Source organism: Strix aluco, chromosome 3 (assembly GCF_031877795.1).
Source record: "Strix aluco isolate bStrAlu1 chromosome 3, bStrAlu1.hap1, whole genome shotgun sequence".
NCBI lineage: Eukaryota > Metazoa > Chordata > Aves > Strigiformes > Strigidae > Strix > Strix aluco.
The window spans coordinates 126,242,169-126,466,950 of NC_133933.1; the positions used below are offsets into that span (position 1 = coordinate 126,242,169).

The following is a 224,782-nucleotide window of genomic DNA, read 5'->3' on the forward strand; positions in this document are numbered from 1 at the left end:
GCCAGAGAGGATGGAAGGGCAGGAGCAGGGCACGGAGCAGAGGACAGCAAGGTCCATAAAAGGTTGGTGATGGAGAGGGAAGATGGAAAGGCCAGGAAATTTCCACAAGGATAATTTTGTAGGAAGCCCAGGATCTTAATCTTAAATTTGGAACCACACTCAAGTGCTCTAGGGGAAGGCTCAGCAACCCTTGGACTGGACCTGCATCCCTCCCCACTGCATTCTTCTGCAACGTGACTCCCAGAGAAACCTTGGCAGTGGCTCTAATTCAAATTCTGCTTCGCTGATGTGCATTTATCTTAAGTGAGTTGGTTGGTTCCACATGACCGATGACCAAGACATGAAGCTTAAGTACCTTCATTCCTACCCCAGGGTTTCAGTGGCATTGCCTTGAGAGAGTTTTAGTTGCCTGACATTGCCTGGTATCTGCTTTATGCTCTGGTGTAAGTTTCCTCTGGTGTTGCTGACAGAACAGAAACCATGTGTAAGGTTGGGGGTTTGGTTTTGTTGTTTTTTTTTCTCTATATATGTACATGAGAAGAATATAAGTTATTTCTATAACAAAAGATCTGAAGATGAAGTGTCTGTGTTGGGATTGTGCTTATACAAGGGCATTAAACGAAAAGGTTACGCTAGCAGGAGCATACAGTGGCTGGGGTTTGGGCTTAGCTCTGTGCGGGGAATTTGGCACCTTAAAAAAATAAGGGTATAAAATCAGAGTCTCACATGCTGTTTTTAAATAATGGAAAATGTGGATCAGCTGCTTAACACACAGGTGTCTTGTTGCCAGTTCAAATCCATCCCCACCCTTCTAGAAGGCAAAGGAGTCTCCCAAATTTTGTATCTACCAACCCAAGTGGATATTTTGGATACCCTTGTGCATCTCAAATGGCACCAGACACGTATCTTCAGGCAACTGGATGGACACACAGCTGTAAGGTGTGATAAGCTGCAGCTGTTTTAAGAAGTCCTTACCACACTGTACACATGCAGCAGCAAAACCCTTCTACTAGGTCTGCTTCATATTTAACAGGAGAAAGCTGCATCTTTCATTAGTGCAATTAAAGCCAAGTCATAAATACAATTTTTATTTTGTACATGACTGATGTTTCACAGCATTCACCATAGCTCATGGTGCTCTAGAAAGCTGTTTAGGGTCAAAACAAAACCACTAACTGCAGAATGTGCATAGCTACTTTTAACTGCAGTAGTGCAGTTGAAGAAAGTTGCACACAGCAAGTTGCTGTCGTATTGCACACAGCATTTAGGTTTATGCACAGGGGGAGAACAAAGTCACTAACAAAACACTAATCAGTATATGCCACCAAATCTTTTTTCCAGCTTTTTCCATTGCTTTATAAGAGCCCCAAACTCAAGACTTCAACCCAAGACTGCTATGTTCCCCTACAGAGAAAAAACTCCTCCCCACAACAAAAAGGTACCCTCAACTTTTCTTAGAGGAAAAAAACAACACACTTAACAATGCAACTTTTCAAAAAGCAAACATCAGAAAGCAGTATTGTGCAACACAGTAACCTATACAGCAACTCACAAGAAACCTTTGTTCAAGAACCACCCACCAATGCCAGTCAGGAGGCAAATTCTTATTTAAGTAAAGTACAGCTCTAAGAAGCCACGCTGACAACAGCTGTCTACCAACAAGCACTATGCCTTGACAGGGAAGTATGGAAGTGACAGGCATTTGCTCAGTTCAGTAGAATAAACACGCAGAGCTTTGCTTGTATTCTTGTTCCCGTGCAAATGTGTTTGCGGACACAGGTACTTGTTCAGCTTCACGTGAGGAACATGTCAGCTGGTTTCAGGGGTGTTGGAGGACATGAGGATCTTCAGCTAAATCTGAACTGCAGCCCATTTGCTTTTCTACAGGGAATAAAAACAGATTAGACCCATCAAGACGTTTCTACAAACATGTATAAATGCATTAATATCTGAACTCACAGCTCTACAGGGCTTCAGACTAAATGTCATCACCATACTGGACCGTATGGAAAGACTACTCTTATGCAAAGTTAATGTACAAAGATAAGACAGCTGAAAGAGCAGAACTGCCCAAGAAGATGAAGCAAGCACTGTGCCCAGATTTCAGTTACTTCAGCCCCTCCAGCCCCTCAGTGGGCTTAGCATAAGCCACTGCAGGAGTTTTGCACCCTGTGGATCAGGGACTTTCTACTCAAACTGCCTTTCCAGGCAGTGGCCCCCGTGTACAGCAAGATCCAGTTCTGTGCCACATGGTTGCATGACCTTAGCTCACGTTTTCTGCACTGCTGCTGACAGGGTGCCTACACTAATACCAGGCAAAGTATTCAAGAATATATACAGTGGACAAATTTGGACAGCAATAATTCTCAACCAAGAGAGGGGGAAAAAACTAAAAAGATGTGGTAAAAACTGTAAAAGAATTATCAAAACCAGAAACAGCAAGATCATGAATAATCCTGCATTTCAGTGATGCAACTGAAGGAGGATTTGTAGATTCACCAGTTTAACATTTTAAAGTTTTTAACTACTTTTTTGCCCAACAGGTAACTAGATCTCTGTTGCAGGCTTCATTATTTGTTTCTTGTAAACCAGTCGTCCTTCAGTACAGTTGTACTGAAATACAATTATCAATTCAATCACTGAAACCACACATGCTACTCTAACAATAAAGATGTACATGCACTATTCACAAACTATCCTTACAACAACTAAGATGGTATTATGGGTTTAGATTCACAGACCAAGATCTATTAAAGGCATTCAAATCCCAACCCACAATGCTTAGTAGAGACTGCCTAGCAGTCGCTCACCTTGCCTCAGAAATGTGAGCAAGAGTAGCATGCTGGTGGCCCATGCTCAAAACCCTACCAAAATCTATAACTTAAGTGTACAACCCCAGCTTGTCCAAGAGGCTCAATCCACTAGGTTGAATAAATAAATACTAAATTAATTTCTAATCAAGACAGAGTAGCAGCTTTCATTGCATGTATTCACCATGAAAATGACAGTATATAAGCTAATGCTCCTAAGAAGATTACAACAGTATTAGAGTAAATACATAAGCTCAAAAAAAAAAGCGTTTCAACTGTATTTTCTAAACTAAAGCATTTCCTAGAAAATTAGAAAGCATCCAAACACTGAGTACACAACCTTTTGGTGAGGTTTAAGGTAGTCTTACCTTGAAGTAAGGACTTCTCTGGTAAGGAGTACAAGTCTTCTGTTGCAGGGGTTATTGCCTAAACAAAAGGGAATTCTGTTAGGAAGCTGGCACTATTGACAGGATAGTTTTTCAGGGAGGTGAGGTGCTTGCTTTAACACTAGACTTTTTACATCAGCACTGCCGGATTCCTATTTACCACGGTTTCCCCCCCTTATAACTCACTACACAAGTCTTCTGCCCACTTTTTGCTTTGATGCAAAAACTGCATGTGAAGAATGAACTGGAAACTCATTCTGTTATCATCATCAATAGCATGGTTGACGACCTGAGTTTTGGGTTCCAGACATAAGTTTTTCATTCACTGGTACTTCATGAAGGACACTGGTGTAAACCTTACTATCATTTCCTAACTACTTAGTAAGAAGAGTATTTTTCATGGTTTACCAGTTAGTTACATGCTCTACTAACATGCTCTGTCAAAAGCCACATATCATCAGCATCGTTCTACAGTTCTTGATTAACAATAGTCTTCCAGTAACATTCCTTCCTTCAAGCTGTTTTCATTAATCTCTGCCCAGACCGAACTCACAGTCCTCAGGCCAAATGGCTGGCAGATGATATAAATAGTTTACGTAAATTATCTCGGTTATATAATCGATTTATACAAATTTCTATAGTCTCCATAGAGATCTATTAGAGAAGGAAGGACAATATAATGTCTTAAAGAAGAATACTGTGCTTCTAGTGGTTGGCATGAATGCACAGATTTAGATTAATGCTACTTTGTCTTTCTATTCTCATGGCGATACAGGAAGAATCACAACTAAACCCAGACTGCCCTTTCTAAAAATCAGTACTGTCCTGCCCAGCCCACTACCACACCGCCATACCTCAGGTGAGCTGGCAGCCCAGTCAGGAATACCGTTCCACACATTCTCAGGACCCACAAGCTCCTCATTGCCACTGGAGAGATTCAAGACCTGTACAGAGCCAAAACGTATCTAGCACAGCAGTGGATCCTGAGAATGCACTCAGCAAATAAGACACAGTAGGAGGAAAACACAACTGAGGGCTCCCTGCCTTTAGGAAGGCTTTCAGTCTGGATCTTGCAAGGAAGAGCGAGTTAACCTCTAATAAAGCTGAATATCACTACTGAATCTGCTCAAGGCTCTCCTGGGCTTCCAACCCATGTGTGGTGAGAGAGGAAGGCTGGAAGACACCTACCAGGATCAGAACCAGTAGGAAACTGATGAATAGGGATATTACTACAGACCTGACACTGACACTCATCTGAATACAGCCGAGGTTGGCTTCAGATATGCAAGGAATCTCCTTGCAAAAGAGCTGGCTTCCATGATCTCAGGTATTCGATCTTCCAAAAAGCTACTTTTATGAAATGATCTTTTGGATTTGCAACATTAAATTATAATTTCAAGGCCCTTTTATGTAAGTATAATGTCTATGTATACGTGTACATACTCCCCCTGAACTGGGGGAAGACTCCTCATTTATCCCATAGCTTAAACAGCAGTAGAACAAGCCCATTAGATTATCATCTACTGTTAAAGTTAACTCCCATCAACCCTAATTCAATACACATTGCACTGAAATGGGAATAGTTGTGTATGCATTTTTAATTACAGTATAATTTAAGTTTCTTCCCAAGTTTCTACTGTTCTAGCACTAATTCCTCAAAACATCAGTAAAATAATGCCAAGTTTCATGAGCATTTAATGGTAACACAGTGCCATAGCAGAACATTAACTTGCAGATAGGACCACACACATATGAGAATGTATCTCAAACTGAAGCCAGACTCTTCAGTCTTCCCAATCAATGCAGGGGAATAAGATGTGATGGGCATATCAAGTGTTGACATATAGAATCCACTTGGTCTGAGACACTGCTGTTTCTATGTAGTCTATACATCCAGAATCCGTGTTTGCAATACTAAGTCTTATATTTTTGTAATAAAATTCTATAAAATATTCATAGTTTGGACGAAGACCAAAGGAGGGCCAGACCTTAGGAATGCAGAAAGAGGATTCAAAACATACTTACCCTGGTACCTCTTTCAGATACCCCCAAAATGCGAGCCTCGCACCATTTTAGAGAAGTCCACACCACACATTTGGAACCAACAGCAAAACCCTTCAGATTACAAGTATACTCCTTGTGTTCTACAAGAACAATGACATATCAATAAAGGAGGAAGAAAAAGAAGTAACACACAAAAACAACCCCTCCAAAAAAGTCAAATGTCTCACAACCCTGCCCCATACTCCTCTGCCTCCCTCCAAACTACTTAATAAATATTTGAAAGTTAAAGATTTGTCATCTTGAACAGTCTTGAAAATGCATTTCATGTTCAGAAGTAGATTTCCAATCATAAAATCATTAACCTCTCAAAAGTAACATTAGCTGCTGTTAGACTGTCACATTATCCATGAGCTATGACGCTTAGTATCTGATGTCCTTAACCCAAAGCATACTGACATTCACACTAATATAGTAATTTATTGGGGAATAAAAGTTAGGTTTCTACAAGAAAGCTGCTCTCATGTTTGAACACGCACAACATTTTGATTATTTAACTCCTTAAAATCAGATGCTTTACCTGCACCACGGTCAGCCAAGTTCTCATTCGGCTTTTTCTCCACTTCTTCATCCCCAGGCTTACAGTCTGAAGAGTGCACACATGTATTTCCACATCCTTTAAGTAAGTCAGTCAAGTCTTGTTTCATCCATTCTTCCACATAACAGTCCTCTTTCTTCTTCTGCCTCTCCTCATGTTTCTCAACTTTGCAGTCATGTGATTTTACAGTGCAAACAGACCTCTGATTCATTACATCTTTTGTAAGAAACGAAAATTGACTTCCACTATTTGCAGAACTTTGCAGTGCAGTGTGTTCCAACCCCAACGAGTCATCCTCCCCATCTTCATAAGATGGCTGCACATCAGGCGCCACCAGTTCCAGAAATTGCTCAATTTCGGCACCTAGCACTGACAGCATGTCATGGGTCTTCTGGTCCAGTTGTTTCTCAGGTCCATCAGCAGATGAAGACAGCCTTAGGGGAGGAGGCTCTACTTCCATCCAGTCTTCTTGTATAGCTTCTGCTTTATGAACTCCAGACAAATTCAATTCCAGATTTTTTGCCTTCTCTCCCAAAGCAAGCTGACTGGGTGGAATCAGCTCTACTGTCTTCAGTCCATCACTAACTGAAGGCACCGAGTTCTCTCTCTCATGAAGCGATGGTAAGATTTCAAGAGGTTTCAGAGCCCCCAACTCCCCCATGTCCTCACTCACAACTGGCAGCTCAAACAATTCTTGTTCCAACACTTTCTCCCCTGCTTCACTGCCCAAAGCTGTTTGTATTTCAAGCAACTCTGTTTCCAGAGCGTCCTTTGTTTCTTCACCAAAGGAAGGTGGCACTGAAAGTGCCTCTAGCTCCAGCATTAACTCTTTTAGATCATCATACGAAGAGTGCTTTTGTAATTGATCCAGTTCCATTAACGTCCCTGTTTCATCACTCGAAGATGACTGTACCTGGAGCACTGGCAATCCCTGCACTTCTTGTTCATTTCCCAGGAAAAGACTGGCTGCCGAAGCACTGCCTATCAGTTCCGCTTTCAGCTCAGCATCCTCTCCAAACAGTAGTTCAGATAATTCTTGTTCTGAAGCTTTCATTTCACTCCCCAAAATAGGAAGACTACAGCTTCTCATTGGTTCTAGTAATACGTTGTTATTGCTCTCTCCTTCAGGTAGAGGTATCTCTTTATCAAAGTTGCTTTGATGCTCAGCTGTTTCACATCCATCATCAGCCTTCCCAGACATAGATTCAACAGCTCCCACTGACACATTTGTTTCTACAGTATTTAAACACTCAGAAGTTACACCCAGGAAAGGTTCAGAACAAAGTAAAGCACTTTCACTTTCTTCTTGAGCTAATCCAAAAACAGCAGTAGTTTCTCTTTTGAGACAAAGACCCATATCATCATTTGAACATCTGTTTTCCTTTAAGGGGTTCTCGAGGTTTGAGAAAGCGTTGTCACCAGTTCCTTTATTAGCCTTCCAAAAAGACTTCATCTCTTCATTAATACTCTTGCCAGAAGCTTCCAGCTTGACAACAGAGAGAGGAACTTCAGAAGCTTTATCTTCCTGAGTTTCTATTACTTCAGCTTCTAATAAGAGGTTTTCAGTCATATCATAAAACTTCTCTTTTGCTTCACTAAGCCATGAGCCCTCTGAAGAACTAAAACCTGACAGACAGCAAGCAAATGCTTGATTAGGTACTTTGAGCAATTCACATGGAATCTCTCTGACCATCTCCATGCTAACAGCTTCCTCACTTCCATAATCCACATGTCTAACAACTACGGTGTCACCTTTTATGCTACTGACTTTAGCTCTGTAGAACTTTCCATCTTCACTATGTTTTGCTAGACAAATATCACCCCTTTTAATACAAGATCTGCAATCGTTCAAAGAGTTTAGTCCATGGTTTTCAGCTTCCTCTGTTTTTTCCTCTATGTAGTTCATGTCTTCTGTATCAGCACTGCGACTCCAAAAGTATTCTGGACCATTTACCACTGTGACGTGAATTTTTACAGTCTGACCTGCCTCTGGAAACTTCCAGATAAATGATTTAGAATCACTTACACAAGAAATTTCATTTTGACCCTGAGGAGGCGAAGGCTCACACACAGTTATCATGTCACTGTTCTCTCCTCTATCAAGTGTTTCTGTTGAACAAGATCTTTCCCTACTTGCAAGATTTTCCTCAGCTAAATCCACTGTTATTATACCTTGATGGTCACTGAGAACAACTTCCCATTTATCCTCAACTTTCTCTACAAATTCACACGTTAGAAGAACCTCACTTGTTCTCTTGGTGAAGTAAAGCACTGCTTTCTCTGCCCAGACTGTATTTTTTTTGCACCGAAGTCCACCTAGGAAGCAGTGAATGCTTATTGCTGGAATAGATGACAAGTCTTCAGGGAGTCTGTGTGCTTGATCAACATTGATTACTGAAGTATTACCATAATCAATATATTGTATACTTATCAAATTGTCACAAGTCTTCTCCTTCACTACAGCTCGATACCACAGGCTGTCTTCTGAATAAACAGCACTGATTAAGTCTCCTGCTTGGAAAAGTTGTCCACAAAGCTTCTCTGCTTGTGTCCTATTGTTTAAGATTTCCGAAATGCTGTTAAGCTGAGCCTCATCACTTTCTAGTTGAACATAAAAATCCAGCGGATCATTTACATGAGACACATACACTAACACTTTAAGAGCTGGCACTATCTTCTGTTGCAGTAGATCAGATACTTTTTTAAGTGTTATGCAGCTGCCTTCAGCATCAGATTTAATATTTGACTGTGCATTCAGCTGGATGGGGAGCAGAGACTCCTCCCCTGCTTTATTTAACAAAAAAGCACCCTTCTCACTGCTAAGCATTTCATCAGACTCTAGTAATCCATCTGCCAGATCTCCCTTTGTAGCAGGCTGGAAAACGTTTACATCTGCTTCCTTGAAGTGCCTTTTGCTACTCCTCCCTCCTCCCTGGGCTTCAGATCTGCATTCTTTTCTTTCCAGAGGCCTACTTGCATTTAAAGCGGACTCTGCAGCCTCATTCCTCTCATTCACATTTGTATTTCTAGAGCACAAAGTTTCATCTTCTACATGCCTACAAAGTCCTGTGTAGTCCTTCAGTTTCACATTAATTTGAGTACTACCATCAAACAACTCGATCAACAGTTTACCATCAGGTTTCTTCGCTACTACTATTGCCTTTAATTGCCTTTCTAAGACAGCTTGCTTAAACCATGTTGTAGCTTCTTTGGGAACATTAGATATATCAGCTAAGGAACACTTTATGGCCTGCATTGGCAAAAGCAAGATATCACAAGCATCACTGGGTAAAGGAAGCAGATGATCTTTCTCTATTGTCTCTGTGTTCCCAAAATCCACAAAGAAGACTTCCGTATTAGGTTTTGTTTTTGTAATCAGTCCCCTGTACCAGCAATTATCAGTATACTTTGCTAGACACAAGCTCCCAGACTTCTGTGAGGTTGTTAAGCTGGTCATTGTTTCACTTAGGCGATCAATGTTATCCATAAGCTGTGCCAAGACATCTGCACATCTTTCAAGCTGGCAGTAAAATGTCCATGGATCCTCAACATGCGTAATAAAAACATCTTCCTCGCTCCCAATTTTGATACCATGCATAGAATAATAGTAAGAATGAAGCTGAACCGAGGATACCAGAGGCTTTTGAGGAGACAAAGGTCTGGCCACACCTCTCTCGGTCAGAAACTGGCAAGCACTCTGAAAAGGTGTCATTAAATCTACAATGTTAAATAGCTCCTTATGTTTTATTGAAGCCAAGGCAAATACTGTACACTTCAGATCCAACTGAGATGACGAAGTATCGACAAACTCCTGAAAAGCCTGAACTGCTGCTTCATCCCAAGCAAAAGGATCCTGACCATTGGGTTGGATTAAGTTGTAAAGGCTGCACCTGAAAGCCTGAGCCTCTAACTTAAGAAAGCGTTTGTTAGTTGAGCGCAGGTTTGTTAGAGAGACCTGCTCTCTGTTGCCATAGTCAACATATAAAACTTCTACTTTTTCTGCAGAAGGAGTTTCACTAGTAATTAGAGCCCTGTACCACTTTTCATCCTCTGAGTACTGGGCTAAACATACAGAATCTGGCCAAGCACATGGATTGGAGGAGTTTTTACAATACTCCTGAATTTCAGCCATTAATACCTTAAGGTCGTGGCAATTTCTACTTAACTGACACCAAAAATAACTAGGGTTTTCAACATATGACACAACTACATTAACTGTACTTCCCACTTCTAACTGACCTCCATGAGAGGAACTTGGCGTCATTTCCACATAACTCTGTCTCCACGGGATGGGCAGGTTTTTCTTGCCCTCATACTTCTGAGCAGGAAGAGTTTCACTACTTTTAGAATTGTGAATGGCTGCAACAGGGCTCTCTCTGACCATCACAGCTGCACAAGGATTAAGTGCTCTATCACTTCTCTTTAGATCAGGTTCTTCCCTGTGCCTCTTCTCTGCATTTACTTGGTTTTCCTTCCCAGCAGGTGCTGGGGAAGAGGCCTGGCTCACAGCCTTATCAGATGATTTCTGGAGAGTCTCAGGTACTTCACACCTCTGGTATTCAGCATACCCTCTCTGGACCATGAGTTTACCTACACTTTTCTCTCCTAATTGAGACTGGTCCAAAATTTCAACCATGTATTTGTCACCCTGTGCACTCAAAAAACGAGCCTTTAGTCCCTTGTTCAGTACAATCTCCCTGAATGCAGACACAGATACCTCACTCCAACTCCCTCCCAGAGGAGACACACCTACCAAACAAGACTTCAGAGCTAAAGCAGGTAGTTCCCTGAACCGAGGGAGCAGCTCCTTTACTGCATTCCGACCTACAGTTTCCATATTGCCTGTGTCCACCAGATGTATCTCTACCTCACTGTCCAGTACCCTGGTGATCACCGCTCGACAAAAGACACCCTCTTTCCTACTGACACAAAGGGATCCAGGCTGTAGGTCCCACCCAGCACCATACAGTTTTGGGGCATGGGAGTAAAAATTCCACATGCTCTGCCTCAGCTGCCTGAAGAGCTGGCGATGCTCATGGAGCTGCAGCCAGAACTCGGATGGGTCTCGGAGGTGGGAAACCTGCACATCGTGGAACACACCCAACTCCAGATGCACACCAGCTCCAGGAGCAGAGGCCAAATCTCTGTGTGTTAAAGCAACAGGAAGTGCTCCTGGGAGGAATTCCAGTTCTTTAGCTGTGGATTCTTCTACTTCCAGCTGCTTCTGAGCTTCAGTTTGGCTGACCTGCATATGGCTGCTCACCAGGCAGCAAGTCTGCACCCCAAAAAGATGGTTCAAGTTGACACCATTTTCCCCATACAGGCTCACATAATAGAGATGCTCATAGGAGTTAAAGGCTTTGAGGTGAGCACTCACTCGTTTGCCTAGCACCAACGCTTTCAGCTCATCGATCTGCGATGGGGACCAGCCACAACCACCATCTGAGATACCTTGAAGAGCACATGGGTAAGTGACCACAGGCATACGGAAACACTCAACAGGCAAATGGCGCAGGTTAGCTCTGGTTACAGTCTCCTTCCTGCCATAGTCCACAAAGATCACTAGAGCCACTTGCTGGTCCTGCTCCCCAGCAATAAGCTCCAGCACAAGTGCACGGTACCACTGGCCATCTATGCCACGGGCAGCACAGGGTGAGCCCACTTTGGGTAATAAATCCTGCTCCCACCAGTCACAAGCATGGCACATGGTATCAGAGAGGCAGAGGATCTCCTGCGACAAGCTCTGCAACTGGCAGTAGATATGGTGCGGGTCAGAAACATGGGTCACTAGGACAGGCTCTGTCACACCCAACTGAAGCTGTGGGTAGAAGTAATCAGCCTGTGTCACCTGTCTCAGCTGTGGCACTGCACAAGTGACCAGGGAAGATGCTGGAGGCTGCAGCTTGAGCAGGTTCCCAAAGTGGCTGTGAGTTAGGCAGCACCTGAGCACCTGGCAGAACAAACTGGGCGTGACCTGCCTGGCCAGGCCCAGCTGATGCATCTGGGCTACAAGCTGGGGCAGCTCAAGCACTATGAGCTGTGGCGTCACCACCTTCTGCACCAGGCCAAGCACCTCCTTGCCATGCAGGTAGCTGAGGAACTCCATAGCCTCCACTGTCCAGGTGGAGGCACAGACATCCCCAGAGACTGCCATCCCAGGGCCTCCAGGAGGCACGACATCAGCCACAACACAGCCCAGCACCTCCGGAGGCAGGTGGAAAAGCTCCTTGCAGCCCCGCGCCAGGTAGTAGGCAGACGTGACCATCGTGCAGCCCTCATCAAGCAGGAACACACGGTAGTGCTGGCCACGGCGACTCACCACACAGCAGCGGTACCAGAGCCCGACCACCTCCACCAGGCCCATGTCCCCAGTGCACAGCTCAGCTCCACCAGCCACCGGCCCACCAGGACCCGGGGCAGCCACCAGCCGCGGCCCCGCCGCCGCCTGGATCTCACGGCGGAGGCGGACGTACTCCGCCCTGCGCTCACCCAGCAGCCCCCACAGCCGCACAACGGGCACCTCGGGGCGCAGGCCCACGGCGCAGACCCGCAGGGCCACTCTGGCGCCGGGGCTGAGGCTCATCCCCGCCCCGCGGCTCATTCCCGCCCTGCGGCCGCCGCCGCCTTCACCGCCCGCACGAAGCCCAACGGCCCAGCCGTCGCCTCGTCCTCACAGCTCACGCGCCGCCCACGTGACCCGCGGGGAACCGCTACGCGGCTGCCCGAGTGGTCGAGTCCATTTCGATCCCCCGCGGGGGGGGCGCGAAGCGGGAACAGGGGCAGGATAATACATCGGGCAGCTCCGGCTAAGCCGAGACTTGTCCGCAGGCGGCACAAGGAGGGCGGTTTCCTCCCGGGCACGCTGGCGCCGCGGGGCTCGGCCCGGCGCCCGCCGGAGCTGCCCTCGCCCAGGGGGGAGCGGCCCGCGGCGGCTGTGTGGGAGCGGCACGGCCGGGGGGCGGGGCGAGCCCTCCGAGCCCGCTTATCTCCCATTGGTCAGAGCGGGCATCCGGGGCGGGGCGTGCGCGCGGGGCTCGGCGGCCATTGGCCAGCGTGGGGCCGCGGTGTGAGGGCGGGCTGGGGCGCTGAGCGGTCGGGGAGGGCCGGGCGGGGTGCGAGGCTGCCCGCTGCCGGCGGCCGTGGCCGGGCGCGGAGCGGAGTCACCGCCCGCCCGACGGCTCTGCCCGGCCCCGCCGCAGCCAACCTCTCAGCGGGGCAGAGGCTCCTGAGGCGAGGGCTGGGCGCGCGGGGCTGCGCCTCCGCCGGCAGCGAGGCCCCGCCGCAATCCCGCCTCAGGCTCCCTCAGCGCCGGAGGCGGAGGCCGCGCTCCTCCTGGCACCGGCCGGTCCGCGCCCTCCATCTGCAGCCGGTCCGTGGCACGGGACACCAGCCTCGGCCGAGGTGTGGCTGGCCCAGCCATCTGCAGCGCGGGCAGGGTGACACCGCGCTGAGGGGCAGCAGCGCCCGGGGCCGTCCTGCCGAAGGACAAGCCAGCCCTTCTCAGGGCCTTGGGAAGCGGCAAACGTGGATGCTCGGTTTGGTGGCCCCCTCCAGATAGCCTGGACTGCCACACTGCTCCGTTCGGGCTTCACCGACCCTTTCTCAGGCCACAGAAGAGTCCACCCCAGGAACCTCAGTGCCATCCTCGGGCTAACTCTTGGCTTCTGAAACTGAAGCCTCGAAGTAAATAAATATGGTCAAGTGCTTCACAGGGTAGAAACTTCTCCTTGAAAAATTTGAAATTACGAAACACTAAGAAGTAATGCAGAAAGTGGCAAGTATATATATATATTCAACTTATTTTTTAATACAAAACGCTAGGAATCAGCACTGACAAATCTCTTTAGTGTTTCACAGTCAAAAAAATATTTAAGAGTTAAAACAGTTTTTCACTACAAGACTTAAAATTACTTTCTTCAACGCAATAGCTCAGGTACTTCTGCATGTCCATCATCAGGGTTAACTGAGTAACAGGATTGCAGGCAGGACCACTCAGGGTGTAACTGAAGAAGCAGCTTAGACTGCTATTTTATAATCACTGGTGATGGTGTGCAAGAAGAACTCAGATTAGTTTCTGACGCTGACAACTAGAAACATAACAGTAGTTCAGAACAAAAACTATTGACCCCCTAATAATGGTGAGATGATTTTTTTCCAAGCTGGAATCACACACCCAAATGCGTGCAGCCACGACAGATTTACAATAAAATCAAAAAGTACAAGTGCAAGCCAAGAAGATACCCAAACTCTATTTAATCAGAAATTGGCACATTGAAGATACTAGTTGCAAAGGCTAGTATAGAAGAAATCCCGACTATTTACTCAGAGAGCTAAGGCTTGTACAGCCATCTCATTACCAGATACTGCTAAATCAAAGCCAGCTTTGTTCTGTCTACATTATGATGCTTTCACACCGCCTTTGTGCCTCCTGATTGCCAAAGATAAGCCTAATGGCAAACAGCAGTAGTCCCCTTCCTAGGAAACCTGGAAAGCTTGAGGTTTAAAATAAAAGAATCACTCCTATTCAAACATTTTGTGTTTTTGAAGAGAAGATCGTATTTCCACCTAGATTTGAAAGGGGCAGAGTGCGAATTTCTGTGGAAAAGTGGTGCTTGAATGACCCAGTCTGCCACGTCAGCACTGGGACTCTCAGAGGAGAAGTAGTTGAACTTGGTCCTACGGACAGCATGTGTCTTATGAGTCCTTCAAGAGGGGCAGAGCAAACTCTGCGTTTGATTTCCTGGGTACAGGGCCGCGTTTCACTTGGGGGGTGTTACCAAATGGTGGACTGACCAGGTCAGGCTGTCTCTGGGAAGCAAGAGGGACACAAACCCTTTCACCTTTTGTGCAAAACAAATTTGAAATCAGGTAAACTGCTCTAGTCTTTTTCAGTCCCTAGCACTACAGGCTCGGTTTACTGAGGCATCAAACTAAAGAGGTAGTTCTTCACGTGTGTGCAAATGTAATAGTAACAAAAGTTCCCAAATAATTTTATAGACTGTTTAGCCACAGCAGATGTTCAGCGCTGCATTGTTCAACCTGCTCTTGTCCTTAACAATAGGAACCATCTCTATTATCAAACAAGCAAACAGTATTATATTCTACTTGCTTGGTACATTTGGTTTTTACCTCTGTTTACTGTTTCAGAAAGCTGATGCTGGCTGCCAGTTGAAGTATTTTGTGACAGTTTTATCCTGTGGATAACTTACATTTCATAGAGCTGTCTGACAAGCAAATAGTATCCTTAAGTCATGGCTACTCCTAACAAGTAAGGACTGGGTTTGAGGCAGCAACCTGTACATGTTATCCTACTGCCAATCGCCTGAATGAGTTAGTTCCCTGTGGGGTCAGGATGCCTCGTGCAATGAGAATTTGGCTTTCTGATTCTTCTTTGTTTTATGAATACTGAAGTGGTTTCATGATTTTAAAAAGAACTGACTCCACAGATCCTTCTGACTTGTTCATATGTAAGCCAGAATACCAGTGACCAAGGAGCCTGTGAAAGCAAACACTGAAGTTAGAGGCTTAAAACAGAAGGGACCCAATAAATAAACCCATTAAACTGTCTCCTCTTAAAAATCGTATTCTTAAACTCAGTCTCATGTTATGTCTTTCATACAAAACTCGTAGTGTTGCATATTTGGACCTTTGATCTTCAAGGTCTTTTCCAACCGAGACAATTCTGTTGATATGGTTAGGGCTGCCCAGTCCTTCACAAGACACCGAAACCTTTTTTTCTCAGCTTGTCACCCCATAAATGTTTGACCTGAAATGTTTCATACTTGGGGGCTACTTCAGGCTGAATGCTTTTAAAATTTTTTTTAAAGGGTTTACTTGTTCTAGAAACTTAATCATAAAATTACGTGGTTCTCCTTGCATAAAATTTATATCCTGAACCTCTTTAGTTAAGATAGGGGTTTTTTTGTTTTTTTGTTAGAGCAATAGATTGGTGTTTGTCAAAAGGCTGCCTTGTGTCTAGGAAAGACCTTTTCCTGCTCCTCAGAAACACCTGTTAAACATTCCCCAAATTACAAGCCTTTGGGAAAACTAAGTTGGCGCATGCTCCGTGGAAACTGCGAGTAGTAACCTCACAAAGAGCCCATCGATACTGAATGTGCTCTGGCTCAGGGGACTGAGCAGAACCTTCCTGTAATTGCTCTTACCAGAGGGTGCTGGCCACCGTTGTGCCCAGTTAAATTAGAGAAGGGAGGCTTTTGCCTTCGATCATAGTGCTCAGTCTGGTAATTTAAACAGTGTCAAGACCTTGAAGCCAGCTGGCAGAGTCTAGACATAGTCATACTGTTAAATTCTTATAGACTTAAAAAAAAAAAAAAAAGGTGGTCACATCTAAATTTGTATTGGGAAATGTCCCTTGCCCAAACTAAAAGCCCAGTTCTAGTTCCCTGTGTCGATGAATGTTTGAGGCATTTCTTCCTTCAGTTCCTTACACATGGGTGCAGGGCACAGCCTACCTCACCATGGTTTTCAACACGGGCTGCAGGTGAATCCCTACTCCGGCACCTGGAGCACCTCCCCCCCTTCCTTCTGTGACCCTGCCTGTTGCAGGACTATTTCTCACAATTTTCCTCACTCCTCACTCCTGGGACGTGCTTTTATCCTTTCTTAAAGATATTTTCTCTGAGGAGACACCAGCATTGCTGATGGGCTGAGCTGTGTCCTGTGGTGGGTTCGCTGGAGCTGACTGGAACTGGCTTTCCCCAGCACAGGGCAGCCTTGACCTTGCCTGACAGAGATCCCCCTGGACCCCCCAGCTTCCCAGCACATGGCACGAACACCCCATACATCTGCCCACGGGTCACTGCGAGATGAAAGCACGGCTTTATTCCACACCGCACTTTGCACAAAAACCACCTGCCTTGGTGTTTTACCGAGCCAGAGTTCATTGGTAAAAGCAGATCTTGTAAAATAGTCAAAGCAGACCAGGAGAGCAGTGGCACAGAGCAGGGGGAATCATGTTTTTGCATGAAGTGGGGCAGAGAGGGGACACATGAGGCTGGTGTAGGAAGTGGGCTCTCACCCACCCGTCCATCCCGAGGCCATTTCTGCATTGCTGTTTGTAAGTCAGTAACCACCTCTGGGGAATAATAGTGATCAGCATAGTCACGCATAAGTTATAAACCAATGCAAGAAAGCGATACAGCTCATAATATTACAGTTACACAGCCAAAGCAGAAATAAATGTAAAACAAAATAGATATAGACCTATTGTTTAGTTAAGTAGTTTCAATCAGCAAATACCAAAGCATTTTTAGAAGATTTACAGTATTGTTATTCCCCTTTTGCAGCTAGCTCATGTACCAGGCCTGAATTACTTTGTTATTGACAAAAATTTAACTCAAAGAATTATCTAAATCAAATTATAATCATTTATTTAACTCATAATAATTTAATTCAAATAATTTTAAGTAAGTTTCCTTAGATGGTGAAGATAGTATCATCTACACTGGCTGGAGAGTTGCATTAGAGATTAAATTACTTGTTTCTTATAATAAAATATCAACATCTTTAATGGGCTTTATCTTTTGTTACAGTTCCTACTTCATGCAGACCTTGCACTTCACACAGGGCAGAGTCCTCAGCAGTGCCTTTTTCAGTTTGGGATTGCTGAGAATCAGAATAAGGGAATGAACAGACGGAAAAACATACAGAAATACTGAAATGAGAAACATCACAGAATTTTCCATCTTACTGGTATAAATCAGCATCAAGACCAAACATATAAAGTTAATGCTGTAAATGAAGAAAAAGGACAAAATAGATTTCATGGCTTTGATATGGGCATCCATGCTGAGGTCCTTCATTGAGTTTGTTTGCATCTTGCATTTGTGTCTCCAGAGAGAAAAGAGGAGGAGAAGGACAGAAAAGATTACTGCCAGGAATACAGTGGTAATTCCTAAGCCACTGATAAAAAACATAGGGAAAAAACGTTCATCAATTCTGACATTCGATTCCCACAGATTTCCTAGGGTGGTAGAATTGAGGTTTTGGCAGCACGTTTTATCAGTGAAGTCATAGGCAAGGATGCAGAGGAACAGGGATGAAAACAGTAAACCCAATAACAGCCATGGTACAATCCTGTCAATTTTTAGTTTCAGGTAGATGAAGAAGATGTGCCTGAAAGTTGCAATTTTTATACAATAAAAAACACAAAGAAAAGCAGAAGCCCACAAGTTGTAAGAATTAAAAAAGCTTTGAATAGCTGCAAATAGTTGGGGTATGGGGTGAACAGAAAAGCACCGGGGATAAATTACTGAAAAAAAGGAATATATCCATGTGCTGCACAAAAACCAAAACCTGGAGCACCCCAGAACCAGCAAGATCTTCTCATTAGAGTTGAAGGTTTTCTTTTTGAGCCAAGTAACACAAAGCACAGAAACAATGAAAGCATTTATCCACATGCCAGCAAATGCCTGAGGTGTGATGATGACCATAGCGATGGCACCATATAAAGTGATATTAAATTTATCTTGAGAGTGACAAGCTTCCATCCTCCCAGATGGGTAGCAGTGCTGTGCCAGAAAAGTAGGTTGTTGCACCAAAGCTCAGCGCAGGTTGGCAGCTGCTGCTCTCTGTCACGTATGGAAACAGGAGCTTTATAGAGCTGGTGAGGGTGGGGGTTTTGGTGCTGCCCCTATTCAGATCGGGGCAGGTGCAGGAATGTAAATGTTCTGGGTGTTCCCTTACCTGGTGGCAGTGTCAGTCTTCAGTATTTGAGTTTCCGGTCAGAAGAGCTCTGTTGGGTGACACAAACAATGTACATGTTTTTCTGCAGTGTACAGTGTTGTGATTTAGTGACTGTCCCATGTTTGCTCACTGCCAGAATCCACCATTTGGGTTCTTCTGTCCCTTTGTTGCTGATGCTGCTCACGTGGTGGGGTGCGCTCAGCAAAGCAGCCAGGGGAGTCACTGTCCTCTTTCATCCAAGAGTCCAGGAGCGGCAAAATTCAACCAAGATGCTGGAAACTGGAGTTCCTTTGGATTCTCCACAGGTGCTGAAATCCATATGAGTCTTCCCAACGGTAATGCCTTAATCCTAAGTGAAGAGCCACATGGTAGGGGGAGGGCATTGAAGGAAAAGCAGGACTTTCTTTTAAAGGTTTAAGTTGAAGCGTAGAGAGGAAAAGGGCAAAGATAAGCATGACTCTGTGCCAGGGTTCAAAACTCATCTGCTAGCAACGTGAGGAGTTTTAGGGATGGGACCATACTGGGCTCCTGCCACACTGAAATACCCTGAAGCTTCCAAATGACTTTAAGTCCTGAAAACTGTGGGTTTATAACAGGCAAGGTGTGTTAAGCTCTGTAGGGCACGGACTGCTTATAGACTTTGTGTTTGTACAGGACCTCACACATAGGGACCGCTGTTCCCAACTAGGTCTTGGCCGATGCTGTGGTGTAATCAGCAAAAATTTAAATCACAACACATAGCTATACAGAAATAAAGAAATAAACCACCAGCATTTTCTCTCTTCAGAATGATGCCCTTGTTTTCTGGAGGGATATAAATGCAGGCACTACTCTTTGAATATTACTATCACATGCTCCTATTTGCATGTTTTTGCTAAGGACCTTGCTACAGCATTAACATATGGAAATGTTTTTACAGAAGGCCTGGAGTTCATCTCCACACCGAAACATGGTACCTACCACATGTTTCCATGAAATCCATTCAGAGAGTCCAGTGGTTTTTAATAAAAGTTCTAGTGAGATCTTCACCACCTTTATTTTTCATATTGTCTAGAAAACATCAATGTCCTAGCGGGGTTTGGATGCAGTCATTCTGGGATGAACCCCAGCTACTTCTGGAGAGAAGGGAGAAGACCTCCACTTTGGAGTCTGGTAGCAGCCAGAGAGGATGGAAGGGCAGGAGCAGGGCGTGGAGCAGAGGACAGAAAGGTCCATAAAAGGTTGGTGATGGAAAGGGAAGATGGAAATACAACACAGCAGAGCGGGACCAGTCCCGGAGATTCCTACAATGTGTGGGAGACAACTTCCTGACACAACTGGTGAGAGAACCTACCAGAGAAGGTGCCCTGCTGGATCTCCTCTTTGTGAACAGAGAAGGACTGGTGGACGATGTGGCGGTCAGAGGATGACTAGGGCACAGCGATCATGAAATAATAGAGTTCTCTATTCTTAGAGAGGCCAGGAGAGGGCTAAGCAGAACTGACATCCTGGACTTCAAAAGGGCTGACTTTGTCTTGTTTAGGCACCTGCTTGAAAGGATCCCTTGGGAGACGATCCTGAAGGGTTTAGGGGTCCAGGAAGGCTGGGCGCTCTTTAAGAAGGAAGTGTTAATGGCTCAGGAACAGGCGTTCCTCAGGTGCTGTAAGAGAAGCCGGCAACAGAGAAGACCACCCTGGCTGAACAGGGAGCTTTGGATGGAACTCAGGGAGAAAAGGAAGTTTACAGCCTTTGGAAGAAGGGACTAGCCACTCACAGTGATTACAAAGAGGCTGTGAGGCTATGCAGGGCAGAAATCAGGAGGTCTAAAGCCCAGCTGGAAATTACCCTGGCTTCAGCAATCAAGGATAACAAGAAATGTTTCTATAAGTATGTCAGTAGCAAAAGAAAGACCAGGGAGAGCCTCCATCCCCTGCTAGATGCAGGAGGAAACATGGTAACAAGTGATGAGGAGAAGGCTGAAGTCCTTAATGCCTTCTTTGCCTCAGTCTTTAATAACAAGACTAGTTGTATTGAGGGAATCCAGCCTCCTCAGCCAAAGGACAGAGACTGGGAGAACAACCCCCCTGCAATCCAGGAGACAGTCAGTGACCTACTGCATCACATAGACACACACAAGTCTATGGGACCTGATGGGATACACCCAAGGGTGCTGAAGGAGCTGGCTGGGGTGCTCGCCAACCTGCTTTCCATCATTTACCAGCACTCCTGGCTGACTGGGGAGTCCTGACAGATCAGAAATTGGCCAATGTGACACCCATCTATAAGAAGGGTCGGAGGGATGATCCAGGAAATTACAGGCCTGTCAGCTTGACGTCGGTGCCCGGGAAGCTGATGGAGCAGCTCATCCTGAGTAACATCATACAACATATGAGGGACAACCAGATGATCAGGCCCAGTCAGCATGGGTTTATGAAGGGCAGGTCCTGCCTGACAAACCTGATCTCCTTCTACGACAGGGTGACATGCTTATTGGATGAGGGAAAGGCTGTGGATGTTGTCTACCTTGACTTCAGTAAGGCCTTTGCCACCGTTTCCCACAGCATTCTCCTGGCAAAACTGGCTGCTCGAGGCTTGGATGATTGCACGCTTTGCTGGGTAAAAAACTGGCTGGATGGCCGGGCCCAAAGAGTGGTGGTGAATGGAGTTAAATCCAGTTGGCAGCCGGTCACGAGTGGTGTCCCCCAGGGCCACTCTGTGGAATGGCTGGAAAATAACGGACATATTATGAGCGATCCAAACCGAGGGGCCTCACTGTAACAACAAGCTGCAGCTGTGTTCAAGGACAAAAACAAGGCCGAGACGGCCTGAGAAACTACATTCCTTCCCAAGAGATAAAGATGTTAGAATGTCGAAAACAGGGGGTCTACCTGGGGGGAGAGCATCGCGTGGACGCCACACCGGGACCAATCATAGGGGGCAAAAGGGCGCGTGAACAAGTAGCTTTAGCCTCTTAGCAATAAGATAGTGGCGTGTGAAGTTTGAGATAGAGTATAAATTGCTGTATAACCTTTAATAAAGTGGCATCAACTTGATCACATTGGTCGTCTAAGTTGTGTCCGAGACTTCCGCGTCGGCACCACTCCTGTTTAACATCTTTATTGATGATCTAGACGAGGGGATCGAGTGCACCCTCAGTAAGTTTGCAGATGACACCAAGTTGGGTGGGAGTGTTGATCTGCTCGAGGGTAGGGAGGCTCTGCAGAGAGACCTGGACAGGCTGGAGCGATGGGCTAAGGCCAACTGTAGGAGTTTCAATAAGGCCAAATGCCGGGTGCTGCACTTGGGCCACAACAACCCCCAGCAGTGCTACAGGCTTGGGGAGGAGTGGCTGGAGAGCTGCCAGTCAGAGAGGGACCTGGGGGTGTTGATTGACAGCCGGCTGAACATGAGCCAGCAGTGTGCCCAGGTGGCCAAGAAGGCCAATGGCATCCTGGCTTGTATCAGCAATAGCGTGGCCAGCAGGGACAGGGAAGTGATCTTGCCCCTGTACTCGGCCCTGGTGAGGCCGCACCTCGATTACTGGGTTCAGTTTTGGGCCCCTCACTACAGAAAGGACATTGAATGACTCGAGCGTGTCCAGAGAAGGGCAACGAAGCTGGTGAAGGGTCTGGAGCACATGTTGTACGAGGAGCGGCTGAGGGAACTGGGGTTGTTTAGTCTGGAGAAGAGGAGGCTGAGGGGAGACCTCATCGCCCTCTACAGCTACCTGAAAGGAGGTTGCAGAGAGCTGGAGATGAGCCTCTTTAACCAAGTAACAAGTGATAGGACAAGAGGGAATGGCCTCAAGTTGCGCCAGGGAAGGTTTAGACTGGCTGTTAGGAAGTATTTCTTTCCAGAAGGGGTTGTTGGGCGTTGGAATGGGCTGCCCAGGGAGGTGGTGGTGTCCCCATCCCTGGAGGTGTTTAAGAGTAGGGACGACATAGCACTGAGGGATCTGGTGTAGTTGGGAACTGTCAGTGTGAGGTTAACGGTTGGACTAGATGATCTTCAAGGTCCTTTCCAACCTAGATGATTCTGTGATTCTGTTATTGCCTAAACAAAAGGGAATTCTGTTAGGAAGCTGGCACTATTGACAGGATAGTTTTTCAGGGAGGTGAGGTGCTTGCTTTAACACTAGACTTTTTACATCAGCACTGCCGGATTCCTATTTACCACGGTTTCCCCCCCTTATAACTCACTACACAAGTCTTCTGCCCACTTTTTGCTTTGATGCAAAAACTGCATGTGAAGAATGAACTGGAAACTCATTCTGTTATCATCATCAGTAGCATGGTTGACGACCTGAGTTTTGGGTTCCAGACATAAGTTTTTCATTCACTGGTACTTCATGAAGGACACTGGTGTAAACCTTACTATCATTTCCTAACTACTTAGTAAGAAGAGTATTTTTCATGGTTTACCAGTTAGTTACATGCTCTACTAACATGCTCTGTCAAAAGCCACATATCATCAGCATCGTTCTACAGTTCTTGATTAACAATAGTCTTCCAGTAACATTCCTTCCTTCAAGCTGTTTTCATTAATCTCTGCCCAGACTGAACTCACAGTCCTCAGGCCAAATGGCTGGCAGATGATATAAATAGTTTACGTAAATTATCTCGGTTACATAATAGATTTATACAAATTTCTATAGTCTCCATAGAGATCTATTAGAGAAGGAAGGACAATATAATGTCTTAAAGAAGAATACTGTGCTTCTAGTGGTTGGCATGAATGCACAGATTTAGATTAATGCTACTTTGTCTTTCTATTCTCATGGCGATACAGGAAGAATCACAACTAAACCCAGACTGCCCTTTCTAAAAATCAGTACTGTCCTGCCCAGCCCACTACCACACCGCCATACCTCAGGTGAGCTGGCAGCCCAGTCAGGAATACCGTTCCACACATTCTCAGGACCCACAAGCTCCTCATTGCCACTGGAGAGATTCAAGACCTGTACAGAGCCAAAACGTATCTAGCACAGCAGTGGATCCTGAGAATGCACTCAGCAAATAAGACATAGTAGGAGGAAAACACAACTGAGGGCTCCCTGCCTTTAGGAAGGCTTTCAGTCTGGATCTTGCAAGGAAGAGCGAGTTAACCTCTAATAAAGCTGAATATCACTACTGAATCTGCTCAAGGCTCTCCTGGGCTTCCAACCCATGTGTGGTGAGAGAGGAAGGCTGGAAGACGCCTACCAGGATCAGAACCAGTAGGAAACTGATGAATAGGGATATTACTACAGACCTGACACTGACACTCATCTGAATACAGCCGAGGTTGGCTTCAGATATGCAAGGAATCTCCTTGCAAAAGAGCTGGCTTCCATGATCTCAGGTATTCGATCTTCCAAAAAGTTACTGTGGTGGTTTAGGCCCTGCCGTGACCCGAGACCACGTTGTCACTGCCCCTCCCCCACCCTCTGACCGGACGGGGCAGGGAGTGGAATACAAACCCCGGGGTTGAGATAAGGAGAGGTTTAATACAACAGTGCAACAGCAACAAAACGAACAACAACAATAACAGTAATAACAATGAACAGAGCAAGAAATGTACCGATACAGCAGCGAGAGAGGCGACCGCACACCAAAGGGCGACTACCAATCTTCCCGTGCTTGGGCGCCTGGACGTGACGTCAGCATGGTATTGAATAACCCAGCTAGAGCTCCCTCCCCACTGCTGGGGAAACTTAACCCTATCCTAGCTGAACCAGGACATAATCTACCCCTTTATTCTATACCATCTGCGTCATGTCCAGCTGCCATTTAGCAATTAACAATAACAAAAAACCAATTAACAACAGCACAATATAATTCATGGTGTGTTTTCACCCACAATCAAGTCCCCTTGTGGTACGCATCGGACCTCTCCATCCTCCTGCATCACCCACCAGGTGCACCCAGGTCCTTGAGCAAAAGCAATCCCGTGGATGGGTTTGCCTTTGCCCGGCGCAGGACTAACCCAGACCATTTTTCCCAGCACATCCCTCATGCGGACCACAAGGACTTTATCCCCATCTACAACACGTGGAAGTTTTGACTGAGCCGGGCCAGCTCGATTGGCAGATCCTTTTGTGTTGACTAACCAAGTGGCCTTTGTCAGATGTGTGTCCCAGTATTTGAAGGTTCCACCCCCCATTGCTCTCAATGTAGTTTTTAACAGTCCATTGTAGCACTCGATCTTCCCAGAGGCTGGTGCGTGGTAGGGGATGTGGTAGACCCACTCGATGCCGCGTTCTTCTGCCCAGGCATCTATGAGGTTATTTCGGAAGTGAGTCCCATTGTCCGACTCAATCCTCTCTGGGGTGCCGTGTCGCCACAGGACTTGTTTCCAAGGCCCAGGATGGTGTTCCGGGTGGTGGCGTGGGACACTGGATAAGTTTCGAGCCATCCGGTGGTTGCTTCCTCCATTGTGAGCACGTGGCGCTTGCCTTGGCGGGTCTGTGGCAGTGTGATGTAGTCGATCTGCCAGGCCTCTCCATACTTATATTTCAGCCATCGATCTTCATTCCGCTGGGGCTTCACCCGTTTGGCTTGTTTGATCGCAGCACACGTCTCACATCCATGGATGATCTCCGCGATGGTGTCAATGGTGAGGTCCACCCCTCGATCTCAAGCCCACCTGTATGTTGCATCTCTGCCTTGGTGGCCCGAGGTCTCATGGGCCCACCGGGCTATGAACAGTTCACCTTTACGCTGCCAGTCCAAGTCCACCTGAGCCACTTCGATCTTAGCAGCCAGGTCCGCCTGCTGGTTGTGTTGATGTTCATCAGTGGCCCGACTCTTGGGTATATGGGCGTCCACATGGCGCACCTTCACAACGAGGTTCTCCACCCGGGCTGCAATGTCCTGCCATACTTCAGCGGGCCTGTTGGGTCTGCCCTTGCGTGGCCAGTTGCTCTGTTTCCATTGCTGCAACCACATCCACAGGGCACTTGCCACCACCCACAAGTCAGTGTAGAGATAGAGCCTCGGCTACTTTTCTCAGTCAGCAATATCCAAAGCCAATTGGGTGGCTTTCACCTCTGCGAACTGGCTCGATTCACCTTGTCCCTCAACAGCTTCAGTGGTTCTTTGTGTGGGATTCCACACAGCAGCCTTCCATCGTCGATGTTTTCCCACAATGCGACAAGACTCATCAGTGAACAGGGCATATCGCTTCTCCTCCTCTGGCAGCTCATTATATGGTGGGGCCTCCTCAGCACGTTTCACCTCCTGTTCTGGTGACATCCCAGAATCTTTGCTCTCTGGCCAGTTTATGATCATTTCCACTAATCCTGGGGGGTCGAGGTTCCCTATTTGAGCCCGTTGTGTTATTAACACAACCATCTATTCCACGTGGCATCTGTTGCATGATGTGTGGAGGGAGCCTTTCCTTTGAACATCCATCCCAGCACCAGCAGTCGGGGTGCCAGGAGGAGCTGTGTTTCAGTGCCGACCATTTCTGAGGCAGCCCGAACTCCTTCGTATGCTGCCAGCATCTCCTTCTCTGTTGGTGTATAGTTAGCTTCAGAGCCTTTGTATCCCCGGCTCCAAAAGCCTAGAGGTCGGCCTCAGGTTTCCCCAGGTGCTTTCTGCCAAAGGCTCCAGGAAGGGCCATTCTCCCCGGCTGCAGTGTAGAGCACGTTCTTAATCTCCTGCCCTGTCCGGACTGGCCCGAGGGCTACTGTCTGGGCAATCTCCTGCTTAATTTGTTCAAAGGCCTGTTGTTGCTCAGGGCCCCATTCAAAATCGTTCTTCTTGCGGGTTACATGGTAGAGAGGGCTCACAATCAGGCTGTAGTTTGGGATATGCATCCTCCAGAACCCCACAGTGCCCAGGAAGGACTGAGTCTCCTTTTTAGTGGTTGATGGGGCCATGGCTGTTATCTTGTTTATCACCTCCATTGGGATGTGGCGATGCTCATCTTGCCATTTTATTCCTAGGAATTGAATTTCCTTTCCAGGCCCCTTAACTTTCTCTCGCTTAATGGCAAAACCGGCCTTCAGGAGGATTTCAATTATCTTCTTTCCTTTTTCAAAGACTTCCTCAGCTGTGTCCCCCCATACAATGATATCATCAATGAACTGCAGGTGTTCTGGAGCCCCACCTTTCTCCAGTGCAGTATGGACCAGTCTATGAAAAATAGTGTGGTTCCGCCCCTGGGGCAATCGATTCCAGGTGTACTGGATACCCCTCCAAGTGAACGCAAACTGTGGCCTGCACTCTGGTGCTATTGGGATGGAGAAGAACATGTTAGTGATGTCAGTCGTGGCGTACCACTTGGCTGCCTTCGACTCCAGCTCATACTGGAGCTCTAGCATGTCCGGCACTGCAGCACTCATCGCTGGCGTAACTTCATTCAGGCCACGGTAGTCCACGGTCAGTCTCCATTCGCCATTAGACTTTCTCACTGGCCATATAGGGCTGTTGAAGGGTGAATGAATCTTGCTGATCACCTTCTGGCTTTCTAGTTGATGGATCAGCTGATGGATGGGGACCAGGGAATCTCGGTTAGTACGATACTGCCGCCGGTGCACCGTCTTGGTAGCAGTTGGCACTCACTGCTCTTCAACCTTAAGCAACCCCACCACTGAGGGATCCTCTGAGAGGCCGGGTAAGGTGGACAAACCTCCTTCAGGGCAGCTATACCTAGGATGCACGGGGCATCTGGGCCAGTCACAATGGTCTGCTTATGCCAGTCCTTCCCAGTTAAGCTCACTTCAGCTTCTAATAGGGTCAGCTGTTGGGATCCCCCTGTCACTCCGGAGATGCAGATGGGTTCAACCCCACTGTAGCTTGATGGTATCAGGGTGCACTGTGCGCCAGTATCTACTAAAGCCTTATATTCTTGTGGGACTGATGTGCCAGGCCATCGGATCCACACCTTCCAGTAAATCCGATTATCCCTTTCCTCCACCTGGCTGGAGGCAGGGCCCCTCTAATCCTCCTCACCATCACTCACTTGATCTAAGAGTGACTCCTGCAAGAATGACTCACTGGTCGCCTCAAGAGGGTCAAGCATACTGTTGGCCATTCTATTCTGTCTGGGGGATTTCCGAATGGACACTGGAGCTGCATCTCTCTTGGAAGACTCCCCTTTCATGGTGGTCTTCCCTTTCAGCTGCTGTACTCATGCAGCTAGGGCAGAAGTGGGCTGTCCATCCCACCTCCTCATGTTTTCCCCATGGTCGCAGAGGAAGAACCACAGGGTGCCCCGTGGTGTGACCTTCCACTGCCCTTTTCTTGGGTGGGGAAGTGCCTGCTTCTAATGGCCGAGACATCAGCCCGTGCAGGTGGAATGTAGGACATGTCCTCTTCCACTTTCTGGAGCCTCTGAGACAGTTCCTCTACAGCTGAAACCCAGGCATGTTGGGAGGAAGGGAGATTTCCCTCATATTGCCGGAGCTGGCCAGTCACTTCGTCCACTGTTTGAGTCTGGGTGTCTCGCCACCAGGACGCTACTGCTAATGCTTTGGAATGTGCCTCTGGTGCACTTTGCAGGAACTTCCGCCACATCAACTGTGTGCAAGGGGCCTGATCTGGATCCATTGGTGACTGCTCATCATTCAGATCACCATAGACCATGTCAAACACAGCCAATTCCCTGGGGTTCTGAATGCCTTTCTCCATGTCGGTCCACTTGCCTAACCGACATAGAACATCATCCTTGTAGGGGTACCTCTCCCTCACAGCAAGCAGGAGTCGCCTCCAAAGGCTGAGGGTTTGAGCCTGTTTCCCTATTGCCTTGTCAATAGCAGCCTCCTTGGCTAATGGTCCCAGCTGCTTGGCCTCTCTCCCCAGTGGCTCCACTATCCCAGCATCGGAGCAGCCAGGTGCAAATTTGCTCGCCTGGAAGGAGGCTGAAATCCTTCCGCATATCTTGCAACTCACTCAGGGATAGAGATCGGATGATTACCTCCGGCTCTTCCTCCTGTTCTCGTGATGGGCCTGGTTCATCATCACCCTGTACACTGCGAGGGGATTTTTTGGTATATTTGGTTTTCTGTATCAGGGTGACTGATATTGGTACTGCTTGTCCCTCTGGCCCAGCTGCTGTGCTGGTGGAGGCGACCGGTACTGGCACTGCCTGTCCCCCTGGCCCAGCTGCTGTACCAGTAAGTTCACTTTTGGATCCTGCAGCTCTTTCTCCCCCTTGAGGGCAGTGAACAGGGTTAAGGACGATGCGGTAAGCATGGGCAAGCTCCCAGCACATTGCAGCGAGTTGTGTCTCCCGGGGTTTGTCAGATTGGCAGCACACCTTTTCCAAACACTCCACCAGTTTATCAGGACTCTGCACTTGTTCGGTAGTGAAATCCCAGAACATTGGGGATGACCAATGACTCAGGTACTTGCCCATCTTTTCCCACACACCTTGCCATTTATAACTGTAGTTGCTGTAGGTCCCACCCAGCACCATCCAGTTTTGGGGCATGGGAGTAAAAATTCCACATGCTCTGCCTCAGCTGCTTGAAGAGCTGGCGATGCTCATGGAGCTGCAGCCAGAACTCGGATGGGTCTCGGAGGTGGGAAACTGCACATCGTGGAACACACCCAACTCCAGATGCACACCAGCTCCAGGAGCAGAGGCCAAATCTCTGTGCGTTAAAGCAACAGGAAGTGCTCCTGGGAGGAATTCCAGTTCTTTAGCTGTGGATTCTTCTACTTCCAGCTGCTTCTGAGCTTCAGTTTGGCTGACCTGCATATGGCTGCTCACTAGGCAGCAAGTCTGCACCCCAAAAAGATGGTTCAAGTTGACACCATTTTCCCCATACAGGCTCACATAATAGAGATGCTCATAGGAGTTAAAGGCTTTGAGGTGAGCACTCACTCGTTTGCCTAGCACCAACGCTTTCAGCTCATCGATCTGCGATGGGGACCAGCCGCAACCACCATCTGAGATACCTTGAAGAGCACATGGGTAAGTGACTGTGGCAGGTGCATCCACCCAGTGAAAGCAGAGCTTCTTGGGTGCTGAAGTGTGGCAGCTTCTGGCTGTCTTTGTTTTCAAGGTCTCACGGTAGTTCAGACCTTTGACCAATGGGAGCCACTGTTGACTACAGGTCAGATTCGGCCTGGGTATAAATGGAGTCCCCTGGGGGAGCCATTTTGAGCTCGTCCCCCTGAAGCAGCATGTTGCAGTCGAGGACTCTCCCCTTGGGTCAGGATGCTGTCCAAGGAAACTCCTCGAGGTGCCTTGGGTCAGGACGCTGCCCTGAGCAGGTCCTCGAGGTTGAGAGCCCTCACTTGTTAGGTGAGTGATAAAGCATTTTGGGTTGTCGTTAAACCCTAGGGAGTGAGGCTTTGTTTTGCGTTTGGGGTTGCCGTTAAACCCTAGGGAGTGAGGCTTGTAAAGTGTTTTGGTTTGCTGTTAAACCCCAGGAAGTTGTTCTGTTGTCCTCTCGCAGACATTCGAATCTGTAATCTACAGAGAGCTGGTTGGCTGTGTTATTAAAAATAATTTTTTAAATTTTTTTATATTGGTGGTTGGTTGCTCATTTGGAAGCCTCCATAACAGTGACCACAGGCATACGGAAACACTCAACAGGCAAATGGCGCAGGTTAGCTCTGGTTACAGTCTCCTTCCTGCCATAGTCCACAAAGATCACTAGAGCCACTTGCTGGTCCTGCTCCCCAGCAATAAGCTCCAGCACAAGTGCACGGTACCACTGGCCATCTATGCCACGGGCAGCACAGGGTGAGCCCACTTTGGGTAATAAATCCTGCTCCCACCAGTCACAAGCATGGCACATGGTATCAGAGAGGCAGAGGATCTCCTGCGACAAGCTCTGCAACTGGCAGTAGATATGGTGCGGGTCAGAAACATGGGTCACTAGGACAGGCTCTGTCACACCCAACTGAAGCTGTGGGTAGAAGTAATCAGCCTGTGTCACCTGTCTCAGCTGTGGCACTGCACAAGTGACCAGGGAAGATGCTGGAGGCTGCAGCTTGAGCAGGTTCCCAAAGTGGCTGTGAGTTAGGCAGCACCTGAGCACCTGGCAGAACAAACTGGGCGTGACCTGCCTGGCCAGGCCCAGCTGATGCATCTGGGCTACAAGCTGGGGCAGCTCAAGCACTATGAGCTGTGGCGTCACCACCTTCTGCACCAGGCCAAGCACCTCCTTGCCATGCAGGTAGCTGAGGAACTCCATAGCCTCCACTGTCCAGGTGGAGGCACAGACATCCCCAGAGACTGCCATCCCAGGGCCTCCAGGAGGCACGACATCAGCCACAACACAGCCCAGCACCTCCGGAGGCAGGTGGAAAAGCTCCTTGCAGCCCCGCGCCAGGTAGTGGGCAGACGTGACCATCGTGCAGCCCTCATCAAGCAGGAACACACGGTAGTGCTGGCCACGGCGACTCACCACACAGCAGCGGTACCAGAGCCCGACCACCTCCACCAGGCCCATGTCCCCAGTGCACAGCTCAGCTCCACCAGCCACCGGCCCACCGGGACCCGGGGCAGCCGCCAGCCGCGGCCCCGCCGCCGCCTGGATCTCACGGCGGAGGCGGACGCGGACGTACTCCGCCCTGCGCTCACCCAGCAGCCCCCACAGCCGCACAACGGGCACCTCGGGGCGCAGGCCCACGGCGCAGACCCGCAGGGCCACTCTGGCGCCGGGGCTGAGGCTCATCCCCGAACTGCGGCTCATTCCCGCCCTGCGGCCGCCGCCGCCTTCACCGCCCGCACGAAGCCCAACGGCCCGGCCGCCGCCTCGTCCTCACAGCTCACGCGCCGCCCACGTGACCCGCGGGGAACCGCTACGCGGCTGCCCGAGTGGTCGAGTCCATTTCGATCCCCCGCGGGGGGGGCGCGAAGCGGGAACAGGGGCAGGATAATACATCGGGCAGCTCCGGCTAAGCCGAGACTTGTCCGCAGGCGGCACAAGGAGGGCGGTTTCCTCCCGGGCACGCTGGCGCCGCGGGGCTCGGCCCGGCGCCCGCCGGAGCTGCCCTCGCCCAGGGGGGAGCGGCCCGCGGCGGCTGTGTGGGAGCGGCACGGCCGGGGGGCGGGGCGAGGGGCGAGCCCTCCGAGCCCGCTTATCTCCCATTGGTCAGAGCGGGCATCCGGGGCGGGGCGTGCGCGCGGGGCTCGGCGGCCATTGGCCAGCGTGGGGCCGCGGTGTGAGGGCGGGCTGGGGCGCTGAGCGGTCGGGGAGGGCCGGGCGGGGTGCGAGGCTGCCCGCCGCCGGCGGCCGTGGCCGGGCGCGGAGCGGAGTCGCCGCCCGCCCGACGGCTCTGCCCGGCCCCGCCGCAGCCAACCTCTCAGCGGGGCAGAGGCGCCTGAGGCGCGGGCTGGGCGCGCGGGGCTGCGCCTCCGCCGGCAGCGAGGCCCCGCCGCAATCCCGCCTCAGGCTCCCTCAGCGCCGGAGGCGGAGGCCGCGCTCCTCCTGGCACCGGCCGGTCCGCGCCCTCCATCTGCAGCCGGTCCGTGGCACGGGACACCAGCCTCGGCCGAGGTGTGGCTGGCCCAGCCATCTGCAGCGCGGGCAGGGTGACACCGCGCTGAGGGGCAGCAGCGCCCGGGGCCGTCCTGCCGAAGGACAAGCCAGCCCTTCTCAGGGCCTTGGGAAGCGGCAAACGTGGATGCTTGGTTTGGTGGCCCCCTCCAGATAGCCTGGACTGCCACACTGCTCCGTTCGGGCTTCACCGACCCTTTCTCAGGCCACAGAAGAGTCCACCCCAGGAACCTCAGTGCCATCCTCGGGCTAACTCTTGGCTTCTGAAACTGAAGCTGCGAAGTAAATAAATATGGTCCAGTGCTTCACAGGGTAGAAACTTCTCCTTGAAAAATTTGAAATTACGAAACACTAAGAAGTAATGCAGAAAGTGGCAAGTATATATATATATTCAACTTACTTTTTAATACAAAACGCTAGGAATCAGCACTGACAAATCTCTTTAGTGTTTCACAGTCCAAAAAAATATTTAAGAGTTAAAACAGTTTTTCACTACAAGACTTAAAATTACTTTCTTCAACGCAATAGCTCAGGTACTTCTGCATGTCCATCATCAGGGTTAACTGAGTAACAGGATTGCAGGCAGGACCACTCAGGGTGTAACTGAAGAAGCAGCTTAGACTGCTATTTTATAATCACTGGTGATGGTGTGCAAGAAGAACTCAGATTAGTTTCTGACGCTGACAACTAGAAACATAACAGTAGTTCAGAACAAAAACTATTGACCCCCTAATAATGGTGAGATGATTTTTTTCCAAGCTGGAATCACACACCCAAATGCGTGCAGCCACGACAGATTTACAATAAAATCAAAAAGTACAAGTGCAAGCCAAGAAGATACCCAAACTCTATTTAATCAGAAATTGGCACATTGAAGATACTAGTTGCAAAGGCTAGTATAGAAGAAATCCCGACTATTTACTCAGAGAGCTAAGGCTTGTACAGCCATCTCATTACCAGATACTGCTAAATCAAAGCCAGCTTTGTTCTGTCTACATTATGATGCTTTCACACCGCCTTTGTGCCTCCTGATTGCCAAAGATAAGCCTAATGGCAAACAGCAGTAGTCCCCTTCCTAGGAAACCTGGAAAGCTTGAGGTTTAAAATAAAAGAATCACTCCTATTCAAACATTTTGTGTTTTTGAAGAGAAGATCGTATTTCCACCTAGATTTGAAAGGGGCAGAGTGCGAATTTCTGTGGAAAAGTGGTGCTTGAATGACCCAGTCTGCCACGTCAGCACTGGGACTCTCAGAGGAGAAGTAGTTGAACTCGGTCCTACGGACAGCATGTGTATTATGAGTCCTTCAAGAGGGGCAGAGCAAACTCTGCGTTTGATTTCCTGGGTACAGGGCTGCGTTTCACTTGGGGGGTGTTACCAAATGGTGGACTGACCAGGTCAGGCTGTCTCTGGGAAGTAAGAGGGACACAAACCCTTTCACCTTTTGTGCAAAACAAATTTGAAATCAGGTAAACTGCTCTAGTCTTTTTCAGTCCCTAGCACTACAGGCTCGGTTTACTGAGGCATCAAACTAAAGAGGTAGTTCTTCACGTGTGTGCAAATGTAATAGTAACAAAAGTTCCCAAATCATTTTATAGACTGTTTAGCCACAGCAGATGTTCAGCGCTGCATTGTTCAACCTGCTCTTGTCCTTAACAATAGGAACCATCTCTATTATCAAACAAGCAAACAGTATTATATTCTACTTGCTTGGTACATTTGGGTTTTACCTCTGTTTACTGTTTCAGAAAGCTGATGCTGGCTGCCAGTTGAAGTATTTTGTGACAGTTTTATCCTGTGGATAACTTACATTTCATAGAGCTGTCTGACAAGCAAATAGTATCCTTAAGTCATGGCTACTCCTAACCAGTAAGGACTGGGTTTGAGGCAGCAACCTGTACATGTTATCCTACTGCCAATCGCCTGAATGAGTTAGTTCCCTGTGGGGTCAGGATGCCTCGTGCAATGAGAATTTGGCTTTCTGATTCTTCTTTGTTTTATGAATACTGAAGTGGTTTCATGATTTTAAAAAGAACTGACTCCACAGATCCTTCTGACTTGTTCATATGTAAGCCAGAATACCAGTGACCAAGGAGCCTGTGAAAGCAAACACTGAAGTTAGAGGCTTAAAACAGAAGGGACCCAATAAATAAACCCATTAAACTGTCTCCTCTTAAAAATCGTATTCTTAAACTCAATCTCATGTTATGTCTTTCATACAAAACTCGTAGTTTTGCATATTTGGACCTTTGATCTTCAAGGTCTTTTCCAACTGAGACAATTCTGTTGATATGGTTAGGGTTGCCCAGTCCTTCATAAGACACCGAAACCTTTATTTCTCAGCTTGTCACCCCATAAATGTTTGACCTGAAATGTTTCATACTTGGGGGCTACTTCAGGCTGAATGCTTTTAAAATTTTTTTTAAAGGGTTTACTTGTTCTAGAAACTTAATCATAAAATTACGTGGTTCTCCTTGCATAAAATTTATATCCTGAACCTCTTTAGTTAAGATAGGGGTTTTTTTGGTTTTTTGTTAGAGCAATAGATTGGTGTTTGTCAAAAGGCTGCCTTGTGTCTAGGAAAGACCTTTTCCTGCTCCTCAGAAACACCTGTTAAACATTCCCCAAATTACAAGCCTTTGGGAAAACTAAGTTGGCGCATGCTCCGTGGAAACTGCGAGTAGTAACCTCACAAAGAGCCCATCGATACTGAATGTGCTCTGGCTCAGGGGACTGAGCAGAACCTTCCTGTAATTGCTCTTACCAGAGGGTGCTGGCCACCGTTGTGCCCAGTTAAATTAGAGAAGGGAGGCTTTTGCCTTCGATCATAGTGCTCAGTCTGGTAATTTAAACAGTGTCAAGACCTTGAAGCCAGCTGGCAGAGTCTAGACATAGTCATACTGTTAAATTCTTATAGACTTAAAAAAAAAAAAAAAAGGTGGTCACATCTAAATTTGTATTGGGAAATGTCCCTTGCCCAAACTAAAAGCCTAGTTCTAGTTCCCAGGCTCCAACTACTGCTTGACAGATGTGGCTTTAGCGGCCCAGCTGCATGCAGGAGGAAGCTGCCAGCCTGAACACAAAAGGGGCAAAAGTGAGACCCACGATGGAGGAGTAATAAAGCAATTCTGGGATCAGGAGAGAAGGAGAAATGAAAGTATGAGGAATGCAAAGGGAGTCCAGGTCTGGGAGTAAGAAGGGAACAATGAAGAGTTTGTGGAAGGGAGAATGGAGGGAGCCTGAACTTACTGAAAAAGCAAGGAAAATCACTAGCAATTAAGCAGGACAGCATTTTCCAATGCACACTGCATGCAGTTGTTTCATCCACTACATTCAATTATGCTAACTGCAGTTAAATAAATTGAGAGACACAAATAGTTTTGAAAAAGTGTTGGCACAGAAAGAACGCCTCACATTTTAATGACACATTGTTCAACTGTGTTGTAAAGAGAGTTAAAAGGCACTTACCATTCTCATCCAGGTTGGTATAAATCCTTTGTATAGGGACATAAACCCTTCACCCTGTATAGTTTGAATCAAGCAGTCCGTGGATGACTTATACAGCAGACCTCTAGGAATGTGCAAGGAGAACAAATAGTGTTAGGATTACAAATATGCAATTTTAAAAAATCCCACCCTCCCCCCAAAAAATAATCTGTATCTGATAAATTTGTACAAGCAATAGCTCTTTTGTAAACTCACTGGAGTCTAATCAGAACTGAAATCCACTGAAGTAACTGGGTATGCTTAGGTGGCCATCACAACAACGGCCCCTGGACATTTACTAAATCAGTAAAATGATCATCAGGAAGGTGAAGAGCAAATTAGAAACTTAGCACTTCACTCCCAGTGAAATCAGTGAGACTCGGGGTTTCAGTTTCCGACTGAAAGTCGGTCTCCCAAGTGTCCATACCTTCCCTGCTTATCTCTTGGCTGGTTCATTATCCGGGTTTTGACCACGTCAGCAGGAGTTCCCAGAACAGCAGCTACCAGGCCAGAACAGCCACTGTCAACAGCAACAGGTACTTAAAGAAGAAACTAAGATTTATCATGACAATTTAAGCCTCATGATATTCTAATGTATAATATAGTAAAACAGTTATCATAAAATCATAAGTAATACCTCATAACTTAACATAAACTTGATTTGGGAGGAGGTTTGCTAGTATTGCTCTTGCTCAGATGTCCTCCCAGCACCGTCTTCCCTCACCTCTGTGTGCAATTCTGAGGCAGGGATAAAGGACCCACAATAAGCAGTGTATCATATTGTTTATATAAAGCAGATTTCTTCATAATTTAAGGGAGTAAAAGAGGTTGCTCTGTAGAGTTTATATTGCTGATTCTTACAGTTTGCTAAAATTAAAACTCTGTTAGATAAAATAGTAGCAATTCTAGAAAAGTGAAAATTCCCGTGCTGTCACAGATGTGTGAGGCGTTTAAATGCATCAGCAAGGCACTTCTGGTGAGGGCAGTTTTGTAGCAACGGTTGCATCCTTTGTCTTGTGTCTTTTATGCAAAGATGTCCTCTCAGGCAAAAAATAAAAGGAGTTATAAAGGTGCATTTTCAGGACCAAAGAATAGAGGCTTCTGCTGGCACAGAGAGGCAGATCAAGACAGTGAGGCTGCAAGAAAAGGGGTAATCGGGGAATACAGCACCTGGCAATACTGTGAGTCACACTATTGTCCACAAGCGGTGTGTTCAGAAGCAAAAAGTGTTTCACTGAGTCGTAAGTGGTCAGATCTGTAAAGAGGATAATGAGAAAAACCAGCATTGTCAGAAGGAAATGGTGCCTGTGTTGTTCATTACTGACATAGGATGGAGGCTTGGCAAGACCTAAATTTCCAGTGCAGCTTCTCCCGTTGGCACAGCTAGCACTCTGCCCCCAGTTTCTGATGACGGTTGTGGCACCTACGTCCTGTCGTTAGACGTGTGAGTATGTGCTCCCTTCTACTACTGTCTTCTCTGATTTACCCTACAAATGATAGAGGACCCCAAATGGAAAATTCTACAAAATAACTCATTAACCAAACCCCCAAAATGTCACAATTAGGACAGCTTTACCTCTCCCACCTCTCTGCAAGTGTTATGTAAGAACCGTTAGACAAAAAAAAAACCAGATGATGTCATGGAAGTTATATCATGTTCTTCTGAAAGAAGACATGAGTTACAGTGTCTGGGCATCTGAATGAAAGACAGCGATCTGAAAGTTAATAGCAGATCTGGGTTACATTTCCAACGTCCTGACCTTAAAATTTAGGAGCCCAGCCTACTAGCCAGGATGACCCTCCTAGCACTTTGTAGTGCTTTACAGCCCAGACGTAGCCAGGGGAGATCATTTCCCACTTGTAAAAGAGTTTTTACATGCTGAGACTGCACATTAATGTTGTGTATGGAGATACATGCTTTAGTTAATAGTCATTCTGTAGCCCTCATTTAACAGCTCCTGCTGCCAACATCCATCCAGTGATTCCTTCACTGATGCTTAGCAAGGTGTAAGCTTACACCACCTCTGGTTTTCTATATTTGAGGATATTTTTTGGTCATGCTGCTAACATATCCCTGTGCTGAATGATGTAGAAATTAGCAGCTGTCATGCCAAAGAAATTTAAGCATGCAAAATAAAAAAATTGCCAAGACGATGCTATAATATGTGCCACCAAGCACAGAGCAAGTGTTTATGGTGGGCACTGACAGGCAGTGTCTTTCGGTTTCAAAGACATCTTCCTCCTTACTTTATAAACAGAACCTCAGTAGAGAGAGCAAAGACTATCCAACATATCCTAGCAGTTTTGGAGAGACACAGGAAAGCTCTGCCTATATGTGGAAGGAGTGAGTGCTTCTTGGATAAGCCAAGCACTCAGACAGCTGCTTCACCTTATAACCCTCAGTCCCTGCCTGAACCACACTGTAGGTGTACCTGTCTGCTGCTCCATCACACCATGCCTGGGCTGTGGACCTTGTTGATCTGGACACTGACCCATGGACCATTTCCCTAGCTTGATCTTGGATCAAGCCACCTTATCGGATGACGGAAAGGCTGTGGATGTTGTCTACCTTGACTTTAGTACTTTGACACTTTGACACTGTTTCCCACAGCATTCTCCTGGTGAAAATGGCTGCTTGTGACTTGGATGGGCACACACTTTGCTGGGTAAAAAATTGGCTGGATGGCCGGGCCCAAAGAGTTGTGGTGAACGGAGTTAAATCCGGTTGGCAGCTGGTCATGAGTGGTGTCCCCCAGGGCTTGGTTTTGGGGCCACTCCTGTTTAACATCTTTATTGATGATCTAGACGAGGGGATCGAGTGCACCCTCAGTAAGTTTGCAGACGACACCAAGTTGGGTGGGAGTGTTGATCTGCTCGAGGGTAGGGAGGCTCTGCAGAGAGACCTGGACAGGCTGGAGCGATGGGCTAAGGCCAACTGTAGGAGTTTCAATAAGGCCAAATGCCGGGTGCTGCACTTGGGCCACAACAACCCCCAGCAGCGCTACAGGCTTGGGGAGGAGTGGCTGGAGAGCTGCCAGTCAGAGAGGGACCTGGGGGGGTTGATTGACAGCCGGCTGAACATGAGCCAGCAGTGTGCCCAGGTGGCCAAGAAGGCCAATGGCATCCTGGCTTGTATCAGAAATAGCGTGGCCAGCAGGGACAGGGAAGGGATCTTACCCCTGTACTCGGCACTGGTGAGGCCACACCTCGATTACTGTGTTCAGTTTTGGGCCCCTCACTACAAAAAGGACATTGAATGACTCGAGCGTGTCCAGAGAAGGGCAACGAAGCTGGTGCAGGGTCTGGAGCACATGTTGTACGAGGAGTGGCTGAGGGAACTGGGGGTGTTTAGTTTGGAGAAGAGGAGGCTGAGGGGAGACCTCATTGCCCTCTACAGCTACCTGAAAGGAGGTTGCAGAGAGCTGGGGATGAGTCTCTTGAACCAAGTAATAAGCGATAGGACAAGAGGTAATGGCCTCAAGTTGCGCCAGGGAAGGTTTAGACTGGCTGTTAGGAACCATTTCTTTCCAGAAGGGGTTGTTGGGCGTTGGATTGGGCTGCCCAGGGCGGTGGTGGAGTCCCCATCCTTGGAGGGGTTTAAGAGTCGGGTTGACCCAGCACTGAGTGATCTGGTGGAGTTGAGAATGGTCAGTGTGAGGTCAATGGTTGGACTAGATGATCTTCAAGGTCTTTTCCAACCTTGATGATTCTGTGATTCTGTGACCTGCTGGTGATCACTGAGCTCTGTCTGACCCTGGTGCCTCTCACCAGACCTGATGCTGGCTCAGCTTCCTGACTTGGCCTCAGGCCTGCCTTGTCACCACACACTTTCCTGAGGATCTGGATCTTGGTGGAAACTGGCTGCCTTTGCTGGCTCTGCCCTGCTCACCTTGCTTGGGCACCAGGGAGCTGGGTCGTGGCTGGTGAGGTCCTTGCTCAGCTGGCTGTGGGACCCCCTCAGCTCCCAGCTCACCACCCCTCAGGCTCAGGCACAAACTGTTATTTTTAAGCAACTTGATTTCCACAGGAACAAAATGCTCAAGGCAGAAGTCACTTGCAGTGCGCTTTAAACAGGTCCCCAGTGTAGATGACCAAGAGACGAAGACTGGGGGAGCAGCCGTAAGTGCTGCAGACCAAGTTATGAAATTTACCTCCCATGTTCACCAGGGCAGCTCTCTGGACATTTGGCACCCATCCAGCCCAAAGCCCCCGTATTCCTCCTTCAGACAGGATCTTCATAAATGCATGGTGCACTCCTCGAAACCTGAAATCAATATGCAACGAATAAGTAGAGAGCCCGGCTATGGAGAAATCTTTGCATATTCCAGCACTTTGCTGCGCCAGGTCCTCACATAGGAAAGGCGATTTATACCTATAAGGATCTTGCCCTCTGGATCGATTTTTTTGATCCATTTTTAGATCCATCTTTGACTTTCATGCAGTGGTATTTTACCAAACATACTGGTTGCCCTGGTAAGCAGCAATCTGGTTGCTAGTGACAGACAACCCTTTGATCCCACAGCTGGGTTGCAATGCTGGATGTACGAGACACCAAAGGATGCCAGCAGTTTCGGATGCAAAGAGCATCCTGGTATCTGCAGGAGGGTCTTAAGCCCTGCTGTCTGCAGGTGACCCAGCCCTTCCCTGTGCCTGTGCATCCTGCACGAGCCATTTTCCCCATCCTTTTTCCAGCTTCCCTTCTTCAGAAAGCATCCTTCCATCCCCCTGGCGGAGCGCTGGCATGGACATACTGCACATGTAGGATAGGCCAAAGGGTTTGTGATCTGTGGGACCAATACATCAGAATAAGGAAGGCGAATATAAATGGAATAAGGAGGAAGTCTTGGATCCCCCACCCTCTGTGCTGCCCAGAGCCATCGTGTGCCTCCCAGGCACTGCTCTTCCCCCAAAAGGGCTCAGAGCCACTGGGGAGAGGGAGTGGCAGAAAACAGAGACAACCACACCCTCGGTCAAAGAGTACTCATTAACAGGCAAAAACTGCCAGCTTTGAGAGGAACTGACCGTAACGGCTTTCCTTCCAACTTCCTTTTTCCTTCCATCTGCATCTGCACCTTCACCAGATCAGTCGGGCTAGCGAAAAACTGTCCAATGGCACCCGCAGACATGCCTCCAACTACAGCTTTCCTGCCAAACAGGGAGAAAAAATGTGCTCCAGAATACACTGAAAATCTTCACAAATTGCAGTGCTCAAGCTGAAGAGTTCAGCAGCACGACCCAGGGGAACAAATGTAAATGGTTATTACTTATACTAACAGCCAAAGTTAAGGTAATAATTGTGGCGACTGCAGGTAGTTAAGGTAGTCAATAATATTCTGTTAATTTTAAGAAAGGGTTAAAACTTATCTGGGAAAAAAAAATCAAGTCATTATACGTCACCAAGATGCTCTGCTTCCTCTCCAGGTTGCATTATGCTCATTGCTTCAGTTTTAAAGGCAGGATGGCAAGGTACACAAGTAAGGGATGGTACTCCGTGTATTATAATATCTGAATGCCTATTTGAAATTCTAAACTGCTTGCTGTTATATAAAACTTTTCTTTATCTCCCATCGCTACTAGATGAGTTATATTAATTTTCTAGTTCTGCTTATTTTTCTTGAACCAGAAATTTCAGTGTTACCTACAGTTTCCCCTTCCTGTAGCACCAGGCATGACAAGTATTTTGTATTAGATTTTATAATTCCCATCCTAAAAACAGTCACATTTTGGACCCAAGATTTGCTTTTGGAATAAAATACTTGATTGGATATGGTAAAGTGTATGACTGACATTTTGACAATAAGGATTTCACAATTAGAAATTAGCAATTTTTTCAAAACTTCTGTAAAAATCTGCTCATTCCCCACAGGCAAAGAGTTAATTCTGTGGCAGTATGCCACTTGCATTGTGAAAAAAGGGACTGAGTGAGATTTAACTGTTGCTGAATTAAACTTGCAAAACAAAGACTTTGGTTTTGCTGTTAATAGGGATCATTTGCCTCCTTGGGAAGGATGCACAGATTTACCTTAGGCTGACATCTGTCATACACATGTGAACAAAATAACGTTTTTTCCTTCATGACCTGCCTCTTCAGTAGCTGGGAACTTTCCGTCTCTCAGGCTAAGATACAACACCAGAATCAGCAAACCTTCCTATCGCCCTTGTTTATAACCCAATGGCACAGTAATTTCTTACCCAGGCAGTATGACAAGCAGCAAAACAGCGAAGTGTTGCCATACTGCTGCTGCCCAACGCCTAGTGGGACCCATCCCTTCGGCAGCTGGAAATCTGAGATGTACCACCCCTCACTTCTTTTCTGCAAAGCTCCAGAGGATAATTGAGATGTCCATCATACCTTTGGAAATGTATCCTCACCCCCTGTGGAGCAAATCAGGCTCTCGGTTGACCTCAGAGCTGAGCAGGGCACAAGCTTGGCTCAGCTGAACCTCTGGTTTGCATTACCCAGGCAACTAACTGTAGGATTAGTCATGGCTACTCACGCTGGTGTCAGGTTTGTGCAATTGCTCACAGCTTCTCCAACAGCCGTTACACACAACTGCATGGTCAGCCACGACTCACCCGCACTTCCCAACATCCCCTGGCCCATGTGGAAATAAAAGACCTGCCACTACATCACAGACCTTGAGTCGTGGTAAAGCTTCCCTGCCTCCACCCTCATCCAGGCTAATTCCTGCCCGCTCAGGACAGCTGCTCCTATCAATGCGGTTTATCACGTTTCTCCATCTCTTTGGTAGAGTATCCTTATTAAAGAAATCATGGTCTTAGTTAAGACTCTGACAAGCGTATTTCAATATTTCTTAGTCCTGTTTCCAGCTGAATGAAAAGATACTGCCCTGAAACTAAAAATCAGAAAGTCCATATCAGTGCTTAAACTCCTATTTTATATTTACCCTCTTTAGGGTAGGCAAGCCATGAGGAAAAGACATCTTTTAGGGCTGTAGGACTCCTACCGTAAGGACAATCCCAAAAAGGCAAAAGCATAAATATGCAACATTACCAGAAAGGAAAGCTTTCATCCTCAGACCTGCCAAGCACGGAGTCACGGAGATGTTCATACGCAACCATCCGAACACCAGAGTACACTGGAAAACAAAAGTGGGAAACAAATCCTGGGTCTGCCATTTCTGGAGGTGATGCTGTGATAGAGAGGTGGAGATTGGTTCTAAAGCACTCTGGAGCTTGCCTGGGTGAGCTGGTCACTACTCTCCTGTTCATGATCAAAATGGGGAAAGTGAGGGGTCTCGCCTGGTAGCAGTGCTAGAGCCAGAATTTTTTAGCATCAGAGAATGGCTCTGGCTGAGCCGTACGTTTGCCAGGAGGCAGCATGGCATACGCCCACAAGCTGAGGAGATGCAACCGCATTGCTTCACCCTCAGCTGGTGCCAAGCACAAAACCTCCCACAAGTGCTTTTGAGGTTTATTGCTGTCACCATACTTCCAAATAAAACAGAAAGCTGTTACCTGTGGCCAAACCGCTAATGCATTTCTTCATCCTAGCACTTGCAACCTTATCTTTTTTTCCCAGCTCGTCCCCACTTCCCTCAAATAAAAGATATTTATTGTTCTGAGGGCTCTTGAGTGACTGCTTGCACTGAAGACCTTCCTGCAAAGACGACAGGGAAATATTTTGTTTTCCCAGAAGCCAGAATAAGGCTGTGCAGAAATAGGCAAGAGTGGGAAGAGGTGATACTGAGCCAGAATCCTGTATATTTCGAAGTGGGATTGCAGTGTAGACTGAAGAAGTCCTCGCAGATATATTTAAAGTAAAAGAAGATATGGCAAGCTCACTCCAAAAGGCTGTTGGCCACAGACTGCAGGACCCCGACTTGTCCCATCACAAGCAGATAATCACCTATGTGGCGGTAGACAGCCGGCGTGGCTCCTTGCCAGAGCTTTCGTAAGCCCTCCTCTTGCACGATGCCAGCCGCAGTGCGCAGCATGCCGCGGTAAGGGACTGCCTGGCCAGCGGCAGCTCCATGGCGATGAACGGCAGCTTCACCTTGGACCTGCAGCCGAGTTTTTGTGAGATCCAGGGGAAATGTCACTGAAGAGAAAGAGCAGGGAACAAACGTGAATACGAGTGCAGCTGCAGGGAGACCTACCATGCTGGTAACATCTGGGCCACAATCCACCCTGCCAGGTGGCCAAGGGGTCTGTGCAAGTACCAGCAGGCAGCAGGGACAGTACCCAACAGGTGTGCAGGCGATTCGTGGAGAACAGGAGATTCATGTCCAGATCTGTTAGAAGTGGCTCTGGGTATGAGTAACCAAAATACATTCCTGTCAAACACCAAGTCTTTCTCCCTTATTTCTTTTTACAGATTTGTTATGCAATATGTGTACTTTCCAATAGACTCTGGATTAAAAATCCTGTTCCAGTTACTTCCCCTGAATAAAGATCAGTCAAATCTCTTACCATCGAGTGTGTGGCCTCTCCAATTCTGCCTAGCATAGTGGCAGGAACAACCTCACAGTGGCTATTATAATGCAGACACACATGCAGGCGAGCACCTATCCTACAAACCGCCCTAAAACATGCTGCTTTGCTGATGCAGACACAAAAATCATGATTAGCCTGTTATTTCTCTGAAATAACTGGTGGCCAGGGAAAGTGGTCCAACTCAATCTCAGCTTGCCAGATTCCCAGCTTCTCCTGAAACAGTTTTGGAACATATTTGCTGCCCCTAATTTCAGTTTCAGGACACTGGGTGATGGACCTTCCCAGCCATTAAGTTTGGTATTTATGTTTAAAGATTAGCAAAGATTGAGAAGTTACAAATCATTAGAGCAAAGGTTTGCCTGCAAGAGCTTATAGAAATTACATAGAATATGCTGAGAAATATTCCAAATAAATTACTGATCACAAAGTAGTGCTATGCAGATGCCAGGGTGCTTCTTTCTCACATTTCAGGAAGCAGTTTATTATAGTCCATTTTTACAGACATGTCCACTGTAACCAGAAACATAAGATTCCATTTTTCTTTGATTAACCTGCATTAACTATGAAAAGCAAATTCCTGAAGAAGTCAGCCCCTTGCTACTAACTTAGGCAACAGATCATCGTCCTGCCTCTTAGTCTTCTTCCAGAAACCCAACAAGCACAAAGCTTAAATTAGTCACAACTGCTCTGGGTTAATGTCTGCAGCCCTTCGGTCTCAGAGGCAAAGATTTTGACCTAAAAAATCCCTCCAGCCACAGTCAGGTGGCATAAAACACTCGCAAGCCTTAAACTATCGAAGTCACGACAAGCAGAGTGGAACAAACAGATTTGCTGGAGCGGAAAAGCCGGAGCGAACACCGAGGAATGAGGCTCCTGGGGACTGAAGTTCCCCCTGCCCCCCATAAGTAAATTTTTAACCCCTTCCCTCTCAGAAAATCACGGTGAGTTGTACCTAGTTCTGCCACAGCCGCTGCACAGGCTGACAGAGCGAATTTGCTGGCCCGGGGCCATCTCTCTGGAAGAGGTAAGCTCTTCTCTTCTTCTGCAGGTGACATCTAGCGTCTAACATGGAACAAGGCAAACCAGCCACCCTGCGAGGGTCTGGAGCAGAAGCAGAGCCTAGCTCAGCTCTGTTCTGGGTCGTTTAGGAGACAAATTGCTGAAGGTCATGTTTCTCCAGCGCCAGCACCAGGAACCGAAACAGCCCAAGTGCCTCCTGCGGAGCTGCAAGGTCCTTGTGCAGTGACACGAGAGACTCCTGCACAACGGTCTCCTGGGAAATGTAGTCTGTCACCAACACTACCCTCTGCTAGGAAACCGGCAGTGCGGGTACAGTCACACGCACAATTTTGCCCATTATCTACGTTTTAAAAAAATTTCATTAACGAGACCTCAAGATGATGAGAACGTGTGTGGGGTCTATTCACTTTATGGGGTGCTGTCATTGACAGCAGCGCCTTGGGAGCCCCAAACTCCATTCCCTTGTCAGACAGCTGCCCTGGCATCCGAGACGAATGAATTGAGCCAGATCTGTTTAAGGAAAGCTGCGTTAGCAACAGCTACGTGCCGAGCTGGAGTGCTAGAGAGCTGGAGTGCTTGTAGCAATTCATGTCTGCTGGGGATCAGGCACAGAGCAGTGCAGTTTGCACGCAAACCTGGGAAGACGGAAGCCGATCTCTGCCCAAAGCCCTGTATGTGAAGAGTTTAAAGCTTTTCCTGGCTGAATGCTGAAGCCGTGTTAATTGTGTGCCAGTCCTAATTTCCCTTACATTAATGCAGGCATATTTAGGTTCTCATCATGAAAAAAAGGGTAAGGCATGTGCTGTTCAAAAGAATTTATCATTAAGGCTCAGCTGAATCACTAAGTTAATCATTAGTCATTAATCACTAATCTTCATGCTGAGGATCTGAGGATTTTTTAGGTCACAGAAACTTATCCCAGAACACCTCCCCACACCCCTATCTAACTGCCTAACATTTTGATGTGTGATCCCAGTCACAACGATTCAGACAAATGAAGGGAGCATTGCAGGTGAAATACGCAGCTAAAGTCAGATGACTTTATCTTGTTGGTCACCAGTAATCAGTATTAAACTGGATCCTTCTTTGGGTTAGAATTCATTAGAATTCATGCAGTGATAAAACAAACTACTGACAAAACCCTGAGTAAAACAGGAAGCATATTACAATTTAATGCAAACGTGCCTGTCTGCAATGAGAGTATGAGTGGTTCAGAGCCTTATTCTAGACAGTTTATGCCATCTGCTGTTGTGGTTCCCTCAATAGCTATTCTCCAGGCTTGGGTGAGCTTGTGCCACTATATATCAGACTGTATATCATCGAGTCATAGTTTAGGTTGGAGAGGACCTCTAGAGGTCATCTAGTGCAATCTCCTACTCAGAGCAGGCATAGCTTCAGAGCTACATCACGTTGCCCAGGGTCTTGTTTGGCAACCTTTTGAAAATCTCCAGGAACGGGGATTTCACAGCCACAGCCTGCTCTGGTGCTTAACCACTTCATGAACATTTTTTCCTTATATTCAGTCAGAATTTCCCACGTTGATTCTTACGTCCATTGCCTCTCATTCCGTAGATGTACACCTCTGGAGACAGTCTCACTCTTGTCTTCTCTAGACCCATGCTTTAAGGGGTGGAAAACAACAACTAGATCCCTCCTTAAAATAAACACCATAACATTGTGGCATCCTGTGGAGATAGCAGCTCTTCACGGCCATTTTCAGTCTGGGGAAATAAGTTCTTTTTTAAACCAGACTGATTTGGGGATGGCAGTGAGGAAGAATTTTCTCTCCCCACAGGATCTTTGAAATGAACCTGACCTGGAGATGAATGCTTGTGTGAATAGCTCTGTGATTTGTGGAGCAGAGAAGAGCCAGTGCCCAGAGGTCCATCAAACAGCTAGAGTTTATATATCCCCAAATCCTGAGGCAGACAGCTCCAGCAGAGAGCACCTTTCCCATTTTTTTAGTTCACTTTTCAGTGAGACAGCATTTTCTGGTTTCTGTCCAAAGCCAGTCTGATCAAAGACTGCATATGCAGGGAGGGAGCGTGGACTTCAGATGTGATGAAAACACAGCAGCAGGGTTTGGGAGGGCTGTGTGCTGCTGGAGAAAGGCAGCCAAACTGCCTCGGTCCTTTCACCTGCTTCCATCAGTGGTGACTGTGTTAAGTTTATATTGGAAAGTTGTATCTGCCCAGGACTAGAACCTAGTCTGAAAAAAGCTTGTTAATGACTATCTCACCATCATACTGACTGTGTCTTCCTCACAATAGTGTCCTTCAGTAGTGTCTCATGTCCTTCACCAAATTGTGCCCCAGAAGCAGAAGCTAAACAAAAGTCCAAAACAAACACAAAACCATCACAGAGGGTTGAGGGGTGTCTTACCTGTATACATAGCTCACTTTAAGTTCACTAAGGCTGTGCGTATAATGAAAATATACTCCAATATTACAAGGCCTTTAGCTCTCTTATCACTTTACCCCTTTGTAGGAAAAGGAAGAATTTAATGGATAAAATAAAACCAGGGAATAAACATACAAAGAGCTGTGATAGCTAAACACAGAAGTGTAGTAATATCATAGTTAAAAGTGATTTATCTGTTTCTTCCAGACAGTTTGCAGAATGGAGATCCACACCCTACTTGTCATAACTGACATATTTGGGCTTGTTCTTCTGCACCCATGACCAATGTAGGTGACATCCCAATGTATTTCAGCATGACTGTTTAATGACGGCTGTAGATCTGTTTTTCACAGCTCTTAACCTCCTACTCTCAGGTGTATTTCTGCTGTGCTATTTTTACTGTACTGCCTGTCTGCATAGGTACAAAGGTTCCTGTCTGTGCACCTATTCCTGTACAGGAAGGGACTTAAACTATTTGTACAAAGCACTTTTAATGGAATAATCATGCTCACGAAATGGTGTACAAATTATGCACCATACAAATGGTGTGGTGTTCCCGTGGTGCTGTGTTATGAAATATAGTAGCAGTGAACTGTATCCTTCTCCTAGTAAAATATATAAAGCTGGTGAGTAGATAAGGCCTCTGGGTTAGTAACTATTGAAATATTATGAAAACATACATGAGGACAAGTTCAAGAACAGTCCAGCTCTATTTCCTACTCAGACATCAGGTGTGGTTTTATTCTGGTGAGATTTGGGAGCACAGATACAAAGCGAATGGGACAGAACTAAGTAGGGTTTGGGAGGAAGGATGTGGGGAAATAATTTGGGGTTCAGAGCCAGAAAGGCTGAGACTCATTGAAAAGGAAATGCATGTGTGGAGGTAGTATTTGAGTAAAGGGAGAAGTGTAAGGTGTGATGTACAGCTGGATGCTTGTCTGTGGAACAAACAGATGAAGAGCTAGAAAGGCTGAGCAGGGCTTGTTCAACCAAGGAGTCTGGGCCTGAGGATCAGGTCCTGGGACTGAGCAGAAGAAGAGATTTGTACAAAGAGCCAGAGCAAAGAAGACAAAATTATAAAAAAACAACCAACAATTGAGGCTGGAAGGGACCTGGAGTGTGGCTAGTCCAACACCCTGTTTAAAGTAGGGTTGCCTAGAGCAGGCTCTCAGGATTGTGTCTGGCTGGGTTTTGAATGTCTCCCAGGACTCCCCAGCCTCTCTGGGCAACCTGTTCCAGTGTCTGACGACCATCATGATAAAAAAATAATTTCAGGTGGAATTTTCTGTATTTGTTTGTGCCCACTGCCTCTTGCCCTTTCATTAGACACGACTGAAAAGAGCCTGGCTCCATCCTCTTTGCACCCTGCCTTCAGGTGTTCATACATGATGATAAGATCCCCCAGAGCCTTCACTTCTCCAGGCTGAACTGTCCCAGATCTCTCAGCCTCTCCTCAAATGACAGATGCTCCAGCCCCTTTATGAACTTCCTGGCACTTCGCTGGGCTCACTGCAGTCTGTCCATGTCTTTCTTGCACTGGGGAGCCTAGAACTGGACCCAGCACTCTGGATGGATCTCTCCAACACTGAGAAAAGGGGGAGGATCACCTCCCTGGTCCCACTGGCAATGCTCTTCCTAATGCATGCAGGGTGCTATTGAGTGCAAAGGCACATTTCTGACTCATGTTCAATGTGGTGTCCAGTAGGACCCCCAGATCTGCACAGCTGCTCACCACCCAGGTGGCCCCCAGCCTCTACTGGTACATGGGATTGTTCCTACCCAGAGGCAGGACTTGGCATGTCCCTTTGCTGAACTTCATGAAGTCATTTTTTTGCCAAGAGAGTTTGGACCAGATGATCCTTGAGGTCCCTTCCAACCTGCTATTCTGTGATTGTATGGTAAGTCCATGTTTGCCCATTTCTCCATCGTGTGAGGTTCCTCTGAATAGCAGCACACTCATCTGGTCTATCAACTACTCCTCCTGGTTTTCTATTGTCTTCAAACTTGCCAAGGGTATCTGGGGTTAGGCTGTGAGAGCACTTCCTATGTTTTCTTATACTTAATGAATTCTGTACATAATTTGGCGTGCCACTTCCACACAGGCAAAGAAATGAATCTGACCTCTCTGAAATCTTGGCTTCTGACATTGCAGTGATGTTACAGGGGCCACCAGCAGGTTTTGAATTGCCAGTTCAACTTCTGAAGCCTTTCTCTACTCCTCAGACACTGGACACACATCTACCTTTAATGAAATAATCTCAGACAAGTAAGAGATACCTTTGATAATGCTTACTGCTTCAGGTGATGCCTGCAGAAGTTTCTTGCCATCTGCCTTGCTGAAAGCTAAATGTCTGCAAATCACAGCCTCTCTGCTTGATAATCTTGATATTGCCAAAAAATAAAATGTTTAGCTGAAGAAAGAGATGCACTGCTTTGCCACAGTGTCCTTGGCTGTGTCCCTGGCTGCTTCGGTACCCTTCCAGCAATGGGTACAAAGTTCAAGGATTTGTCACAGCAGCATTTAAGTTTTGCAAGCAATGGAGTTGGTCCTCGTCCCAGAGTGGAAGAGAATTGGCTCTGCCTTTTCCAAAACAAGGGCTTGTCCCCTGGACTGCTTGGTGCTTTAACATCTTGTCTCCATGGCAGTGATCAGCTGGCAGGACTGATAAAAAAGCCCCTATTCATTGACTCGGGTAATCCTGGCCAGCGCGGCCGTGCTGGGTGCTGCGTCAGGCAGAGCAGCTGCTGCAGCAGGCAGCGAAGAGGCAAAATGGCTCTTGCTGTCCTTTTGGCAGCTGTCCTGGGACTTCTTATTGTCAAGGCTGTTTTGTTTCAGCTGAGAAACCCGAGCTGCCCTCCTTGCATCGGGAGCTGGATCCCTTGGTTTGGAGCTGCGTTTCAGTTCGGGAAAGCTCCTCTGGAGTTTATAGAGCAAGCTAGAAGCAAGGTAATGGCTGTGGCGGCGTGCCTGCTTGTGGGTGCGTGCTCAGGGTGGCTGCCTGCAAGGGGAAAAGCTAGAAGAAACTTCTGCATTAAGTTTTCCCCTTTCCTGTCACGTTTTATAATGCCAGGAGCATTTAGCTGGTGAAGGATTGTCTTTGTACCAGTAACGTTGCAAAGTTGTGGATCCAATCCAGGCACGATCTCTGTGCTGTGATCATCCTGCTGGTACCCAGCACTTCTGCTGGTTTGCTTTTGCAGTCTGGTTACCTGTTAATCTTGTTTTCAGATAACATGGAAAGCCCTGTGCCAGGCGCTGGGAACAGGAGGCTGATTATTTGCGTACCTAAAGTTAGGTGAGATTTCTGAGTACCAGCTGGTGTCCCTCAACATTCAAGAGAGACGCATGCTTGGCCAGCAGCTTTTTCCATCCTAATAAGCTTACCAAAGACAGGTGTGAAGATTTACCCCCTGGACATGCCTTTCTTTTCTATGTCTGTCTGATAGAGCCTAAATGATTAATTTAGGTTAGATGCTTAATTTCTAGGCAGCTAATAATCACTGATGTAAACCCCATCTTTCTGTTTGCATTCAGTGATATCACCTGCTACTGAGGCAATATAGTCAGCCTCGAGTGTTCAATACTGAAGGATCTCACAGCCCACTACTTGCAAAAACTAGATAAAAATGAAACCACTGTAACATCCTGAAAGTTGAAAAAAAGTATTAAGAAATACTGGATGTTTAAAATTTGCTTTCTCATTTTGAACTATTGTATTGTAAGTACTTCTTTGCAGCCATGGCTGTTACAAACTTGTGGTGTTAAATGAAAGCGGAGGTGCAAGTATAAACTGAAGTATGAGGTGTAAGAACATCAAGAGCTGTCAATCTTGTATTAAAGCACATTGGATGCACCATAGAGTAAGCTTATGTGTATGATCAGGAGTTCCTTGGCTTCTTTGAGCTTAACAGGCTGGTTTTAACCTTACATTACTATGTCTTTCCTTTATCTTTCATCTATGCATACCATGATCAGTTATTTGTTCATCTTAGGGCAGAAATGTAGGACTGGAATAAAACTCATTCCAGTCCATTCTCTTACTATTTCAGAAACCATGCCATATAATCCTTCAAATAAACTGATCAAGCCTCACATAAAAAACCCAATCGTAATATTTCTTTGACTCTTCTGATACAAGGCTGTTAGAGAACCTCCTTGTTCTATTGAAAATCTATCCTGGTGGCAACGAGATTAAAGCAGCCTGCCATTCCAGTGCAATCCCTTTTAGGGACAGATGTTGCACCGTGACTTAAGCTTGCTTTAGTTGCCTTTTTTCCCAGGAAGCTTTTAGCAAAACCCCTTAGATGAAATTTTAAAACAAACCTGAAAGAAGAGTCCTTTTTGGGGGTTCATTCTCCAGTTGAATGAGCAAAACTTCTACGTACTAAAGAATGTGTTGAAGTACAAATGCAAACTTAGTGGCTCTGGGTCCATTAATTTTGACAGTTCATTTGCCTGGAGACCCTTTAGGCCGCTGTTTGTTCTGTGGCAGCTACATCTGAACATGCCAGAAACCCCTGAAGGACTTTATAAACCCCAGGTTTTGCTGGGACAGAAACTATAACAAGAAACATTTTCAGTGGGAGAAAACTCAAAATAAGGCAAAGCAGAAAGAGGCAGCTTTCTTATGTATCTCCCCTTTACTGTGTGTTTGCAGATAGGACCTTTTCTTTGATCTTTTTCTTAGTCCAGCACCTCAGTGTCCTTATGAGTTGTGACCTCTCCCTGCGGTCCCCCTGGGTAAGAGGGACCTTTCCATCCGTCACCCCCATGCTGGCTGCCTGCCTGCAGCAGGATCATCCGGCAGTCTCCCTGTCCCTGGCGAGGGATACTCTCTTGTTCTCCCCTTCCTCTCCTTAAACACCCCAGGCATGTCTCCCTCCCTCCGTTCCCACCTCCCACACTGGCACCATGTGCTGAGGTCAGGAAAGATAAGCCTTTTCCTGCCTGCTCCCTTTTAAAGGAGTAGGCACTGTAGCATGGTACAGCCAAAGAAAACAGGTGCTACTGCCAAAGGGGTCATTAACAGGCATTACAGGGGTTGCAAAATACATCTGCAATCATTACAAGCTCCTTAATATTACCAGAACAGGGTAAAGTGTCCTTAGTGCAAGCAAGCTGCCCTCATAAAAGCTAGTGCAGAATCAGGCCTCAGGCAGTGTGAAACCTCTTCAGCTCCATAGGGACATTACCTTCAGGGGACACTTCTGCAATTAGGAAGTTCCTCCCCTGGATTAGTCCTTCAGTCTGTCAAAGTGACACTCATTTCTTTTTCTTTCTTAAAGAGTTAGCTTTCTTATTATTGTCCCTTTTGTGTATATCCCTCACTGCTTTTTCTTTCAAGTCCTGGAGTAACACACCAGACTTCCAATCTGCACTTGAAGTTCTTCCAACCTGCATGAAGTTCACTGCTTCTGTTTTCCTCCTACGGAAGAAGACGTGGGCTGGAAGAATTGTCTGTTTTTCCCCTTGTGTCATAAGTGGGTCTAATAAAAGAAAGATCTCCTGCTCTAATAAAATACTTAATCTCTGGTCTAATAAAAGATACCACCTCTTCCTCCTAAAGCTGCCTGACTAGTTAAAGTAGTTTTGCAGGCAGTCTGAGACAGGCAAGGGGGGTAACTGGAGCCACCAGGCAACATAAAATACAAGTAGAGCTGCTTATTGAGGGCTTCAAAGCATGTGGTTCCCCACTTTGTCTGGCAAACATAAGAATTAATAAGGAATTTTAACTGCTTCTCATCAGTTTGCTAATTAAGCTAACAAAAAAAGTTCAGTTAGACCCATGAAATTGTTCTGCCCTGTTGTATGGACCTGTGGATCCATACATCACTGTCAGTCTGTTGATTGTATGGGGGACATGGTGCTGTGTCTCAGGACTCAGCAAAATGCCTCTCAGCCTTATTCTCTGTGTGTGGTTGTGTGAGGGATGGCTTGCTGGGTTACATGGCAGGGGTCATGCATCCTGCGTGAGGTTTGGTGGAGGGGAAACAGGCTGGAGAAGAGGACAAGGCTTCTGGTGGAGCGTTTCTGAAGACAGCTGAGTCACTAACAATCTGTGACCCTGGTCCCATGCTCAGAAGACCAGAATGCTAAAGGCCCTGAGACAGAGAGGGGACATGGCATTGAACTCGTGTGTGTGCATGCCAAGGGAGAGGAAAACCAGCCCAGTGCACCTAGCTCCTGACGTGACTGCAGCTAGTCAGCCAACAGTGGTTGCTCCCTGCCTGGCAGTGCCCCCTGGGAAAAATGGCTGTTTCCCTGATTTCCTTCCTGTGGGATTTTGGAGGACATCCTTCTGAAGTTTTTATTTCTCTGGAGTGTTACTTTCATGTAAGCTCAGTCGGCCTCTCATCATGGCACTGCTGTTCTGTGTGGTGTTTCCCAGTCTTTGGGAAAGAAGGAGCTTTCATAAGTGAGAGCAACTTCATAGCCCTAAATCCTAACAGGATTTTTATTTTGCTTTCTCTGTCTCTATATGTCATCAGGTCTCCTTAAACGCTATTTCAGACAGAGCAGTAAACTGGGACACGGTGCTGTCAGGCTATACCCACGCTTCATTGGTACCCACCCATAACACGATGGTAAATGCAGAACTGCTTGACAGCTTGTTCCAGTAGCAGATTTCATGACATTAGAACATCAGCATAATTATACCGGGACAGATGAGAAATCTGTTTATTCAGGTGTCTGTCTCGAATAACAGCTATTATTAGATGCTGGGTAACAGGGTGTAGGGAGCACACCCAGATGAGAGTATGCAGCCTTCTGCTTTTCCTTCCCAGCTTCTGGCCATCAACAGTTTAGGGACTTCTTAGGCTGGAACTGGCATCCAGATGATCTGACTATGATAGCCTAATCCCTTTTTTTTTACCCTGTGCATAATTTTGTCTTGCACAGCATCCCACAGCAATGAATCCATAATTTAACCATGAACCATATGAAGAAAGCTAGCATCTAAGAGGTGCCCATTAGCTTTTATATTATGAGAAACTGAATAACTATTCTCTTTTCACCTTTCCTGGAAGCTAAGAATGAATGAAACTTTCATTCATGCTTGCTGTCCATCCCTTTGCCTTTTCTAGCTCGGTAGATCCTGCTGAGATGGAATGGGCAGAGACACACATTAAATTGAAGGTGTGGGCACAGGATGGGTTTAGATATTTGCTGTCCTTTCTCTGCTCTTTTCCTAGCAAGATGAGAGCTCTAAATTAATTATTAATGCTTGTATAATAGATCTTGAGGTCACTTCAGAATGTGATTCTTGTAGGCCGTCTTCTTCTGTGATGTTTCTAGGTCTCCTCATAATTTAGCCTCCCAAATGACTCCAGATTACATGCAAGCTTTTAATTTCTTCTTCTAAGGAATGAATTATGAATATGTTTAAGGCCACACAGCCTTATGTCTTTCTTAAAGCTGTATTGGGCTCTTCCTCAGTACATCCTATTTATCCACTACTTATCCTGGTACTTTGATAACACTTGTAAAAATTTGCAGAGTACTGGAATGACTCTTTGAAGCTTCCCAGGTCCTCCTTCAGGAGCCCTTTAGAAGGGCACCACGTTTGCCTGTCCATCCTCCTGTTGCTGAGGGTGGTTTAACAGACCACACTAGGTAGTTCTGCAACTTCATATTTTAATCCCTCTAGAATTTTGAATTGAAATATTTATCACTGATTTAACTAGCACTTGTTTAAGTCTATTCTACTTAACACTTCCTTTGAAACAAGGTCTCAGTCCATCACTCTCAGTGAAAGGCTCCAGGGTGGGACTTGTCTTAAACTGATGTAATCACTAACTCACATTGCTTCCCCACTTGGTTTCTTTACACATTGAGCATTTATCAGGCTCAGCAACACCCTGGGAGACTTCCTGAATCTGGTATGTTCGGAAAAGTGTTTAATATTGGGGATGGAGATTGCCATTAGCAGTTTGATCCTCAAACCTTTTTTAGTATTTTAATTTTACATTTCTTTCGTCAGATATCATATTTATTTGTCCTGTTTGGACACAAAATTCTGCTTTCTGAAAGATGTGTCTTTGAATATCCACCATCACTGTGCTGTTCAATGAAACTGACTTGTTCTGGAGGTCCTTTATGGAGCTTTTTAAATTTCCATTTTAATTTTAATTATTCTAAAAAGATTGCAGGAAATTGGATGAGAGTCAAAACCAGATTGTTTGCGTAGGTGTCTACAGGTAAGCGAGATGTCCAAGATTTACTGATGGTCAGTGGACATGTAGTCAGTCCTATCAGTGGAGTCTAGGGGTGGTTCAGCTCACCTTCAAAAATAGAGGTGTGCAGTAGCTGCTCAGATTAATTGGTTTTTAGGCTCCCCTGACTGCATAGACTCAATCTCTATTGTCTATAATGGAGCTTAGCCATCTTGCTCACATGTAATCATCTAAAATAAAGTGTTCAGTCTTTAACTGAGTGCGACCTTAATCGAATAATTAAGTGTTATTGCAGGTTGCTTTTAGTTCAAATTTAATTTTATTTTAAAATTCGTTTGAGTACATTTTAATGTTAGTGTAAAATTTAAAAAATCTAATTTAAAAACAAACATAGTTCAAATTCACTGATTGTTATCCAGCCTGATGCTGAGGACATGCTGTTATCCATAAAAAAGCAACCTTAGCAATTTAGCTATTATTAAAAAAATATTTTATTTATTATCACCCAGAGAGTTTAAACAGTCATTCTTTCTTTAATAATTTACAGTTGAAGGACACAATCAAAATTCAACTGATGTCAAGAGGAATCTTTTCCTTGGCTTCAAAGAGCTTTTGATGAAGCAGGCTTTACAATACAGACACAGACAACAAAAGTCAGATGTTAATGCATGGTTAAAGTCAGTGACATAAACCATGTGAGCAAGGTGGATTTAAGGCTTTTCAGTACTCCAGACAGATCAACAGAAAACTTTTTCTCACCCTTGTCAGCAATGTAACCTGGAAAAGAAAATCAAGTTCCTTGCTGTGTCCAGAGACTTTATGAAACCCTAAACCTTTCCATATGTACAATAACTTTGTCAAAAGAAGGTGTTGTGCATATAAATGTAAATGCTGGGCTTTCGATTTCCAAGGTTTTTGCCTGTGAGCAGAAATTGCCTTGACTAAGAAAAAGACGCTAAAGATGCTTCATTTCCTAATTTTGGTCTTTTTATGTCTAAATCTGACAGCCAGTAGATATTGCACATTTGTTTGCTAGTTTAGAGTATCTACAAATACCAGTGATCTTTTTCATAATACAAGAATTCAGAAGTGAATACTTATTGCTGAAAGTTTTGAGAGGGCTCTAGGACATTAGACTAAGAGGAAATGAAAGAATGATTTATGACATCAAAAATCTTCCCTGAATAGAAGTCTCAACAAACTCCATATATTCTGCTCAAAGCTTGTTAGCTATTTTGACATTAATCTTTCAACAGATGTACGAGAAAGAAGTTGTGGGTATTAGCAGAACCTTTAAACTAGAAAAGAAGAAAAAACAAACATTAAAAAGATTCAGGAGTGGGGAAGTTTTGTTAAAAAATGTAGATGGAAACAGGCAGGATTATGGATTTTTACGATGTGGGTACTTTGCTATGACAGCCAAGAGATGCAGTAGATAATCCATCACTTGAGTTCTTTAAATCCAGGTGGGTTGTATTGTTTGAACTGTAATGTAATTCAAATATAAAATGTTAATCTCATTGAAGGAATCTATTCTACTCTGGAAGAGGTCAGGCAGGTCCCTGTGATGTTCCCTTCTGGTCTGTAAGTCTACAGATCTTGGTCTGATTCATGTTCATCTTTGTGCACTTCTGAGCCAAGGTGTACAGAGAGCAGGAGGGACCAGATCCTCCCTCCTGACATCTCAGCAGCACTGAAGTCCTGTTGGGGCTCCCATCAAATGTGTTAACAATACAATAATATGAAATCTTTGTTTGTTCCAGCATGGGCCTGTATTCACAGTATTTGCTCTGGGAAAACGGTTTACTTTTGTGACTGAGGAAGAAGGAACTGAAGCATTTTTTAAATCTAAAGACTTAAATTTTGAACAGGCAGTACAACAAGCTGTCGAGAATGCAGGTAAATGAGATTTACCTCTTTTTTAATGGAAATCATATCTAGTTACCCAGGAACATTAAAGCCCAATCCAAAGCCCACTGGCTTTTTGATCATGCCTTAAATGCTCATCTTGACCCATGACCATGCTACAAAATGAAGGCAAAATGAAATTCCTTCATGTGGATCCAGCACTGTAAGTGATTTGGATTCAGTCTCAAGGGATCAAAGGTTTTTGAACCAGGGACTGTTACTACTTTTATCATCAAGCAGCCCCAGTTTAAGATCACGTCCTTTTCTGCAGCTAGACGTGCCACCTGTGTGTACCAGGTTTGAAGCAATAGTACGTTGTCCTATCACGTAATTTGAAAATCAGCTTGTAGCAATAATTTGTTACCCTGCAGTACAACAGTCATTAGAAAGGGATGAGGTACATATCCCATCCACAGTGGCATGCTCTGACAGCTCATGGGCTTATCCACATGAAATCACACAGACAGGAATTTCAAAATGTTTCTGTTTCTTTTTGTATTTAGTTTCTGTCCCTGCAGAAGCATTTTATCAGAACCATGGTAACCTCTACAGCATGATGAAGGGGAAAATGGGTCCTTCTAATCTGCACATGTTCACGGGCACTTTGTGTAAGGAACTACATGAGCACATGGCACATCTGGGCATGGAGGGCACAGGCGACCTCAATGACCTGGTAAGGTAAGGGATTTTTGCAGCACATCTGTAACACATACGTATCCTATATGGGAGCAGAGATGTTACAGTAAAGTTGGTGGAGCTCAGGCTCTCAGGTCTTAGTAAAGCTGTGTCAGGATATTCACCACTGCTTCACGGTTTCATATGGGTCACAGAGTGGACAGGGTTTCATCTAAAGGTGTTTCTCCCAGCTAGGGGAAACATCTGAATAACCTATTTGGAAGAAAAAAGAAAAAAACAGCACCTTTCAACAAACCCTGTTTCCCAAAACATGGGATAAAAGCTTCCATGTTTATAAAGAACTTACAGACAAAATGCTTGATCTTCAGCAGGATGAAAACTTTCCGTGTATGTTTTGGGCCAAGCCTAGCCGAAAACTTAAATAAGACCTCTGCAACTGACTTTGCTGCCTGAACTTCATCCTTCATGTAAAAAAAATCCTTTTACTGACAATTTCAGGTGACAACAACAGAGCTTTTAACTTCTCTTTATTCCTGATTGTCTGGGACAACACCTATATCTTGCCTGTCCATCAGGGCTACAAGTTGAATACTGCAGGTGGCTTGGACCTGTTTCTAAGACCTTACATCCAGGTTGTCTTTTGCTGAGTTTTTCTGCATAATACATCTAAGATACAGCTTTTTACTGCAGCTAAAACACCGAGCACCTGTCACTTCAATCACTGCAATTTGGATTAACTGGGGAGAAATGTGGGGGAAAGGGTCTTTGAAACCTCCCAGCTGTCAGTGCCACTAGTCTCAATAAAGAGGTGCAAACCCCCACATCCCATGGTGTTCCCCCACCTGTCTTCTGAGATCAGAGTCACATCTGCTTCTTGTGAAAAAACGGACAGTCATCAAATCGGTGGTGTGCTACGTCACTGCCTGGTATGCTAATATTGCCTCCCATTTTCTTGTTATTTCCCTGTCTGAATCCATCTGTGGTCTTTTACCTGGGCTCGGGTTTCTGAGGGCAGGGACGGACCTGTTGTTCTGTGCTGTACTGGCACCAGCACAGACCGTGGCCCACACCATGGCACGGGCCCCCGTGGTGGCATGGGTGTACAAGTCATACACGAGGCACGCACGGCTCCCTGCTGCATCCCTGATGCAGTCTTGGGGAACTGGGTGTTTTTCCCACTACTGTGGCTGTCATGGACGCTGGGCATCAAATCCAAATCTGCTGCTATTTGTCTAAAATTAAAAAAAAAAGTCATAGGCTGGATGATAAACTAAAAAATCCAAGAGAGTCATTCACAGTAAAACTGTGCTGGGTGTGACCTGTTCAGACAACACAGGATAGAAGACTTGGAATGCAATGCCCTGGATAATCGTTATTTAGCTGCCTCAAAATTAAATCCGTGGAGCCACCAGGTGGCTCCATCTTCCTTATGATCTGTAGAAAAGCGAAGTGAAAGAGCCATTGCCTGAAATATGTGTTTAGCAGTGGTTGGAACCCAGCAACGACTGCATAAAGGGTTTCTTGGAGCTAAAGAATACAGGTGAAGTGGTCTGAGAAAGGAGCTCAGAGTCTGCAGGATAATGGATGAGCAAACAGGGAAGGAGTGAGACAAAGAGAAAACAAAAAAGCATTGTTCTGTCCAGCAAAGCTGCAGCCAGAAGGATTTCTCAGGTGCCTGGTTGCAGAAAGGTTTGTGCAATGCCCAGAAGGTCCACATGGGCTACCCTGAAATAAGAGGGGTGGTTAAAGGTGAGAAGGGAACTTCAGCGCCCAGAGTCTTTCTGCCACTGCTCAAGTGACCAAACACGAACTGATGAGGTTCAGCCACATGCAGAGGACTAGCCTGAGGTCTGTGTATCTCCCAGCCTCTGCTTAAAATCTGCAATAAGGGTGTGCGTGAGGTATGAGCCTTGTGCTACCCTTTCCATCCTGGCATGACACTTGAGTACCACACTTCTAGTGCTGGCAATTCAGAATGCTGCATTCTGACCTGAAACTGCTGCAATATCTTCCCTGTGGCCTGTAAATCACAAAGATCTTGTCCTTGCAGGCATGTCATGTATCCAGCGGTGGTGAACACTTTGTTTGGAAAAGGCATCTGCCCGACAAGTCAGAGTGAAATCAAGGAGTTTGAAGAACATTTTCAAAAGTATGATGAGGACTTTGAATATGCTTCTCAGATGCCTGAGTGCTTCCTGAGGTAATGGGGCGGAGCTGATGCACGTGGTGTACCCATTACAGGCATTTTGCTTGCTCAGATACCAACGACAGGAGACCTCTCCCCTGGAGGATGATGCGCTGTCTTTATCTATGGTACACCCTGGGGTCAAGGCTTTCAGCTAGGTGCTCTAAAAATGTTCTGACCTTGTCTCATGCACTCATGCTCTAAAAATGTTCATGACCTTGCTTAGGTGGGCAGGGTTCAGCTTGGACCTGTCAGGGAGCAGCAGAACGGGGCAAAGGGCAAAGGCCTGAGCCTAAATGTGAGTCCCAAGCTGAGGGGTCCCCAACGAGGCATCTCTCTGCTCTTTCCCACACCTTAGCTCTTTTCCCAGCAGACTGATCCCAGGTTACATGGCTGCACTGTCACAGAGCTGACCTTGGGTAGAGGCAACCAGGCTCCAAGGAAGGGAGCCTGTCAGTGCTCTCATGGCCACGACAGCACCTTGAGCACCTCAAAATAGCCTTCAGAAAGAACTAAGGAAGCTCTAAAAAGGTGGTCTTTATTTTCTTATGGGAGGTCATTCTTGAAAAGCAATTGGCCAAAGCCACAATGCAAACCTGTAGTAGAATAGATATGAAAATCTAGGAGTCTTGCAGTCACAGGTCCTGGCTGCAAGGTGATGTCAGGCCAAGGTGAAGTCAACACTACTGACAGTCAGATTGACACTTGACTATTCATCAATGGACTGCTGCCCTGGGGCTTTTGGGAAGAAACCAAGGAGTCCTTCTCATGAAAAAGGAAACGTTGGTTTGTGCTGACTTAGTTAAGTGTTTCTTGTTTGTTACTTTTCTTTACAGGAACTGGTCGAAATCCAAAAAATGGCTTCTAAAATTATTTGAGAAAGTAGTGTCAGATGCTGAAAGAACTAACCCTTCAGAGATCACGTCCAAGGTAAACATCCGAGGCTATGAAATAAGATGACTTCCTTGTATATTCTGACTGAAGGAATGGAGGGCAGGATTTCATAGAATCACAGAATACCAGGTTGGAAGGGACCTCAAGGATCATCTGGTCCAACCTTTCTTGGCAAAAGCACGGTCTAGACAAGATGGCCCAGTACCCTGTCCAGATGAATCTTAAAAGTGTCCAATGTTGGGGAATCCACCACTTCCCTGGGGAGATTATCCCAGTGGCTGATTGTTCTCATTGTGAAAAATTTTCCTCTTGTGTCCAATCAGAATGTCCCCAGGAATAACTCGTACCCATTACTCCTCGTCTTTTCCATGTGACTCCTTGTAAAAAGGGAGTCTCCATCTGCTTTGCAGCCACCCTTTAAATACTGGAACATGGTGATAAGGTTTCCCCTAAGCCTTCTCTTCTCCAGGCTGAACAAACCCAATTCTCTCAGCCTTTCCTCATAGGGCAGGCCCCCCAGTCCTTTGATCATCTTTGTGGCCCTCCTCTGGACCCTCTCCAGCCCGTCCACATCTTTTTTGTGTAGCAGGGACCCAAACTGAACACACTGAATTACTTCAGTACTGGAAGAAATAAGCCAAATATGTCAGCTTTGATAGCTGTACCTTAATTGTCCAGTACTGCTGTCACCTACATTAGGACAGACCCACAATTTTGAGTCCTACTCCTCAGTTTAATTTATTTCCTACAATTCTGAGAACTGGCATCTTCCTCTGGGGAATTTTAAGCCAGGGGTTCAGAGCTATGACCCATTTCCAGCCTCCAGTATTGCAGTTGCAGTAAGCAGTTGAAAGAGGTGAGAGAAAGACCTCTTTAGTGGTTTCTCTGAGGGCACCGCACTGTGAAATTTCAAAACCTTACATGTACTATTTTTAAACCCTGGTGTAGACTGAGTAGATCCTCCAGCAGCCAGACTAGTAGAAAATAGCAGATTACTGGATTGGAAGCCAAGTACCCTAAATATTGATTGTGTCAAAGCTGTGATAAGTTGTCCCCCTGGTTATTTTCCTTAGCTATGTCAGGAATTCTGTCTATATGGCTGACAAACACGAGGGCAGACTGGCCTGGGAATTTTGATCTACCGAATGGTTATAGAACAGATCATTAAACAAACCAGGTTTTATTTAGACTTTAAAAGCTTTACATACCACAATTTCTTTCATAAAATAAACCAGAATAATGGAAAGAAAGATAGGGCTGGAGAGAGGATGGTGGGAGGTAAGGAGGTGCAGGAAGTAGGAGGCATGAACTCAGTGTCTTAGATTGGGTGGGAATTTGGAAAAAAAAGCGATCACTTTTTATTCAAGGTCAGCCTGTTCCCCTCTAAAAAGTAGACAGGAAGCTTTGCCTTGAATGCATGGTTGCCCTGTATTTAAGGAAATACTATAAACAAAAGTTGATCCTAAAACATTACACAGTTGCTATAGTTTCAAAGAATATCAAGCCATTGAAATCACTGGTTAGGTCACTAACAAAACACCTGAAACTAGGAGTTCACTGATATATCGGACCATCTCTTCCTAACAAGCACCCTTTTGACAGGAACAGAGAGAACATTTTCTTCATTTCCATTCATTCAACTTATTCAGTCCCATTTTCAGGTTCTTTAAAGTAGAGAAGTAGAGCAGGAATTAAAAAAAGAATAGAGATTTCTTTTTTCTTTCTTCCATGTACAAGCAACAATGGGGAGTGAGGGAACTAATTCCCTTAAAAACTTTAAGAAAATGGAGGGCAGTGCAAATATTCAGTAGGGATTCACGTGGTGCATTGACTTCTTCTGGCCCTCTGCCTCTGAGTCTCACTTTCTCTTAACAGCTGTCATCTCTACTTTGTGACTGCAAAAAACCATAACTAACATTACTTCATCCTTGAATTCTAGTAAGCCCTACCCTAAACTAGTTTTTAATATATTTTTGGAAATACACATTATTATCTTTTATTTATAACAGACACTACTGCAACATCTCCTGGATAACTTGCAAGGAAAACATCTAGCTCCCAATTATGGTCTCCTCATGCTCTGGGCTTCCCAAGCAAATGCTGTCCCTGTAAGTACATCAGCTAGAGAAACACCTTCTCTCTATCCTGTTCAAAAGCCTGTATTTGGGAAGCAAAGGCTTTGAACCAGAGGTCACACACACTGCACCTATTCCAAAGAAGGGATTATAATGCCCACATGCATCGCTAGAAATGTGCCCAGGCTGCAATGTCAGAAGCAATGACAAGAAAAGCTCTGCCTGTATTTTTCCTAAACTATGATGTCCCCTACAATAACATTTCAGGAACATAAGTTTCATAGCTATTAAGATCACAGTCTTAAGCTGTGAAGAGCATTTAACTCTATTTTGAAGCACTGTGGCTGTATTATAGTAGAGAGTCTATTTTAAATAGCCTGGTGTTATCAACTGTAAGGAATATCAAAACCATAATATAGAATAACTTCATCTATGTGTAAATCCTTGAGTGAATTTGGCTTTTTGGCTTCAGGGGATCTGCTGTACAAATGCCAGTGTTGCTTCAGGGGAAGAAAAGCAATAGTTTGATTCTACTGCAGCTTAAGTTTTGTCTGTGTTAGAAATGGATTTGATGGATTAATGATACAGATATATGTATGCGAACAAGCCCAATATATCTAACACATCTTATGCTGACCAAAGACATTTACAGGAATTTCTCAGATGAAAAATCCATAGCAGCAAAAACATCCTTTATTTACCATGACTACTAAGCTCTTTCCAGCACAGTCATGTCCGTTACAGATGTGAGTTAGAAAAAAAATGATAGTGAGTTATTTTTATATGTACTCCTAATGGATATATCTATGTTTTTTGTAGATTGGATATTACTACAATTTACCCTAAAGGAATTTCATCCATTTCAGTGAGGTTTCTGTGGATTCACATGTTGGTATAAGTGAGAGGCATAGCCTGCTGTCTGTTATCAGGATAACTGACATTCCTTCCACAACACTATCATTACTTACTTCTGTAATACTCAGCTGTAAATAGACATACAGATATTTTGTTGTTTCTCAGAATAGTCACAACCACTGTTCTGGTGACTGGAATGATGAAAAAAGGTCTTTCAACTTCCAAGGGGATTTTTTACAAGCATGTTAAACCCTTTTATCTGAAACAATTCAGTTATCCCTCCTTAGCCCATGGAGTGAAGCCACAGCATCCATGCTGTAGAAGAAAACTAAGCTACCAGATTTGTTTTGCAGAAGGAGGGCTGCATCCACGTGGGGCTATTTGGAAAATAACAGTAAGAGTTCTCATCCCTCACCAGCACAGATGGCCCACGACCAGATCTGCGTGCAGACTGCATCTCCCGCTAGCTCAGCAAGAGAGGGACTCCTGGCAGTGCTGCGAGCCCTTCTGGTTTCATCTAACTTAAGAGGATTTTCTCCTTTCCTAAATTTCTTGATTTTCAACCTCATTGCGTAATCAGTTAGCAAATTATTTCTAAAGGGGATATATTACTGCTTGTTTTGCTTGTTAATTAAAACTTTTCCTGCCCATTTTTGTGTGACTCACTGCGACAATGCCCTGCAAATTATTTAACCTCATTTCTGCTAATACTAGTAGGAATTTACTATTTAATTTTTTTCCATTCATGCAGCTAAATCTAATCACACACAATGATTTAGTAATTCATTTTAGCACCTAGTTATTTGAAATTAAAGAAAGGATTCTGTGTTTCAAAGCTCAAAGCCAAAGCTATATAATGTTCACTGAAGGTAAGCACACAGCAGATGACTAGACATAATCTCTCAAGAGCTGAGGCCTTAGATGTGGATTTACCCGGGAAGCACAGCTCCCTGTGCATCCCAACTACAACAGGCACATACAAAAAAGTGCAAATGTTTTCACCTGCCTCTGTGATTTGCTACAAAGATACTGTAATGCTGTTCCATATTCCTGAATTAAAGTCCTTTCATCTCTGTTTAGATTGCATTTTGGACCCTTGCTTTCATACTCTCTTATCCTTCCATTTACAAGAAAATCATGGAAGACCTGGCTTCTGTTTTTGGCAAAGCAGGTAATAAATCCAATCATGTCCTTCTGGAACCTAGAAGCAACTTATTCTGCATTGGCCCAGCACATGGCACACTTGGTCAATGGCTGGGAATAATCAATGTTGCTGCTAAGGGTACTACTGATAACACAGAGTCCAGCTGAGCTCTTTACTCAGCATATACTCAAGGCATAATTTTAAGCAAAAACACCTGTGATGTTAGCAAAAGAAGGCAGACAAAGAACTATATGTGTTTGTCTCTTCGTTCCACACCTATCATTTAGACCTATATTTGTATTAATCAGTCTTGTGCTTTTTTCATGCATCTATGATAGGGTTAGATGAGTCTTTCAATTCAGCTGCTTTTCATGGTGTGATGTTCACCAGAGTTACAGCTATTCTGTGGAAAAACAGGACAGGAACTGTTCTCTTTTCTCTCATCTGAGGCCACTTTGTCCAGCATGATTCCTCTCCATGACTAATCTCTTTCCCTCAAAAAACAGTCACCTACTGGGAGCAGTCATTCACATATGCAGTCCCCTGAACCATGCTTAGACTTTCATGGAAGACTCTTAGTTGACATGGGTCAAAACCATACCAAGGAACTTGTCAATAATTAACTAGTAAGGAAAATCATGAACAAGTGCTTAAGCCTTTCTCCTGGCCCTGTTTTATTTGCCAGTGTTAACATAGCCCAAGAGCTCAGCCACAGCTTCTAGTCTTGGTGCCTACATTCCCTGAGATTTCCATGCAGTAACCTGCCAAAGTACTGAAAAAGTCCAGGGACTCTGAACTTCCAAGATGGCCTTTGTCAGCTTCTTCTGGTCAATGCCATATCTACACCTACTGTAGAGTTATGAAATTATCTTCACTGGCTTTTCTTAAATTGTACTGATTTTGGTCCATTTATTTACTTTGAAATATCACAAAAATTGCTGGGTGTAAACAAGGTCTTGAAGTCTTGAGGCATTCTGTCAAAAGCTCTAAAGCAAGATGTGTCAGCAGGTATCAAAACAAGTATGAAATCTAATTTTTACACAGAGTCTTCTTTCTCATGCCACAACAGGTAAAGATAACATAGAAGTCTCTGAAGAGGACCTTAAGAAGCTCCCTTTTATTAAATGGTGCACTTTAGAAGCCATACGGCTGAGGTCTCCAGGTGCGATCACCAAGAAAGTAGTAAACCCAATAAGAATTCAGGTGAGGTTTGGGGGTTTTTTTTCCCCAAAAGGATGCCGTATGATTTGTCTGGAAAGGGGTCTTCCAGTAGATCTGGATAAAATTAAAACAGTAGAGATATTCCACAATCTCATATATATATTCTGTTTAAGAGATTTATTCATCATCACCATTAATTATCATTAATTTAAGAGTGGTTTTGTTTCTCTTGCTCACAGTCTTATCTTCAATCTTTAATTGATTTTAGATTGAATTGAATCGAGCTGGAGATACTGTGCTGATGGTATATAAAATAGTAATCAAGACACAGGGACCACAATTTAGTAACTGATAAAACGCCTTCTTTTCTGTTTGTCCTCTTCACTGCCATTCAGAAGGGAAGTGCCAACATGCAGGGGCCTAACAAATAAATGTTTGGGAGAAAAACACTCTCTTAAGGAATCAGCACTCATGCCTATTTAAGAAATTACTAAAGTCCCATAAAGGTCTACTGTCATATAAGACTTTCTATGAATTTCTTTGCATCAAAGGAAGTGCTTAACAAAAGACTTAGTAAAAAATACCAGCGCACATGGTACATCAAGAAGTAGGAAAGACAGAAACAATGTTTCTATTTTGTTACCTGAAAAAAAGGGCAACAAAAATAGTCTTTCCACATTCTCCACTGTTTAGGTCTTTCTTATGGAAACAAATGGCAACAGCAAGAAGCAGCTTCAAACATGTAATATGCCTGTTGTGGCTTTACCACCTTCACTTGGCCACTGTTAGGGCCTTCTGCTGATGGAAGAAAAGTACTAAGGAGGGACTGTTTTGTGATCTGAACCTGTGATTTTCTCTTTTCTTAAGAGTTTTTTCTCCTTTTCAGAATTTCACCGTCCCTGCAGGTGACATGCTGATGTTGTCGCCATATTGGTTGCACAGGAATCCAAAATATTTTCCTGACCCAGAAATGTTCAAACCTGTAAGTTGTCACTCTTAGTGTGGGTATCTTGCTTTCTTTTCTCCTCTTCACTTATTTCACAACAAAAGCACATGGACAAATTGGCTTAAAGTTGGGTATTTCCCATATTCTGGAGAATGGCCTTGTATACAGAGAAGATGTGCACAAAAACGAGGAGCCTTTAAATGAGCAAGATGTGCACAAAAATGAGCAAGACTTTAAAGCTCAGTTATATGTTCCAAATAATATGGTACTACTTTATATCATTTTGATCTTGATTCAGAGCTCACCGTGGAAAGACCCCACTGTTTGAGCCCAACTTGCTTGACTAACCTTATCTCCTTCTACAGCAAAGTGACCTGCTTAATGGATGAGGGAAAATGTGGCTGTAGTTTAGCTGGACTTTAGTAAAGCCTTTGACAATGTTTCCCACAGCATTCTCCTGGTGAAAATGGCTGCTCATGGCTTGGATGGGTGCACTCTTCACTGGGTAAAAAACTGGCTGGATGGCCGGGCCCAAAGAGTGGTGGTGAACAGAGTTAAATCCAGTTGGCGGCCGGTCACGAGTGGTGTCCCCCAGGGCTCGGTTTTGGGGCCACTCCTGTTCAACATCTTTATTGATGATCTAGACGAGGGGATCGAGTGCACCCTCAGTTAGTTTGCAAATGACACCAGGTTGGGTGGGAGTGTTGATCTGCTTGAGGGAAGGAAGGTGCTACAGAGGGATCTGGACAGGCTGGAGTGATGGGATGAGGCCAGCTGCATGAGATTGAACAAGGCTCAGTGCTGGGTCCTGCACCTGGGGCACAAGAACCCCATTGTAACTGCTACAGGCTTGGGGAAGAGTGAATGGAAAGCTGCCTGGTGGAAAAGGACCTGGGGGTGTTGGTCAACAGCCGGCTGAACATGAGCCAGCAGTGTGCCCAGGTGGCCAGGAAGGCTGATAGCATCCTGGCTTGTATCAGAAACAGTTTGGCCATCAGGGACAGGGAAGAGATTGTCCCCCTGTACTCGGCACTGGTGAGGCCGGACCCCAAATATTGTGTTCAGTTTTGGGCCCCTCACTACCAGAAAGACATTGAGGTGCTGGAACATGTCCAAAGAGCAATGAAGCTGGCACAGGGTCTAGAGCACAAGTCTTATGAGGAGCAGCTGAGGGAACTGAGGTGGTTTAGTCTGGAGAAGAGGAGGCTGAGGGGAGACCTCATCGCCCTCTACAGCTGTCTGAAAGGAGGTTGCAGAGAGCTGGGGATGAGCCTCTTTAACCAAGTAACAAGTGATAGGACAAGAGGAGATGACCTCAAGTTGTTCCAGGGGAGGTTTAGGTTGGATATTAGGAAAAATTTCTTCTCTGAAAGTGTTGTCAAGCATTGGAACAGGCTGCCCGGGGAAGTGGTTGAGTCACCATCCCTGGAAGTGTTTAAAAGATGTAGATGTGCTTAGGGACATGGTTTAGTGGTGGACTTGGCAGTGTTAGGTTAATGGTTGAACTCAATCTTAAAGATCTTTTCCAACCTAAATAATTCTATGAGTCTATGATTCCAAGTACTCTCCTCTCCCTCTCATTTGTTTGTATAGCTCATCTCCATTTATTTACCCAGGTTCATTGGTCTTTCCAGTCAGATGATTTCTGGTAGGTATTAGCTCTGTTAATGCAGTCATTCATCTAGAGTTTCTCGATTATTATCCCACTCCAGGTGGTCGTGTGGGCAGGCTTGTAACTGCTCTTTTTAGCACCATCTGATATAGAACAGTTTGTCTTTTTTATAGAAATACATCAAGGAGTAATTTAAACAAAACTTCCCTTCTAGCAAACTCTTCACCAATTTGAAATCCCTCGTAACAATTCCTGCCTGTCTGAAATCCGAAGCAGAAACCCTGATGCAGCAGCTTATTTCTTTAGTAACTTTATTCCTAAAAAGTAAGCCAGCTTGTTTTATAGAAACACTTTTTTTCCATGAGGAATAGGTGAGTACCCCTTGGACATTGCCATTCCAAATGTATTGCCTTGCTTCATCATTGCTGAGATTTTTTTTCTTGCTTTTACTGGATTTTGATGCTAACAGGTTTCCTCTTCGGAAAGCTTTAAACACCCCCAGCTGGAAAAAAAAAAAATAAACAAACACAAGATTACATCCTCTCAAAGACAGCTTCATCAGAGGAGTTCTAGCCACCATAAACTTGACAGGGTGTCACTTGAAGACCTTGGTAGAGTTGCAGAGTTTCTGGAGGCTGGTGTAGTTTGTCACCCAGCATTCAAGAGATTTACTTCTGTCAGTGCCAACAACCCAAACTTTAGCCCATATTGTCTTGTTCCATGTGTTGTTCCTCTTCTCTTAAAGCAACTCAGGATGGAGCAAGGAGCCCTCTGAGTACAGACAGGCTGGTTTTGTTGAGCAGAGTTCATTTTCTCACACACTGGCTTGCACCTGAGAATGGGGCTGTGCAATCCTTGCCTTTCTCTCGTGTGACAGCTGATACACCTTCCCTCTGTCTGTGCACAGCGTCTTAGAAATGGTTTGTGTGCAAGTTGTGCACGAGCCGTTTGTGTGCCGCGATACAATTTTGTGGCTGAGGGAAGGTGCTGGTTGAACATTTGCTTTGAATGTGCATATATTTAAGAGATATATATATATATTTATAGGAATTTCAATAGCTCAAGATGCAGGATTTAGAAAAATGGGGAGGTATAGGAAGAATGCTTTAGGGGTGATCTTGAAAACCTCTCCAGCACTTTGAGGCACCTAAACAGGTTTCAGATGGGACCTTCATTTCTTTCCCTGAGTCAGTGCTGACTTTTGAATCCAGACTCTAACACTAACAGGTTGCATAGAAAAAAATGGCATTAGTGCAACTTTGTATTGAGGATTAGCTGTCCAAGGTCATTTTTAGCCTGGAGAAATAAAGTTAAGCTTTATTTACATAAGGCTGATTTGGAAAAAAAAATTTCTTCCCACAGGATCGTTGGAAAGAGGCAAATTTAGAGAAGAATGCTTTCTTGGACAGCTTTGTGGCATTCGGAGGAGGGAAGCATCAGTGTCCAGGAAGGTCAGTGAAACAGCTGGGGTTTATTTATTCCCAAACCCTGCAGAGAACAACTCTCTTGAACTGGGCTCCTCTTACACTTGGAAATAAAGTGTTTTCATTGCGTTGCTCTTTGTCAGTCCCCTAATGTTCAGTATTGTCTGGACCCTGTTTAAACTGATTTGAAAGTGGTTTCATTCCTGGAAAAGACAAGTTAAGTCAGAGTGTAAATGAAGAATCTGAGACTAGTGTATCAAGGGATATCCCTCAGGGAGGAAAGTCAGCTGAGATCTGCTGCTGCTGAGGCATCTTTTCATCAAGGGAGAGTTGTTCCTCTTACAAACATGCCAGTTTGCAGACACAGGCAGTTAGGTTGCCATAAACCAGTTCTAAACTAACCTAAAGAACATTTCTCAGATCTGAGACTCTTTTTCCATCCTCTATGATGCCACTGACATCTCCGCTAATCTTCAGATGTCTTAACTGGCTCCTCTCTGTTTGAATCTTGTCTTTGCATTAAGGCCCACGCAATTGTACGATGGCTTAAATTGCAGATCCTATCTGTATTCACTCCTCCAGCAATGCCAGCCTCGAAGCTTCCTGCATTCCTTCTGCTGTTTTCTCTGCTGTCCCTCTTCCTGGAACAAGTCCCAGGGAGCCAGCTGCTCCTCGTTTCTGTGTTCAAACATCTCTATGCTCAATTCTCTGCCTTCCAAACCTGGTCTCCTCTAAGAAGCAAGTATACAAGAATCCTTAAAACTGGTCAGTTTAACTCAAGAATCCCAAGTGGAGCAAGGAGTCTAGAGGGTGTTGCAGAGGATCTGCATTCTTGAATCTGCACCCATGGCTGGACATGAGTGTCAGATAAACTTTGTGAAGGCAATAAAGACATAAATAAAATGAATAATACTGCATTGGCCATTTAGGCCTGCCAAAGAAAAGTGCTCACTCACTGCTGTACCTCTGTGGCTTGTACCATATTCCTGAGCTAAAAACGAGCACAGCCTCAATCCCAGCAAGGGTGACAGCAGAATTCACAAGAGGCATCCACAGGTACAGGAAAGCTGCAAAACAATGTTTCTGAAAGCTGCTTGTTTATATACTGACCTATTTCTTTGTTCAGGCTGTTCTCTGGACTCTGATAATATCTTTAAAATAAGTTTGTGGTTAGAAAGAAAATCATAACATTTCTACATAGACAATGGATGGAGAATCTTTTTCTCGCTGACAAACAAAAACTCCTTTCAAACCCTTTCACAGTCCACATGGTAACACACACCTTCATGCTTTTCAGTAATAATTCTAAACGAATAATGTGGTGCTCTTGGAAGAAATTAAATTAAATCAAGGGATGTATCTAGATCCCAGGTTTCAGATTTCCTTGGTATGACTGAATGAAACAATGATATTTCAAGTTTAAGATGCATTTGCATTTAATTCAGTAACGGGATTTATAAATGAAATGTATTAAACATTTAATTTCTCCATTGCAAAAGTTTATAATGAAATTAATAGCTAATTTAATCAAACTGAAAGCTAGACAATTACTTACTTTACAAATATTCCAGCAAACTAATATGGGAAGAGCTCCCACAAAGCCATTTCTGTGCCATCTTTTTTACCTAAAGGAAAAATTTGATGTCAGTGAAGCTACTTTTGTCTAACCAGGTGACTGTTGCCTGTGTGACTGCGCTTATCTTGCATGGCTCCGTCTGTTGTCTCCTATCTTACGCTGACATTGTAAACACTTCAGCGCAACGGCCATGATTTCATTCTCAGACTCCATTTACTGTAGGACCTCAATCCACAGCTCGCCTCCTGGGTTCCAGCACAACACAAATACGTAGCAACACACTGGGGGCAAGATTCAGAAAGCACATCTTTGTCAAACCCCCTTGTCACTAAATAAAACGGGAAGGCATCAGTGACTCAGAGTTTTCACAGGAGAACTGCTCTAGAACTCAGTCATGAATACGAAAGACAGGTGGGAAGTAAGAGGCATTTAGCTGCAAGAAAGCTCCTGGTTTCTGCTCGGTACAACGTGCCGTGGGAGAGGGGAACACACGGGGACTCTGCAGTCCTGCCTTTTACTCCTGGACTGTCCCTCTGGCTGCCCTCAGACCCGCATGTTGCTTCTGGTCCTTGTGTCTCAGCATCTCTGTTTGCAGAGCAGAATAACAACAGCAGCCTGCTGGGAGAAGTGCTTTGGGATCTAACAGTGGGAAATGCTGCAGTCGGTTACGGGTTATACCCATCGCCGCTCAGACAGGCTGCAGATGAACCCCGCCGTGGGTACAGAAGTGCCAGAGCTGGTCAGTCCGCATCCAGCTGTGCTTGTGTTTGAAGGACGGGCCTCTGGAAATGCAGCTTTTCCACTTTCAGGGCAACTTAGAGGCATTTTGGCATTTGGTTGCATCACGGTACATCCGTGCCAAACCAGGGAGGACGGCGCAGAGGCAGAACCTCAGGCCCCACCCTGTGCACACAGTGCAGTCACCCTAAGGAGCCCACCTTTGTGTGGTGCTGCCAGCATGGAGTTTGGGCTAGTAAGTCCTGTCTGACCTGAGCTAAATTCCATTGAAATATCTCTGTACTGCATTCCCCTGAGCTCAAGGTCACCAAAAGCTCCCTATCTCAAGGTAATTCCAATGTGAAATCAGAGAGATAATTTGGGTCTAAAGCTACGCCAAAGCAAACAAGCGTCCTCCCGCTTTGGAGCACAGGGCGGCTCAGCGTGCAGATCTGGATGACTCTGAAGGAGTTAGCTTGGCTCTCGTGAGGTTTATTAGCTTCCTCTTCACACCTGCCAGGCCAAATCCAGACTGATGCCATGTGCAGTCATGTGGTCTTCTCCCCAGTGAATTCCCCAATAGATGTTTTATCCAAGTTTTCCAGCATCTCTCAGATAATGGAAGATAAACTGTGTAGAAGAGTAAGGTAGTATTACTATTTTAACAAGGTATTTAAGACTTAGGTCTAAATTCTGCAAGTGAGTAATCCCATGACCTGGGATAGGTGCATGCAGGTGCCTGAATGCAGAAAGCTCTTGTACAGATCGACATTAAAAAATAATAGCCTAGAGGAGTTTACCTGCAGTTATCTGAAATCTTCTCCGTATTGACTAAGGAAGACCTTTCTTGAGAGTGTTACAGAAAAAAAATCATGCCCTTGGGTCTCATACTGCATTCTAATGCTGACGCATTAAATAATAACTCCCGCTGTCACAGCTACTCTGATGTCATCAGGCTCCCAGCTGCATTATATAACTTTATATAGCACAATTAGTCATATAGCCTTTTCTATATTTGACTGTCTTCTCACTCCTATGAAGTTATTTCAAGTCAGTAAGAGTTAGAAGAACATAAATGTTTATACAGTGGAAAAAACCATAATGATAAGGGGCTGTTTTAAAATAGGGTGTCAGAGGGATACTGTCAGTCTAAAGTTTCACCAGAAAGAAGGGGCAGCCGCTACAGTCATGTTCTTCACTGAATAGTGAAGCTGAACAAAGCTACAGCATATTTTCCTACTGAAGATAAACTTTCAAGCAGAACTAAAGCATGGAATGTAAAACGTGTCAAAGACACCCCGTTTCTTATCTGATGATAACACAGGTGTGATGGTCAGGCTGGATGGCCAATGTTTTCCTCTCTTTTCTTGCAGGTGGTTTGCTATCATGGAAATCCAGTTGTTCGTTGTGCTATTCCTACACAAATATGAATTTGTGCTTTTGGATGCAGTACCAAAAGAGGTAAAAGATCCATGCATTTGTATAGCATTCCACATCTTTATATTCTTCATTCATCACGCTCAGCTGAACAACCATGTTCAACTGTGGTTATGTATAATGAAGCAAGATTTTGAGAGGAGTGTTAATAAAACATGTAATGAATAGCTCAATCTTCATTTTAACTCAGAAAACCCAGAGTAACTCCAGCAACATTAGTGGGGCTGCACTGTCTATACAAGAAAGTGCCTACAAGAGTATTTTGTCTCATCGTTGCTTAAACATTACAAGAGATTTTATAATTGCTTTCTGCCACTCACAAAACCAATGAATATGGAACTGGATTATTAATACTTTAAAGATATGAAATCAGATGCAGCACTCGCAGTGCTTTTCCACTACATATTCAGTGGTGGAGAATAAATGATTAGGATAAGACTGAAGGAGCAACTGTGACCCAGAAAGGTTTTACCATTAAGGGAGAGTGGCGCAGTCTCCATTCTTAGCAGTCATTTCCTTCTCCATTTGCACTGTGTCCTTTCTGCTTTCCAAATGTCATTGTTCTGCACAAACACAGACCACTGTTAAGTGAGCATGTCTACCTGTCACAACCGAAACGTGACACGCATGCCCTATGGCTAAGCTGCCAAGGAGAAGAGGGAGAAGTTTAGAGTGGGATGATTGCACTTCAGGCTGGAAGCTGGAAGCTTGGAGAACTTAATTCCTCTTCTCTCCTTGAAGAACATGAGATGTTGATCTCAAGTAGTGGTAGAAAGTCCACCCAGAACATGGAGGAAAGTTGTCTTTTCCTGACTGAGGGTGTGTTGCCACATCAGCTCTCACTGGAGTTGATTGTAACTTGGGTCTGCACCCACAGGCAATTATGCTGGTGAAGATGTTCAAAACCATTAGATTTTCTTAAGATCTCACGTGCCATCCTCTGTCAGTGTGAGTGAAATAAAAAGTAATCATGAAGGCCCTGCTCGATGGCTTCAGCAAAGCCAAGAAATACTCTCAGTATTTGGTCTTGGTTCTCTAAGACCAAAGCTCCAAAACCGTATCTTGGTGTTAAAGCACAATGATAATTCCATTAACTGAACTAACTTAAATCTTTCTACTGATTTTCTTCTTTTTGCAGAGCCCTTTACATTTGGTGGGGACACAGCAACCCATGGCACCATTCCGGGTCCAGTATAAATGCCGGGAATGAAAGCTGCCCAGCATTAACTTACCTTCCTTTGCCAGCCACCCCTGGATGGATGGACCACTGAGCTGCTTCCCTGTCCTACATCTTCAGATAGGTTCTCTGCCTTAACAGTTCTTAATTTCAACTTTAAATGCTGTCCATACTCTGCGTTCTGGTATGCCATACCAGTATAGGCGTGTCTGTGCTCCTCACCTGAGTGTCCACCTCCTAGTATTTAAAAATCAAGCTCTCCTGCTGCATTCATAATTTGTGGGCCAATTATTCATAGACTTTGAAAATCCGATATACTAAACTCTCCAACCAGACATTCAGGACAAAAAGCTGCTATGTTTGGAAATCCTGCAAGGAAACTGTGCTAGAACCTGTGAAAAAGCAGGTCCCTTGGGCCAGGTCACTGTTTCCTGCAGGTCTCTCTGAACCAAGGCCAAAGCAGTGCCTGGTGCTAAGAAATCAGATTGGTAACTCCCCACAGCTCCCTGGTGCTGGTGTGCACAAATTACAGGACAGCGCTGAGCAGAGGACTCCGGATCAGATTCAGGGCCACGATAAACTACTATGACTTATGTATCACGGCCTCTGTAGGTAGCTGAAGACGTGGCTGCTCTGCCTACAGTCGGTGCCAACGTTCTGCAAATAAAATGCATCTGTAATGGAAAAATTACGAGCATGGGCAACACTGGGGTCTTGTTCCACTGGAGCACCTAAAATTTCTACTGAGCTTTATTTCCTCCACAGGATTCAGAATCGGTCCTTGCATGAATACACAATTAAAGTTTAATTGTGATGTTTGACTTCTAATGAAAAGTGATTGCAAGAAAAGCTATTACTATCCATTAGACTGGTTGTCTAGTATCTAGAACATTTTTGCTTTCCCTTTAACATGACTGACTTATAGAACAAATTTCACAATTCTAAAAATATTTAATCCTATAAAGAATACCTAGTAAAAGTTGTTCAAAGAAGCTGTCAAATAAGTTCAGATACCAACACCTTAACTGCTGTCAGATTTCATGTATGATAATAACTGGCATGTATTTTTAGTCTTTTAAGTAAAGATTGTTATTATTTTAGAATTATTTGAAAAAAAATCCACAAATGGACTTTCAACAGTGGTAAAAACTATGGCAGTAACATCCATAGGAAAATAACACAATGTATAATTCATTAAATGGTTGACTTACCTCAGTTATGGATAACAACAATTTAACAAACTTTAATGATTTATATGGCTGGAAAATGATTCATCTAACTTCTAATTTAGCTCATAATGCTTAACTCCGCAAGAGTTGCAAACTTAGCTGCTGTTTCAATATCTCTTCCATAAGAGAAAATTATTCCATCAGTTTTCATGTGTGGTCATTACTCCAAAGTGTATATTTTAATTTTAAAATTTGGAAATGTCCACAATATCTGTTCAGATATGTTGTAGTTTTTCGAAGATAATTTTTTTTCCCAATGTACATCTCTTTTATTTTTCTGTTTAATTAATTTTAGTGTTTGGGTGGTTTTTTGTGTGTGTGGTTTCGTTTTCATTGGGTTTTTATTCCCCAAGAGAGGTAACTCAAAAAAGCAAAATTCTGTAATGGCAAACTTGACTTTAAAGTCCCTAAATGTCCCTAAAGGAAAGTATAACTTGAAGGTCAGCACCAATTTGGTTAGAATGAATAAAAGGCATCTGAAGCCACCTGTGAAGATTTACAACACACTACTGCCCATGGGTCGTAATCTGTCCTAAACACAGTCACAGTTTTGGTGTAGCTTCTGCATATTGCTGAGTGTTTCAGATGTGGTGTGTTCTTGTGTCTGACGAGAACTACATTTGTCTTCCTTCCACATCCCCCAAGAACAGCCTGTGAGCAGTTAGGGTATGTGATAAAAACCACATTCCCCCTGTACACAGAGGAGCAGAGGAGCAAAAGCAGGTGGGGACCCTGAGCAATGCCCTGCTCACCCCCCTGCGGGGCTGGCCGTGTCCTGGGGTGACCCCCGCCAGCGACACCGGGAGCAGCTCCCACTTTCTGGGCTGAGGGGGGAGCACTGCCTGTGGGCATGGGACACACTGTGGGGTGCAGGAGAGGAGCAGCATGAGACTTCCTATGGGATGTTTAGGGGAGGAACCAAAGGTGGGGAAAGGTGGGTTGGGGATCAAGGTGGGTTGGGGGGGAACAAAGATAGGAAAATAGAGGGATAAGGGGATAAAAGAAGTTAGTTGCATGTACACTGACTGCTGAGCAGTATGCTGCTCCAGCTGTGCCCTGTGCCTGATCAGTGCAGTCTGTCCTGTCTTCTCCTTACACTGTTTTTAATTCTTTTCCTGGGTGATGGTCTCTCTTGCGTGTGCACGTGTGGGAATGGGGGTGTGAGTTCCTCAATTGGAGTGGAACTATGGGTTGGGGAGCTCGTGAGTCCGTGGTGCCAGCAGCTGGGGGGAGCGTGTGTGTGTATGTGCACACTGTGTGGGTGCGTTATGTCAGCGTGTGATCACTAACAAAAGCCCAGCCAGGCTAGCTGGTGAGTAGGTGACATGTGTTTTGTCCCCAAGGGTGAGGCACCTGGAGGAGCTGGCTGCCAGAGGGACCGGGGGTTCAGGCCAGCTGCCAGAGGGCCCATGGAGCCTGGGGGTTGATGAAGACCCACTTGTACATGTGTGTGTCTCTGGGCAGAGCTGGGGAGAGCGAGGATTCAAGACCAGCTACTGGAGGGATCCGTATCGTACATGTGTATTTTTACATATATTTCACACTCACAGACTTTCACCCTGATCTGTTAGAGAGGGGAGCAGGACGAGGCCGTTGGTGCTGCTTGTGAGTGCTGAGTGTTTCTGCCTGTGTGGCCCATGGAACCATCAGGGCACACACACGCTGTACACGCGTGGTTGTGCGTGTCCTTGCTGGGAATCCACGCGCAGCCTCGCTGCAGGCTGGACCCAGGGGTGCGGAGCTGTGGCAGCCTTGCCTCCATCGGGCTACTGGATTTAGCAACTCCCTAGCAGGCTAGAATCACTCATGAAAATATTTGTCCTGAAAGGCAGGACATTTTTATTAAAATGTAGGCTTTCGGCAGGAAAGAATTACCTGTTCTTGACAGCCAGAGAGAGATACCAAACAAGCAGTTGAGGAAAAGCGGGCTTGACTCTGGGATCCCGTCGCTGTGTGACTGCCCTGCAGTGCAGGACAGCTCCATGCACTTGCCATACTTTCCTAGGTAGAAAAAAACAAGGGAGGTGGATTAGTAAAGCAATGCAGTGGTCAAGTGATAGAGCTAAACGGGGTCTTCTACCTGGAAACAATTCAGAAGCTTCTGGGGGAGGGAAAGACAGCACTTTCCCACTGGGACAGGATTAAACAGGTATTAAAAGGTCATCACAATACCCTACTCTGCAGTGGATTAACAGTATCTACATTATTCTTCTTCAAGTGTTTGTCCAGGCTGCTTTTAAATACAGCAGCGCTGGATTTCCATGGGGAATTTGTCCTTTACCTGACTCTCCCTACCGTTAGAAAGCTTTTCTATGTATCAGTAGCAGGAGTCAGAATGACTTTTTATTCATACTATCACAAGGGTGTATGAAGCAGGAGATTTTTAAGCTCACAGAGAAAAAAAAAAAAAAAAAGTATTTTGACCTATCTTTCTATTTCTACCTCTGTAGGAAGTATGGATGTTAAAGGGAATGCAGTGGGGCATCCCTCAAAAAAAAATCTTAGAAAATGCAATTGTTGCTCCTCCAGACGTGTCATAGGCCAGATCTATCTGAGCAAAACCCATGGATTGTGCTGGCCAGGACTACATGTTGGTATTCATTTATATTGGGATAAGTAACTCCCATGTCTAAGCAAGTGAAACAAATGGTAGGAGTCGTCTTAATGAGCAAGAGGAAGTCTAGAGTTATGAGCAATAAAACTATTTTAAATCAAATTTCCTTTAATATTTTTTGGATTTTATTGTATATTAAAGAAGAGTTTCAAGAAAAAAACCAGGGAAACTATCACATTGCAGCCAAACATTTTTTGATACTTTTGAGGAAAGTACAAACATTTTCCCTGAAATCTTAAATTTCCTGTGGAAATATATTTGACAGAAAAATCATTGAGTTAAAATTGTTGACCTACTGCAAGTCAATCTTCTTCAGTCAGCACAGTGAAAAGATCACCCGTATCAGCAGCCACCTCCCAGAATAATCACGACTTCTTTTATGTCTTCCCTCTAATGAGCCTCACTGAAGGCTCCTCTCATCTGTACTTAGCAGTCAAGTATTTCAAGTGGTCTCTTTCTTTACTCTGGTAATGGCATTCGATATCTTTTCTGTGCCACTGATTGTCACAGAAACCAGAAGTTTAGGCTTAGCACGTATACCTCCTGAAAATAGATATCTGGGGACCAAAAGATATGGCTGTAGCCACTGAGAGGTAAGCTAAAAATAATGACTTCCTTTCAAAAAGAAATGAATTCTAAGGCTCTAGCTCTGTGCTGTGCCTAAGCACTGTGCCAAGCAAAACTCCACTTAAGCATGTGTTTTGCTTTAAGCAAACACTTAAAATGGATTTGCAGAATAAGAATGGATTTCAGTTTAAGCACATGCTTAAGTGCTTTGCTGAACTGGGGTCCGAATGTCTCAGTCACGAACCTGTTGTTTACAGTTGGTGTTGGCATCCGCGATGTAATTTTACAGATATACAAGGGTTAGTGGAAATACTGAGGTAGCTTTGCTCCTTTTAGGTGAAACTGGCAAATGTTAAGGGCTTTTAGGAAAAGTATTTTTTCTAAAAGGTCACATTTATAGCATAAACCAGTAGGCTTTATTGGCAGCAAGCATCTTTCCCAGTTATTTGGTACATTCTAAACGAGTGGCTCATCACATGGCAAAAAATATTTCCTCTCCACCGGTATGCAGTGAAAGGGGAATTAGACACAAGAAAGGCATTCAAAAGATAGCAAGCGTTTAATTGAAACAACCAAGGAGAAGCTTTCATCATGCAGCCATTCTGAATGACATTGGACATGCGACTAACTGGCACAGCATTATTTATTTTTTTCACTTTGATCATAAAATTACTAGGAAAGGCTTAATGGAGTTATAAATATCTTGTTTCCATGAGAGTCCTGGGAAGATAATTATAGCACTGAAGTCTTTACAAAGATAGAGCATTTATAAAATGATATTATCTGAGGACTCCAATGGATAACGCAGGGAATTCTGTGCTCTATTCCCAGCTCTCCTATTGACTCACTGCGCTCTTTGGGCAAATCACTTCATCCCACAGTGACTCAGTTTCCTCCTTGATACATTGGGGTAATCATGGTAATAACCCACTGCTGCAAAGTCTATATGGATTAAAAGTTATAAGTATTGCTCACACTCATTGGAAAACTCAAGCCTGCTTATTGCTAGTAACAGATGTGTGTACGACTTTGGATAAGCGATGTGCTTTCCTGAACTGGAACTGTCATGTTTGTGTTAGTGGTAAATTGCATTACTTGTAGAGTTACTGTCAAAATATTCAGAAGAAATATTTTAAATCTCTTAGTTCACATATTTTAAGATGCTGATGAAAGAGCTGTACCCCAGACTCCTCAGAAATATTTGATTTTAATGCAAAACTTGGAATTTAAAAACTATGGGCAAGTTTCTTGCTGAGTAAAAATATGTCCTTCCATAAAACCAACCACCACGGAGGAGGAGCATTACCTAGAGGGCTGTCTAGCAGCTACCTGTGAGATAGGAACTACATCTATACTCTAACTTTTCTAAGTTGTATCAGGCTTTTTCTGTACTGCTTTTACTGCATTAGAAATTTGATACGTCATCTTTCCCAAGTACCAAGCAGAATACTGGAGTAACAAGCATCAAAAGAGCTTAATGTACAGGTGCAGTGCAACTATTATGTTAAATCTTTGCAGCTTCAAAAAAGACAAGCAAGGAAGGAGTTATGGCAAATGAGCAAACAACTGGGACGAGCTCCAGTGGGATACTCTGCCTGAAGGGGGTAACATGGATTTTGGATACCAAAACGAGAACTTTTGTGCCGGGGAGGAGATACTACATCTCCCGTTGATAGCACTGTAACCTCCCGGGCTGTGATCCCAAAAGGCTGCTGATAAATTTGAGAGTGATGAGAGCTGAATCAGAAAGTTGATGAAAATGTTGCTAAGCCTGCTAAGCCTTGGAGTCAATCTGGTTAGTTTAAGAAAAGGAATGCTCAGAAGTGACTTGAGCACAGGCTGAGGAACCTGAAGTTCAATACCGGATGCCTTTGGAGCTTGCTGTACCTTTCTGCAGCAGACTGAAGTGAAAATGAGCAGATTCCCACCTGAAATGAGGTAAAAATGCAGAGCAGGAAATGGAATTGTTTTACCAATGACATTTCTATTTTAATAGTCCTGAAAAGAAAATAGCATATTTTTCTGAAATGGCAGCTTTTGATTTGGTGTGTGTGCATTCCTGGGGTGGAGAGAGGAGGGAAACCTGATTACTTTTCAGGAATCTGCAAAACATAAATCAGAAAAGTCTGAAGACCTAAATTCTCTATACAGGCATTCCACTTCCATAAAGCAACTTTTAGGTAGTTTACAAAGGCAGAAAACATCTTTTCTGAGGGTATAATACCCCACACAAAGCAGATGTCAGATTAGGTAATCACAGCTGCCCAGAGAAGCCTAAAGCTAAGGAGGATTGTGTTCTTTACAAAGTGTAATTAGGGAATGGCAAGATTTGTCATTCACTTTTTCCTGGGTCCTTGCTCAGAGACAATTACCAGTGATTTCTGTGAATATCTGACCCAAATAAGAGCCAAGTGAGGCTCTGTGGGTGTAGTCCTTCAGCACTGCATTTCCTCCTCTAGCTGTGGGGTCTTGCACTGGTGAAGTGTGCTCCGAGCTGAAGATAGGGCTATGTCACTCTTCCTCAGGTCAAAGGTCTCAGTCGTAGCTCGACTTCTCTCTTTCAAATTAAACACACAAGTTTCAGTGGGTTCACAGTTTTGATCTTTGCTACTGCTGACACAGATCCAGAGGCAATTTCAAGGCATTGGCCTTTTATCTGGCCTTTATTCTGAAAACCATCATTGCTCAGAAAAGCATTAAGTGTGTCTTTCTGTTTGCTTGATACCAGAATAAAATCAAGTGCTTTCCAGTATTGTGACATGGCTGCCCGAGTGTGATTCGCAGGTTAAAATGAATAGACGAGCAGTGCAAGATACTTAAAGGGTTCTACTCTTTAAGTCATTCATTACAGCTCAAGATACTGCCTTTGATGCTCTTCTCCTGTCCAAATCTTGGTATTATCTTTTACTATTTTAAGCTTGTTTATAGAACTGGAATAATACACAGATAAAAAAGGATGATTGCAAGGGTGTTTTCAGGCATTAAACCTGAGGTTTGAAGTTCCTTTTTCTGAAAAAATAAACCAAAGAATGTTTTACTATCTGAAAACCTGGCAACTGGTCTTTGCTTACCATGAACTGAAATCAAACACCTCTTTGTTAAGAGCCAGTCTCATCACAATGATCTGGTTGTTCCTTAAGATAATAAAAAGGCCCGAATCAGCAGGAGATGGTTATATTCTGTCCTTTGGGTATTAATCAACATATTCAGCGTTGCTAAATTTTTCTCACAGACTCTGGCCTTGCAGTCTGGTTCAGAGGTTTTGTGGACATGCACAGTTTGCACATGTAGGCATATGGGTGTGTAGGAACAAATTGGGTAACGAGTTCTCTACGTACCCACAAGCCAGGACAAATCCCAAGTGACAGAACATAGCAAAAGCTGCAATCACTAAAGCATCTGCCCCGAGCTACCCCACCTGCCAGCACTGATCTGCACATGACAAGATACATTTATCCCTCCACACGGAGACAGGCCAGCATTGGCACCTTTGTGCAGGGGTCGAAGGTGGAAGCTGGGCAAAGGGTGGGAGCTGGGGCTGTCCCACCTGCTGGACTCAGAGCCTCTGAGCATCTCACAGCCTGGGAGCATGCTGTGCCACTGGATGTCTTGTTGGGCTGGTTGTCTGAATGGGACATCTCTAGCACAGGCTCTTCCTACAAACAGATTTACACAAGGAATTCACAGCGCAGTGGGCTTCTTCCAGAGGTGGCACTGGAGCAGCCCAAGGGCAGAATCTAGACCAGAAGCCCTGTTTCTTCTCTCTCTTCCCTTTACTGTTCCTAGCCTTCCTGGGAACTTCACTAGTGCCCTTTTCCCCCCTTCCCAGCTCAGCTGTCAGCCCAGCTTGCTCTTTCCTTCAGGATTTTCAGATATCCCGGCCACTAAATATCTGAAAAGCTTCAAGCTGGAGTGCAACTCTGCAAGGCTAAGACTGACAGACGGGTGTCTTGGTAGGACATAATGCCTGAATAGACTGGCTATCTCTTTTGGAGCTCTCTCACACAGCTGGGAGAGCAGGAGGAAGGGGTAGAGACTTCCCTCTGGTTGATGTAGAAGGACCCTCTTCAGAGGTGGCTCTGCCGCAGTGACTCATGTCATGGAAGCTATGACTGCCCAAGAATATCTGTGTCACAAAGCCCATTTCCATTTTGCCATCCCCAGTGTTCACCTTGCACAAGGGCTGGCAGTACAGAGGCACTGGCACCATCTAGGGACCAGCTGTCAATCACTGATGCACTTCTAGAAGATCACTGCCATATTATAAAAATATGATAATATATATAGGCATACACTAACATAATGTGTCTAAACAAAATATATCTTAGTAGTAAGTGTTGAAAAGGCAGTGTGTATAAGTCTTTACTTCTATGCACAATTCAGGCACAAAAATAGTCTCAGCTGTTACCTGATTGATCTGCTTATTTTCTGTGAACTGAATGTGTGTGTGGTGTCACGTGCTGACTAATAACTCATCATTCACAATCCGCTGCTTCCAATGATATTCCAATTATGCCTTCAACAGTCAGGAAAAATGTCAGAATAATGAATGAAGATTTCAGAAAGAAACAAAAACCACAAAAAGCCTTAAGACTATGGATCACACATTAAGAGAATGAAACACATAAATGATTTTTTATGATGTCTCAATACAAACAAAACTCCTTAACCTGACATTTTTGAAAGCCATTCTGTGTTAATCTCTATAATTATGGATTAAGATTAATAAAAGGCAAAGAAATCTAGTACAATGGCCTTCTCCATCAAACCTGTCCAGCACTGCTTCAGAACCAGGCCTCTTAAATTCTACTTCTCAACAATTAATAAACAATAATCACCACACTATTCGCTTTATAGGAGTAAATTGTGTCTTTTAGCTGATTACACTCTGTGGCCTTCTAATTAGCACATGTAAAAATAGTATCTGTAGTACCTTTGTTTTCTTAGTAGTTTACATTCTGAAGCAGATTAAGTAATATATTCAGAAGCTCAGTCTGTTTTCAGATACCTAAATAAGCATCTTGATTTTTCAGAGCACCTACAACTCTCAGAGTTGCACAGTGCTTCTGAAAATCAGGCCATTTATTTAGGTGTCTATATTTAGGTACATGAGTTTGAAGCGTTTGGCTTGAGGTCACATAGCTATGGCTCATTGCATTTTTTTTTTTATTTCCATTTGGGTCACAATGGGCAAGTCACTTCTAATAATTCTCACCACAAATCTAAGAAATAGCAGGAGAGGTGGTAAGAATTACTTACTAAATACCATCATGATGGTTAGCACTTTCTCAAATACATGAATTTTCCTTCCTGGAGAATTTTAGTCTAAAAAAGTAGAAATCAGTGCATCAGAAAGGTAAGACAGTATATTTAGAGACTGAACTGAGGTTCTGGTTAAACTGTGCTCATTTCCTGGATTTTATTTGTCTGGCATCTTTGTCATTCCTTCTATAAGCTTATGATCATTTTGACAAGCCAGATGTTTTAGCTTCCCATATTTTCATTGGGTAAATCCTAGAAACCAAGTGTTTCTACTTGTTAACACATGGCAGCCAACCACAGTTTGTTCTGGAGGAATTTGAGCTGACATTATCAGTCATGCTGTTGAATTGTGACTATACCTCCAAGACTGCTTTTGAATTTGCATGGTAGCTTGCACAGGCCTTGACCTCAGTGAACCCATTATGAAATAAACAGTCTAAGACTGCAGAGAGAAGATCACTGGGAAAAGGATATAAAGAGGGAAAGACAATCTTTTAAAGAAACAAGAAAATCAGTTTCCTTAACGTCGTACCTCTGCAGCTTGTCATCCCTCTACTTCCCAATGTGAGGTGCTGGTAGCTTTGGTAGCAGGTATACACACAATCAGCAATTCACAGCGTGCTGCCTTCATTTTGCATAGGGATGGTAGCTGAGAAGAAACAGCATCGAAAACAATAATCATAAATACCTCACGTATTTCAACAAAATTAAAACCTCCTTGACTTTCAGCATCCTCATTCAAATGGGAGAATTTAAATCTGGACATAATATTTCAGATTTGAGAGAACTGCACTTGTACTTTAAGGACGTTATTTGTTACAAAACAAAAAACTTTTTTTTTTTTCTTTCTTGAAATGGAGATTGTTTTAAAAGTCAATGAAAACCATTTTTCCCCTTGATCTATCATGCATCTAGGCTAAAAAAACATCTCTCGGTTAAAAATATTCTTTAACCAGAAATTGGGACATGGCATTTTTGTTGTCTTCAAAACTGAGGGTTAGCTGTAAGATAATAAAGCTCTATTTTGTGGGACTTTATGTTGGATATGGAATTTTTGCAATGTCAAATCAAAAAGACTTTTTTTTCAGACAACTCTCACTCTCAGAAGCAGACAGAAAATGTGAAGACTTTGTTCTTGTTCTCATTGCCTTAAAAGACATAAGCCTCCTGTTTGACCTCTGTCTGACCCTGAAGATGCTTAGAAATAACGGGGAGCTACCAGAGAGAGGGTTTGGGGAGCAACAGAGTGAAATGCAGGGGCTGTCCCACTGCAAGGCTGTGAGTTCAGGGGTTCACAGAGCGGTGCCACAGGTTCTCCCTACTTGCCTGACCCCCACATAACAGATTTGGGGAGAACTGGCATCCCTGTGCACAGCTGAAACATGTGCTTCTCTGCATCTCCAAACCCCCAAAGAAGGAAACAGCCCTGCTCCACGATCAACCTGCTCATGGCATATCACGTGCAAGGGCATTACAGGCACTGAAATTTTACAGCAAGTCAAGGATACTCTCCTCTTCTGCAGCAGTTTTTCATTGGTGCAGTTATTAATCTTGCACCCAGAACTGTGCAAAATGCTCTGTAGATTAGAAAAAAAAAAAAAAGGTCTTTCCTTTGCATATTTTTATTTAAACATCTGCAATACGTTGCATCTAAACTGCTTTGCAGTTGCTATACACATACAGGATGGAACTGAAGAGGTGTCAAGGCAATGTTGTCTCACTGTACTGAGTGACTGGGTGATAAAATAGCAGATGAAATTCAGCGGTGATAAGTGCAAAATAATGCACATGGAAAAAATAACCCTAATTATGCATACATAGACACTGGTTCGAGCTATCGCTTTTGCTGCAGATCTGGAGGTTGAAGTGGAAAGCTCTCTGCTGGGAAGTGGTCAAAAAGGGGAACTGAGTGTTAAGAATTAGTAGCTTCCCCTTAGATGACAAGGGGACCCCCAAAGTCATAGAACTCCATCACTCATATGCTCAGGGTTCTTGAGTCCCTTGGCCATACAGCTCTTGCCTATTCCAGATCCAGCAAAATTCAGTAGCAAATTTAGTAGAATCAGTTTTAACAAAAGTAGAATTTTCTAGTAAAATTAGAAAGGATAGAGAAGATGGTGATAAAGTTTCACACTGGAAACAGAGAAAACCACATCAGTTTGAAAGAGGGATAGCCAAAGGGAAAACCAATTAAAGCCTGGAAAATAATGATGGCAAGAAGGTCAAAAAAAAAAAATTTATTTACTGCCTCCATAATAAAGAGGCACTTAATAAAACAATCAGGAAGAAGACTAGAAATAGTTTTTTCACAGTGAAGAATTACCATGGCACAGCACATTGTGGAAAGAAAACCACAAATGGGCTCACAAAGAGCTAAGACAAACTCCTACAGAATAGGACCACTGGCAGCTACTAAGCATAGTAGCTTGGATACAACCCTGAGTTCCAGAAGTCCCTACCTCACCAGTTCATGGAAAATTATCAGGTAAATTGGAGAATAATACATGGTCTATTTTCACACTATTTTACTAAGCATCCAGTCTTGGCTGCTGGAGACAAGATACAGAGCTAGATGGATCCAACTGTGTTTTTATATTCTAAAAAAGTAACAGAAACAATCAAGGGTATGCTAATGCTGACACAGCCAACATTAATTTTACTTGCTTTATCCACTCTAATCTCCAGACTCAGCCATTTGCAAAAAATCATAATCCATATCTGGCCAAAAAAGTTGGGATTATCCCAGTGAGCAGAAATGTAAAAGAAGCAGCATTCATTTCTTGAGAATCTACAGCTTTTGAGACATTACTTACTCATTTCTTCTGAAAAGAGAAAACTTTGTCACCAAAGCTCCTGCAAAGGCTGCAGAAGTGAGTCAGTGTTTGTATTTTGATGATCAGAAATCAGCATAACGTAGGGGGCCAAACTCTTTTGGTTACACTACTTCAGTTGTGTTGAAATTCACCGTGGTTTCTTCAGTACATTTGAGAGGCTGCTTTTGCTTACAGATTAAATCTGGAGATAAGAAGCAGGTGCAGACTGATGACGATGAGCAGCTCAGGATTTGGATGAGATGGGCTAAGCCTGTGCTCTGAGATATCAGTAACAAAACTCCCACTCAGTTCTGTGGGAGCAGGACTACAGCACTGCTTACAAATCTTGCAAGTAGCAGCTGTTTTATCACCTCCTTTGGTATCCTTTCCAGAATTTCAGCTTCCTCCAGATTTTGGCACTCTACAGCTACTTGGGTTGTGGGAAGATGCCCACAGCATTTAGGAAGCACAGGGTGCCTACTCGGGCTGCATGGCCTGAATAGCACTGAGGCCTAAGGGGGTAAATGGTGTGACTCCAAGGAGGATGTTCTCTCAGTTGCTCTTACTCTCTTATTTTTGCACTGCCACATTTCTGTGTCTAAATAACATATTATTTTGTGACCTTTCCTAATAGAAGTCTTTCATGCTTACAACAGGGGATATTTAAAATCCTGCAATTGTTGCCGTTCTCATTATTATCTAACTTGAAGGACATTTTTACTGCAAGCAGTAGAATTTGGGGTTTTTTCTCCTTCATCTTAGCAATAACATCTGCATGCGTATAAAACCTAAAGTACTGACTTAGGCATTCCTGATCTTTCCTGAACATAGATTAACTTGCTTTCATAACTGTAGAGATTCCCAGTTTACTACATGGAAAGCATACACTAGGGCAACTTCATCACAATGAAAATATTCTTCCCCATATGAAAATATGAAAAAAACCCAACTTGAGACTGGCTACTGTGAACAAGACATAGTTAAGAGGTATGGGGTAAGAAGACACGATGAGGTTTTAAAACATAAAATGTGGGACAGGAAAAGTGCAGTGGATGTTCTTCCTACTCAAAATATTAAAGTAAGACAACATGCAAAGAGAACGCATGTAAATGGAGACAAAAGAAGATATCCTACCAGGTTTAATTCTTAAACCAAAACGCAATCCAACAAACATATCATTTGATTTAAAACCAGATTAGTTTATATTGTGACATCTTTGGCTCTGCAGTTTGCTTTCTCTTCTGCGTAGTGCCTAAAGCAATAAGATCATGGTCAGGGATTTGTCTTTTAGGCATAAGGATAAACCAAGAAATAGTAATTAATTCTATCAGTTACCTATTATATATTAGGAAATAAAAGTAGATATGCATCAAAGCATAAGTCAGTCCTTAGTTAATGGGGCCAGGAAGAAACTCTGCTGTTGCAAGTACACCACTCTACAATGCATCGCTCTTAGGTGTTTGCAGAGATGAGGTGGGATACAGTATTGATCTCATTCATTACAACAGTTTTTTCTGCTATTATTGGAAACTGCTGCTATAAATGGCATACATCTTTTTATATATTTTTAACTAATGGAGAATTATTCCTTCCATGGATTTTTTTATAGGGTATTTAATAATTATATGGGAGCCTTCTAGTTCTCCATTATATTCTATAGATTTTCAAAGCCATCTTTACAGAAACCTATTTACATTTCAGTATAATCCTATTGATTAAATCCCTCTGTATTACATTCCAAAGCAAAGAGACCACAGAAAATCAGCATTAGCCTCTGACGCTTTGCAGTCTCAGACGTACAGCTGGAAGAAAGAAAATAGCCCTTCTTTTATTAAAGCATGCCTTGGGGGCATCTGAATGCTTTTTCTTCTTTATAAAATCATGACCGCGATCAGCCTTTTTCCACTGTAACCCTGACGTTCCTTAGCAGCCCTGCAAACGCACCTTCTGGCCTCATCTGTAATGGGGAGATGCATCTTATTCACCTGTTAGTCTGAAGAACAGATGAACGACTGGATCCATTCCAGATGGAGCTCACTTCAAGGGCCAGTTTGCTTATGGGTGGTCAGAAGTGGACATGGCGGTTGGGAGCTCCGTCCCCCGGAGGCATTTAGGCTCTCTTACAAAATCACCACGGGGGGCATTAGGAGGTTTGTCACTAAAACCATGGTGAGGTGGGCTGGCACTGCGTGGGCATCCATCCCACCTCTTCTCTCTGCATCCCACTCCACCTCTCTCTACCCCATCCCACCTCACCTCACCACCTCCCTCCTCACCTCAGGGCAAAGGGGCCGAGACCCTGAGGGAGGGAAGCTTTGCCACGCACTGGTAACGAGGACACAAACCACCGTTTGGTTCCTACCCCTCCCTGGGTGCCGGGAGCGGCGTGAGACCCTCCCCCGGCTCACCTGTCCCCTCACGGAGCGGGAAAGGCCGCTGCCCCCCGCCGCTCACCGCTACCCGGCGCGCAGCGGAGAGCGGTGGGGGCGTGGCCAGGGGATGAAGGAGGCGGGGCCACTTTGCTCCTCGCATTCTTATTGGTGGCTACCGCCCGCCCGTTTGGGCGGGGGTGTTTTCCGATTGGGTGGTGGCGTCCCCTCATCCCTCCCGCCTTGTCCTCCACCTTCGCCTCAGCGGCGCGGGCAGGCGAGAGGTGCGCGGCGCTCGCTGAGGAGCCGGCGGCGCGGTGCGGTCCTCGGGGCTCGGCAGCGGCGGCGGCGCCAGGGGAAGGCGGGCGGGGAGGCGAAGGGCGGGCGAGCCGCAGCAGGTAAGGGCAGGGCCGCTGCCGCGAGGGGCTCCTTCCCCGGCGCGGCCGCCCTGTTGCAGCCCTGCCCCGCCGACCTGGCGCCGAGCGCCCGCCGCGGCGGGGTTATGTAACCACCCCGCCGGCTCTCCCCACGGCGCCCGCGGTCCTGCCCTCTCCCCTGGGCGCCGCTTTTACCTCGGGGCTCCTTTCACCGGTGGCTTTTCGGGCGCGGAGAGAGCCCGGGGCTTCGCCGCGGGCGCCCGCCATCCGGCGGGGGTCGGTGCCCTCCGGATAGCCCCGCGCGGGCGGGTGGAAATGGCGGGCGGGGGGAGGTAGGGGCGGGCAGTGAAGGAGAGCGTAGTGGCGGCTCGTCTGCCGGGGTGAAGGGGAGCTCGGTGAGGTGAGGGAGCATCCCCGGGTGGGAAGGGGGTTTTCAGCCGGGCGGGAAGCGCTGGGTGTCGGCTCGGAGCAGGTGGACGTTTGCGGTGATGCAGACCTGTCCCGGCTACTTGTACAACTTCAGGCCGGTGCGCAGGAGTGCGGAGAAGCCCGTATCCCTGAGGGAGGCTCCTCCTGGGCTGCTTTTTAAAGTTAGCTGCGGCATCCCACACCGATGCGATTTGATGCTTATATAACAGGGCGCTCGCCAAAGTAGTTGGTTCCCCCCACCTCTCGTAGATTCTTTTGTATCTCTTTAAAATATTTTGGTCCCTTACTGCTTGAGTTTGGAGTTTAGTCTACTTTCCTGAAAGGAAAATGTATGATAGGTTTATACAACTGAAAGAAATCATAAGAATGAGAATTGTAGTTTAATCAGGGGTTATGCTTTACGTGAGCTTCTGTGTTAGGCTTTCAAGTTCTCCGCTTACAGATTGGTTTGCTCTCTGTGGTTTACCTAGTTAGAATGGTTGCTCCATAGAAAAGGAAAACTTTCTATGAAAATACATAATTACTGTAAAGAAACTCAGCTGCATTTATTTTTGCAATAAAACTAAATTATACATTCACACATCATTCCTGAACAGATGGAAAACTGAATGCTCTAAGAATATAAAACAATCAGAAAAACTACAAATACATCACAGTAAACAAGGACAGAAGAAGATTTCCTATAGGTTATCAACTTTGTTAACTAGTAACTGGTACCTTTTTTAACATCTGGAACTGTCCCATTCTCTGTAAACTTCTGAGAAGGAGTAGTCAGCTATGTGATCTAGTTTGTCCTCTTCCAAATATTGTAGTGTGTATTCAGATTCAGCGGCTTGGTTTGTCATTGTTTGTATTGAAAATGTTTGTCATTGCATTGGTGTCCTTAATGTTTTTAGGTTATAAATTACTTGTGTGTACCAGCAGAAAATCTTTTTCAAGGAAACTTTGAAATTTTATTCCAAGTCATCATGGTGTCTTGAGGATCTTCTAGGAGTTAAACACTGTTGCATGTAGTTCTGACATTCATGGTTTCTTCCTTTCTTTCCTCCCAACAGGGAAAGGGAAAGTAGGTCTTGGTAAGAATTGGGGTGTAGTTACGAATTTTATGTTACAAGCTGTAGGGCTATTAAATGAGTGTTCCACTGACCCCTGTGTGAGGTGACAGATCTGGCTGAAGGCCAGCGATGTTGTAATACTGTGTGCCCCTTATAAAACTGACTCGCTTTAAATAGAGTAGCATAGAGGCCAGGTGAAGGTAATCAGAAAGCTTGTTCTGGTTTCTTTGGGTTTGGGGAGGGGTTTTTGTTCTTTGAGTACCTTAATGTTACCATGGTAACTAGTGGATGATTAAATCGTAGCCCAGCTTCTTGACCTTAAGAATAGTGCCTAAAATCTTCACACCTGGCATTGGCTGCTCAAAGTATCATCTTCCTATTGTGGAATGGGGCTGGAGTCTTGGCTTAGTAGGGCTGAGCACCAGTGTCTGCTGGCTTATTTTCTCCAGGGCTGGAGATACAGATTGCTTAGCAAGCTGATGCCAGCTGAGTTGCCTTACTGGTCATAGGATACATCCCTGGCATGGGAGGCACAGCTGAACCTTCTGAGCAATATGCAGGTCTTGAACTGCTTGAGCTGGCCAGCCCTGCTTTACATGAATAAAAGTGAATCGCCCCTTTGGATGTTAAAAGCTTCCAAAAATAGTTACAAAGTCTCAGCTAAATTTAATACGGCTAGAATGTCAATGGAAAGGATTAGAACATTTGGGATTTGCACCAGTTAGCATTTAAAAAAAAAAAAAAAAATCCTCTTTCTCATATCTGCTGCTTCCATAAGAGGAATAGTGGAGATTGTCATTGTTTTTGTGTGGTGCTAACCAAATTGGAATTAAAATGTGAGTGGAATTCACTGTACTGGTAATTTTTATTACTTGTAAGGGGAATAGTCATGGAGGAGGTGGGAGATGCAGAGGTGAGGGAGGGACTGTATATGTGACTATAGTTTCTATTGTTTTTGGGACTGCAACAGTTCATTAATCCTGTTACATGAGGTCCTGTCCTGCTTTTTCTCATTAAGTAAAATATCTCTATTTAAGTCCATAGGACCTTCCCATAGTGAAGAATTAGCACCATGTAAAAATAATGCTGATCTCCAGTGCTCATATTGCAGAATGGAACAAAATTTCAGTAGGTTACTACTGTCTGAACTTCCCTGTTCTACTTGTGCCTTCTGCCAAAGTCTTCAGTGTGGGTCCAGCTGGCTTCAGCAGGAGTTGCATCCTTAGGCTAATGCTACAGAAACTGGTGTCACTGCTTTCATTAAGTCAGTGACTATTTTACGTAAAAACTAATTGTTTCAGTAAAATCTTACTCAGTGGGTTTGATTCCTCTTCTCCCTCCCTTTGAGTTATGGTAAAACTTGATGTTTGGGGTTTGTGGGTTTTTTTTTTTCAGTAAGAGTAGAGGTGGAATCCCTACACTTTTTCTGGACCCTTCTAGAAAAACAACTGCAACTTTTTTTCCTTTGTTTTTTCCAAATATTCTTAATTCCTGTAGATTATGGTTTCCAGGTTTGCACTCAGGACTCAATAATACTTTTAGTTTATAGTGATTATATTTAAAGCTTCTATTTGTAACATTTTGTTTGCTTTATTCTAATTTTAGTCATGTTGTTTGTCATGGCAAGCAGTGTTTAATAAAAAAAAAGTAAAGTTTCCTAGCAAGTTCAAGAGATGTGTGCCTGTTTCTTGATGTCCCTCAGGGATTCTTTTTAAAAACTTAAGACAGGAAAATGGTCACCGAGGAAATGCCTTGTTAGTTTCCATAAAAGCAGTGGATAAATCTATATGTGCTCGGTGATATATAAGGCACTGGTCCATTCAGACATTTCATGTGCTTAAGTTGTCTTCATTCAGCAAAACTTCAGCTGAAGTTCTTTGCTCTGTAGGGGTCTAATTTCATAACAACATTTACACCTTTGGCCTTTCAGATTTACACTAAAAAAGCAATACTTTTTGATAAGTTTTTTCAAATAGAATCTTCAGTTAGCTATTGCTATGTGCCAGTTAATATAATGTTCTGCTGGTTTCTGTTAATTAGAGGTGTACCATGTCTAAAAATAGTGAGGTAACAGAATGAATCCTTAGCTCCCACCTGGAATCTCTACAGAGTTTTTGGTTACAGTATCTACAGGGCTGAACACTGACAGGACCTGAGCTGTTCTAGTGGGAAGGGTGTTTGCTTCATGTTTTGAACTGTCACAAATTACAAGCTCTTGCACCCCTTGACCACAGGAGGGTAAATTTGCAATAACTTATGTCAGTGTGAAGTGATACAAATTGTGCATATGAATTGCACAAAAGAAGTGTCAAGGAGATTCCACGTAGGGTCTGGAAGGGTAGTGGCTGCTATGGCTTTCCAAGGGTTAATAGTACTGCACTTTTGGGGTACTTTAGTCTCTGTAAGGTATTTCCTGACTTGAATGATTGGGGTCAAAACCCTACACCAAATTCAGAAGTAACATGGGAATACAGACTACGTACGGGTCAACTTTAAATAAAGGGGATAAACAGATGTGGCAAGCAATCGGCATTAGCTGGAAGTTACATGAACTTAGGCTCAGCGGTATTTCAGCCTTCTAAAGAGAACAATCCTGCTACTGAGTTTACTAGTGTGGTTCTAATGAAGTTCTTGGTGAATGAATTTAACATCAATATTGGTGCTGGATGATGCCTTAGTGATACTGTATTTTTTTTTTTATGTCACTGCCACTTCTCTTGAAATTCTGTATGACAACTTCTGGTATCTTAAGTATTTGAAAAATTTCCTGATTTGGAAAGGGAGATGCACAAGTCAGTTTGAACTCATTACGTTTTAAAATTAAGATGAGTGTGGTTTATTCTTATGTGGATGCCTTAGTGTTTGTTTTTTTGATAATATAAGAGAGGAGAAGTTAACTTATTTTGTCAGACACTCTGGAAAAGAAGCTCTAATATAAATGGCAATGTGATCCAGTGATTGTATTATAATTATATAAAATAACTTTTGAGTTTATTTTATATGGCAATCCAGTTCATGAATTATACATGATTTAGAATTAATTGTTTTAAGGGATTTGAAATGAAAACTTTTGTTCTAAATTAATAGAATAATTGGAAAGAGAATATTTTTTGACAGAGGACTGCCTGAAGCAGCTAGGTAAATTCAAAGAAGCTACAAAACACCTGAGCCATAAGGTGTTTGACAGACATAATAAAGGATATGTAGTTATGATTTGTTTTATGCATGTGTAACATTATTTAAAATGCAGAAAAAGGTAAGATTTCCAGCTCATGACTAGCTGAAGATAATTTCTGATATGGTGACTTATTATGAAGTTCATGCAGATCTGTGAAAACTTGGATTATAATTTCATGAATGTTTTAAGTAGGTTAGTTGCTGAAAAGTAACAGTCCTGAATGTTGCTGCTGCCTGTCCATTCCCAGACTTGGCCCTCTTTTTTTTTTTTCTGGTTGCTACAAATATATACACAGCCATGAAGTGAATCAGATCAGTTATCTACCTAATAGAGTTAAACCCAAACTTTTTTCCTCAGGCCTGGCCTTTTAACTGAATCAGTTTGTGCAGTTGTGCCATGAATCAGAGCAGGAGGTGCTTTCTCCACTACAAAAGGTGGTGTGGGGCCTGTCTCTATGTAGGGAGGTGACTGGTGTTGGAAGTGAGAAGCCTGAAGTGCATGACAGATTATGTGGCATCTTTTGGCAGAAGTGTTAGTTTGTCCAGTCAGAGTCTGAGCTTACAGCCCAAGGGTTTGAAGTGTGCTGACAAATGTTGATTCAGGTATGTTTGTCCCCTCTGAATATCATTGTGCTCAGGCTCATAAGCATTTTATTTCTCTTGGGAAACATATATGTCTTTTATTAGTGAGATTTCTGTTTTAATTTTGCTGCTGTACTTAATATTGTGCAGTACATGGCCCTTGTATAGCAAAGTAAAATTTGTGAAACAATAGTTATTCCATACAGATGTTCTTAATTGTGCAGATCCCATCTTAAATTGGGCAGAGGATTTAATCAGGGTATTGTAAGTTGACTTGCTAGTGGAGGGGACACTGATCAGAATTCTGGGTACATCTTAAGTGTGAGAGAGGCATGTGCATGTATACATGCCTACCTACAAGTCTTGAAAAAGAGATGGTCAAAAAGCATGTGAGATGGTGACTTTCTTAAGAAGACTTGGCCAATACCCAAGCCCCACTGAGCAAATCTGTCTCAAAAATTGGCTGAAAAAAGGAGCCAGCTTTTTTTGTTAAAGTGTTCTAGCAGAGCAAAACTACTGCCCCATAATGTAAGAGTATTTATTAATTTCTAATCTCAGATGGAACTTTAAAGCCTATATATTGTAGAATCACCTGCTATAGTGTATACTTATCTCCCTATTGCCATCTAAGATGATTCAAAACCTGAACTTCATGGTTGTAACTTAAAATCCCGTTGTTTTGTTGCTTGTCATAGTGGTTTTCCTTAATTCTTAACTTAAAAGCTTCCTTTCCTATCTAGTAACTTATAATATGGCTCTTCCAGGAGGAGAATAAACAGTTTCGTGAAGAAAGCTGTAGACTTTTCTGACTCCTGTCAATATATTGAGATTCTTTACTACTTTGCACTCCCTAATAGCTTTGTTATGTATTGGGGAACAGGATGTATGAAATTTGTTAGCTGCCATGAAGTTATCTTTAACATTACTGTCATACTTTACAGTGGAAGTGAAGCTTATTTATTAGACTAAAAGGTACATCTTAAGAAATCAGCTAATATAAAGAGGGATGTGTATGGAAAATAAATCAATGTCCTGCATTTCTTCTCTTTGCTCTACTTTGACTTTAAGTTACATTCAGTCGGCAGATTCTTGTTTTCGTATGTCCTAGGGCATACTTGCAGATCTTAAACTTCACTATTCCCAGCTCCACTTAATCGCCCCTCTTCTCACTTGAATGTGAGTGTTAATTCATAATCCAAATTCCTACAACTTTTGAGTATCAGCTTGTGTCATCTTTATCCTCTTGAGTCTGTTGTGTAAAGTTGGCTTTGAAACATCCCTCTCTGCTGAGTGAACTTGTCCAGCTTAATGCTTGTGAGGAAAAAAGGGTTTTACCCAGTGTGACTAAAATAGTTGGTATCTTCACTGTCTGCAAGTGGTTTGTCTGTTGTGAATGAAGTACTTCATACTTACTGGCAAAAGCCTGCTTTGCCATGTAAATTATTTTTTGTAACATATTGGGCTTGAGGTTGATTTTCATAAACCTAAAAGCAATGAATCTCATCTTGTCACAGACTAGACGTGATGGAAAACACATTGGGAGATGATTGTATTTGGAGTAGGTGATCTGTTAACATTTTTTACTGGAGTGGTGATACATTCTGAATTTAAGTTTCTTACCCAGTAGTGGCTACTGTGAGGATTTCTTTATAGCATTTATCTGGGTACATTTACACTGACGTGTACAGTAATACTAAGCTTAAGTGAGTTGGTTCAAATACCAGAGGCAATATTGCTGTGATACTGAGTTCCTGCCACACTAATAGGTACTGGTGAAGCTGTAGCCATCTCCTCTGTCATTTGTTCAGAGTTTTTTTTTTTTTAGTTAGAATTAAATTCCTAAACTGAAATTAGTTGGAGATAGTTGTGCTAATATCAGAGTGAGTTGGTGAACATATGAGTGTGTATCTGATAGTCTAAAAACCTGTCCTCAGGCTGGCAAGTAAAAAGAGGTAATTGCCCTGAGGCGTTCATACTGTACCTGCTTTCTTACAGCACTGCATCCTTGTTTGTTTTTAACCCGTCACTCATAACTTACATGCATAGCATACAGGACTAGGAAACTATTCTGGTTTTAGCTGTATAACATATTTTAGTACCTGGCAAAGGAGGACAGATAAGGTCCTGTGACCTATCAGCTCTCTGCAAATCATTATATGCACTATGAGTGGTATTGCTGTACAACATTTACCTCTGGACGAGGTCCTGAATTATCCTGGTCTGACCTCATGGTTCAGCCTAGATGACCTCTGCTGGCCCCTTCCAACCTTAAATACTGGCTAATAAATCGGTCTTTATCATGTGATTTGAGGGAGTGGTAAGTGTCTTGTCCCACATGCTGGGTTACGAGGGGGGTGAATCTTTTGAGTTCCCTGAGAGCCTGTGTGCTGGTGGAAGAGCTGGGCTCAAGGCAGGTTGAATCACCACAGTGACTCAGAGGAACAATTGTGCTGGTGACTTTATTAACTGACAGCTTTAGTGAATGAATGGAGACAATTTGGCAACAATCAACTGATAACTGTCTGGAGAACTAATAAAGGCACTTAGGCCATGAGACCATTTTCATAATAACCCGTCAACATTCAACCAATTGCAATTCAATTCCTACAACATTTATACACATGAATGTATGTAAGAAAGAGAGAGAGCACAAAGAGGAAAGAGAAAAGAGGAGGAGGGTATAGGAAAAGAGGAGTCACCACCCTTGGATCCCACGTTGTCGCAGAGTAGCCGGCTTGTATCAGAAATAGCATGGCCAGCAGGGACAGGGAAGGGATCTTACCCCTGTACTCGGCACTGGTGAGGCCACACCTCGATGACTGTGTTCAGTTTTGGGCCCCTCACTACAAAAAGGACATTGAATTACTCGAGCGTGTCCAGAGAAGGGCAACAAAGCTGGTGAAGGGTCTGGAGCACATGTTGTACGAGGAGCGGCTGAGGGAACTGGGGTGGTTGAGTCTGGAGAAGAGGAGGCTGAGGGGAGACCTCATCGCCCTCTACAGCTGTCTGATAGGAGGTTGCAGAGAGCTGGGGATGAGTCTCTTTAATCAAGTAACAAGTGATAGAACAAGAGGGAATGGCTTCAAGTTGTGCCAGGGGAGGTTTAGACTGGATATCAGGAAGCATTTCTTTGCAGAAGGGGTTGTTGGGTGTTGGAATGGGCTGCCCAGGGCAGTGGTGGAGTCCCCATCCCTGGAGGGGTTTAAGAGTCAGATTGACCTAGCGCTCAGGGATCTGGTGGAGTTGAGAATGGTCAGTGTGAGGTCAATGGTTGGACTGGATGATCTTCAAGGTCTTTTCCAACCTAGCTGATTCTGTGGTCTGTAGATGGTCGACAAAGACACATGTGGGGTGTTGCCTTTATATAGTCTTTTTTATGCATGATGCAGTAGGTTGTTCCAGAAGGTTCTAATTTTCTCTGGCTTGTACCTGTGCAGTTAGGTAAATTCTGCCTCTGGGCAACCACAGGAGGGAGGGGGAGAGAAACGGCCCACTGCCCCACCTCGGCAGAGCTCACTCTGTTTCTCCCCCACAGGGCATCCCACTGGAGTTGAGACACCCTCTTTACGAACAGTGTCTTGTTTATGAACAGTTTGTGACAGTAAGTGTGGACTCAGTGCTCAAGCTTCAGCTTGTTTTCTTGAGGACTTCTGTTGTTAGCCCTGAGACTTCAGCAATAACAATTACTGACGCTTCTGTAACAAGGTTACAGAATGATGTGCTCTGTCATTGGCCAAATGTCATTTCAGAGCAGCAGCAGGATTGAGGTTGTATGAAAGGCACGGGCATGGCAAATTAGCTCCATAATTTAGCTTTGTTTTACTGACATTAAGTGTAATAAGCCCATAGGGTTTAATTTTGGACGCTAGTCCTAAATAGTGTATTTGAGCTAATATTTACAACTATTTATAGAGAATAGCAAGTACGCAATAGAGCAAGGGCAAATCTGAAACAGATGAGCACACTGTGTTTATGTAACTCTAACTCCTTATGTTATGAGGAGAAAAAGCAGCCAATGATTGCATGTTGTTGTTGAAGGAAACAAAAATATAAGGGAATTAATTATTCCTCTGCATAACTTCTAGTCAGCTTGCTGGAGCTCTATAGAGGTTATAAATTGATGTCTAATCCACCTGTACTAAGGATGGATAAACACCTGAATTTATACTAATTAACACATAATGATAATTAATTGGACCTTTACTTACTCCCCTTTGCTCGTATGAAGTTTACTGTTGTGTCAACAGTAGAGATACTGTTTGTCTGGGCTTGTTACTTCTGTGCATCTTAAACTTATCTTTCTACTCTGGATTTGGGGTAAAGGCTCCCAAAGTCAGCAGGGTTTTCCTAAAAGATGGTGAGAATCATCTCTTGAGTCCACTCTTCCCTTAGCTTTTTTTATTTGTTTCTTAATGTGGTTAAGATGCAAACAAAGAAATTGCTAAGGGGCATGAAAAAACAGGGTACGTTCTGTCCTTAAACTCCAGAAAAATTTGGCTTTATTCTTTGTAATAGTGTTGTGTCTTAGTTGTACTGTTTCTGCAATGATTATGTGTTTGTGCTACTTTCCAACATGGTCTCTTTTCTTCTTTTTTTTTTTTTCCCTGAGTTGATGCCTGGCATAATTTGCAAAGTTATTTTCATTTTCTTCTTACTCAGTGCGTTACACTTTCTCTCTAAGCTGACTACAAGCTCAGAAGCACCAGTCTGCCTTCCCAGTAACAAACATGGTTCTCTTAAACCCAAATACAACCGTTTAGGGCAAGGGACACTTAAGTAATGCCTTGCTTCTGGCTGTGTTTAGCAGCTTGTGTTGATATGGTTAGGTCTTTTCTGTGCTAATAAATGAAACTAATGCGAAGTCCCTATTTGAACCTGGATGATACTGGTCTTAGTGCCCTGTTTCAGAGGTCAATTGTTGCCTTAAAATAGTATGAAATATGCTTTCTACAAGCTAAGCCCCCAAACTGAGAATTTTTGGGTTAACTTGTGTATGTGATATTTTTAAAAGTGTGGTGTAACTGTGTCTTTCTTCTCTATGCTGCCAGGGATGAGGGGAGACTCATACTTCTTTGGAATGCGAGGCCTCGGTCACTATGGCTGCATCCCAGAGGATGGAGGACAGTTCTTGCTCTACTCTATAAATGGAGACAACGATTTAAAGAGGTGTTTTGCAGAGGAAGATTTTCATGAAATAATTGACTTCAACGATCTCCCGAATTCTCTGTTTGCTTGTAATGTTCACCAGTCTGTGTTTGAAGATGAGGACAGTAAGGTACAGTGTCAGTTTCCATATTTTCTATGCAAGAGAAACATGCCTTATATTTCAGCTTATTGCCATTTCAGTGAAACAGATTAATCTGTCTTGTACAAAGAAACTGGATCACAAATGTGACTACTTTCTGAGGTGACAACAACACTATGCCATGATGTTTATTTCAAGAGCTTAAAAGCCTTTTTGTCAACTATGGTGACCAAAACCATTTTTATTTTGTGCAGATTTGCATAATACTGAAACGTGGGTACGTGTCTTCATAGCAACTGTAGTTGCAGTCATGGTGGAGGTGGCAAAGTTAAACACATGAAAGTTTCTCCCTCTTGCTGATCATGTACGACTGTGACGGGAGGCTGCCTTTCTTGTATTTCCTTATGGAATCATTTAGGTTGGAAAAGACCTTTAAAATCATTGAGTCCAACCATCTAACCCTGTCAAGTCCACCACTAAACCATGTTCATAAGCACCACATCTACACAGCTTTTAAATACCTCCAGGGATGGGGACTCAACCACTTCCATGGGCAGCCTGTTCCAATGCTTGACAACCCTTTCAGTGAAGAAGTTTTTCCCAGTATCCAATCTAAACCTCCCCTGGCACAACTTGAGGGCATTTCTTCTTGTCTTTTCACTTCTTACCTGGGAGAAGAGACCAACACCCACCTCGCTACAATCTTCTTTCAGGTAGTTGTGGAGAGTGATAAGGTTTCAAATGTTTTAAGTTATCTGAAATATTATTTTATCTGGAAAATCTAAAATTAATGATAGTGAGAACAAAGACAAGAGGAACTGTGTGAGAATATTTTTAAATCTGCAATTAGTCTAAAACAATGTTGAAAACAATATCCACTTAAATTTAAAAAAAAAAGAAATACTTTTGCAGAAAGTGTTTTGGTTCCTGTTTTTTAGCCTAATGTTCTTCCTGATGGAGATATTGGGAATATAAAACTGATAGATTGGGGCTTTATTGTTTGATGAAATTAGTCTAGGCTGACTGTTATAGGCACATCTGAGCCTACTTCAGTGTCTTGTCCAGAATTTTCACTTCAAAAGCAAGCTGTCAGTGGTAAAGTGGGTTTTGGCTGGAACTGGCTGAGGAATCCAGATAAAACTATAGATTCATTGGGACCAAAGCTGGCCAGTATGGACAAAGAGTCTTTAGTGGGGAAAGGGGAATAAAACAAGACTTATAAGGATACTGGCTTCCTGTTAAAGGCACTGAAAGTGGTATCTGTTGAGGCTGCACAAGTGGAATTGTTTGTTTCATTTTTTTGACATTTGTCTTCCATAATGATGTCTTACGTATGTTTGAGCAATACAGATTAAAAGATAAAAGCTCACACTGCATCACTAAACAAAATGTTCATATTTTATATATAAATAAAAAATCCTGCACTCTAAATTGCAATATTGGAAAACAGTGTAAGCATCTTGCATTTATATTGTGCCATTTTGTGGAATTCTATAACCATCTGGTAATGAACTTCACTAAAGTTGAAGGGGTTTGAAAGTCTAGTTTTAAAGCGAAAAAATAGAAGCCTGCCTTAGAACTAGAGAATTTCTCTTCATCCTGCTGAGATTCTATCCCCACTTGCTCTTGAGCTTTCCCTTTTGAGAGCTGTATTCTAGGATTTAGCTGATGGCTTAGTTACATAATCACCCATTCCATTTTCTAAGTATGTGGGATAGCAATCCCCAAAGACTTGCAGGACTTAAGGATGTGTTTTAAGAATAGCAGCTGGGTTGTCAAGGTGGATATTCTGTTCCATGTGCATGTAAACTACCTGTCAGTGACATGGCTTGAACAGCCAAGTTTGCAGGTAGAGAAGTCTATATTTAACTAGATGGGATTACCTTCAGATCTCTCAGTAAATTCAAGGACCTGAGGAGCTGATTATGATTTTTGTTATTCCTGTAGAACATGTACTTGTGCTCCCAGTTGATTAATACCTGTAATCCTTTCTATTGTTAACTGTTGCTGCAAGATAAGAGCACACGTGAATTCAATATAAAAATCTCATCGAGTTACTAAGCTAAAGTTTAAAATCTCACAGAATCACAATGTTGCTAACAATCTTATCTTCAATTATATATTGATCCAATGTATATGTCATGGTACAGTACACTTTTAAAAAACATACTACAGTAATGGTTATATCTACAGTAGTTTCATCGTGTTATCCATTTTACAGAAAGTAAAGTTTTTGCAATGTATCTTTGACTTTTACTCTTGACCTACACTTTTAGGAGGAAAATGGAGGTATGACTGATTTGGAAGTTACAAGTTAGCTGGTAAAAAAAGCCAGAGAACCCTGTCATTGTAAATGGCTGTTTTGATTTGGTGTGTGAGCTTGCTGCATGAATAATATTTAAATATCTAAACTTCTGAGTGGCTCTGGCATGCAACAGTATTAATGTAAAGAATTCACACTGACCGCTTTAAAGTTGTAACCTGAAGTGTTTAAGAGGCTGAAGTGTCAAGTTCAAATTTTTAACACAGAAATATCTAGGCAATATACTCACTAAAGATGGGTTTTAAAAGCAAATGCCTTAAATATTTTTGTTTTAATTTGAAGGCATTTAACTACTTTGTATCAGATATAGGATAAATTCCAGTTTGTGCTTGAGGGTGGGCTTGTAGCAACGCTGTGGGAACATTTTGCTGCACATACACCTGCACAGTGGGTAAGCTGATTCGCTTTGTTCTGCTGTGTCCTGTATCAGATGTACCCTGTCACCAATATCATGTGGCTGTACAGCACTTCTTAGACAGGATTCTGTGTTGCCTACCAAGAGTGATGATGGCATCAGTAGGGAGCCTGAGTTTGGACCTTAATTTTCTGAAGATGAGGAATTCTTGCAGCTGAAGGCCATGTATTTTAGAGACAAAGAAACTATATCAGGCCAGGCTTGACTCTTCTCCTGGCTGGCATGCTAAGGTCTCACATAGAGTGAGCCTTAAGAGCTGTGGGTCCTGGGATCTGAAGACAAGCGATGCCATCTAGTTTAAAGGAAGCTGCTCAGGAGGGACTGCCTGATCTTAAACACTGGCTGAAGAAAGGGAGAATATAGGTTAGTACTAGCTACATGTATCTGATTTAGCTACAGTAACAAAGCAGCTGGTCAAAAAATATTTCCCTACCTTTCAGACCTGTGTTCTTGGAAAGAAACCCTTACTTGGGTCAGGAGAATGCCCCGGATAGCTGGGTCGATAATGCAGGTATTTAAGGATTTGCACAGGATGGCTTAGCAGCTTCAGTGTGCTAACTGCTTGCCACAGCTGAAGGGAGGTGGTTTTGCTTATCTCCGCTCCCATCATGGACAGCTTGCTCCTTCCTATGGAAAATGGAAGTGTACCTACTTTATAATGTGCTTAGAAAATATTCAGCTTTTTAGTTTTTAAGGAAGAACAAGAGTGTGGAGAAATAGATTATCCAACAGGCCTGTTGCAAAGCTGGGATCACATTCAGCTGTGTCCCCATTGCTGTCCTGTGTTCTGATCGTTCATTTTGGCATATAACCTGTTACTGGTACAGGCAGGTTTTTTGGAGTGTACAACACTCACTTGTTTGGGTCATGGAAGTCTTATTGTAAAGAAGCTAAAAATAAAATTACTTCTAAACCCTGGGATTTGCCACATGTCTCTTGGAAAAACTGATGGGACTAGTTATGTGAGGAAGATATGGCAAAAATGAGACTGTTATTTTTGGCTGACAGTGTGACTGAATGGGAGGTGCTGCTCCTTTTATCTTTCCTGATAAAGCACTTGTGGTGGGGAGCCAAAGGCCATGACTGATTACTCCTAAGGGTGGATATGCTGTGTTTTAACAGCTAATTGCTACACGTACTCCTGAGGCTTTCTGGATAGTAACCCTTTTGTTGTGCTTTTGTTAATGCATATATTGCTGTTCTGTAAAACTATCCTTTCTGTAACATGACTGTAATTTCCTTCAGGCTGAAACTGGTAAGCACGCCGTCAAAGTGAAGCATCTTTGTCTCTTAAGATGGTTTCTTCAGATGCTGTAATGCCTCAGGAGATGCTTACACAAAACTGTCACTATTGGAATATTCTTACATGAGGGAAGGATGTGTTTCCTCAAGCTGTTTAGAGGCTGTATGCTCTTCCTTTTTTCCACGATTTTGGCTCAAATTGGAAGGAGCACCTATTAAACTTGATAGTTACATTTCAAATAAAGGATGATGAATCAGTTTCTGAGCATTTTAGTTATGATGGAGCTGCTTGAGAAATGATAGCCTAAGTCCATTAAGTGCTTTTTCCTGCCAATGTAATTCAAACCAGTAGGAGATATTATGCATAATAAAAATACAGTGACCAAACATATGTCCAGTTCTGGACTTCCCAGAACAAGAAAGGCATGGACATACTGGAGAGTGCCCAGTGAAGTGCCACTAAGATGGTGGACTGGAGCGTCTCTCCTGTGAGGAAAGGCTGAGAGAGCTGGGACAGTTCAGCCTGGAGAAGAGAAGGCTCTGGGGGATCTTAGCAGTGTGTATCAACACCTGAAGAGAGGGTGCAAAGAGGACAGAGCCAGGCTCTTTTCAGTGGTGCCCAGTGACAGGACCAGAGGCCACAGGCACAAACTGAAACTTGGGAGGTTTCCTCTGAACATCAAGAAACACTTTTTTTTACTGTGAGGGTGACTGAGCACTGGCACAGGTTGCCCGGGGAGGTGGTGCAGTCTCCCTCCACGGAGGTATTCAGAAGCCATCTGGATGTGGTCCTGGGCAACTGGCCTGAGCTGGGGGGGCTTGGACACATGACCTCCAGATGTCCCTTCCAACTTCCACCAGTCTGATTCTGTGAATGTATGCTGAACTGTATCCTAATTCTTCTGATGAGGAATGGAAGATTGGGGAATGAAGGTGATTAAAAATGTATTTCCTGAACCATGAGCTTAATGGTGGCAGGGTGGGGAAGGGAGGAGAACAGAAGTTGAACTAACAAGTCAATGGAAAAGTCCTTCCACTAAAGCAGGATTATCTTCATTATGAAAACAGTTACTGTTTTCATGAGGGGTTCTTTCACATTACAACTTTATTTACATATATTGATGACTACTACTCTTACTACAGAAGCCTATGTTAGACTTCCTTTAACTTTTTTTTTTAAAAGATGTGTTATTGAGCTTGAGCCTTGAAAAAGATTTAAGGCTACTTCATGTGAGTGCTGGAATATTTGTCCAAAGATGATGCTTTAAGAGAACTCTGTAGCCTGACTTGGAAAGGCTTTTTTCCTTTGTACTTGCATTCAGCTTTCTCAACAAAGCACATCTTCATGCTGCTATTTTTGTTTTTAAGGTGCAGTAAAAGACACTGGACTGCTCAGTGTCCTGCTGTGTTGTCTTTAACTTTTATATGTTAATTCTGGAACTGAAACTGTCTACTGATGCTTTGACTCTGAAGCACATAACTGAAATGTGTCTGTTCAGTGCTCCTTTTAAACAGAGTGGAGCCGGTGTGTCTGCTGCCATGCGTGAAATGTTTCTTTGGTTCCCTTTTCCTACAGGCTAATTCAAGAAGATGCTCTAGGAGACAGGCTTTGTTTCTGCAGGGGAAGATCTGTTCCTTTTGACTTCATTTTTAAAAATCTGGGTTATGAAGTCAGAACCTCTTTGGTCATATTACATCATCGAAGCCTCTAGGTGTTGACTCATCATTTTATTTACAGGGTGGCACTTCTTTTTAGTCTAATATTAGTATTCAAGCCTGGACTTGGTGGAAGGTCACCCTAGCAAAGATGAAGTCACCACTCCAAGGCTGGAAAGGAATGCAGGCTTCATTCTGCCTTCCCGGTACACTTGCTGTTGCTTTGTTTTACTTTCAGTTTTTCTACCTTTTAAGGTGGTTGTCCGTTGTTACGATAACGTTATCAGGAGCTGCCACTTGAAGCAGACCATGCCTTGTGCTGTGGAATCTCTCCTTACTTTGTTTTGTTCTGTTTTATAAATGGGATGAATGTTATACCCTGTAATTCTGTAACAAATGGAAGTGTTTTTTTACTGTACACTGTATATGTATTTTTATTTTATTAGATGCAGAGAAATTGCAAAGAAAGGCTGCAGGACCAGTGTCCTTCAGCACTTCATGAATCATAGCTCCTGTCTGTGAATCTGATCTTGCACTCTTACCTAGCTGGTGGTTTAGACATGTAAGAACTCATGGAGGCACTAAAATATAGCTATAAGAGGCTGTTCTTGCTCTGAGAAGTATGCAATCTAAAAAATTCATTTTCCATGGCATTTATTCTGTAACTCATTTCAAATACTTTGTGTACTGTATCAGTGCAATACAGTATTTCAGCTGGAAACACCTACGAACTTTCATCCTCTGCGTCTGAGAGATAATCCCAGTTTTTCAGCCCCCTTATATAAATCCTGTCTACAACCTAAAAGAGCTGTTGATATTTGTTATTCATAAACCTACCTTAGTTTACTTTCTGTGGTATAGTCAACTACGTATTGACACATGGAATGGGATGCTGATGTAATAGTTCCTCTGCATAGCTGTTGTTTCTGAGCTTTACTTGCTGTTCTTTAATAAAACACAGGTCAGTTGAGTTATGTTGAGGAGCTTGGATAACAAAACCAATCACTTCATGAAATTAGACTTACTGTATCATATGAACTGTCTAAACATGACTTATACTATGTCATGGTTTAACCCCAGTGTAGCAACTGAGCCCGACACAGCTGCTCCTACAGTCTCCCCCTGGCCTGGGGGAGAGAATTGGAAGAGTAAAAATGAGAAAACTTGTGGGTTGAGGTAAAGACAGTTTAATAGGTAAAGCAAAAGCTCTGCACACAAGCAAAGCAAAACAAGGAATTCATTCACCACTTCCCCGTGGCAGGCATGTGTTTAGCCATTTCTGGGAAAGCAGGGCTCCATCACATGCAACAATTACTTGGAAATAAAATGCCTGCACTCTGAACGTCCCCCACTTCTCTCATCTTCCCCCAGCTTTACATGCTGAGTGTGATGTCATAGGGTATGGGATATCCCTTTGGTCAGTTGGGGTCCCCTCCCAGCTTCTTGTGTTGGGGTGGTGTGAAGAGCAGAAAAGGTCTTGACTCTGTGTAAGCATTGCTCAGCAATAACTAAAACATTGTGTTATCAACAGTGTTTCCAGCACAAATCCAACATCCATCCCCATACCAGCTGCTATGAAGAAAATTAATTCTAACCCAGACAAAGCCAGCACACACCAAGATACACAAAACATATGAGTGGAACTTCCTAGGGCTGTAGAACCACACTAACAGTAAGGTGCTGAGGCTTTACTGGAGAAAGGCCAGTAGTGACATTAACCTTCACTGACACTTGGGATCTACTGAGTGTTCATTCTGGTTTGGGGGATATGATGGTTTGAGCCCAGAGCAACTGAGCACCACCCAGCAGCGTGCTCACTCCTGCCCCCTCAGGAAGGAGAAAATACAACAAAAGGCTCAGGGATTGAGATAAGGACAGGGAGGGATGACTAAGCCATTGTGGTTATGGGCAAAAGACAGACTCCTTAAGGGAAGAAAAAGAACACCAATTTCATTCAACCACCACCACTTAACACACAGAGGACGACAGTGAGAAGTACAACAGCATCTTAAAAAAAAACTTCTCCCCACCTCTCCCTTCTTCCCAGGCTCAGCTTTGCTCCCAATTTCTCTACCTCCTCCCCTCCAGTGGTGCAGGGGATGGGGGTTGCGGTCATTCCTGTTGCTTCTTCGTCCTCAAGGGGTGGACTCCTCGCACTCTTCCCCTGCTCCAGCATGGGATCCCTCCCATGGGAGACAGTCCTCCACAAACTTTTTCCAACATGAGTCCCTCCCATGGGCTGCAGCTCTTCCCAAACTGCTCCAGCATGCATCCCTTCCATGGGTCACACTCCTCCCAGTAACAGACTGCTCCAGCACGGGCTACCCTCAGAGTCCTGTCCTCCTTCAGGTGCAGCCACTGCCTGCAGCATGGGGTCCTCCACAGGCTGCAGGTCAGCATCTGCTCCACTGTGAACCTCCATGGGCTGCAGGGGCACAGCCTAGTCGTCCCACCATGGGCTGCGGGGGAGTTTCTGCTACAGTTCACCTCCCCCCCTCCTCTTTTCTTCCACTGAGATTTGTGTCTGCATAGGCGTCTCCTTCACAACTCCTCCTCTCAGGTTCCCCTTCTTAAATACATTATCACAGAGGTGCAGCCACCATCGCTAATTGGCTTGGCCTTGGCTAGAGGTGGGTCTGACTTGGAGTCGGGGGAGCTTTGAGAAGCGTCTCAGAGGGAACACCACTGTAGTCGCCTCCCCTGCTACCAAAAACCCCACCACACACACACAAACCCAACACAGGGGAAGAAAATGAATTAGTTTTGGTTGGTATGGTTTGTGTATCCAGAATTTTAGTACATATATAAGGAGATATTTAAGATTATTTAAGGTTGCTCTTGGTGCTGTTAAGAAGACAATTTGCTGAGGGTACTAATGGCAGCTCATGTAGTTATGTATGTATGTAGGGTCTGACACTAGTTTTCTCTGAGGTGATTTGCAGAATTTCTGATGGAACTGTAAGGAGTCGTTAGTCTAGTCTGGTTTAGACATTCCTTCTGTCTTCCCTCTTAGGTAGTTCTGGCTGTTACTGAAAGGCTTCAGTGTTTCTGCTTACTTTCTGGAAAAATGCATAAGCTTTATGATTTGATAGCCTTTGAAGAAACACGAAAGGCACACTGAGATTGTGCAGTTCTAACAGTATGGTCAATTTGAATCTGTGCGTATGCCACCTTCATCCCATGTGAGTAGAATGTATACTTGACCATGGTTATTCTCTTGGTATCCAGGAATTACTGAGCTCCAGATATTCCTCAATTCAATCAGTGTTCAATTCCTGCTCTGAAAATGTGTTGTCTTTTAAAAAATGAACAAACAAAACCAGACAAAACCCAACCAACCAACCAAAAAGTATCAAGTACTTCTGGGTCTGAAACGCCACTGTCTGTAATGTGGATGCTGTCTAATAATTTATACTTGGGCTTATTTTCCCATCTGTACACGGGGTGATTGGTAGCATAAATGCCCTTGTTTTGTTGGGAGAACGTGCCTGGCAAAAGACCAGCTGGGTGAAAGGTAGGCCTGTAGTCACTGCAGCTGAAATTTGGAGTGGTGCTTCAAAGCATCTAACTATACTAGTTGTTTGTAAATTACAAAAATAAACTGATTAATGTTCTTTCCAGAACACACGAGACAGCAGTTACTGTCTGCTTTTTAAATTTGGAAACGTACTTTTCTCCTTAAGAGCAGCTATGGAAAAATTCTTCTAGTATTGGCTTTCAGTGGTCGTGCTCTATGCTGCAGTCTAGAGGGAACGCATTATCTCAAGGAACCAGGGAGGGTGGGAAATCTTTCCTGGGAAAGGACCATTCAGGGTAATTACTTCAATTTTTTTTTGATACAGGAATATCATTTCCTTATCAGTTCTGCTAAAATAGACAGAGTTCTGAATAATGAGACATTTTAACAAAGGTGTTGGTAAATCCGTGCGCAGGTTTATGAGGACCTTCTGTTGTGGCATACGAACACATAGGCTCTGGGAGCCAGAGGGAGTTGCAAGGTCTTATCTCTAAGTCAGTAAAGAGTCATTCTGGTGATTACTCCTTTCTCTAGCACAATGGACGTTGTAGGATAAACTGCGGGTAGGTCTGATTTAGATATCCCTAAACACTGTACAAATTTAGATTAAGATTCCACTTTGCAGTTGTCTGTCTCCTGTAATAGGCTGCACTAAATTCCTGGACTCAAATGCCTTTTGATCTTTGAGGAAGTCAAGACCTGGCCTGGAACACTGGGGCTAGTATTCCTTCCTCCTGAACTCCCTACCAGCGTTAACTGGGACATGGAGTTCAACCAAGGACTTCTGCTGACAGAGAAGTTTTCTTGATGGAGGTTTTTTCCTTCTGATCCTGTTTGAAAATTTTTATGAATTTGAGTGTGTGTACATGGAATAGTGAGTCTTTTTTTTTCCCAGAATGATAACAGGATATGTTGCTTTCTGGGATGATAAGCAAGAGAACCTAGCAGCAATCTCTCCATGCAATTTTATGCCATTTCCTATTTACAACGTCTGAGAGGATTGGATTTATTGTAATTGGTGTTACTTCCTGTTCTTGACCAGTGCTACTCCTGTTTTTTTTTTTTTTTTTGTTTTTTTTTTCTTGCTTGTAAGTCTAAGGTGTAACATGTTTTTGTAAAGCAGTATAAATCCAAGAAGATAGACACCAGGTCACACTTGGAATAAACCACAGCAATACTTTCTACAGGAACTTCCTTACATCTAATTGAAACTTTTATGTTGGCACAGTGCGTATTAAAGCAAGAAGTCACCTCTTCCAGCATCTGCTGACACAAGCAAGAGCCACATCTTTCAAAGGAAAAAGCCGTCTATGTACTCTCTAGAAAAGTCTTTGGTTTGTTCCACTAAGTAGTTCTTATCAGCTAATATCTGCCAATAATCAAACACAGTTTTGCCCTTCTACCTCCAGCAAACTGTTGTTCTGAAGTCAACAAAAATACTGTTTTTCTAGCTGGTAGTAATCAAAAAGTGCAGTAAAGCCATTCTAATGTAGTTAGGGCAGCAGCTGTTCCTTATTTTAATACCATCAGAGGTCCTAATCCATCCACAAATTCTGATATCAGTTTTCTGGCCCAAGGAAAAGACTTCTAAATGAAGGTCAGCCTTCATTACCAATGCATAAAGACATTGCATTTACAGAAGCTACATTCTGGCTTAATCACATTCAAAACAGTAAATTTACAACTCTAATTACCAGTTATTTAAGGGAATTTCTCAAATGTTTCATACAAAATATATGTTAAGAACTCTGCGCCAGAGTTTAATGTAATTAATAAATAATGCCTGGTCAAGGTAGAAGAAAACTAATGCTTGAAAAAAATGCAGTCTTAGAAAATGAGGGATACTGGGAGGTGATTTGAGGTAATACAGAGTGGAGAAGAGAGAGACAGCAGTTTTGAGATTGTGCCATTGGTTACGACAAATTCTGCAATAGATTTGAGCACAAAGGTGAGAGATCATATTCAGAGTTGAATCACAGTGAAATGAATTCGCAATTACTTCTGTGCCTTTGAAAACATCTTCTGTGCCAGATAAATTCATGCTTCTTTGTGGTTGATGGAAGTTTTAGCGTTGGCTGCAGTAGTGCAAGGTTATCTCTACAGCTGTGTTCTCAGATCCAATCCTCAGGCAACAGATCTGCTGATAAACTGTATCATTTTGTCAGCTGAGGAGTTTGTTCAAATTCTTAGTTTCCTGTGTTGTACAAGTGCGTGAATGGTTTTAAAAAATAACGTATCTTGTACTTTTGTATTGTCTTGCTTTAATGTGATTACTTTTAACTATTAAGTTCTTTTGCTCTAATTTGATTGCATTTTATGGACACTTTACCCTGCTTAAATTACATGACTTTTGTACTGGGCTTTGAAACTTAATACAGAAGCAGAGGCATTGCAAATATGGTGGATGTAATGTGTATGTCTCAGAGGGATAAGAGAAACCTTTTCCATGTGATAGACACTAATGAACTGGAAGTTAAGATGACTGTAGGATGGGAAAAAAAAATTACAGTATCCCTGGCAAGTGAGTAATGAAGGCATCTATTACACCGCAAAGGTGGGTTCAAATCAGTATGTGTTCTGCAGTTAGTCTAAAAAGCATAAAGACTTGTGAGACTGCAGCATGCAATCATTTAGAAATTTTGCATTTAATGTGGCTGGAACTAGTATTGGGGAGAAATCTGATAGTTTCATCCGTGTGTTTCCAGTGTGTGGCTGGGTTACAAGGGAAGAACATAACTGAAAGCTTCAGAAGATGCTGAGGAAATGAGGTACCAGTCCCTGACTGAGTGGGAGTTGGCCTCTGTTTTAAAGCCTCAGTAACAGACTGGTGTGCACCATGGGGCTGACTTTGAAAAGCCGTGATAAAGTCAAGCAATGCATGTCTCTTCTGTCTTTATTCTTCATGACTCTTCTGAATGCTGATTGTTTATCTGTTTCTCAAGGTATTTCTTCCTGAAAGCTTTATGTTTTGGTTTTTTTTGTTTAACATCTGGAGCCTGTGGTGGTATCCCTGACTGAAAATACAGTCATTTCATTCAGGCTGAAATACCACCAGTGTTGAACTGAAGGGAATGGGTATTTCACATAGCCGAGATTGAGTTGCATCAAGGCCCAGGACTATCTATATCAGCCTTCTGCCAGTTTGAAAACTGGAGTTATTTTTATTTGGTTTTCCTTCAGTTCCTGGAACAGGGACATGCACAGACTGAGAGCACTGTCACAGTGCAGGCCCTGATCCAAAGGCTAGCTCCTCTCCAATATCAAACATTTTTAATATACATTAGCAAGTCTATTTTCTTTTGACACTGGTTGCTTTCACTTTCTTGCTTTTGTAAAGCTTTTGGGTGGATTCTACCAAGAATGTCTGTTTACAAGCAAAGATAAGATTCACGTTATATAATGATATATGCTTAAATTAATCATTTCTAGACCCATTGTGTTCTTACCTGCTAGTGGTTCTATTCCTCTTGAATAAGTGTGTGTGGCTGCTTGTCACTGTCTGACTTAAAGGTTTTGTTTCATGGACAGTTCCAAATTCTTTTAAAGTCTGCTGCTGTCAACAGGAACTGCAGAAATATATCACAGCATGGTGTTACCCTGTCCTTCCTTCCTGCGTCCTTCTGTAAATCCCCTTGTCTTTTGTATCTGTAACTACAAATCTTCCGTGTTACTATAACCAGTTCATTTCAGGTGTTTCTTTAAGTGTAGTGTCCGTTATACCTGCTGTGCGCTCTGTGATAGAGCTGCTTCTATGAGCACTCTAATTGCTCCTGTTTGTCTTGCAGTTAGAGGGCGAAACACGTAGCACAAATGTTACATGATGGTTTCTTGGGAAGATAATGTGTCTTCCTTTTTTATGTTCCAGTTGCAAATGATTTAAATAATAACGCTTATACCTTTTAATAAGTCTTTCACAAAGAAATTGTTTTAGTCATTACTGATTGTCTTAATCTATCACCCTTACCGTTTCGAAACAGAAGTTTTCCTGACTCCCTGCTTTTTTATGACCTACATATAGCAGATGCAATGTGTCCTCTCTATGCATTAAAATTTTGAGAGATTTTTGTGGAGCTGTCACTTACTGAAGCATAGTTCAGAATATCTATTCAAAACCCTACTGCACTATAATCTTTCTGTTGATCTAAATTGTGTAGTGACAATGAAAACAACCATTTAAAATAGCTTGTCCAAACTATGTATTTGCATTTCCTGTATTTACTTCAGGTCTAAGAATTAAATCTTTATCTGACATTTGTCAGAGTCTTAAATCAGAAAGAGATAGATGTATGCCTTATCAATACCTTTGCTGAATACATTACAAAATAAGGTGAGATTTTTCTGAAACTCGTATCTTCCATTCCCAGTACAAGCCTGTATTTTTCCAGGCCATTCTTTCTTTTTTTTTTTTTTTTTTTTCCCCCCTGTTATTAGGTCTTGCACAGATCTGCACTTTGAATGAGAATTACTCCAATGTAAAAAGCAGACCACCAACTACTTTCTGGTAGTATATAGAAGGAAGGGAGGGAGGGATGTGGAGTCTCAATGCAAACATTAACAGACACTGGATTCTCAGAAAATTCTTCATAAGCTGAAAGTCATGTGAGGACAGTGACTGGTTTAGGATTTTTGTGTTTTATATGTACCACAAATATGCAGTATACAGTTTCAGGATAGGCTGATCTCCTTGAAATACTTGGTACCCACCTTGCTTTTTCTTCTACTTCTTCATTAGCAATTAATGCTCTCCTTCCCTTTGCCTTTGAAGGACCTTCAGGTATCCTTTATCCACGTTCTTGTAGCACAGGGACTGCTTCTATTAACCCCAGACCTATAAAACATAGGTTGTGTCAGTATTCTGTGATACTGATTTATAGGAAAACTTTAGATTCTTGTTAATGCCTTCTGTGTTTTTGAGTGTTATGGTACACCTGAATCACCATCTGCATGTGTTTTGTTTTGTTTTGTTTTGTTTTTAATTTTTTCCTAAGGTTATATCTTAGGTGTGTATAGGGTGGGGTGAAGGACGGTATTTGAGACTCTCACACAGATGCATCACTTCTGAAAGCTGGGTAAAAACACCAATATTGTGGAATTTCAGATTAAAATTATGAAGGTGAAATGCACTCTTCTACTTCTTTCTGATCATTCCTTGAATCTGATAATCATGCAGCAAGTCACCTTGATAACAAAGATAAAATTAAGTTATACCTACCTAGACTATTTACACTGTATAAAGAAAAATCCTGTCTGGTACAGAAAAACCCCTCACTTTCTGTGAATAATCCACCGTGTGTGAACTAAAGGACATGAGAATATGTGTGTTCTGGTTGTATCAAGTGCCATGGGTGCCATCTGCTGACTCCTCCATGTACCACATAGCTCTTCAGCTGTGGGAAGAAGGAAAGATAACATATGTTAAGGAATGTAGTTTTAAATACCCTGCCACTCAAATATTAAATACAAATGTAATTTTTAATCCTTGCTGTTTTTGTGCCATATGAACAACAGCGTTCATCCTAAATGTATTTGAGTTTCATTTCAGCCCTGCAAAATAGTTTCACAGAGTAATTATTATTACTATCAGTGTTCTTTTGCAGTGTTTTTGCTTCCGGTGAACCTAGATCTTAATTTTGGCAGTATATTGCAGCTCAATGTCTGAACTCGGCATCTAGGCATGCACTTTTTTATCTTTTCAATTTCTTTTCATTTCTGAACTCTTTCCTCATTCCACTTGTTATATTCCATCTATAGTATTCCATAAATAGCTAGGAAGTGAGACTGAAATAATTTCTTTATTGTGCTTGCTTGCAAACCCAGTAAAATAGATTCTGTTGTCCTTGGTGAACATGCCAGCAGCACTTCCCGGTGAGGTAGTATAAATAGCTGGCTATACCTGATTTAATAACAAAGCTGAGAGAAGGTGCAAACTGGAGGAGTACAGTTTAGTTAGACACTAGAGTAGTTTATAGCCTGTTTATTAAATTGGTTTTAAAGGGAAAGATCTGTTTTGTCCTGCTCATCATAGTTTTCTTTAAAACTGGGTCACTCAACTGAATGTCAGTGAGTATCTACTGAGAGGAAATTCAATCCTAGTAAGCCTGAACGTGTAATATCTAATGCTATAGTCTTAGGCTGTGTTGCTGCTGTAAATCAAATAATGTACTGGCAAGGGTTCCAGCACTATAATGTGAGATAATGTTTTCAGTTGAATTGTTAAAATGGTTCATGACGTGCTTTTGGCTGAGGACAAATAGTACTTTCCCTAACAACTTCCAGGCATAGTTTGAGAGTCTGCATGGTCCCAGCGGTCATTCCCAATAGCCATTTCAGAAGCTAAGAGTGAACAGTTTCCTTGAAATAGTTTCATTATCACTTAATAGCATAGATGTGGCCAGCACATGGTGGTTTGTGTCAGGGCCCCAACTGCACCAACAGACTCCAGTTACTGTGACCAGCCTCACCTTCTGCTTATTGGTCCAGGACTCCATTTAAACTCAGGATGGGACCTTTGTTCCTGGCCTGAACAGTTACATAGGTCTACCTGTCTCATGTCCTGTTCTTGGACACATATTGTAGCCTTGGACTTACATTGCAGTCTTTCTAGTTTTGGCCCTGGTCCCATCTGTTTTTCCTCCTGACTCCCTGGATATATATACCTGGACCTTTTTCCATCGCTTTCTGTGGCCAGGGCTGTTGATGGTTGCTGTGACCAGCACCCTGCTCTGCCTACCCTGTTCAGATGCTGCCAGATAGGCCCCGGTCACCCTCAGCTTCCAGCTAATCCTCATTCATGGTGCATCTTTGCTCTTGCTATTCCCTGACAGTTGGCCTCAGGACTTGAGAATGGGCCTTGACACCACTTAACTTGTCATGTAGAAGTAGCACCAGTGTCCTGATACCAGTCTAAGCCTGCTGGATTAACTGGAGATTTCTCCTGTGATACCTTGGGATCACATGATTGAAGATGGTCAAGGCTTAGGCTAGTTACTCATGGAAGTATTGCATATGAAATAGGGACAATAATTCTAGAAACATCTAGTGGGGGACAAAAAACACATTTCAGAGTTGTGCAAAATTGAAGGTCAGTGCACCTTCTTTGAGACCCTACTGTAAACCAAGTGGTGCTCCAGACTGTCAGCAGAGCTGAAGGCAGAATGCAAAGGCAGATCCTGATGGGAAGTAGTATGACTTCAGTCTTGATGAACATCAATGCCAGAGATGATGTGCAGAAGGTGCTTTGCTAGTGTGGGAACCCCCATGTGGCTAGCAGTAATGGTTTGAACTTGAAAGTGCAGGTAAGTCAGAAATGGGTGTTGAAAGAAGTTTATAAACGTTTTTTCTTCCTGTTACCTGTTCTTCTAAACCACAGTAGAAAATACAGTATCTAGAGGAGAGTAACAGTTGAAAACCTTGCAAGGATACCATCAAGACTCCTGTATTTCCTACCCAGCTTTATTTGTGTCTAGCAAAACAATATTCCAGAGGTTTTTTCCTTCCTTGTAAGGACAAAAGCAAAACACTCAGAAGCCATTAACCCCAAAATGGCGTCACAGAAACCCTAGTATAGAAGTGCTGTGGAGGTATGTGCTTGGGCTACAAGAGCAAGGGTTAATTTTCCAGCTTTTTTGAATCTTTCACAGAACTTGAGGCTGGTTTTCTTCCTTTGACTTCAGTTCGAAGGAACATGCAGTCTATGTTTAAAATTCCATTTGAATCTTCCATGGTTGAATGATAATGAAACACTTTTCCTACAAAGAATTTGGTTCTTGATTACCTGAGGTTTTCTACTGAAACCCATTTTGACTGAACAAAAAAACCCTACGGAGTTCTCATCGTGGCCTCCTCCTAAATACTAGAGGAGATTAATAATACAGAAAGATTAGAGAAAGCATCTGAAATGGGAATTCATACAGTTCCTTTACCTATGCTTTTCTCCTCTTGGTGTTTGCTTTCCTCTGGATCAGTCTTTCTTCTTGCAGATTATAAAATGAGAGGGTGCTGCTGTGTGCATATTCTGTCTGTCATTTCATGATGTAGGTTCTAACTTCCAAATTACTTTCTCTTTAACTATAACATACTCCTAGAAGATAATCTATTCTTTAAAAGCTTGTTTGTATTATTGGTGTGCATTACCATATGTTTGATTGATACATGCAACTTGAGATATGTAAAATTTCAGACAGTTTATACAGTCACTCAAACTCTGAATTAAAACATTGTGAGTACTGAAAAGTCTTCTTTCCCACAAAACACTGCCAACTTGTACATTGCAGTTGAACTGGAGCTGAGTAGGAATTATCTGCAAGTTTTGAACAGAACATTTTATGCAACTGAAATTTAAGTGTTCTGCAGTGCTGAAGGCAGTCTTCCAAAAAGCAAGTATTGATACAAGCACCACAGGAAACCAATTGCTTCTCAGTGCTTTGCATTAATAAATTGCTTTTAATACTTCTTAATTGTCTGCTGAGCTCAGAATCCTAATGTGTTTTTAAATAGCTAGTGTTTCATATACATATATATATGTACACACACCTTGTACTTTCATACTTGTTCAGGGTTTTATGGGTGTCCTATTGTGCTAGCTAACTTCTGATGAAATAGCTTCACTGCTGTACTGATAACAGTAAACTGATTCTAGAAGTGTGAGAGCTTTTAGACAAGCACTTAATACTGGACTACATAGTTGAACTTCATGAAGTAAACAATTTTTCAGTCCTTAGAAAAGATCTTGTCCTAACTCGAGATGAATGGCTGGTACTTGGTAGCTGATTCCTTTTAAACAGGTGGGACAATGCCTGGAAAAAGATGTCTAGAATGTGTTGGAAGGGTTTAGAACCTGACCCATGGGGAGTGATGGTGGAAATTAGTGCATGAAAACTTGAATTACAAAAAATAGGCCTGAGGCACAAAAAGAATCAGTTGGAATAAATGCAAATCCTGTTCCTGGAGATTTAGTTTTGCAGTCTTCCTGTACCCCTAAAAGTGTCACTGCTGAGCATGTTATTTACAACAAAAAAGGTCAACAACCCTCCATCCCTCTTGAAACTGGAAGCTTAAATTTCTTTTGCTTTCTTGTCCCATGAACATGGCTACACTGCTGTGTTCAAAGTAGTTTCAGTCTACTGCTTAGCTAATGTGCTTAAGTAAGCAGCTAGGTTCTGTGCAGCCTTAGAAAAAGATAGTAGCTTATTTTTGTGAGGGAAGCTGTCTGCTCCTCAGCATTGATACTGTAAATGTGAGCTTTTATCTAACTTCTAGGATGTTTTCCTTTTCATGGTTGGAATGTCTCATCTGTCTAAATAGACTCACCAGAAGGTGGGGATAAGGACCTTTTTAAAAGCTTGGAAAGGAAACACGGGAGCTTTTTCTTTACACTTCTGCTTCTTACTGGTACTTTAAATTCTTCACTTGATATATGCCAGTAATTCAAATTATAATTGTGTATTCAGATATGATTCCACTTACTCTCTCAACTACCCCTACCATGATTTGAAAAAACCCCAAGACTATGTAGGTAGAGTAGCCTCTAAATATCTTTTTCTAGTTCTTGGGTTTTTTTTCCTAACCCCCATCTATTCCTTGTCAGCGTTTGCCTCCACCAACCTGTTTAGCTGTGAATTGTACAAGTTCCATTCTTCATACCAGCTGACACAAGGATATTCGTAGCTCCACCTACAAAGGAAATGATCCAAGATACATACTGAGTGGAAAATTCTTAGTGGACAGTTTGGAATCCATGCTGTAGAGAGGAAGCATAACTGAATGATTACAGACCTGTTTGGGACTCAGGACCCAAATTGTGTTCACAGGTTTATCTTTCTATTCTGACCAGGCTGCTCTATATGTGTATTGGATGGCTCCGTTACTATCCCACCCACTGTATCAGGGATGTTATTAGGATTAATGTGTTGTGAGAATTATTTAAGGCATTTAACATGCCTTGCTGTTGCAGGTAGCCCCCTGATCATTGTTTGGTTTTTCATTTTTTTAAAAGAAAAGTAGGGAAGTACTGTGGCATTAAGATGATTAGAATCTGACCCATATTTATGCATACTTGTCTCATTTGGCAAAGCCCTACTGAGGTATATAGGATTACTTGGAAAGCGAGTTAATGCGTAAGATGGATAAAGTTTCAGCCTGGCTTAGATGAATGGGATCAGCTAAAATATGCAGTATGAATTATTTAAATAAATTTACAGTATGTTTTGAACAAAATGGGAAGACTGAGTACTTGTGCTGTTCATAGCCCAGCTTTCGTAAGGAGACTGTTTTTGTTAAAAATAACTTGATAAAATATTCTAGTTTTTATCTTTGTATTTTCTAATTTAAGAATCTATTGCTGGTGTCATCTCCACTTGACTGTTTAGGGAGGTGGAGAGAAAGCTTTGGTATTCTGATCTTTATGGGGGAGGAGGGATGTCCCCCAGATATACACAGAAATACTTAGCAGAGCTAATTGGTAACTAATGGATACAGTCTCTATCTAATGCATAAAGATACATTTGAATGCATCAGTAGTTTTAAATGCATTCAACATAAAAAAAGATAATTTTTTCCCCAAGCCTTGCAAAGAGAAGGACTGATCTCTCTGACCGATGACGTGATTATTGGATTTTACTTATCTGTGTCAGAGGATAAATTCTGCTGTTTTTAATTCCTTCCATTGCATGCTCATTGAACTCTAGTACTGAGTGGCATAAAAGACCTCTAGATGAGCACGTAGTTTGGGATATATTCACTTTACAGATGCTGTAAAGAAATTATTTTCATAAACTTACTCTGTTTTGTACCTGGGCCTGGGAAGAAAAAAATATTCATTTGGGGTTATCACTAATCCCTTGACACTGCACTACTTCCTACATGAGAGCATTTTCTTAAAGAAGGATGAAAGTTCTTGATATCAAATTCTGTCTTTTGCAGTTCATATGATATGAATTGTAGTTACTTGGGGGAAAAAATATTTTTTGCTTTTGTGTAACTCTCTACTGGGAGCTAAATCTGATCCCCATATTTACACCGAATGACAGTTTTCCTCCAGTAGCAGTAGTCTGCTGCATGAAGCTTTTAGAAGTTTATGCCCACTGAGCATATTGAATAGAATTTTTACCAACAGAAGAACTTTCTCATAATTTATCAGCTAGAAGGTTAAAAATGCCGAGCTAATGTCTTATTTTTAGTTTCTGATTATTTTATTGTTTCATATGATGATTTACTTTCCTTATCTGTAACTTACACTGTATCTTCAGTGCTTTAGGACTGCACCTAATTAGTACAGCACCTAATACAATGTACTAGACCCTAGAGGAACAAACACAACCAAAATGAATAATAAAGCCCTAGTGATGCCAGGAACATTTTTCTGGTAATTATGACTCATGTCCCTCTGTAATACCTTCAGTGAACTTGGTGATATTATTTCATATTTATACTCCTTTGACTTTTTAATGAATGCCAAGCTAGACCATTTAATTACAAATTTCTTGCTCTAAGGTAGTATTTTAAAAAGGCTTTACTGTGTGTAGAAGGAATTAGCTTAATATATTTACACAAATCAAGTGTGATGATTACTTTTTTCTATATTCTGAGTATGTAAGGGCAGATAAATCTTCCCCAGTTTGATTTTTTTATTCTGCTTTTTTTTCTGTGTTGCATGTACTTATGCATTTAGTATGTGTGTGTGCATACTTCAGAAAATTAATTCTGATATGGAAGCTAACTGATTTTCTTGGGCTAGCAGAAAAGTCAGGTAATTTTAAGCAAGCCAGTAGAAAGTCTGCTTGCCAGACTTCAAACGAGTTATTGTAGCACTCTAGGCGACTAAAATTAAGTAGGAGAAACTTGGACAAGTATAGAGCAGCATAAAGGAGATGTGATTGAATATTTTTTAGGTAGAGAGACAACTTGTTACTGCAGAAGTTACTGTTTTATTTGCAAAACAGTTTTCTCTAAGTGGAATTCAATCCTGTATACATCTCATTTCTGTTGGCAATACTGGAATAGGCTATAGGCTAACTAGGTAAAAAGGTAGCTTTGTATACTCAGAAGCCACTGTGATGAATTACACTGTAATTCGAAGTTTGGATAAATGTAGTGAGGTATTTAAATGTACTTACAATGATATTTAAGTGGCAGTCAATGAGTCAGCTTGACAGAGAGTTGTCAGACAAAAGCAAGGGAGTCTTTTCTAAGCTCTTGTCAATGCGAAATATATTTTATGTTACCATATTGAGAATCTGACTTTACTTGAGGTTTTTTTGAGTCTACAAGCAAGCAGACCTCCCTGCTTTTTCTCATGCAAATAATAGTTAAGAATCTGTAATGAGAAGACCTGAAACTAAAAAATTTCTTTTTGAGGGTGGTAACAAGTAGCTGTTTACCTGAGCAGAATGGCAAGCATTTTATTTGGTGCATCCACTTAGTGGACTGATATATGCTTTGTTTTCCCCGGGAGTGTTCCCCAAATTATCATTGCTGTCCTGAGCAATTAAGCTCCTGCGTTGTATCTTCAGTGAATCAGAGACATTGGTCGGAAGGGATCTCTGGAGGCCATCTGGTCCAACCTTTTGCTCAACGTAGGACTGTTGCCAACACTAGATAAGGTCAGCTGTGGCTTTTTTTATCAGTGCTTTAAAACCATGAAATTCCACAACCTCTCTGGGTAGATGGCATCTGTGCTGCATTACCCTTCAAGTGAAGAAATTTTTCTCTAATGTCCAATCAGGACCTCCCAAGCTGTAACTTAAAGCTATACTCTTTATTTTACTTTCTATTTTACTGTCATTTGCACTTTCATTAAAATTGAGATTTGTTTTGTCCAGAGTGCTTAGAAAGATACTGAACAGTATCTGCCCTGATACTGACCCTTATGATACTCTGCTTGTTACTTGTTGCCGGATGGATGTTGAGCACTTGGATTATTAGCATTTCTGCATGTCACTTCAGCAATTTTTCAACAAATTTTAAGTCTGCTCATGCAGCCCGTACTTCCTCAGCTTACAAATGAGATCATTGGGTAAGGACTTTGATAAGTTGGTCATACTCAAAGCTCTTTAAAGTGCTTGTGAAACAGATGATATTTGCATTATATTTGAATGCTTAGTATTAACATGTTATTTGTTGTATGTGTGATTTTGGTTTGGTTTTTTTAATGGCTGGGACTGGCCTACAGAGAAAGCTCGGTTTGCCTTCCATGAGCTACTGGCCCTGAAACCTGAGCTGCTGGACAGTCAGAGAGATGTTGTTTCTTCCTTGGAGGCAACTGAGCACTAGGAAGGACGAGCTTCCACAGGGGAGAAAGGTTGAGAGAGGAAGGAACTTGCAGCACAACAGAGTTTTGCCAAGATCTGAAAGCAGAAACATAGACTGCAGGGATATTGGAGAGACTTCCCAGGGAACCACGGGGAAATGTGTTGAGTTTCCTGCAGTGCAGGAAGCAGCTTTATCTTTGGATGGAAAGCCACCTGAAGGATAACCCTTCTATCTGTGAGGATGCAGTAGACAGCGGTAAATTTGCTTCCAACTGTGTTTCATTTCTGTTTTCTCACTGTGACGCTTCTGTATTTTAAAATGTTCAAATTCTAGTTTTCAGTCACAGCTAACTGCATAATGTGCTACGTCAGCAAGAGCAGAGCCAGCAGGCTGAAGGAGGTGATTTATTTTACTTGTGAAGCAACATCTGGAATAGCGTGTCCTGTTTTGGGCTCCCCTGTACCAAAAAGATGTAGACAAACTGGAGAGGGTCTGGAGAGGGGCACTGAAGGAGCACGTAAGACATGGAGAGGCTGCCTGTGGGGGCTGGGTATGTTCAGCCTAAGGAGGAGAAGAATGAGATTCAGGAGGAATCTGGTTGTTGTCTCTACCACCGAATGAGCGTAGAGCAGAGATAGCCAGAGTCTACTTGCAGGTGCCTGATGAAAGGGCAGAAGGCAGCAAATGTAAGTTGTGACATGGGAAATTCTGACTGGATATAAGGAAAACCAGTTTTTACAGTGAGTAAGCACTGAATCAAGCTGCTGAAGCAGGCTCAGAAACCTCCATCCTTGAAGATTTCTTGGAACTTGGCTGAACAAGGCCCTGAGCAATCTGATTTAACTTTGAAGCTCTCCCTGCCTTGGATAGGAAGTCACACTAGATGACCTCCAGAGTTCCTTTCCAACATAGATCATTGTACTGTCATATAAAACATACGCTTGTGTGGCACTTTATTAGTGTATCCTGGAAAGTAATGTGGGTTTACATACATGGGTATTCCTGTGCTCTTTGACTTTTGAAGATCATTCAGCAAAGTCAATAATTTTTTTGTGCCATGGTTCTCTTAGTATTTGCTTTGTACATTTGATCTTTACATGTGAACACTGTGGCAAATCTGCTGAAGAAAACTGATTCACTAGGTATGTCTGGTGTCGGCCTTTCTGTTGTCTAATTGGCAAATGTCGAGCTTCCTTGCATATAAACTGCCATAGATGGAGCATGGTTGGTTGCCGGCCTCTTAAAATCATGTTTTTATGTGGACTGCTTCCTGGCCTTCTGTGCATTGTTGTTATTACACATCAGATTTCATTCTTCACATTCCTTCCTGCATGACTGTGAAGAGATAGAAAAGGGTTAGCATCATTCCGGCACCAACCTAATCTTTTTTGCATTGTTGATAAAATTTTATTTTTTTTCCATGATAGTGGCTAAGTACTGTATGCTTAAGTTCTTACTTTCTGACAACCTCTGCTAAATGAATCTGTCTCTGGACTGAGATCTTGAAGGTGTTCATTGGCTGTGTCTGCGTTAGAGAGCAGGATAGTGGAGCAGGGGTGGGTCTGTAGAGGAAGATGGTTGTATGTCTGTTATGTGTGTGGAGATGTGGTATTTCAGACTACTTTTTAATCTAGTTTAAGTCCTCTGGACTGAGCATGCTCATTATGCTCCTGGAGTGCCTCTTCCAGTTCAATTTTGTCCAAAGAAATCCAATTTGCATACGCAGCCTGATCACTGGTGTAAAACGAGGTGTGATAGCTGGGGGTTGTCAGGAGGCTTGCTTCAAAAGCCCAATCCTGATCTGAACTAAATGCAGTTACAGATTCACCTATAAGATACTGTTTTGTATGTAAAATGTATTGAAGTTGAGATTTTTCTCACCTGCTTGGGAAGATTTAAAACAGAATAATAAAGAATGCCTGGGGCCATATTAGCATGATTCTTAGTCATGTAAACTCTCTCAATCATTTTAAAAGAAAAATACGTTTTTGGTACACAAGTGAATATCCCACTGCTATGGATTATATTCTGATCTGTGCATATCTGTGTTGTGGAGCTTCTGAACAGCCATCTGCAAATAAGTTACTGTGCTAGGGTATACTTAGTTGAATTTCAGACATGGAGAGACAGAATAAGAAGCAGAGGGGACAGAAGGAAACTAATGGGGGAGGAAAAAAAAGGTTAAAAATAGGTTTTGGTTCGTTCCTTAAATTACAGTGTAAAATGTTAAATATGTGGGAAGTCATGCTTGACCAGCCTGATGGTGATCCGTGATTAAGTGACTAGCTCAATGGGTGAGGGAGAGCGGTAGATGTTGTTTATCTTGACTTTAATAAGGCTTTTGACACTGTCCCCTGTAACATCCTCATACACAAACTATTGAAGTAGGTACTAGATGAGTAGACAGTGAAGTAGATTGAAAAGTGGCTCAACTGCCAGGCTAAAAGGGTTGCGATCAGCAGCACAAAGCCCAGTTGGGGGTCAGTTATTGGTGGTTGCACCCCGGGGGTTGTTACTAGGGCCAGTGCTGTGTAGCATCTTCATTAACAACTTGGATGGTGGAAGCGAGTGCACCCTCAGCAAGTTTTGAAGACAATACAAAATCAGGAGTGGCTGCCAGACTAGATGAGTGTGCTGCCATTAAGTGGGACCTCAACAGGCTGGAGAAATGGGCCAACAGGACCCTCATGAAGTTCAGCAAAGGGAAATACCAAGCCCTGCCCCCGGGGAGGAGCAGCCCTGTGCACCAGGCTATGTTGGGGACTAACTGGCTGGAAATTTGCTTGGCAGAAATGGCCCTCAAGTCCTGGTGGACATCAAGTTGAACATGAGCCAGCAGAGCATGCTGGTGGTGAAGAAGGTGAAAGACATTCTGGGCAACGTTCAGAAGAGTGGTGGCAGCAGGTTGCGGGAGATGATCCTTTCCCACTGCTCAGCCCCGGTGAGACCCACCTGAGTGCTGTGTTCTACAACTGAAGTTCTGGGCTCCCCAGTACCAGAGAGACAGACATACTGGAGAGAGTCCAGCAAAAGGCCATGAAGGTGATGCAGAGACTTGAGTATCATGTAAGGAGAGGCTGAGAGAGCTGGGACAGTTCAGCCTGGAGAAGAGAAGGCTCGGGGGGATTTGGTCAGTTGTGTATAAAATATCTGATGGAGGGGAGTGAAGAAGATGAAGCCAGACTCTTCTTGGTGGTGTTCAGTGAAAAGAAAAGAAGTGGTGGGCACAAATTGAAGGAAATTTCATTTAAATATTAAAAATAAATATTTATAATAATAAAAAAAAGGTTTTTATTGTAAGGTGGTCAAGTGGTAGCACAGCTTGCCTAGAGAGACTGTGGACTCTCAATCTTTGGAAATATTCAAAACCTAGTTGGGCATGACCCTGAGCAACCTGCTCTAGTTTGACCCTGCACAGAGCAGGGAGCTGGACTAAATGATCTCCAGACTTGCCTTCCAGCTACAACTATTCCCTGATTCTTACTCATCTTTCTCCTCTTATATAAAAAGTCACAACTTAAGACTGTTCTTATAAAGCATTCCTATGAAAGCTCTGTATGAAGTAGAATTTTCTTGGTAGATTCAGCAGTGTGTTGGTATGCTAGTATCAGACTTCTGGTTCCTGTTTGTCCACACTTAAATTAATCATTGTAGACCAGTTAATTTAAAATGATCATTTGCTTGTACTGATTTAACAGTCATTAAAATAATTTTATAGCACAAATTTGGGCACTTCTTCAACTGGCACTTCTTGAAGTTTTTACCCAAATTAAAATCAGGCTCTCTGAAAGTAAAATAGTTTCCAGTATGTTCTTTACTGATGAGCTCTTGTTAGACTTGGATTTGATACTGTATTCCCAATTTACTGATGAGACATAACTTAGTGTTGCTCTGTGCTTCGTTGTCTTTTTTGGTAGGAACCCTCTTTAAGTTGCCTTGGATCATTTCTTTTTTTCACCTGACTTCAGTCATCAGCACAAAAGCTGGAGTTGATTCAGCTTCTCAATTCTTATCTGGCTCCTTAAATCCAGCTGGCCTGTTTTAATGGACACTTACGTGTGCTTTGCTGACAGTGTAAAAACTTGAATGACTGAAGCCAAACTCTTGTTCCTTTTCTGACGTCTTTTTTGTTCTTTTATGCTGAATATGTCGCAGTATCGCTGCCCTGATTCCAGGTGACAGACAATCCATCTAATTTTATCTATGCTCAGCAAACTTCAAGAACTATTCTTTCCCCATGCTTTTATGGCTGAAGGAATGTATGGGCTGTAATAATCTCTTAGCTGAGCTGATCATGTGCTTGCGTTTCACGACTCCCACACTTTCTCCCATGCTATTTCATTATTCAAAACTGCCGTTAGACTTCTTCCTTATGACTCATTATAACTATGATTCTGATGTATCTGATGATGCAAAATGGTATGAAATGGGAGTATGCTCAGGCTTCCTTTTCATTCTTCAGCACCCGCACTCTTACCTATTCATGCCATTATTTTACAGTTCCATTTCAAGTTTATTGCCACCGTTGCTTTGCATTTCTTCCCTCCCATACTTAACTTAAAACTCTTTCAAATCGCTCTTGTCTCTTTCCAACGGCAATGCAAATCATGCTGTCCTGTTAGCATTCCCACAGACATCTTGGAACTTGTTATTTTATGACAAGTGTGTATTCATTTGCTATGCCATCGTCATCTTTTAGCTATCTCTTCTTTAAACTGTACTCATTATTGAACTGAGGTGTTGTGAAGTGACATTGTAATTTGTCTCTCTTTACCTAGAAGTATTCTGCTGAAACCTGGGATTGTGTTGGCTTTTTCCAAATGCTATTATGTTAACTTACCAGCACTGCCAGTCTGTGATAAACCTTTGGTCCTGATCTAGATATTCCTGTGCTTTGAAGACACCTCTAACTTCAAGCCATTGGCAGTTTCATGAGTGCCTGTCTGTTGTGTGGCTTGTCATTAATATCCAGATAAAATTACTGCTAAAAATCCATTTCAATAGGAGTGGTGTTAATAGGCTTCCCCTGGTCTGGTACTTCCTCTGTTGGCACTGAAGGTAGTGCTATCCTCTTCTACGTGTAGAAGTTCTTGTACCAATTCTGTCTTCTCTGTATTAACAAATGATTTGATGTCCAGTACTGTATCAGATGCTATGTGATCCACCATTTATTTATTTGAAATAAACCATACTAGACAAAATCTATTAAAGATTCTCTTCAGAAGGAGACTAATTTTAAACTTTTGCTGCCTTTTTTAGCATTTAAGTGTATGGATTGCAGTGACCTTTTTCAAAACCTCTTCCAAAAATCTCTTCAAGTTGTGTAAGCTTGTGCTTGCCTACTGTACTTCTACCTATATTTAAGAAAGCTATGTTTATTCTTGTCCAGTCATGTGGTGTTACAACTTTGTGACACAACCCCAAATTGATCAAATTTGAGGTTGACCTAACTCCCTGCCTTTGATTTGAGGTGGAAGTTTCAGATGTTTTTTATCAGAATTTGTAAATGATGCACTAAACCAAGAAAGCAAATAATGAGATCTCAGAAGTAATACGAGGCAAGATGAAGTGGTTAGAAAACTACTATGCAAAAGCAGGGTGTAGAGAAGGCACAGGAATCTTTTTCCAGTTCACCTGTTTTCAGTGGCTTCCTGATTCTGCACAGTCATAAATGGAGAAAATCTCAGAGAATGGGAAGAAAGGAGCTTGGTTTTGGTACCCTGTTCCCTGCCATTATGAAAACTGAAACCTCTGTCATAGATCTGATTCTGTTCTTTCATTTGAATTTCAAGCAACATGAACTTGAGACCACTTTTGTTTATGTAACCTCTTTTGCAATGTTCTGGTAGTTAACAAATTCATGTTGAAAATAACAGCACCTCTAGTCACAGATCATGATATGGAAAGCTCTGAGCTGTTGGGACCACATGCAGGATGTCTGTCCGTGTGAAGCTAGCAAGCCTTGTGACTCAAGAGCTGAGTCAGAATCTGAACTGTAGGATACCTGTGCCAAGCAGAAAGAGCCAAACTAGTTCTAAATTGTTTTTATCTCTAAGCTCTTTTTGCATTGATATTTTGTGGAAGAGTTTGGCTCATTTTAATGCAGCAGAAGCAAAGGCTGTGAACTATTTTGTTGCTGTTTATAAATTCAAGGGTTGAAAAAGAAATTAGTGGGGAGAGGAAAAATCCTGGCCTTAAGTTTGTCCGAAAACTGGAGTTTCTAACTTACAGAACATCTGGTTTTGGAATAATGTCCCAGTAGTAGTAGTAAGTAGAGCGGCCAAAAAGCTAAATTATTAGTCTTTTTGTTCAGCTCAATCTGCTGCTATGGCAAACAGCTGCATCAGATGACTGAAGGACTTAGTGAGTAAGAAGATGCCTGGCTCTGATAGTAGGGTTTGTTGTTGTTGGGTCCCCATCCCCCCCCCCCCCCCCAAAGATTATGGGTTTGCACTGAAGTATGTACCTGTCTTTTAATCAGGATATCGGCTACATTTATTGCCAATTCACAGAATAAAATACTCCCAAGAAAGATGCAACGGAAAGTGTTTCTGCTGCATTTTGTCTCTGTGAGTCCTCTTGTAGCCTTTGCACAAAATTTTTAGAGTTAATTTGTATATCTTCAAGATGTGACTCGCTCCTACAGTTCAGTTCTAAGCTTCCAGCTTCCACAACTTATGATATAATATGTGAATATCTCTGTATCTGTAAGTCCTCCTGGGCTTCTTGAGGGAAAGACTAGTCCAGAGCCTCTGGACAGCACCAAGTATAATATCTAAATTTGACACGTTTTCTGATTTATAAAGTTGTTGGTACTGCTTTCCCATTCACCAAAGGAAATCATACTTCAATTACAGACAAAGCAAATTCTGTACAACTGAATTATCCATCAGTATTATGCTACAAAAAAAAAATAGAAATATAAACTAAAAAAAAAAAAAAATTCTGTGTTAATTGCAGCATGCAACTATCCTTTGGATTACAAAATCACTGTTTGAGGACTCTGATCTTTAAACAGTGGAAAAGATATGTCCTCATTCTTTTTCTGCCATTTTTAAATTTTGCTTTTAAAAAAATATTATTTCTTTGCTCAGCTTTTGCTCTAGAAATAGTACTAAAATAGTTTACCTATAATGCCTTCTACATTTGAGGAGTCAGAAGGAACTTTTTTTGGTTCTGTACATTAAGCTTGCATAAGTGTTTTACTTCCAGAAATTTGTATAGCAATAAATAAATCAATAAAAATAATTATTCATGTTTATCTTAATAAACTGAAGAATTTATTTAGCAAATTGAAATACAGCAGTTGTCATAGCTAGGGAATGGTTCAAAGGCATTAGAGGAAAAATCAAAGATACAGGCCATTAAAATTTAAATAATTTTTCCAGATCTTAAATTGACATTTTTAAAATAACACACAACTCCAAACCTGTCAATGCCTTGAAGATTCGGTGTGGCATTATTTTGTACTTAGTAACTACTCTGCCTTCCAGAAAAGCTTCTGTTATCTATATTTTCAAAATACCATGAGATATTTACCCCATCCCTGGAAACATTCAAGGTCAGGTTGGATGGGGCTCTGAGCGACCTGATCTAGGTGAAAATGTCCCTGCTTATTGCAGAGGATTGGACTAGATCACCTTTAAAGGTCCCTTCCAACATTCTATGATTCTATGATATTTAGTAGTTTTTGAACATTTGTTTTACAGTTTTGTAGCTAGGGCCACTGATAGGTGGATTTTAATATAGAAAGTTTTCTGTCTGTCATCCACCTTCTCTTTTGTACCTTTACAGGAACAAGGCAGCAAGTTGGGACTATCTTTATGGATGTCACAATGTGTATCTTTATCAATGAATGTCTTTTAGTCCCTGTTGGTTTATGTTGCTGCTAAGGTGGGATCAGTGTAAGACTGTGTGGCTGCACCTTGCCCCTATTCCATGACCACTGTGCTTCCTGGCTCATAGCCGGATGGTAGACTAATAGGAGTAACTTCTGGTGGTTAGCAAGATGCTCTTTTAATCTTTTATGTGCAAATTTTTTATGCTGTGGCAGTACAGTGAATATGATGCATTAAAGACTTCAATGGCCTTCTCCTCGGACAGTCTAATATGGGGCAGACCTCTGCCCTGCAACAGCCTGCAACCTGATATAGGAATTGTTTTGCTGGGGAATTTGTTCTTTTTAAAACACGCTTACTGTATATGGCCTGGTACATGTCCCTTCAGAAATTTGTCTGCATTCTTTGGTGTATGTAAAATATTTTGTAAATAGCAACCAGACATTACAATAATATTTTACGATGCTAAAAGAACATTGATGGAACAGGAAATATATAACTCTTTTGGTTGCTCTGTCCAAAAGATAAGAAATTATTTTTTGTTCAAGTTCTAGTTCAGTTATCTTCAAGGAATGTTTCTTGGCTTGTGACTGTCTTCAGTTACTTCCTTGTGTCATAGAAACATAAACATGCTTGAGATACACTTGGTAGTTTAGAGTGGGAATAAATCTATCAGCTGCAGAGCATATCCTTTCCATGAGGAGTGGTTGCTATCATTTGCTATCATCCAGTGTTAGAACAGCAGTCTTTTAAGAGCTAATTTAAAGAGTTGTGACCTTCTTCTGTTATGCATGTTTTGGAGCATGAATTTCTTCTTGTTGAAGTTGACAAAAACAGTGCCATGAACTAAACCAATGTAGTTCCAAGTACTCCTCTGAGAGCAGCTGGTACACCCAAGATGTGTTGCAATATTTGAGCCTAATTTTATCTCTGTGGCCTGAGGAAATTGTAATACAATTGGTGATATCTCAAGTGAACTGAAGTAGAATTTTGCTTGTCCATCTTAAATTGGAAGAGTGAGTATGAAGTTCTGACTATAAAAACTCAGCTTATGGCTAAAATTTATAGATACTATTTCAAAGCTACATATTAAATTACAAATTAATACTTGTATTTTTTGTCTTTTCAACAATGAGCAAACAAATGCCTTTTTACAATAAGTCCTATTTGCTTTGTGCTGCCAGGAAAAAGATTCCTTTACAGAGGAAAGCTGCAAAACAAATAGTGACCTCCAAACTAATACAATCTCAAGTTCATATTTTATGGTAAGCATCAGTATGAAGTGCCTTACATCAAAGGACATAGAGTGGAGAGGAGGCGGGTTTTTTGTGAGACTTTTTTTTCCATCAGCTGTGCATTATATGAAAATTGAAGCCGTTGGATTAACTCTTAATGGTTCAAATTTTTTATTTTTGAATGTGTCAGTGCTGGCATTCTCCCTCTTCGTAACTTATTTGGATTGTTCTAATTTAACTGACTAAAGAGAAACTTAAGTGATCTATAGCTATGTGAGGGAAAGCTGTAGATTCTGTATCAGAGCTGTAACCGTAACTGTTCTACTAATTGATTCATATAACTAGAACAGAGTATTACCTTGAATTCCTGGTAACAGATTACAAAAATAATTAGCAGATTAAAGTTAAATCATCCATAAATATTCTCAGATAATTTGAAGAGTTTACTTGTGAAGAAATATAAAAATAACTAAATATACATTACTTGATTATGAGGTGAAATAAGCTGTGATAAGGTTGTGAGCAAAATTCAGAGTGGAAAATAACTGGGGCACAAGTGGTCATAATTAGAAATGCAGAATTGAGTAGGAGGTAATTTTAAGTACAGTCTTTGTTAAAGAGAGATTCTTCACCTGGATGTTTAAATTTAGCTTGGACAAAATTACAGATGGTCTGCGCTATAGAGAACAACTCCACATCACATCAACGGGCCTGCATCTTTGTGTCTTGATGTGCAGAAGTCAAAGGTAGTTGCTTTGGGATTGAATTTATGACTTGGTGGAATTTTTACTTAGCTTTTTCTGAGATCTAGTGGTTTGGTAGGGTTTTTTTTGCCTTTGCAATTTGAATGTTTTATCATAGGTTTTTTAAAAAAATAGTGATTAAACAGGTCCATTAGGCTCTACAGACTATCTTTGACTGTTAAAGTCTGGCTGGGAGTGGGGACAACTAAGAAGTCTTATAAACTGCATCTACAAAAGTAAGTTCAAGCATGCTTGTTTATGTAAACGTGGCTAGTAAATTGTTAGACTGGCCTGAATCTAGCTGTGCTAAGGAGTGTTTTCTCCCAGCAGTTCCTGGGCACAGGTAGAGCTCCACAGAAATTGAGATGCACCCCATGTTCAGACTGAAGATCAACTTCTTGTTTTGTAGGCCAATAGTACCAGCACAGATGTGGACTGTTGGGTGCTAGCTGGTCTCAAAACTAAGCTTAGAGTATTCCTGGCAGACTTAGTTACTGGTGTAACTGCAGGTACAGTTTAGGAATCAGACCTAGGTCCAAATGTATGTAGCTGCTTAATCTGAAATCTGAGAAATTAACCATCTATTCCCAAAGTCAAACAGGTTCATAAGATGAGTTTGCCTACTTGTAAAGCAACCAGAAGACCATGAGAAGCTGTAAAATAAATAAATAAAAATCTGAGGCTGAGAAAGTGTCTTCTTTCCAAGAAAACAAGAAACTCCACAGAACTTCATAGAAACAGTTGTTTCCATTTTTTCAAGTTTTTACAGGGACTCCTGATTAGAAACAAGTTACTTAAAGTTAAATGAAAGAAGTCAAAACAAACAAAACCTAAAAGCTAAAGTAACAGCTGAACTGCTCCAGGTTAGTTGGAGCCAATATTGGGGTTCTTCCCCTCCTGCATTTTTAAAAAGGTCTTGAAAAGTTACTGCTGTCTAGACTTTTCTATATGATTAAGAGGTTTTACAAAGGTGTTGAAGAACAACGTGTATGCTTGAGGTTTTGTCTTAAGACAGTTTGTGTCTACCATAGACTTTGTATGGCACATGCAGACATGCTGCCTCAACTCCAAGTACAGCTTATACCATTGTTCAAAAGTGGGAATAATCTTCATTGGTATGTATAGAGGCTTTCTCTATATTAGGCATTTTAGTGGTAGCTCTAATTTGGCCAGAATATCTAGTGCAGACAAGTCTTCCCATGGATCTGGATGACTTGAATCAAAAATACTTTATTTTTTTTTTTGTTGAAGACTGTCAAAACCAGAATGAGTTAGAATTTTTGTATGGAAACAATCTTCTACTAGCAAATGTTTTGTTTTGTGTAATAACATATATTTGGGTTCATTGTTCGAAGCTCCATGGTTCAGAAGGAACCTGTGTGTTTAAATATAGATAAGTTGCTTTGAAATAAGATGAATTTTCTGTCACTTGCTTGTATTTTTTAATGTATCTGCTGTCAATTTAATATTGACAATGCATCGTAATGCCCTATTATTAGAGAGTGAACCAATGTGTAGAATGACTAAATGATTTAGAACTATATTAGATACACATCTTCTGAAACCACTGTACTGACACTTCATGTGTGAGATGACTGTATGGGAACTAGCTCTGTTTTGTTTGGGTTTTTTTTAATTTATTTTGTGAATATCTGTTCAGAGCTGTATCACACTTTATAAAAACTACTGAAATACTGAGTAAACTGAGAGTGCAAAACAGAAGAATGGAAGACTGGTTATGTTGCTTTCCTGGGCTGAGTCAATGGAAGACTATTTCTCAAGTTCTAGTTGGGAAAATAAGTCTGGTTTTTAGGGAGAGGAAAAGGGGGAAACTAAATTTGATGTCTGCTATCCTCATGTAAGTCACAGGCTCTTAAATGGGCCATCATGGTCTCTTCTCTTTGTGAAATCATGAAATCAGTTTTGTGGGAAGGGACTTGGATAAAGCCATTTTATAAATACATTACAAGTTCACTAATATTTTAGAATTACTTGGTTTTCTTTTTTTTTTTTTTTTTTTTTTTTTTTTTTTATGATCATCAGTTACATGCTCTAGGGAAAAAAACCCACAACTTCCTTAACATATTTCATGTTTCATTTTAGAGCCACTGGAGAAGCTTTATATCTGACTTTTGGGTTCCATATTATCTAATATCCATCTGTCCTTTGAACATAAAAAATACTAGCAGAGAATTTATCAAAATGGAAGACAGTGTCTTCTGTCTATAATGAAGACAAGAATGGATATTTCTGTATGGTAAATTTTAAGTATCAACACTTATTTTTTGTCTGCAGTTGGATCAGGGGATTAATAGGAGAAGAGACTTATCTGGTTTAAAATGTTGCAGCAAAATAAATATCTATCCTATAATATCAGGATAAAATAGCAAGTATGTAAGAAATCTATTATTCATTGCTTCATTATTTGCTGTCTGACTGCATGCTGTTTGACAGTTTACTCTTTTTTTTTCTTTTTTTTCTTTTTTTTTTTTTTCTCCTTTGAACTGAACTGCTTTTGCTGGCTTGGCAGTAAACACTATTTTCTCTCAGCACAGCCATTAAATCTCTCACCTGTGTGTCCTGTGCAGAGCTGCAGTTGAGAGATAAGGTTGGTCTCTCTCACAGCAGTGAGCATTGGTATTCCAGGCTCTTCTTTCAAGGGCATTTTGCTGTGATGAAGCATCTCAAATGACAAGGAAAACATGCAGGCATGTTAAATACCCTTGCTAGTCTGAGACAAGAAAGGGTAAATGGAAATGATTTAAAAATACATTTTGAAACTGTTAACAGAGTTCATGGATGACTGTAAATCACGTTTTTAGGCAGGAGTATTACAGGCCTATACCAACCTGCATCATCCCTTAAATAACGTCTAGTAATGGAGAGCACCTGTCCTGCCCAGTTTACACTTAAAATCCAAATAAAACACAAGGCCTCTGAACTATTCTGAATGTGTGTTCCTGCATGGTTTTTGTCCAAGGTCACATAGGTAATTCTGTCAAGAATTAAATCCATCTCTTTGGCATCTTGATCCTATGCCAGCCTGTGAACATCTCCATCTTCCCAGTGTGAACTGAGAAGGTGCCTGAGATTTCAGTTTCTTGCAGTGCTCTGAGCATTGGCCTGGCATCCTGCATGCATGGCGGTCTCTTACAGAGCCCATGTATGACCTCGTCTTAATTCTTTGTCAAGTACTGCAAGAGTAAATATATATAAGCACCTCAACTGTTTTGCAGTGTTTGGTCATTCTATCATTTTTACAAAATTAAAGATAACATAAAAATCTATAAATCAGAAATCTGCCTGGGAAATCTGTTTTACACATGCTCATTAACATTGCCATACGTCTACACAGTAGGTAAGTATCACTGTTCCTATCTTGCTGTGGAAGAAGTTGAGGCACAGTGGTAACATTATGCATAGGATTCAGTTAAAGATCAACACTTAAATTTGAACATCAGCTTATACGTATGTACATATGTACTATATGTTTAAGTTTCTGTCATAGCTCCCGGAAATCCAGTTAGCAATTGGTGGAGGTTAGAAGAGCAATTCAGCCCATCCTAAACTGCACATCAAGTGACTGGACAGCAAAATCCCTCGTTAGAGTCCACTGCATGTTGAACAAGAAGCCTTCAGTAGCCCAAATGCAGGTGCTTAGTGCTAAGTTAAATAGCTTGAAGAATCTCTCTGGGCCTCTGTCTGATGGTTCAGAAGGGTCTTCTAGAATTCCTTTCTCACGTTTGTTGACATGCATGTGTGTTGGATACCCCGAGACATCTCACATTGCACTAGCTATCCATGCTGACGCAATGAAATTAAGTCCCAAAACTTTTGCCTGTAATGGCAATGTATATACCGGGAAGTGTAGATCTATGTTTAGTGCTCTTAATTTAAAACTGAAACCTATGCAATTTATCTGTGACACTGTGTCGATAGACTGCAAATAAATTTAGCTTACACTGCAGGGTTATGATCCTCTTCTGTTATCAGGGATTCCTGTGTGTGTTATGTATTCTGTGGGTGGTCATCTGTTCACCAAATGAATCAAGGACGTCCTGACTTCTGAACTGCGGCAGCTCATTTTACGAGAGAGACGGTTCTATAGTCTGCAACCATAACAGTTGTTATCCTGTGTGGATCTGGCACAGAGGAGGATTTGTAACCATTTTCACTAGACAGAAGACACACGCACTGATTTCCACCCCCTCACACCTCCACACATATACTTGGAAGCTAAGGGCTATGAATGATGCTGCCACGTTAAAAGTAATTGAGCAATTCTGACTCAGAGTTGAAACCTGTATGTAGCTAAATGAGACAGCAAAATGACATATGTGGTTAAATGACATAGTTGTTTATTCAGTCCCTGAAATATTCTCACATTATCATATGTGGATCTTTGAGTTGCTTGATATTATCTTTATTAGAGGAGGGGGAAATCCTTCATAATGTTTATGATTTGTTTTATTTTCTGACTCTTGGACCCTCAGATTCTAAGATCTGTAAGTGTGACTAACAGAAGGTTATTACCTACAGAAAAGAAAAATATGACTTATTATACAGAAAAGTTACCTTTCCAAAAATCAAGGCCAGCCAAGGCATGGTTCATCCAGGGATCTTCCAAGCTCTAGAGTTTCTACACTTATGAGGAGCTTATTGATTTAGGGTTATTCTAAGTTTAATTAAACTTCTGGGTTTTTTTTTCTGGCCAAAATTCTGTGTCTTTAAAAATGTTCAAACCATAGGAATGATTATTTGTTAGGAGAGGGGGTGAATCAGAGCCCTTTTTTTGCCACAGTTACTGCCAATTTTGAATTTGCAGAAACTTTAGCTTGGGGATCAAACTCGTGGAAAAATCAGTGGTTTTGTAGCTGTTGGATAGTTCATTGTTCCTTATTTATTGTAAATGCCAGTTAAATTTTCTATCTAAATGATATTTTATTTGATTTATAGTTCATCTATTTATCATCTTCGGGGGGTTCAAAGATGCTCTAGATTCTCTGTTTTATATCTTCAATGTTACTGTGTTCCATAGCCTCTGAAAATTCATCAAGTTTTGATAGTAATTTAGAACCTAGGGAGGAGTAAGTTGGTGTAGATAGGTTTTCTCTGGCTTAACACACTCTTGTTTCAGCTGTTGGCTCCGTTCTTGGAGAAGTTTGCTAATGGATATTAATGGAATCTCAGGCCTTTTCATCTATTAAAAAGAGTATATACATCAAGAGTTAAAATCCTCACGACATTGTTAAAAGGGGCATAATTTAACAGAGTAACGTTTGATGGCCACTCTGTTTGGCAATTAAGAGTGGAGATACTATTTCTAGGTAACAGTGAATTCATCTAGCGTGGTGATGGATAGCTCATAGCATCAGGTCATGTATTTTACCTCATTTGCTTGTGCATCTCCCTCAACTTCAGACATCTGTCTCTGAATTGTGTCCCAAAGGTGCCAGCCTTTCACCCTTCAATATATACAGAGCATAAACTGCAGCATAGCTAGAGGTGAGAATACCTCCTTCCTTCAGTTCCCAGTTCTTGGCCCAGATTCCCCTGGTCTGATGTGGTGCTGGTGTGTTCCTTTGGCTGGATTTATCTGTTCCATCCTTTTGGGGGTGATCTACTTTAGCACAAGTCAATGCTCACTGTCATAAGAAAAAAAAAAATTTATGCATCTTCTATTGCCTTCTATGGCTGAGCTGAACCCTACTCAGTCTTCAGTATTCAGCTTTCTTTTAATGTCTTTATGAAAGACCTCTTTGAAGGAGCTAACTTTGCTCTCAAAGAATGTATCTGGTTGGCCTTTCCTATCTCCTGCTGCAGACAGAGAAACTGGAAGAACTGTCATTTTTTCAGGGCTTTTTTTCAGGCCTATCTCTTACGCTACTAAATTTTTATGGGTTTTTAAAAGTATTTATCTTTTATAATTCTGTTAAAAAATAGGATTATACTTGTAAAAGTATGTTCCTAGTGACAGGTATATAAGGGAGCTCAGTTTAAATTCTTTTGACGTGTAGTAGCGTGAATATGATCAATAAAGACGCACATCATTAAAAATATTTGAGTCAGACATAATATGAAACTATTTATGGTGTTCCACTCAAGCAGCAAAGGGTCATTGATGTAGGATTTAGTTTTATTGTGAATATGTACAGCACCTTAACATGGTTTGCACCTGCAAGCAGAGCTGCTACATAAATAATCCCTCTATTACTAGTAATAATGAGCACAAGCTTCATCCAGTGAGCAAAAAATGTCACACTTGCTTCTGAATTTAGCTGGTATTTTTGGTTACAATGTGGCTGATGTTACTGTGAGGTCCACAGTGAAGTTTCCCTAAGGCTAAATCAGTAGTAGTTTGCTTGCAAAAGGAGGGTCAAGATTTTGCACAAGTTGTTTTAATGACTTGACAGTTGAGCTTGAAAAGTCTTAAATCTGTGATACTATTTATATGTATCAAGCTGAGACATAGCTATAACTATGGTAACACTGTAGAAAAACAAAAACTCCACGCACAGGAGTAAAGGTTGTAGACAAGACTGTGTTATCCCAGGCACTGTACAAATCCAGAACACAAGATTATTCCTGGCTGGAACAACATGACTTATTTTCCTTCTGATTTTGGAAAGTTTTTGTCTTTTGAAAGGGATTGCTGACTCAAGTATAAGAAATGATCAAGTGTTAATCATCAGAGAGTCTAGTGATGCTACAGGATTTCTTTGGTTCTTGTGAAGGAACAATACCACCTGGAGTTATGTTTAATCAGTATTATTCTGAGTTCTGTGACCTGCTTGATGACTATGCATGTAACTGTAAAAACTTGGTATTTCTGTACTCAGCCTAGATATACAAGTGGGTCTCAGTTGCTCTTAAATTCACTCCCCTGAAATATTCACACATAGCGAATAGTGCCCATTTAATTCCATGCACAGTTGTTACTATGGACAAAACCTGAAATGAATTGAGAAACTTCTGAATGATTGTTCAAAACTCTGCTTTCTCTCCATTCTCAGAATTAGTGGTCATGGTCTTAAACAAAATGTACAGTTGGTGGGGGATGGCAATAGAGTTATATGCTTTTGGATGCATTTACAGTAGCATTCTAGTTCAGGTCATTTTCCTCTGAAAGGGTCTTCCACCTTCTGCGCTTTGGCTCCCCTCACAGAGCACTCTGCATGGGGGTTTCCTTCAGATGAAGGAAAAACCAGAGGATGCCTCCAGGACTGCCTCTACGCTGCTGCTGCTGGGCACCAGTCCACAGGACGTACTAGAGCTAGCCTAGAGTAATCCCTCTTGAAATAGGTATACTATTGATGTCAGGTTCTCAGCACCAACTGTTTTACTCGAAAAAAAAAATAATCTGCTTGTATTGGTCAGTAGTAGTATTCCGCATACTGTCTAGCCTTTAAGGTGAAGCTTTAAGGTATATACATGATCCACAAATCCTCTAGCTTAGCACCCACTGACAAGAGAGCAGCTTTCCTGTTCTCACATTAGTACAAAAGCTGTGACTAGTAGCCGTTTGTGATCTGGAGAACCTAATGAAAGAGTAGGTCCTTTGAATATGCTGAAGCGCATATGTGTCTATACCAATTCCTATTAAATATCATACTTTAAAATATGCATGGAATATCCTTTATTTTTTCTTGGGCATTTGGTGAATTGAATTGAGCAAGTCCATCTAGAACCAGAGTTAAGAATTTTTTTGAAAGAAATGGAAGGAATCTTTCTTTAAATTTGAATGAAAAACAAGTTTCCTAATGTGAAGAAAGCAGTCAATATTACTCAATTTTGAAATTTTACTCAGTCATGAAATTACTCAATTACTTAATCATGAAATTTTTTATTAACATTAGATGAGATTATAAGGAACTGTAGAGTGCTCTGAGAATAATCTCACATAGGATTATGTCTTGATTTCAAATGAGGAGCAGTAACAGAATATGATGTACATTGAAAGATGTAAGTTGAAGCACTCAAACGCTCTGTAGGGTTCTTCTGTTAGGTAATCTTTGTTTTCGAGAAGCAAAAAAACTGGGTTGTCTCTATAAAGAACTCACTAAAATACCCTAGTGAGCTAGAGTGGTTTTTAAGGGGAAAAAATAGGTTATTCTTAGGAATAGGCAAGAAGAAACAAGAAGAGAAAGCAATTGATCTCAGTAAGGTTTCCTTATTCAGATGGAGAGGAAAAATTACAGTGATTCTGTTTTGAAAGGAGATGAATAGTAGAAGTGCAAGAATAATCATGAAGTGGAACAGGTCAGTTCATACACCATGTACCATTTTTCATAAGAAGATTAAGGAGATGGACTATTGAAATTGATAGGTGACAGTTTTAAAAATTAAAAAAATAAATAAATTATTATAGAACTATCCAGTATAGCTTTGTATCGTAAGATCTTTTTTCCATCACTGCTATGAAATCACACTTAGGCCAGGCATCACTTTCACTGTGGATGCCTTTCTGGACCTTAGTGATCAGCATCATCTAATTCTTATCTTTTCCTTTTTCAAATGTTTGTTATGGTTTTTTGTCTTGTTGGTCCATTACTGTTAAAACTTTCATTAGGCTTGGATATACATGACTTGTCTTTGGTTTTGGTGTTTCCTTCCAGCTCTTTGATAATCACTTACTAACTTCTCAGTTTTGTGATGACATGATTTTTCCACTGCTGCCTGCTTAGACCTTCAATCAGGCATCTTTATCACATCACATATATGGTATTCAAATATATGAATAAAAGTTCCTCTAAACATGCACAAAAATGATAACTTCAAATTCTTTCTAAAAAGTGTTTTCCTATGGCTTATGAAAAAAATTGACAGTGATTTAAGTGACTGGTGTAAAAACAATTGATTATCATGATAAACCATATTGATTCATTTGCTGCTTGTACTACTCTATCCATTTCTGTTGATCGGTTTGTAAAATCTTTAGTGCTGGGATATGTTTCTGTCCTGGTTGTGGATCTTAGTCTGTGATTACTGCTGAGGAGGCTACTATAAATGCAAGTTAAAAAGTGGGCGAATAATTCAATAGAACTTTGAAAAGAATGTTCTGATAAGAGATCTCAGCTTTTCTATATCAGCATGTAACCTTACTGCCAGCTCGCAGTGGTAAGGAGTGGATTTCTCAGTAGAGGTTGTTCTGTCGTTGGCTAATCTGGAATTCCCTGAGTTTAACATATTTATGGTGCTGGCAAGAGAGTAAGATGGGAAGCTGGGTGACTTGAGTCTAATCTGAAGCTGCTTCTGCTTTTAGGTGTCTGAATGCACAGTTTTGGTGCAAAGAACTTGATATATTTACCCCAGGTGTCTTCGTTTGGATTTCGTTAAGAGTATGGTAGTCTGCAGCCCAAATTGACCACCGTTCAGCATAAGTGTCTAAGATAGTTTTAGACAACCTAGTTTAAATATCAGTAGCAAGCTAAGTGCAGCATCATAGAATGAGGTACAAGCTGCAGTATCTGTTAATGAAGCAGAATTAAGCAGAGCAATCTCTTACGTTGAGCTATGTGCTGCTGCTTGGTTTGTATCAATAATTAAATATTTTAATTCTGCCTGTTAATCTGACTTACCCATAAATGTCATCTCTAGGCCTGCAAGAATTAAAAGTAATTTATGGATCACAACAATGAAACATTAGAGGAAAAATAATGGTGCAAGTCTGGGATAAAGATCACCTTTAGAAGTCCCAGATATGTAGATATTTTATTTCTGTTGTTAAAAAATAAACTTGCAAAGAATAAACAGACCACTGAGTCAGCAGGTGTAAACCATCTTCACTTGACTTAAATCTATTTCTTTCAGTTGAATACTGTTACACTTGTGAAGGATTAACCCTAAGGACCAATGGTATAAAGGTTGCCTTGTGCAAAGTCCTTATTTCAAGGGAAATTTTTGTGTTCTGCTCTTTGAAAAGGGGTATCGACTTCCAAATCACACAGACATGCCTCTGATCTTTCTGAAGATGAGTCATAGTGTAACTTGTATGTCTAAGTACAGGGATCAGGTTTGCAGTATGTTGATCACTCCTGATGATAGGACTAGGTGTTCTCTAATCTCCTGTGTGGGGTTATATAGCATGCTTAGAGCTATTAGAGCTATTAAAAGCAGAATGCCGAGGTTTTTGTTGGGTTTTGGCTTTTTTTTTATTATTATTAGTGCTCTGCTGTAGATTTTAAAGTACAACAAAGTAATGAATGTTACCTTGAGCTTAGTGGCTTTAAATGCTGAGTTAATTTACACTCAGAGTGGAGCTTTCAGTGTCAGGCGATCTTTTTTGCCAACATAAGCACTCGGCTGAAACAACAGCTATGACTCAGTTGCCAGTGAACGCTGCTTGAATTGATTTAGTCCCAGTTCAGATTTAGCACATAATCATGTTCAATTTGATCCACTGTGCTGCCTAGAGATAAAAGGGTTGAAAAAATAGATTTAGCTTATGTCAGTCTTTGTGGTGATGTCATTGCCATGAGAGATGGAATAGCGCTGTTACTATGCTGTGCCTGCTCAGTTGGTGGGTGTACGAGGGGAAGGCAAGGAGCAACTCAGTTACGTGCAAAGAGCTTGTGTCGGAAGCTTGCAGTTATTGTCAGCATTGAAACAGAATTTTGGACTGTTCAATTGCAATACTGAATTGAAGATTGCTTTTTTTTTTTTTTTTCCTTCCAATCATTTGTTACTCTGAGGTTGCCTAACTCTGTGTACAAAAGGGGGGGATGCCAGCCCGTAGCATGGACTGTGATGTCTCTACTCTGGTTGCCTGTGGGGTTGATGTGGAGATTTTTGCCAACCAAGAGGTTAAGGTATGCGCCTACAATTCTTTTGTTACAGATGCTTCTTAGAAAAGCCTTTGGGAGCAATAGGCATTTGTATGTAGCGTTTCAGAATGAGGAGGCAGATGAGATTCTGCTGCAATAGTAAAAGACATGCAGTTAAAAAATCTGTTAATTAGGAGAGAGAAATATGGGAGAGAAATGTGCCTGCTTTCTACTGTGTTTTGATAAACTGAAAGAATAGGCTGATGTTTACTCTTTAACGATGTAAGAAATGGGTTATATAACTGACATCTGTGCATATGCGTGTTTCACATTCATAACAAATCATTCATTGTTAATTTTGTCAAGATATTGTTAGTCCAGTGTCACTTTTTAGATCAGCCTTGCCGTAAATGTTATTTATCAACATTGATAATCTCCAGATATTTTTACTCAGTTCAACAGTGGCTGTTTCTTTCTTCAGATCCAAATCATGTATACAAGTAAAAATTTTTTGTGAAGGGTTAAAAGTTTGTAGCAAGTATTTTGGTGCATCTGCAATGTAACAGAATACAAAAAGTTATGCATCTTGCATATCATATGAATACCTCAAAAACAGTGCTTAGATCTAAGGCTCAGTATGCTGGGCTCATAGTCTCTTAATTAGACAACTGCTGTAGAAAAGTCATTGTATGTAATTGCTTACTGTTGAAATCAATTATCTTTTTCATTTATTCTCATATTACTGCAAGAAAATCCCTGAAAATTAAGTTTGAAAGAGGAATTTTAAGTATGCTTTTCACAGATCACCTGAAAGAGCTCATAGGTGTAATACGGTGATATTTAGCAGTTCATTTAAAGGACAAAGATACAGAAACATCAGTTTCTAATCTGATTGTTCTTAGCACTGAAAGAATGAAACAGGGAAAAACAGCATTTACAGTTGGAGGTCAAATTTAGAACCCCTGTTCTGTTTAATTCTGAGTCAAACACTGAACCCAGTGGAAATATCTGGAAATAAAACGACTTTCATTTGCAAGAGGTTATTATCAGTTTTATTTCCCTGTTAGTTTGTTACCAGGTGATAACATGTATACTTTGTACAGATGCTTTTGCATTGCCAGCAAGAGATTCTTCTTAATTTAAGAAGCTTTTTCTTAACAGTTTAATACTGGATTTAGAGATGAAATAGTGAATAATTCAGATGAATGGTTCAGATGAGCAGTCTTGCCTGCTTTGAGACATGTTTTCTGTAGTGTTTTGAAGTCGTAAAATGTTCATCTGCTTATTCCTTTTTTTCCTTCTTTTTTACTTAACAGCATATTTTTTTAAATTTAGGAGTTACACCTAATATAACTGATATGAGCTTATACCTGGAGCAACTGTCTTTTAGTGTCTGGTCAATGTTCAGCATAAGACTATGCAAGAAAGTAAAGTTCTAGTGATCTTCTTGTGTCCTTATTCATATGACAGTAGCAATGAAAAAGCAACATTTTGTCTTCCATAAAATCAGCAGAAAGCTTTCTCTTGACTTTGGTAAGATTTGAATTAGCCTGATTTGAGCTGCAGCATCTGGAAATTGTGGCCCAGGAACACGGGTTAAAAGAGAACAAAAGGGTTATGGAGACATTACAGGAATTGTAATGCCTTTCATGTTACTTGGACTCTCTGTACTTTGTTTGCTTTGGTTAAAACAGCCTTTTCTTTTTTTTTCTTCTTTTTTTCTGATTTCTGAATTAAAATGTTGAGTGCAAAGACTTTGGGTATATTTACAATGGAGACTGCACTGCAGACTGCACTGCAGCTTAGAAACGATAAGTCTACTTTGAAATTGTCTGGTTTAGATGCTAGAAGTGGTCTGTCCTCAGTGGCCCACAGCTCACTGCAGACTAATTTTCACTTAGTTGTCAACAAACTCGGTTGTCAGAGGCTGTGAGCAGCCCTGCCGCAGCTAGGCTGCTTCCAGTGCTCAAGCCTAGCTAGCCTTGTGCTGATCCCCAGTCTTTCTCTACACAGCAGCCTGCAGTGAAAGCATCCTCTCTGTGAAAGTTTTGGCACTACTGATATTTTAAAGGTGGAGACACCTACTGCTCTTTGCTCACTCCCAGGAGAATTGCAGCAGAAAAAAAAAAAAAAAAAGGTTGATTTTTTTTTTGTCTGTAAAAGGGGTTCTCTTCACAGTGTGGGTTTTTTTTTTTTTTTTTTTGACAGTATGGCCACTGTCAACATAAAAACATTGATGTTGACTTGGATAGGATGATGGGAACATCAAGCTTTAAGGTTAAAAAGGAAGGAGGCTGTTTCTGAGAAGAGATGGGTGTGGAAGTTGAAGTGAAAGAGCAAAAGCAAGCACAGAAATCCTGCTGTCCCCCGCTCCCCTGTTCTCCCGTGTGCACCTCTCTGACCAGCCCTTCTGCATGTCAGCTGGAAGGCACGAGTAGTGAAAACTGAAGTCTAGGCTATTGTCCTTTCAGTTTTCTTCTGCTATAGATCTTTTCACACAGGGGAAAGATTTTTGTAGGGAACCTTCTGGCTGCGTGAAGGGGGAATGTTCCTTCAGTGGTAGAACAGATAGATTAAAGATTTCATGAGACGTGCGGTGCTTGATGAGATTTGTTAAAATGAGCTATTTGTCCTGTAGAAGTAGTTCTCTAATGTCAGCAAGGATTGTGGTTTAGGTTTTAGGGTATGCTTGGAGCATAGCTCACTTTATTCCGATTCAGGGTTAGAACTGAAGTGAGGCTTTGGAGAAGGATGCTGGCTGTGCTGAGCCGTCATTGTCCCACTTGCAGCATGTGGGTTGGAGGCACCTGGGAGGCTGCCAGCAGCCAGCAGGCTCAAGAGGGGGGTGGACAGGAGCTGCCTGGTTTGCCAGGCCTGCGGTGGAAGAGCTTGGTCTGTGTTGGGGCTGTAGAGCAGGAGCTCTTGCAGTAGGTGGCAATGATGGCAACGAAGCCTCCTGAAGTTGCCACTCCCCCAGAGCAACGGCCCTTCAGTGTTGGGGGGCTCTTCAGAGAGGCAGAGGCTGCTACTGGGCACAGGGCGTGGAGTGGAGTGAGCTGCTTAGCTTACTGCTGCTTTTCCACCTATGGAAGTGACCTTATTCTGTAGGCATTATGCTCTTAGCATCTGGCAGACAGGCTCGGAAATACTCTTTTTTCCATTTGGCCTCTGGAACAGGAGAGCGATTACGTAGTACTGAAGGTAAAGCTTTTTAGTTTCAGCCTTTGGAGTGGTTCATCCTTTCAACAAACAGAGGCTTGTATGGATGCCCCAAACCTGGCAGCTTGCCCACAGCACTGACACCGTAGGTTTACCATCCATGTACCCATCCAACAGGCCTTTCGGTTTTGATCAGCTGCTGCTTTGAATTGTCTTTTATAATCCAAAAACTGGGTCAGGCTAATCAAGATGCTGCTAACTGTACAGTGCTTGTATATCAGGAATTGGGAAACTTGAGATGACAACCATAGAAATCACGAAGTACAGTTCTGCTTTGAATCTCACCTGGATAATTAAAATTCTTCTTCCGGTTCCTTTAGATGATAATTTTATGTAATGATGTTTGTTACATAAGCAATTAGTTAATTAATATCTTGTTTATTTCTAATAGAGAAATTCCAGACATCACTGAAACAGTGGAAGAGAATTTAAACTCATACTTCTTACTCTAAGCAAGATATTGTTATATTATTAATTCTTCATGTTCTCTCTTCAGTTATGCTCACACACACTATTCCGCTAGGTGACAAGGTATGACTGGGACCATGAGGCACTGCTGTAGCAGAGAAGAAATACTAATGATCCAGACTGGTTGAATTTGTATCTGAAGACAGTAATGTAAAGTAACGTGGATAGGAACATTATCTTAATGCAGGGAAAAAACAATGTGGACATGAGCCAGGCGGCAACGGGAAGTAGTAGAAATAGTTTCACTGTTTTGATCGTATTGCTTTGGGAGATTAATCCCCGCTGGAGCAGGATCTCTGTCAATCTGTAAACTCATCATTCAGTTTAAATGCTCCAGTGAGCACACTGCTAATACTTGTTGTTTGGGATGGATGGTTTGGAGATCAGTCATTGCCCTGCAGTTGCCTTTGAGAGGTTTAACAGTCTAACATCGTATCTAAACTTCTGGGGTCTAGAGGGCAAAAGCATACTAGGTTCTTGTGGTTTTTGCTCTCTGCTTCAGTACTCCATTTGTAAAAGCGGCTCATTCACAGAGATGTTCTGAAGTTTAAAGTTTAAGTGCTCTAAGATTAGAGTCAAGTGAAGAAAGCTGTAGAAAAAGGGAGGAGTGTTGCTGCTCTCCTGGATACTGCCAGCTGCCCAGTGGCAGAAATCATGACTTGTTGGGAGAGTTTCAGGGTTTCTTTTTTTCAAATTCTTCTTAGCCATGTGAGCTTGATTTGTGGGAAGAGACTGCTGCACAGTCACAAGACTCCACAGACTGGGGCTATAAGGAGGAAACCAAACAACAGCATGAATGCCAAAAATACCCTGGTGGCTTGAAAGGACTGCTTTACAACTACTTCCGTTAGTATTTTCTGCACCTGAGAGTTCTTTCTATTTGCAAATAATGTTGCAGATCTCTAAGATCCAATAGTTCTGCTTGAGAAATAGTTATACATATCTTTTGATCTCTGCTTGCAGTCTGTCTTCATCTAAATTAACAAAGAGGAAGAATGAAAACACTTAGCTTCCTTGCTCATTTACTCTATCTGTATTAATGCTTTTAAAATAGGACTGTTTGGTTTGGAGAGCAAAGTGCAACCCCTTTTTCTACAGTGTTCAAAAGGCTGTAATATTGATATAACAGATGTAAAATAAGGGAGTTAGAAAGATAAAAGATGCCACCTTTGTTCCAAGAGGCTTGTAATCTCTCTATTTTTTTATATAAAGCACTAGTTGCTATGTTGTAAATATGAAAAACTTTCACAAGAACAGAAATATTTAGTACCTAAATAAGTAGGTACATGTACAGAGAGATACTTTCCGCTTTTAATTTAATGGTAGCCCTGTTTTCTCTGTTCTTCAAAATTTCCCAGAAGCTGTAGTGCTGTTTCCAGCACATTGACCCTGCTCTACAGCTTCAGTGTCAGCGCTGGGAGACTGAGCTGACAAACCTGGGGCTCATGCACCCAGCGCTGCTGCAGACTGAGGCACTGCCAGTAACCTGCGTTGCAGAAATAGTTTCAGCTTTGCCTTTGTCCTTCTAACAGCCTCCCTGTGAAGGCAATTGAAAGCTTTAAGAAGTTTCCAAAGAAGAAGTGATACAATGGCAAGACTTCTAAGTGGCACGATGTGCCCTTTATAGGCTTACCTTCAATTATTTGTATTTGCTTTTTTCTCTACTCAGAAGAAGGGAACGCTGCTGTTTCACTGGAGGTCAGTGGCAGCTGCAGGTGCTTACGCACCTGTGAATATGGCATGCTTTCTGTTTCTCATTCTTCACCCTTTTAATACTAACAGAGTGAACAGCAGAACAAGTCAGAGGGTTTTGTATTCTTTTTGATCCTCTTTTCTGTTGAAAGTCACATGAAGATACTTCCTTTTCATAAGGATAACTAGACAATGAGCAATTTGTGGTCAAGTGAAAATAAATAACAGCTAGAATGTGTTGCTAGAAGATGCAGCATTAATCCAAGGTGGGTAATAAGATAAGATGGACCTTGCAATTGTGCTGATAAATGGCCCAGCCAGTGTCAGCAGCAATGAAGAGATGATGATTTTCTTCAGCAGATTTGAAGAATTAATCAGTGCAGCTACAGATTGAGATAACTTTAATACAGATTCAAGTGCGATACAGATTTTTCATTAAATAATTACTTTGGTTAGAATTCCCAGAAGAACCTAGAGAGGTGAAGTACCCAAATTCTTTCTGTTTTTCTCAAAAAAAGTTTTTCAAGGGCACGTTGTTTTCAGGTCTACAGTGATATAGTCTCATTCTTCTCTGAAGGTACTGTGTATGTGCACTGTTTTGTCTTGAGCTTTACTGATATATTTGCTGCTTCTTAGCACGATCTAAGCTTTGATATTGAGAGAAGTTGCAGGTTTTGAGGCAGAGGTCTGCACCAACTTTGTGTGTATCTCTAATAATTTTTTTTGCACATAGACTAACGGATATGCTTTATGGTTGGACAGTTCTTCCTTTAATATTTTCTAGAGGTGATTCCACAAAAGGCGTTAAATAACCTACTTAGTTTTGATCGTTCATGTGCTAAACAGCATATTTGCTTTTGAAGATAATATCTAATCATGTGCTAGAATGCAAACAACCGTGACAGTGTGGTCTCGAGCAGTGAATTTTTCCTTGGTGAAGAGATGCTGAACAAGAAGAGTACCACAGTTTATCAAACACTTGGCTAACACACAAGCTGCCAAGGTCCAGGAACTAAGCTAAGCCTCTAGTCAGTGCTCAGTTGCGGCAGGATTTTGTGTTTTCTATCCACATATTTATAGTGGTGCCAGGACTGTGTGCATGGGCTTTTCTTGAAAATTTTCCCCATTAATATGGCTGAGTGTCAATAAGCACCTTCTCCTTCTAAATACCAACAGAATTAATTTTTTCCCTGTGGGAGACTTCTGAGACTGTACTGTCTAACCCTCCTTGAAGTAACTATTTATTGACTTCCTAGTGCTGAGTCTTGACTCTTTTGTTTGGTGTAGATCATACAGAGGAGCCTCAATTGCTGCTAGCTTGAGACGTGACAGCTAACTGCCCTCTGCACTGACTGCAGTATAGGATAGTATGCATCTATTTTTTTCCTGGCCAAATAGTAAACTCCTCCCATTTTCTTCTTCTCATTGATGATGCTTCTGAAATGCACATACAGCCCTCAAATTTGGCTCCAGCCTATGCTTTCCATCTAGAATTCAGGTTGATGTTCATGTTAATTCCTGAAAGCACAGATCACCTCCTCGCACCATCAGTGTTCTTGTGATGCATTTAGCTGCCCCCATTTGTAATTTCTGTTGGTGCTGAATCAAGGAGGAGCCTTTGGTTGTAGCAGCTGTGATGGAGTAAACAGCCCCACTGTCCTTGCAGGATGTCTGCTCAGCAAACTGCACAATAGGAAACCAGCTGGATGGGCCTGGGCCGAGCCGGGTGCTGCAGCAGCATCTCCATGGCAGTGTGTCTATTCTGTACTCCTGGAGTTGCTAAAAAACTTCAAAATGGTGTTGTAAATAAAGAGTTCCAAGTATTCTCATTTGCAGATGGAGAACTAAGGAACCAGGAAATAAGTTTTCTGATTAGGAAACTGGATTGGAATGTATCAGATCTGGTGTAAATAATAATCTTTGTTTTTAATAATCACGTTCTGTAGATCTTCAATCTCAAATGCTGTTTGGGCTCTAGACATTTTCCAGAGAGCAAGGAGCTTTGCTTAGTTACTAGCTGTTTTGGTTTTGGGGTTGGTTTGTTTGTTTGTTTTAACTAGTCCAAACTTGCTACCTTTCAGAATCTGTCTGAGATTCTGGCAACATCTGGACGGAGAAATGAACTTTATCTTGCAGGATGGCTTCATATTTAGCAGGAAAAATGTACTGCAGCATGGAAGAGCCTCCAGTTTTGCAGCACCAGATAGTCCTATCTGTTGAAATAATAACCACTGAGCTGAGAAACACAATGAACCGATTGTGCTCAGAGCAGTATCAGCAGGCAGCTGTACACAGCAATTTCTTCAGCTCAATTTGTCACTTGTGGAAGTATCTGTCTGCTTCATATACTGCAGTGAGTAATCCTGAAACGTTGGCCATAAATGGTGGAGGCGTTCAGACAGCTGAATCATGCAACATGAGTTCTGCTGTGTTATACCCGTGTCATGGCCAGAGAAGTGGTAACCGTACAGAAATCTCATTTGTCCTTTTACTCATGTAAGTCAGATGTGCAGGCAGATGAACAAATTATGGTAAAAGAACTGCTAATCCTCACAAGAAATGAAATTCCATGTATAGAGGAGATGTGAAGAAGATTGTTTCATTTGCTGTTTAAGTCTTACTCCAGGTTTACCAACCTCAAGTTTCATCATCCTTTGCTGTGTATTCTCTTGCCTGATGACAGGGTTCATTCAGTTTTGGTTACTTTTCCATGTTTCTCAGAGAAAACCAGTAACTAAACCACTAAGCATACAAACTTTTTTATTGTCTAAATAATTAGAACTGTACTGGGAAATTTATCTTAACCACCACTTCTCTGTAGATGTTGGTTTGGTGTGGGTCCTTCTTAGTTGTTTTGTTTGGGGGGGGGGGGTATGTGTGTGTGTGTTTGGTTTTGCTTGGGGGATTATTATTTTCTTTACTAGTACTGATAAAAAAATAACCCCCAAAACAACCCACCATCAGAAATGGCCTTTCTCCCTCAAAGAAGAATATTTGTTTAAGAGAAGCAAGTATCTTTAAGGAGCAGGCCACAGGTGGAACTCCTCTGAGCTGTGATTTTAACCTGAGGGAGGAGGAAAGCAGTTAGTTATTCAAAAAAGCGGCTGAAATGAGGAAGGGAAGCACAGGGTTTCAGAGGAGGGAAGTCAGTATGATGAGAGTGCTGCTTTTTTTTTTTTTTTTTTTTCCCTGTCAGAAGTGTCTCTGTGGTGCAAGACCAAGAATGGAGAAAACTCTTGTGGAGGCTGGGGCAGGAAGGTAGGTTGTGCCAGGCCTTCTGATTGAGCAGGTGACAGCATCAGAGAAGTTAGGGTGGAGGGAGAATTGATGAAAACAAGGATGATCAATGGAAGACCAAGGTGAGAAGAGACGACCGACTTCTTATGGTGTAGTGGAATGATTCAAGGACTTTGAGAGCAGAAGCTGACACAAGATGCCAGAAAAAAACAGTGATAGTCAAAAAAAGGAGGACTTTGTGACAAAGGTTTCACAAGGCAGGTGTTAGCATCATTGAAACCGTAGGTAAGTTAGGCTTGACAGCTTTCTACTTTCCCGAAAGCATCTTCCACAGGCCTCCATTCCACCTCCAGGTAACAAAATCCTTTGTGAACTGTTACTCTGGACTGCTGCCGCTCTTCTTTCAACTCTCTCCTCAAACCTTTTTGCTGTTAAATGTCTTACAAGGAATTAAATGATTGAATGTGGCTAGATGAAGCTACATATGCGTGCATGGGACAGAAAATATTTTGTAAACCCTAGCAAAAAACCCCAAATAATTCTATTCTCTTTTAATATATCTTATTCTTACCTTCTCTGTCTTCCTTTCTGCTTCATCCTTCTGGAATGCAAGAAGGAATTGTGTGTTTTCCCTTGGTTTTGTCCAGTGTGGTAGAAGATACTGGAAATAAGTAACAATAATTTCTAAATTGTTGAAAGTTTCCAAACAGTAAGTGATACAGTAAGCTGTGATATATCCAATTATGAGAGTGTTCTGGGCAGACTTCTTTCATCAAATGGAGTAGGTAATTTATATTTGATTTTTGATTTTCACTTTAGCAATTAAGGAAGAAATTAATAATGGCAAGTACTTTTGGTGAAAATGATTTTGAAGTAAGTTTTTGAAATAAAATTTGAGATCAGATGAACAAGGAAAAATATTTTTTAAATATTCATTTTCAGCAACCTTATGGAGCTGGTCAGTAGTGTCTCCTAAGAAGATTATCTGAGAAGTGCATGAGAATTAGCAGTTGAGGAGGCACTTTTGAACACATAATGGAGATGATCTGTCCTGATGCAAAGAACAGATGGGACATGTAATAGCTAGATCAGATACTCCTTTTGCTTTACAGCAGTTTAAGGATTTATATGTAAAATGAAAACCAAGTGTGCAAAATCACAAAATGAATTTCAATTAACAGAGGATTTAAATAAGAACAATAAAAGTCTTGTGACGCATAAAATGTAAGATGAAAACAATGTGCAACTTCATTAACAGCAAGATATGTACGTAACAAATTGGGAAGGGTTTCAGTATGACTGATTTCATGTGTGTTATATAAAGTGCTTGACAGACACTCAGCTAAATTAATAGAATAAAACAACCCTGGTAGTGGCCAGAGCAGAGAAAAACTGCTAAAAATACAGAGGTAAGGCAGTTATACAAGTGTACAGGACCTGAGAAAATCTACCAAAGAATGCTTTAGGATATAGTTGAAATAATCTTTCTACTATTTGAAATTATCTTTGAGAATTCATAGGTTACAGAGAGACTGCTGAGGATGGCAGATGGAAAGAAATGGCATTTGTGTTTAAAAGGAAGGGGGGGGCGGGGGAAGCCTGGATAATTACAGATATTTTTATCTAACTTGAATTTTGGAAATAAGTTTATAAGTACTTTGGAAGTAATTAGGCCTGGGCTGTCTAGAGCAAATCTTGTCAAATCAATCTGCCTTCCTTTTTTGACAGGGCAACTGGATAAGTGGGATAAAGGACATGTGGAAGGTAGATATGTTGACTGAAGTTTTCATGCTGTTCAAGTCATATTCATAAGTAATCTACAGTCTAAATATAATTTCCATAAGGTGAGTGCATAGTTGTTTAAAAGTTTCTAAACCAGAAGTGGTTCATTCTCAAACAGTGAAGGTATTTAAGTAGGTAAGCTCACAAATTTCTTCCTGGAACCAGGTTGAGATTAATGACACTAGTCAACAGAGAAAAACCTTAAAAAAAATGTGTGGATGACATCACACTGGTGGGGCAGGGTCAAAATTCTGAACAACCTTTAATTAAGCAACAGAATGAAATTCAGTGCAAAAGAGTACACCTAAAAAGAAATAAAAATCACAGCTGTGTAAGGAAATTCATGTGTCTAAACAGTTCTGTGATGCAAATTTCTTGAGTTCTAGTGAATTGCAATGAGTAATGGTCACCAGTACCATACTTTTGTAATCAAAACAAATGTGGAATCACTGAATGGTTTGGGTTGGAAGGAACCTTCAAATATCATCTAGTTCCAACCCCCCTGCCATGGGCAGGGACACCTTCCACTAGGCCAGGTTGCTCAAAGCCCCGTCCAACCTGGCCTTGAACACTTCCAGGGAGGGGGCAGCCACAGCTTCTCTGGGCAACCTGTGCCAGTGACTCACCACTCTTATTCTAAAAAATTTCTTCCTTGTGTCCAATCTAAATCTGCCCTCCTTATATTTAAAACCATTACCCCTCATCCTATCCCTACACCCCATGATCAAGAGTCCCTCCCCAGCTTTCCTGTAGTGCCCTTTAAGTACTGGAAGGCCACTCTAAGGTCTCCCTGGAGCCTTCTCTTCTCCAGCTGAACACCCCCAACTCTCTCAGCCTGTCCTCACAGGGGAGGTGCTCCAGCCCCCTGATCATCTTTGTGGCCTCCTCTGGACCCGCTCGAGCAGGTCCATGTCCTTCTGATGTTGTTGCCCCAGAGCTGGACACAGCACTGCAGGGGGGGTCTCACGAGAGCAGAGTAGAGGGGCAGAATCCCCTCCGTCGACCTGCTGGCCACAATCCTCTGGATGCAGCCCAGGATATGATTCCCTGCATGTAATTTCTGGATGTATGGAAGACAGTGAATATCACTTATTCTCTCCCTTTGGTACACTGATGCTGGGCTACCATGGCTTGGTTCTAGTGTGCTCTAAAGCAAATGCAGACAACTGTAGAGAATGTGGCAAAGCTGCAAGAACTTAGCTGCAAGAAGCTTAGCAAAGAGTCAGGGATGGCAGCCCTTCTGGTGGTGCCGTGACAGCATTTACAGTCTTCTGTTATAGCTAGTTATTGGTGGGAGGAGGTTATTCCACTTCTTGAAGTTATTACAGAGCTTGGGCTTGTGGAATAAAAGTCTAGTCCCACTCAGTGCTTGGATAATGGTTTGCAAGAGGCAGGTACTTTCTGACTCTGTTGTCAAGCTGACTGAAAGCTCTTGAGTTGTGGATATTGTGGTGGTGGTCCTGAGCACATTAATTCTGTTGAGTGGCAGTTTATTAGTTTGGGTTTTGTGCTAATGTGCCCACTGATCGGTTTGAGTATGCTTGCTATGGCAGGTGTGCCGTTTGTCTCTTCAGGCTGCTTAGACTTTCGAGGTGCACATTTTTTTGTCTTAAACTGAGATTTCATATTGCTTTCTTGTTTACAGATCCTAAGAAGAAAACTACTGAAGTGTGAAAGGTAGTACCTTTATCTTTAGAAACAGCTGATTATATTAGAGGAATTCCAGGACTGTGTGACCAGCCAGCTTTCTGCAGGCAACTGCTAGTCCTTGAACCATAATCTGAGAATCGTTGAACTAGAAAAAATTCTTATTAATCACGACAGCTGGGAGCAAAGCCAAATGCTAGGCCGTAACAGTAATAAGTATGCTGCTTATGTTACAGAAGTAAATTATTGGCATACTTAAAGTTTTAGAGATTTGGTAAGTTGATGCATTTTAGTCTGAATTTTTTAAATAAATGAATAAAGAGGAAAGATGCTTAGATATCTATTTCTTGCTTTTGTAGCAGATGACTAGACTGAAACTGTTGAAAAACTGTAGTCATTTAAGCTACCTGCCCACAATTTTAACACCAAAAGTAGTGATATTTCTTGTGGTAGGGGAAAAAGTTTGGTGTCACTAAGTATTGCTGAATAAAAACATCTGCTTGGCATACAGTGGCAGTCCTGAAACAGGAGATTACTCAATGCATACTGCATCCTAGGAAACAATACAGAATATGTTTTGAATGTCATTGGCTCAGTGTTTGCTAAAATTTCTGCTTAAGCTTTAGCTATTTTATATAGTTTTCTAGTTTAGTGAAACAGCAGCAGAGCAGATGGACTTTAAGGGAAGGTTTAAAATGTCTTGCATAAGGAGAATTTACTTTGGGAATAAATAATTGGTATAGGTATGGTAAAATGATAATTAATAGGAGTTTATATGTCTGTGTAAAATAAAGTATGTGGTTGGTAATAGCTGCAGATTAGTATATATTGAACTATTCTATTTTGAGACCACTTATCTGTAGGAAGGTACCCTCGCTTTCAACCTCTGTTGATTTATCCTCCCCTGAATGTTTTGCATCAAATTTGAGGTTTATATGTAGGAAGTCCAGATCTACTGTGTTTCTGACTTGAATATCCCTTAGAGAGAGTCTGTGGACTGTGCTGAGGGACTTGTAAAATGAACTTGTTCACTTTTAGTTGATAATTTGTCCTTCTTAATTAAACATTAGCATCCTATACTGATTAAGTAAACAGTTCCATTGAAACTGAAAAGTGTAAATTCTGTTCTTGAGGCTACAACTGACACTGCTTTGGCAGTGTAGTGATTTGCAGCTGGATGCAGGTATAGTCCGTGCATCAGGCTAAGAGTGGTCTGGGAGACCCTCTGACATTTGAAGTTGTAACCTCAGTGGTGAACAGATTGCTTCCTGTATTGACTAACTAGTTCCCCCAAAATTGGCAGTCCCACATCTTCCCATGTCACTTAGAATCTATTTGCACCAAACTTTAGTGCTTCGAAAATTCCACTGACCTCAGAGCCAGACTCCTTGAGTCTACACGTTTGTCTCCAGTGCTGCAGATACACAAATTATAGACTTAGATAATGGCATTTGCAAGGCACGTACCTTTCTTTGACACAGAGACAGTGTGAAACAGTGCCACAGGGCAAGAAACTGGACTCTGTGGGATACTGATTATTTTTATATGTCCTACTTAGTTTTAAAAATAACTTGTTCATAAAAAGAATAAAATCTACATTTGGTTACCACTCTTCTTGCCAGTCACTAGGCTTGTTGCCTTCTTACCGATTGCTCTGGACACAAGCTTCTATGAAGAGTGGCTTCAGTTTCATAATGCCACTCCAGTATCTTTTTAATACCATGCTGTTTCTGATATATTTTTCACATCAGGAAATGAAAATGATTTTGATGAAGAGCAGTGCTGGTTTTAGCTGTAAGATAGGATTAGTCTACTTTCCAATTCTTGTTTCTAAACAAAATCTGTGCCAACTGGAAATTATCCAGTTGGTTGAAAAATGACATGGGAGCAATTTGGTCAGGAATATTTGCTTTTTCACCCTGGGGTTTCTTCCATCTGCCTAATAAAACAATTATATCACTGTAAGACTGAAATTCCCTCATCTGTATCCTGTCTGTTAGTGGACAGTACAAGCAGCTGTTGAAGCAGATAGAAACCATTGGTTCTTTTTCTGCCCTTATGTACCTGATACAGAGCCTGGGTCTGTCATCTTAGTAACCCCTTCTTGGGTGCTGGGAAGCTGCCTACCAAGTCCACCCAAAACCTCTCTTCTGGTCTACACAAGCGCAATTTTCTGACACATGCTAAATTCTTGATTTCATTACATACTATAACACTATAAAGTTCTAGAGGCTAATTAAGCACTGTGGCATATATTGGACATGAAAATGCGCTGTTGCAATTTTTTTAATTAGGCAGGTGGACCACTGTATGGCATTTCTTTGATATTTCAGCATCTGTGCAGCTTAGGATCCTGGAGTCCTCTAAAGACTAACCTCTGATGAGGGAGAAAACAGCCTGTCTAAGTGTAGAAATATTTCAAGCACATGTTTTTTATTCAAACTGGAAAGCATCTTCAATTTTTTATAGGACAGTGCTGAAATGGGTATTACAGTGACAATATAGAAGCAGAAATGGAAAGAAGAGTGTATCATCTCTGTTTATGCAGATGCTTTCCATCCATTTTCTGCCATGATCTGCAAAATCAAATTCACAGTTAAACTTTTCAGAGTGATAACAGCATTAAGATCAATTATACCCAGCAGATTATAGCTCAATGGAGGCTCCTCTGAGGGCACCAAATCAGTGAGTGTGGGAGAATTATATACTTGCAGGCTTTTATAGTTGTCTCTTTCAGTGCAATGTGTAAATATAATCATTTTAGTCAATGGAAGTTCTGCCATTTGAAGTTAGGACGAACAGACTGTTACCTGTAATTATCCTCTTTTGGGTTTTTTTAATATATATATACACACATGCACACACTGTTGCCCTTCCACTTTTGATAGCACAATTCCTGTTGTGAGGAAAGTCTATATCCTATGTAATAATAAAAGAAGATCTTTTTCTCTTCAACTAAATGCATCAAGCTCAGATGTTTTCTTGTAAACAATTACTGAAGGACTACAAAGAGCAAAATAGGTTAAAAAGAAAATATACATAAAGAATTGATGATGATGATAGATTTTCAGTGGCAAGCTACAGAAGGAGACTTCCATGAGTCATAAAAGCCTTTTCTGGAGATAATTTTGCTTGAGATTGCAGCAACTCAACATATTTTTTCTGTATCAATTCAAAAGAGATGCTATAGTTTCTGAACTGTGTTTTAGGGTTGTTTATTTCACCTTATTTTCCTCTTCCATTATCTGTTTTTCCCACTTAGACCACTTCTTTATTTAAAGTGAAATTAGGACCTAGAAGAAGTTAACGTCTTTTAAGAAAACTATATTGATCTCTATTGTTTAGTGAGATGTGGGGGGGGTTGCTGTATTAACCAAGCACAAAATGCAGAAAGCTGTGCTATGCTGTAAGTATCTGTCATGTGACCCTGGACTTTCAAATCCTTAGGTAGCCCATCAGGCAAAATTTTTTGGACTTGTATGTGTTGTCCATTCAGTTACGGTGCGTTGCTCTGGGACCAGCGTGCTCCTATTCCATCACCTACACTGAGCTGGACATACAAGGGACAGGACAGGTCAGAATATGTCTGAAATGGATCCTAGAAAGTTTCCCTTATCCCTCTATTTGTCACATGAGTAAGCAGAAAGTTTCCTCTGTGTACACCTATGCTCTTTTCCAGCCCAAGGATGATTTTTTTCTTAGTTTTCTTTCTACATCTTCCTTACATGTTTATTTCTGATACTTTTTTTTGTGTACCATTCAGCCTGAAATGCTATTCACATGTATGTATGTTTATGTAGGTTTGCTATAGACTCCATTCAGGCGCTCAACTGGGGAGAGCATATTATTGTCCTTGATGTATCTTTATTGTACAAAGAGACTCCAGTGTTGGAGGCTGCAGCTTCTAGGAGCTGTTCAAATGTATACAGACAACAGACCTGCTTGAGTAATTTGCAAATGAAGTGTAAGACAGCAAATGACAGATGGTCGAGACAGACTAGCAAGAATAAGAAACAGTCAGATATTACAACCAGAGTGTTAGACAGCGGTCACAGTACTGCAGATTCTGCCCACTAATCGTGGGCTGCAATGGCGGGGAGAAAGGCAAGAGAGGATAGCAAGAGGCTCTTTGTTTTATGTTTTAGTGCAGAGGTGCAAAGTAAGACTAACGCCTTGAATGAAAACTGACTTGTACATTTTTTTCTCTGGGTAGGCTTTTCCTTTGTATTTGAAACCACATTTCAGCAGAGATTTTTTAACTAAACTTCTGAGGATGTGTTTTGGTGGGTCAATAGTTTTCCCTTGTACCTTTTGGTTAAATAACATTTATGGAGGAGCATAAGATTAGATTCTGTTCTGCTCTCTTGGGTTTTTTTTTTTTCATAGTCACTTTTAAAATTGTCAGTGTCCTTTCTAAATCCAGACAAGCTGAAACTATATTTTTAGTCATGTTAGTGCAGTTTGCAGTTGTTGGGGAGAGGGAAGGGAAAAAGCATTCCCCATGACCGTGATGAGAAACAGCTGAAATGCTATAAATGTTGTTCACTGTAGGCAAAATAGTAAATCACGAATGGGCAAGGCAAGCATTTTATTTGTTTAAACTGTCCCATGGCTTTTTCTTGTTTATTTTTCTAGTTCAACTGGGTTGACAGAGACAGAGCATGAATAGTATGTATTTTATGGTAGTTTTACAACATTACAGCTCCAGCAGTATAAATAAAACACAGTTTCTCAGCTCTTAGTCTTCTCTTTATTAAATTTCATTCTTGCATTTAACATTCTGTTCAGTGAGGTCCTGATTCTGTGTCACTGACAGCAACAGAGGTGTCCCCTGACACTTCAACAGGCTTGGTAACAGCTTTTTAAGAGGCTGAGCTTTCTAGATACTCTGACTGGATTTTTGTATGCTTGTAGAAGTAAGATGCTTCTGAATATGTTACAGAAACACTGGTTCTGCTCCCATGGTTGCCCATAGGTGGGCACTGTGACTATAAGCGAGTCTGTCCTCTCCTCAGTGTCACCACACAGAAGAGGAGAGTGGTATACCTCAGAAGGGTTGGGGAGATGAAACTGAAGTTGTCAAAGATCAGTGAAAAATAGTGTAAGAAGAAGATGGGTATTTATGTAGCTTTTCTTACAGTCCCTAAGTGTATACCATTAGTATGGATATTTTTCACACAGCTTCTCATAATGCATAACTTTAATCCTTGTTTCCTGCACAAGTTTGACTACTGGTCCCTTCTTTATTATTGTCCCTAGCACTTCAATTTGGGTTTCTTTTTTTTTTTTTTTTTGGCTTTTCCAGGAGTTCCAGCTAACTATTCTTATGAGAGATACTGGCTTGTGTCTACATGAGCATTTTTAGTCTGAGCTGGGTGGGGATTCTCATGAGGCAACTTTCCTGTTGATCTTCATTAACTGTGCTTTTTGTTCACATCACAGAGCAGTTCATGAACTGGATACCTTTCAGTTGAAATTAATATAGAAGATGCATTCCAGTAGTATGCCTAATATGCTCCAACTGCTAATGGGCATTCAGTCCATGGCACCTGATCAGAAAGTCCTCAGCACCAACTGTTTTGCTGTAGAGATCTGCTCCTACTGGAACACCCTCATTGGTATAAACATAGCAGCTATTGGTAAAAATCTATTAAGGTCATTTTTCTTCCTTAGTTTTTTTTTGCTAAATTAAGATAATAGGAACTTTAGGAATTATTGAAACAGCCTAAACATATACACAGTAATTTGTTCCTTGTGCTGCCAATTAATTGTTGGGCTTAAATGTTTGCAGCAACAAGGCAAAATCAGTAGCTGGTATTGTACTATGTACATTCTTAAATCCAATGCAGATAAGCTCCTTGGAGTTCACTACATACATTATCTACTCAGTTATTGTTTCAATTCTTAAAATAAAACAAACAAAAAAAAGGCTTGTTTTCAGGACAGTCTGAATCTTTCATCATGTCTTTGATAAAAATAATGTTAATAACATTCTTAAGCCAAAATGTAAGGCTGCTATTTGGAAAACAGAAATTGCATTAAATCCTCCACAAACCTGTTCTTGCTTTTTTTTTTTTTCACTGCCAGATATGGTGCAAAAGAGAAAAAAAAGGAAGTACCAAGTAATGTTGCACAAAATGGTAGCCAGCACAGGAATCAAAAGTAACTTCTCAGAGAACAAAGAATGATGTCTCTACAGAACACTCCCTAACACTGGGGGCGAAACTAATAGATCTAGTCATATAACATGCACTTGGCCAGCTGGTTTGAAAGAGCACTTCCAGCGTTTCAGAGAGCTAATATGGCATCTGGAACTGGAGTACTTCAAATATGGAGTGCTCAGAAAAGCTGTTGCTGGTGATGCAGTAAAATAGCAGTGCTCATATAAAGAAGAAATGTAAAGTGTGGATTTTTCTTTTAGCTCAATCGTTGGGTGTGAAATTGAATTGAGAAGTCTCCAAACTATATTAAATCACACCCTTGGCATTGCCACAAGAACAATTTATTTCATCTTGAAGGAGCCTTTGGTTTCCAGATCAGTGGAGCTAAGCAGGAGGAATGTGCGTCACACTGAGGTAAACAGGGATGTGAGCTGGTTAAAAACAGAAAAGGCAACACAGCAAAATTCGGTGCCCCTGACATTTGTCAGCCTCTTCTGAAATGTGAATGCCGTTTCCATTAAGCTTTGGGGCAGATACTATCTCGGTACCTTTTGTTGTGCTGATGAGTTGGAAGCTGAACATAAATTTATTTAGTTCAGCTGATTTTTTCAAGAGTCAAGTCTGTCTTGTTTTGTTCACCAGGAGGTTTGCAGCGCTATTGCAGTGCTATCATGCCTTGGTGGACTGTCCTCATGCAGGAGGACTGGTAGTGAGGGATGGCTCTTACTGCCTCAGTCCCCACATGAGGTGGAGCTGTCAAGCTGCTTCCAGTTTCCTACCTATTTTTGTCATCAGCAATTTTTGTGAGATGATGAATTACAAATGTCTATACCACATTGTGTGATGTCTGTTATACTTTCTCAAAGTCTCTCTCTGGAACACGACACTGAATCTGTAAGCAGTAAGCATTATATCAAATAGTTCTGCTATCAGAATGATTTTGGCACAAAGTGAAGGCAAAACCCTAGATACAGCCTTCAGGATCTAGAAGTTCTATGCAGATGCCTCCAAAACAGCCTTAGTGTGTAAGGATAACATGGCAGCACGGGTGAGCCACAGACCAGGGCTGTGTGTACAGACATGCTTTGTGGTCAGTGTTGGTTCACTGCAAAGAGCAGAATCACAGAATCACAGATTCATCGAGGTTGGAAAGGACCTTGAAGATCATCCAGTCCAACCATTAACCTCACACTGACTGTTCCCAACTACACCAGATCCCTCAGTGCTATGTCGACCCGACTCTTAAACACCTCCAGGGATGGGGACTCCACCACCTCCCTGGGCAGCCCATTCCAACGCCCAACAACCCCTTCTGGAAAGAAATACTTCATAATATCCAGTCTAAAAGAGCAACAAGGTCACTAAGCATCACCTCTGGAATACAAAATGTGCGTTCTTTTATAGTGAAACTTAAATGTATTAGGACCCCCTTTAACATTAACAGGATTGCAATAGTGCAAGCAAATAGGTCATGATGTAACCAAAGAGAGCAAGATATAATGCATTTTTTAACCTGCCACTCTCAAAGTCCAACCTTAAAATTTATTTTGGCTTATGCTGTTTCATTTCATCTTTGACTCACAATTTACCTGACCTTCACCCCTTAAAAACAGCAGAAAGCCAAGCCCAGGACAACAAACTGCATGAACTGGGGTAGCAAACCTGGGTTGATCTGTTCATGTACTGAGACAATTGTGCAATTTTTATATAAATAAATAAACCCAAGCTCTTTGCACCCCTACCTCAGTGCTCTAATCTAACTTCAGGAAGAGATGAGCAGAACTTTGCACTGAGTTCCAAGGTGAGAAACACACCTGTAGACAGTACGGTAACCAGGCGGTCATTGCAGAGTACTTTGTAGTGCTGGTTACCTGACAAAATACCCAGTGTTCCCTGGTTTTGTCCCCTTTCAAAATTTCTTACATGTAGAAATGTTACCATCTTAAAATATACGCTGATGAATGACATGTGGAAAGACACATTTTTCTATTGCATTTTTTCATTGCTGTTTCCACCTACAGGATTGTATGAGGGATTCCCTTTGATAACAGAAGAAACTTTCTGCAAACCAACATTCAGACAGTAGTATTCAATTTGATTTTTTTATTCAAATAATACCCGGTCCCACTGGTAAGGAGGGAGTAGGAAGATCTCACACTCCTGGCTACAACTAACTTCAGTGAAAGGTTAAATAAAAAGCTAGGACCTGGAGACCTGTGCCTTAAGGTGATCTTTGAATGATAAATTTATATTTTATTCTGCAATTTCTTAAAGGCATGAGGATAAGACCATGGAAGCTCTTTATTGATCATTATCATAAGCAGTTTAAAATATTTCCTCCCTTTTCAGTGCTCCTGGAATTTTAACTGAGAATCAATAGTGCTTTTTCATATGTGCTTCCAAAGTTTCCTGGTAAATTTTACCTTTTTAGAAGCAGAGGATTTGATTGTTGATTCGGCTGTTTTTTACACTGGCTACTTGCAGAACTTCTTGCCATTTAAGGAATTTTCACATGTGAGTTATATCAAGCTGCTTGCTTGTTTTCTGTGGCTCATGAAATAATTGTAAAAGCACTTGAGATGCTTTTACAATTACAAATCAGAGACCCTTTTTGTTTTCTTCTTTTTTTTTTTTTTTTGACTTACAGTACTACAGAAATGCATACTGTTGTCCTGTAATCCTTCCTTCCTATCCTTTTCATGAAAGTAATTAGCTTTTTTTCTACTTCTGGGCCAATGGCATTTTGAAATTTTATGCTAAATAACTCCTCCTCAGTTTGAGCCTAAATATTTTAATGGGCAGTCTTTGTCTCATACCAGCGCTGCTGGTTATTTTAATTCAGATAATCCCTTTTCCTTCACATCATTTACTGGTTTCTTTATACTTAGATATAGCAGGAATCATCCCTTAGTTTCTGTTTCCCAAGGCGAGAATCATCTACCTTTACCTCCTGTGATAGACTCACCACTTCTCTGATCATCCTTGCAGTCTTCTACTGCTCTTGCAGCTTGCCTCCATCTTCCTTAATCCTGGATGAGAAACCAAACTAGGTCTTTACAATACCCTTCACGTGGCATTGACATAGCCCAATCCTGAAAATACTTCCAGCTGATATTTCTAGCCTTTTGTATTATTATTTTTTTTAAACGTGTGCCACTAGTGACTCTTTTATCCCCCGTAGAATTAATCAGTATGCCCACCCTCTTTCCTATAAACAGGGAATTAATCTGTTGGTAGAATGTGCACGATCCCCGTATGTTCTATCAAATTCAATCTTTCTTTTTGTGCCACATGAGAAATCTGCAGTGTTGCAACCAGCATGGCTGGGTGGAAACAGAAAACATCTGCCTCTGAGATATGAGTTTATTTCTTACGGGAAAATTTATATCCAGTACAGAAGTAATTTCAGGAAAAATGTGTTTCATAATTGTAAATTATGTCTCGGTTTCCCTATTGTATACAGTTAGTTCCTTGGATTATCTTTTATATAAACAAACAGGAAAAATTAAAATGGGAAAAATGCTTGCTTTATTTGCTTGCAAAACTCGAGGAAAAAGGATTAGACTAAAGTTTTAAATCACGGCCATCTCCTAAATCAAATGTGTAACAAGGGTGATAATGAGTGTAAACACATTGAATAATAAAATGTAATTTGTGTGCTGAGTTCTAGGGCTCTAATCCAAAGCTCACTGATGTCTGTGGAAAGACTTCCATTGATTTGAATTAGGCCTTGGCTTTTGTCCTGAATGAACACAATACCAGTGGAGCTATTCATGAAAGAAATGTTTGGAAATAAATCACAGGAACTTGCTGTGTCGGAACCCATTTCACTTGCTAGTTCAGGCAGTCATGTTTTACAATGCTTGTTGTGTTGATACTTTGTCATAGTTCCTCGCGTGAACTAACCAAATTCAATCTTAAAAAAAAAAAATCATTTGCCAGTGCTGCTGTAATTGGAAGGTGGTTTCTGGATCATTATTCTGATGTCTGAAATCTTCTTTAACTTCTAGCCTAAACCTATTTATGCAACTTGTTTCCACTTGGTTTATGTCAACATAGTCTTCTAGTATCACTCTGTCCAGTATACTTTGTCTTTACTCTATGCAGTTCTGGTAAATACTGATGATTGTCCCATCTCCTCTCAGGCTTTGCTTTGTTTTGCTAAATAAGCCAAGGATTTTCATTTTTTATTCAATAAATTGTTCATTCCCTGTAGTCTTTATCTGAATTTATTCCCATTTGGCTTAATCTATCTAGGATACAGGCAACAAAACCTGCATTTTTAATGAGCTGTAATAGTGCTCTGTAACATCAGTACTTCCCTTGCTTTACTGGAAATACTCTTCCAGATACATCCAGTATTTTGTTTGCCTCCTTATGGCTGTATTTCACTGATCACTTTTATTGCGTGACTTAGAGGATCTTAGTTCCCAGGTGAGCTCCCGTTTAATAGTAGAAATAGTTTTTATTCCAGGAGTGCATAGCTTTGTCCTTGTGCTCTGAGGCTTTTAGCTTGTGTCTGTTACTCCAGTGCTCATTTCTTCCTTGGATGGTGCTCTGCTTGTGCTCTGCTTTGGCTGTCATAAATGATAACAATCAAGCTTGAGTAATCAGCAGCCTTAATTAGTATGTTCCTTGTGCTAATTTTGTTAATTAAAAAAAAAAAAAAAGAATTCTAGAAACTGCTAGAGGTGGTGAATGGGAGCTGATGGAAGGTGACAGGAAAGAACTGGGGAAAGGTGACCAGTGCTGGACGAAAGAATAGCAAAATGAAGAGAGGACATGGACCCCACAAGGGACAAGTGAGAACTTCTGCACTATTGGTCAAATGAAGGCTACTTGCATTTGCCAGAGCATTAATTTGGTCTCACAGAACCATACTGGGGATGGATGAAGATATGCCAAAATTCCAGAAATAAATGTGTAACTCATGGCTTTCTGCATTTTGACTTTGTAAAAGTAGCAACACTGCTGCTTAACTTCAGATGTTCCTTTATTTTTTTTTCAGGAGTTTTCAAAGTATTCTGAAAGTTTCAAGACTTATTTTCTAAAAGCATTTTAAAAATACTGAATCCTAAAAGCACTTTTAAAGTCCTCCATTAAGAAGATTATGACTCTTGAATAATTTATCCACAAAACTTGAAAAGGAGAGAATTTGCTTAGGTCTTTAAAATGTATATGATACATTTTCTTACAGATTGGAATGACTCTGAAAGACTTTTATCCAGATAAGTACATTCAGCAGATATTAGAAGTCACAGGCAATAGCAATTAAGGCATAAGGCATTTCCTAGGAATTAATATCAAGCTGGGAGGAGTTGGGATGGCTCAAGATGCAGCTGAAGGCCATTAACTGCAGTTGATGATTAACGACCTCTGCTGAGGTCATTATTATTATCAGCTGAAAATGTAGAAAATTTCAGATGTATGAATCTTTTTAATGGGAGATGCAGTTTCAGTTGGTTTAGTAGATGTGTTCTCACTGTGGACAGACTGCCCTGTATTAATATCAAATAGAGGGCTTGATTTCCCTCCTCCCCTGGCGTTTTTAGGAGTGTTAATCAAAGCTGTATCTCTAAAGCTGCACCAGTATCAAATTGAAAAGTAAGCAGAATAAAGTCCATAGTGCTTTAATGTTCTCCCAGTTGGCATCCAGTACTTAATCAGCTTTATTTAGAGATACTCTCATCTGTCCCTGCCTAATGAGAGTGTGTCTCAGTATTGTCCTGAAATGTACCCAGAACATTCCTTGTGCTCACTGTTCTTGGACCCACATTTGAAATCATGTCCTCCCTTCTTCTGTCCCTAACCAGGATCTAGGTTCTGGGTTGTCATGTCTGCTGTGTGCAAAGAGGGCAGGCACACAGGACTGGCTGGTGCAAGAAAATACTGCTGGGTTGATACAGGGAGAATCTGTTTCCTAATAAATAGTCAGTTGTAATAGATACATACTTCACAGTGTCGAGACAAGTCCATGCATGGTTTCTTCCACAGTTGGTGAAATATATTTTTAATATGATGAATGATTCCATTGTTGACTTGTAGGGAAACTGAGAGCTACTAAGAGGACTAAGAAATGTTCATTTTGCTGCTTATTTTTAGCTTATGTGACTTCTGTTATAAAACCTTGATTGTCTCACACATATATATATATAAAAATATAAATACCTTGATATCTCTGATATATATATATGTGTGTGTATTTATGTTTGTTTACTTCAAGGTGCTTTAAAAAAATACTGAAGAAGTCTGAAATAGGTAATATAGGTAACAAAGACATAAGCTTTAATTGGTTAGTCACTATTATATTTTATTTAGATTATACACAGCACTGCATGTTTCTGAACACTGTGTAAAGTCCTACTTTAGACCTAGCTGGTCCCCTGCCCCTTTCTTTCCCTTCTCCCAGCCCTCTTCCCCTGGTCATTGTGAAGGTTGTAGCATCAAAACGCCAAGCAGGACAGGACTGAGATGACTGCTGCTTTTGGCTGACCTTTATACAAATGTCACTGGATGTAGACTTCGGCTCAGTAAAATGAAATTTTGCAAAATTGTAAGCAAAGCAGTTAAAAAATATAACTCAGGTGTGAAATGTTGACAATTTGGACATTAGGTGGTATGACTAGACCCGCTTGTACGAACCTATCAACTTCACACTGTTTGTGGGATTGCTGGGTGCCTTTATTCACCCTCAACCAAACCACTGAGCTCTCTCCTCTTTTTTTTCTTTCTTTTTCCTCCTCCAAAGTATCTCCTGTGGTGAGAGGAAGAGGTGAGTGAGGTCAGGCGAAATGAAAATCATGAAAGCTTAATAGACCACAGGGAGATTGCTTTGAAAGGGTGCCAGAGATGGAATGTCAGTTATGGGGAAGAAGACCACACTGTTGGCAGTGAATGAAAGGAGATCTGGTACATGCACGTTAGTGTTTCATACTCCTTGCCACAAAACTGGTCTGTTTTCCTAGTTAACTCTTTAACAGATGTATCATGGTGACAGTAGACACTCCCACAGTGCTATTAGTGCTCCCTGATGCAGCTTCTGGTTACATTTTTCTAGTAAGTTCTATATTCTTTGTCTTGCTTATAAGATCAACAGATGTGAACTGAAGTATTGATGAGATTACATAAATTGCATTTTCTATTTCACCTTCTGCAGCCTCTATCAGTTATCCACTCCAAGAGATAAAAAATTGTTTTCCTGGATAAGAAGAAAAGAAGTTACATTTTAAAACCTGTAGAAATGTGCAGATATATCAAAGACAACATCAGGTTATCGTAATTATACAAACACCTGACATAATAGCCCTTGGTGTATGAAATGGTGTGACAAATCAACTCAAACACTGCTTTTTCAGGATAAAAAAATTCTTAAAAGAAGGGGCTTTTCTCTGGCTGATTCTCCATCTTCTAAGACTCCAAGTCTTGGTTACAGCAGTTAAAATGCTAGGACTTTACATGAGACTCATGGGGTGGCAGTCTAAAATCTAAGTCAACAAAAAGACTAGACTAAATGATAACTGTTCTCTTTCAGTCTTAACATTTTATGAATCTATGCTTGTGTGAATGAAAAGACCTGTGCAAACGTGTCAGAATTGATTTAAGGAATTTGGTTTTATTTGATGATGTGGAACTCGTCTTCTGTGTGCACATAGTTTACAGAGAAATTGCAGAGAGTCTGATCCTTCGAGGCTACTAACATACCTTGAATTTCTGTTGATCTCTAGGTCCATAGATGTGGTACATTTCAGACCTTTGTTTTACAATGTTAAAATATCTGTATTTGTGTCCTGTGCTTTTGAACATGGAGTTCTACAGCTAAACCTGTAATTTGTCTTTGGGACAAGTCACTGTTTTCAGTTATTTAATTTTTTCCCTACTGTTACAGGAACTCTCAAGGAATGGGTGTGTATCTGCGCTTATTTAAATCGCAAAACGTCCAGAAAAACATAACAGGCGATACAAAATGACACTGCAGTGTTGATGTGAATGTAACCCTCAGTTACCGTGGGCCTGGCTTTGTCTGCTGACTCCATTGTAGTTCATCACAATGTTTGCTTTTGTATAGATGAGATCACAGTTGTCTGGTATTTTCAGTCATATGCCCTTTTCAGCTTCATTTCATGTCACTGTCACAGTTTTGCTCAACTTTTACGAGAAGTTCAATAGCTGCTGGGTTCTCAATTTGAAGACTCCTACCCCCAGACATTTTGCAGAGTTCAGCACTTCCGGACCAGTGCTTTCCTTAGTTTCTTTTCACAGAGCCTTTATTAGTCCATGGACCCTAAAGGCCACGGGCTGAAATCTCCTGGTTAAACAGTTGTCAAGTTTCAGATTATCCTTTGACACAGACTGGTGTGACAGCACACAAAGTTAATCTTCAGCATTTCTTTTTCATTTGCAGGAAAAATTTGAAGGCTTGTTCCGTGCCTATGATGACTGCGTGACATTCCAGCTGTTTAAAAGCTTCAGGCGTGTGCGGATAAATTTTAGTAGTCCCAAATCAGCTGCTCGTGCCAGAATAGAGCTGCATGAAACACAGTTCAGAGGGAAGAAGTTAAAGTTGTATTTTGCACAGGTAATGAAATCTGCTATCTACTTCTGTCTTAGTGTGTAGCTTTTACAGAAGTATTGCACAGTAACACTGAGTAAAAATAATAGTTTTCTCCCATGCCCAATCTCTTTGCTAAAAGATTACTCAAACATCCTTACGTTGCCTGAGCTGTACCTGCCCAGTGGGTCTGCAGTAAATTTAAAGAACCACTTAGGATCCACGTTACTTATTTGACACACAGAAGTTACATAGCTTAGAACTGATTTACAACATTGGGTATTTTCTATGGGTAACTCTCTAACCATAAAAAAGTGGTAATGTAAAATATCGTAAGTTCATTAAAGAAGTACGGCTAAATTACTTATTTGACCGCAACCCTGAGCCACAGCCAGGCTTCCTCCTGCCATTTTTTTTTTTTTTTTTCTTACTGAGTACATGTGTGAATTTTCTAAAAGGAATTCAGTAAGTTAAAGGCAGAAGTTAGGGGGAGAAGAATACCCTCAGCCTAGGGTCATAGGGGATTATATCCATCTGTTGGAAGTGTGAGATGGGGGTTTCAATTCTTCTTGGCCAAGGGTGAGAGAACACAGATGTCCCACAGCCTGGGTGAGTACTAGGAATCAACCAGGATATAGAAAGGTGAGGGAGGTTGAGAACACAACCACCGCCTCTTCTGAATGTATTTAATAAGTTGCTGTGGCCACTGTGGCCTATGGGATACTCACTAGTGCTTATAAACAACGTAAGCGTGCTTTGAGCTGCCAGATTGGTCCTTCAGAGGCCTTAGGTTAAGGGCAGGCTCATTTGACAATGTCAATTAAACCTAAGAGGCAGTTAAATTTTGAGCCTCTACAGCCTGGTCAGAATAGGAGCTGTTTTGAGCCTAGGCAGAAGCAGAACCTCAGGAAGATGAGAAACTACAGTTGTGAAAAAAACAGTATGCTTAATGGGTTAGATGAGCTCAGAAGATCTTACACTTGGATTCAGGTGTGGACAATGTACCTCAATCCCATTTTATATGCCTTAATCTCCTAGATCTGACTCAATTTTTTTTTAAAGGTTTCAAAACCTGCTGTTAAGCAGATCTGAGAATCATTTCACTCTTATCTGCACAATCAAGAGGTTAATAGGAAAGTTGGGATAGCACAAGAAAAAGAAAAATATGCATCATAGTGATTAGTCTCCATATCTAAGCTGATTTCCTGCAAAGCCATTTAGGTATCTGCATTACGCTCTCCCATACCTGCAGTCTAAAAAAGGCTTATTAGTTGTGCCCAGGGAATGAATAAGTGGAAGCAGCACAGCATCCAGAGCAGTGTGTATTTATACGGGCCAGCACTTCCAGAACTAGAAGTTCTGGGGAACATGGAGTTGAGAGACCCAAACTGGCTCTTTGCAGAACGCACTGGGGTAGAGCAGGGTGCTCCCTCAGGCTTGTTGTCATGCAAATGCAATTTATTGCTTCTGGGCCCGAGCTGGTTGTAAACTTGCTCAGGTATGGCTGTAGTATAATTCATTTCTGTTGAGACTTCTTTAATACACCAGGAAAAAGCAAGAATTAAACTAGATAATTTAAGACGGAAATAAATGAGAACAAATAGTTGCTAATGACTAAGGAACGTGATAGGTTCCTTTATCACTTTGGCTAAAGAAATCAAATCTTCAGAAACCTTTCAGAAGTTACTAATAGGGCCTTGGTGCAGGAGTTACTGGTTTCTTATCTAATGTCTGTTTTTATTTAGGAGTTTATGCCAGTAGATCACAACAATATCTTTTCAGCCTCAAAAATCTCTGAACTAGCAGCTGTGGATACCAAAGCTTTGCATTTATCCTCAGAGAACATATAAAATAGGCACAAACATTGTAGCTTTGCTCATATAACAGCACCCCGCAGTGTATTTACTGTAGAGGAACCATCTGTAAGGTTGAGATGAAATTCATCTCCAGGCCTTCTCTGCTGAGACTAACGCTGAAACCCTGCCTGGGTGGCATTTGGTATTAGAAGTGTATGATTTGAGTACTCATTCCATTTACCCATCCTATACTAAATAATGTATTTGTTATACTTTAAAGATTCAGACCTCTGAGACAGATGGAGACAAGCTTCATTTGGCACCACCACAGCCTGCAAAACAGTTTCTCATCTCGCCTCCAGCCTCCCCACCTGTAGGGTGGCAACCAATAGATGATGCAACACCTGTCATCAACTATGACCTCCTTTATGCAGTTTCTAAGCTAGGACCAGGTAAGCTTGTGGTCCTTGGGTGAAAATGTGTCAGAAAAAGCAGATGAGAAATAGCAGTGTAGAGAATAACTGTAGAGGAAGTTGGGGTAAAGCCTGTAAGATGCATTAAAGCTTTGGATTTAAGTCATTGCATGTCAACTCGTTCTTTGCTTAAGAATGAGTTTTACCGTATGTACATACAGAATTATATCTTATCTGCAGCTCGTGAGTGCTGTTTGGTTGAATAGCAGATCAAAGCTTGTTTACACAATTTATTGTGCTTGGGTTGGTGCTTGGATGAGACAACTGATGGCTTATGTGGGGACTGGACAAATGCTTGTTTATGAACTTAAGGAGTTTTTGCTTTCAATCATATCTGCTCAGTACTGCTTTCCAGGATGCAGAATACCTCATCAAGTGTTTAGGCATCACTGCATCTCCACCAGAGTGGAGAATCTCTCACATTAACAAGTTTGTCGAGAGGGAACTACCATTCCCCAGTCCTGGCAGGATTGCTCTGTTGGGACTGCCCATTTTTTGTTGACAACTGTATGCAGAAGGAATGGGATAAGTTGTAGCCTCTATCAAAATAGGATAGATGTCAATGGATAATGCAGATAGACTTCCTTCTTCAGTCTTCCCATCTTCAGCTAATGCCAGGAATCGAAGCTAGCTGGGATTTTCAAAACAATACTTTTGCTTAGAAAATGCTCATCTGATGAAACCAAAACTTTTCATAGGAAAGGATTACTTTTGGTTTAATTAAGTCATCTTTAGAAATAGTTTTCTTTCAAGGCTGTTAAAGCATCCTCTTTTAAAATTTTCAAAATGGAAAAGGTTCCAGTTTCAGGTCTAAACAGTATCATTTAATAATTAAGTAATTTACGTTTGTAAACCATAAGAAAAAATAGCTTGTTAAATTATTTTCCTATTGAAATAAAACACTTCAGATACAATCTAATAACAACTGGGGGGGTGAGCTCATGAAAATTTATGAGAGTATTTTCGAAATTCTTGTGGGATGAGATATTTTTTTTCTCCCCAGCTGTACTGGGGCTTTCTTGTTCTGAGACTAGCTTCCACTTGCAGACATCTTATCACTGGGGCTTTTGTGTAACTGCACCAGAGTAACCCAGAGCTGAAGTGCGTGGGGTGCAGAAAGAGATGTTTTGTGATTCACAAGGTTTGCAGGATCATCTCGTATCTTTTTTCACGTGGGATCTCTCACAGGGGGAGAAAATATATTCAGGAAAACATCAGACATTCCTGTGGTTTATTCCCCTTCAGCAGGAAAGCCCATAGAAATGGGCTGTCAGGTGTAACAGTGCTCTATTGCATATTATTTCCAGAACTGATACTTTGTTTCTAAACTGCTGAATAAAAGAAAACCAAAAAACTCCTTTTTTTCCCTTTGATGCAGCAGTGTTATAAATAGAAACATGTAAACGAATTCCCTAGCTAGCTGGGTAATAAATCAATTCCTGTTCTAGAGCAGTGGAATGTGAAATATCACTCATTGTCCCACACTCTGGGACAGCTTTGCGTGAAGGTCATATTCACCCGTATTTAAGGAGCCTGCAGGGAGCAATATGAAAAGTCATTGTGTGCTCCCTTCTTTCTATTTTTAGCACTTGTTAGAGAGATCAATTTTAGTTAACTGCAGTGGCAGTTCTAAAATAGCGTTGTGGTTCTCAGTTGTGCATTTACTATGTTTAGAATTTCATTGAGAAACAAATACCACCAAAACTCATTTCTCAGTATCACATCAGTAAAACATACTGCCATACATCAGATAACACTGTTGGCCTCAGCTAAGTTAGATTTTTTTTTCATTCAAAAAACACAATTAAAAAATGTAACTCTGGCCTGTCAGCTATCAAAAAGTACTCACTGGCACAGTTGTTTACAGAAGTCTGCATGTTAGAGCCTGACTTCTATGTCTTTAACTTGTGAGGAATCTTTGCTATATGAAATACACTGACTTGGTAAGATTAATGTCTGAGGATGAGGAAAACTCATTTGAGCGTGTAAATAGTGAACAGTTTCTTTGTATGTCCTCAGTACAAGATGAGTTTTACTGACCTACTTCACTGGGAATGTAAGATACACCACTTGGACACAGACCCATGCTACTTTCCCATTCCATGAATATAGGTCATCTCCTTTCACAGTACGCTGCCATAATCATCATAGCCACAAAATTAGACACTAAAACTGTCCCTAGGCACAAAGGCTGGGAGATTCGCTCCAGAGTAAAATTAACAGGCCAGAAGGTAGTTAACAGATTTGCTGTGTGTTGTCTTTTTCCAAGCTCAGTTTTGGGATAGGTTTTTCTTTTTCAGCCTTGTGGCTGCAGCGATGACTGTCTGGCATCTCAGAGGTCTAATGGAAAAGATTTCTTTTTGCTGTGCACAAAAGGAAGCTGGCTTTTGCTCCTTTGACATTAAATTGTGATCAGTAAGGATGCATTTGCTTCTTCAGGAAGACGATGGCACATTTAAGTAAGTTTCTGGTTGATTGATGCATATTCTTACTTGCTGCAGATGCAGAAATTGAGCTTTAAATGAGACATGAACAGAATGCTGTAGACCAATCAGAACCAGCACCTGTGACTATGACTGATTCTGACGACCAGCCTACAATTATTTCAATATATTGCAAATAAAGAGATATTATCGTTAATCTCTGGACCTAACTCTTTCCTACAGAAACGCTTGCAACATGCCAAGCTATTGTCTAGTCTAGGCCCTCAAGTCTTTTCTGTAACATTTTATAAGGTCTTAGTTTCATCCCACTGAGGAATGCAGGAAATAATTTTATATGAGAAATGTTGGCAAGGAGGAGGAGGGGGAATCTCCAGGTCTAGGCTATGTATATACAGGAGAGCTGCTCTTCTCAAAGAAAAGGTAGCTATGTTTGCTCTGCCATTTATTAGTGCAGCAGTTTACAAACCATCCTGGCACTACAGTAAGTCTTTATTTTCCGGAAAGTAGTTCTACCCCCTCCCTACCTCTACCCTCTGCCTCTTTCAAACCTGTTACCCCAAGTTCTTCTCAACAGACTGCCCTGTACTCCCTCACTTTCTAAGTCTGCACTCTTCAGAGTGCCTCTCCCCAGGATCCCAGGTGCCACCCAGGCCTCCCCTTGCCAATCTCAGCCCCTGCCTGCTGCCCACACAGCGGTTGCCAGACAAATTGCTTTTTTCCCGTGGCTTTGACTCATGGATCATGGCTCAACTGGTGAGATCTGCACTATACAGTAACACACAACACACATCAGGGTCCTGAGTGCTTAACTGCTCCATGTGCTCCCCAGTGTGATTTTGCCCTCTATCAGTTAGCACTCACCTCCACAATTTCAGGCACTATTTGAAAACCAGTGCAGGCTGGGCACCATCTCCAGTAGCCCATATAGACAAATTTGTACCAGTTTCAGTTCTCTCCAAGTTTCCCAGTCCTTCGTCAGCATTCCAACAGGCTTTGCACCTCTTAAATGCCCTCAAGCTACACTCCGGGTCACATAAAATACATTTTTCGTATTACGAAAGCACCGTTCTGAAGTGTTACACATGATGGCTCTTGGCTCCACAGTGGTGGATGGGGCACAGGGGAGGCCCTGCAGTAGTCGTGCCACTTGGTGCTGGGTCTGCGAATCATTAGCGGTCAGAGGAGGGGTTGGGTCAGGCTTCCATTTTTGTCTCTGAGCAATTAAGCTGTAGCTCCTGCTGCCATGCTCTAGCTGGGCTTCTGGAGGAGGATGCCTAGCTCTTGCCCCTGCTCCGCCCTGGGTTTGGCTCACCCGTGCATGGGGAAGGGGAGAACGGGGAAGAGCAGGACCCTGTCCAGTAAATGCTGCACACAGGGATTTCAAACCATGTCTCGCACAGCAACTTTTCTATCCCCAGGTGTTTTCAAACTCCTGTTTGTTCTTGCTGATTCAAAGGAAATACTAAATACTTCATATGACTTCCAGAGAGGATTAAAAGGGGGGGGTGGGTGGGTGGAGAAGGGCAGGCAGATGGGTGATAGCTCAAATATTCCACCTGTGTCTTTCGTCTCCCCTCTATTCTGTGGCTGCTTCTGCCCTTCCCTCCCCTTTCCCCAGGGCAGGGTACAGGAGAGCTGCTGGGTGTACACCCCTCTGCCTTGTTCTGCTGGCCTGGAGAGGAGGGTGCCCTTCTCCCACAACAGCAGTGACGGGCTTCCAGAGAGCAACTCCTCCATTTTGCGTATGGCGGATCCACGCAGTTGAGGCGTTCTGTGGGACAGGGTGTATCTCTTCTGACACAAACATGCACCTGTGCAAAGCACCACCCGTTATTTGCACCATATTATTTGTAAAGCACTTGGATGATGCTAATGACACGTTTAACATGGAATGAACAGCTCTGAACCCATTAATCTTCGATCATGAGTCAGAATCAGGGATGAGGTAGCTGCACAGTATTATTACCATTTCTTCATTATTAATTTAGTATATGAACATATTCTTTGCTGGACAAAAGTGCCTTATGAGACAAGAGATGCACCATCAATGAAAGGTCATAGTACTGATTCACAAAGGGATAGAAAACCACATGCTGTTACTTTCAATTCTGAAATATCCTAAGTTGCTTTTGTGCTGTTCTTGTGGTCATCTTTCTTGCATCACCTGAGGCTGTGGGTTTGCTTGTGGTTAATGTGGTGACAAAAGGTAGTGCCAAGTGACATAAAAGCACAATAGGCCCATTGCTGAATGGTGAAACTTCAAATTCCTATTTTTTTTCTTATGCGAAGCAAATGAATAGAGAAACATAGCTGCTATTTTCAGGGTGTTATTAGGAACATTTTCTGACAAATGTATATGGTGGAGGTGCCATTCTTCCCTGCATTATATCCTGAAGGCAGAGTTTAGATGTTTGAGCATATTTAATACATTTTGTGATATTTCTATGAGTAAATTTATGTGAGTTTCCATTGTTATCTTGGCTTACATGAGTCTTTAAACAATTTATTATTAGGGGATAGAGATAGCCCAAAGACTGCTGAAGGAGAAAGACACCTCTCCCCAAGAAGAACCCTTTGGCTTAACCTGTCAAGGGTCTCCAGGCAAGTGGGAGAAGCAGGAGCAGTGGGGCAATGTAGGGCCTGAGAATGCCAAGGAGGCAGCATCAGAGACTGCTGAGTGACATAACTGGAGAAATGTGGGAGTGATGTTAACTGTGGGAGTTGGTGACTTAACTATGCTAACTCGACTTGCTACTCTTATCTTGGGACAACCTGTGCCTTGCAAACATAACCCAATTGCAGTGATTCATCCATTGCTCCACTAGTTTAACAGCTGTGGATTTAGCTCAATTTTTTTTTTTTTTTATATGCTGGAGGTGTCGTTTAAGAGGAAAGAAAGAAAAACATAGAAAAAAGCAGAAGGGAAGGGGTAATCTGGCTGTATCAATTGTTTTTTTATTTTGTACTTACTACCTTAGTATTTTCCCACAAACGGTTACATTTAGGAACAAGATACAGCTGTATGAAAGTCCTGTATTTGCTGTTGCCTGTTCCTAGCTCAGCCATAAAAAGGTTTTCTGCAGTTTAAGCCACAGTTGTGCAGGCATGAATAATCGTGACTACAGAACTGAGTCTGCAGCTCATTTATGCTCAGAAATAACTGTATGCCTTAAAAACCTAATTTATGAGTGCATCACATTTTGATTTGCAAAGTGACATTAATTGCTTTTGCAGTCACTTGTGCCAGAGGCATCTGAATATTCCCCGTGTCTGTACTTATTTCCACTGTTCTTTTTCAGCGGAAAGAGTCCTTCTGGGAAAGATTTGAACAGTAGAAGAATGTGGCATTTGAACTGGGATTATTACCTTTTAAGAGGGCAGTGAATCTGATTTACTTCATGGTGCTGGTGTAGGAGGAGAGGGCCCAGCGTTGTGCGTGCGCAGCGCTGCAGAGCTGCTCGTAGCTGACAGTGACCAATGTAGCCTTCAGTGCTGGCTGGCAGCATTGACGTCAGCCCATAGCTGAGAAATTAGCTGAAGCCCGCAGGGAAAATAGGCAAAGAAAAACCATATAATTTCTCAATGCAGCACAACCAAGCTATTTCGCTTTTTATATTTTAGCCTATCAGCAAGACCTGTAATGCTTTGCTCAATTTGGATTCAGAGGAAAGCTTGCCAAAAATAGAGCAGTTAAATGTCAACATTAATGGTATCACAGCAGTAAAATATTTCTCACAGCAAGATGCCTGACTTACAGCCATTATTCACTAGTTGCCTCCTATTTTTTAGGCAAAAATGCAGCATGTCCTCTAGTCGCAAGTCACCCAGTCTTATTTGGACCAAGAATTTGTCAGCACAAATAGCATGTGAGCTCAGTCCCAGAACTGCATGTGCTAGTGCAGGGCCAAACCTGCAACCCCTTCTTCACATGAATTACTCTGCCACAAAGTTGCTAAGAAATAAAACTTCAAATTAGTAACACTTTGAGGTAGGGACTGCCATTTCACTTTCATCGTGGAACACGTAGTACTACTGGGTTCTGCCTGTGTTGCAGGAATTTAGGAGCTGCTGCACCACAAATACAGGTCAGCTAGGTATACTGGGACCTCACCTTCCTCATCTCAGAATGGTTTGCAGGCAATATGCAGTGGTTCTGGAGAAGTCTTATGAAAAAAAATCCAAGCTATCAGGTGTGCGTGTGGTCACTGTAAGCCTATTTTAATTGAACTGTAGCCTGTGAGTCTTGGAGATGAGAGTGATGACAAATAGTCCAAAGGGGGACAACACATTATCTGGAATGGCTTCCAGTTTTTAGTGCTGCAAATAGGCATTTGTCACTTCTGAAAGACCAAGTCATCCTGTCAGAAATGTCACTGATGAGACTTTTTCTTCTTTACAAATTAATTCCTTGCAATTTAATAGCCAATACCAACTTACATCCTGTGTATAATCCAAAACACATGAAGTGCCAGCAGACTGCATGCAGACTAAAAGCCCTATGTCTGATCCTGATTTTCCTTTGTTTGCTTGTGGACTCTTGCAGGTAACCACCTCAGCCATATTCATTTTCCTTGCAGGAGCACTGGTGGAGACTTCAATAAGGAATGTACATAGTTAGAAAATCCAATGTACTGTTTAAGCATTTAGCCTGCTAGTGAGCATTTATAGACTGTACTCTGTAAGCTCATTTGTAGAGACTGAATTTGTTACAGCCTCAGCTAAAGAGCTTTGAATCTTAAAATCCATCTGGAGCAGATAAATGTATTTTTTTATTTCTGGAGCAATTGGACCAAGTGTTGATGTCTGTCTGGAGGCGACAAGTTGCAGAGTCTAGTGGACTTTAAACAGGACTGGAGCCATGCTAGACTGAAAGCAAGCACCACCACCAAAAAAGAATAACCCCAACCCAACAGGGTGACATGACCAGACCAAACTTGTGAGAGGTTGGATTCCAGTCCCTCTGCTTAACCATAAACTTCTATGTTCTGTCTCCTCTTCGTACTTTGGGTTTTTTTCAGTGCTGTTGGCCACTAATATTGGTGCAAAACACCATTATAGGCACCAGGGTATTTTATTATGCCTTACACACCAATGATCATTGTCCTCCGGGGGCAGGATCCCCAAAATCTGTTGTGACAGCTGATATAGTCTAGCTGTGCTTGCCCTCACCGATATTTAGGAGCAGCACACACGTCTACCCTATCCAGATGCAGGAATGTTCTGCAGTCCAACAGTGCCATGGTCTGCGCTGCTACTCAGACTGTCATCTTTTGATCTAATCATTTTTCTCTGCTTCCAGGAGAAAAATATGAGCTGCATGCAGGAACAGAGTCCACTCCCAGTGTGGTAGTGCATGTCTGCGACAGCGACATGGAAGAAGACGAGGACCCAAAGAATTCTCCAAAGCCAAAAATCATTCAAACTCGACGCCCTGGTCTGCCACCTCCTGTATCTAACTGAGCCTCTCCGGCAGAAGCAGCACTTCTCTCCTCCAGCACAGCTCTTGTTTTTTGTTTGCTTTGTTTTGTTGAAAGGCAGCCATTGCCTTTTGAGTACCAGAACATTAAACTCATTGAAATCCCTCGCAGTAATCAAGCCTATGTAATAAAAGGGCTAGGAAAAAGATCTTTGTATATGTAACCATATCACACACCAACTAATAGATTTTTCTGGAAAGGACAAACAAGGCTGAAGAAACAAGGGAGGGTTTCAGTCTGAGGATGTTTTCACAGCTGTAATTTGCATGCTGAAACACCACTACCAGAGAGATTGTTCAGGGTGGGCAATTAGGCTGATATCAGGCTTTTGATATTCAGACTCCCAGAATTCTTGCTATTGCCCTTCATCAAGCAGCCTGCACCTCTGACCTCCTCAGTTCCCCAGCAGACCTTAGTCATTTCCCTTTTTTTTTTTTTTCTTCTTTTTAAGGAGGGTATGTGTGTTATTTTTTTAATCTACTAGCAGCTTGGTGGCTTTTTCATCCATCCCCTTGGAATTTTCTGTAAGGAATACTATCTTTGCAACATTTTTAAAAACACTCTCTTCCACCAACAGCTGTAGAGTACAGTGGTCCTTCATGGTGGCAGGGATGTGTGACAGAGCTCCCTGAGGTGAGGGGAGAGGCAGCAGCTTGCTGGAGGGTCTGGTGTCAGAATATCAATAGGATTGTCATTTTATCTTCCATAAAGGTATGAGTGGTACTTCTCTCTGAGTTGGAGAAAGAAAGAGAAGCTAACTGCTTATTTAAGATGGGATTCGTTGCTCTCTGTCATAGCTGTTAAGTTCTAGTAATGATACAGGCTGAACGCTTTCCTAGTGGTGTGTTGAATAGCCCTGAAACTGTTAGTAATTACTCGTACATCTCTACTACTCAGACCTTTTCCCTCCCCACTTCCTGTGCTTTAAAGCCCTTTTTGAGCTGTATGCAGTTTGGGTTTGTGGAGGTGAGGAGAGGTTATTTGGGGTTCTTTTGTTGTTTTTTTTTCTCTTTTTTTTAGGCCAAAGAAAACAGGACCATAATTACACACTTGAAATTAGACTGCATGCAATTGAAGCCCCTTTTTTCACCCTGTCCTGCATGTTTCTTTCACTTGCAATGTATACTGGGTTACAAAAATTGTTCTGTGTTTTCATCATGGCTGACAGCAGACAGATACTGGATTCCCTGTCTGGCAGAGCTTCCATGATGATTTTTTTTATGCGTACTTGTCATTTTGAGAACATATTTTCTAGACATTTGAGCTCAGATTTTGCATATATTTAAGCATGCGCTTAATTTATGCACATGAGTAGTTCCACTGAAATCCATACTGCAGAAAACCGAGCATATGTGTAAGATACGGTGGGATTTTTGAGCTAATTAGCTGCAGCTGTACTCCCAAAAATGACTATAAAGTGGCACAGTGAGATTCCACGGTTTAAAATTCTTTGCAAGTTAAAATAAGTAAATACATCTTGGAAGCTCATTCTAGGATCTGAAAAGTCAGCTTAGGTTCTGTAATCAAGATTTTTGTCATAAAACCTAATGATCTGGTTTCTGAGGGAGGGTTCCATTGTTAAAGAAGTGCAGCTCGGTCCGGGCGTCCGGTGCTAGTCACTCCGCAGTTCGAACTCTAGGTTTCCTGAAGCAGAGTCTGAGGCATGAAATCTTATAAAAATAAATCAGCAGGGGAGGGACTCGATCCCACACTAATATTGAGAGGACTTAAACCCACTCTGATACTGAGAGAATCATAGAATCGTAGAACAGCATGTTGGAAGGGACCTCAAGGATCATCTGCTCCAACCTTTCTTAGCAAAAGCTTGAGAGGGACTCAAACCCACCGCAGTATCTTCACCAAATCTGCTCAGGGAATTTTAACACTCACCCTTCGATGCCTCCCACTCCAAAGATCCCTGGTGAACTCACCCGATGCTGGCAGTTGGATGTTTGGAGGCGAGAGGATCCGAAGGCGGTGGCCTCGGGTCCTACCAGGGTCGCCAAACCGTTAAAGAAGTGCAGTTCGGTCCGGGCATCCCATAGTAGTCGCTCAGTAGTTTGAACCTTAGGTTTCCCAAAGCAGAGTTTCCAGCATCGAATCTCATCAAAACAGGTAATTTAATTTAGCGGTTCAGCGGCAGGATCAGCTTGAGCTGGGTGCCTCCAGAGAGGGACTGAACACAGAAATCCCTGGGCAATGATACCCCGACAGACTACGCGTCTGCCCTCCACGCGCCCTCCACGCACCCTTCGGTCCAACAGCGACTCTGGCCTGAGACCTTCCAACTCCCTATTGGAGTCTTCGCTGTCTCCAGGCAGGCCGTCACCTTGTCTAGCTGCAGCTGCTGCTGATGGTTGTACCCTCTTTATCTTCTAGTTTGCGTGGGCCCTGGAGGCCTTGTCTCGCTTGTGTAGGTCCGAGTTCAGTACAAGTTCAGCAAATCTAGGTGAAAGTTTACAGCTTGCGGCCTAAGCCTTCAGCAAATCTAGCCACTCATGCTAAGTAAGTGAACAGCATACTAAATCACACAACATCACAAGTCTAAGCGAGTCATTCTATTTAAAACTTACTTATTTAAGCTAAACAACTAATATTTCTTAACACCATTCCACCCTAATTAGCAGTGAGGCTACACGCTTCAGCAGAGCCACGTCCCCCTTGCTGGGGTATTGGCTCTGCCATACTTCAGGAAGAACATGTTGCTTTGTCGGTGAAGACAGGAGATGCCCCTCTCAGCATGCAGTGAGGATGTTCTGAGAATGAGAACTTGCCATTCTCATCTAGTTCATTCTCTGACCACCACAGTCCCCCAACATTCCTGTTGAGATGTAGTGCATTACTTAGCATATATCTATAATGTGATACTTGTTACTGCATTACGGACATCATCGTGCATGTGTTACACTAATAGAAACACATTAAATATTAAATACAGCAAAGACTGAACAAAAAATGAGGCTTTAGTATCCTCATGATAGCTGTGTAAAGTTGTCTTAAAGTAACTCCTTACAGGTTTCACTTCAGCTGTTTTTCAGTGGTGCATTTAGAATTGGTTTAAATAAGTAAATTGTCACTCACTGCCCTAGGACTATAACCTGATGTTCCTGTTGAAAACACCATCATAGGTCACCTACAATATTTCAGGAGTAACACCACTGTCTTTTTTGAGAACATACAGAACGCTAAGGTCCGTGGGGTTTAGACCAGTATAAACAGGGAGAGTAAGACTTAAATGCGTAAGATTTTTTGTTGATATATGCTGTACAGAAGAAATTACTGGCCACATCCTCAGCTGATGTAAGCGATCAGAGATCGTCTCCAATGAAAGCTGATACTCTGGATTTTTTTACATGCAAAAGTGTTGGAGGCCGAATCTAGTCCTTGTATCCATGTACTCAATCTTCGGGGAGACTTGGTTCTGAACTGTGGACTTTGGCCTCAAATGATCTAAAACTAGACTGTAAATTAAAGCATTGGATCTTAAATGTTCTTTCCTCAAAATGCATTTTCAGACAGATTTAAAAACAGGCCCCATTCAAATACTACTCTTTGTCTTTATAAAACTATATAGTACTACGTGGAACACGGCTCGTTCGTTAAAGCACAGAAATAGAAACACAACTACAAACCTGAAAACTCAAAGCAGCCCTCTGTAACTATGGTCAAAGCTTATATGTCACCTTTATATGATAAAATAACAGTCATCATAGAAAAGTGTTTCAGGTATTATGGAATAATGTCCCTGTCATAAAAGCAACAGCATATGTGAGCCTAAAGAGAACCTGTATTTTGCTAAAGGCTGGTTCTTGGCAGGGAAGAAAGGCTTCTTTCAAAAATTGCTGACCATCTGGAAGAGTAACTCCTATTTAATTCGGTAATTCACAGGCAGAGCCCCTACTTCAGTGGGAATTTTCTTTTGTGTAGCATCTATGAGCTCAGTCCCTCTGACTTGCTCTTTTCACGGGGTGGCCGCAGTGCTGAAGCAGATTCTCTCGTGTCGTAATACTATAAATAAGAATGAAATCTGTGTTACACTACTGTAACAGTGTACATGGACAAAAACCTTTTAATTTCCTTTCCAAAGCAGGAGCCTGTGCGAGCAGCCGGCAGCGATGCCCTGGGCCCCTCTGTTGGGTGGACATTGCTCCTGCTGCTGCTTGGAAATTCAAGAAGGAAATCAGGGGAGTACAGTTGCTCTTTCTGTTGCCCGCTGCCTGCTTGTCCTTTCTGACCTCTTCAGATATGAAATCAAAATTGTAATGACTTCCTAAATACAGTTAAAAGCATGAAAACATTTACAATGCACAGAGAAGGGGTATTTTGGAATCTGCTCTTTTGGAACAAAAGAATAAAGAGTTTCTGTGGCCTTGATTTTTGTAGTTAAGACAAGGTAGTACAACCCCCCCCTCCCTAACATATACATACACACTCAAGTACACTTTGGTTTTGGCAAGGACACATGGCGAGAGCTTCCCTTCCTCAGCCATAACAAGACTACAGACATAGTCATTGTAAAGTGCTTTATATTATAAAAATGTGCCCTGTGGATAAATTAACATTTATTTGATCCTAAATTGGGTGGGAGGGTTGGGTTGTTTTTATTTTGGGCTTTTTCCCCCCTCCCTCCCATTCAGCAGCAAAAAAGCTTTCTGCAAAAAAGAAACTGTTCTTTGTACAGAGTAACAGACTGAACCATCTTGCAAGACTCGATTACAGTGGTATGTCTGAGCACTGTGACAGATTATGTTAGCATTTCCATTATATTGTACATACTTTTGAAATATTCTGTCATATTTTATAGGAGTATTAAAAAGCTATTGGCTAATTAATCACTTTTACACTTGTATAATTCAGAGCTTAGTTTAAAAAATAAATATGGCAAACAATATTTTTGTGTTCTGCTTGTGTTGGCATTTTGAAAAGTAGCATTTAAAGAGTTAAACTGTATTAATAAACTGACTAGTGTGGTATATACCACTGCTTTCTTAACTGATAGAACTGAAAATGCTTAAATATGTGACAGGCCACAGGCCACTGTTTCAGTAGAAATTAGGGGAGAAAAACAGCCTTCTTACTGGCAGGGTACCCATGTTCCATTTTAAACTGCTGCAGTTTCACAGTCATGTGAACGTGCACTGGTTTGCTGTGGATTTGGCTCCGTGTATGTGAAAATGAATACAGTGCAATCCCTGGTGAGCAAAAGCACATCCCTGAGAGCCGATGGGGTTCTTACTGTGCTTCTATATTGGGTAAATACAGTGGGCATGAGTGCTGGAATAAGGAACGTGGCATCCAGCTGCCATCCAGCCTGGGGAAGAAGTTCTGTTAATTATTACAAACATTGAAATTAATTGTTTGTAGTCTCATGCGTCAGTTTGTACTGGATCTTGCAAATTGGAAACCAGATGAGTTTGCTGATTAACTGTCTTGTGAAATTCTGATATTTGATCACTCAGCTCTGCATTTGAAAAAATGATTTTTTTTTTTCGGGCACTTGCCATAAAAGACTTAGTTTCTCAAACATGATTGTTCGTGATTCTGAAAATTAGATCTGCTTAAGAAATCTTGTTGGAAACATAAGCTCTGAGCTCACCGATTCCTTCTGAAAAGACAGGCCTTAAAAAAAAAAAAAAAAAGTAGCAATAGTCATCTTCTTAAGGAGCACTGTAGAGGTAAAATGCACTATAGGAGGCCTGATTTATTCTTCACTGTTGAGCAACAAATGAGCTTTCCTAGCTACAGTGAGGTTCTTCATCTGATCCGACTGAAATGCTGCATTACCCACCTGCTGACTGTGGCTCTTCAGTCTTGCTGGGAACCAGACGCAGCACCTGGAAATGAGCTTCAGGGCTTCAGTTGCGGGTGGAGGAGAGCTGTGTGGCCCAGAGGATCCCAAACTGGTCCTTGGCTGGGGGCATGACTGTGTACGTGTACAACTTCAGTACACACTTCATCTGTACACACAAATAGGCAACATTCATTTATGCTGGGCGTTCGTGCATGCAAGAGATAATGTGCAATCTAACCCTGCTCGATACTGAATAATGGGGGTTAAAAGTATTTCTCCCAGCTGCAGCAGGGGCCTGAGGCTCCCGCCTTGAGTACTCACAGCTGAAGCTCCCCTTACTTCATTACTGATAGTCTGGCTGCGGCTGTTCCTTGTGCAGCCTCGGGTTTTTGTCCTAAAGAGTTACAATCCAAGCACGAGAAACGGTGATTTAAGAAGGATGTGTTGGAAAGTGCAGAGCAGACTCCAGCTCTGCAGCTGGGTCTGTACTTACCGCTCACTCCCTGATGATCGGCCCAGCTTCTTAAAATGGTCTAGCAGCTCACAGGGGTTGGGTCCTTCGGTGTTTTGCTGCCTGATGATGAAATCTGTGGCCAGTCTGGTGGTGGCACAGCCAGACCTACTGGAACAGCTTCCTAGAAGGGAAGGCAGTACCTGTCACAGACTTGGGGAGCTGGAACAAGCTTTCTATGGAAGAGGGGATTGAAGTAGGTTATTGTTACAGTACTTTCAGATCTCATCCTCTAAAGAGCCTTTACTAAATTTATTTTTTTCCTTCTTTAGTGGTAAACATTTTACTACTAAACATTTAGCCACTTAAGACTTTCACTCACATACTAGTATGAATTTAAGACCTTTGCATTTCCTCGATTCCCCTCTGCCTAAGAAATCACATGTAGCTCTGTTCTACCAAAAAGCAAAACCAGGTATGGATTAAAGTCCCAGGCAGACCCTCATTGATACTCATCCTCATGCAATGCTCTTGAATAACTAGTTATGCTAGCAACAAAAATCCCCAAATTCTGCTTTTCCTGTTTTCGCACATCTTTTGGGGGGAGTACAGCAGCTTTCAAATATTCTAGGCTCCTCTTAAAAGGAGTTGTTTTTTCTAATGCGAGCTGTGCTCTTTTTTTAAATACGTGTAGACTGCAGTATTCAGGGATAAAATTACAAGGGAGGAAGTACTGTAAAAGCTCTTTCCCACATGTCTATTTGAAGTGTCGAGTATATTTGCTTTGGCTCGGAGGGGAGGGAAGCTTGCACTGTTAGAGGTGGACCAGCAGCAGCACTCCCGACGGAAGGGCGGGAACCCCGAATGCCTCCACTGCAGAGATGCTCAGAAAGCATTAAAAATAGCCTTAATTTGTCTCTCCCCTTTTGTCAGTTTGTTCAGTCACTACACAGAGAGTCTGGGGCTGCGGTAAGGATCATCTGTGGATCCTTTCAATCTGTGGACTGATGCAGTAGGTACAAAGCCTAGAACTGGGGACATGTTAGCAAGATTCTTGCTGGAGTAAGGCTGGGAAAGCTGTGAAGTGTGAGCAGCCTCAAAGAAAAATGAAGATATTCACAACCTTAAGACAGACTTGAGGATTTAAATCCATGTAGATGAGAGCTGTATTAAGAAGGGCCCAGTTGCTGTCCCTGAGACAGAGACTTCCTCACTCACCTGAGTCTCCAGCAAGAAGGATTAAACTTCTCTATTATTCTACACCTGAAAATCAGTCTTAAGGAATTATTGTAACTGATCATTTATCTAGTACGAGAAAGTTGTATCTACATTTGTGTCACACAGATGTGTTCTCTTCACCGTTCAGTTAATGAAGGTCAATGTTCTGAATCCATTTTACAGCTGAGTTCTTGTTCAGAAACATCAGGAAGAAACTCCATCTGTAATGACTGATGGATCCTTCAGTGTCAATTTGGCAAGTTGTCCTACTGTGGGTAGCTGCAGAAATATTTCATGTATCTTGTAGATTTAAAAGCATTACTCATGTTTTCATTCAAGTCTCTGCATTTCTGACACAGATGTGACATATCTGTATATATTATAAATCAATACTATTTTTAACCACATATTTTGTACAAATATTCACATTAGCTGTGTATTTCAGTGAAAATCTATTATGGTATTAAACATTTTGGTGGAATTAGCAAACTCCTTGTCCATGCTTTCTTTTCATTTTATAACAGTTTTAAGCAGCTCAGCCGTTTCTTACATCCAAGACAAATATTATAGTTGCCAGCAGTGCCTTAAATCCATATACACCTGTACCCTCTAGTGACTAATTCCAGCACTGCAGAAGCATGCGCGTCACTCCTGTAGTTCCTCAGATCTCTGTATTTGAGTGATGAGAGGCCAAACTTAAAGCTGAACCAACAGTAAATGTGAGCACGATTGTTTTTCCCAGCTAATGAGAGTAACTGTTAGCGTGAGGCAGCACATTGCTCTTCAAGGGCACCCAACCAGAGACTTCGACACACACAGGTGCAATTTTATAATGGCTTTTTTATTTTTACCCCTTTCACCAAAGCTTCTGGTGTGGGTCACTGTCAGGAATCAGATGATGAAGTTCGTGCTACAGGTGTGGTCTAGTTCAGTTTCCTGTGTACAAAAGCCACATCCACACGGCTTCTACCAATCACAGCAGCGAGGTGTGTTTCCAGCTTTGTACTAGTCTGTCTCGTATCTCTAACAGAACAACAGTAGTGAAGGGGAAAAAAACAGGTATTAAGAAAACAATTAAAGAAGCCTTGACCCCTACTTAGATACGATGACCAGACCTTGCCCTCTGCCCCAGGCTTGAGAGTCCCTTCCTGCACGAGCCTGGCCAGCTCACAGAATCACAGAATCATCGAGGTTGGAAAAGACCTTGAAGATCATCCAGTCCAACCATTAACCTCACACTGACCGTTTTCAACTCCACCAGATCCCTGAGCGCTGGGTCAACCCGACTCTTAAACCCCTCCAGGGATGGGGACTCCACCACTGCCCTGGGCAGCCCATTCCAACACCCAACAACCCCTTCTGGAAAGAAATACTTCCTAAGAGCCAGTCTAAACCTTCCTTGGCACAACTTGAAGCCATTCCCTCTTGTCCTATCACTTGTTAAAGAGACTCATCCCCAGCTGTCTGCACCCTCCTTTCAGGTAGTTGTAGAGGGCAATGAGGTCTCCCCTCAGCCTCCTCTTCTCCAGACTAAACACCCCCAGTTCCCTCAGCCGCTCCTCGTACAACATGTGCTCCAGACCCTTCACCAGCTTCGTTGCCCTTCTCTGGACACGCTCGAGTCATTCAATGTCCTTTTTGTAGTGAGGGGCCCAAAACTGAACACAGTAATCGAGGTGCGGCCTCACCAGTGCCGAGTACAGGGGTAAGATCCCTTCCCTGTCCCTGCTGGCCACGCTATTTCTGATACAAGCCAGGATGCCATTGGCCTTCTTGGCCACCTGGGCACACTGCTGGCTCATGTTCAGCTGACTGTCAATCAACACCCCCAGGTCCCTCTCTGACTGGCAGCTCTCCAGCCACTCCTCCCCAAGCCTGTAGCGCTGCTGGGGGTTGTTGTGGCCCAAGTGCAGCACCCGGCATTTGGCCTTATTGAACCTCATACAGTTGGCCTTAGCCCAGTGATCCCATGAAGCCAAGTTGTAACTTTACACAGAAAGAAGGGGAGGAAGCCAGAGTCTTACCTGGATTACAGCCTGTACATGGGTCATACGTAACCCTTTTCTATCTGCCTACTAATAATGTACTATGTCAGAGATGTGAAGCCTCCAGTAGGTTGCTGTCAACAAGAAAGCAGATTCATCCTGTATGGATCAGGAAAAAAAAAAAAAAAACAAACTAAAACCCAAAACCCTCAAGTTTTGTTTTCTTTGCATTGTAATGCTTGTTTGCACCAGAAGGACATGAAAGTTAAGGCAGTGCCACCTACAAAGTGATTAATAAGTAGCATGTTCCTATGCACCAGTAAAAGTTATCTACACTGCCACAAAATGGGGTAAGGTTTGTGTACATACACAAGGTGTGGGCTTCAGACCTGTATGTACCGTGGATCCTCAACTAGTAAAGGTGAGAAACTCAGCTTGGACTTTTTCGCCTTCAGCAGTTCATTTTCTAGTGAGATGAGGAGGAGTAAATTGATTTTCCTCTTTGTTTAAGGGCATGGCTGTGGGTCTTGAACATCACAACATGGGAAAAAGTATCTGCCAGAAAAAAAATGGAAAATTTAGAGCCTCAGAACACAAGAGAAGGAAAAAGGCATATAGACAGACACGTTAATCAATTCTTTTTTTTTTTTTTTTTTTTTTTTTTTAATTTTAAACTGCAGAAGCACTTGCAGATATCCAGAAAGTGAATTTTGATCCTGGTCTTTACAGCCAGGTCAAAGCACAGCTAGCCCAGCCTGGGATCAATTTCTTGTCTATTTTAAGCAATTCCATGACACGCAGCAACACCATTACAACTTGCCCAGCTCTTGCCAAACCTCTGTGCTCCTCAAAGTGGGAGAAAATGTCCCCTGAGGCAGCTCCCTGCTGTGCCACCTGCCTGGGTCACCTCACACTGGGCTGCCTGCCACGTGGGAAAGGCCTGGTGGTCCCTGGGAGCTGCCTCCTAACCCACACACTTCTCAGGGGTACCTCACCTGAGAATCATAGAAGCATAGAATGGTTTGGGTTGGAAGGGACATTAAAAATCACCTAGTTCCAACCCCCCTGCCACGGGCAGAGACACCTTCCACTAGGCCAGGTTGCCCAAAGCCCCGTCCAACCTGGCCTTGAACCCTTTCAGGGAGGGGGCAGCCACAGCTTCTCTGGGCAACCTGTGCCAGGGCCTCACCACTCTTATTCTAAAAAATTTCTTCCTTGTGTCCAACCTAAATCTACCCTCTTTATGTTTAAACCCATTACCCCTCATCCTATCCCTACACCCCATGATCAAGAGTCCCTCCCCAGCTTTCCTGTAGTGCCCTTTAAGTACAGGAAGGCCGCTATAAGGTCTCCCCAGAGCCTTCTCTTCTCCAGTTGAATGCCCCCAACTCTCTCAGCCTGTCCTCACAGGGGAGGTGCTCCAGCCCCCTGATCATCTTTGTGGCCTCCTCTGGCCCCGCTCGAGCAGGTCCGTGTCCTTCTGATGTTGGGGGCCCCAGAGCTGGACACAGCACTGCAGGGGGGGTCTCACGAGAGCAGAGTAGAGGGGCAGAATCCCCTCCCTCGACCTGCTGGCCACACTGCTCTGGATGCAGCCCAGGACACAGTTGGCTTTCTGAGCTGTGAGCGCACATTGCTGGCTCGTAGTCAGTTTTCCATCCACTACTACTCCCAAGTCCTTCTCCGCAGGGCTGCTCTCAATCCACTCATCTCCCAGCCTGTATTTGTGCTTGGGATTGCCCTGACCCATGTGCAGGACCTTGCCCTTGGCCTTGTTGAGCTCCATGAGGTTCACACGGTCCCACCTCTCCAGCCTGTCCAGGTCCCTCTGGATGACATCCCTTCCCTCAGCGTGTCGGCCGCACCACACAGCTCGGTGTTGCCGGTGAACTCGCTGAGAGTGCGCTCCATTCCCATTGTCCATGTCGCCGACAAAGCTGTTACCAGACCAGCATTAGCCACCACTCACAGCGTACAACCCCCGCCCGCGGCCTGAGGAGGCTCCGCCATGGCCGCGCCCCTCAGCGCGCCGCTACAGTGACCCGGCGCTGATTGACAGCGCCGCTGGCCACTCCCGGCGGGGCGGGGCGGGGCGGGGCTGTCCCGTCCCGCCCGCGCCCCGGGGCCGCTGGCAGGTGAGGGCGGGTGGCGCGGGCCAGGGGTTGTGGGGTGTCCGCCCGCCCCGGGGCGGCGGGAGCTGCGGCAGCTCGAGTCGGGGGGGGCTCCGATGGGGCGGGCGGTTCGGTTAGGCTCGAGTAGGCCTCGGGGGGGGGGGAAGTGTGTGCTCTGGGTGTCGGGGTGGTCCCTCGCGTGCGGGAGCGCGGGCTGTGCTCAGCGGGGATGGCCGGTCGGGGTGCGGTGAACCACGCGCGGAGCTGTGCGCCCGCGGCCGGCGGCTGCTCTCCCGGGGAAGGCCGGCCTGCCCCTGCCCTTGGGCCGTGTGCCGGGCTGCTCTGCCTGCTGGGAGGTCCCTGGGCGCTTCCCTGTCCGTCCGTCCGCTCCCTGCCCGGGCAGTCAGACACCTCTGTCCCGGCAGAGCCCCTTCAGGAGCCCTGGTGCCGGGTCTCTGGAGAGACCCGGGTGAGTAGATGTGCTCAGGTTGTGTGCAGGGAAAACCAGTGTTGAAAGGCCTTGGGAAAAAAAACCCTTATTTATTATCTATTAAAAATATGCAATTAAAGGATTAGGTGATGTTGACATCATTAACTGTGTACAATTCAGAAGTAAAGACCTGACTTCACTTGAGAGGACTTAAATTCATACTTGTCTCTCCCCAGAGGGGGCAATTAATGACTCGGCTATGGGCTGCGCTTAGTTTGACAGGTGGGGTTCAGTTGGACACAGCAGCGTGTTCACCCTTTATTTCCATCATATTCAGCTGAAAGAAATCCCCCACCAGGTGAAGCTGAGTGATCCCACAGCCTCTGGGTCTGTGGTGTTTGCTGAAAGGGCAGTTATGCCTCTCAAGTGTCACTTCATTCTCAGCAGGGCTCTAAGCCTGGATTTTAATTTTGGGATACACAAGTTCAGGGTGGCATTGGACTATCTGCAGGTCAACAGTGCCTATGCTGTTTTCCAGTGTAAATATATATGTGAGGGATTTAGCTGGGGAACTGGAGTAGGGAAATTTCCCATGGAGGATATCTTGTGTTCTAGCAAAATGACAAATCCTGTTCCATCATTGCAGTGGTATTCAGATTCCTGTTACGCTACAACTTCTTACCTTAACTAGGATGTTTATGTACTTGGGATATTAATATGGATTTATTGGTTACACAATCACTGTTTTCCAACAGAATTTCAGTAGTGACTTGTTCCAGAAGATTGCTGAAAAATGGGAACCTGAAGGGAACTGTGTGGTGTATCAGTATGGTCCACATGCAGGATTGGCTTGAGCAGTGTCTGGTCTTGTGGTTGAGCAAGAAGTGGGGAATATTAGCATGAAATTTTTAGGTCAGTTACAGATAGGGAAATCCTGTGTGAGGGTTCTTACATGGATCTGACTTTGAGTTGGATAACAGTTTTGAACAAGAAAGTGGGAAGGGCAGAGGGAAACTGGGGCAGGGGAATACAACCCAATACAATATGAAATTATTATAGAATTGTAGAATGGGTTGGGTTGGAAGGGACCTTAAAGATCATCCAGTTCCAACCCCTCTGCCATGGGCAGGGACACCTTCCACTAGACCAGGTTGCCCAAAGCCCCGTCCAACCTGGCCTTGAACCCTTCCAGGGAGGGGGCAGCCACAGCTTCTCTGGGCAACCTGTGCCAGTGCCTCACCACCCTCACAGTGAAGAATTTCTTCCTTACATCTAATCTAAATCTACCCTCTTTCAGTTTAAAACCATTACCCCTCGTCCTATCAGTACATGCCCCTGTAAAAAGCCCCTCTCCAGCTTTCTTGTGGGCCCCCTTTATGTGTCATATTATGTCATGCTATTAGATAAGGAATGCCAGTCACAGCTAGGAATAGTCTATATCCTTGAGTCATACAATCAGAATTAGTGCTGAATGTTTAGAGAACAAATGCTTCTGGGTACAGTGTCTTGTGGTCACCATCTCATGCAGTTCGTGGACAGGATTTGCATTGTTTCTTGTCTCTTGCATGGTTCATGCTGCGTGCGCTTGGTTAGCAGTGGTATTTGACTGGAAAGGACAGATGATACTTGTTTGAAAGACGTGGTATTTCCAGTGGCTCACAACTGTACCGCTGAATCTTTCAAGCACATCTTTCCAATCCGTTCAGAGACTTAAGTGGTCAGTTAGAAGAACTTAATCTGCACACTGACTTGTGTGACTTGTATTTATTCTTGTTTGTAAAGCTGTCTGTACGCTAGAAGTGACCTTTGGTAGTAAGCATCAGAATTAGTTGATCAGTAAGAGCTCCGTTATGTAAGGAAGGTATGATCAGGTTAGAGATGTGATAAAATGTTGGGAAACTGATGTTCCTGCTCTTTGTTTGTCTTAACTCTTGATTTGATACTTTTTAAGGAGCAAAACCTTTGGATGGATATTCTGCTGTATCTGAAATTCAAAGCTTATTTGCTAGTTTCTCTGCTAGAAATTGTACTTGGCACATTTAGTAATCTCATACCGAGTGTCAGGGCTGAGAAGCTGTGATGGTTTCTAGCTGGTCCCCCCCTCCCTGGTGGGAGTTGTGCAGGCGCAGACTGCGGTTCCAGCGTGTACTTCCTGCTCCCATCTGCTCTCTGCCATGTGACGGTAGCGTGTCTGTGCCACGCTTGCGCAGAAGAGAGGTTGTGCTCCAGAGATTTTAATGAGGGTTATAAAGTTCTGGTGGAGATGGACCTTGTTATTCTCAAGGTGAGAACTGCCCCTGTTTACATCTTAACTCTTAACAAGCAGAAGCTTTCTCATAACTTTGAGTACAGAAAATACTTGAAAACATGTCAAATGGCAAGAGCAGGAGTTCCTGTATATTGGGAGCAGGAAGAAAAAAGGAAGAGGTTGGGCAGTGGTGTTGGATAAAGAAGTTGCTTTGTGAACTGTGTTTCATTCAACAGATTGTAGTGACTCACTTCCTATCTCTGAAATTGGGATATCAATCTAACTGATAAGTAAAAGGTCTTGTTCCTGTGTTTGGAGCACTCAGTGTTAGTAAGGCAAGCTGTATAAATACATAAGGAATATTTTAGCTACTCATTCTTAAAACTAAGTTACAACTTCAACAAGCAGATTAATGCAAACAAATCTTCTGTCTCTGCTCAACAGATGCCATGTTGCCTCAGAAGAGGGGACGAACACCTTCCAGAATAGCCATGAACTGTTATTGGAAAGTCCTGGCAATTTTCTCACTATTTCTTCCAAGTGCATTGTCTTTCCAGCTAGGCCAGCCCAGAGTGTTACTAGTATCTTTTGATGGATTTCGATGGGATTACATCTATAAAGTCTCAACTCCCAATTTTCATTATGCCATGGAGAATGGTGTGCATGTCAAACAGGTCACTAACGTGTTTGTAACGAAAACATATCCTAATCATTATACAATGGTGACAGGTCTCTATGCAGAAAGCCACGGTATAGTTGCTAATGAGATGTATGATCCTATTCTGAATGAAACTTTCTCTCTGAACAAAATGGATATCCATAACTCCAAGTTCTGGGAAGAAGCCAGCCCAATATGGGTTTCGAACCAGAGGGAAGGACATAAAACCGGGGCAGCTATGTGGCCTGGAACAGATGTGAAAATACATGGAGTCTTTCCTACATATTTTATGCCCTACAATGAATCTGTTTCCTTTGAAGATAGAGTTGCAAGTCTTATTCACTGGTTTACATCAGAAGAACCCATAAACTTTGGTCTCCTATACTGGGAACAGCCTGATGAGATGGGCCATATTCTGGGCCCAGAAAACCCACTTATGGGACCGATAATTAGTGATATTGACAAAAAGCTGGGGTATCTTATGTCTGAACTGAAGAAGGCGAAGCTGTGGGATGTGATAAATGTCATAATCACAAGTGATCATGGAATGTCACAGTCTTCCCCGGAAAGGCTCATTGAGCTTGATCAGTACGTGAATAGAGCACTCTATAAAGTCATTGACCATTCTCCTGCAGTAGCTATTTTGCCAAAAGAAGGTAGGAGCTGTAGTAGTAAAATTCTCTGAAGAAAATACTTGAGTATCTAAACTTCATAAGCTTTGTTCCTTAACTGAAGTGGTGGTAGCAGCCCTGATGCCAGTAGGACGTCAGCCTTGAACAAGGAGTACTTGCAGGATCACCTCTTTGTTCTTTTTGCTAGCTCTGTCAAAAGCCTGGATTAACTTTCTGAAATGAAAAGTGAGCAAATCTGTCTGTTGTTGACTAATAATGACAAATATCCTTTAGTCTTAATGAGAGGTAAGATAATCTAATGGCATTATCAAGGATGAATGGTGTTCTAGATAGATAACAACTGAATGTTAGATATCTCGCCTTTCATCAAGATGATAAAGTCATAGTGGAAGAATTAGATTTCTAACTCAAACAGTAAACTGAAACCAGATCGGGACCTTTGATAAAAAGAAAGCCTGTGCTGGCTATTTGATTAGCTGCCAGCTATTGTAGTTCACTTCAGTTTTTTTCCCCCATCATGCTAAACAGCCAGCCAGTTATGTTCCTACCATTTTTATTGTGCTAATGATGGGCAAGAATACTGTTGGAATCAAAATCTGAAGTCTGGTTGCAGTCATTGAAGGGTTGCTGAAGTCTCAGGTGTATGTTTAGTGTCACTGATGTAGAGATGCTGCTTTTTGTTTTGATGATCAAAACCTGTAACTTTGGTGCAAATGTGTTAACCTGGATAACAGCATTTTTTGTGTGGGCAGAGATGCTAATTTGGAAGTTGAGTTTTTAGGTGGTCTTCTGAAAAGGTGTTTTTTAAGATTTCTGTAACATTTGCTTCACTAATGGATAGCACTCTGTATTTTATGCCCCAGCAGGGAGGGTATTTTGCAGACTTAAGTGACCTTCAAATGTGTAAGCAAATGTCTCTTGTCATTTTTAGTTTGAAGAAATGTTGGTACGTCTGCTGCATGAGCACACTCAGGTGCTTGTAGCTGGGTGCTGTTTCTCTCAGTGGTGGTAGAAGAACTGAGTTTGGGAGCCCCATTCTAACGAAGACAAACATGGTTGACCAGGATGTTCTCATTACCAAATAAAGGAGTTGTAAAAGTAAACTTTAGTGCTGAAACATCCCTAATGAGTTAAATGAGAACCTGAAGATGTGTAACTCGATTCTCCTGTCTGCTAAATGCTGAAAAGAAATAGCGTCTCTGCAGCCATTAGGTGACAGAATTGTAAAAAAGGCCATTTCAGTGGATTTCAGAAATAGCTTGGATTTGGTTTTGCCCAGAGGTTCAGATATTTATTACGCTACCAATAATTAGTTTTCAGCACTGCTAAAATTCCTTCCTTCCGTGTTGCCAACTGTAATTTTTATTGTAAAACAATGAGCTTCATTCTCAGTTTAGCTATGAAATAACATACACTTAAATACATAAGACTAATTCTTTTGACAGGTATTCCATTTGTCTTGCTTAAACCAGGGGAATGGTAAAACTTAGTGAGACATTGAGAAAAATTTTGAATGCTTAAAAACGCAGCAATTTCTGCTACTTTAACTGTTTGACTGCATATTTCTTCCCCAGGAGATGGATTAAAACCATTACTGAACCATGCTAGTGTGTGTGGAACTAATTATATGTTCATGAAGATGGTACCTGTAGCACAGCTGGTGATGTTGGCCTTTTCCTTGCATTTAATATAAACATATTAACTCAATTAATTTAGTGTAAAATCATAGTTTGTTGTATTTGGGGCTTCTCCCTCCTGTTATCCCATGTAGAAAAGTGGCATAACAAAATTAATTTTGTTACTAATATAGTCCTAGAAATGCTGGCCTGGAGTCCCTTTTCTTGTTGCTGTAACTGTCTCTATCATATCTGGACTTTTGCTGTCTCATCTTGACCTTTATTGTGTTTATTAAGTTTAATGATTATTTTTTATGCCAGTTTGAGGTAAGAAATGTTATACATTAATCTATTTCCAGTTTTCCTCCAGAATTTCTATACTGGATCGTAGGAGCTGAGGGGGAAAAACAAAGACGGTTTCTTTAAAGACATTGGGCACCTCCTCCCAAACTTTTGTTTTCCTGATATATATTTAAAACTCCATGCATGCTGCAAATGGTAGACCGGATTTTAATCCTTGGTTTGCTTCAGGCAGTGTCTTGGGTCAAACTAAGTCCTTGTTCTTGAGGTCATGAAGACGATCATTTCTTGGGATGGGCAGTCGGAGAAGAGCTCACTTGCAGGAACACCCGGTGCAGGATGTAGAGCTAGCTGTGAAGGCAGAACTAGTGAGAAATGATAAGTCAAAATGACAGGATGTGCTTAAATCCCGCTCGTCTGCTAAAAATGACAGTACTGGCCACAAAGAAAATGTAAACATCTTCCAACCGTGCTTCAGACCTTGTAGCACTGAAACTGGCCTGCAGAGAGTAGCGGTGAACTCAGCTGTCCGACTAAATTGTGCATGTGTGTAGCACGAAGCACTTAAGTCATGGAGCTGAGTTATCTGGTATGTAACAGAAGTCTGTTATACACATTGCATAGCCCTCAACAGGAATCTGTGCTTAAATGGAGGGGGAGATTGAAGAAACTTGCTCAGATGTCGATTTGAAGAAACTTGCTCAGATGTCGATTTCTGAACTTGCTTTTGTGTCCCTGTCTGTGTGTCTTGGTTCCTCCTTTCTGTGCACTGGTGTTCCAGCTTGTCCAGCTGCTTTATGGCTGTTCAGTGATTTTTACTGGAAAGAAAAATTCAGAAACTGGAAACAAGCAAATAAAGAATTGGGGGTGGAAAACACCTATTTATTTGGTAGCGTTAGTACAGATCTCAAGGGTTTACGCTCACTATGCCGTGGATGACTAGGGAAGGGAAAGGAGTGGACTCTAAGAATACAAAGGAGTAGGCAGCACTGTTAGCTGCTACTGAATACACAGAGTGGCTGACAGTTCTGGACCGCAAGTGCCACCTTCACCTGCCAGTCCAACCTGTCCCTTGGTTCACTTGTCTGTTCCCTGCTGAGGCCTCTGCAGTCTTTGTACAGCTCCTAATGGGTTAGTGGCATCTGGGCTGTGACCTGAGGGCTTCCCTTGAAAGATTAATACAAGCTAGTTTTGCTTATACCTAGGCAATTAACTGCTAATGCTATGATATTACATGGTGCATAGCAACAAACTGGCTACTCCTTCTAAATTGGCTAAACTTGTCATCAACATGGTAGAGGATCAAAACTGGGAATCAAATGAAGTCAAATGTGTAGCTGTTCGTTGGAGCATCTTGTAGAAGGAGAAATAAACAGTTGGGTTCACTCAGAAAAAAGTTTTCAGAGATGCCAAGTAACAAAGTGGCTGCTCTCGTTGGCCTTTTGAAGGAAAGCAACTAACAATTAAACTGCTTTAAAATAAATGAAATGTGTCACTTGTCATCATAGCCAACTGGGAGAAAGACGGAGTCTGGCCTTAATGTGCACATTACCTCATGAACAGGTTTAGGAGCTATCTTCTTGCACGTTGCTAGGAGGAGCTGGTTTCTTTTCCCTGAGACTTAACTAAATACCTTTGAACTCATTCTTGTAAGAAGCTTACCTTCTGATAAATGAGGGATTTTTCTAAAATTAGCAAGGCGCTTATTTCTTAGGAATAGTCTGTGAAGTCTGATGCCAGGTGTGATCTTACTGTGAATGAGGCTCTGGATTTCTCACAGTAACTTCTGTGCACATTGTAATCCGCTGTTGTCTCTTACAGCTATAATGAGCTTTTGGGGAAGTTCATTTTGCCCTCTTTCAGTTGTATTTAAACTACTGATGAGTTCAGTATTGGTGTGTTTAAGTTTTGTCTTTTGTTTCTTTTGTTTGTTTGAAGGCAAACTGGATGAAGTATACAAAGCTTTGGCCGATGCTCATCCCAACATGTCTGTATATAAAAAGGAGCAGATTCCAGATAGATTCCATTACAAACACAACAGTAGAATTCAGCCAATCTTAGCAGTGGCTGATAAAGGATGGGAAATCGTATATAATAGGTCTGACAGTTTTCAATGTAAGTATTCTGTTTTGGTGTATCTTCCTAGTCAGAGACCTTACACGGTACTTTCTTTCCCAATCTCAACTGATGTTAATTTTTATTTTATTTTTTGTAAGACTGGGAGGGGAAACTGAAGCTAAGTGTGTAGAATTTATAATTTTTTTGTGATGGGAAGCGCACGCTACTCTTAGGGGAGGGGGAACTGGACGTACCGTTTTTCAGTAAGTTTCATTTTCAGATAAGATCATTCACATGTTTTAGTGGCCACATACTTGAGGTCTGCTTGCAAGGTCTAGCAAACTGACAAGCACTTCCCGAGAGATTAAAAAAACAAAAAAAAAAAGTTGTAACTGAACTTGTTGAGTAAGAGGGTGAATAGCATTGTTTTATCATGTACTATTTCTTTACTGGAATAAAAAAGTCCTCAGCTTGTGTGGATGCTCTATTGCTAGAAAGTCTTTGCATATTGTGTTACTGTACACCACTGGTTTTTTGCTTGCCCTGTAGGATAAGATGCATTTTAGGTGATTTGGAGGAAAAAAGCCCCACTTTTAAGTTCCTCACCTTGGAGTTTTGAGATTTATTGTAGGTAGAATGGAGACAGTAAACTGTAACTTTTGGTTAGCTAGGAAGAAAATATAGGTGTCATATGGTTAGTTCTTAAATTTAATTGAAAACCTTTTAAACTTTGCTGCTGGTATGAAGCTGAAGAGCATTACCTGCAAGACCTAACAAGTTTTTTGGTTGTTGATAGCTGGTGAGAGCAGCTTTTTGTGCCTGTGTGTTTATTTCTTTGTTCAGAGTTTTTAGTGCACCTGTAAAGAAGGGGCACTGGAGACCCACTAGTGAGATCTGTAAACTTTTTCCTTGTTGATGAGTAGGTAGTGCACAAAATTGAACAAAGTGTCAAATCAGTCAGTGCTTAAGTTCTGTCTGCTACTAGGAGTCAAGCAGACAGTCTGTCTCTACTTGGATTTTTTCTTTTTCCCTAAGAGATCTGGTCCAGTTGCAAAGTTGGAGTTTTTCCTTGAGGAAAATCAAGGAAATACTGACAGTGCTGTTACTGCCATGTGAGCTTACCTTTTTTTTTTTTTTTTTTCCCCTTAAATAGTGCTTTGCATTCTTTTTTAAGGCATCTTCTCTTTGTAGTTCTGGGACTTGGTATCTGCTAGGAGACATTTGTGCTGTTGATCAAAATGAGTCTTCTAAACCTCTGCAAGAATAAATGTTGGCTGTTCCTCTTCTACATTATGCTATTTCTAGGAAAAGGTTCATTGCTTGTTTTGGAACTTCAGAATATTGACCTTTATTTATCTTTTATTTCTAGTTGGTAATCATGGATATGACAACATCTTACCAGAAATGCATCCAATTTTTTTGGCAGTTGGGCCTGCTTTCAGAAAGAATGCCACCAAAGAAGTCATGAATGCTACAGACTTGTACCCCTTATTGTGCCATCTACTTGGTATTAACCCACTGCCCAACAACGGTTCATTCAATGCTGTGAAAGATATACTTGCTGAAGAATTTCCTGTAGCCTTGGGAGGAGACATCTATGCTACTATTATAGGAGTCTTTCTGGGCAGCTTTCTTGTTATGGTTTTTACTGCAGTTTTTGTTAAGCATTTTGTCCTTACCCAAGCAAACACCATGCAAATGCAACATACTGAAGCTGCCCAGCCACTTTTGCAAGATTAATAACAAGTAATTATTAATAGTACCAAGTTACTATTTCCCATTTGATGCTTAAAATAAGATTATACAAAAAAATTAATAGAGATGGATCAGCATAAATATTTGGAGTAAAAGGGAACAGATGCTGATCCACTGGTACACTGGAGTACGTACATGCTAGGTGTGCAGAGAAAGAGCATGTTTCTGTTTCACCCTACAACCACTTAATCTTTCAGGGCTTTGAAAATATTCTAGGTAAACCTGGAAAGCTGTATATGTATGTAGACATGTAGTGACAACAGACCTTAAATACCTCCTTCTGTGCTACTTTTAGGAAAATAACATCAACTGAGGTGCACTTCACAGACTATTACATGGTGATTTAATTTTCCACACCCCGGTTTTTTTTCTTCCTCTGAGAGGTTTTTTTAAGTCTCTTAGATTCTAACATGTCGCTGAATGTGACTAGACTTCTTTAGGTTTTTTTCTTCCCTGCCCAAAGAAGCTTTTTCATGGATTACCATTACAGATAGCTTGGTGGATTAAATCCTGCAGAAAACAACATTATTATTAAGCTAGGTCATGCAGTGCTAAGTGTCTGAGTTTAGAGTTAGGCATACTTATTTAAAGTACTATGTCAATTATAGCCCCAAAATATGAATCTAGCTGGTATTGCCTTTAGGAATCAGCATTAAACTACTTGGGGTTTTTTTTAATTATTTAGGTAAATATAGGTCTTTATGATTTTAGGTAAATGTAGGTCTTTACTTTTTCTATTGTTTCCTGTACACTGGACTAAATTTTCTAGGAATTCCATGCGGCTGGCAGTTTAAAGACACATACAAGCACAACACCTGTATATCCAAATGGAGTCTCTCATATTTCTGTGATAAAAGGGTTCTTTCAGAATAAGGCAGATCAATCAGCTAAGGAACATGCATGTACAAGCTGGTTTCAGCGTGCTGTCAAGCTTGTCACTGAGTGTAACATCTGATCCATTACTGGAGACTCTTCTCTAGTGTGAGTTTGGCTTGCTGTCTTGTGTTCTATCTGATATGTCTGGGTGGACCTTAGAATTTGATGAGTAGGATTAGACATGCAATTTAAGGAACAGCCATATGAAACTTAAGCCATATATACTCTTAAATCTGAAAAAGCACACTTGAATATGAGAAAAGGTATAAGACCAGAGTTTGTTCTTCCAGAGAAAAGTCTCTGTCAGGGAAAATTATTAATTTTGAGTAAAAAAACCTATGTATTACTTTGATTCTTTTGTGTGGGGCAATAAATCTTATTGTTACTGTAGTTATGGGTTTTTTGATGAGCTCACTTAAATGGTAGGGGAGCAGCTGCTGACTGAGGTTTGTATGAAAAACATGGTATGACGTGAGAAAAGTTGTCTCATTGTCAGACTTGTTTAAAAGCTGATTTTGTTTTTCCCCTCCCTGTGTGAGTTAGTGTTTCACTTACACTTTGCTTCTGAGTACAATGCCTGAAGGAGAAAGAAACTCTTTCAAAATTCAGATGAATAGTCTGATATTTCTCTAAGTGCAATTTATTGTTTTATCCACAGCACCCAGCAGAGGGCAAAGATGGGAACATCTTGGCCTTGGATGTGCTCTGTCAAACTAATGGTGTGACTAACAGTGTAACTCTGCAGTTGGGAGGGTGGCTGGCAGACCTTGCAAGGAGCTGCAACAAGCTGACTAACTGAAGTACAAAACTCGTTTTGCTGAACTTAATTTCAGACTTAATGAATGACATCTAGACGAGTTCAGAAGTGAGCTTACTTCTCACTGCCTCAGTGATGACTCTACAGTGCCATGTTACAAACTGGTGCTCGCTGGTCAGAGGTAATCTGTTAGATTCCTCGTGGTGGCAGGGACACTTGCTTAGCATTAAGATGTCTTGCAAACAGAGGTGGGAAGTTTCCAGAGACCACAGCTAGGTGCCTTGAATGCTTGAGAGGGAAGGCAATGAAATAGTCCAATTTAAAATATATACTGAAAGTTTAGATGTAATAATAGCTTTAGGAAGGCAGGAAACTAGCAGATCTGTTGGAGGACAGCCCCTTAATTTGGGGGATATGTATGAAGTCGTGTTGCTTAATCTGAGTCATTTTTGCAATTCTGTTGTTACTGTTCTGTGTACTGCTTTATCCTCCACTGCCATTTTCTTAAGAAAACATTGAAGGAAGACATCTGGGTTAGGTGTGCCTGACACTGTAAAGCTGATTCTTAGTGGAGCTGACCGTTAGGTATGTCTTAATTTTAATTTGCTGATGCCAGCTAAAACTGAATCCTACAGGGGTTTTTCAAGCTGAAAGATGAAAGCAGCAATGATGTTCACAGTAGTTTCTAGAGAGGCTGGGGAAGTCCGAATAGAAAACCTAAACCTCTACATGGTTACTAATCACTTCCCTAGCTGCCTTCCAGAAGGCAGATGTCAGATAGCAAACTGATGCATTGAGTCCCCCTTTTCTTGCTTATTTGCAACTTAAAAACAAAATGTAGCACAAACGTAGTGTGTGTTTAAAGAAAGATCTACAGGCTGCCTTAAGGGAATAACAGTGAAAATTGGAGATGCTATAATGCCCACCTGTAGCTGCTTCAGTTACATACTTTCTCACTTTGGAACATGCTGCTTTAATAGAAATTATTCTTACTGTAGTAATTTCATAGCAGTGATTATGGCAGATGTAAAAATAACTGGATTATAATCTCAGAGGTGTTCATTAAACTCCCACTTTTTAAATTGTGATGGGCGTAGTTCTATCATCAGCCAAAGTGACCCTTGATTTTAAGGAGGGGGCAGAGTTGGTCAGCATTGTTCAGTCATCCTGGGATTTAGGCTTACCTGCCCAGACACGCAACAAGGGAAGAGCAGTAGGTTTCCCCTAACAAAAAGTTTAAGAACAGTAATATTCAAAATAGATTGGGAACACAAACATGATGTCGTTGTTCTGCATTGCACTGTAAGGCCCTTCTTTGAGGAGGGTAAAATGAAACTTTGTAGAAAACTGAAAGGAATCTTTCAGCATTTGGGTATTTCAGCGTAGGTTTAAACATGTTTCCTTTATTGCTTGGGTGTATTTACAGGTACCTCTTGGGCAGCTACCTTGTTAGGATATTTGCTGAGCCAGTGCTAAACACCGTTTTCAGTTGTTGGGTGTATACTTAATGAATCTGAAAGCACATATGATGCCACTGGAGAAAAACATCAACTTTTTCTCTGAAGTGATGTGAGATTTTTTTTTTCAGACTACCTTTTTGGTTGGGGAGGATGTGGGATTTGGTTTCTGTGTCTATGATACTTTTTATGATGTACAAACAAGTTTATTGGACAGTGGATTTGAGTTACTGTGTACTACTTGTAACTTAAGCTTGGAAACCGAGAAGCTTGCTTGATTTTGTCTTTCATTGTTGACCTGTGAATCACATTTTGAGATGTCAAATGTTTTCTTTGTTTCTTCCTGGTTTGGAAATGTTGAAGCTGAAATATATCTTTGCTATCAAGCATCGAGTGCTTGCTTCATTTAAAAACACTCCTGGAAAAAAAACTTGAATTGTGGGGGGATGGCTGGGGGAGAATGGCCTTAACTCATGCATCCCAGATATTTCTTGTACTCTGCATAGTGTATGCTTTTATTATACTTCCAGTTATTTTAATAGAATTTAAGAATTTTAAGTCAAAGTTCTTATATAAAAGACTTCTTGTTTCCCACCTTGCTGCTGTATATGGAAAAACCAGCTATCTCTTACCAACAATGGTAATGCAGTTTCTTTAATCAAAAAAATCTTCTGGGCTTTCTTGATAAAGAGCTGCAGTAATGCTGCAGTCACAACAAATGCGGTCTCAGAAAAAAAAAAAAAAAGGTGCAAAAATGCCTATTATAAGATGAAGGGTTGTGCAGTGTGACTTTTCAGAAGTGTGGAACAACACAATCTTGAGCTGTGTGTGGGAAGAACAACAAACGTGCTGTTGTTGAGCCCTGCTGTTTTGAAAAATGCAAATATGACAGGCTTACTTCCAAATTTTCTTCCCTGCTTAAATAACGGCCATGGATGCTGTCTGGACCATACATACCTATGCTGCTGTACACACCTTTCACCAAATGGCACGTTCGTACTACAGTACAGGTAACGTAAGCATTTATTAGACTACAAAAGTTGGTGCAAGCACATGGACAGGACGAGTTCAGTAGTGGTATCTGCAGCATTGCCAATGGACGGCCTTTCCATAATCAAATCCTGATCTGAATCATTTCAAATTAACAACTCTCTATTACGGTGTTTTTGCAATAAAAGGTGGTACCGTGCATATTAAAGCAAACATCTGTCCCTGTGGTCTGATCATGGGAGATACATGATGTTGTTGGTTTATTTTCATAGGCAGTACATTCTTTTTAATTTATAGCAAGTTAAACTTTCCCAAAACAAGTGTTTTGGACCTATAGTTGAAATCAGCTTAATTCTGGAACTGTTTCCTTGGTGCTAATGGACAAAAAGCATACAAACCCAGAGGGGAGGATGTTTTAAAGCTTCTCTACCCAGCATTGAGAGTTCCTTTATGGAGGCTGTCAGCACAATGAAACATCAGTCTTTACTGCTGCGAACTGGTGTTACAAACTTCCCCTATTCCCTTCTAAATTTCAATGCTAGTTTAAGTGTTAAGAACTTCCCCTACATTAATATGTCCTGTATGGGCAGAGTTGTGCAAATTTAGCAAGTCATTAAATGTTGCCACAAAACTGTTGCAGGATGTCTCCTTTATCACAGCTTTGAGAAAGGGGGAAGCCACAGCTTCTCCCGTTCTTGTTTTGAATTGGCTCTTCAAAAGGAAATCAGCTGCTGACTTTCACAAGCAATAGTTCAAATTGTAATTTGGTAGTAGAAATATTTCATCATGTTTAAGGCACTAACACTTAGAAAGAATCATCTTTAAATCTATCAACTTTGTCTCCAAGGAGAAAGAGGTGTTTTTCTATATTCTTTTGAAATCCTGGATGTACAAGAGCTACTTTGAAACCCTCCCTGCCAGGAAAAATACTCAGCATTCTTATAGACCATACTGCATCTTTGGAATTGAAAATAATTGGCAATGCAACTAGAATATAGTTTATCCTATTTCTTGATTAATACTTAAATTTTTTCTTTAAACCCTTCCCACAATTGACTGAAAATGTTCAGTCTCAAAGCTAAAGGGGGTAGAGGGTAAGAGGGATTTCTGCTAGACACTACCACTCTGGTTTTGTCAGAGCTCAGCTGCCTGTAGCAATTCACACCAGAGCTAGAAGGAGAAATGCTTTTAGACCTTGATTTCTCCATCTGTAACAACATTCACATTTCAGGTTAGAGTGCTGCCATTGCACTTCAGTCAACATTTACGTTCCTGGTAATTAAAATCTTGGTGGTAACCTTGACACCTGGCCTACGATGGTGATGCACAGAGGAACTGCAAGCACATCAGTCACATGCAGTATGACAACTATTTGGTAGAAGGAGGAGAAAGGGAAGAAAGAAAGTTCTAGCATCTAGGAAAAGACCCTCAGAGGCAGAGGACAGTACAGTTTGGTCTTACCAAGTCTGCCAGAAAGGTAAAGATAACTCAGCTGAGTCAAGCCTTTCCATATGTAGAGGATGCAAAGCACCTCTGAGGATGGCAGCCTTCATTAGCAAAATTACAAGAACCCAATACCTCTAAATGTAGGAATTTAAACATCCTCCCTTTTACAACATCTCTAAGCCTGGGTTCTACCCTACAACTTCATAGTTACCCATTAACTTGACCTCTTATTGTATGTAATTAATTAATTTAGATCTTCCAGCAGGATGAGAAAGTGACTCCTGTGTTCAGTCCAGTTACTGCTCTATTATCTCAACAGTCTGAAATCCAGTACACTGTCAGTAACTGTGTATGGATTTTTCAAGGGCTCTGAGCCTCTTTCAACATCAGGTTAATCCCAAGTAAAGCATTAGTAAGTAGAAAATAGCAGTTTAAGAAGAGGGCAAAAAACCAGCAGAACACGTTAGTTTTTGTATTGTGTTTTTTTAATCAGTACAACAGAATCTTCAGGGAGGAAGATGCAGTTTAGTAAAACTTCCACACATTTTTAAAACTCAGATGTGTTTTTCTCAGTGGGCAGTCAAAAGTAACCCTTCCCTCCAAAGTCTGTACTTCTTCCCAGTTGCATCACTAAAAGGTAGCCTGTGGCTAATACCAATTTGCATTGAATTTGAGCTTGTGAAGAAGAAACCACGTTGCATGCTACCACGTACCTCAGCGCTCTCACTTCAAATTACCACTTCTTAAAACCATCAAACTCATAGGAAAAGGACTTGGTAACCATTGTTCTCTTTTTGGGTTAGCATTACTGATTTAGCCTCACATACTCTCCTCACTAAAAGATAAGGTACTACTAAGGCTTTCTAAATCAAGTTTTTTATGGCAAGTTACTAGACTTGACCGTTAAATGAGGAATGAAGAGTTTCAATTAAGAGAATCATTAGCACTGGTTTTCACCAGAACTTCACATCTATACAACTTAGCCACTACAGATACCAAATCTTAACAAAGACATTAATGTTTTTCCTTTTAAATTTCCAAGGTTTAAAATAAGAGTTTAGAATCCTTGCTTGTTGATTGCATGTCAGACATGCAGTTGTTACTTTTTAGCACAGGGCAGCCTTCAAGAGATAATTATCAGCTGGTACACAGGGTAGAACCACCTCTATTACAAAAACACCTTCAAGCAGAGTTTACACCTGAAAAACTGTCAGAGTTTAGAAGCAATAGTTTTACTACTACAGCCTACAAAACTGGGTAATCCAAGGATTTGCAGATTAAATTGACATCCTTGAGATAAGCAAGTAGTACCATCCCAGCTCTGAGTGTAAAAACTGTGGAACTCATCCACAGACACACATCTAGAAATGTCAGAGCCATCTGCCCAGTGTTGTAACTGCTAAACCGCATACTTTATTGCTCAAAATTGAAGTGATATGCACCAATTCTTTCCTTACTGACTCTGGTTTTCCTTCTCACCAGTTTCTTGTCATACTGCTGGCTTAGGATGGAAACAGAAGTATTGGATTTTCTCTACACCCTCTATCCCCAAATTTAAGAACAAATCAGAATATACGGTCCAAACAGAACTAACTTCTAACTCTCATAAAAAACAATCTTCTTTCCAGTACAGGTACAAGAACACTAAAAGAAGGCAACATTAATTTTAATTTAATACAAAAAAACAATTATCATTTAGAAATGTTAAAATTCACTTAGTCTATCCTGGCTAGTTCATACTCTGGAATTTCATTTTGAAAGTGTTCACAGGCTTGAATGAAAAACTAAGCATCCTTATTTTGTTAAGCATCTTCTCCAGCAGAAAGCCACCTGTTCACCAGTTTGTTCTAAAAAGATTTTTACAGGACTGCTAGTCACGTAGCACACACAAACAAGTTAGCAAGATCTGGCTGTACAGTATTTTATACGGATGCCGTTAAAGTGCATCAAAGAATGCCATCCAGTGCAAGTTCAAACTCTTCCTGAAATCACAATTTAGCAAGCGAGGCTCCCTACATGCTATCCGATTAAAGGGTCGTCATCATCGTATCGTAACTGAAGTCGGGAAAATGGCCGTGGGGGAGCTACTCTATTCTTTGAGATTATTATTATGCAGGTGAAAGTAGTCAGAATCATAAAAGCCCCAATAACTATCCCAATAGCTTCTGCTAGATTTATGCACCACTGGTCGGAGAGCAAGCACTTGGTGTTACTGAAAGTGCCGTTGTGGGGCTGTGGGGTCAGTCCCAGGATGTGGCACATCATGGGGTAAATATCAACGTTGTTCATCGTGCTCTGCTTGTAACCCCGATGAAAAGCAGGCCCGTGAGCAGCCAGGAATGGATGCATGCTTGGGAGAGCGTTGTCATAGCCATGGTCACCTACTGGAGAACAGCAAAGAGTTAACATCACAGTTTCTGTTTGCACATCGAGTATTCCCCTCCCTCTCTCTCCCCCACCCCCAAAAGACATACATTTTAACCGAAGGCTAATGCAGAGCATAAAAGCAGCTGTTGGATCAAACACTGAAGGAACCCAGAGTTCCTTCCCTCTTCCCAATCCCCAGAAGTCTTTTCCCATACTGGTCTTCAGCCACGGTGTGTGTCATGTCCCCTCACGCCCCCCATTATCTCTTTCCCTCTCAGTCATCAACATTTGCAGTTTTACCCTTCCCACTCCTCATGCCAAAGCTGAAAAGGACATTGCCACTCCACAAGTCAGTAGCTGGAATGCAAATTCATACTTCTCAGGATTTGGAAAGACATCTATGCCTTGCAAAGCAGACACTTAAATTACTTCTTAAAAGCCAAATACTTTTTCCCTTGATACTGTTTGGTTCAAGCATACGAAGTGCCCTCAGATCATGGTTATCAGATTAGGTACTTCAGGAGAAGGGATACCCAAATAGTCAAAACCAAAAAACAGTCAAAGGATCAGGATGCCTGTGAGAGGCAAATCACAAAATGTTTGGGGCTACAAGGTCACCAGTATGTGGACATTTGGTAGGTTTTTAAGAAATACTCCAATTTTGGGTGGAATATAAACAGCTAAAAAGCTGACAGTCAAGTTTCCTAATAAGATGCCTGAAAAGTCTGTCCAAATGTCAACAATTTCTCGTAGCCCACCCAGCACAGTATTTGAGTGACTGCATTGAAGTTTTGAGTTAATTTCTTAGTAACAGTTTAACAAGTCTCCCCAAGAACTGTCTCCTTGGCTGCTTCACTGAAGTTTCTGATGTGAAATGTCAAGATTCCTGTTGATTAGGTCACACTCACCACTTCAGTATACTCCCAATATTCCTTTTTAATGTTTTCCACCATTATGTTTGTTACCACAAAGATACTACTGCACCGCATCTTGCTTGTTCGTTTTAATGCAGTCCTATGTGCCTGGTTACATTTTTTCCCCTTCTACTACTTGCTTGTTTTGAACGGAGCTGTTCCAAGTCCCCTCTCCAATGAAGTTTCCTGTCTTTCACCTCTGAAGTAGGAGGGCTGGTGTGTGCTAACATTGCTAGGAATAGCGTAGCTATTGGGACACTTGCCAGTCATTATGCTGCCACTTTGCCCATGAAGACAGGTACAATAAACACCAAAATAGCCTTTTAAGCTAAAACCTCCCCTGCCTGCTCCTGGGAAGCCTTGGCTGGCAAAATTGTTTTGAGAAGTGATTCACTTCAACTGATACAAATGCTTTTACTTCTAAATATAGACTTATTACTGTGTTTAGGTACTTGAAATTGGATCTAACCATAAATAAGAAAGAGACCTCTGTTAGAGAACACCTGTGCTAAGTGTTGTCAGTTGGAAGATGACTGTAGCAAATCTGTGGGGAAACTAAAATATAAATAAAAATATATCTTACATTAAAAGCAGGACTTTTGTACAAATAATGAGAAAATTTGAACTTAAATATGCAAAGGGCAGACAGGAAGAACAGCCAAACTGGGTGAAACAAGGAGTTTACACCACCCAGCATCCTGTCTCTGACAACAGTCATAACAGGGATTCTGGGAAGTATCCAACAGCATTAGCCCTGACATACCAGCCAGCCTCGAGCTGTTGGCTGCTCGGAAACTTCCTGGAAGTTGGTACTTTGTATTTAATTTCTATTAATGGATCTTTCTTCCAAGAATTTGTCCAATCACTTTCTGAACACACACATGTACGTGTTTATATATATATATATACACACACACGCAGCCTTCATCTGCAACCAGAATTATGGGTTGAATTCTCTTGCTATGACGATAATGAAATCTGTCTGGAATTTCTTCTCTGAGTTATACTTTCATGTGACTATTACATTTCTTCAGTAGTTAAACACACCTCTCATCTGCCAAAAATAACCCTGCGTGTGAAACACCCAGAAATATAGATACATACATATACATATATGTATGTACATAATTTGACATTCATAGCATCTAGCAGGAATAAAGTGCATAGCTTAGCAATGCACTGTGTGAAGTAACATCTGTTTTGGTTTTTATCTTTAAAACATGCTATCTGATGCCCCTAACAGGAAGGACTCTGGCTTCTTTGACCATTATTGTTGTGTTCCTATTATTTTTAGTATTTCCTCCCATTTATTTTTGTTCCCTAGAATATGTACTATAACATTAAATGTTGTGTCTTGTATTCTTCAATTTATGCTCCCCTATATACCTAATTTAGATACAAAAAATAGTTAAACCACACTGTAGTGGAAGCTTGAGACAGACTGCTAACTTGCCTAAGATAACTCTTAAAAGTGTACCTCAGGCTACTGAGTTGAACATGACAAGATGTTTTAGCTAGCGGAATATCCCCTGTCTCTTCTTCATCTGTTAAAACACTCCAGGCTCAGGCTGAGAATGTTCTAGAAAACGCTAAGATGTTCCTAAAGATGCACAGTGCCAGGACTACACTTGCTAAACTAGGACCATGCTACAGATGGCTGGAATAAAAACAAGAGTTTACCAACATAAGCCACCAAGAGCAGAAATGAGGAAAACACACTTACATTTTGAAAGTGACTCATTTTGTACAATTGTCCAGCCTTCATCTGCAACCAGAATTATGGGTTGAATTCTCTTATTATGACGATAATGAAATCTGTCTGGAATTTCTTCTTTGAGATAGACTTTCATGTGATCGTGGCATCTTTTCAGTAAATTATACACATCTCTCTTGTCTGCCAAGAAAAAAAATGCATGTGAAACAGCTGGAAATTATGGCCTGTTTACTGCAATTATCTGTCATTAAACCTAAGATCCATTTTTTTCAAAACAATTGTTTTTTTAAAGGCACATGGAAAAGGATTTTTTCATGTCCCTAATGAAATGCTACGTGTATCGAGGTGGATTTCACAAATTGCTCTCATTTTAAATCAGGCACCTCATGGCTGTGGTTTTGGACCTACAATTCAACTTACCCTCTGGGCTTGCAGGGGAGGAGGGCAAAATTCAAGCAGAGAAATCAAGAGAAAGCAATCACACACCAAAGCAGTCAGTATTTTATCCAAAGCAGTATTAGATTTTCTTACTGTATAAATCACTTTTGTGCTTTTGTGCTTCACAGCTGTGGAAACCGAGATCAGCAGTGTCATGATTTAAGACATGACTGTTTGTTAGTAACTAGTCCAAGATACAAAAATTGAACTCACAGAATGAAAACTGAAGCTTCATTCACAAAAACAAAAGTGGTAAAGCGATCAAAGTTGGGTTTAGATTTTTACTTGGAAGTTTAGACAATGACATTTTTTTATTCTGAATAAACATGGGAGTTTATTTCATGCTCACTGTGAATTACAACCATATAGACTAAGTGAGCAAGAAGAGAGTAGGCATACTAAGTGCCTACCTACTTCTTCAACAAGCTGTACCAGGACCATCTTTACCACCCATAGCAATTTGACAAGAAACTCTCCTTGGCTCATTGGTTACCAAAAAGTAATTTCTAAATAATCAAAGATTAAAAGTAATTTCTAAATAATCAAAGATTAAAAGTAATTTCTAAATAATCAAAGATTAAAAGTAATTTCTAAATAAACAAAGATTCATAAGTTATGTCAAAGTTCTGCAATAGTGGTTTTGCAAAAGATGTGAATAATCTACCATAGTGTGTACTTTTTAGTAGTAAGATAAACAAGATTTAGTTCTCAGTGTATGACTTAAAAAAACCCCAAAACATACTCTGCCTTGGCAGCACTGCAGCAACTGGACTCTTGTCTATCAGAGTATAGTTATTACGACCAATGCAGCTATCCAGGACAATCAGCTTCGTTGCAGAACAGGAGGCCATTCCATGGTCACTTGTGATTATGATATTAATAGTGTCCCACAAACCTAATGCCTTCAATTTATTAGTAAGGAAACCAATATGATTATCCACTTCTTCTAATACTTTGCGCATGTTCTCAGTGTCATCTGGTCCATACTTGTGTCCACTTGCATCTGGTTCTTCCCAGTATAATGTAGCAAAATTGACTAATGGATTCGAGCTGTTCAGCCACGCAACAATCTTCTCCACTCTCTCCTCAAACGTTACTGAAAAGTTATACTTCATAAAGAATTGAGGGGTTGTGTCATTAATTTTTACATCAGTACCAGGCCACATTGCAGCAGCGCTTGCTCCATTTCCCTGTTGTTGATTTGTTACCCAAATTGGAACTGCCTCATTCCACCAGAAGGGATCTGAATCATTGAACTGTGAAAACTTTTTCTTGGCATCTGCATCGTACATGTCGTTAGCCACGATGCCATGGCTTTCTTCATATAAACCTGTCACTATGGTATAATGGTTTGGGAAAGTCTTGGTGATAAAAGCATTTGTAACTTGTTTTACGAGCACACCATCAGCGATGAACTCCTGAAGATGAGGAAGTGTGTAGGTTTCCAAGTAATCAGCCCTGAAGCCATCAAAGGACACGAGGAGTAACCTGGATACCGAATCACCAGCAGAGTGAGCACAACAGGCAACTATTCCAGAAAAAAGTAATGTTAACATTGATTTCATTGTTGATACTTCAAAGTATTTCCAGCAGGTAATCAGATGCACCTGAAAAATTTAAAAAGATAAGGCATGTAAGACAAAATAATTGTGCTGGAACCAGTTTAACTAGCTATGTATTATGTACATCTTCCTCATAGACTTTAACTGCAAAATAACTGGTATAAACAACCACTGAGGTCAACAGTGTATTTCCCTACTGACTTCAGAAGTTTCTCATATATTGTCATAGCTTTTCATACATTTCAGAGCAATGAGATTTTTTTCATTCCAGACTAAATGAAAGGAAGAATTGTCTTCTGTCTTTTAAGCAATTACTCCACCGTTTTGTGTGTCTTATTACAATTCTACATTCCAAGACAATCAGTATTCTGCCTCGTGTTCAAGCACAGGCACCTGAACAATTCCAGCTCCACATTTAAGAGTCCTGTGCAGATCTAAATCCTGCTTACATATCGCTGTTCTGACCAAAAGTTTGTCTTCTATTGTAATTAGTCGTTCTTTTTCAGCCTACCTTTCCTTTTCTACAGCTTCCACCCTCTCAAGCTGCTGGAAGACTTCTGAGCTTTCCACATTCCTATTTATTCATTGCTTACTCTGTAGATGAAACTGCCAGGAGTAACTTCTACTTCTGTTTTCCTTCTAAGCTGTTGTACATCTACTGTAACAGTATTTAAATGTGTTCTTTACATATCATATTTCTCGCTCTAAAAAAATTTAAAAAATAATTAGTAACCTTAGCTATGAGGCAAGTATTTCTCACCAAGGAATACACTATGACTATTATGAATGCAAGGTATGACTTCTAAGCTTTTCTTTTCCCCCCTAAGCTTATTATGTATGACAAAAGCACTTTGTTCAGGAAGGTCCAGAATTATTCTATAAGCCTTTAAGAAAGAGGAAGTGAAGCTCCAGGTTTCACAAAAGCTTCTGCAATATTGTTAGACAGCATATTTACTTCTCAAGAAAAGCCCCACTCCAGCAAATTTCTCCTTTATCTCACTTGCACAAACTAGGGTGATTCTAGGAGGAACAGCAGGTATCTTCCTAACTGCAGTAATATCTTCTGGCTGATCTCAATGCTTTTCTCCCAACTCCTTTAAAAAGTGTAAGTAGCTTTAATATTAGCTAAAGCTTTAGCAGTGAGAGGAATTCAAAGCTTGGGAAATCATCCCCACCACAACTAATAGATAAAATTTCTTTAGAAGACACAAATGTTAGAAGAAAGGATCGTCAAAAACAGCATTAAGGTCTCTCCTAATACAGACTTGTAATACACAGCCCCTTTAAAGAGGGAAAAAAAAAAAAAGAAGAAATGAGATAAGCAATGGAGCAGAGGATCACCTGTTTCATGTTGTCAGGTGCTTTAAAAAGCAGAACGAGAGTTTTTCATAGCACGGTAAGACTTAAGACCACAATATGAGCTTTGAAATACTCCAAAGATGCTAAGCATGTGTGTTTTTACACACTGTATCACTGCCAACTATGAAATGCCATCAGCACTCCAACGATCTGCTCCTGAACCTCTCCACCTTCTCACCAGATGTCCAAGTCAGCAGTTGCTCAGTTCGGTAAGAAATGAGCTACCCTGGTCTTGAACGCTTCCAGCAAGATGCCGCCTTGTCATTACAAACTTCTCCGGCGTACCGGACCGGCTCCCGCCGCGCCTGAGGGCACCCAGCGCCGTCACCCCGCACCCGGCGCCGAGCACCTGCCGCGCGGGCCCCGGGCCGAGGCACCGCCGCGGGTCCCGGGCCGGCTGCTCAGCAAACGGACCGGCCTCGCCCGGGGGGTGCGGCGGCAGACGGCCCCAGCACCCCCACAGCCCACCAGCACTTTCTTCCCCTTACCGAAAAACCGGGGAGGGGGGTGTGTGTGTGAGGCGCAGCCACCCGGCGGTACGAAGCGCAGGGCGGGAAGGGGGGCAGAGGGGTCCCACGGCCCTGCTCCGGGCTGCGCAGGGGCAGCGCCGGTCACCACAGCCTCCCCACGCGGGAGACCGACCAACCCGCCCGCCGCCACCGCCCCCTTCCCCGCTGCCCGCCGCGGTTCCGCCCCGACCCCACCGTGAGGGCCCGCTCCTGCTGGCAGCGCCGCCGGGGAAGGCGCGGAGGTGACCGGGGCGGGGGGGGAGGAGCACGGCGCCTGCGCACCCGCCGCGCGGCCCCAACTGCCACTAGCGGCGGCGGAGAGCGCACGGCCCGTGCGGGGGGGCTCGGCCGCGGGACCCGCCTCCGCCGGGTGCGATTGGCTGCGGGCCCGCTGGCGGCAGCGCCGATTGGTTCCGGAGGAGTGGGCGTGGCGCTGTGAGGCGGGGTGGGGGAGCTGAGGAGAGCTGGAGCGGGTTGAGAGGGGCTGAGGGCAGCTGAGATGAGGGGAGCTGTAGGGAGCCATGGGGGGCTGAGAGGAGCAGGGCTGAGGGGAGGTGAGGTGAGGGAGGCCTGTAGGAAGCTGAGGTGAGAGGTAGCTGTAGGGAGCCATGGAGCGCTGAGGGGAGTGGGGCTGAGGAGAGGTGAACTGAGGTGAGGGGAGCTGTAGGGAGCCATGTGGGGCTGAGGGGAGGTGAATTGAGGAGAGCTGTAGGGAACATGGGGGGCTGTGGGAAGCTGTGGGAGGTGACTGTCACAAGCAGGGAGATGTGGCAAGTTGCAGGGGAGCATGAGTTTTTATGAGAGGCATGTTAGCCCCCCCAGGCTGGGATGTGGGTGAGCTGGCCCCCAAGGCCGGATGGTGAGGCCTGCTGGTAAGGGGTCAGAGCTCACGTGGGGTACAGGGTGTTTGCTGGGGCACCCTGCAGCTGCAGATGGAGGCCGCAGGGTGAGGCGAGGCTGTGACGGGGTGTGTTACTGGGAGTTGTCCTGTCTTTCCCCAGGATGCCTGTAACCTGCCGCCTTTGCAGGTGTCACGGCAGCCCCAGGCTGTGCCCTTTGCAAGGCAATGGTGGTTGTCAGCGTGACTATAAATCTCCTCCGTAACTCGTGACTCCTGCTCCCTTTTGGCCACACAGCTCTGAAAGTTGATTGTTCGTATTCTTTCCTCTGTGTGACATTTGTGCTCTCTTGTGACAACACTGGTTTACCCTGAAACTTAGAAGACGTGCAGGAAGTTGTGGCTGGTGTTGAATATAAGTACTCTGAATGCCAGTGCTGCTTTTAGGAAGGCAGTGTGTGGTAGGATGGGCTGAAGTCTGTTTTGGGTCCTGGTGTAGGTTTGCTTCATAAACTAAGGCAAATAGTTTACATTCCCTTGGTTTTCCTTTTTATTATGAGAAGGCATTAGTAATTCTGCAAAACCTGTTAAGTTACTGGTGCTGAATAAGAATGAAATCAGCTCTGTGTAAATAAATAAGTGTCCTTTAATAACACAGAGCAGAAATTGTCACTCCATTTTAAATTTAATCAGAAAAACTGAGAAAAAGACATGTCTATAGCTTCATGACTGACGTCCGCAGAGGATCTGAATTTCATTCTGTGTATCCTGCTAGCATGTTTATTCGGAACACCACGTAGATTTGAGCTTGTTTCTTTCTAATGGCTTTTACATATGTATGAGTTTGTCAGGTTGTGCTACCTGTGCATGCCAGCTGTGGAGTGGCTCTAAAGATGTTGTATGATAGGCTGAATAAAGTGACACACCTCTGATTCACCTTGATTTATGGAATGTAGCAGGTATGGCAAAGCACAGGATTTTAAAAGAGGAAAAAAATTAATTTCAAGTTGTTGTGGTGCAATTCTTACCCCTCCCCGCCCCTCCTTGTTGGGCTACTTGGTACTAGGTGTGATTCCACCCACCTCCCCCGAGCTATACACCAATCTGTGGAGATAAGGACTGCTAACATTAAGGTACCCCCTTAACAAGTCTGGCTCCTGCCCCTCCTGATTTCTTGGAAATGGTTATAACAACCCATCCATCATCTCCTAATGGCCTGGCACACCTGTGCCTGGGATGCAGTCAAATGGGAACAATAACAGAGTTGCACATTCATTAAGTTTTTGTGCAACTGCTGAAAGGCACCAGAATACTTCGAGCTGGGAGTGAGTAAAAGGTATCTGACAAAAGTCAATTATCTTGGACCCTATAAATTGCGACCACCTTTGAGCTCTCCTGGATCATAGCGGGCCTGTGACCAGCACCTCCCCTTAGCTGGGATGCCTCTCAGGTATCAAAACCCTTAAGGTGTTGACTGCTGCCAGAGCTGATGGAAGGCCAGGGCGAAGTCAACCTGCTCAAGTCTCAATTATTGCCCATTGAGGAATGCCAAGGCATTGGGAGTATTTACTCTAAACTCAAGAGGAGGGAAATTTTATTTTGAGCTAGCTTCTCTTTTACCTGCTCTGTCTCTGCTTACTGGTGTGTGGGTACATACTTCATTCTACTGGATCCAAATGCTTTTGTCTCTGTGTTTGCACGTTTCGTGTTCATTCTACTGGATCCAAATACTTCTGTGTGTATGTCTGTACATTTTGTGTTTGTATATGTGCATGTACATATGTATAAATTAAGATACCATAAAGTAAATTAGTGTGAATCTTGTCATTTTAGAATCTGTAAATAAGTTGCTTTTTTATAACATTTTCTGAATTATTTTGTAAATGATCAATTGCTGTTATTTATTAATAAATCTAAAATTCCTGTTAAATCATTACTGTGTTAATACTTTCATCTGTGACACAGGTGAGCTAGAGAAGACTTCCAGCAGCTATTCACATGTTATATGTCAAGTCCAAGTCAAGGTCCTACTGTCTTTTTTTTGGTTACCCTAATTCAGCTTTGTAAATATGCACAACAGTTGATGTGGAGGAGGGAAGTGTCCTTTATGAATAACTTTATTGTATTTCCTTCAAAATATTTACTACACAGACTGAATTAGAGGTCAAGGTCATATGTAACAGGTGCAATCTTCTAGCCGATTTCATCAAATTACAACTGAATTCTTGTTACAAACTTTATGCAGAGATACAGAAAAATTTTAAGTATCATGGCTGTTTTGCTAACCTAGTTTGGCAGCATACTTACTCAGCTATTCAGTCCTAAAAGGTGTGAGTAAGCTCTTGTTTACCCTTACCCCTGTGCTTTGAAACCTATTTGCAGTATTCACCTATTCATGAGCCCAGCCTAATACAATGTGTCCAGTTTGACACATCATAAAGGCAGCATACCATACCTGCTCTGGACTTTGAACCCGGCTAGCCAGCATGCTCCTGGGTCCATTCACAGTGTATGCCTACAAGAAATGGGTGAGTTATGTGTATACTTACATTAAGAGAAGTAAAACTGGGAGCTACCAAGATGTTTGCCTTTTCTCACCTTAATCTCTCTCCATATTGTATTTCACCCCACATTTGTCTGTACAGACTGCAGTTCTAAGCACTAAACAGTACTAAATCTTGCTAGAAGCTGTACAGATCTACTGCTGAAGTAGGATTGAGCATTTGCAGCTCAAACCATTGCACACATTTGTTCGTGTCAGTGGAATTCAGTGAATGAGAGGAAGTAAAGGGTAGGCAACCTCAAAATACTCTGTGTTTCGCTAGGTTTAGTAAAACACTTAATTTCTAGATGGGAAACTATACCCTCCTGTTGGCAGTGTTGTAGAGGGGAAGCAGCTCCTTATTTATTCACATGAAACGCATATGAATAGTTCAAATACTGAAGTACTTTCTTAAGAAAAACCAGGGCATTTTCATTACTTAGAGTTAAAATAACTGAATATTAAAAGAGAAATATCTTTCTGTATTTTTCCATTTTTTTTTCTCAATTTTATCCATGCGACAGAGATCTCTGTGATCATTTTTGCTGAGTAGGTTTTTAATCTGTCATTTACTGTCTTTTGATTCATTTTTATATAGTTGAGATGAAGGAAAATAGGAAGAAGTTTCCTAAAACCATAAAAGGGCTAGGTGACTAACAGCTGTTAAACTGTATTAGACCTTAAGCTTTTAGTGCCCATTTAATCTGAGGAATAGGTTGTATAAGAGACTACAAACAAGAAGAGGCTCTTAACCATGTTGTTTCTCAAACTGTCTGCAGAACAATATCCTTAAGGCTGCCTGTCAGGGTGATACAGAGTAGTGTGGTGTCTCTGCCTTCTCTATTTTGGTTACTAGACCCTCCACTGGAAACAAGCGTGAAGCCGAGTTGCTGGGCTTTTTAAGGGTGCTTAGTTTCAGAGGTAAACAAATATGCTGAAATGGTGCCGGATTTTAAAGGCAAACAAAAATGTTTTCCTTGGAGCAGTTGCACGAATAAAAAGTCAGTATTTCTTAGGCTCTCAGGTATTCTAATGGAGTTTCCAATCATGGAGTTGGAGAGCAAACCTGTTTAAGTTTTTTACAAAAGGAACTGGAAGAACACAAATAAAGGGCTTTGAAACATCCAAATCAGGAATAATTGTTTAGGCCCTGCAGCAGGCAAAGCAAGTTTTCAAGTGTCTGTTGACAATGACTACTCCTGGTATTTTTAACGACTAAAAGCTGTTGATAACATGAGAGTTGAGTGTCCTGTGCAAAATAGTTTTCTATTGTTTGTCTAGTTTCCAGTGGAGAAGTGTCTGTCTTATGCAGAGTCAAATTTACTAATGTGTTGGCTTTAAATATACCTTTCATGCAGTCAGTAGCAAAGCAAAATCTGGGTGAAGTTGAACCACCATCATCAAAGTGGGGTCCTGAATCCATGAGCCATGAGCATCAAGACTGCAGAACCCAGGTCAGTGTTAGCTGAGCAACAAATGGATTTCTGGAGGCCTGCTCCAAGGATGTGCTGACTCTTGTGTGAGATGGTGTGATGATCAAAGTCTTCTGCCAAACCACTGTCTTCTGAAATGGTTTTTCTGTGTGCTTTGTTTCCCTTACTCCATCTTAAATGAATACAGAAGCTGCTGTAGCTGCGCATGTCAGCAGTTAGTATGAAGCTGAGCTGAAGGCTGTGTTTCAGAAGATGAACTAACTCCATATGCACACAGACAATACAGACAAAATTCTCAGCATACCTACGCAACTTCCTGTCCTTCAAAAGGCAGCACCTCATAGCAGTGTGGTTCCAGTGACCTTCCTGGGTGTCCAAAGGTGACCATCCAAAGGCTGGACCATACTAAGCAGTCTTGTTCCTCCTTCATATCAAATTATTCCCATTTTGAAACCTTGTGGGGAGCTGCAGATTCTCAGACCTCTGAAGAGCGCCGTTTTTCACAGTCTGTTTCTTTATGCAGGTCTGTGAGTGTTAGTGGCTGTAGGAATAACCGGGTAGAGGAACTTGAGTCTCTCACCGTAGCGAGCACAGAGCCAAAACAGAAAGTACCCGACGTGGAGACTTCCTGAAAGATCTGAACGCGGGATAAAGGTCTTTCCCTCATGTTGTTTAGTGCAAGATGGGTGGTGAATAAAGCACTGCTGTTCATGAACTGTGAAGAGAGGAGGCGCTGCTAACCATGTAAGTAAAAGCTGAGGCTGGAAACTGCGGGGAAGTTTGTTTTCAGTCGATTTCATGTGAGTATTTAGGGCAGTCAGGAGTAAAAACAAAGTGGTACGATTTTATTGCAACTCCTTTGTAATATGTCTGTAAACCATAAACAGTCTTTCTCCCAGAGCCCACAGTGTAGTTTTGATAATGTACTTGAACTTCATGTTGCGAAGTTTTGGAAATGTTTGAGCTCTACAGGGAAAACAAGTTATTTTTGGAAGACTAGCATCCTGAATGGCCAGAAACATTCCTGATTTTTGCATTGAGTGTTCTTAAATGCAAATGAAGGGCCCGACCCTGTAGGGTGCTAAGATCGCTCAGTTTCTACTGATATAAACATTGTTTACCATCATTCAGTTTCAGGTTCAGCTGTTTCTAAGAACTCTGAGTGTTTTGTTTTAACTATTAATTTTTCTTGCTTTTCTTAATGGCTGGAAAAAGATACTTTAAAGCAAGCAATTGAAGGACCTCAATTTGTTTAGCTTATGAAGAAAGATTTACAGGCTCTTTTCTTAAAATGTGCAAGTATTTTCACAGAGAACAAATAAAACTGAAGGAGTCTTTTAATTAAAGCACTAAAATCATAGCAATAACCAACTGGAAATGACCTCCTGAGAAATTCCAGTAGAAGCAGGTTGCTATTTCTAAACAGAGCTATTAACTACTGAAGCTGCTTGTGGCACTGATGGATGAGCTGAAGTTTCCAATACTGTGGAATGACTAGAAGACATGCAAGTTATTTGCTTTAATAAAGAGATACCCAGGTAAAAGTCTTGTTGTATAAATAGTGTAATGTGGCTTTTTGCCTTTAATAATCTCTGAGAAGATGTGAGGTATGCAATTTAGAGGTCTAACATTCTTGTTACTCTTCTGCTCTGGAGGTGAGGGATAACTGACTCTAGCAATGCAGGAATTTCTTTACAAGCTGATCTTCTGCTTGATGTTTTAAAATAAGTCAAAGCTGGAGGTGCTGATTTCTGTTAGGGTTACAGGGTGAACAGGTAAAAAGGTTCAGTGGTAGCTTCTGTGGTCTGATTTTAACATACTATTCTAAGTGTGTCAGGGCCCTTACTATATTTCCTGTCCTTCAGATAAAATCAAGTTGGTCTAAGGAAACAAATACCAATAAATGTCTGTGTGTATTTGGGCCACTGAGCTGGGCTCTGTGTATCTCTGTAGAGTGAACCAGGCAATTATTTAGGTTCCTAGCATGAGTTTTGATGTCCACTTGTAGGCTTCTAAACGTAGGTGAATTCCAACCTTGCTGTCTAAAAAACCATCTGGTTTAGGGAGCTCAGATGACTAAGTTTTGCAGTATTAAAGACCATCTCCAGAATATACTTGATGTTCTTCTGACATAATTCTTTCCACCTCTTTTTATCACATACTCTGAGATACCCATCGCTGTCCATTGGACCATAGAAGGAATCGGTGATTAGTGTAATCTAGATGTTGAATGATAGACACCTAAATTTAGTATAAACAAAGCTTCTAAAAATGACACCTGAGAGGTCTCAGTGGTTGACTGTAACGTGTTTTATCTATACTAACTGGAGTTATCATCATGTCAATTCTGGAATTTCTTGCTTTAAAAAGAATAAGGTCAGAGTAAAAATGGAAATTCAGTCATGAAGTAAGAAATAAACCTTGAAAATGAGGAGTTCTGTTCTTCATGTTCTTTGTCCTTATATGAATTTTGCTGCTTATGGTTTATGTGGTTATTTCTGCAAAGCCAGTGACCGCTGTTATTGGATGGCTCACATGGGTACGGATGGTACATGCAGTGGGAAGTGACACAACTTGAATTACAGCACTAACAGCAGAAAGTATTGCTGTTACTAACTACCACATTAATTCGACACCTAAATTTGGGAGCAGAGGAATTTAGAGAATGGATGAAATTGCTGATTTCTCTTTTTTGTAATCTTCCATTCTGGGACTGTTACTCAGAGGACTTCATTTTTGTTGCATTTAAGGTGAGAATAAATTTGGTAAGAGATAAATCCCCTTGTGTTCTAGCCAATTCTCGGAGATTAGAGGGGCTAGGGGTGGCTGGACTTATCTCTTAAGAGCTATGCCAATTAGGGCCATAACTATAGGTCTAACCCGGATGCCCGAACAGCCCATATGCTGTAGGTCTGGTTGCATTGAAAAGAAGCCATCAGATTCATGAATAGTGCAGTTTATTGGCCGGCACTATAGGTCTGACCCAGATGCTCAAAAAGCCAATATGCTGTAGGTCTGGCTCAAAAGAGCAGTCAGATTCATGAATAGTACGGTTTATTTTTAAGCAACATCTACAGATTCTTTAAGATTGCCTATGATAAATGCACAAACTGCAGGTTGGCTCTATAGCACTACACACGCTTAATTCCCGGGTAATCACTCGGTGTAGATCTTACCAAAAGGCGTCCCTTGTGAGGGTAGGCGAGAGCACAAACCTGTCCATCTGTCCCTCCGATTTGGTGTCGGATTATCATCCCTCCGAGTTATGTACAAACTTGGGGTAGTATTTATCATAGTATGTATGTGTGAGTGGGTGGGACTGTAGTCAAGCCATTATCTTTTGAGTAACGACACAGTCCATTCTTTGGTGCCAAGGGGCACAGCTGGTTTTTGTGGGAAAAAGAGGGAGGATGAGAAACAAGATTGGCTTGGTGCGAGCGGTGCAGCTGGGTTGTGTGTGAAAAAAGGGAGGATGAGGAA

General features: G+C 42.3%; 7 protein-coding genes across 16 annotated transcripts; 3 read left to right on the forward strand and 4 right to left on the reverse strand.

The window, feature by feature from the left end:
• Positions 1–1,108: 1,108 nt before the first annotated feature.
• Positions 1,109–12,457, reverse strand: TDRD6 (tudor domain containing 6). The gene is made up of 5 exons (XM_074820199.1): positions 5,778–12,457; positions 5,222–5,340; positions 4,051–4,140; positions 3,179–3,236; positions 1,109–1,881 (listed from the first exon to the last, which is right to left on the reverse strand). The coding sequence occupies exons 1-5, from the start codon at positions 12,394–12,396 to the stop codon at positions 1,820–1,822; spliced, it is 6,948 nt and encodes a 2,315-aa protein (XP_074676300.1). The 5' UTR covers positions 12,397–12,457; the 3' UTR covers positions 1,109–1,819.
• A 4,893-nt stretch (positions 12,458–17,350) lies between these two features.
• LOC141921895 (taste receptor type 2 member 9-like) lies at positions 17,351–18,397 on the reverse strand. Its single transcript, XM_074820823.1, has one exon. The coding sequence runs from the start codon at positions 18,302–18,304 to the stop codon at positions 17,351–17,353; it is 954 nt and encodes a 317-aa protein (XP_074676924.1). The 5' UTR covers positions 18,305–18,397.
• A 13,991-nt stretch (positions 18,398–32,388) lies between these two features.
• On the reverse strand, positions 32,389–45,031 carry SLC25A27 (solute carrier family 25 member 27). Of its 2 annotated transcripts, XM_074820825.1 has the most exons (9): positions 44,815–45,031; positions 43,276–43,467; positions 42,421–42,505; positions 40,428–40,550; positions 39,557–39,669; positions 36,576–36,660; positions 35,833–35,925; positions 35,388–35,490; positions 32,389–34,016 (listed from the first exon to the last, which is right to left on the reverse strand). In XM_074820825.1, the coding sequence occupies exons 1-9, from the start codon at positions 44,915–44,917 to the stop codon at positions 33,945–33,947; spliced, it is 969 nt and encodes a 322-aa protein (XP_074676926.1). In that variant the 5' UTR covers positions 44,918–45,031; the 3' UTR covers positions 32,389–33,944. The 2 variants fall into 2 exon arrangements, 1 of the variants encoding a protein (XP_074676926.1); XR_012622817.1 differs by lacking the exons at positions 32,389–34,016; positions 35,388–35,490 and having other exon boundaries at positions 35,853–35,925; positions 36,043–36,660.
• A 4,965-nt stretch (positions 45,032–49,996) lies between these two features.
• On the forward strand, positions 49,997–76,742 carry CYP39A1 (cytochrome P450 family 39 subfamily A member 1). Of its 2 annotated transcripts, XM_074820826.1 has the most exons (12): positions 49,997–50,229; positions 57,221–57,356; positions 57,869–58,043; positions 60,052–60,201; positions 61,023–61,116; positions 63,090–63,188; positions 65,091–65,181; positions 66,224–66,357; positions 67,202–67,297; positions 70,236–70,324; positions 73,964–74,051; positions 75,166–76,742. In XM_074820826.1, exons 1-12 carry the CDS (start codon positions 50,053–50,055, stop codon positions 75,235–75,237), a joined length of 1,401 nt encoding a protein of 466 aa, XP_074676927.1. In that variant the 5' UTR covers positions 49,997–50,052; the 3' UTR covers positions 75,238–76,742. The 2 variants fall into 2 exon arrangements, with proteins under 2 accessions (XP_074676927.1, XP_074676928.1); XM_074820827.1 differs by lacking the exon at positions 63,090–63,188.
• Positions 76,743–90,322: 13,580 nt separating this feature from the next.
• Positions 90,323–188,796, forward strand: RCAN2 (regulator of calcineurin 2). 4 transcript variants are annotated; one of them, XM_074820202.1, is made up of 5 exons: positions 90,323–90,342; positions 100,727–100,953; positions 170,511–170,684; positions 172,734–172,905; positions 180,670–185,738. In XM_074820202.1, the coding sequence occupies exons 2-5, from the start codon at positions 100,729–100,731 to the stop codon at positions 180,828–180,830; spliced, it is 732 nt and encodes a 243-aa protein (XP_074676303.1). In that variant the 5' UTR covers positions 90,323–90,342; positions 100,727–100,728; the 3' UTR covers positions 180,831–185,738. The 4 variants fall into 4 exon arrangements, with proteins under 4 accessions (XP_074676303.1, XP_074676304.1, XP_074676302.1 ...); XM_074820203.1 differs by having other exon boundaries at positions 90,339–90,456; positions 172,740–172,905; positions 180,670–188,796; XM_074820201.1 differs by having other exon boundaries at positions 90,339–90,456.
• A 3,595-nt stretch (positions 188,797–192,391) lies between these two features.
• Positions 192,392–205,576, forward strand: ENPP5 (ectonucleotide pyrophosphatase/phosphodiesterase family member 5). Its single transcript, XM_074820200.1, has 4 exons — positions 192,392–192,427; positions 195,526–196,395; positions 200,226–200,402; positions 201,715–205,576. Exons 2-4 carry the CDS (start codon positions 195,531–195,533, stop codon positions 202,083–202,085), a joined length of 1,413 nt encoding a protein of 470 aa, XP_074676301.1. The 5' UTR covers positions 192,392–192,427; positions 195,526–195,530; the 3' UTR covers positions 202,086–205,576.
• Positions 205,577–208,089: 2,513 nt separating this feature from the next.
• Positions 208,090–216,772, reverse strand: ENPP4 (ectonucleotide pyrophosphatase/phosphodiesterase 4). Of its 5 annotated transcripts, none has more exons than XM_074820207.1 (4): positions 216,685–216,772; positions 213,802–214,666; positions 212,631–212,801; positions 208,090–210,010 (listed from the first exon to the last, which is right to left on the reverse strand). In XM_074820207.1, exons 2-4 carry the CDS (start codon positions 214,622–214,624, stop codon positions 209,646–209,648), a joined length of 1,359 nt encoding a protein of 452 aa, XP_074676308.1. In that variant the 5' UTR covers positions 214,625–214,666; positions 216,685–216,772; the 3' UTR covers positions 208,090–209,645. The 5 variants fall into 5 exon arrangements, with proteins under 5 accessions (XP_074676308.1, XP_074676309.1, XP_074676307.1 ...); XM_074820208.1 differs by lacking the exon at positions 216,685–216,772 and adding an exon at positions 216,469–216,676; XM_074820206.1 differs by lacking the exon at positions 216,685–216,772 and adding an exon at positions 215,963–216,416 and having other exon boundaries at positions 208,090–210,007.
• Positions 216,773–224,782: the final 8,010 nt, after the last annotated feature.

What these genes read in the sequence shown, in the direction of transcription:
- LOC141921895 (XM_074820823.1), bottom strand. Translation starts at nt 18,304, where the DNA reads ATGGAAGCTTGTCACTCTCAAGATAAATTTAATATCACTTTATATGGT.
- TDRD6 (XM_074820199.1), bottom strand. Translation starts at nt 12,396, where the DNA reads ATGAGCCGCGGGGCGGGGATGAGCCTCAGCCCCGGCGCCAGAGTGGCC. An exon ending in TATCTGAAAGAGGTACCAGG is followed by an intron (nt 4,141 to 5,221) that starts GTAAGTATGTTT and finishes GGCTCTGTACAG; the next exon opens with GTCTTGAATCTCTCCAGTGG. An exon ending in GGGCTGCCAGCTCACCTGAG is followed by an intron (nt 3,237 to 4,050) that starts GTATGGCGGTGT and finishes CCTTTTGTTTAG; the next exon opens with GCAATAACCCCTGCAACAGA.
- RCAN2 (XM_074820202.1), top strand. Translation starts at nt 100,729, where the DNA reads ATGAGGGGAGACTCATACTTCTTTGGAATGCGAGGCCTCGGTCACTAT. An exon ending in TAAAGTTGTATTTTGCACAG is followed by an intron (nt 170,685 to 172,733) that starts GTAATGAAATCT and finishes TATACTTTAAAG; the next exon opens with ATTCAGACCTCTGAGACAGA. An exon ending in AGTTTCTAAGCTAGGACCAG is followed by an intron (nt 172,906 to 180,669) that starts GTAAGCTTGTGG and finishes CTCTGCTTCCAG; the next exon opens with GAGAAAAATATGAGCTGCAT.
- CYP39A1 (XM_074820826.1), top strand. Translation starts at nt 50,053, where the DNA reads ATGGCTCTTGCTGTCCTTTTGGCAGCTGTCCTGGGACTTCTTATTGTC. An exon ending in GACCTCAATGACCTGGTAAG is followed by an intron (nt 58,044 to 60,051) that starts GTAAGGGATTTT and finishes TTGTCCTTGCAG; the next exon opens with GCATGTCATGTATCCAGCGG. An exon ending in AAGCATCAGTGTCCAGGAAG is followed by an intron (nt 70,325 to 73,963) that starts GTCAGTGAAACA and finishes CTTTTCTTGCAG; the next exon opens with GTGGTTTGCTATCATGGAAA.
- ENPP4 (XM_074820205.1), bottom strand. An exon ending in TGCAGTGCTGCCAAGGCAGA is followed by an intron (nt 212,802 to 213,801) that starts GTATGTTTTGGG and finishes TTTTCTTGGCAG; the next exon opens with ACAAGAGAGATGTGTATAAT. An exon ending in AAATGAGTCACTTTCAAAAT is followed by an intron (nt 210,011 to 212,630) that starts GTAAGTGTGTTT and finishes GCTGTTCTCCAG; the next exon opens with TAGGTGACCATGGCTATGAC.
- ENPP5 (XM_074820200.1), top strand. Translation starts at nt 195,531, where the DNA reads ATGTTGCCTCAGAAGAGGGGACGAACACCTTCCAGAATAGCCATGAAC. An exon ending in AGCTATTTTGCCAAAAGAAG is followed by an intron (nt 196,396 to 200,225) that starts GTAGGAGCTGTA and finishes GTTTGTTTGAAG; the next exon opens with GCAAACTGGATGAAGTATAC. An exon ending in TAGGTCTGACAGTTTTCAAT is followed by an intron (nt 200,403 to 201,714) that starts GTAAGTATTCTG and finishes TTTTATTTCTAG; the next exon opens with TTGGTAATCATGGATATGAC.
- SLC25A27 (XM_074820825.1), bottom strand. Translation starts at nt 44,917, where the DNA reads ATGTCACCTGCAGAAGAAGAGAAGAGCTTACCTCTTCCAGAGAGATGG. An exon ending in CCAAGAGATAAGCAGGGAAG is followed by an intron (nt 35,491 to 35,832) that starts GTATGGACACTT and finishes GCACATTCCTAG; the next exon opens with AGGTCTGCTGTATAAGTCAT. An exon ending in TACCAACCTGGATGAGAATG is followed by an intron (nt 34,017 to 35,387) that starts GTAAGTGCCTTT and finishes TTGCTTTCACAG; the next exon opens with GCTCCTTGGTCACTGGTATT.